This window comes from Narcine bancroftii, chromosome 6 (genome assembly GCF_036971445.1).
Source record: "Narcine bancroftii isolate sNarBan1 chromosome 6, sNarBan1.hap1, whole genome shotgun sequence".
NCBI classification, from domain to species: Eukaryota; Metazoa; Chordata; class Chondrichthyes; order Torpediniformes; family Narcinidae; genus Narcine; species Narcine bancroftii.
Genome location: NC_091474.1, coordinates 62,292,280 through 62,539,886, shown reverse-complemented (window position 1 = coordinate 62,539,886; position 247,607 = coordinate 62,292,280). Strand labels below are relative to the sequence as shown.

The 247,607-nt window shown below is 41.2% G+C and overlaps 2 protein-coding genes and 1 pseudogene across 2 annotated transcripts; 1 reads left to right on the top strand and 2 right to left on the bottom strand.

Moving 5' to 3' along the window:
- Nucleotides 1–60,023: 60,023 nt before the first annotated feature.
- galnt2 (UDP-N-acetyl-alpha-D-galactosamine:polypeptide N-acetylgalactosaminyltransferase 2) lies at nt 60,024–160,576 on the top strand. The gene is made up of 16 exons (XM_069885071.1): nt 60,024–60,245; nt 89,636–89,729; nt 97,681–97,834; nt 99,730–99,828; nt 104,374–104,441; nt 104,523–104,588; nt 104,685–104,806; nt 113,066–113,153; nt 121,761–121,848; nt 126,539–126,642; nt 134,289–134,415; nt 137,326–137,418; nt 142,004–142,087; nt 154,253–154,379; nt 156,669–156,788; nt 158,563–160,576. Exons 1-16 carry the CDS (start codon nt 60,150–60,152, stop codon nt 158,716–158,718), a joined length of 1,686 nt encoding a protein of 561 aa, XP_069741172.1. The 5' UTR covers nt 60,024–60,149; the 3' UTR covers nt 158,719–160,576.
- Nucleotides 86,536–86,838, bottom strand: LOC138737516 (small ribosomal subunit protein eS24 pseudogene; annotated as a pseudogene).
- An 888-nt stretch (nt 160,577–161,464) lies between the features above and the next one.
- pgbd5 (piggyBac transposable element derived 5) lies at nt 161,465–237,373 on the bottom strand. The gene is made up of 7 exons (XM_069885069.1): nt 236,874–237,373; nt 233,267–233,694; nt 177,828–177,962; nt 174,984–175,164; nt 173,107–173,304; nt 170,311–170,416; nt 161,465–162,889 (listed from the first exon to the last, which is right to left on the bottom strand). Exons 1-7 carry the CDS (start codon nt 237,223–237,225, stop codon nt 162,694–162,696), a joined length of 1,596 nt encoding a protein of 531 aa, XP_069741170.1. The 5' UTR covers nt 237,226–237,373; the 3' UTR covers nt 161,465–162,693.
- Nucleotides 237,374–247,607: the final 10,234 nt, after the last annotated feature.

The window sequence follows — 247,607 nt, the reverse complement described above, 5'->3', positions numbered from 1 at the left end:
CAATTTGCTATCCCTCAAAACCATACTAATTCCAACTACATTATAGAACCACTTCCCATATTTCTGCCGTTCCTTCCAGCTTCACTGGAGCCAAATGCCAACATCCTGTGGCAAACGAGTGTTCTGCCCATTCGGAAGAACTTCATAGACTGGAATCTTGAGTGAACAAAGAGAATCTGGTTAGGCAAGATCCAGGTATTCTTGTGTCTTCTCAAAAATCCTTATTGTCAGGAGGTGGTGTTATGATGCAGATCTTAATAGCTGTTCTCATCTCTTCTTTTAATTTCAACGATTTACACTCATAAATGAATGTAATCGAGGACCCTGACCTGAAATATTAACTGTCCACTTGTCTCTGTGCAGCTGGAAGGAGTGGCAGAAATTGGGAAGTGGTTCTACAATGTAGTTGGAATTAGTATGGTTTTGAGGGATAGTAAATTGGAGCTGGAGCAGAGGGGAATCTGAACATTGATATGACCAGGAGCTGGGAGGGTTGGAAGGTGGCAGGGCTGGGAGCAGTGAAGTAGAGGTTGAATTGGAGCTTGGCTGGGATTGAGGGAGGGTGTTTGGAATGCATGGAGGAGTGGATCTGAGGGATCTTGGTCAGCAACTTGCAGACAAAGATCTCACATGGGATACGGTCAATCTATAGTTGAAGGACTCACCTGTCTCCAGGTTGCTGGACTAGTTCATGGGAACCAGGTATCAGAATGGGGATTTGAGAGATACTGAGGGAAAGAAAGGTTCCTAATCATGATGGATGTTTAGATCTGAAACTCAGGTTTCCAATGCATTGAATAGAAGTCTGTGATGCTGCAGAGGCTGTGGAGGCGCTGGAGGCAAATCCACAGACAGTGTCTCTGAAGGGACTCTCTTTTGCTTCTCTTTCTCTTATTATTGAGAGAGCTGGGCAATACTAATGGCAACTCTTTGTTTGCCTTTACGCTGATGATGTCTATCGTGTGCATTCTTTGGCTTGGCTTCGCGGACGAAGATTTATGGAGGGGGTAAAATGTCCACGTCAGCTGCAGGCTCGTTGGTGGCTGACAAGTCCGATGTGGGACAGGCAGACACGGTTGCAGGGAAAAATTGGTTGGTTGGGGTTGGGTGTTGGGTTTTAACTCCTTTGCCTTTTGTCAGTGAGGTGGGCTCTGCGGACTTCTTCAAAGGAGGTTGCTGCCCACCAAACTGTGAGGCGCCAAGATGCACGGTTTGAGGCGATATCAGCCCACTGGTGGTGGTCAATGTGGCAGGCACCAAGAGATTTTTTTAGGCAGTCCTTGTACCTTTTCTTTGGTGCACCTCTGTCACGGTGGCCAGTGGAGAACTCGCCATATAACACGATCTTGGGAAGGCGATGGTCTTCCATTCTGGAGACGTGACCCACCCAGCGCAGCTGGATCTTCAGCAGCGTGGACTCGTGTGCATTACATTTTTATATTATTACATGACAATGAAAGGACCCTTGAAAATGGAATGTAGTTGGAATTGAGAGTTGGGTACATGGGAGACCCAGCACATAGTCTGAACAGAGAGCAAAGAACTGGAACATTCCTGCAAGGGGAACTGATGGTGAGATGGTGGGGGTGGAGAGAGGTTTCTCAGGTGTGTGATGAGTGTGGAAATGTGATTGGGAGTTGGTGCATAGCTCGAGTAGAGGAGAATAGCTGAGTGCTGAAATAAGAAGACAGGAATAAGGACTTGGTACCTAGCCAGAAAGCCTTGACAGGACACCTGTGACCACAAGAAGTACTGGACTTGCCCCAAATGGTCTTTCCAAGTGAAGCAACACTTCACTTGTGAATTTTCAAGGGTAATCTACTGCATCTGGTGCTCCTATTATACTGCCAATCTCCACTCTGCCCGCTAAGATTTGAGGAAGGGTTCAGACCAGAAACATTCTCCCACCAATGCAGCTTGACACACTGCTTTTTTTCCTCTCCATTTGTTTATTGCTATATTTTAAGTTATATTTAATGCAATTATTTATACTTGAGTGCTAGAATCCAGTCCAAAACATGTTTCTCTTGATTTTTCTGTGGTAACAGTAACAATTTGGGTCCACTGTAACTAGATCCAACTTCCTAACCATGAGCCTCATAAACTAAAGTAAGATGTGTGCAATATAATGTATGGTGGAGGAATGCAGCCATATTAATGTTAGTGATATTGCTGTAACATTCTACACTCATAACTGATTGAAGGGTGATGTTCTGTTAGTCTGTGTATCTTAGACTGCAGACTTCCTGTAAACTCAGAATATCAAATGATTATCAAATATCCAAGGTCAGCAAATCAATGTTCTTTCACAAAGTGGAAGCCCAAAATACACCCATTATTTAAAAATATGTTTTTGTTTAAAAATTACTAAGATTATTATACCACTGAAATAAATCCTTATATTATAAGCTAGTTCTGTCACAATGCCCTTTCCCACAATCCATTTTTTCCTTTCAACATCCTATTAACATTGTCTGCCTACCCTTACGTTCATCCCAGTAGATCCCTATTAGCTTTCTTTCCTTTGAAATTATTTGCAGTTGTTTCTTCTTCTCTACCATTTTACTTTCTCACTGAATAGTTAATCCATCTGAATTTATTCATGTTCAGGTTTGTCTTCAAGGTTTCCCATTTTTTTTCTGCTGACCCATATGTAACCAAATAACTTATGCCAGGTTCTCTTATATTATACTTTATAAATACCAACTAGTCTAGATGAACACCACGTCACAGCTGTTCAGGTAACGGAAATTTGCCCTTTCAGAATTCACAAATCACTATTAACATTTTTGAGTAACGAAGTAAAAATCACTTACAGAATCCAGGGTGATATAATTAAATTACTTGACAAATAACCCACAGATGTGGACTAAAAACTAAGAGACAAGTTTAAATTCCACTATGGCATCTGTGGAATTTAAGTACAGTTAATTCGTCTCAGTAGTGATGATGGTAACAAAATGATTGGATTTTTAACAATATTTTATTTAATATTCCCTACATGCAGTAACTACAATCATTATAATAATAGATATAAAAAAACTCAAATTGAGTGCATACATGAGCCCCTCCCTCCCACCCAACCTTTCCCTCCCACCCAACCTTTCCCCCCCAAAAAAAAATACAAATTCAAAAAAGTTTTTAAAAATTTATAGGTATAAAATACAAGCAGAAAGAAAAAAGAAAAAAATTTTGGATAGCAGAGAGAGATGTGCAGTACAACTCATCAGTTCTAACATAAAAATACAGAGGAGAATTCTGCAGGGCTAGAGGGACAGAAAGGACATCAGTCCAAATTTAATCCCATTATTTGAATGAACGGGTGCCAAATTGTAAAAACGTAGAATATTTATTTCCTAAGTTATAAATAATTTTGTTCCCAAAGGAATACCACTTTGAATTTCACCTTGGCATAGTTAAAGATGTATCCGATTTACAAGTAATTGCAATACAATTTCTTCCAACTGCTAATGCTTTTTTAACAAATTTTAATTGATAAATTGATAGTTTCCATTTAGAATTTGTACCTTCAATATTTCCTAATAAAAATAAATGGGGATTTAGCGGAAAAACAACTCCGGTAACTTGTTCCAAAAAGTTACCTATAGTCACCCAAAAAGGGCGCATATTGAGACAAGACCATGTTGAATGTATAAAAGATCCTACATCTTCATCACACCTAAAATATTGATTTGATCAATCTATTCAATTTCAGTGGTATAAGATATAATTGAAGTAAAAAATTATATTGAACTAATCCATATCTTGCATTTTAATAGTATTAGTCTTACAATCCCTACACAAATTTTCCCACATTTGTTGGTCTATTGTAATATTCAAATCTATTTCCCATTTCTGCCTAGTTTCTGCTTGTATCAAAGAAATAATTTTTTTAACAGAACGACTCCTTAGTACAAAGTTCTGCCTCGGTACAGCTAGACAGAAACATTGTTGGTCCCAACTTATCTCTCAAATATGCTCTTAACTGAAAACAACAAAAAAGGGTATTAGAGGGTATAGCATATTTATTCCTCAGTTGTTTAAATGACATTAATTGACCTCTTTAATAATAATCTTCCACGTTAACAATCCCTTTATGGTACCATATATTTAAGAACTGATTCTTTCTTGAAAAGACCAAAGACAATGACATTTTAGGTGATAGAGATCACAAAGTGATTAGATTGATGAAAAAGCACATTTGGTTCTTGAATGTCCTTCAGGAAGGAAAGCTGCCACCAGTATTTATTCTCATTTATATGTAATTCCAGAGCATAACAAAACATACTTTGAAATGGCCAAACACAGTACTTGGAACATGACTGTTATGTTAAAACAAAAACATCAGAAGAACCACCCAGCATTGACTTGGTCCTTCAACCTTGCAAAGTCCTCATCACAAACATATGGAGATTGGTTATGACAATTGGGTGGGCTGTCCCATGGAAATAACCAAGCAACAATCCACACTTAACAGAATCATACTGTACAGATAAAGGTTCAGGCTCCAGCATCATAATATAAATGTGCCTGTCCTGTCCCACAGACAAGACATGTAGCATCATGATGTGAAAACATACTAAATAGCCCAGGATTTCCTCAACGTTCACTTCAGATCCCATGAAATCTCAAGTCATAAATAATCAAAGAAAAAATGTCTACTTTCCAAGCTCATCTGATCAATCAGTATTACTCCATCATGATCAAAAGTGAAACACAGAGAGAAGCAAGGAAACACACCATATAGTAATAGAAAAATTAGTTTTTTATGGAAATTCTTGTTAACTTTGTCCATAAATTGGAAAATATAAACATAACATTGAAAAGAAAGGGCATTAATGAAAAGTGGAGAGAGGCAGAATGGAAACTAGTTCTGTCATTTTGAGGAATAAATGTCTTGAAGACTTAATGATATGGGAGCTTGTTTGAATGTATAGGTGTCAATCATTTGAGCATTTATAATCCAGTGACTGTCTGTACAATTAGAGGGAGATTTAATTTCCCATTCCCAGAAGTGGCTTGGTAGCACCATCACTTATCGTTTTTACACAGCCGCTGAGTTCCGGGAAATTATTCCCATTTTCCCAGAACGTATGCTGTGTAAAAAGCTTGGAACTGGAATGAGAGTGCCATTCCAATTGCAACTTTTTTCATCCTAGACCCTTTGTCATTTTCACAGAAAGCCTGCAGTGTAAAGTCCATTTCAGGCATTCTGGGAGCAACTTGGGTCAAAGTGTATTGTATACCGTAATTTTCTCTCCTGTGGCCCACTCTCCCAGCAGTCCGCTTCCTGTTCTCTCCCATGGCCCGCTGTCTCACTCCATCACAACAGCTCTCTGTTTCTGTAGGCCCCTAACCCTAACACTAACCCCACGCCTAACCCTAACCCCAACCATAACCCTAACCCTATCCCAAATCCCACATCTAACCCCAAGGTGTGAATATAAGATCACCTACTATGCAGACAATAAACTTATCCAGGACATATCAAAATGCACAACTAATCCCACTAAGAGCTAGAAACAGGTAGAGGGTAATAAAAGCATGGTCCAACCAAAAGTGGCAGTTTATAGTGACACAGGACCTCTGAGAGAGGAGACCAGTGAACACAAGAGGGATGATTATCCTGCTAGCTGCATATTGACAAACTAACCTGAACCCTAACCCTAGATTTGACACTAGGTCTGCCAGATTGTGAGCAAGCTGCTCAGTGTGTTTATCCTCTTTGAACAGTCTGAAGCCCACCACCCTGCTCCCCTACCGACATCCCGCCACTAGCCCCCAAAAATAAGTAGCAGTGATTAGAAAGGGATAACTTAAGATGTATGTGAATGGAAAGAAAAAGTTTGAAATCCACTTTGGATCAATACATGAAGATAAATTGTGTGTGTATGTTTTATTAAATTGACCATGTATTTTTCCACGTTCTTTTATACATTGTGTGTATGTCTTATTAAATTGTGTACGTTTTTCCCCACACTCTTTCATATCATGTGTGCATGTGCTTTATTCCCATGCTCTTCTCTTAATTGTTGTGTTTTAATAAATAATGTTTGATAGTAAACCCTTGTGTCCAGACTCACCATTATCACCCTAATTTCAACCTGGCATATAAAACTGGGGGAATATTTTTGAGCTATTTTTTGGGGGAAAAAAAGTGGGTTTTACATGCCGTAAAATAAGGTATGTTTTCTGTGAATCTAAATGCAGATGCTGTTGCTGTTGAGTTACACGTCATGCCCCTTTTGTTCGCAGAATGCCAGTATGCCTTCTAAAATGGTGGACAGAAATGGAGATTTGCAGATTTAGTCATTCCTGTGTGAACGAACAATGCCGGGATATTGGAGACTCTTCATAATGGTGAAATCCGGCAAAGTCTGTGTTTTTTAAAAAAAATCATACCCAATTAAACTGGTAACATTAAACTCGGGAAGGAGAAAGCCCTCCACTTGATTGGAGTTGTTAAAAATAGAAGTACCTTAACAGAAATTGCTTGAGACAAAAATTGAGAACAAAGAACATTTATTATAACAACAATGCAAAGTTGGGTGCTTCCCCTTACCCTGGGAATACACACTTACACTGGGGCTCACCCAACTTTTATACAGTGAATTTCAGTATCGGAATACCCTCCCCCTTACATTCTTCTGCCTCCTGGATGGGTTTGGCATTAGGCAATCCTTCCTGCCTACGTGCAGTTTCTGTGAACTTGGAGGACCAGGGGGTATCCTGTCAGTGTCTCATCATGTCATTATCATCACAACCTTACCCTTGTCCCCATTCACACCTTTCCAACTCTCTACAGTCTCTTCATATGCAGAGTTCGCTAATCCTGTCTAGGGTTTACTAATTTAATATGCATAACTTGATAAATCTGTGTATGGTTTACTAATTATATATGTAGAACTTGGTACATCTGTCTAGGGCTAGGAGACCCTTATCTCATCCAGACTACCTCAACTTCCTACATTCTATTATTCCTTACCTCTCCTTATCTTATTCATACTGTGGGCTCACTGATCCTGTGGAAAAGACTAGAAGATTCTTATCTTACATAGGCTGACTCTGCTTCCTGCATTCTAATTTCCATGCTTAGCCTGTTCATACTGGTTTAATCCATCACTCCACATGTCTGCACTAGTTTCCCCATCTTTCATATTTTTATGTCAAGTTTCCTCATCTCTCAGAGTCATAACTCACAATAGAAGATGGTAATAATTGTTGGAGGACATCATCCTCACAACAAGAAATCCAAGCAGGAACCTTCTCAGTGCAGAGTTCTCGGTCCAACAACATGGTCTCAACAAGACCGACATTCAGGTATGGGTTGGTAAATGGGAAGTTTAAAATTAAAATAAGCCTAAATGCAAAAATATCATCAAACCAACAGCAGGCCAAATGTGGTTATTCAGTGACTAATGTCTTACCTCCTGGCACTTCAAAGCTTTTCTACAAGGGCAGCACAGTTAGCACAATGGTGTTACAGCGCCATCAACTGGGGATTGAGTCTGCTGCTGTCTGTAAGGAGTGTATGTTTTCCCTGTGTCTGTGTGGGTTTCCTCTGGGTGCTCTGGTTTCCTCCCACTGTTCAAAAAATGTACTGGGATTGTAGGTCAATTGGGTGAAATTCTGGCTCATGGGCCAGAAGGAGCTGTTACTGGGCTGTATGTATGGACAATTTACTGGATGCAAATCAGGAATATGATGAATACTTTCCTGTTTGGATGTGTGCAACTCCAAAAGTTTTCAAGAACTGGATTATTATTCAAGACCAAACTAACCACATGATTGGTGCCAACTTAAGCATTCATTCAACAGACCAGCGATGCGTAATGGCTGCAATAAAATGAGCAGTGCATTGAAGTTACTCACACAGACTACTTTCCTAACCCACAACCTCTACCCCAAAAAAGTATAAGGACATGTGCATAGAACACTGCCATCTGCAGGTTCACCTCCAAGTTGAACAGCATACTGATTTGAAAATATCGCAGGATAGTCAATATCACTGGGTCTAAATCTTGGAACTTTCTTCTCAAATGACTGAACAGTTCAAAAAGATGGCTCACCATCTATTTCTGAAGAGAAGTTAGGGAAGGCCTATTAGACAAATTCAATAGATCCACTAAAGTAAATTAAAGTAGTTCCAATATATACAAGAGATGTGTTAGTCTTTCAAAGGTACTTTCCTTCAGATGAAATATTAAACCAAAGTCCTATATTCCCTCTGAAGTGGGAGTAGAACCTGTGACATTGTTGGGAAGAAATGCACTAGGTTTTGAATATTATTTACTCTCAGACAATAGCACCATCAATAATTTATCTTGTCAGACATGCACTGGTTTTTATTGGACCTTTCCTATCACATTTCCCCACTTACAATCAGGGTTTAAACATCAAAAGTAATTGGCTAGATAAGCATGTCATTTCTCTATATTGGTTTGTAGAATGTGGTTTAAGAAGTAATCCAAGGGAATATAATTCAACATGTTTTAAATTAATTCTATTGGAATAAATGACAATGGTGCAAAAAGGCAATTCTGGTATTTTACACAAACCAGTCTGTTGTAAACTCAGGCATCATAAATTGATTAACTACTTACCTAAACTTAATTATAATAGGGAGCACCAAGTTTCTTGAAGCACACAAGAATTGACCTATCCTGAACATAAAACAACTCCTCCCTTGTCAGAAAGGTGCAACAATGACTGCGTTTACTGAGAAGATTGAGACAGGCAAGGTTACTGGCCACCATCCTGCCAACTTTCTACAGGAGCTCTGTCGAGAACATCCTCGCTGGCTGTATCACAGTGTGGAACAGTTGGTATATAGAGTATCAGATTGGAGGTCAATCCACAGGACTATAAGGTGGCAGAGAGGATAATTTGGCTCTTCCTCCACCCCACCTCCTATCGATGGGATTTACCACAATCGTTGACTAAAGTGGACTCGCAAATTCAGTAAGGACCTCTAACACCATGCTCATAGCATTTTTCAGCAACACCTGTCGGGAAAGAATTCAGATTTATTGTCACAGTACATACATGGCATCACATATAACCCTGAAGTTTTTTTTTCTGCAGGCAAAGTAAAATTACCACTTAATGGTATTGCAAAAAAACTGCACTCAACACACACATGTAAACAAATAAAGAAATGTAAACAAACTGACGCAATACAGAAAAAGAAAAATTAATAACGTGCAAAAACAAGAGTCCTTAAATGGTCCCTGTTTGAGTTTGTTGTTGAGGATTCTGATGGTGGAGGGGTAGCAGCTTTTACTGAACCTGGTGGTGAGAGAGGTGGTGGTGAAGGTGAAAGAGATACAGGAGTGTAACTGTATAATCGGATGATAAATGAACTTGAACTTGATTATGTTAAATCAATAAATCCATGCCACCTTTGTGGTATCCTTGAAAACAATGTAAACATCGTTAATATATCCTTCATAAAATGACACACCATCAACAATGAGTGTATATTAAACAATGACTGTTAGAAACAATTGATTCAATATGACAGACTCTGATGTTGGAAACTACTTCTTTTCTTCTTCTTCTTCTTTTCTTTGGATTGGCTTCGCGGACGAAGATTTATGGAGGGGGTAAAAGTCCACGTCAGCTGCAGGCTTGTTTGTGGCTGACAAGTCCGATGCGGGACAGGCAGACACGGTTGCAGCGGCTGCAGGGGAAAATTGGTTGGTTGGGGTTGGGTGTTGGGTTTTTCCTCCTTTGCCTTTTGTCAGTGAGGTGGGCTCTGCGGTCTTCTTCAAAGGAAGTTGCTGCCCGCCTAACTGTGAGGCGCCAAGATGCACGGTTTGAGGCGATATCAGCTCACTGGCGGTGGTCAATGTGGCAGGCACCAAGAGATTTCTTTAGGCAGTCCTTGTACCTTTTCTTTGGTGCACCTCTGTCACGGTGGCCAGTGGAGAGCTCGCCATATAACACGATCTTGGGAAGGCGATGGTCCTCCATTCTGGAGACGTGACCCACCCAGCGCAGCTGGATCTTCAGCAGCGTGGACTCGATGCTGTCGACCTCTGCCATCTCGAGTACTTTGACGTTAGGGATGAAAGCGCTCCAATGGATGTTGAGGATGGAGCGGAGACAACGCTGGTGGAAGCGTTCTAGGAGCCGTAGGTGATGTTGATGTTGAAAAAGCCATTAAAGATATAAGGGTCTGTGCTTTTGAAGCACTGAAGCACCATGTGAGGATTACATGGGGATTTGCAATAGAACAGGAATAGGATGGGTGTAGTAGAAAAATTGACAGAATGAATACAATTAGGTAAAATTAAATGCTGTCAAAAACAAAATTTCACAGAAAAGAAGTATGCCCCATGCAAGAGAAAATCAAAGAAGGACAAGTTGACAAATAGTTGTTCAATCTTAAAATAACTAAATCCCAGGAGCCAGATATGATGTATCTAAGGATTGCTTGTGAACCTGATTACTGATGTAATCTTCCTGAAGTTATTGCATTCTGGATGAGTGCCTGGGAATTATTCAAAGCCATATGTCGCTATTTTCTTTTTTAAAAAAAAGCATCAAAGGTGATCTAGAACACTATAACCAAGCGAGTTTGATATTGAAGGTAAGACCACTCACAATTCTGGTGGCATTTAAACCATAAAATACAGGCTGATCAATTAAAACAGAATATGTAACCAGCAGCAAACAATGAGAGCTGGAGGAACATCCATGGCTAGAAATGGTCAGTTAACATTTTTGGTCAGGACCATTTATTGAGAGAAATTATCACCATAGCTTCTCTGTTGATTATCTTGATAAATTATTTAAAATGAAGAGTTCAAAGCACAACAGCTGAATTTCCAAAAGCTATCAGTCTGCCGGATTCCAAAAATGAATAAGATAAATTAAAAAAAGAACATACTTGAGGATGGGACAGAGGATAGATTTCATTCAAAGTGGACCAAATGCAAAGCTCTATATTTGTCAACAGGTCAAAATTCTTTCTGATCTGATAAGTCAATGTAAAACATTATCTCATTCATTTTTGTTATTCATCGGCTGTGTATGCATAGGACTTTAAATTTTCCTGATTTTTGGACTGGCAAATGTATCCACACTAGAACGTAAGCTCACCAGAGAATGCTGTTTTGTCAGATTGTACTTGTGCAATGGGATGATAATAAACATGAACTTGTTGTATTTTTTAAATGATTATAAGAGCCCTGACCCTGCTTACCATTTCCATTACATTATAACTGTGAGAAACAGAAGTACCTTCACAGATTTCGCTCAGACAAAAATTGAGAACAAAGAACATTTATTGTACAACAATGCAAAGTTGGGTGCTTCCCCTACCCTGGGAATACATATTCATACTGGGGCTCACCCACCTTTTATACAGTTCTTCAATCTGAGGCGCCTGCAAGCTCACACCAAGACACAAGAGAAACTTGTCCGTGAACTACTCTTTGCAGACGATGCCGCTTTAGTTGCCCATTCAGAGCCAGCTCTTCAGCGCTTGACGTCCTGCTTTGCGGAAACTGCCAAAATGTTTGGCCTGGAAGTCAGCCTGAAGAAAACTGAGGTCCTCCATCAGCCAGCTCCCCACCATGATTACCAGCCCCCCCACATCTCCATCGGGCACACAAAACTCAAAACGGTCAACCAGTTTACCTATCTCGGCTGCACCATTTCATCAGATGCAAGGATCGACAATGAGATAGACAACAGACTCGCCAAGGCAAATAGCGCCTTTGGAAGACTACACAAAAGAGTCTGGAAAAACAACCAACTGAAAAACCTCACAAAGATAAGCGTATACAGAGCCGTTGTCATACCCACACTCCTGTTCGGCTCCGAATCATGGGTCCTCTACCGGCACCACCTACGGCTCCTAGAACGCTTCCACCAGCGTTGTCTCCGCTCCATCCTCAACATCCATTGGAGCGCTTTCATCCCTAACGTCGAAGTACTCGAGATGGCAGAGGTCGACAGCATCGAGTCCACGCTGCTGAAGATCCAGCTGCGCTGGATGGGTCACGTCTCCAGAATGGAGGACCATCGCCTTCCCAAGATCGTGTTATATGGCGAGCTCTCCACTGGCCACCGTGACAGAGGTGCACCAAAGAAAAGGTACAAGGACTGCCTAAAGAAATCTCTTGGTACCTGCCACATTGACCACCGCCAGTGGGCTGATATCGCCTCAAACCGTGCATCTTGGCGCCTCACAGTTTGGCGGGCAGCAACCTCCTTTGAAGAAGACCGCAGAGCCTACCTCACTGACAAAAGGCAAAGGAGGAAAAACCCAACACCCATCCCCAACCAACCAATTTTCCCCTGCAACCGCTGCAATCGTGTCTGCCTGTCCCGCATCGGACTTGTCAGCCACAAACGAGTCTGCAGCTGACATGGACTTTTTACCCCCTCCATAAATCTTCGTCCGCGAAGCCAAGCCAAAGAGCCTCCTGGATTGGTTTGGCATTTGGTAATTCTGTCTGCCTATGTGCATAACTTAAAAGACCATGGGGTATCCTGTCTGGGTCCTATCATGTCATTGTCCTTATTCATGAATCTGCCTTTGTCCTTATTCACACATCTCAACCCCCAGGACTTACTAAATTTCTATATGCAGAACTTGCTAATTCTTTCTATATCACTATAAGACCTTTCTTCTATTGTACTTGCATAACCCTTCCTCACACTATCGGACGGAAATCATCCCTACTCAGCACTTACTTAACTTCCTCTAGTCCAGTCCAGTATTCCTTATTTCATTCATACTAGCTTTACTTCCTATATTCTATTATCTCTCACAATCCACACTTTTTCTTTAGCTACGCTTAGTAAATTCTCAACTGGAAGCTTGGTCTTTTTCCCAGCGAGTCAGCAAACAAACTGCAATCTCAGCATCATCAGACGGAGTTTGGGAAACATACATCCTTTGGGTTGTAGTGATCTGACGAAGGGTCCGTTGAATTAAACACTGCACACAAGTCATTAGGCAGGGAAGTATCATGATGGCTAAAATAACGAGTCCAACTGCTATAAGTCACCAGTAAAAAGTTCAACCGCCTGACCATTGTGACTATTGTCACCAATCGATCTTCCACAAACGCCGCCCTCAGCAGCCAACAAGTAATCGAGAGCCAGGCGGTTTTGATAAGCTGTAGCTCGTATCTGTCGTTGTTCTGCAGCCAATAAATCAATGCCGTTGCTGTCTGTTTGGTGATAATCTCCAAAACTGCCTGGAGTCTGATTAAGCGGTTTAAATGCCAAACAGCTGTGGTACTCTGGAGCAGCTTGAGCCGTTTACAACTGGAATCCCCCTTATAGTGATGGCCTTTAGCCTTCTGAATGTATTCGTGACCCAAAGGATGATTTACAAGATGCCAAGTTGGGGGGGCGTTTATTGTTACCTAACCTGTGAGTAGCAGCTTGTCTGCGAGCGTTAGCATATATACCCCCTTTATCCCTACTCCAGGTATAGCCCTGACTAATGTTCTGCCTATCACTTTCCCACCATCTTCTTTGTACCATATTTTTAGCACTCATCTCTTTAATATCTGTAGAGGCCGGGACGCAAACCCAATCCACTCCCCTAGGGCAGTTCTGTTTCCCTGGTCCATGTTGGGATCCTAAATTAAACCATACAAAATAAGGTACCCCACTATGAATACACTCTATACCTGTGCCCTTTCTGCATTCTAAAGGTAAACTTGTCCATTTCTCAAAGTAATTATCACCTCTGCTGCCCCTATTCCAGGAGGACTTAATACATTGAGTACAATTGGGTGGGTTTTCCAAAAATTGGGAACCAGCAGAAAAACAATACAGCAAATAATAAAAATAACATTACAGCACTTTTTCCTGGCGTAGCGTAACTTTCAGACCAGAAGGATGCGAGACTGCACGCCAGGTGGAGGGTATATTATCAACGTCTTTAGTTCGTGGATTAGCTTGTTTAATGCGTTGTATGTGAGTCCACCCCTTTTCTTTTGTTCGCACTGCAGTGTCTGTAATCAGAAGTACACAATAAGGGCCGTCCCATATCGGTTTTAGTTTATGGTCTTGCCATGCTTTTACATATACCCAATCACCAGGTTTAACAGAATAAATAGGATAGTCCAGGGGTGGGTTTTGAGCTAATAAACCCTTCTGTCTTAAGTCATACAAAGAAGTAGAAAGTCCCTGTAAATATTTAGATATGTACTGGTCATTAGCCTCAGGGGTAGGAGTATCAGTGTGGAATCCCATGTAAGGAAGACCAAACATCATTTCATATGGTGAGACAGCAAGGTCCTTACGAGGAGCTGTGCGAGTCCTAATTAAAGCTAAAGGTAAGAATTTAATCCAGGAGAGGCCAGTTTCCTCATGAAGTCGAGTGAGTTGATTTTTCAGGGTCTGATTCATCCGTTCAACACGGCCTAAACTCTGGGGGTGCCATGGGGTATGTAACTGCCAATTTATTCCCAGGATTTTACACACACCCTGGAGTACCTGAGAGGTAAAATGTGTACCTCGATCTGAGTCAATGGTTTGAATAATGCCAAAGCGCGGAATAACAGACTCTAGTAATATCCGGATAACGGTGCCAGCACGATCATTAGGGGTCGGGAAAGCCTTAACCCATCGAGTAAAATGATCCACCATCACCAGGAGGTATTTATAAGCCCCTGTCTTAGGTAATTCCGTGAAGTCAATCTGTATTCGTTGAAACGGGCGTACGGCTATATCGTGACTGCCAGGCATTACCTGGCGCATGACTTTCTTATTCACTCGCTGACAGATTGGGCATCCCCGAGTACTTTGCTTGGCTATGGTGTATATACCCGAGCAATTAAAGGACCGTACAAAAGCATCAACAAGTGCCTGTGTTCCTCAATGTGTCTGCTGGTGGAGCTGATCAATAATCTGATGAGCCAAGGCTTTGTTCAGTACTTGGCGTCCCTTTGCCGTCCACCGCAACCCATCGGCAGTTTGACGGATTCCCTGGTCTTTCATATAAACCTCCTCTTCCCGTGAAAAGATGGGAGTCTTTTTAACCTCATGTGGGGTGGGGAGTAACAGCTGCATGTCTATTTTCTGTGAGTGCAGCCTGTTTATCAGCTTCATCTGCCCATCTGTTCCCTTGTGCTTCAGGACTGTCAATAATTTGATGGCCCTGTACATGAACTACAGCTATCTCCTCAGGTAACATAAGAGCATCTAAGGATTGAACAATTAAGTTTTCATGGATCAACTTTTGTCCTTTCCCAGTTATCATTCCCCGCTCTTTCCAAATCTTTCCAAAGGTGTACACTACACCAAAAGCATACTTTGAGTCGGTATAGATTGTGCCCACCTTTCCCTCTAAACCCTGGAGAGCTCTACAGAGGGCATATAATTCACAGGATTGTGCCGACCAATGACCAGGAAGACGACCAGCGACAATTACAACTCCTTCATTCCCATTCACTACACTATACCCGCTATACCGAATGCCATCAATGCAGCGGGAAGATCAATCAATAAACCATCTTTTACCCTCCCGTAAAGGTTCATCACTTAAATCATCTCTAATTTTTGTCTGTAAATCTATCACTTCTAAACATACATACTCTAAATCATTGAGGACAGTATCAGAATCTGGAGAAACCAAGAAGGCGGTTGGATTCTGTTCTTTGTTTATAATCAGTGTCAAATGATCCCTATCCATGAGAATCGCTTCATACTTTAAAATTCTAGAATCAGTAAGCCACCTTCCGGCATGTTAAAATTGGGGTATTAAAAGGTAACATACAAGGTTCGAGTATACCATCTTTCACCAATTGGTCAATTACTGGCTGCAGCCCCTTTCGGCCAGCCATAGGAAATGTTTTCGTCTAATTACTTGGTCAGAGTCTTTTAAAGTAACTTGCAGGGGAGGAACATCTAACCCTCCTCTATTGCCTCTTTTTGTCCAATCTCTAGGATTTATTAGTTCCCGATCCTCCTCTGTTAGTACGTAAAATTGAACCCCGATACCTGATCCCTGTGGCCTGGTACCGATAGCCAATTGGTCCTGTAAATCCCGTCCCAACAAGCAAACTCCAGCTTGGGGAACTAGTAAAATATCCTCCGTTATTATCTTTTCTCCCATTTGTATCCTTACATTCTTTAGTATAGGGACCGTAAAATCTTGTCCTCCCACTCCCAAAATCATCACTGTCCCTTCTGTTTTAACACCCTCGGGCCGTTGTAAAATACTAGACCGGGCTGCCCCAGAATCTACTAGAAAAGTCATCTCGTCAAATTTACCAATAGTTCTCTGTGCAGCCCCACGGTGTGTATTGACTGAGAACTGTGACCCCCCCCCCCCCCATTCATAATCTGCCTCCAGCATCTTCCTTGTTTACTTCAGCCTTTTTTCATCTGTGTTGTTTCAAACTACGTGTAATAAAAACTACATTTCCCAGCATGCAATGCGCACGATCACGGGGAAACCAACGTGGTTTTGGTCGGGAGTTCATTGAAAAATAAAGTCGGCTGAGTGTGAAACCCACACAAAATTGTTCTTATTGAAAGGACAAGCATAGCAATCTGCATTTGGCTTGCTTTAGTTGCACGAGTGTAAATATTTTCTAATTACCTTGTTAAATACAATTATAATTACTTCAATGATTGTCCCGCAACCTTTATAGCACAGTACTAATTCTTCACATTTGTAACTGATTTGTTCTCCCGTATCCATTTTGCTGACATCAGCACTTCATCCATATGTGAAAGCAACTCTCTATAATCATTCCCTTTGGACTATTGATGCTGTGTGACTTGCTGAGTTTCTCTATTATTAGACTTTATTACCTTTCTTTCTTGAAGTATTTATTGCAATCGCTTTTCTCCTTGCCTGGTTTCTGATTTATTTAATAATCCAGTTCGGATTATGCATGTTTTGTCTGCCTTTGTAATTATCCGAGGTGCTCTCTGCCATTGTGCCTTAAGGAGTTCCTTGTTGTTTTCCCCTGTAGTTGTTCCAGAAGCTAATTTAATTTAAATAATCCATTAACAAATTAAAGAATACACAGTCTTGATTGGTGCTTTTAGAGAAGGGTTACACAAAACTCAAAACGGTCAACCAGTTTACCTATCTCGGCTGCACCATTTCATCAGATGCAAGGATCGACAATGAGATAGACAACAGACTCGCCAAGGCAAATAGCGCCTTTGGAAGACTACACAAAAGAGTCTGGAAAAACAACCAACTGAAAAACCTCACAAAGATAAGCGTATACAGAGCCGTTGTCATACCCACACTCCTGTTCGGCTCCGAATCATGGGTCCTCTACCGGCACCACCTACGGCTCCTAGAACGCTTCCACTAGCGTTGTCTCCGCTCCATCCTCAACATCCATTGGAGCGCTTTCATCCCTAACGTCGAAGTACTCGAGATGGCAGAGGTCGACAGCATCGAGTCCACGCTGCTGAAGATCCAGCTGCGCTGGATGGGTCACGTCTCCAGAATGGAGGACCATCGCCTTCCCAAGATCGTGTTATATGGCGAGCTCTCCACTGGCCACCGTGACAGAGGTGCACCAAAGAAAAGGTACAAGGACTGCCTAAAGAAATCTCTTGGTGCCTGCCACATTGACCACCGCCAGTGGGCTGATAACGCCTCAAACCGTGCATCTTGGCGCCTCACAGTTTGGCGGGCAGCAACCTCCTTTGAAGAAGACCGCAGAGCCCACCTCACTGACAAAAGGCAAAGGAGGAAAAACCCAACCGCAACCAACCAATTTTCCCCTGCAACCGCTGCAACCGTGTCTGCCTGTCCCGCATCGGACTTGTCAGCCACAAACGAGCCTGCAGCTGACGTGGACTTTTTACCCCCTCCAAAAATCTTCGTCCGTGAAGCAAAGCCAAAGAAACTGAACTGGCAGGGGAAGGGGACTCATCTTAGTTGCTCTGAGATCTGGAGGTGAAAAAGTTTAGTCTAACGGGCAGAACAAGCGAGAACGTCAAGGGTGTGAGAGATAATAGAATATAGGAAGTAAAACTAGTATGAATGAAATAAGGAATACTGGACTGGACTAGAGGAAGTTAAGAAAGTGCTGGGTAGGGATGAATTCCGATAAGAGTGTGAGGAAGGGTTTCGCAAGTATAATAGAATAAGGGTCTTATAGTGATAGACAGAATTAGCAAGTTCTGCAATATAGAATTTTAGTAACCTGGGTTGAGATGTGTGAATAAGGACAAAGGCAGATTCATGAATAAGGACAATGACATGATGGGACCCAGACAGGGTCTTTCAAGTTTACAGAAACTGCACGTAGACAGACAGAATTTCCAAATGCCAAACCAATCCAGGAGGCAGAAGAATGTTAGGGGGGGGGGGGGGGGAGGGTACCTCTACACTGAAATGAACTGTATAAAAGTTGGGTGAGCCCCAGTATGTGTGTGTATTCCCAGGGTAAGGGGAAGAACCCAACTTTGCACTATTGTACAATAAATGTTCTTTGTTCTGTTGGAATCTAGGGGTTAAAACATTATGAAAGAAATGATTAATTAATAAGTGTATATTTACTGCATGGTTCAGGGGAAAAGAGGAATGTGATTAAGTGGCAATCATAGCATGGAGCAAAGTTGGCTGAGCAAAATGGTCTGCTCCCAAATCTTCTTTGGCTTGGCTTCGCGGACGAAGATTATACAGGGAGAGGAAATGCATAAAACGATTTAGGAGGAATGCTCAAACTGAAGGAGGTGGTGAATAGCACAGGAGACACAGGCCAGACCAGAACAAAGAATGGCCTGCAAGAAACAAAGGGAATGGAAAACCAGTCTAGGAGGAAGATTAAGGCAGGAGGAGGCCAGCAGAGAACAGCAGAAATTGGCCAGACAGGAACAGAATGGTGATTAGAAATATTTGGGGATGAATTAATTTCTGATCAACACAACAGGATAGTCTGGCCTGGAGGATTAAGATGGGAGTGCTACACCCCAGATATCTGCAAAACAGGAGATGACTTGTGATAACCCTTATGCAAAAAGATCTAGCAAAGGAAGACAACTTTTGTTCTGTATGATAATGAAATCTAGCAAAGGAAGCCAACTTTTGTTCTGTATGACAAGGTTGATCTATATAAACTGAGCCAACTGGACAATAGGGGTCAGTCTTGGGGAGTAGCTCACTGTGCAGGTGACCTATGAACTAACGATTGACCCAGAGCTCTGTTAAGTTTTATTTTTGTGCTGTGTAATAAATTGACTGTTGAACCGAATACCTTCCCCTATCACTTCATTCAAAGAACACGCTGGACTCAGACTACACATAGACTAAATTAAGAGTAAGGTAAAGCCAGAGTCCGACAATTTGGTGACCCCGACGTGATGAAGATGGAGAAGTGACGGAAGAAAAAGATACGAAACACCGGTCGATTGTGGTGTGGTGATAACAACAAGTGACCATTCTACAAAGGGAGGTAAGCAGACGCCTGTTTTAACGAAGTTCTGCTATTGGCAACGATAAATTGTGTGTTGTCACTACTCTGCAAAAGCCCTCGTTAAAGCCCAAGAATAAAACAAAAGGGGGTTGGAGTCCCCCTAGTAGAATGGGGTTGGAGTCCCTTGTAGTAAAAGGGGGTTGGAGTCCCCTGTAGTAAAAGGGGGTTGGAGTCCTCCTAGTAGAACAGGGTTGGAATCCCCTGTAGAAAAAATGGGGTTGGAGTCCTCCTAGTAGAACGGGGTTGGAGTCCCCTGTAGCGATCTCGAGAGATAGGGTTAGACACTTGGCCAATTAGAATAAGGTGTATGGTGATGGGTATTTGCTTCTATAGTGTGTAATAAGTATTTGATTAAGGATCGTGTACCATAGTAGTGTATAATCAGTATCTGTATAAGGTGTATTGTTTTATAGTTATTTGCTTCTATAGTGGATAAGTATCTGTTTAGGAATCGTCTAGTGTATCATAATAGTTTATAATAAGTATTTGTTTAAGGATCGTGTGTAGTGTGCCGCTGGTGTTCATAATAACGTGGGAAGGGACGAAGTAAATTGCAGGGTGTCAAAATCCTACCAGGGGAGAGACCCAGTGAAGTACGAAGTCTAAAGGGTTAAAAATCGGAACAGAGATGGAAGGAGTAAATAGGGATGTAGGGCAAGAGCTCGGGGAAGACAGAGGAGTTCCCCCATCTGTAAACCGACAGTGGGAAAAAACAAGGAATCAATTACTGGGAGGATTACCGAAGGGAGAGGAGGTACAATCTATTGCATGGTACGAACAGATATGGAAAGAGCTGCAGAGTCAGGGGAAGGTACCACGAGGGTTTGAAAAAATCCGGCTGGTACTGTACTTAGGAGAAGCAGAGAGGGAAGCAGCCAAGGAGGTACAGGAACTTGAGGCAAAGGGACAAGGATCTATATGGAATAGAAGAAGGCTTAAACAACAGAGAGAAGTGAAGGAACAGAGAAGGGCAGATTTACACAATATGACATTGGCTTGCATGGCTATGGAAGCGAACCTTCAACATGATATTAAAAAGGGATCCCCTATCATAAAGGAGAATACGGGGGAGGTTAAGCCGTCAGCCCCGCTATATCCAAAGTTACCAGAGACATTGCCATCACCTTATCCTATTGCCCAGATGCCAGTGATGCAGATAAATGAGGGAATAGTGAATGTCACTGAATTAGCAGGTCACGAACTCCAGGAGGCGAAGGAGAGACTTAAGAGAGTTATGCAGGAAAGGGTGGAGGAAATGAAGGAGTTAACAAAGGAAATACAGAATGATGTATGTAAAGTGAGGGAAACTAGTATGTGACTGGAAAAAACAAATGAGAGAGAGCAAGAACAGACACTTGAGAATGTCTTCTCGGTAGGAATGTCAGAGGATCACTCCACCCCCACTCCTCACAATAGACAAAAGGAGTCAGAGGATGAGGAGATCTTGACCTTTTGGAGTCAGTGTAAGGAGAGTTGGACGGATAAAGCAGGAGTACACCCAGCCACAGAACCCTTGCAGACTACACTCTTTAGGGCTGCAGTAACGAGTGGACTGCCAGCTGTAGTTAGGGAAGCATTAGAGAATAACCCTGATATTCCTGGCTGCTCGAGTGAGCAATGGGAAAAACATTTGACCCATCACATGAAACGTTACAGGGCTAAGCAAAAGGAGGACAAACAAACTACGGAGTCGGCACAAGTGCAACTCCTTAAGCTTCAATTGGAAGAGGCTAGGAAAAAGGCAAACGAGGCAAAAAAGATTTCCTCAAAGGGTGCGAACTAGATGATTCAGCAGCCACTGCAGCCACCACAAGGGAATAATATGAGTTGGCACCTGGCCCCATATTGGGCACCGGGTCCCACCTATGTGGGCAGAACGGGAGGTCCAATGGGGGGATTCCGAGTAAGAGGGAGAGGTCGGGGTGCTCCACGAATGCAACCAGCCGTATGTTTTGTATGCGGTCAGCCAGGACACTGGAAGAGAGACTGCCCCCTAGCTTGGGATCCTCGGGACACTGGGGGAAGGGGATATGGACCACCACAAAATGAGCATTGGGTCCAGCCCCAGAGATCGTCAGTGCCACCCCCGGTACATCAGGCACCCTATGCGGCTCTAGCTCCGAAGAGACAATTCCCTTTGCTGACAGAGGAGGAGCAATATTGCCCACAGTGACGGAGCCCAAGCACCCACGAGCAGGCTAGGTTGGCAGACCCTTTCCTGCAGATTAAAGTAATGGACATGGAAGTATCCTTTTTAGTGGATACGGGAGCCAGATTTTCAACACTCACTCGCGCTGAGTTTCAAGATAAAACATCATCCTCTAGCGTCCAGCTGATAGGGTTCTCGGGTACACCAGAAAATCTGCTGTTTTCTACACTTCTGTGGCGGGACAGACTTTTACACATCAATACATTTTGTCAGCCAGGTGCCCTACCAATCTTTTGGGCAGACACCTGCTGGTCAGGTGCGGAGCATCGATCCTTTGTGGACCCAGCGGAATAGAGGTCACCTTTCCAAATGGATATTCTATGAACTGTTCAGTAACTACACTTCATTCCGGTTCTCAGATGTTGTTGGCGGCAGCTGGAGGATCCGCATCTGAGGGACAATGGGCTGACATTTACTGAGGGCTGTTGGAACCAGAGGACCCACAGAAGGGAGGGTTGCTAAAGCTTTATAATCAATGGAAGCCGTGGATCTAGACGTTACACCCGTATACCCCTCCCTCGGACCCTCCCCATATGACCCTCTTTTTCGATAGGGATGGGGATGAAATGTATCAGCATGCCTTTTATGAAGAGGTAGAGGGCATGCTATGGGAAATTAATTCGGACTACATAGTGGTAGGAAAGGAGGGAGTGGCCGCTACGGTGGCACTGACATCTGAACAGCTGGAATGGTATGAGATGGCAGGTGAGGCCATTCCTCATGTCACCCTTGCAATTGGCACTACTCACCAGGCAAAAGATTTGGGACCGATGTGTCGGAACTTGATGTCCCTTAGTGACTGGTCTAACACCCAAATACCGACAGTGCAGTTCTCCTCATCTGGTCAGGCATACAGAATTTTGTCTCCGACATATGATCAAGTCCTCCTTGAGCATAGACAGATTGAACGCTTTCATGGTAGAGAGAAGATGAATCACCCCGACTTGGCCCCTATGCTAGATTCTCTCCCTGAGAACCTGTGGTCAGTGGGATCAGCAGATGTGGGTTTTTGTCAGCAGGTTGATCCCATAACCTTCGAACTGTCAGATTACACCCCTATTTGGCAGATGCAGTATCCCCACAAACCTGAAGCTGAGGAAGGTTTGGCAGATACCATTGATGGCCTTATGTATTCAGGGGTGTTGGAACATTCGTGTTCTAGTTGGAATACACCCATCTTAACTGTCCCTAAACAAGACACGGGCAAATATCGGATGGCCCATGACTTAAGGCGCATCAATGGTATTGTGAGAACACCCTCCAATGGTTTACCCAAACTATACTATGTTTAAATTTAGAGAAAATTAGAAACTCTGTCCATGAATCCCCTTCTAAGTTTGAGTTAACCTGGCGACCATTTATTCAATATTTTCATTTGTGGTGAGTTGATCTGGCTCTGATTTCTTTCTATGATTATGTATGATAATTGGGCTGTAAGATGAGATCGGAGTGATTGGCGTGGTTTAGCTATATCTCTAGGTTTTTTTTAAAGTTTTTTTAATTCAGATTTGTTTTTTCTTCTTTTTTGGGTTTTTTTTTCTCTTTTTTCATATATTGTTATTAATTATATCTTTTTTTTAGAGAGATAGTTCACACCCTAAACTGATCTAAATTTTTTTTATGATATATTTTTATTCTGTAATATTATTGTTTAATATCTCTGTATTAATTCATTACTTACTATGTATTTTTTATATCTCTTTGAACTGTATGTGTTTATAAATTATAATAATAATAAAAAGATTGAAAAAGAAAGAACGAGAACACCCACAGTTCCAGTACCAAACCCATATACTGCCATGACTGCTTTAACCCCTAACCACAAGTGGTTCTCTTGCATAGATTTAGCGAATGCTTTCTTTTGCTTGCCGCTGGCAGAACCATTAAGAGGTGTTTTCGTTCACGTATAGAGGTAGAAAGTTGCGGTATACTAGGCTTCTGCAGGGCTTTATCTTATCTCCAGGGATTTTCAATCAGGTGTTGAAAGAACAGCTGGGGGGGCTAGCACTGGGGTAGTTGTGATCCAGTATGTAGATGACATCCTATTAGCAGCACCTGATCATACTTCCTGTTTGGAGGCCACCTGTCTCCTGCTAGTGCAGCTGTTCAAGGCAGGCTTTAAAGTCTCTCGCGCAAAGCTGCAATGCTGCAGGCAGGTGGTCACCTTTTTAGGGAGAATGGTCTCAGCGAAAGGCACAGGGATTTCCCCTGCACATCGAACAGCAATACTACATCATCCAAAACCAAAGACAGTAAAGGAGATGCTTTTGTTTTTGGGTTTGTCAGGTTATAGTAGGCAGTTTATCCCATCGTATGGTGAGTTGACACATCCACTGCGAACTTTGGTGAATGAGCAGGGGATGAGGAATCTGGGAACTACACTTGATTGGACTGCGCAGGCTGAGATGAGTTTTATTCTATTGAAGCAAGCTCTTACAACAGCTACAGATTTGGCGATTCCAAATTATAAACTACCTTTCTTTTTGGATGTTTCTGAAAAAGCACACACAATTGATGGTGTTCTTTTTCAGAAAAAAGGGGGTGGAAGATGTGTGCTCATGTATGTGAGTATCACACTAGACCCGACGGAAGACAGACACCCACCATGTACGAGACATGCAGCGGGAGTAGCAAAGATTTTACAAAAGGTGGCACACATAGTAATGGGACATGGCCTGACGGTATTAACAACACATAGTATTGTAGCATTTGTGAGCTCGACAGCATTTACAATGACTTCGCTAAGGCAGACGAGACTAGAAAAGATCCTGAATGCTCCAAATGTTACATTTACCCATGAAGGCATTAACATGGCAGACAATATGGGAGAGGGAGAACCACACTGTTGTGAGAAGAGGGTAGTAAAGGATATTAAAATAAGACCTGACTTACAGGTGGTACGAAAAACTACAGGAGGATTTGAAGAAATCATTACAGGGACAGTGAGAGGAAAGGAGTCAGCACAACTCGCAGAACTACAGGGAATGATAGCAGCATTAGAATGGGCAGAAGGGAAGGAGGTCAATATATATACAGACTCGGCATATGTGGTAGGGACAATACAGGTTGAGCTTAGTCAATGGATTAGAAGTGGGTTTTTAACAGCAGCAATGACCCCAATTAAACACGAGAAGGACGTTAGGAAACTGCTGAGGCCCTCCTGAAACCAAGGCCATTAGCAGTTCTTAAATGTAAAGGACATGATAGAACAGATACGATGGTGGCTCGGGGAAATCAGGAAGCGGACATGGCCGCTAAAAGGGCAGCAGGATACAGCCCTCAGTTTATTATGACACAGGCAGACAGAATGGCACATGACTTATTGACACCGTGTGAGGTAGAAGTAATAATACAGGAACAAGCAAAGGCATCACCTCAGGAAAGGATGGTATGGGAGGAAAGGGGGGCAACCGAGGATCAAGGAATATGGAGATCGATAGACGGGAGGCCAGTTTTACCATCTGGACTCATGAAACCCCTCCTCGAGGAGGCGCATGGGCTAACACACTGTGGAAAGAAGCAGATGATAAGGTACTTGATACATTGGTGGCACCCCTTCATGCCGGCGATGGTGGAGAACCATATTAGAGAGTGTGAGGTATGTATAACTTTCAATGTCAAGGCGACTGTAAAGCCACATCAAGGACAGTTCCTGTTACCTAAGTTACCAGGGCAGGAAATCGTACTTGATTATACGGACATGATTGAGAGGGTAAGTGGCTATCGATGCCTCTTAGTAGCAGTAGATGTGTTCACAGGGTGGCCAGAGGCAATCCCTACCAAAAGAGAAGATGCAAGGATGGTATGTAAATTCCTGATCAACCAGTATATTCCGAGACACGGATTTCCTAGAAAAATTAGGTCTGATAATGGAAGTCATTTTAAGAATAACGATGTACAGGAGGTAGAAGCAATGTTGGGATTGAAACATGCCTTTGGAACGGTGTACCATCCACAATCCCAAGGGAAAGTGGAGAGGATGAACCAAACAATAAAAGGTAAGATCAGGAAAGTACAGGCACGGACCAAACTAAATTGGGTGGATGCGTTGCCCCTGGCATTAATGTCAATAAGGAGTTCGGTAAGTTCTGTGACAGGATTTACTCCATATGAACTACAAACAGGGCACCAGTTTCCAGGACCAGGAGCCGGAATTCAGACTACGAAGAATGAGGTAAGTTCAATGGGATGCAAGCTTTATTATGATAAACTAACGGCTCTGGTGTCAGATTTTTCACAACAGGTCACAAGTCCCAACAGAGAAGGGGAAACACCGATACCTTTAGTCGCAGAGTGGGCTCTGTTAAAGGTCATCAAAAGAAAGTGGTCGGAGCCCAGGTGGACAGGACCCTACAGAGTGGTGGAGAGGACGTCCCATGCGGTTCGACTACAGGGAAAAGGAGAGACGTGGTATCATTGGAGTCAGTGAACAGCAACGGACCCACCTACACGGACACTGGAACAGATTTGAACGGAGATGACTGGGACTCTGTGAAGAAACCACGGACTAAGAACACTTAACACGTCCCTTTAAAGAGACTATTGGATTACGGTGACTGTATTTCAGTATTTGAAGTGATATTTCTATATTGAAGTCAACAAAATTTAGGGGGCTGTGATAGACACAATGAGGGGACTATGGGTGATGTTGTTCCTAGCCTTTGAAGCATCTGGAGAAGGAAACAACTGTACAAAAGGTTTGTGGTCAGCCTGGGAGGCCCATAACTAACCGAAACAGTACTTTGTGGATTGGACTGACGTTTCTGAACACTGAACTGAAGTGTGTTCATAATGGCCAAGTTTGTGAGGTTAAGTTTAACAAGGGGTCGGAGATGCCGGTCCTTGCAAAAACTCTTGAGCTCTTGGTCCCATAAGGTAACAGGTGGTTGGTCTCAGTTTCTTGAGACCAAAAGGGGGACTGTTGGAATCTAGGGGTTAAAACATTATGAAAGAAATGATTAATTAATAAGTGTATATTTACTGCATGGTTCAGGGGAAAAGAGGAATGTGATTAAGTGGCAATCACAGTATGGAGCAAAGTTGGCTGAGCAAAATGGTCTGCTCCCAAATACAGGGAGAGGAAATGCATAAAACGATTTAGGAGGAATGCTCAAACTGAAGGAGGTGGTGAATAGCACAGGAGACACAGGCCAGACCAGAACAAAGAATGGCCTGCAAGAAACAAAGGGAATGGAAAACCAGTCTAGGAGGAAGATTAAGGCAGGAGGAGGCCAGCAGAGAACAGCAGAAATTGGCCAGACAGGAACAGAATGGTGATTAGAAATATTTGGGGATGAATTAATTTCTGATCAACACAACAGGATAGTCTGGCCTGGAGGATTAAGATGGGAGTGCTACACCCCAGATATCTGCAAAACAGGAGATGACTTGTGATAACCCTTATGCAAAAAGATCTAGCAAAGGAAGACAACTTTTTTTCTGTATGATAATGAAATCTAGCAAAGGAAGCCAACTTTTGTTCTGTATGACAAGGTTGATCTATATAAACTGAGCCAACTGGACAATAGGGGTCAGTCTTGGGGAGTAGCTCACTGTGCAGGTGACCTATGAACTAACGATTGACCCAGAGCTCTGTTAAGTTTTATTTTTGTGCTGTGTAATAAATTGACTGTTGAACCGAATACCTTCTCAAAGAACACGCTGGACTCAGACTGCACATAGACTAAATTTAGAGTAAGGTAAAGCCAGAATCCGACAGTTCTCAATTTTTGTCTCCAGCGAAATCTGTGAAGGTACTTCTGTTTCTCACAAGGGAATTGAAAGCGGACTTGCTTCAATTTTAGTCCAAGAAGTGTCTCACATAAAGTAGATCTCTCAACACTTTAATTAACTTTGAGGGGTGGAGAAGGTGTATGATATTGCCATAGTGGGACAGTGGGTCTGCTGACTCTCATTATCTATCCCAGGGTATAGAATATTCAGGTGAGACAGAGGGGAGAATAAAAGTGTTGCAACATTAGTCAAAGATTGAATTGCGTCTAGAGAAAATATCCCATGACGCTTCTCAAACAGGGCAATTTGACTAGGGAGAAGCAAAAAGGGAGTTGTTATACTGGGAATATGTTACAAGAGATGCAGGAACAGATATCATACAAATACCAGATTCAATAAAAGTACGGATATTGGACTTGGGAAAATCAATCCTTCAGTCTCCCAAATATTAACTAGGATTTTCCTAAAGGCTTGTTTGGTGGGGGGAGGGGAGGAAGAGGAGGAGTAGAGTTTCTGAAATATGCTTTTTGATGCCTTATGTAGGAAGACCAATGGGAGAAGGAGCATTACTGGACCTTATCTTCAAGTTTGAGTTTATTGTAATTTGGACTGTACATATACAACCCGACGAAATAGTGTTGCTCTGGACCACAGTGCACACACGTACTCATACAATCCACAGCACCTATATATAAATATTGTGGGATGATATACTTGGTTCAGTCATCTCCCAGCCAGTACGAAGAAACTATTTCTCAGTCTGGCAGTCCTGATTTTGATGTTTTTTTTTACCTCCTTGATGGAAGTGGGTCAAAGATATAGAGTTCTGGATGGAAAGCAATGCTCCTGGTAGATGTGGTCAATAGAGGAAAGGGAGACCCCAGTGATCTTCTCGACCATTTTGATGATCCTCTGAATTGTCTTCCTGTCCGATGCTTTACAGCTACCATGTCACCCAATGATGTAGCCAGCATGATGCTCTCAATTGTGCTCCTGTAACATGTTATCAAGATGGGGGCCAGTAACCCTGTCCTCCTCAACCTCTTTAGGAAGTATAGATACTGCTGCACCTTCCTGACTAATGAGGAGGTGTTGTGGGTCCAGGATAGGTTGTCTTTTATATGCACACCAAGGAACATTGTGCTCTCTACTCTCACCACGGTGGAACTATTGCTGTGTTATAGAGAATGGTCGGCCTTCATCTTTCTGAGTTCACAATCATCTTTGTATTGTTTATGTTGAGACACAGGTTGTTCTTCTCTCACTATTATACAAACTGCCCAACTTCTTCTCTGTAAGATGACTCATCATTGTTGCCAATGAGGCTAACTATTGTTGTATCATGTGTAAACTTGATGATCCTGTTAGAACTGAATCTGGCAGTGCAGTCGTGACTCAGCGAACTGAGCATACACCCTGAGGTGTGCCAGTGTCAGGAATGTAGCTGATCAAGTGGAGGGACTGCCAGAGTGTCAATCTTTTTAGAAATGGAAAAGGATAGAGAGGGACTAGTAATTTAGAACTTACATTTTGGTAAGGACAATTTCATTAACATAAGGGAGGAGCTGGCAAAGGTGAATTTGGAGTATCGCCTTGCAGGCAAGTCTACATCTGCACAGTGGGAAGAATTAAAGGGAGACAAAGCATGAGGTCCAGAGGAAACATGTTATTAAGGCATATGGGATAACTGACCTTCAGTATTTGGGACATTGAATACAAAGTAAGGAGGTTATGTTGCAGCTTTATAAAATCTCAGATATCAGGTGAGTTACTGTGTACAGATGGTTACCAATATCTGCAGATGAAGTGGTAGACTATGTCTGGTTGGACCTTGGAGGAGGAGGGATGCTAAGTGGATAGAAGGGCTGGAAGATTGGAGGTTGGGAACTTGTGCCAAAATAATCAGAGTGAAGCATGGAGGTCTAGTGTATTATGGTGGTGGAAGGACCTGGTTGTTCCAGGAATGTCAAATGATGGTTCCTCATATGACAACATAGATCCAGTTGCCTCCATTATGTTACAAAAAGAGCATTGCATTCGGAATGAAATAGAAGGGGCAGGCAAGTGAGACTCATGACTAACAGTGTCTGGTTAAATTTAAGATGCAACCACAAAGGGCTCTTACTCCATTTTACATAGGGAAAAAATAAATTGTACAATGCTTAAAGGAGATAATTGATGTAATTCAATTTTGTGGTGAGAGCATTCTGCCAAGAGGGAGCAGATGAAGCCAAATGTGGACACAGATGCATAATAATTATTAAGGAGCCAAAGATTCAACAGAAGGGAAAACACATTAAAGGAATGGTGTTATACGCAATGGTTACAGCAGTTGTTTCTACAATTAATAACGGACACATGTAATGAATTAAAATTACCCAGAATTTGTGACACAATAAAAGTTCATGAGCTCGTCTGGACTAAGTGGTATTCCATATGATCCACCCCCCCCCCCCTCAACTTCCTCTGTCATACCTCACCAGCATCTCCTTTCTCCTGCTTCTTTCTTTTCCGATGTGCCACAACTATTCCACGTAGCAACAAGTTCCATATTTTTAAATATTTTCTCAGGTTTCTCCTGAATTCCTAACTTGATTTATTGGTAGCAGCTTTATATTTATGATCCCTGGCTTTGGCTTCCTGCCACAAGGGCAAATGTTTTGTCTGACTGCATCCTGTCAACCCTCCTCTTTATTTCAAAGACCTCAGTCAGGATAGAACCATAGTTAATTATTAAATAGCTCATATTGAGAGAGAAGTTGCAAAGCTTTTCCAGATTCTGATCATCATAACTTTCCTGTTCTGGTATAAATATGCTAGCACCCTCTCCAGTGGCTCCATATTTTTAATTTAAGGACATTGGAACTCCGCAGTGCTATAAGATTTGTAGCTGCAAAAACCAGTGGTTAAACTTCACCTAGAGAACCATATGTTATTTGAATAACAATATAGTTCCATCTCAGCGGGTGCACAGAGTCAGGAATTAAAGTTGGATGGAAAGAAACAGATTAAATACCAACATTGTAAAATATGGGCCAGTGCCAAAGTAAGACTGGAGATGATGTTAACAGAGGCGAGTGATCCATTTGTAGCTCAAGCTGCCGTTGTCCTGGACACTGGGAGGAAATGGATCCTATCAGAAGCAGCTGAGCAAGCAAAGCCGGCACTCAAGCATAGGGATACCTCCGGAGGTGTCGTGGGTCTATCAGCCAAACACTGAGGAAGGGGGGGCACCCACTTGATAATCCAGAAGATGCCACCACTCACTTAGCTACCCCACAGAGTCTAGGCAGAGTCTCAGGAGTACAATGAGGGATATTAACATCTAGTTCAACATAATATACCTTATATTCCTTCTCATTGTAGGTTAAGCTGATTAAGGAAGCACCTCCAGCATTACTTTCTTAGTACTGCACTTAAAAGGTCTTAAAATAATGTCTAACAGCGTTCTCCAGACCTTGGTACAAAACATGCAGACACACAACCAGATATAACATGCATACAGATAATAATACATATGCAGGACAAGTATTTTAATCTATAAAAATAAATAAATAAATTTTACTTGTACAAGTAAGAGTTTCAGATGGTTAGTGTGAGCAGTTCCTTTGGTCATTCTGTACCAAGATTTCAATATTTGCTTAATATAAGTTAGCCATGGATAAACCAATAAATTGTAAACCATCCTCAGTACATTTCCAGCAAGGTATAGTCTGACAAGGCCCCTGACAAACCACTACACCCTTCCCACTGGCCCCTTGTTGCATGTAATATAGCCAGAACCGGCCAGCCTCTTTGAAATAAAAACAGATTTTTCATGGCTTTCCAGTTACTTATTTGAAAGGAAATACAACAGGAAAGGTGTGGGATCAATGGTAGTCCCGTTTAATCATTTCAACATTGGGAAGTGGGATGGTAAAAACAATTGGCAACAGGGCAATCAAATACAATGGATAGGTTAATCCAATGTGGAGGAATACAAGGTAAAACTGAATTTAAAGGGGGAGGAAAATTAAAATGATAATTATGTTTTTCAGATTCTATAATCCCATAAAACAAGAAATGCTGGTGGATATAGACCAAACCTATGAACCTACAGTAAGGTAAGCTTAATAGATCTTAGGTTGAATAGCCAGGGAACACACATCCTGACTTGGAAATATATCATTATTCCTTCACTGTGGCTGACTCAAAATAGAACATAAAACATTTTATAGCACAGTTAAGACCCTTTGGCCCACAATGTTGGGCTGACCTATATAAATCTACTCAACAATCTAAACCTTCCCTACCTCACAACCATAACACTTTTTTGCATCATTGTGCCTGTCTGAGTCTTAATTGTCTACACTGTACCATGTACCAGCCTCTACCACTACCCCTGGCAATGCATTCCAGGCACTCACTAATCTCTAAAAAAAATGTATCCCTGAAGTCTCCCCTAAACTTTCCTCCCCTAGCCTTAAACAAATGTCCTCTGGTGTTTGTTTCTCTTGCCCCAGGAAAAAAGGTGCTGGCTGTCTATCCTATCTGTGCTTCTCATAATCCTGTAGATTTCTATTAAGTCACTCCAAAGAGAAGAGCCCCTAGCTCTGTTAATCTTGTCTCATAAGACACGTTCCATCCTGGTAAATTTTCTCTGCACTTTCTACAAAGCTTTCACATTCTTCCTGTAATGAGGCATCCAGAACTGTATACAATATTCCAAGTGAATCAATCCCCCAACTAATAAAGGCCAGCCTTTTTAAGCCTTCTTAACTATACTACTAACCCATGTTGAAACTTTGAAAGATATATGGATTTTGACCCCAAGATCCCTTTGTTGTTCCACACTGTTAAGAATCCTGCCATTAACCATGTAATCCATCTTTAGGTTTGAGCTTCAAAATTCTATCACTTCACACTTAACTAGGTTGAACTCCATCTGCTACTTTTATACCCATCTCTGAATCCTGTCCATATCCTGTTGTAACCTACGACAACCTTCCACAGCCATTCTCAATGTCACCGCATTGGGGGGGGGGGAATGACAGCATATTTAAGTATCTTTGTTTTCTTTTCACCTCATGTAGTTGGTAAGAGAGAAGGACGGAAGAAACTAAACTTCGACTGCTTCACAGAGTAGGGGTCCATAAACTTTGTGCAGAGTCCTAGGGTGGCCATATCTGAAAAAGAGGTTGATAATAGCTATTCTACACTATTCACAACCTTCGTGTCATCTGCAAACTTGCTGACCCATCTCTCTACTTTTTCATTCAGGTCATTTATAAAAATCACAAAAGAGTAGGAGTCCCAGAACAGATTCCTGCGGAACACCAGTAGTCACTGACTTCCAGGCAGAATAAGTTCCATCTACTATGACCTTCTGCTTTCTGTATCCACACAGTCAAAGTTCCATGGATGAATGAGTCTATCACAAGGGACCTTCCTAAGCTCCATATACATCGCTTATGTCTACCTACCTTCATCAAATTCTTTTACTTTCTTTTTTTTGTAACTTATTTATCGCACTATGAACCATATCAACAAAAATATGTACAAATGTTTCTCATTAAATATACACAGTGACATTTTCCCTCTTTTCTCCCCTACCCTCCCTCCCCCTTTCCCATCCACTTCTAAAACCAATAAATATTAAATATATAAAATATAAGAAAATAACATCTTCACACAAAATAAAAACAAAGAAGAAAGTCGTGTCGTCTAGTTTTGCACATTAAATCTAATCAAATTCTTATCACTTTAGAAGATGGAGGTCCTAAGCCAGCATTTCTGTCATATTTCATATATGGTTCCCAAATTTGTTCAAACAATGTATATTTGTCTTTTAAATTATACGTAGTTTTTTCCAATGGAATACACTTATTCATTTCCATGTACCATTGTTGTATTTTCAGGCTCTCTTCCATTTTCCAGGTTGACATTATACATTATTTTGCTACTGCTAGGGCTATCATAATGAATCTTTTTTGGACTCTATCCAATTTGAGACCTAATTCTTTACCTCTTATATAATTTAAAAGAAAAATTTCTGGATTTTTTGATATGTTGTTTTTTGTGATTTTGCTTAATATCTGACTTAGCTCTTCCCAAAAAGTATTCACTTTTGTGCATGCCCAAATTGCGTGTATTGTTGTTCCAATTTCTTTTTTACAGCGAAAGCATCTATCCGATACTGTTGGGTCCCAGTCCTTTAATTTCTGAGGGGTAATATATAGCCTGTGTAACCAGTTATATTGTATCATACGTAGCCTTGTGTTTATTGTGTTCTTCATAGTTCCAGTACATAACACTTCTCACGTTTCATTCTTTATCTTTATGTTTAAATCCTTTTCCCAGCTTTGTTTAGGTTTGTACCTTATTTCTTCATTTTCCTTGCATTGCAGCTTAATGTACATGTTTGTTATAAATCTTTTAATTATCATTGTGTCTGTAATTACATATTCAAAGCTGCTTCCTTCTGGTAATCTCAATCTGCTTCCCAATTTGTGCTTTAAATAAGCCTTCAATTGATGATATGCCAACATTGAACCATGAGTTATTCCGTATTTGATCTTCAACTGTTCAAATGTTAATAAATTATTTCCCAAAAAACAATTTTCTATTCTCTTGATTCCTTTTCCCTCCCATTCTCTAAAAAAAAAATAAGTTGTCTATTGTCAAAGGGATTTGTGGATTTTGCATCAATAGCAGTTTTGGTATTTGGTATATCTTTTTTCTTTCTCCATGTATCTTCTTCCATATTTTAAGTAAATGATGCAGTACTGGTGAGTTGTTATATTGCACCAGCTTTTCATCCCATTTATAAAGTATATGCTCCTTTTCTCCTATTTTATCTAGTTCTATCCTAGTCCAATCTGGTTTTCTCCCGTATGGTAAAAATCTGTTAAGTATCTTAATTGCGCAGCTCTGTAATAGTTTTTGAAGTTTGTTAACTGCAATCCACCTTGTTTATATCTCTCTGTTAATTTACCCAGTGCTACCTTTGATATTTTTTCCCCTTCCATAAGAATTTCCTTATTATTCTCATTAGTTCTGCAAAGAATTTATCTGTCAAGGGAATTGGTAGCATTTGAAATAAGTATTGTACCTGTGGGAATATGTGAAATAAGTATTGTACCTGTGGGAATATGTTCATTTTAATGCAGTTCACCTTCCCTATCAACATTAGTGGTAATTCTTTCCAATTTTCCAAGTCTTCCTGTATTTTCCTTATTAATGGCTGATAATTTAGTTTGTACTAGTGGTTTAGGTTATTGTCTATCCTGATACCAAGATATCGTATCACTTGTGATGCCATTTAAATGGAGATTCTTTTTTGAATTCTGTATAGTCCGCATTACTCATTGGCATCACTTCGCTTTTATTTGTGTTGACCTTGTACCCAGATATTTTTCCGTACTCCTTCAATTTCTCGTATAGCTCTTTTATTGATCTCTCTGGTTCTGTTAGGTATACTATTATGTTGTCTGCTAATAGACTAATTTTATATTCATTCTCCATTATTTTTATCCCTTTTATTTTATTTTCCTTTCTTATCAGCTCCGCCAATTGTTCTATTGCCAAGGCGAACAATGAGGGAGACAATGGGAATCCCTGCCTAGTTGATCTGCTCAGTTTGAACTGGCTTGATACATATCCATTTACCACTACTTTTGCCAATGGCCCGTTATATAATGCCCTTATCCAATTAATATATTTTTCCAGAAGATTAAATTTCTGTAACACTTTAAATAAGTGGTTCTCTCTACTCCGTCAAAGGCTTTGTCTGCGTCTAACGCAACCGCCACCATTGGTCTTTTATTCCTTGGTGCTGCATGAATTAAATTAATAAATTTCCAAACATTAACTGCTGTTCGTATTTTCTTGACAAATCCAGTTTGTTCTTGTTTTACTAATTTTGGTGCACAGTCGGTCAATCTGTTTGCTAATAATTTTGCTATTATCTTATAATCTTCGTTTAGTAAGGATATTGGTCTATATGATGCTGGTGTTAATGGGTCCTTCCCCGTTTTTGGTATTACTGTGGTTATTGCTGTCTTGTAAGTTTAGTGCTTCATTACTTCAAGAAGGGGTGGGATTAATAACTCTTTAAATGTTTTATAAAATTCTATTGGAAATCCATCCTCCTCCCCTGGTGTTTTATTATTTGGTAGCTTTCTTAATATGTCCTGTTCTTCCTCTATTTCAAACGATTTTATCAGTTTACTATGGTCCTCTACTTGCAGTTGCGGCAATTCGATTTTAGCTAAAAACTCGTCTATTTTATTGTTTTTTCCTTCATTCTTGGTTTGGTACAGTTGCTTATAAAGTTTTCATTGATCTCTATTGGGTTGTATGTGATTTGTTTATAATTTTTCCTTGTTGCTAATACAGTTCTTTTAGCTTGCTCTGTTTTAAGTTGCCAGGCCAATATTTTGTGTGTTTTTTCTCCCATTTTGTAATACCTTTGTTTTGTTTTCATTATGTTCTTCTCCACCTTGTACGTTTGTAATATTTTGTATTTTATTTTTTTGTCCTCCAACTCTCTCTTTTTCTTTATATCCTCCCTTTTCACTAATTCCTTTTCTGTAATTGCTATCTCCCTTTCCAACTGCTCTACTTTCCAGTTGTATTCCTTTTTCATCTTGGTTACATAGCTTATTGTCTGTCCTCTAATGAAGGCTTTCATTGCATCTCATAGTATAAACTTATCTTTTATGGACTCTGTACTTATCTCAAAGAATGTTTTAATTTGGCATTCAATAAATTCCCTTAATTCCTGTCTTTTAAGTAGCATGGGGTTTAACCTCCATCTATATGCTCTTGATGGGATGTCCTCCAGTTGTATTGCTAATAGCAGGGGTGAATGATCTGAAAGTAGTCTAGCTTGATACTCAGTTTTCCTGACTCTCCCTTGAATTTTGGCCGACAACAAAAACATATCAATCCCTGAGTATGTCCTGTGCCTACTCGAGTAGTAAGAATATTCCCTCTCTTTTGGATGTTGCCTCCTCCATTAATGCAATAGTTTCATTTCTTGCATTGTTTTAAGCATGAATTTGGCTACTTTATTCTTTTTGTTTGTTATCTTTCCAGTTTAATCCAACACTGGATCCAAACAAGGTTAAAATCCCATTCCCCTCCCCCCCCCCCCCACCCATCAGAATGTTTCCCTACGTATCTGCTATCTTCAAAAAGATGTCTTGCGAGGAATCACGTGATTGAGTAATAGCTGGTTGAGTGGAACCAGCCCTCTTCAGAGAAAAGAAAAAAAGTTTGAAAAAACAGAGCTCAATAAACATAAAATACAGGAAGAGAAAGATAAAGTTACAGAAGATGGCGCCCAAAAGAGAAAAAGTAAGAAGAACAGAGAAAAGGGAAGAAGGAAAATCACTGGAGAAGAAAGAAGAAGGCCTTAACTGCACGTTGGAGCAGAGAGCCACCGTGGAGAGGAGCGGCTGATCTCCGATGTTGGTGAGTCCCCAGAGGAGCAGTGTCCTCCCGACCAGCGGAGTTATACAAGTAAAAGGTTAACACCGACAGGAGGGGGACTTGGCTGGGGAGCGGCCAGCTGAGAGACGCCCAGTATCGGAGCGTTCGGCTGCGGGAAGCAAACAAGAAAGAAGAAAAGAAGAGTGGTGAGAAAGAGAATGAAGGGCGGGAAGAGGATGAACATCAACAGGGAGACCGGCAAGGGGACAACTTGCGGCAGAAGGCCCAGCAGCAGGTCAACCTGCAGCGGAAGGCCCAACAATGGGTCGACCTGCAGCCGGAAGCCCAACAGCAGGAGACACTGCAGCTGGAGGCCCAGCAAGGATACAGAAGCAGCTCACCAGAGAAGGATGAAGATACAGATACAGAGAAGAGAAGAAGACGACACAGACACAGAAGAAGAGGAGGAAGAAGACCAAGAATTTCAAAGGAAAGAAGAAGGTAAAATGGAAGGGCAAAATTTAGATAGTCTTTTTTGAAGAACAAATGAGGTCATTAAAAGAATGGCTATCACAAGATTTATTGTCACAAAAAATTGACGTATTGGAAAACTAAAGTAGGCGAAACAACATAAAAATAGAAGGCAAAGAAGGGTCAGATATGAAGGAATTTATAAAAGGATGGATCCCAAAGGTGTTGGGAATGGCAGATTCACATGAAGAAATAGAAATCGAAAAGGCACATAGAGCACTAGTACCGAAACCGCCACCACATCAAAAACCAAGATCCATATTGATAAAACTTCTAAGATATATGACAAGAGAAAACATCTGGAGCAGGCAAGAAAGAAGGTTAGAGAAGACAATAAACCATTGGAATATAAGGGACAAAAAATATTTTTTTACCCGGACATAAGCTTCGAACTTTTAAAGAAGTGGAAGGAATTTAACATGGCGAAAACAATCTTATGGAAGAAAGGTTATAACTTTATATTAAGACATCCAGCAGTACTCAAAATATTTATTCCTGGGGAATCGAATAGACTGTTTTGGACCCAAAGAGAGCCCAAGAATTTGCTGAACATTTGCAGGACAGGAGAAAAGAGGAGGAGGAGTGACAAGAAGGATGACCGGCAAGAAAATATACAAAAATATGTAAAATATAAAGTAAAGATAATGTATATATAAAGATTTAAAGATGGATAAGAGAAGGGGAAGAAGGGGGAAAAAAGAGAGAGAGCTTTGTTATAGGTAGAGATAAATAGTGTTCTCTGGGGGGAGGCTGAGGGTGGGAGAATAATGGTCACTGCGAAATTGGTTTACGCTTGCGAATAAGTTCACAAACCGAATGGAAAGGGGAGTTGTGGTTTCTGACAAGGGGCAATCAAAGGAGGGGAGGTTCATTTGGGGTTAAAGGGTTATTGCTTGTGGGAATTGTTGGGGTATTTCATGTCTTAAGTGTGTTGTCATATATTGAGATTAAAAGAAAACTTAAAGAACAGTAATGGAAAAAAAGGGGATGGAGATGGTGAAGAGGCGGAAAAGAAGTGAAAATAAAGATATAAGATGGCCACGTTGGACTATATGACTATAAACATTAATGGAATATATAGCCACACTTTTAAAAAAATCACATAATTTAAAAGACAAAGTTACAACGTTTGAAAAAAGCTGGGAACCATATATGGAACATAACAGAAAGAGCAGGCCTCGGACCACCACCACCTAAAATGATAAGAAGATAAACACGATCAGATTTAATGTGAATTAGTAGATGATGCGTCTTTTTTGTTTGTATTCCTTTTGTATAAAGATATTGTTTTATTGTATTTTATATGTTCAATATTTACTGTTTTTGGAGGGGGGTGGGAAGGGAGAAGGGAGAGATGGGGAAAAAAAGAGAAAATGTCACTGAATATTTAAAGAGATGCATCTGTAAATAAAGAATTACAAAAAAAAAAGATATCTTGCATAAACTCTTGATCTTCTTCATTAGGCACATATATATCGAGCAAATTCCAAAATTCTGAGTATATCTTTATCATTATATACCTTCCCGCTAGGTCTGCTATTTCCTCCTTTATCTTAATTGGTACATTTTTATTAACTCTAATGGCTACACCCCTATCTTTTGAATTATATGATGCTGCCACTAAGTGTCCAACCCAGTCTCTCTTCAATTTGCTATGTTCCGCCTCAGTTAGATGCATTTCCTGGACATATGCTATATCTATTTTTTCCTTTTTGAGTAGTGTTAGTAGCCTCTTCCTTTTAATTTGGTTATGTATTCCATTGATATTTATGGTCATAACCATCTTGTACCTTTGTTTTCACTTCTTTTTCACCTCCTCAGCTCCCCTATCTCCTTTCTTCCATTATTGTTTTTTAAATTTTCCTTATTTTTCTCAATACACGACAACAAGCTGAAAACACAAAATACCCCAAAAATCCCACAACAAATAAAACAAAGCATACTTTTACCCCAAATAACATTGAACCTTCCCCCCTCCCACTTTGGATGGCCCCTAGTCCTTTGCCAGGCAACCACAACTCCCCTTTCCATTTGGTTTGTGATAATACTCGCAAACGTCAAACGGTTTTACAGTGACTGTTTTCCCCCCTCCCCAGCCCCCCCTCTGAGAAACACTATTCATTTTCTATACATATAACAAAGCTCTTTTTTCTCCCTTTCCCTTCTCTTTTTCAACTTTAAACCTCTGTATATACATTGTCTCTCTTTTATATTATTACTTATTTTTATAAATTTTCTTACCAGTCTTCTTTCTTGTTTCTCCTCCTCATATCGTATCCTGCAAACATTTGCGAAACCTTGGGCTTACTTTGGATCTGAGAACAGTTTATTCTGTTCCCCAGGGATGAATACTTTTAAGTATTGCTGTGTGTCACAGCACAAAGTTGTAGCCTTTCTTCCATAAAATCGTTTTCGCCGTATTGAACTCCTTCCTCTTCTTAAAAAGTTCAAAACTTATGCCCAGGTAAAAAAATTATTTTTTGTCCCTTATATTCCAACGGTTGCTTGTTTTCTCTTACTTTATTCCTTGCCCGCCCCAGTATGTTCTCTTTTGTTGTATATCTTAGAAGTTTTATTAAAATGGATCTCTGCTTTTGGTGCTCTGTGTGCCCTTTCTATTTCTTCTTGTAGGTCTGTCGCTCCCAACACCTTTGGGATCCATCATTTTATAAATTCCTTCATGTCTGTCCCTTCTTCGCCTTCTTTCAGGCCCACTATTTTTATGTTATTGTGCCTACTGTAGTTTTCCAACATGTCAATTTTCTGGGATAACAAATCTTGTGACTCCTTGATTTCTTTGTCTCTTTCTTCCAATTTTCCTCTTAATTCATTTATTTCCATTTCTACAGCTGTTTCTCATTCTTCCACATTTTCTACTCTTTTCCCTATTTCTGTAATGGCCAACTCGAAACTTTGTATTTTGTCTTCTGCTCTTTCCATTTTTCTTTTAATTGTATTAAATTCAAGTGTTAACATTTCTTTTAATTACCTCATTTGGTCTTCAAAAAAGTCTTCATCTATAGTCTGTCCATTTGCTTTACCTTCTTCTTTCCTGTGTAGATCTTGGTCTTCTTCGTTCTCTTTTTCTGCCTGTGTCTGAGTCTTCCTCCTTTCTGTGACTGTGTCTCTTCAGCTCTTTCTGGTGAGCTACTCCTGTCTCTTTGTTGGGCCTCCAGTTGCAGGGCCTTTCATTGCTGGGTCTCCTGCCGCAGGACGTCCCATTGCTGGATGCCTTGCCTCAGATCGCTCCCTTCCGCTCCTCATCTCATTGCTCGCCCCTCTCCTGTTCTTCCCGACTCTGGACGTCCCCCAGCTGAGCGTCCCATTGCTGGGCGTCCCTCAGTTGGGTGCCCCGTTGCTGTCCATCCCTCAGCTGAGCCCCCCTCCCACCGGCATCTTCTTTTGTATGCACAGTTGCGCATCTTTGGCTCCGAGAGCCATTTTTGTAGTCTGCTGGTCGGGAGGTTGCCGATCCTCCGAGCACCTACCAGCTTTGTGGGTCAGTCGATCCTCTTCACGATGGCTCCCTGCTCCCGTATCCAGATAAGGCTGTCTTCTTTCTTTTCTTCTCGTTTCTCTCACTCTGGCTTTCTCTCTTTTCGGCGCCATCTCCTGGCTCTTCCTTGTTACTTTATCTTCTTTTTCTTGTGTTTTGTGTTTGTTAGGCTCTGCTTTTTATGGACTTCTTTCCCTTTTCTCTGGAGAGGGCTGGTTCTACTCGACTGGCCACTACTCCATCACATGACTGCTCAATTCTTTTACTTTCTCAAAAAAAATCAATTAGGCATGTGAGGCATGACCTGTCCCTCACAAAGCCACGCTGACTTTCAATGAGAAGACTATGCTCGTAAATCTTGTCCCTAAGAATCCTCTTCATTGGTTTGCCTACTATTGATGGAAGACTCACTGATCTATAATTCCTTGTTACTTTTTTAAGCAAGGGGATCACATTTGCCATTTCCTCATCCGCCAGAACTTCTTTTGTGGCCATGGGGGTGCAAAGATCATTGCCAACGCCTAAGCAATTTCTCCCTCACTTCCTGTAATAACCTGGGGTATATCATAGAAAACTACAGCACAGTATAGGCCCTTTGGCCTTGATGTTGCACCGCCCCGTATATTCCTTAAAAATATACTAAACTCTCCCTTCCCTGTAACCCTCTATTTTTCTTTCATCCATGTGCCTGTTTATGAGTCTCTTAAATGCCCCGAATGTTTCAGCCTCCACCACCATCCCTGGCAACTCTATGTAAAAAAAACTTACCCCTAATGTCTCCCCTAAACTTCCTTCCCCTCACTTTGTATAATATATCCTCTGGTGCTTACTATTCCTGCCCTGGGAAAAAGGCACAATGTGTCCACCTGTTGTGAGTGAGGAAACAGGTTTGGTAGGTCTCAAAGGCAAGGAATCTGGACACACAGTTTTGGTAGGGAAGGATTTAATTTACAGAGGGCATGTGGGAAATGGTAACAGATGCAACACACACACACACACACACACACACACACACACACACACACACACACACACACACACACACACACACACACAACTAACGTGGGGAAAATAGCGTGGGAACAAAATACACAAACACCCCTGGAATAAACTGGTACATACAATGATCAAGGAAAAATCACTTCGATGCCCCAACACCCTTTGACTCAGTGCAGGCACGGCTCCCAACCCTTTTAACAGTGGACATCTTACCAACAGTTTTTCCAATGCCCTTCAGTGTTTCTAGGCCTGGAGTAAAGCAGGGTGGTTCCAAGCTGGCAAAAAGTGAGAACTAAAGAACACATGGCACCTTTATGGTGCTGAGGGTCCAGCCCAAGTTGATAGCAAGGTGTAATGGCTTGATGCCAGGAGGGATAATCCAATGACAACAGCCAATGGCCCAAGGCCAAATACAGGCAGGCTGGAGAGTCCAGTCCAGGTAATTTACATGGATCCAATGGCAAGGTGTGCACTAATAGGTGAGAGGGAACCAAACCTTGATTCACAGCTGATGTGTCCTCCGACTAGGTAGGGGGATAGTGCTGTCACGTGACAGCCACGACCCTTCCACACATGGTGAATGATGTCAGATCAATAGTTAATTCTGTCCAAGATGGATAGATTTTTAAAATTTAAAAATAAGAATTAAGAGATTTAGAGTACATATGTCTAAAGTTAAATTATCTTGTTTTTAATCTGATATAAATCCATTATGTGACAAATGTAAAATTGCTGAGGCTTCTTTGGTTCACATGTTCTGGACTTGCCCTAGTCTAGAAAAATTTTGGAAAGATATTTTTCAAACATTATCGGTGATTCTCAAGGTCAAATTAGAACCTTGCCCTTTAATTGGTCTATTCAGATCATTTCGAGAAGATGATGTTTTACTGACTCCAACTCAAAACCAAATTTTATCATTTACTTCATTGATGGATAGATGTGCAATTTTGATTAAATAGAAAGACATCACTCCACCTACACATACACAATGGTTAAATGATATTATGTCTTATTTAAGTTTAAAAAAAATTAGATATGGCATTAAAGATTCAATATTAATTTGTTTTCTTTTTAAAATATTTTTATTGAGTTTAATATAATAATCCTATATACATGTTCTACTAATATAACAAAGGAATATCATCACATATACATAGCATATCATTAATATAAGTGCACTTTACAACAAATTTCAACCATAATTGTTCATTTGACATTATTTGTTAAAATAATTATTAATATAAACCACTTGAGTTACATTATACCAACACTCATCTTACCTTGGTATAATGTCTAAGTAATTGTTATGATCTAGGACAATCATAATTAAACCATATATGATCAACTTATCTAAAAACCTAAAGCAAATTCTAATCTAACTCCTCCCTCTAATCAAGGTTACTTAATAGGACCAAAAAAAATATGAAAATGATTGAGTAGCGACTCTCAGAGGATGGACAGAGCTTTGCTGGAGCATCCAAATTACCTAAAACTGCCAATTGTGATAGTATTCTATGAATGGGCCCCATATCTTTTCAAACTTAAATTTTCTATCTGTAATATTGTATCTAATTTTCTCTAAACTTAGATATGTCATTACATCATTAGCCACTGTGCGTGAGTCGGTGAGAGTCATCTTTCCATTTCATTAAAACTGCTCGTCTGGCTATCAACGTGCTAAAAGCTAAAACTTTTTCTTGAGATGCAGACACAAGTATATCTGGTTCATGAAAAAACCAAACAAGACAATTAAAGGGCATGGGTCTTTTTTAATCTTAAAAATCATGGATAAAAATTGAAAGATATTCTCCCAAAATATTCCTAATTTGGGACACTCCCAAAACATACGAATCAATAAGGCTGTAAAAATTTTACACTTTTCACATAAAAATTAGATAATTTAAGTTTAGACATATGTATTCTATGTACCACCTTAAATTGTAATAATCAATGCCATGTACAAAATGAAGGATCATTGATCAAACTAAGAGTACCCAACTTTTTTCCAGGACTGGACACCTGCTGTTGTTCGGAATCTTCTGGATTTTGAAATCATTTTTAAATTCACATTATTTAAGTAAATGCAATGTTTCAAAATCACATAAAACAGGGGGTGCGGAGTGATAAATGAATTTAGATAAATAAAGAACATAAAAAACCATAATATCACTCGCAAATTTATTATTTTAAAGTGAAACTTCAAAATAGAACTGGCTCAGACCGCCAGCCCAGCTGTCTCTATCATCCCCGTTTTCGCCCTCTCTTACCTTCAGTGAAAAGGTGTCTCTTGGCCCCAAGCCCAGAGTTCACTCAATGCAGGATGGCTCAATGCAGGATACCCCTCAATGGGTGTCTTCCTTACCCATAAACCTCCACAAAGTTGGAATTCCTCTGGCACTGGCAGTGGTTCCTGCTGCATGGGGGAATTATGGGTAACTAACGAGCCCAGAGGACTCTAAAATCCAGCAACAATAGAAATTCACCAAGACAATGGTTACTTAAACAAAAATTGCTTTTAATATTCTTTAAACATAATAACAAGATCAATCTTAAACATTACTATTGACTTAACCTCCTTCTAATTCTAAGTGCACGTGTATGTAATGTGCATATGTTCAGGAAATTTCTTTGTTTCACTGTCCAATCATTCACTTTTCAAGTTCACTGGTATCAGGCAATTCTCATACTGTGCACAGAATTTAACTTATATGAATTGTCACCAGGCTCTAGTGCTTAAATGGTTACCACTCAGGAAGGTTCCTGTTAGTTTCAGAGAGAAATTTGTTGCCCTTTGGACACACACAAACTGATTTCCTCCAATGAGTCACTTCAGTGACTTGCTGAAGAAACATGCCTCATCATGGGTTTCCAAATGATAACCTCTTCTTCCAGGTCACCACAGAGTTCCTCATGTTTCCCTTATTTAAGGAGAAACACTCTAGCCAACCATTTCCTCTTGTAAGGACTACAATGGTTTTGAACAGGCTGAACTCAGAACTCACAACCCGTCTTCAAAATGGGGTTTCAACAGACTGCCAGCTTGCCATTTTGTAGCCTCAATTGCTACTGTAGAACTGAGCTCTCTCTTCAAAAGAGAAGAATCACTTAACTCTTTATGTTTCTCTCTGCTTGTAAAAACTATTTGACTTCTTACAGGGCTCCAAACCCAATCTTTGAAAGATCTTATCAGTATCTCTGAGCCTGGACTTTATTGCCCATACATAATAGATTAGCCTTCTTCATTGTTTCTGCAAAGTCATCTGGGGCCTCAATGTTTGGCTTCAGCAAAGCTCTTGCATTTTAAATGAGATGTTTTTTGTGAAGTATTACTCTGTTTGTGAAGTATAACCTACAATCTATCTCTTCTAAAGACATATTTTACCCATAACTATTCTAACATATCCCATAACAGTAATGCATATGGCCATTGCTCCCGCAATTGAGCCATCGCCAGCCACTTTCACGAGTGAACTCCGGGCTCAGCAGCACTGCATCCCTGACATTGCATCAGGAGTTAGATGGCGGGGGTGGTTGACGAACAGACAGACGTCTGGGGGGAAGCAATGGATGGAGTTGGGCGTGACCAATGGCTGGGGGTCTAGGAGCGAGGTGGTTGGGCATTTTCACTACCGAATAAAATACCGGTTTATGGAGGTTGCCAGAGTTCAGAATCCCGGATAAAAGTTTAGGCACCTGTCTTGGGTAAACTTATACCTCTCATTTTGATCGTTTTAGATTGATCACAGTGTTTGAGCTACCAAAAGAAAATAGACACACACACACCGAGAGGAGTTCAGTTTATACAAGGCTTTATTACTAAATCTAAAGCTGAATTCACACTACAATATGCAAGCCCTTCCCAATTATGCTTATCAACGCCTGGACTGGTCCCAACTGCTGAAGCGAGGCAATGACTGCACACTTGTATAGGTTGTCGGGGCGCCGGTAGCAGCTTCTCTACCTCCCTGCTTATGGGGAATGTCACTTCTAAATTTTCAATTCTATTATTGGGCAATAAATATACGCAGTTTACTTTTATTATTACAATTTGATAAATTATTATTACAATTTGATACATTAGTAAGTTACCCTTCTTGGACAGAAATGGAACTGAAGTTTTTTAGGATATCATCTATGTTGGCAATTTTAGGTTCCATTTTACCCTTTTCATTTTATAAAATGACATAATCCAATAATGAGAAATAGGTTGAGAATATGGACTCCATTTAGGAAATGTTTTGGTTATAACAGATTTTCTCAGACTTGTCCTAAAGACATGGGCCCCTTTTATGGACCGTTACCACAGTCTAAAGTTTTAGGGTTGTTATAAGCTTTGCTGCTGTGTTTCTAGTTCCAGGTTGTTGTCACTTGATACCCACACATTAGACTTTTCCCAACTTTATATACTGGTAGAGGTTTTAAATTAACAGATTTTTTTCTGAATTTGTATTTCAATATATAATTATATTTTTTAATTTTTGTATTATTGCAAACTTCAATAAAAATATCTTAAAAAAGGAAGAGATTTGGAGTTAAATTACAGATCAGTCATCACTGTATTGAATGGCAAAATAAGCCAGAATGATTAAATGACAGACAGGTTCCTAAACACTACAATTCTGAAGATGGTCAGATTGTTGGCTATTGCTTTCTTTAATGGTTTTAAAGGGGCAGCTGATGATACAAGAAAAATGGTCTTGCTACTGCTAGCCATGTCTTAAGTACCGTTATCCAGAAATATGTTCTCTCTCCAAGCCAGAAGTGGATCTACTCATTAATTAAGGTCAACTACGAGATTCAAGATTCAATTTATTGTCACAGTAATAAAACAGTGATCTATTACATGAAATTCCTTTTTTGCCTGTTGCAAGGCAAACAGATTCACCAGTGGCAGGAATTGTCTAAGTGCCTCTTACAGTCAAACACAGTCAACAGTCAGAGAGAAAGAAGCAAAAGAGAGTCCTCCGGAATCTGTAGATTCATTTTCAGCACTTCCACAGCCTCTGCAGCCACCCAGAATCCAGTCCAAACCATATCCGAACCTCCAACATTGTCAGGAACTCTTCCGGCACCTCCTCATATTCCTGGTTCCGAAACCTGGTACTTGTTCGAGCCAGTCTCCAGCAGTCACCAGCCCGGCGGTAATCTCCAGCAGCCCACAACTTCTGTGGGTTCCTCGCCTTGAGTCGCCAGCTCCCTCAACGAGCCGTTCCAAGCTTACAAATACATTGCTAAGTTATCACATTTCCCAGGATGCAGCATGGTTAGTGTTGTGAATAGAGTAATGCTAAGACAGTGCCAGAAACCTGGGTTTGAATCCACCACTGTCTAACAAGTTTGACGTACTCCCCCTGTGCATGTGGGTTTCCTCCGGTTTCTGACCACATTCCAAAGACGCATGGGGTTAGTAGGTTAATTGGTCACATGGGTTGGAAGGGCCTGTTACCATGCTGAATCTTTCAACTAAAAATTAAATATAAAAAGTAAAAGCTCGATGGGGTATTAATGTGGTCTAGCTGGAACGATTGCAAAGAGATGACAACTATGGAATTGCAAATCTTTCTCATCAGCCCAAAGATTCTGGGAATGATGATGCTAAATTTTTATAATTTTCAAGAATTGCAGATATTTTGATCCTTTCATTTCACACATTGAGTGACATAGCAAAGAAAAATTCTCTTCAACCTATCGTGTCCATGGTTAACATTTTGCCCATTGCCATTACCATTTGGTCAACTGTTTATACCTGGCCTGTTCAAGTATCTGTTTAAATTCCTTTTAAATGTAGTGATTTAATCTGTTTCCACCTCCTGTAGCATTGAGTTCCAGATATCAACCACTACTGTTAACAAAAAAAACCTCCCCCAACAGTCCCCCCCCCCACCCCACCTAACTGAACACCCTAAAAACACCTTTCTCTCATTTTAAATGTATAGCCTCTTAGTTTTGACAATACTATCAGGGTTAAAAGATGAAAAACATTTTTAAAAGCGGATTTATATGAACTCAGAAATTCAAGAATGTAAATGGCTTCACAGCTAATTATATAGTTCGTGAAGTATTCGGCAAAGTAATTTTGGAAACCCATGAGCTACTTTATGACAGCAATGTTCCAGAAATGGTAACATGATAATCTGGTTTAGTAATATTGATTAAGGTTTGAATATTGCTCAGATCGTGAAGAATAAATTTGTTCAATTTTCTTCAAGGAGAGCAACAGGCTCTTTTTTTTACCTATATGTAAGAGACTGGAAGTTGACAGCACTTTGAACAGGGCAGCACTCATTCAGAACATCATTGAAGTGTTAGCTAATATTCTGCGCTCAAGTTTTTCGAATAAATGAGTCAGAAGCCATGGTTGTTACAGTCCTGTAGGTACATTCCACTGCTGAAATTCTGCCAGGAGCTGTCAGAGTGACCACAGCCTTCAATTTACATTCTCTTGGATCCTTCCAAGCAAAACAAGGACATTATATGCCGAACACTACAACCAGTGGTCCAATGGTGCATGAAGCAAGTGACAGCTTCCATTCAATTCCCTGTGGAAAACTGCTAGCAACATCCAAGACAGCCTGTCTTTTTTTTTTGCAGCTATGCTCAAATTACTTGACATACTTAGACATCAGCTATATGGGTATACAAACTCCCAGGCAATTCTACAGGGTTTCAACGCAGACAACAGTTACATTGTACAAATAAGCTGCTTCCTTTGAACCAAGATTCCTTTAGTGTCATGTAATAACACAGAAAATATATTACACAAAATTTCCTTCTGCTTGCCGCAAGGCAGACAAAGAGTTGCCGTTAGTATTGCCAGCCGCCCCTTAGAGTAGGAGAGAAAGACCTCCACCAGCTCCTCCAGCAATCCTGCAGCCTCTACAACCACACAGACCCATGTTCAATCCATCAGCAATCCAAGCTCCAGTTCCAAAGCTCCTATATGATCAGGAAGCCTTCAGTGCCCAAAGCCCTTCGCGAGTCCCTCTTGCCCTCAGCTCCCTTGAGAATCCCGGTTCTTGAGTCCCTCAACTGCAAGTCTCTGACCACCTGCAGCCTGTGTGTGTCCTCCAGCCCTGCAGATTCTCATGGCTTCACTTGGATGCACTGATTGGGGCCCTAAATAGTGGTGAGGAGGAAGTGTGGGTGCACATGGAGCATCCACTGCGGTCACAGGGGTAGGTGCCAAGATGGTGATTGGTGGGAAGGGAGGAGATGTGGAAGGAGTCATAGAGAGAGCGGTTGCTGTGAAAGGTGGAAAGGGGAGGGGAAGGGAATATCTGTCTGGTGGTGGGAATCACATAGTAGGTGGCAGAAATTCCCATTTCTGGTGCCCTGCACCAATCCACTGCTCCCCCGGAGACTGAAACCCCTCATGGCCACTGCCGAGCATATGCACCGCTATCTTGGGCACAGATCCTGAGGTTGTAGGATATTAATTAAACTCATTAAATGGGTCATTTAAAGCCTGTATGGACCCACAGCATTAGGATCGGGCAGTTGGATCCTGCAGAGAAGTAGTGTATCTCTACTCCCCACTCTCCTGTTTCCACACCAGTGGCAGCACACCTGTTCCAGCAGCGCTACCATTTTTACCATAATTTTAATATCATCAGGTCCTAATGCAAGCCATAACTTCTCCATCTTGATGTAATCTATGAAGCAACTGATACCTCTTAAAGCAACTGAATGGTCAAATCCCCCTGATTAAAGAATATCCTCTTAGTACCCAGCTGATGATCTTCATGAACAAGAGCAGAATGTCTGTTTAATGCACATGTTCTTACTGCAACCCTGGATAAACAGATTACTGAACCAGAGGTGTTGTATTGAAGCCTCACCATTGTATTTTAAGATTATTTAACAGTCAACACTGCTTCAGACATATAATTACTGTGGTAAACATTTTGTGCACAGCAGTTTCCACAGTGGTAGTGAAATAAATGAAGATCCAAGTCACTTTATAGATTTTATTGAGTATCAAATATTGAGTCAGAGCACTAAATGTTGATCTGGATGATAATGTGGTAAACTGGATCTGCAAATTTGCAGATGACACAAAAATTAGAGGTGTTGTGGACAGCGAGGAAGTTTTTCAAAGCTTGAAGAGGGATCTGGACCAGCTGGAAAAATGTGAGATGTTGCTTTTTGGAAGGACAAACCAAGAAAAGATGTACACAGTAAATGGTTGGGCACTGAGGAATGTGGGAGAACAGAGGGGTCTAGGAATACAGATACAAAATTCCCTGAAAGGGGCATCACAGATATATAGGGTTGTAAAGAGATCCTTTGGCATGTTGACCTTCATAAATGAAAGTATTGATGTTATGTTTAAATTGTACAAGACATTAGTGTTCCCGAATTTGGAGAATTTTATACAGTTTTGGTCACTTAACTACAGGAAAGGAATCAACAAGATAGAAAGAGTGCAGAGAAGATTTACTAGGATGTTGCCTGGACATAAAGAACAGAGTTAAAGGGAAAGGTTTGGACTTTATTCCCTAGTGGGAAGAAGAATGAGGGGAGATTGGATAGAGGTATTTAACATTATGAGGGGGATAGACAGATAAATGTAGGTAGGCTTTTTCCACTGAGGGTAGGTGAGATAAAAACCAGAGGACATGGGTTAAGGATGAAAGGAGAAAAGTTTGGAAGGAACTTCACAAAGAGAGTGGTGGCATTGTGCAACAAGCTTCCAGCTGAAGTAGTGAATTTGAAACGGTACATGGATTGGAGGGCTGTGGTTGGGGTGCAGGTCAGTTGGACATGAACTAGAAGGGCCTGTTTCTGTATTTAATTGTTTTATGGATCTAATAATAGCATGGGGCCCTGAACCAAGATATCTATCTACGTCTTCTGCAACAATAATGTACATACATACATTGATCACTGTTGATCAATTTGAATCATAATCACTTGTGCTAAGAGAGATGATACCATTTTAGTCATGTACATGAATTTTAGTGGAAAATACCTTACATATACTTACCCAATCTGCTTTGCAAACCCATCATATATTGAAGGACTAACATTAACAAAAATAGCAGACGTAAGCCATCTGACCCATTGATAAAATCATGGCTGACCTAGCTGTGACTGAGCTCCCCTTAACCACCTGTTCCTCATAATCTTCAATTCCCCTACTATTCAAAACATCCACCTGTGACTTAAATGTATCTTAGCCTTTCCTGCTTCAGAGGGTAGAGAAATCGACAGATTCACTATTCTCTGGGCGAGCAGTTCCCCTTCTATCTTCAATTTGCTACCCAAATCTTGAGGTTATGTCTATTCTCAACTGCCAGTGGAAACAACTTTCCTACTTCTGTTATCTATTTATTTCACAATGTTGTTTCTGTAATATTCTCCTTCATCCTCCAAGCTCCAATGAGTACAGTCCTAATCTCTCATCAACTATTCCCCTCATTTTAACAAATGGTAAAACCAAACAAAAATGGGAACAAGATCTAAGCATAAAGATAAAGAATGAAACATGGGAGAAACTATGCTCCGGAACCATGAGAAATACAATAAACACAAAGTTACGTATGATACAATATAACTGGATACACAGGTTATACATTACACCTCAAAAGTTAAATAAATGGGACCCAACAGTATCAGACAGATGTTTTCGCTGTAAAAAGGAAACGGGAACAACAGTTCTTGCAAACTGGACATGTGAGAAAGTGAAATAATTTTGGGAAGATCTAAACCAGATACTAAATAAAATCACAAAAAGCAATATACCAAAAAAAACCAGAGATCTTCCTCCTAAGTAATATAAAAAACAAAGAATTTGGACTTGATTTGGATGGAGCACAAAAAAGATTTGTTATGATAGCCCTAGTTGTAGCAAAAAAATGTATTATGTCAACCTGGAAATTAGAAGATAATTTGAGAATACAACAATGGTATATAGAAATGAATAAATGTATTCCATTAGAAAAAATAACATACAATTTAAGAAATAACATTAGAATATTTGAACAAATATGGGAGCCACACATGAAACACAATAGAGAAAACCTACCGTGGACATCTACCACCTAAAATGACAGAAGGAGAAGATAATGAAAAAAACTGACTCAGTGGAATTTCTTGTTTATTTTTATTGAGTGACAACATTGTTTAACGGGTTTAATGTATCTTAGATTCTGAACTTTAAATAAGTGGGAGGGGAGGTGAGGGAGGGAGGGAGGGGAGGAGGGAAGGGGGGGGGAGAAAACGACACTGTATATATTTGAAAAGGAAAATGTATGTATCTTGATCAATATGGTTTATAGTGTGAAAAATAAATTTTTTTTAAAAAAACTATTCCCCTCATTTCCATTATCAACCTAGTGAACGTCCTCTGCACCACCTCTGAAGTCAGAATATCCTTTCTCAAGTAGAGACTTGAATTGCAGTGTTCTTGATGCAGCCTCACCAGTACCTGTACAACCTTCCTGCTCAATCCCCCTATCAATGAAGTCCAACATTCTATTTGCCATATTTATTACCTGTGACACCTCCAAACTAACTTTTTGCAATTAATGTAATCCCAAATTTCTCAGCAGAACCACATGGTGCAAAGTGCTTAGAAGTATGTACTTAATCTGAATAAGTGCATTGAAATCGCAAATTCTGCAGCACAGAAAACAGGCCCTTCAGCCCTTCTAGTCTATTCCAAATTATTGTTCTGCCTCGTTCTACTGACCTGCACCTTGTCTATAACCCTGCATAAACCTCCCAACCATGTACTTGTCCAAATTTTTTGTGTTAACCTTGAGTCTACATTCACCACTTCAGCTGGCACCTTGTTCCATACTCCCACCACTCTGTGTAAAGATATACCCTCTAATGTACCCCGAGACCTCCCCTTTTACCCTTAACCCATGTCCTCTGGTGTATCTCACCTACCCTCAGTCGAAAAAGTTGACTTGTATTTACTCTATCTATACCCATCAAAATTTTATCTACCTCTATCAAATTGTATTCTTCTCCTCTCCAAAAAATAAAGTCCTAACCTTTTTAATCTCCCAGTTCCTCACATCCAGGTCACATCCTAGAAATTCTTCTCTGGACTCCTTCAATTTTATTGCTTTCTTTCCTGTCATTTGGTGACCAAATCTGCACATAATACTCCAAATTTGGCCTCACCAATGTCATTTACAATTTCATCATAACTACCAAACTCCAATACTCAAGACTTTGATTTATGAAGGCCAATATGCCAAAAGGACTCTTTAAGAACTTTATCTATCTGTGATGCCACTTTCAGGGAATTATGTATCTGAATTCCCAGATCCCTCTGTTCTACTGCCTGCCTCTGTGCCCTACCATTTACCATGTATATCCTACCTTGGTTTGTCCTTCCAAAATACAAAACCTCACACTTATCGGCATTAAATTCCATCTGCCAATTTGCAGCCTATTTTTACAGCTTGTTCACATTCCTCTGCAAGCTTTGAAAATCTTCTTCACTGTCCACTACACCTCCAATATTTGTGTCATCTGCAAAGTTGTTGATCCAATTTACCACATTATCATCTAGTTAGAGCTTTTCAAACTTTTTCTTTCCACTCACATCCCACTTTAAGTAATCCCTATGCCATCGGTGCTCTGTGATTAGTAAAGGATTACTTAAGGTGGTCTGTGAGTGGGAAAAAAAGGTTGAGAACCACTGCTCTAGATCCAATTGTTACTGAAATATTTTGCTTGAGAAAGATTATCATTAGCCCATTTCCTTTGGAGTTAAGAAACCGTGTATCTAGCGAGTCAATTAGGTACGATTAAAACAGTGGTTTTCAAACTTTTTCTCTCCAGTCACATACCACATTAAGTGGAGGGTGAGGACGTGGACATGTCCTTGGGCCTGCGCAAAGGAGCTTTTAGGTGGAGTGCAGTGTGCGCAATACTGGCCCCACCCTTTACACCCATGGTTCATGTGCCGTGGCCAAGCAAGATGGGACGTGGCAGCGAGGTCAGTAATCCCTTACTAATTACAGAGCATTTATGGCATAGGGATTACTTAAAGTGATATCTGAGTGGAAAGAAAAAGTTTAAAAACCACTAATCTAGATTATTGATATAGATAACAAACAACAATGAACCCAGGACTGATCTAAGTCACAGGCCTTCAGTTTGAGAGGCAATCATCCATAACACTCTGGCTTCTCCCATAAAGCTAATGCCAGATCCAGCTTACTACCTCACTTTGAATACTGAGTGACTATCCTCCAATTTGAGATCTTTATTTCCTTTAAGGCAGCAAGTACCTCTTCCTCTTTAATCTGTATAGATTGTGTGACCTCACGGCTTATTTGCCTTACTTCCCTAGACTCTGTGCCAGTTTCCTGAATAAATACACATATAAAAAAAACATTTAAAATCTGCCCCATCTCTTCCAGCTCCTTACATAGCCGACCACGCTGATCTTCAAGAGGACAAATTTTGACTCCTACTATCCTTTTGCTCTTAATATACCAGTAAAAGGACTTAGTATTTTCCTTCACGTTGTCTGCCAAAGCAACTTCATGTTTTCTTTGAGCCTTCCTGATTTCCCCCTGAAACATTTTCCATTTTTTAAATACTCAAGTGCGTCATTTTCTTCTTGTTGACTATCCCTGCTATACACCTGTCTCTTCTTCTTAACCAGATCCCCAATGTCCCTCAAAAACCAAGGTTCCTTATGGTTGTTAACTTTGCCTTTAACCATGACAGGAAAACGTTCACCTTTGAACCATCCCACCTACAGAGCACATCGCCAGAAAGCAACTTAAACCAATCCATATCTTCTTGATCCTTTTCATTTCCGCAAGGTGGGCCTTTCTCCAATTTAGATTCTGAACACGAGGACCATACTTATCGTTATCCTTAATTATCTTTAAACTTATGATCACTGACTTAGTGTTTGCTTACAGATACTTTTGTCACTGTCCTCTCATTCCCTAATAGGAGATCCAATCTTTCACTCTCTCTAGTTGGTATCACCATATATTGGATAACCTTCCTGAACACATTTGTCAAACTCTAATCCATCCAGCCTTTTTATAGTATGGGAATCCAAATCAATATGTGGAAAGTTAAAATCACCTACAGTCACAACTTTCTGCTTCCTGCAGCACTCTGCCATCTCCCTGCAGACTTACTCCTCCCATTTTCGCTGACTCTTGGGCGGTCTATAATACAACCCCATGAGTGTGGTCATACCTTTCCCATTCCTCAGCTCCACCCATATAGCTTCAGTAGACGAGCCCTCCTGGCCTATCAGAGCACAGGTGTGATATTTGCCCTATTGAGCATTGCTATTTCTCTCCCTTTCATCCTTCCCGCTTTATTGTATCTGAAACAACAGAACCTTGGAACATTGAGCTGCCAGTCCTGTTCCTCCTACAATCAAGTGCCTCTAAATATGTCATAATTCCATGTGCTCATCCATGCTTCATCCAATGACTGCCGAATATTTTTTTAAATTATCTAGATAGAATGCAATTAATCATAGCTGGATTTCCAATTTCTGGCTAATGGTTAATATATTAGTCAAATCTTGACTCCGCATCAGAAATTTCATGCACCAGAGACTTTATCTGAATGAACCCCATTCAAAACAAAAAATACCCTTATAATAGATTCACAAACACCTGCAATTTGACAGAAGATAAACTGTTTTAATATTGTATATAAAAAGTTACAATAATTTGAAAAATTATCAGTGAACTCGCATCAGATAAAACCATTTGAAACCATTACATATAAAAATAATGCATAACAACAGCTCCATGTCAGCATTCCACTCCTTGAGTGGCTACGTTCATATTCCAGAGAGAAGCACGTGATCTGTCTGATTTATCTGCACAGAACTACTTTTGAATTTGACTTTCATATGACGCTTGTTCTACCCTAAGGAGGACAGAGGTCAAGGCTCTTTTACAGAAGGAGGCCATTTAGCCCTTCAAGTCCACCTTGACTCTTGGTCTCAGCCTCATAAAGATCAAGGAGCTCATGGCTAATTTTGGGAAAGTGGCTCAGGGACCACTCACCTGTCTGTATTGATGGGACAGATGTAGAGAGGATTAGTACTGTCAAGATCCTGGAAGTCCACATACAGAAGACCTCTTCTGGACCCAGCACATAGAGGCGACCAAGAAGAGGGCAATCAACAACCATACTTTCTAAGATGTCTGAGATTTGGCATGTTGTCACTGTGGAGAGTATACTGACTGGTTGCACCACAACCTGGTTTGATAAATTGTTTGCTCAGGAATGCAGAAGGCCTAAGGGAGTAGCAAACATAACGAGGCTTCGACCTCACATCCATTGAAGACCTATGTGATGATGCACTGCCTCAAGAAGGCACACAACATCATAAAAGACCCTCATCACACTGGTCACCTTTTCTCACTGTTACCTTTGGGTAAAAGGTGCAGAAGCTTGTAAACCAGCACCTCTAGGTTCAAGGTTTCTTTCCAAAGGCTATCAGGCTCTTGAGCCTTCATTTGCTGTAATAATCATGGGCTGCTCCGACACCACGAGACCTGTCTGCACTGTTGTAATGCCACTTTTTTCTTGCATGTGGTAACTGAATATTTCTTTCTTTTATATTCATTATATCTTTTTCAGTTCAATTTTACTGTAGTTAAACAAAAAGTCTGCAGATATTGGGGTCTAATGAAGTACATAAAAGTACTGAAGAAACTTAGCAGGTCATGCAGCATCCATGGAAACCAAAAAGCAGTTGACATTTCAGCACACCTGAAGGCTGAGGTCCGAAACATCAGCTGCCTTTTGGTTTCCATGGATGTCGCATGACTGCCTCATTTTCCAGTATTTTTGTATTCTATACAAGCATAGTTTTTTTAAACTAAACTTCCTGTTCAGTTGTCTCAGTAAGAACAATGTATATGACAATAATCTATCATTATTAACAATCCCATTCCCACCCCCTCCTCATTTCTCCAAAACCTAGAACATTATTCTCACTAACATGGACAACATCTCTGCTTTAATCCCTTTACTACACTGACATCAGTGTAATTTACAGTAGCCAATTAATCTACCAGAGAAGATGCTAATTCCATACAGCTCCCAAGGTCCAAAATGAAATGCTGCTATTGTATTATCCAACAAATTCTCCTGGCCTGGAGAATTTTCAACCAACGCTGATTATTTACCCCATCCCATGTTTTCTTTAGCCTATTTTGCACTTTGGGATAAGATCATAATGGACTATTATAAATATATTTATAACATTTTTCAGTTTTTGGATTAAATTTCTATGGGCATTGTTCTATCAAATTTATGCTTTAAGTTTTTAAATTGTTAACTCACTCCTGCCACTCCAGCATCAATTTAAGATCTCTTAATCGGGGTTGCACTGTTAAAAATCCATCAGGAAACCCCTCCTTTTTGATACTTTTATCCTCATCAGCACTTTTTTTCTGTTATAATAACAGTGGCGCAAAACTCAACACATCCCCATCTTGGTATTCCAGTTTGAAAAATGACAGTTTTGCTTTATATACAGCTTTTATTGATGCTGATTTAAAGGACTAACACCCATATTGTCCTCACAGTTATCTACAATCTCCAAAAACCTCAAACACACTTTCACATGTGTGCCCGATTGGTTTGTCCATGGAGGTTAACGTTCCATCAGCTTCTTAGTCCCAGGCATCCTGATGATGTTTTAACACGCCTAACAATTTGTTATTCATTGCTACTTAAGGGAGGTCACCCAAACTGCACAGTCAAGGAGAATAGACTTTCTATCATTTTACCGTCAGCCTATAGGAGTGGGTAGACAGGTTTGGGAATTGGTAGAATGTGCTGGAATTATCAGAGAATACGTGCGGTATTCTGGAGTGTGCCTTGAAACTGCCTGGAGCTCTGAAAGACCCATGTATCTCCCTTACATAAAAACCATGCCCCCCCGAAGATGCTTTTATTCACCAATCTGTACAGTTTTTTTTCCTGATTCTTTGGCAGGATTCATCCCCTCTCCCTCCTCCCTACATAATTGCAGCATCCATTTTTTTTTAAGCAGCAACTCCTCCCTTTTGCTGGAAGAATCCTGCTTGTATTCCATTAGGACCTTGCTTTTAGGTTGGATCTGACTAATTGGTTTCTTCATAATGCTAAGCAAGCATACGATATGAAATATACAATACTTTCTTCTTGATCATATATTCTTCTTCCTTCTTTGGCTTGGCTTCGCGGACGAAGATTTATGGAGGGGTAAAGTCCACGTCAGCTGCAGGCTCGTTTGTGGCTGACAAGTCCGTTGCGGGACAGGCAGACACGGTTACAGCGGTTGCAAGGGAAAATTGGTTGGTTGGGGTTGGGTGTTGGGTTTTTCATCCTTTGTATATTCACTATACAATGCAGACCTATTAATAATTGTAATGTATATTCTTTCTTCTTTCTTTGGCTTGGCTTCGCGGACGAAGATTTATGGAGGGGGTAAAATGTCCACGTCAGCTGCAGGCTCATTTGTGGCTGACAAGTCCGATGCGGGACAGGCAGACACGGTTGCAGTGGCTGCAGGGGAAAATTGGTTGGTTGGGGTTGGGTGTTGGGTTTTTCCTCCTTTGCCTTTTGTCAGTGAGGTGGGCTCTGCGGTCTTCTTCAAAGGAGGTTGCTGCCCGCCAAACTGTGAGGCGCCAAGATGCACGGTTTGAGGCGATATCAGCCCACTGGCGGTGGTCAATGTGGCAGGCACCAAGAGATTTCTTTAGGCAGTCCTTGTACCTTTTCTTTGGTGCACCTCTGTCACGGTGGCCAGTGGAGAGCTCGCCATATAACACGATCTTGGGAAGGCGATGGTCCTCCATTCTGGAGACGTGACCCACCCAGCGCAGCTGGATCTTCAGCAGCGTGGACTCGATGCTGTCGACCTCTGCCATCTCGAGTACTTCGACGTTAGGGATGAAAGCGCTCCAATGGATGTTGAGGATGGAGCAGAGACAACGCTGGTGGAAGCGTTCTAGGAGCCGTAGGTGATGCCGGTAGAGGACCCATGATTTGGAGCCGAACAGGAGTGTGGGTATGACAACGGCTCTGTATACACTTATCTTTGTGAGGTTTTTCAGTTGGTTGTTTTTCCAGACTCTTTTGTGTAGTCTTCCAAAGGCGCTATTTGCCTTGGCGAGTCTGTTGTCTATCTCATTGTCGATCCTTGCATCTGATGAAATGGTGCAGCCGAGATAGGTAAACTGGTTGACCGTTTTGAGTTTTGTGTGCCCAATGGAGATATGGGGGGTCTGGTAGTCATGGTGGGGAGCTGGCTGATGGAGGACCTCAGTTTTCTTCAGGCTGACTTCCAGGCCAAACATTTTGGCAGTTTCCGCAAAGCAGGACGTCAAGCGCTGAAGAGCTGGCTCTGAATGGGCAACTAAAGCGGCATCGTCTGCAAAGAGTAGTTCACGGACAAGTTTCTCTTGTGTCTTGGTGTGAGCTTGCAGGCGCCTCAGATTGAAGAGACTGCCAACAGCGTCTTCATTGTTGAGGTCTTTCATGGCTTGGTTCAGCATCATGCTGAAGAAGATTGAAAAGAGGGTTATATAATATATAATGTATATAATTGCATTTTAATTATATATAATGCTGCTTTATCTTTCTATGATTCAAAATAGATTATAAACACCAAAATAGATTAATTACTATGCAATACTGGATGTTGATCATATAAATTTATGTTCAATTCTAGGATGCAAGACTGAATTCAGTCCATTTTATGCTGTCCAGAGTTGTTAATACATGCTGCGTAAACAATATTTAAATTGTATTTATCTTTATATACAATGTAAATTAGTTTAATTATTGGAAGTGATGCTAAATTCTTCCTGGATGCAGTGGATAATGATTTTTTTTCTCGATACTGTGGCATGTCTAATGGCCTGACCTATTTGCGTTGTAGCATTATATTTATATATGATGCAAAATAGTGTCTTCGTTCAATATAATACAGCATTTGCCTGAATGCAAATACAGATTCCATCTGTTTCTTAAATGCCATCTGCAAAATCGTTTTTGTCATGCAGTGCAACATTTTCTGAGCACAATGAGTAACTTCCAATTGAGAAGAGAGGCGGAATGGAATAAACTTCCTTGTTACTACACACGTTGCAACTGCTTCTTCTGAAGCTGGTTCTTTTGCCCGAGAAACTCGCTGCAGGCTGGCGCTGCGACTCCTCGTCCTTCGCTGCCCCGCGCTCCGCTCGACGTACCCTTTACCCCCTGACCTTCGCCCAGGCGCCAGCTTGCGCGGCTCTTCGCTGATGGATGCTGAGCGTCGTTTCGTCGCCAGTGCCGATCCGGCCTGTTCCTTCGCCTCGGCCTCTTCAGCCCTGTCCCGCTCGGAACTATGCGAAGGAAGTCTCGAATCCTCCTGTGCTTCGCCTTCCTCTGGGTGCTGGGGATCGCCTATTACATTTATCTGGGCAACGGGACGAGCCGGAAGGTGAGCAGCAGTTATTCTTGCCGAGCAAGCGATCGGTCCGGGCGCTGGGCCTCGGCTCCCCGTCCACCCGCGGGAAGGGAGCGAAGTCTGGGATCCGTGGCCTCGGCTCCGCGTGGCACCGACGTGCAGGGCAGCCCGCGGCCGCTCGCCGAAGCACCTGGGGACAGGGGCGCACGAGGGATCGGGCAGGCGGGCGCCGGTTCGCTCGTGCAGCAGCCGGATTAGTCCGATCGGGAGCGGGGCACTGGATCGGTCGCGCAGAGACTGGGGCTCACATGACTGTGCAGCCACTGGGTCACTTCCACACGCTGAAATAGACCTGGGAAAGCACTGGATCATTCCCCCTCTTTAGACACTCCCTTGGGATGAGGAACAATTGACTTCCTCGTCGGGGCGCTGAGCTAATTGACCAAAGTGATGGAGGAACTGCAGGGTTGACACGAGAATGAGTTTATTGTCATTTACCCTGAATGCACCAACATTCTTGCTCGCGGCTGCTAAACAGATGCGGTACTTTGTTTGCCATCAAGGCGGGTGAGCGCAACGCCAGCCATCGGGACGGGGGTTCGAATCCCGCGCTGTCTCTCAGGAGTTGGTCCGGTCTCCCCGTGTCTGCGTGGGTTTTCCCGGGGGCTCCGGTTTCTTCCCACCGTTCGAAACGGACCGGGGGTGGAGGTTAATGGGATGTAAATTGGGCCGAAATGGCCTGTTACTGTGCCTTATGTCTAAATCTTTAAAATTTAAAAATGTCGGACCTAACCCTTATTAATGTAACAATGGGAAGTTCAGGAACTGTTGGAAAGAAACACTGTTCCTGAACCTCGGGGTACTGCACTTGGTCTTCTGCCCAAAGGGAGCAGTGAGAAAAGTTGTGACCAGGGTAATGGCATTCAACGGATGAGAGGTCAGAGCTTGTGATGGCCTGGCTATGTTACCCACTGGAGCCTTCTGCTTTCCCTGGCACTCGAATTCCCAAACCAGGCTGTATGCAACCTGTCACTATTCTCTCCACAATACACCTATATAACTATATTACAATTAAAGAATTAAAACGGGCCAATTGGACCTTCTGGTCCATGCTGAACACTTCTCCTACCTAACCCCACTGACCTACACTCAACCTGTAATCCTTCATTCCTTTCCCGTCCATATACATATGCAACTTCTCCTTAAAGGCCTGCCTCCACCACTTCGTCTGGAAGCTCATTCCACGCATCCACCACTCTCTGAGTGAAGAAGTCCCCCCTCCTGTTTCCTCTAAACTTTTGCCCCCAACTCTCAACTCGTGTCCTCTTGTTTGTATCTCCTGTGGAAGTTTGTTGGCATATTCAATGGCATGCTCATCAGACTACTCTGAATATAGAGGCAATAAGCCATGGCTGTTTGTGAGGTAGTCCACCCCTTCTGCCATAGATGCACTCTCAATGCATGGCATTGAGGTTCTCAATACAATTGTGGATGCTCCTCCTCCGTGTTTGAATGATCATGGGGCACAGATTCCAAGCAGTTCATGGGGTATTGCATTTCTTTAAGAGGCTTTGAACATATTGAATAATTTCCATTGCCTGGTAATTAGACAGCGGAGTACTCAGACATTATGTCATTCCAATCTAAATCTAAGGGGAATTGGGTGGATATGGTATATTTGGACTTGTGGAAGCTTTCAATACAAGGAGTTCTTGCACAAGAATAGAGCACACAGAATTGATATAGAATAAAGATTGTTTACTATTAATTAACCATAGTAATAAATAGCTCCTTTCCAGATTGAGAGCCTATGATCATCAGTTAAGAACTAGAAGGTTTGGTGTTGGGGTCCCAGCTGTTCAGTCTATATATTAGCAATATGTATGAAAGAACTGCAAGTAATATATCCATATTGATCCAAAGCTGATGTCAGTGTAGTTGTGAGGAGGAGGCTCCAGGAAGATATTGCAAAGTGAGTGCATAGTGGTATATAATGTGATGTCACCACTTTGGTAGAAAAAAGTGATTTTTGTCAACAGTGAGGAACTGAAAGATATTGATGTTGACTGGGATTTTGTATATATGTCACCAGCAGTTACCATACAGGTACATGAAGTAATTAGGAAGGCTAGTGGCTTTTTGTTGGCTTTATTGCAAGGGAATTTGAAGCTCACTCTAATCATGCAGGGCCTTGATTAGATAGCACTGTGCACAGGTCATACCAAAGGAATAAAGGGAGTGCAGCAAATATTGACTTGATTTATTCTTTGATTGAGGGCATTAGGTAGGTGCTCTGTTTTGTGATAAGCAGTTAAACAGTCCCTGCCTCTACACTCAAGAGTTTGGAGGAATGAGAGGTGATTTAGTTGAAATGTACAAAATTCTTAGCTCAGTTTAATGGTGTAGAAGTAGGGATATGTTTTCCCTGATTGGGAGATATGTGCAACAAGTGTCAACAGAGATAATTTCTTAAAAACGAGCCTGTGATTCAGGAATAAGTTGAGAAATTTCTTCATCCAAAGGGTGGGGAATCTTTGAAATTCACTGCCCAAGAAAACTGATACGTCATTTGTTGAGTATATTCCAGATAGGAACTGACAAATGTCTGAATGCTAAGGAAATCAAGGGATATGTATGTATGTAATTATATATGTGTGTGTGTATACTCTTCCCAACTTAAAACCTATACAACTTACGACCGAAAAGAAAAATACTGTACAATTTAACATTACCACCATCTATCATTGGGGGGTGTGGGGGGGGGAGCGGGTGGTGGGATCAGTGTGGAGGCTGGTGGCAGGCTGTCGGGAGTCCCGCTGCCCTGCTCTCTCCTAGTCTGCTGTCGGTTCCCACACCAATCTCACTGCTCTGCTCCCTCCCGACTGCCCTCCACCTTCCCCCACACTGATCCCACTGCCCTGCTCCCTCCCGACACCCCGCCACCTTCCCCCACACTGATCCCACTGTCCTACTCCCTCCCAACTGCCCACAACCAGCCCACACACCATTCCCACCGCCCCGTTCCCTCCCAAAAGCCTACCACCAGTCCCACTCCATTCCTACCACCCCTCTCCCTCCCAGCAGCCCGCCACCAGACCCCACAACAATGCCATCACCCCGCTCCCAATGGATGAGCGATAAAATGGATACAGTGAATTTCCAACTTGTGTGTCCATTTTGAGATATGACCAGTTGGTCGGAACAGAACTGACCAGGGAGTCGGGGAGAATCTCTCTCCTCATACCATTTATATTGAATTCTATCTTTTATCAGTTTAAGGATTGTTACTAATTTTGACATGAAACTGGATAGGATTTGTGTTGCTTTGATTGAGAGAGCAATATTATAAGCCACAAGTGAATTATTACAAAGCACTGTTTGTTTTTGTGAATTCAGTTAAGACTGACTCCAGTGCTTTATCAAGTGTCTTGATTTACAGTATATCTGAATGGACAGAATCCCCTCCCTTTATCCTCTCTATTCCTTTGCCCTGTTTTAAGACCACACTGCTGTGATTTGTAACAGAAGCCATAAATGGGAGGATTTCCAATCCAATAAAGAAACCTTTTTGTACCCAGGGTACAGTGAGAGTGTGGAACTTGCTACCACAGTGAGTGGCTAAGCCAGATGAGTAAATCAATTTAAGGGGAGATTCAATAAGTGCACACATCTGGGATGAAAAGAAGGAAAGTGGATGGAGTATCTTGGATTAACCAGTTGGGTCTCGTGGCCTGTCTCTAAGTATTTTTTATTTGATCCTTAAAATTTGTCCCTTTTAACATGAATGTTGGTCACCCATCCAAATTTCTGTCTTTGATTTAAAAAAAATTTTGTTTGCTATGCTCAAGAGAAGTGACACAAGGTCATTTTTACTTTGATGGAGATTCTAAGTTAATACAAATACAGTATGTCTCCCCTTATTCGAAGTTCCGTTATCGGAAATAATCCACTAACCAAACTTTTTTGGGGCGTTGACATGACGTCACAAGTTGAAAAATATTTATCACTTGACTTGCCCATGTGGGTCTCTTATGCTCTGTTGGTGCCATTTTGGTAACAAAGGAGCTCTCGTCTTTTGTACAAAGAAATAGTTGCAAATGGCAAAAAAGGTCTGCGGATTACACAATGGATGTCAGTGAAAAGAAAAATTGTTGTTTTTTTGTTGTTGTTTAACCGCTGATACAAGAATTCTGCTGATGCTACTGGGCTCCTTGAAGCCATTGTTCTGGTAGCCAAAAAATAACAATAACTGAAAACCATCTGATCCCATGCTTATTGGATATGGGGAAACATACTGTACCTGTGGTTGATATTCAGTTCCAGGGTTTGGTGGTAGGGGTCAAAGTTGATGTTGATATTGATGAGGAACAAGGGAAGCAGGATTTAACTGGATGGGATTTGATCTTTGATGGCAGATAGATTTGTTGTTCTGTATTAGTCTTTGCAGAATAATTATTTATTAAAATTAAAAGGGGAAAGAAAAGACTGTTTACTGAGAACCATGACCATAACATTTTTAATCATCTTTCTGATCTACTGGCCTTCCTCCCTGTGATAGTACAGATTCTATCACCAATGTGTATATGTACAGATTGTAGTGTAGGATGACTGTGATTGGCTGAGAGTGTAGCCACACCTACTGGCAGGTCTTAAAGGATTGCTCCTAGCCAGACCTGGTCATTCTGGACTGGTCGACAAACTTGTGATATGCTCCAGTCTTAGTTAATAAAAGCCTTGGTTTGGATCAACAAGTCTTTGGTTCTTTCGACGCGCTCTACACTCATCAACAGCTAGAACCAGAAATTCCACCCACAATAGAATTGCCAATAGCATTAGAGCAAACAATAACTAAAAGGTAGTCCCTTCACCTCAACAGTTTCGGGGAGAATGCCACTAACATAAGTAGCCTCTATTAAATGGAAACTAAAAGCATAGAATTAAAACATAATTTGGCCACAAGAAAAGATCTAGGATTTTACATTACTGTAAAATCACTTTTATCCAACACTGTATCTTTGACCCATTACCATCAAGAAGGTAGAACAAGAGCATCAAAATCAGGACTGCTAGGCTGGGGAATAGATTGATGAACCATATCCTGTAACTGAGTAAATCATATGAAAATATTCATGTATTTATTTTAAATGGTATCTTTATGTCTATATGTGATTATTATGTGCTGTGTAGATGTGTCAGGTTGTATACGTAGTCAGATAATCATGAACTTGAACTTGAACACATTCTGACTCCAAGCCTTGCAGGGCAAAAGGCAAAGTGAATATGTAAATGAACTTTCCCTTTGTTTTACTATTTGCTCTCTTTCCATGTTGTTGAAGACTTGCGTACGTTGCTGTGCAGTTTCAAGGAGGTTTGCATTGTAGATGAGCTGTTAAACAGAAGCTGCATTGACTCACTCACTATTGGGCGTTAAAGATCCTGCATTAAGACGAAATGTAGAGTCACTTGGTCAATATTTATCCTATGTTCAGCATCACTGAAGTCAAGGATCTGATCATAATCATATTGCTAACTGTTGAACCTTGTCACATTGTTTGCATTAAATAGTTTCATACTTCATACTGCCAAGGTTTTGTGGGCTATGCTGCAAGCTACATTTTAAGATGAATCTTGCGGCTTCTGACTTGTGCAGTCTTTTTCTATTCCTATGTTTGCCATGGATTGGTTCCAAAGGGGCATTTTATATATAATGGAACAAACTCTGCTGGGGGACCTCAGGTGGTCAAGCTGCATCATTGGGAGAAAAAGATGAAAGTGAAGCTCTTAATGGAGATGCTGATGCAAAGAAGACAGGGTGGGTGGGGGGGGGTGTGAAGCAGGGATCCTATGTGGGATTGGTAAACCAGGGAGAGGTGAAACATGATGGACGGAGGCAGTAGGTTGGCAGATGCCAGACAAAGAGAGAGCCAAGAAAAAGGGATCAGACAGAGGAATGTACAGGGTGAAGGCCGAAGACAAAGACTTCCAATGTTGGAACCATACAAGAAGAGGTGAGGATGGTGGTGTGAAAAGAAACCAGATGGAACTGAGGTTTGGGGGAAAAATTAATTGGGGAGATGGGAATGGAGCAGGGTGGAATCAAAGAGGAAGGGGATGAAAATGGGTAGGGGAATAAATGGTCATCATCATGGTTACCTTCTGATTCTGCAGTCCCCTAGGTGTGTCTTTTGTAAATGATTGATGGCCTTTACCAAAGAGAGCCTGTCTTGACTGGTGTTTTTAAAATCATTTCCACCCTCAGTGCTTTTTAAAATATGTCATTGTTGCTCTCAATAAGCCACTGGGTAGATTACTTGAACAAATAAATGCTGGATCCAAATCCAATATTTTATTTTCCAGAATTGCAAATCTTTTTAAAATTGTTGGCACTCAGATTGTCGGCATAGTTGCAATAATGGTTTTTAATGCCCATCCATAGTTACTATGGCAACACAGCAATCTGTGTAATTGTGCAGTCTGATGTAGCGCAGATATCTCGAGTTCAATCGTTGACCACCTTGATGTGGGATTGACATTAGAAATTGTGTAAGGAGGACTTGAATGGATCTTTGTCAGACAGTTGAGTTTCTAAGCTGTCTTGATGATGTGAAGTCCTTTATTTCCAAGTTCATTTTCCCAAATGTTAAATTTAAATGATCTTGATTGTTAGCCCAGCAACATAGCCACCATCCTATCATAGGGCTAGATGGTGTTTATGACAGAAGGTTAGGGCACTAACAGGATGCAGAATGCTAGTGATTCATCCTACCCCAGTCACACTCTTCATGAGCTTCAAAACACAAACCACCATATTCAAGGACTGTTTCTTTCCTGCTGTTATCAGACAAAATATTTTAAAAATTAGACATACAGCATTGTAACAGGCCAATCTGGCCCTACGAGTCAGTGCTGCCCACTTTACACCCATTAACCTGCACCCTGGTATGCTTTTGAAGAGTGGGAGGAAACTGGAGCCCCTGGAGAAAACCCACACAGACATGGGGAGAACGTACAAACTCCTTACAGATAGTGCGGAATTCGAACCCAGGTCTGGTTCCGATCGCTGGCGCTATAAAGGCGTTTCACTGCTATGCCAACTTTGCCGCCCTAATTGGTAAAAGCTGATACCCTTATACTATTTTAGCTGTTCTTTTCTCGAAAACCTGCACTTTGTAATACTATAGCCTGCATAATTTGACTTCCTGTAACACCACACTCTCCACTTTGTTTTATTATTGGATTACCTGCTGTACTTAAGTGTGACTTGACAACCAGATAGCACACAAAACAAAAATTTTCGCTATATCTTGGTGCATGTGTCATTAAGAATAGACGAAATAGGAGCAGGAGTGGCCCATCTAACCTGTTGAGCCTGCTCAACTATTCAGTAACATCGTGGTTGATCTGCGCATGGACTTTGATCTATGTAGTGTTAGGTCTGCTTTGTTCATGAATGAGTGAGACAAACACCAGGCTGAGTCGAAATCAGGGTTCTTTGTTCTTTATTACCGGATTGTAACACTTGCGACCAACCAGGTTAGTCGGAGAATGCATTCTGCCGTTATCAGCAAAATGGTGATTTTTTATACCCTTGGATACATGTTTAGAACATCATCATATCATTACTTGTCCAATGACTAAAACTGTTGCTATCCTTTCCCTGCTAGCTTCCTGCCTCTCAATCCATCAATGTCTCTCTTATCTTGTAAGTACAAGGATGCATTCTGTTACTCCTTAGTACTGGGTGACTCCTTCTCCGGTCCCATCTCATGATGTTTTACCTAACAGGAGTACAAGGACACCTCCCCTTCTTGTTACTGCCCTGTACAGGGTAACTCCCTACACATTCCCATCTCATGATGTTTTACCTTACAGTAGTTGCCTGTTCCCCATAATTCCTCTATTATTGAACAATATATACTGTACAACTATCTCGGAGAAATGGTTTCTCCTCATTCTTGTCTCAAAGTCTAAGGCTATATCTACTAGTTCTGGTCTCACCTGCCAGTGGAAACAACCTTCCAGCAAATACCTTACCTATTCTTTTCATAGTTTTATATGTTTCTCATCCTGCTAAACCACTGGCCACCATGACAGAGGTGCACCAAAGAAAAGGTACAAGGACTGCCTAAAGAAATCTCTTGGTGCCTGCCACATTGACCACCGCCAGTGGGCTGATATCGCCTCAAACCGTGCATCTTGGCACCTCACAGTTTGGCGGGCAGCAACCTCCTTTGAAGAAGACCGCAGAGCCCACCTCACTGACAAAAGGCAAAGGAGGAAAAACCCAACACCCAACCCCAACCAACCAATTTTCCCCTGCAACCGCTGCAACCGTGTCTGCCTGTCCCGCATCGGACTTGTCAGCCACAAACGAGCCTGCAGCTGACGTGGACTTTTACCCCCTCCATAAATCTTCGTCCGCGAAGCCAAGCCAAAGAAAATAGTCCCTGGCTGCTCATTCTCTAATAAACTAATCTCATTTCCAGAATCATCCTGGTGAACCTCTACTGCGTCGCCTCCAAAGACAGTAAGGAGAGAACAGAACTGCATGGAGTAAACCACGTGCTGCCTCACCAGTTTGCATCACCAGTACCCAGTTGCAATAGAACCTCCCTGCTCTTAAATTCAATCACTGCACCATTGAAGGCCAACGTCCCATCATCCTCTTGTTGCATATGCAAGCTACCTTTTTGCGATTCATGCATAAGCATTCCCAGGTCTCTGCATTGCAGTTTACTACAATTTTTCACCAATTAAATAATAGTTCAACTTGCTATTTTCTGTCCAAAGTGGATGACCTCATGTTTACCAATGTGGTTCTCCCAGACCCTTTGTCAACTCTTTTAACCAATTTATATCTATCTGCAGTCTCTGTGTCCTCTACACAATTTGCTTTTCCACTCAATTTAGGGCCATCAGCAAACTTAGACATGCTACATTTAGTTCCCTCCTTCACATCATTTGGGTATGCAGTTAATTCATCCCAATTTTTACTCGCGTTAAGATGAATTCATGTTAAATGATTAATAGAATCAGTGGGAATAATAAATCCCCTTCCTTTCAGATCATCCATCAAGACTGATAAAAGTGTATTTTAAAAACCACTTTTAGCTGCATATAATGCCAAAACTGTTAAGATTAATAAAATAATTGTGCTATTTTTCATTTATTTCATGATTGCATCATAATTAAACTATTTCTGAGAAAAATATTTGTCCAAAGTTGACTGTCCAGATTTTGATTTCCCCCCCCCCCCCCAATATACAATTTCCTATAGTTAACGATCACGGTAACTGAATAATTACACCCGTAAACAGGAAATGGTTTCAGTTTTCCAAATCGTGGTAACTGAATTTCGCATTGATTGAAATAGCATTTAACAGGGCTTGCCTGTATTGTGAATAATTGTGGGTCTAGCATTGATCCCTGCTGCACACCACTAACCACTGATTGCCAAATGGAGAAATACCCATTTATCTAAATTCTTTTGAAGGGTTCTGACCTGAAATGCTGCTCAACACTCTGATTTCCTGCAGCATTTTGCCCAGATTCCAGCATCTCGAATCTCTCCTGTATTTCAAACTCTTTGCCTTCTATTAGTAAAAACAATAAACAATTCAATTCATTTGTGACTGTTTCACTGAAAGCGACTGAAACTGAACTAATAGTATTGGACTTGGAAAAAAAAGTAATTATCACATTGTTATTGGATAGTATTTTAATTGTAAGAGCACAATGGGACTAACAGTTCATGGGCCAAGGACTCTCAAAGGGCCCTGTGATCATTGTGAAGTATATACAGTACAGTAAAACCCCTGGTATCTGGAATTCAAGCAACTGGCAGCCTCAAGCAACCAACAAAAAAAATCGGGTAAAATAAATAAGAATAAAATAATAGTCTAAAAAATCCTAAGTTTAAAATTGTAAAATTAATTATTTTTTCTTTGCAACACATAAACCTTTGGTGAAGATGGGAGCAAATATTCAGCCAGCGAAGTGCCTTCGTCATGCTTTGCTCATAGCAGCTGTTTGAATAAAGCTGTGTGAAACAGCAATGGCGTCGCACTGGATGAAGAGTTGGTTGATGCCAGTCGCCGATGGGGCGACTCTATTAAAGTGTCTCCTTATCTCTGCTTAGGAAGAGTGTCCCCGGTCAGAGGCTTTATCTGTAAACTTGAAGGGGGTGAGGGGGGGGTTAATTGTCTACAATGTTATTGTTCGTCTTTTGGACCATGCCATGGAACCTGTAGATGCAGCAATGGTTAAATGTTTTCAAAGAATGTGACTGCAAATAAAGTAAAATCCTTTAACATTTATATATTCATGCAAGTGAAATTTGTTCATTATAAATATAGTATTTTTGTCTTTTAAATTGTTTATACTTAATGAAGGAGTGTTAGTTAGGCATTGTAAGTTTCAAGCAACTGGAAAATACTCTTATCTGGCATCTACCAATCCTCATAGGTGCTGGATACCAGGGGTTTTACTGTGCTATTAGAACTGCAGCAGTAGACATTCACGTGCAGCACCAATTACACATTTGGGTAAAGGCTGTAGCTAGATTGGGGATAACCTTTTTTGCACTGTGTACTTATGATCTGGAATTCTCTGCCTGTTGGAATGGTGGAACAATTAATTGCAGCCTTCAAAAGGGAATGGCATAGATATTTGTAAGGATATTATTTGTAACATTAGAGGGGAAAATGCTGGAGCAAGATTAGCAAGATGGGTCAAGCATCCTCCTTCTGCACCCGAACGATTGTGTTACTCAGAGAAAAGGTGGAAAATCTTGTGAAATGGTGCGAGAATAACATTCTGAGTCTTAGTGGAAAAGACAAAGAAGATGACTGTGGACTTCAGGAAAACCAGGAGCGACCACCCTCCCTTTAGCTCGATAGTAGAGAGAATAGAGAGCACTAAGTTCCTCGGAGTCCACTTAAGAAGTGGCCTTTCCTGGATTAAAACATCTCCTCACTTGTCAGGAAGATGCAACAGTGTCTACATTTCCTGAGAAGACTAAAGCAGGCAAGGTTAATGGCTACCATTGTGTCAACCTTCTACAGAAGCTCTATCGAGAATATCCTGGCCAGCTGTATCACAATGTGGTATGGTTGCTGTAGAGAATTTGATTGGAGCTCAATCCACAGGACCATAAAAGCGGCAGAGAAGATCACTGGGGTCTCCCCACCCCCACCAAGAATGTAATTTACTGGGATCGTTGTTTAAAGAGGGCTTATAAAATCAATGAGGACCCTTGCCACATTGTGTGCAACATTTTCCAGCTACTCCTGACGATAAAGAGATACAGAAGGGGACATGGTTGGTGTAGTGGATAGCGCAATGCCTTTACAGCGCCAGCGATTGGGACCAGGCCAAGGTTCGAATCCTGTGTTGTTTGTAATAAGTTTGTACATTCTCCCTGTGTCTGCGTGAGCTTTGTTTCGGGGCTCCGGTTTCCTCCCACCATTCAAAACATACTGGGCTGTAGGTTAATGGGGCATAAATTGGGTGGCACGGACTTGTGGCTGAAATGGCCTATTACCATGCCGAAGAACCAGGCTTCTTTCCCCTGAACAGTGAAACTGTCAGATGACTGATGATCTGCTTAAATAACTCTGAGACTCCACTATTTCTTAATAATATTTATTTTAAATATATGTATAGATGTTCTGTACTTGTCTGTATGTTGTTTGCACTGTGGACCAAAGAACACTGTTTCATCTGGTTGTACTGGTACAATCAGATGATAAATAAATTTGAACTTAACTCCACGACAAGATCACATTCAGTAACTTTCATCAATTGCATCTTCTGAGACTACAGCACTTTTAAGTGGGATCCTGAATTTTGCTCAAGGATTTAAACCCACAAGCCACATTCAAGGCTCCAGCTATCAAGGTTTAGCTAGAAAGTGTTGTTTTGACCCACTCATACAGGTACTTGGCGCATTGTGGACTGAAAGTTCTTGAGTTCTCTTTTAATTTGAAAATACTCTTATTTAATATGGAAAACTCCTATTACAGATAAGCATTTAAACATCTCAGGTCCTTGATTTGTGTCCAAATGGCTGAAGTATTTGTATGACTGATTGCTTTGTTCGTGCCCTTCCAGCTGGATGTCCCTTCTAAAATGTTGTGCTAATTGCAGCTGAAGAGTTCAATGTCCTGATCTTCATCTGGTACTATTTAATGGCTGATCATTTAAAAAAAATAATCCGGTGATGTGCAGTAACCTATTGCACATGGAGAATGTCATAATTTTATTTGGAAAGCTATTATTTTAAAATTATTTTTGTCAGCTGTAGATCTTAATACAGGGTTAGGTATGCAATAACTTCATTGATTAATTTTTGGATATTTGCACACTTTTAAATAGGAACAAATGTTTATGTGCTTTTTAGCATCCTTTCCCTCATTCTTCAGGGGATGCCCTTATTTGTGACGTAGACCCATCAAATACTGTATACTCGCAGACTGAAAGACTAAAATAATTGATTTTTTAAAAAAAAATTATATATATATATATATATATATATATAGCACATAATCTCTAAGCATCCCAGAGCACTTTGTAGAGTCACAAAGTATAGTTGAAATGTGATTATAATTGTAGGAAATGTGTAACCAAAGGATGTAGTAAGAGGCCATAATCAGCAATGTGATAATGCCCAGATAATCCATTTGAGTGATCTGGCTTGGTCATACAAGATTCCAGGGATAGGTCCTCTGATTTTTATTTCTCCTGCAATACCTGATTGAACTTTAGTGTAACATCTTGTTTAAAAGTGACCACCTCTGATAATACAGCATTCTTCAGTATGGCAGTGAAGATTGGCCTCAATTTTTTGCTCGAGTATCAAAGTGAGAATTGAAGTTGTGGCTTTCTACCATATATACTTGCATAATTGTTGAATTTTTTGGACCACCTCTTCAGGCCAGAAAAGGGGATACTTCATGAGGTAAAAAAATTTTTTTGACCTGCGTCATTCAAGGCATCAGGAGCTCAGATGGGTGAGCGACTGGGGAGAACATCTGTGATCAGGAGTTTGGATGGGCGGGTGGCCGGGGCGGTGATCCATGGTTGGGAGTTTGGATGGGCAGGCAGCTGAGGCATTGTGACCTCTGTTGGGAGAGTGGCTGGGTCGAAGGTCTGCTGTCTGGGCATCGGGAGCTCTGATGGGTGGGGGGGGCTGGAGTGTTGGGCGTTCTGGTGGGTGGTCAGCCGGGGAGTAGGGAGCTCAGATGGGCGCTAAATTCAAACTAGTGAAAAATGTGTTGGATTTTCTAAATGTGAATGAACAACTGGAAAGCTTAATCAAGTTGATCACTCTTCTTCATGGAATAGCAGCTAGAATTGTGGATCAGTAATCCCGATATATGAATTCAATGCCTATCATGGCAAATGACATGAGATTAAATAAATCTGGAATTTAAAAAAAAACTTGGTTACAGTAAAGTGCAACAGTTCCAGATTTTCATAAATATCCATCTGAATCACTGAATGTTCACCAGGGGATGAACTCTGCCCTCCTTACCAGGGTTTGGATGTACGTGATTCCAGACTAACCAAAATATGGTGGACTTTTAACTGTAAAGCCACAAAATTGCTGGAGAAACTTAGCAGGTTCCAAGCGTACATGGGCAGCAAAGATATATAACCAACGTTTTGGGTCTGAACCCTTCTTCAAGGTGAAATAAGATATATTTTAATTGTGCCTGTCAAATTTAAAGATGTTTCAGGAATAAATATTGACTTTGCCAAACAAATTTGTGAGCTTGTAAAAAGAAAAAGAAAACAAATCTCTTTCTGTTTTAAAAATAAAATGCTGGAGAACTCAACAGGTCAAATAGCATACTTTACGTAGCAAAGTTAAAGATACATAACCAACATTTCGGGTTTGAGCCCTTCATCAAGGTATGAGCAAAATGTAGGCAGCCACCAGAATGAAATAGTGGGAGGAGCACAGGCTCACAGGTAAGGGGATATAGGTGGATAAAGGAGGGAGGGCACAAGAGAAAATGAGTAGGGGGGATAGTTCTGTGAATGGAGAGGGAAGGAGGTGGAGAGCTGGAGGAAAGGAGACAGAGGGATGGGGAAGAGAGGGAGAATAGGGAGTGGTCCAGCGGAAACCAGAGAAGTTGATGTTAATGCCATCTGGTTGGAAAGTGCTCAGAGAGAATATTAGGAGTTGCTCCTCCAATTTATGGGTGGCCTTGGTTTGGCAGTGCATGAGGGTATGGACAAATATATCAGCGCCGGAGTCTCAAACCAAGGCCACCTGTGCCTCGTGCACTGCCAAACCAAGGCCACAAGTAAATTGGAGGAGCATCATCTAATATTCCATCTGGGCACCCTCCAACATTGATTGCATTAACATGGACTTCTCCAGTTTCTGCTACCTTGTTCCCTGTACTCCCTCTCTTCCCTATCCATGTCTCCTTCAGCTGTACACCCCTTTCCGTCTCCATTTACAGCTACCCCCCACCACTGTTTTGTGCCTTCCCTCCCTTATCCACCTATGACCTCTTGCCTGTGGGCCTGTGCTCCTTCCCCCTGCCCTTTCTTCCCACCAAACCCCTCCATTTTATTCAGGCGCATGCCTATATTTTGCTCATACCTCGATGAAGGGAAAGGTGAGAAACGGACTTGGGGATAAAGGATTCAAGATCAACATTGGTCAAAATTGTGCTCCGATAATATGACATCATCTATTAATGTCTTTGCTCTATAAAGCACATTGTTTGACCTGCTGAGTTTCTTCAGCATTGTGTTTTTACTTCGATTCCAGCATCTGGAGACTTTCATGTTTTACTCCATTCTTATTGTTTTACTTGTTATTAAAGGTCTCATGACTGTTCCACCTCAAGTTGACCTTTGGTATTATAGCTTAATCTCCCTCTGCAAGCAGAAGGAATAAAAGGCATTAGCACAGGTCAACACTTTGGAAGAAGGTGGATTTCCTATCTGCTTTCAATCAACCTGTCAATCTGCATAACCCACACCCTCCTGCCAATCCCAGAATAACTTTCATTAGGCTAATTATCCAAGAGTTGTTTTTCCGATTGCTATAACACTAGGCAAGTTTACATTTTAAACATTTATCACCGACATTTTACAGCTGCAATAAATATTGGTGCATCTTCCATCATAACTTATGTCAAGTGGTGAAATTTTCTTCTGCACAGAATCATTTAAATCATTTTGCATACTGGTAAACATTTACATTAGAATTCAAGGACTATTTTAACATGCACTGTCCAATCTCATAATTTGTATTTACATGGTAACATACAAAATGCAAAATGAATTGTGGAGACTGGATTCTGTACTATTGTAGAGATACAGGAACACGGCAATTACAGTGCATCTTTACTGTTCAAATTGCTTTAGGTGTAGGAGATAATTTGGTTGATCAAATGGTTGAAGAGACCAGGATCACATGTTATCTGTTCTTTAAGTTGAATAAAATTATTTATTGTCACGTTTACTGAGATCCAGTAAAAAAAACTTTGAATTCTGTGCTATCTAGGTAGTTCAACCTTTACATAGTATAGCAGGTAGTGGAGAATAAAAGCATAGAGTTACAGTGCCCAAAAGGGCAGGGTATTGTGCTAAATAGGAAAAGTACAGTTAAACACTGCAAGTTGTACTAATCATCTTGTATTAATGGGAGGACTGTTCAAAAGTTTTATAACAGAAGGAAGGAAACTGTCCTTGAATCCATGGGTGTGTTTTCAAACTCTTGTATCTTCTGCCTGAAGGGAGAGAGAAGGGAGTGTCACCAGGATGCGATGTATCCTTTAATATGTTGGCTGCCTTTCAGAGGCAGTGGGAGGTGAAGATAAGGCACTTTCAGGTGGCCAAATTCCCTGCTTGTAAAGCCGCATATTATGCCATTATGCGGCTCTCGGGAGGCCACTTGAAAGCGCAGGAGGCGCCTGTGAGGTGAACTCTGTAACCCTCCTCCAGGAGGGATAATCGCTGGAGCAGTGAGGCCACCCCCTGCACATGAATGCAACCGCCTGAAAGTGGCTGCTAAGGGGATGACGTCAGCTAGCGAGCGCCTGACGGCTCCCCTCCCAGCTGCCCCTGCCCCCCTGCGCGGGACGTCAGGGCAGGGGCAACTGGCATGGGCTGTCAGCGCAGGGACATCCTGCAGGACGCCCCCACACTGATGCTGCTACCCCACTCTCCCAACAGCCGACATGGGTCCCCACACTGTGGGGCGGCCTGTGCGGGCTGTCAATGTGGGGACATCCCGTGCGGGACGTCCCCATGCCACTGCCCAGCTCTCCCAGCGGCCCGGCATGGGTCCCCACACCCACTCTTCCAGCAGCCTGACGCGAGTCCCCGCACTGTGGGGCGGGCGGTTAGTGTGGGGACGTCCCCATACTGCTGCGCAGCTCTCCTGGCGGCCCAATGTGGGTCCCTGCGCTGTGAGGCGGCTGGCGGAGGATGTCGGTGTGGGAACGTCCCGTGCGAGAGGTCCCTGCGCTGATGGCCTGCGCCGATAGCCTGTGCCGGCTGTCCCAGCTCTGACAGCCAGCCATCCCAAACCTGACGGTCCGAAGGGACAGGAGCCGGAGTGTTCTCAGAGGCCCATCCATTGCAGCTGTCCCTTCAGGTGGCCAGCGCTGTGCTTTTAGCGCTGCCACCTGAACAGCAATTCAAAGGGCCGCTTCTGCTTCTGCAGGCGCATTCTTGGCGGAGAATGCACCTGAAGAAGCCTATACAGTCAGTGGAAGAGAGACTAGTTTGTGTGATGGCCTGAGCGGTCTTCACAACTCTCTGAAGTTTTTTGCAGCTATGGGCTGAGCAGTTCCCATACCAGGCTGTGATGCATCCAATCCGGATACTTCCCGTGGTGCATCGATAAAAATTGAAAGAGTACTGAGGACGTTCTGCGGAACTAAAGGCTTGTATGCTTTATTGTGTCAATCCAGCTGAACTAGGACAGGTTACTGGTGATATTTACTCCTAAACACAAACCTATCCACCGTCTCCTGTTCAGCAGACAGTCAGGAGTATGTACTCCAGCCCACTTCTTGAATTCACTAGCCAGTTCATTCATTTTGTTGAAAGCATTTTAAATTTCATTTAAAAATGATCAGCCAGCTGCATATCCTTTAGTCGCTTTGACTACCCATTTTAAGTCAATCTTCAGATTGGGGTCCACTTTAAAATTTAGCTGCCTTTTGTTGAATTTCTCTTTAAAGTAATTCACGTACATCAGTAAAAGAAGAACCTTGGAAACAACGCTCGAGCACCTCAGCCACTCATTACAATACCATTATTTTTCATTTCACATTTGGCGAGCCCTAGTGCGTAATCAGATCTCTGTGTGCTTGAAAGTCCCTTTGCTGCCCCAGAGTCACGAAGGGACAGACAGATTTCCTTATGAATATGTCCAAAAACAGGACTAAAAAATATAAAATTATCAATCCCAAATGCACAAGGATTTTTATCAAGGGTTGAGAATGTAATGTGCTCAAATTAGTCTAATTAGTCTTCTCGGGTGAGAAGACAGCAAAAGATTTTATTTACAAATGGAATATTAAATTATTGTTTGGAAAGACCGATAACCCCCATTCTAAAACACATAGTTTGGATATGGAAACAAATTAATAGATGTACAGGTCTAAAAATGGGATTATCTTCAGTAACACTCTTGTATCAAAATGAGTCAATACCAATTACATTAAAAAATAAAATCTTGGACACTTGGCACCATAAAGGGACGAAGTGTATCGAGGATTGTTATGAACAAGGACAATTTATGGCATTTGGACAGCTAAAAATTAGATAAGATTTGTCAAATTGAACTTTCTTCTGCTATCTTTAATTAAGATGATTTTTAAGAGATAGTTTAGGAGCAGAGCCATGACCTGCCGATGTGTTGAGACATGGATGGTCTTCTTTGTATGGAGACCAGAAGTAAATTTATATCTAAGATGTATTTCCTATTGCAGAGCAGTAGCCTGAAACGAGACTGCACAAATAGAGGGAAGGTGTGGGAGATGGGCTTGGAAAAAAGGATTCAAGGACAATATTAGTCAGAATTGTGCTCTGATAATATGACATCATTTATTAATGTCAGATATAAATCGGTACAATACAATTTTATGCACCTTACACCGCAAAAATGACATGGTTTAAAATCTGAAATTCTGGACTTGTGTTTTAGGTGTGGTATAAAAGTTGGAACATTTATACATTCAACCTGGCTATGCGTGAAAGTAAGATCCTTTTGGTATGACTTGGCATAGATATTGACAGAAATAGATTTTCCATTGGAACCAGAACTGTATTTATTGAGCAATCTGATAGTTATTGGCACAAAATCATCAAATACAGTTCATGAGGATTCATTCCACTAGTGGTAGCCAGGAAGTGTATCGCTGTTACATGGAAGTCTGACCCCCGCCCTCCCCCCCCGCCCATTTATTACTTGCTAGAATAGGGAAACATAAAGTTGTGCCCACCTGAAAAAGCTAACGTATAATCTTAGAAAGAAATATGATGTATTTGTTAAAATATGGTATCCTTATTTGAATCATACTGGCTTAAGGATATAATTAACTTCCCTGAAAAGGTTTAAACAATATAGTTAGGCTAATAGCATTGAATTCCTAAAGATCAAGATATTGACTAATTAATGAAGGCATCCTCAAATACCCTTTCTTTTTCTTGGATAATTGTTTTTTTTATGTTAGCATTTTGGAGGTGGGGGTGAGATTTGGGCAATCATATGAGACTGTAATTTTAAAATACTATTTATATGATGTATGTAATAATGTTCTATGTGAGTCTTGGGAAATATTAAAACAAAATATTAAATAAAAGAGTCGAGAATATGGAACTTGCTACTGTGAGGAGTGGCTGTAAGTAGTAGAGTCATACAGCATGGAAACAGGCCCATTTTATTCAGACTCGTCCTAGTGGCCTTTGGCCCATAATCCCTCTAACCTATCCATCTGTCTAACTTCTTCTTAGACATTGCAATAGTAACTGCTTCAACCATCTCATCCGGCAGCCAATTCCACATACTTAACGCCCTATGAGTAGTTTTTTTTAAAAAAAAAAGATCACCCCTCAGCTTCCTGTTGCAACTCCCCCTCCCCATCACCTTAAACCTCTCAGAGTACTGATTCACCTACTCTGGGCAAAAGATTCTGTGTTCACCAGATCTATTCTCTCATGATTTTGTATAAAAGAGGAGGAGTCACGTGATGGAGTAGTGGCCGGTCGGGGAACTCCAGCCCTCTTCGGAAAAGTTTAAAAAAAACACAGAAAACACAAAGGCACAAACACAAAAATTAAAATAAAGTGAAAGTAAAGGTGGGAAGAAAATGGCAGCGAAGAAAGAAAAGTCGAAAGCAACGGGAAGAAGAGAAGAAGAAAAGACATCGGAAGAAGAAGGTGAAGGCCTTACCTGTCCGAGGAGGCCCGCTGTGGAGAGAGAAGCCCGCTCCCTCAGGTCAGTCGAAGTCCCGAGCTCGGGACTACAAAAATGGCTCACGGAGCCAAGCAAAAGTGCGCAACCGCGCAAGACAAAAAAAACACTGATGGGAGGGGGGACCAGCTGAGGAGTCGATCTCCTCAACTAAGAATGACAGCCACAGCACAACAACAAGAAGAGAACATAGAAAACAACGAGAACAAGAAAGAAGAGAGTAAAAAGAAATCAAGGAAACAACAGATGACCAACCCAGAGGAAGAAGAAGAACATAGAGAAATGGAGAAGGGAAGGGCAAGACAATGGATATATATTTTTTAAATAATATATGGAATCAGTAAAAGAATGGCAATCACAAGAATTTAGTGAAATAAAAAGAAGAATTAAAAGTACAGAAGAAAAAATGAATAGATTAGAGATGGTCATGTCAGATATAGGAAAAAGAGTGGACAAGGTGGAAGAATGAGAAACAGCCGTAGAAATAGAAGTAGAGGACTTAAAAAAGAAATTAGAAGAATCTAATTAAAAAGTTAAAGAGACACAAGAGCTGTTAGCTCAGAAGATAGATATAATGGAAAATTATAATAGAAGAAATAATATAAAGATAGTGGGCCTTAAGGAAGATGAAGAAGGCAAGAATATGAGAGAATTTATAAAAGATTGGATCCCCAGGGTCCTAGGAAGACCAGAATTACAGGAAGAAATGGAAGTAGAAAGGGCACATAGAACATTAGCCCCTAAACCACAGCCACAACAAAAACCAAGATCCATTTTAGTAAAATTCCTAAGATATACAACGAGAGAAAATATATTGGAGAAAGCAATGAAGAAAATAAGAGAAGACAAAAAGCCACTGGAATACAAAGGTCAAAAAATTTTTTTCTATCCAGACATAAGTTTTGAACTCCTGAAGAAGAGAAAGGAGTTTAATACAGCAAAAGCGATCCTATGGAAAAAAGGATATAAATTTATGCTAAAGTACCCAGCGGTACTTAAAATAGTTATTCCAGGGCAGCAAAACAGACTATTCTCGGATCCGGAGGAAGCACGAAAATTTGCAGAACAACTACAAAACAGACAGAGAGATGAAGACATGTAACGAGAGCAAAAATGACCACGAACTATATGTATGTGTGTATATGGGTATATATATATATTATATGTGTGTGTGTATGTATATATGTGTGTACATGAGTGTATGCGTATTTAAAAGAAAATATATAGAGTATAGATAAGAATTAATAAGGGAAAGAAAGGGAAGAGGAAGTAAGGAGGGAATTAAGAGAGTGACCTTTGTTGTTTATGAAAATTGAAATCTTTTCTGGGGCGGGCTGGGTGGGGAGGAGTTACGGTCACTGCGAAATCAATTGACGCTTGCGAGTGAATTCGTAAATCCAAATGGAGAGGTGAGATGTGGTTGCCTGACAAGGGATAAACGGCAACTCAGGAAGGGGAGGGGATAGTGGGGTTAAAGAAATTTTAGATAGGAGAATAAAGGAAATGTTTGATGTTTTAGAAATGTTGTCTTATAAAGTGTTCAAAACAAGAAAGCAGAAATGGATAAGAAGGAAAAGTGATGATGAGGAAACGGAAAGGAAAGATAAACAAAGTATGAATGGCTACGTTGAACTATATGACTTTAAATATTAACGGAATACATAACCAAATCAAAAGGAAGAAACTGCTAAATTTACTGAAAAAAGAAAAAAATTGATATAGCATTCGTGCAAGAAACACACTTAACTGAAATGGAGCATAAGAAATTAAAGAGAGATTAAAAGAATGGACTCAGTAGAATTTCTGGTGTAATTTTGTTGAATGACAACATTGTCTGACTGGCTTAATGCAACCTAGATTGTATACCTAAAATGGATGAGAGGGGGGGGGGTGGGGGGGTGGTTTGGGAGGAAAGGGGGGGGGGAGAAAAAGTCACTGTATATGTGTGAAAAAGAAATAGTGTATATCATGGCTAATGTGATTTATGGTGTGAAAAAAAAAAAATAAAAAAAAAAAAAAAGAAATTAAAGAGAGATTGGATAGGACATGTAACAGCAGCATCATATAATTCAAAAGCTAGAGGAGTAGCTATATTAATCAGTAAAAATGTACCAATTAAAATAGAAGAAATAATAGATCCAGCAGGGAGATATGTAATGATAAAATGTCAGATATATTCGGAGTTTTGGAACTTACTCAATGTATATTCACCTAACGAAGAAGATCAAAAATTTATGCAAGATATTTTTTTGAAGATAGCAGACACGCAAGGGAAAATACTAATAGGAGGGGATTTCAACCTTAATTTGGATTCAAACATGGATAAAACTGGGAAAAAAATTAACAGAAAGAACAAAGTAACCAAATTAAAAATTAAATCGATGCAAGAAATGCAACTTTTGGATATATGGAGGAAACAACATCCAAAGTAAAAGGAATATTCATATTATTCGGGTAGACATAAAACATACTCAAGAATAGACCTATTCCTGTTATCAGCTCGTATGCAAGACAGAGTAAGAAAAACAGAATATAAAGCTAGAATATTATCGGACCACTCACCCCTGATATTGACAATAGAGTTAGAGGACATCCCTCCAAGAATGTATAGATGGAGATTAAACTCCATGCTACTTAAAAGGCAGGATTTTAGAGAATTTATTGAAAAACAAATAAAAATGTACTTTGAAATAAATACAGAATCAGTGAAAGATAAGTTTATACTATGGGACGCAATGAAAACGTTCATCAGAGGGCAAATAATAAGTTATGTAACCAAGATGAAGAAGGACTACAATCAGGAAACAGAGCAGTTGGGAAGGGAAATAGTAAATATAGAAAAAGAATTAGCAATGAAGGAAGACACAACTAAAAGAAGAGAATTGGATAAAATATGAAACACTACAAACATATAAGGTGGAGAAGAACATAATGAAGACAAAACAGAAATATTATGAACTAGGAGAAAAAACGCACAAAATTCTAGCATGGCAGCTTAAGACAGAACAAGCTAAGAGAATGGTATTGGCATCAAGGAAAAAAGACAAACAAATCACATATAATCTAACGGAGATTAATGAAAACTTCAGAGAATTCTACGAACAATTATACCAAACTGAAAACGAAGGGAGAGAAGACAAAATAGATTAATTTTTAACTAAAATTGAACTACCGAAATTACAAATAGAGGAACAAAATAAATTAACAGAACCATTTGAAATAGTAGAAATACAAGAGATAATAAAATAACTACCGAATAATAAAACACCAGGAGAGGATGGATTCCCAATAGAATTCTATAAAACATTTAAAGATTTATTAATTCCTCCCCTCCTGGAAGTAATCAACCAGATTGATAAAACACAAAGCTTACCAGATTCATGCAAAACAGCAATAATTACAGTAATACCAAAGACAGGGAAAGATCCACTTGCACCAGCGTCATATAGACCAATATCTTTACTTAACACAGATTATAAGATAATAGCTAAACTATTAGCAAACAGATTAGCCGACTATGTACCAAAAATAGTAAATCTAGACCAAACTGGATTTATTAAAAAAAAACGAACAGACAATATTTGTAAATTTATTAACTTAATTCATGCAGTAGAAGGAAATAAAGCTCCAACAGTAGCGGTTGCTTTAGACGCAGAGAAGGCCTTTGACAGAGTAGAATGGAATAATTTATTCAAAGTACTTCAAAAATTCAGTTTACCAGAGAAATATATTAATTGGATTAAAGCATTATATAAGGGGCCATTGGTGAAAGTGACAGTAAATGGATATATATCAAAACAATTTAACTTAAGCAGATCAACAAGGCAGGGATGCCCACTATCGCCCTTATTGTTCGCGTTAGCCATAGAACCACTAGCAGAACTGATAAGAACAGAAAATAAAATAAAAGGGATAAAAATAAAACACAACGAATATAAAATCAGTTCATTTGCAGATGACGTTATAGAACCAGAAATATCAATAAAAGAATTACATAAGAAATTGAAGGAATATGGAGAAATATCGGGATACAAGATTAACGCAAATAAAAGTGAAGCAATGCCAATGAATAATGCGGATTTCTCAAAATTTAGGAAAGAATCGCCATTCAGATGGCAAATGCAAGCAATACGATACCAAGGTATACAAATAAATAAAAACCTCGGCAATCTATATAAACTCAATTATTATCCACTAATGAAAAAATTACAGGACGACTTAGAGCATTGGAAAGACTTACCACTAACACTAATAGGAAGGATAAACTGTATTAAAATGAACATTTTCCCAAGGATACTATACCTATTTCAGGCATTGCCAATACACTTGACGGAGAAATTCTTCAAGGAGTTAAAGAAAATAATAAGGAATTTTTTATGGAAAGGGGGGAAACCGAGGATAGCACTAGATAAATTAACAGAATGGTATAAACAAGGAGGCTTACAACTACCAAACTTTAAAAATTATTATCGAGCCGCACAATTAAGATACCTATCAGATTTTTATCAAACAAGGGAAAAGCCAGATTGGACTAGATTAGAACTAGATAAAATAGGGGAGAAGATACCCGAACATATATTATATAAATGGGATGAAAAATTGGCACAACGTAGGAATTCTCCAGTATTACATCATCTGCTCAATATTTGGAAGAAGATTCATGTAGAAAGGAATAAAACAAATTACCAATTTCCAAAAGTAATATTGACGCAAAATCAACTAATCCCTTTCACAAAAGATAACCTTTCCTTTAGAGAATGGGAGAAAAAAGGGATCAAAAGAATAGAAAATTGCTTTTCAGGAAATAAATTATTATCCTTTGAACAAATGAAGGATAAATATAATATAACTCACGATACAGTGTTGGCATACTACCAACTGAAATCCTACTTGAAGGACAAATTGGGAAGCAGTCTGAGGTTACCAGAGGGAAGTAATTTTGAATATGTGATTACAGACACAATGATAATCAAAAAATTTATAACAAACATGTATATTAAACTACAAGAAAAGGAGAATGAGGAAACAAATGGTAAAACTAAACAAAAATGGGAACAAGATCTAAAGATAAAGAAGGAAACATGGGAGAAGTTATGCTCCAGAACTATGAGAAATACAATAAATACGAGGTTATGTATGATACAATATAACTGGATACACAGGCTATATATTACACCTCAAAAGTTAAATAAATGGGACCCAACAGTATCTGACAGATGTTTTCGCTGTAAAAAGGAAATGGGATCAACAATTCATGCAATCTGGACGTGAGAAAGTGAAAAAAGTTTGGGAAGATCTAAACCAGATATTAAATAAAATCACAAAAAGCAATATACCAAAAAACCCAGAGATCTTCCTCCTAAGTAACATAAAAAACAAAGAATTTGGACTTGATTTGATGGTGCACAAAAAAGATTTGTTAGAATAGCCCTAGCTGTAGCAAAAAAATGTATTATGTCAGCCTGGAAATTAGAAGATAACTTGAGAACACAACAGTGGTATATAGAAATGAATAAATGTATTCCAATAGAAAAAATAACATATAATTTAAGAAATAATATTACAATATTTGAACAAATATGGGAGCCATACATGAAACACAATAGAGAAAACCTACCGGGGACATCTACCACCTAAAATGACAGAAGGAGAAGAGAATGAAAAGAATTGATTCAGTGGAATTTCTTGTTTATTTTTATTGAGTGACAACATTGTTTGACGGGTTTAATGTATCTTAGATTCTGAACTTTAAATGAATGGGAGGGGAGGTAGGGAGGGTGGGATGGGAAGATGGGGGGGGTGGGAGAAAACGACACTGTATATATTTGAAAAGGAAAATGTATGTATCTTGATCAATGTGGTTTATAGTGTGAAAAATAAAAAAAAATTTTAAAAAATTGTATATAAGTTGTGTTGAAGGAAAGGTTAATAATCCTGAGGGGAAATAAAGAATAGAAAGTTTTCTTTTCTGTTCTACGGTGAGAAGAACCAGAGTGGGTGGAGGTTTGCCTGCATCATTAAGCAACACTGTAGGCCAACAATCTGACTCCAGGTTTTTGATCTAAAATTTTAATTCTCTTTCTGTTAACCGATGTTCCTTGATCTGCAAAACATTTCCAGTGCTTTGTTTTTATTTCCTATTTCTGGCTCCCAAGATCTTCGTTTAGACCAGTTGGATGGATTTTTGGTGTATGTAACAGGCCACGTCGGCCCAAGAGTCCATGCCACCTAATTTATGCCCAATTGACCTATAACCCCCGGTACTTTCGAATGGTGGGAGGAAACCAGAGCCTCCAGGGGAAAACCCACACAGACACGGGGAGAATGTATAAACTCCTTACAGACCGCTCGGGACTTGAAACCTGATCTTAATAGCTGGCGCTGTAAAGGTGTTGCACTAACCGCTATGTTAACTGTAATCTTGGTGATTATAATCTAGTGACTAACAATAAAATTCCTCAAGCTATGGAAAACTGAAAGATCTGGACTAATAACCAGAGGTTTGAATTCAAGTCCCATAATGGCTGGTGTGGAATTTAAATTCAGTAAATCTGGATGCTTAGCAATAGCATAGCAATGGTAACAAAGCTACTTGAAGATACCAGAAAGAAAATCTGGCATCATACTAAATGTGAGGCCAGATCATTAACATTTGAAGATGGAAATTAAAAAAAAATTTTAAAAAAATGTACATACTCTATGTCTCAAACCCATGCATGTTTTTTAAAAAAAAACCACCAAGCTATATAACCAAAAGAAGACTTTTTATAGCATTTATATGAGCACAAGGACAAACAATCCAAGATGGCGGCCCATGGTTAACTCAGCATTGCATTGGGACTTCACCACTATTGTCACATTACTGCCACTTCATTTCTTCTTGCCAGCACCAACATTAGCTTTCACTGTACAGCAAACTGCCTTCATTCTGTTCTTTCCGTTTCCTAGAAATTTTATTCCTCTGTGTCACTGTTTTGTTTCATTCTTCCTCATGTAGTCCAGGGAATCGTAAACCGTAGCAAACTGCCCTGAAGCCAAAATCGAGCACAACATCTGGTGTCATTTTGTATACCTTTGCCAACTTTCCCCTGATTTCTGTTTTGGGAACTGTGGGTTGCCAGATTGGAGGACATCAACAACTGTTTGCTTACATTGGTGCAAGTGGTTTGTCATTCATCTTAACCGCTGCCTCTGTCCTGGGCTTAGGAAAGGAAGAAGGACCCCTTGGCTGTCAAACAAATGTGCTTTCTGGGATGGGCGTTAATGTTGGCCTTGTCGACAATCCCCAATACTGAATAGTGTATTCAGCCCTATAATTTAAGACCTGACTCTTTGCCTATCCTTTCAAAGTTGGGCAAAACAAAAGGACTTCAGTAGGGACAGAAGTAATTCTGAATCAGTAAAGTGGTTTATTTTACATGCAATATAAAAATAGGTTTCCACAAACACATTTTACAAATGACCAACTTCCAATCAACTTGCACTAACTGCAGAAATATAAGAAGGCATAACTCACCCTCTCAGAATCAAAATCCCCTAAAACTGCCAATTAAAGGTACAGTCTTAAATAAATCTTCACCCTTGGTGAGGGAGTGATGGCAATTATATTGCTTAACTAAACTCTCTTTGCTGAGGTTATCATTGAAGATCATCCTGATGTTAGAGCACCCTGTGGAAATCCACACATGGACAGGGAGGCCATACAAACTCTTTAGAAAGAGCATTTTGAACCCAAGTCGCTGCTGCTATAACAATGATGTGTTAATTGCTATGTTAAAGGTGTGAACAGCTCTTGAAAGAACTCAAAGGGCTTTATTGTCTGAAAAGCTAATACAAAAGCAGCTGTACAGCCAGGAGATGGCCAATTAGTCTGAGGCTGCAATTGATTTGTCCTAGATATCTCACTCTGCATTATCTGATTGTCTCTGTAGATTGAAGCAAATATATAATTGTAAGTTAAATCAAAACCACTTTTAGTTAAAAGGTGATGTTGGAAAAGTCAAATGAAGATGTGTGGGACAAGATTTTCTTTCACACAGAGAGTATTTGGTGCCTGGAGCAGACTGCTTGGAGTAATGGTGGATAAGAGTAACATTTAAGAGGCTTCTAGATAGACACATGAGCATGCAGGAAGTAGAGGGATAGGGATTGTGTGCAAGCAACAGTTATAGTTTAATTTGGGTGTCAAACTTGATCTAGACATCCCCCCACCCCTGATTGCTGATGCTCTGCAGGTGACCGTTGTCTTAAGAGGGCGCGCAAAATCATTGATGATCCCTTTCATCCTGCACACAGCATCTTTCACCTGCTCCCGTTGGGGAAGGGATACAGGAGGATCAGAGCCAGCACCACCAGGCTGAGGAACAGCTTCTTCCCACAGGCAGTGAGAGCACTGAATGACCAAAGGAACTGCTCACACTAACTATCCGAGACTCTCATTTGTACAAAGCAATATTTATTTATTTATATAGATATAATACTTGTCCTGCATATATATTGTTTGTCTGTATGTGTGTTATGTCTGGTTGTGTGTCTGTGTTTGTACTGAGGGCCAGAGAACACTGTTTTGTTGGGTTGTACTTATACAATCAGATGTCAATAAACTTATAACTATGCCTTTTCACAATTTAGCACATTTTCTTAACTGTTTGTCCTTTCATTGAGCAAGAATAATTGATCAAATTAATTTAAAAAATCGCTGGTGGTTGGTGGGACTAAGCAGCATTCCTGGCGTGTGACATCCTCCTCCTCCCCCCCCCCCCCCCCCCCCCCCCCCGTACATCACTTAACCATCTTGTTTTGTTCACTTGCACAGAAAACCCCCAGCTTCTTTTGCTGATGCCTCCTGTTCATCTGCAGTGTTAATGTACCCTGTCAAACAGTTGTGCCACAATCAATATCACAAGTACAGATGATTTGATTAGTTAATGAGTGTTCAGGGATTTTGCTGTGTTCCAATTCGCTGTTAATTTATTACTACAATTGCAATATTTTTTGCAGCAGATTTGAGATCAGCTGAGTTTGTAAGGGTGCAATGTTCTTTTCCTCCTTCTTCTTCCCTATTGATTGAGTTTCAGACAGCAATTGAAATCTGGTTTGCAGATTTGCTGTATTCACCCTAGATCATACTTTATTTTAAACTGTTGTAACATTTTGTATTGACAATTCTTTTAACTGCAACAGAAAAAGTAGGTACCTCCTGATTGCACCCATCTGTAGATCGATCTCGTCATTGAAGTTCAAAGTGTGTTAAATTTGGGTGTGTCTTGGGTGGGTATGACTGGACTCCAATGAAGTTGTGAATGGATGAAGAAGTTGGATAGTCAGGGAGATAGCGGGAAGGGAATCCAGAAGGTATTCCGCGTATTAGGGATGGAAGTTTCTGGTACATTTCCAGTTTTGATGTCTTGGGCTGATGGGATACTGGATTGGACACAGTTAATTTACTTCCCATTTGATCTTTGGGGTTTGTTTTTCAGGTCAGTAAGTGCACATTTGGTGAGAAACAAGGTTATTTGGTCAAATGAGAGAAACAAAAGGAATGCAGATGCTGAGCAAACAGTGTGAAGCTGGAGGGACCCAGCAGGTAGGGCAGCATCCATAGAGAGAAATGGTCAGTCACCGTTTCAGGTCCAGGCCCATTGTTGAGACTTGGTCAATGTTTTGGGTCGGGTCCCTTTAGTTTTATTTCTTGATGATGCCTTACCCACTGACTTCCTTCAGCTTCTCAAGACTATTTGAATTTCAAATGCTTTTCCCCCGCCTAGTAATTTTCCCATTTGGATAATATATAAAAGGCAAAGAATGTGTCAATAGTCTTGCGACCCATTCATCCATTTTACTAGAAAGTAGCTGTTTCTCATGTAGATGTTTCTCAAATCAAGATGATTTATATTTTAGATGTTCTCAGCAATGTCATGTAATCTGCCAACATTTACATACATTATTCCCTTGTTATTTTGTTTTATAGGATGAGTGGAGTGCTTTGGACCCAAATAAAAGAAAGGATGGTCAGAACAGGAATGCAGAAGGAAAAGCAGAGAACACGGAGACATTGCCACCTGGTAGGGAACAACAATTCATGTATGATATAAATTGATTGCTCTCAGTGGTGGGAAAGACTTGATAAACTGAATGAACCCCTATAGTGTAACAAACAAAAGTGCTGGAGAAACTCAGCAGGTCTTGCAGCATCCACAGGAAATGTTTTGGGTCTGAACCTTTTGTCAGGAAGCTAGAAAAACAGGAAGATGTCTGAATGTCTGAATAAAAGGTGGCGGGGGGGGGGAGGCGAGGGGGAGGAAGGGAAAGGAACACAGGCTAACAGGTAAAAGGAAATAGGTGGGAGAGTAGAAGGCAAAGATGCCGAAAAATGAAAAGGGGAGAGAGTAGAGGACTTGGAAGGGTAGCTCTCTAAAAGAAGAAGGAAGGGAAGATAGTGGGGAACTGGAGAAAAGGAGTGAGTGTCTGATTTTTCAGATTCCCGATGATGGTCTTGGCCCAAAACATTGATTGTGTTTTACTTCCTGTGGATAATGTGTGACCTGCTGAGTTCTTCCTTACATAGACAAAGTTAAAGAATATCATATGTTACATTCTAAATGTTGCATTACGTGACAATAATGGAATCTTTACCTTTTCTTTTGTGTACTGCACTAGTTCCCAGCATCTACAGATTTTCTTGTTTAACTCCTATGCTGTAATCTTTTTGTGATTGTAAAACATTCTACTCTCTTTCACACTCCCATCATCTGCTTTGTTCTTTCTGGAAGATCTCTTACCTTTATGTCAGTCTCTGAGTTTCTTTTTGTACGCAAGTCTTTATCACATATGCATCCAAGTCTGCAGATGTTATTCATGTTCTCCAGCTATAAATAATAACTTCTTGAATTTTTTTGCTTGCTTATTATTTTCCTAGTAATTATTTTGTCCTAAAACATAATTAAATATCATACTAATAAGTGAATGTTGCCTTGAGTTGAATTTTGTACATTATGGCAAAATATTTGATCCATTTCAAATATGTAACTTTATTTTTTAAATGCTGACATTTCTAGTTTGCAGGAATGTAATGAAATTACATTCCAAACACGGTAAAATCCCCATTATCTGGAATTCAAAATTGGTGTCCCTAGTGATCAGTTCACCACTCACGCAATTTCACGCAATATCCATTTTCAAGCAACCGGAAAATTCACTTATCTGGCATTTGTCAATCTCTATAGGTGCCATATACCGGGGATTTTACTGTATTAATTTATCCCTCTTCCAGTTTAGTGAGAAATATATTCATTAATAGGATTCATCTGTTATTCAAGAAATGCACTAAACAAGCATTTATTTTGTAATGTTGAAAAACCAGTTCCCATTACAGGTTGTACTTCTTTAATCTGGCAACGTTAGGACCTTGCCATTGCCGAACCACAGAAAATGATGGAAAACAGAAATTGACCCCTATGTAAATATATCAAAGGTAGAAACAAAGCTTAAAATAAGAAATTATACTGTGGGGTGGCATGGTTGGCATAGCAGTTAGTGTAATGCCTTTACAGCGCCAGCGATTGGGTCTGATGTTTGAGTTCCACGCTGTCTATAAGGAGTTTGTACTAACAGCAGCAAATTCAAATGTGTGGACCAGGGGAGTTGCTGGACCACAGAGTGTCAGATAAGAGATGTACAACCTGCAGTAGATAATGAGGATATTATCATGCTTTAAGAACAAAAAAATATATATTTTTTGACCTATTGAGTATTTCCAGCATTTGGGGAGAGAGAAACAAAGTTAATGCTTCAGGTCAATGACACATTAGACCTGGCAAAGTGCGTAATCAAACAGCTGTAAAGGAGAGAACAAAGAAAATGTTCAAAGTTCAGATATATTGTCACATACAACCCTGAGATTCATTTTCCTGCAGGCCAGGCAGAATTTCTACTTGTCAGTAGTGCAAAAAAAAAACTGTGCAAGAAAAGATATGTATACAAAAGAGAGAAATGTAAACAAGGAGGTGTAAACAAACTTTAATACAGAAAATAAATATTCAATATATCATGTGCAAATTAAGTGATTGAGTTTGTTGTTTAGGAGTCTGATCGTGGAGGGGAACCAACTGTACCTGATGGTACGAGTCTTGTGGCAGCTATTACCTTTTTTCTGATGGCAAAAGTGAGAACCGAGAATGTCTGTGATATTGTGGAGATAGGAAAAACTGAATGACACAAGTGGTGGTGGAGCCTGATGAGGGAGATTGGTGAAGGCTTGTTAACTGCACACGCCAACAGCAATTATTGGTAGTTAAAAACAACTGTGATTAAACAATGAGGATAACCTGTAATTTCACAATAACTGGACCAGCTAACGATGAACTGATGCTAACAGGTTTGTCAGGTGTGATATCAATATAGATATATGGAATATGAAAACAAGAGGCAACTTTCTACTTGAGTGGATCTCAAGCTAGTAATTACCAACATCTTTGATCAGCCACATTAAAGTGAAACATCATAGCAGAATGTCTCCTGTTAGACCTTGGAATTGTTTGCTGACGGAATACCACAATTATCAAGACCATGTGCTCATGGTAGGAAGACTGGGTTAATTACCCTGAAAGGATAGTACTGGGATAAATTCTTGAACGAGTTCAAACTTCATAATAGGGATTTGGAGATTTGCACAACTTGAAATGGAATACCTAAAAAATGTAAGCAGTATTATGGAAATGATCCAGAATGCGTAGATTCTCTGTATCCTCCATTCTGTCATTCAGCTTTATATCAGCACTAAACTGGTTTTATTCTACTTGGTGTTTTTACTCAAATTGAATTGTTTGTAAAGAGCTTGGGGTGGAGCTTCACTCTCTGTAGTCCATGACTTGCATTGCTGGCACGACCAAAATTCATTGGTCTTGATGAGATAATGATGAGATACCTTTATGAATTGGTGCAAACTTTCTGGGGAAGATATTCCAACAATCCTGCTGTCAAATTAGGGCTTTTTCTTTTTCCTTTTAGGCTTTTGTGCTTTATACAGATTGCAAGAAATTATTCAATTAATTCTTCAGATGTTGAATCGGAATCAGAATTTACTGCCATGAATGTCTCGAAATTGGATGTTTTGCACTACAAGTGCAAATATTACTATAAATTGCATTTCAAAAATAAAAGAAAGGAGAAAGTGAGGAAGTGTTTGTGGTTCATTGATCATTCCAGATTCTATTGGCAGAGGGGAAGAAGTTGTCCTTGTGCTGCTGAGTGCTCGTCTTCAGGCTCCTGTAACTTTTCCCCGATGATAGCAGAGTGAAGAGAACATGACTTGGATAGTAGGGGTCCTTAAGACACTGCCTCGATGGAGTGAAGACTGGTATCTGTGATGTCGCAGGCCGAGTTAACAACTCTGAAGTTTTAGCCCTTGTCCCATAAAATTCTACCATGTTCTTTCACATTTTACTTGTTGACTTTTGTTGACTACTTGCACAATCTCTAAAATAAGCTGTTACTCTTGTCTCTGGGTTGGAAGGTTAAGGCTTAGATTTAAGATTCAACTGTCACCCAATTATCCATGTAAAAAGGACTGAAAAGGACCTATGAGATGTTCAGTATCTTTCTTGTTCTTCTTATGTAGAGATAATTAGAAAAAAATACAATTAGAAGGAGAATAGAGCATGAGGGAGTGGGGATCCACAAAAGACCAGATAGTCAATGCAATGTGAAATTTGCTGAGTTGTAATAAGGTCCATCTACCACGGCAGTTGAAATGCAGACACTAGTTCTAAATAAAGGCATCTTGAGAAATTATCTTTACAGTTGTTTACAGTTGTATTTATTAGGGACGGCATGGTTGGCATAGCAGTTAGAGCAACACCATTACAGCGCCAGCAGTCAGGGCTGGGGTGTGAATCCCACCCTGTCTGTAAGGAGTTTGTATGTTCTACCTGTTTCTGTGTTTGTTTTCCACCGGGGGCTCCGGTTTCCTCCCACCGTTCGAAATGTACTGAGAGTTGTAGGTTAATTGGGTGTAATTGGGCAGCACAGATTTGCGGGCTGAAATGGCCTGTTACTGTGCTGCATGCCTAAATTAAAAAAATTAAATTTAGAAACATCTTCCAGCCTTCAGTATATAAGGAAGTAAAGCTTTCCACCATCAAATAAAGGTTCACATGTATCTTTTCAAATGACAATTTTACCTGCTAAATATGCAAAAGATTAATGTCCAAATGAATTACTTCTGTATATCTTGGTATTTTAGACATTAAATGGCTGCAAGGCAAATGGCTTTTTTTAAAATGTTTCACTTGTGAGATAAGGACATAGCTGTCAAGGCTGGGGTTTATTTCCCTTCTATAACGACCTGTAAAAGGGGAATGGTAGGCTGCTGTGTCAATCTGCCCATGCTGTAATAAGACAAACAGCAGAAAACCAATTAAGCATACAGCAGTTTTTTTATTCAGCCTTGATAATGCTAGCGGGAGTAGAGGGTACAAAGAATGAGAAGATAGTATTAATAACACTAATTCCCTGGACTGAGCCTCACTCAACCCATATAGCCTTTTGGTACATCTTGTTCAGTACTTTTGTCAGGAGAGGCATTCAATTTCAAAAGTTAATTGTACAGATTTATTGCAGCTAATTGTTCTGATTTTTCATTAACATCCGTACTTGTGGTTTTTACAGATATGCAACTTAATTAACTTTAGACTTAATCTTTGGTCATTCTATATTAATTGAGCCCGACTTGAGGTTTTGTTATCAAATACATCTAGAAGCAACCTTGGTCCAGTCTATTGCCTAATTGGGATTCTTTATCTGTAAGGCTGGCGAATCTTTATTAATCTACATACAGAGGAGGCCTCTTTCCTGTAATGTTTGACATCCTTGTTTAACATTCTTTTACATACAACATATCATCCTTTGGACAAATGCCTATGTGCAGTTTTACATATTTTTCACTAATTGACAATCTAATGTTTTGCTACTCCTGCCTTTCGCAGTTTCTGTGATCAATCATCCTTTCTCTTTCCCAGAGACATCTGGTATGCCATTATCTCGCGCTTCATATTCCCAAATTGTCCAAGGCTGCGATTTCTCTGCAACTGAGAACTGCTTAGCTGCGTACTATACTAAAGCATTAACTCTTTGTTATCCTACTTACTACAGCAGAAGCTCCATAATTTTTACACTGCCTTCTGGAGGCAGTGAAACTGGCATACCAGATGGATGAATTGTGATGTATTTGGGATTGTACGCAACTTAAAGAGAAATGTGTTAGTGGTTTTTGACATGTTTCCAGTTTTCTTGATCTCAGGGTGGAGATAAATGGATGTTGTTGGGGAAGAAGTGTTGAACATAACACGCTGCAGCTGGTATGCACTGTAGTCACAAAGTGCTGATGCTAGCTGGAATGAATGTTTGTGGTGGTGCATGAGCTGCCAGCCAACCACTGGTATTCATGTTTCCTCATTTCTTTTAGAACTCTCTGTGCTCAGACAATGAATAATATTCATGGGCTTTCGCTGATAGATTACAGAACAACTTGAGCCATTAACATTTTTAAAAAAACCTCAGACTTGCTCTTGTGACCAGTGTATTTATTTTCCTGGTCCAATTGAGTTTCTGGTAAATGGTGAACCCCAAAATATTAATGATAAGGGATTAGCCCCTGGTAATGCAGTTGAACACCACGAAGCGATGATTAGAGACGTTTTAACAGATGGCTGACTCAGAAGTGTAGCAATTGGAACCACTGCCTTACAGTCACAGAGCTGCCTTCAGTCCTGACCTTGGAAACTGTCTTTGCAATTCTCATAGTGACCTTCATGGGTTTTCCTTGACTGGTCTAGTTTTCTTCCCACCTACTGAAGGTGGGCTTATTTGCCACTGTAAATTCCCAGTAGTGAGTGGTAGATTCTAGGGGAATTGACGAGAATGTGGCAAGGATAAAAATGTAATCAACATTTAATCAGTGTTGACGGTCAGTTCAGATTTATTATCAGAGTACATGTAAAACATTACATACAAACCTGTGATTCTTTATCCTGCGAATAAGGCAGAATTATCACTTATTGGTAGGGCAAAAAAAAAACTACTCAACCTATACATGTAAACAAATAAAGAAATGTAAATAAACTGTGCATTACAGAGAGAGAAAAAATCAATAAAATGCACAAGTAAGACTCTTTAAATAATTCCCTGATTGAGTTTATTGCTGAGGAGTCTGATGGTAGAGGGGTAGCAGCTGTTCCTGAACCTGGTGGTGCAAGTTTTGTGGCACTTATACCTCTTTTTTGATGGCAGCAGTGAGAACAGAGCATGTGCTGGGTGATGTGGATCCTTGATGATTGCTACCGCTCTACAATGGCCTGTGGTCAGGGACAAGAGGGGGTGAATGTGATTGAGGCAGGTAATGGGTTCCAAGAGACCGTACTGGAGAAGCCTCATCCCTTGATCTTGTTTCCTAAGTCCTTGGTGACATTCTTATTCCTGTAGCACAGCTCCTTAATGTTTGGCTTAAGGACAGGGCCTGGAGGCAAAGAATGAGTGTTGAGGAAGTTCACTAGGCATTTTCAAATTGCCATGTAAAATGAGGTTAACCAGTCAATTTGCCCAGTTAGTGCCCTAGTTACACAGCAGTTAGAAAGAGTCTGACCCAGTCAACTCCGTCAGAATCTAACTGGGTCCCTGACCTACCTCTGAGGTAGGTCAGGGAACCCAGTTAAACTTACCTAGGTCGTGTCCACAGGCGATTTGAAAACGGAAATGGCCAACCCGCTTCTTCTGGTGACATCAGTACTTGTGCGCGTGCATCACAAAGCAGCCAGCATCCGAACATCCAGCAGTACTTTCTGGTGAGTATGTGATGTGTCAATGCGGGGGCAGGATTCCCCCCACCACCCCCCTTAAATCGCCGGGTTGGTGATTTAATGGGTAGATTCTCTTGCAATTTAAAAGGTGCTTCCAGCACTTTTGCCCCATTAATTGCACCCGGGTCTCAGGAGGGCTACCCAGGTGTTGCAGTTTAAAAGAGGCTACTGCCAATGCCTCCCTTATTTCCATTGCCTTTGTTGTAGCCATTGATCTTAGGAGGAGGCTGAGAAAAGTCATCATCCAGCAATTCTAGCAGAAGATGGTTACAAATATATTAATGGGCTTTTTTGCATTGTTTTGGTTTTGCCTGCTTTGTGAACGAGAATCTTCCTGGATTGACCTTCTCCCCATGGTCGTTTATTTGTCTATCACCATACATAATGGAATATATCGATTCCAAGGTATTCATTGATGGAATCTTTTTGAGCATATATGTAGTCAAGTGTTATGGCTTTTGCTCAGCACCCCTTTCTGAACCAGAGTTGGTCCACTTGTTTGACAATGGTAGAGTGATGGGCTAGGAAGTGGAGAGAGAGAGAGAAGAATTCAATGGGGAGAGGTGGGGTAGAGGGGAATAGAACCAAAGAGGAGGAGGGTGAGAATGGGTGGGGGGGCTGGGTAGGCATGGATGTGAAAGGGGCCAAAAAAGTGGGAAGGAGAAGAGCAGAGGGGTACAGAAGAGGAGACTCATGACCTGAAATTAGAAAATTCGATGTTCATCCCATTGGGCTGCAGATGACCCGGGTGGAATACAAGGTGTTGCTCCTCTCGTTCACGCTGGCCCTCACTCAGGCTGTGGAAAAGGCCCAGGACAGACCACAGTAAAGGCAAAACCACACGGCTTGAAAAAAAAAAGAAAATTTCAGATGTGTGGGAGCTGATGGGATGAAGGCAGAGGAACTGGGAGAAAAAGAGACCAGGTGGGAGCACATGTAGTTGAGGTAGCTGTGAGAGTGAGTAGGTTTGTAGTCAATGTTGTTGTCACTTGTCTCCTGAGATGGAGATTGAGAGATCTAGAAAAAGAAGGGAAATGGTCCAAGTGAATTCCAGAGGTAAATTGTGTGGTGAGACTATAATTTGATTCTTAAACAATAGGCACAAAAGGTTTGGTGCATGTTATTGATTTTGATTGTGATTTTTTTTTTCCTTGATCTGCAGGGAAAGTGAAATGGCAAGAGTTCGATCAGGAGGCTTACATTGAGGCCACTTTAGTAAAGACGGGACAGGATCCATATTCACGGAACAAGTTTAATCAGCTGGAAAGTGACAAGCTGAGGATGGACAGAAATATTCCTGACACCAGGCATGATCAGTGAGTAGACATATCAAACTGCACGTTTGCAGCATTCCTGGTTAAGATTAGAGGAAGTTGTTTGAAACGCCTATCCAGGCTGCCATACTGAATGAACTTGCACTCAGAGGTGTCATCTTCTGCACATACTCTGGAACTGGGCCCCCCCTTTATCTGTTTGGTAGTCTGTATAAGAACAGAGAGATGGAGGTCTGAGTAAAAGGCGAGTCTTTCTTGGTTTACTAATCAATATTCAGTCACTCGACCAACATCAGGTCAATTCTGGTTTGTCTTGTGCGATTTTGATATCCACATATTCATGCATTACATTTCAAATGATGTTCCTACACTGTTTCTCAGTGTCTGACACCTTGTCCTACCAACACAATATCATACACCTTTTGACTTGCTGTAACAAAATATCTTACATTTTTGATATATTAATGCGCTACCTGCTGTACATTGTATAGGTTGACTTGGCTGGAAGCACACAATATTGAGTTCAAGTTTATTATCATCTGATTGTACATATCCAACCCAATGAAACAGGGTCTCTCCAAGCCAGGGTACGCACAATGCACAGCACAAAATTATCAAGTAAATACATTTAAATATTTTGGATGATTTACTCGGTTACAGCATGAACCCACCACATCTTCCTCTCTTTTCCCCTCTCCGCCTTCCTTAGGGACCACTCCTCCGTGACTCCCTTGTCCATTCATTCCTTCCCACCAGTGCTGCACCCCCCACCCAGGCAACTCCTCCTGTGGATGCAGGAAATGCCACATACATCCACCTCCTCCCATACCCCCAATCGGGGGCCTAAACAGTCCTTCCAAGTGGAACAACACTTCACTTGTGAATTTGCGGGAGTCATATACTACGTCCGGTGCGCCTGTTGTGGTCTTCTCTTCATCGGAGAGACTGTGCACAGACTGAGAGATCGCTTTGTTGAGCACCTCGGCTCTGTCTGCATCAACAACAGGGATCTCCCAGTGGCCAACCATTTCAATTCTGCGCCGGCCTCGGGTACTGCCAAACCAAGGCCACCTGTAAATTGGAGGAGCAATGTCTAGTGTTCTGCCTTAGTAGTCTCCAACCATATGGCATTAACATGGACTGCTCTGGTTCTTCCTCTCTTTCCTATCCCACTGTCTCCTTTCCTTCCACCCCCTTACCTTTCCATTCACAGAACCATCCCACTCCCCCTGTTTGCTGGTGTACCCTCCCTCCCTTATCCATCTATCACCTCTTGCCTGAGGGACCGTGCTCCTCCCTCACAATTTTGTTTGGATGCCTGTCCACATTTTATCCATTCCTTGATGAAGCCCGAATCTTTGATTATTTATCTTTGCTACATAAAGTTCGCTGTTTGACCTGCTGAATTCCTCCCGTATTGTGTTTTTATAACCCATCCTTGAGTACAGCAGGCAGTTCAATAATAAAAAGGTACAGGATATTGTGTTAAATTAAATCCAAAAAGTGCAGGCTATAGTTATACTTGAACAAGGTTCAGGGTTACCGAGAAAAGTACAATTTAACAATGCAAACACAGGCATAGCTGGGGAAGGGGGAGTGCAAAAAAAACTGTGCAAACACTTCATTTTTTACTAATGAAAGGTCTACTGAAGAGTCTGATCTAATAACATCAGGAAAGAAACCATTCTTGATCATTAAAAGTCTTGCAAAATGGATGACATTTGCTTCCATCATCTCAGTCTATTGCCTAAATTTCCCCTCCTGAGTCACACAGCAAATGAAAGATGAAGTGTTTCTCAACCTTTGTACTGCATGATCCTGTTACTGCATGATTAATTGATAAGTCTTCTTTTTTTCCATTATGTTCTGACGAAGTTAAAGTTTAAATAGTTGCTTTAATTCGAATGTACTCAGTGTGGCTGTGTTCTTCTTGACAGGTGTCGGCGGAAGCAGTGGAGAACTGATTTGATAGCAACCAGCGTAATCATTACCTTTCACAACGAAGCAAGATCAGCGTTGTTGCGCACTGTTGTCAGGTAGTAACAACAAAAGTTCTTGGCGTTTGTAGCAGCAGAAACAACTTCACCTACAGAGTTAAACAGGAAAGTCTGCAGATACTGTGATTGTATTACAGTACACAAAATTGCTAGAGAAACTCAGCAGGTCATGCAACACCTATAGGAAGTAAAGGTTTACCAACTCCCATGGGGTGTTTGTCATTATGAAGAGAAATTCAGAACAGATTTCAGATTTATGGTCAGAGTACATACATGACGTCACATACATTCCTGAGGTTCTTTTTTTGCGGCCAGGCAGATTTACCAGATCAAAAAAAAACTGAACAAAATGTATACATGTAAACAAATAAAGAACTGTAAACACTGTGCAATACAGGAAGGGTAAAAAAAATAAAGTGCAAGAGTCCTTAAATGAGTCTCTGATTGAGTTTGATGTTGAAGAGTCTGATGATGGAGGGGTAGCAGCTGTTCCTAAACCTGGTGGTGCGAGTCTTATGGCACTGATGCCTCTTTCCTGATGGCAGCAGCTAGAACAGAGCGTGTGCTGGGTTGTGTGGATCCCTGATGAATGCTGTTGCTCTCTGGCAGCAGTGTTCCTCGTTGATGATCTTGATGGTGGGGAGGGCTTTCCCTGTGTTGTCCTGGGCTGTGTCCACTACCTTTTGCAGGGCTTTATGCTCAGGGGTATTGGTGTCCCCATACCAGACCGTGATGCAGCCAGTCAGCACACTTTTCACCACACATCTGTTGAAATTTTCTAGGGTTTCTGATGTTGTACCAAACCTCCGTAAACTCCTTAGGAAGTAGAGGCACTGACGTACTTTCTTTATAATGTCCAGGAAAGATCGACCAAGATAGTGACTCCCAAGAACTTAAATTTGCTCACCATTTTCACCTCTGATCCATCAATGATTAATGAATTATACACATCTGGTTTTCCCTTCCTGAAGTCAACAATCAGTTCCTTGGTTTGGCAACATTGTGTGCAAGGTTATTGTTGGTGCACCATTTGGCCAAATTTTCAATCTCCCTCCCGTGTGCTGACTCATTTCCCTTATACAACCCACTACAGGTACACAATCCTTTATCCGGAATCCTTGGGGGACAGTGTGTTCCAAATTTTGGATTTTTCCAGATTTCGGAAAGCCAGATTTAAGCCCACCTGAATTGTGCTGCGTATCCACCCCCACCCCCTTCCAGTCATACTGCCGTCTCCCCTCGCCCGCCTGAGTCGCGCTGCCGGTCTCTCGCCCGCCCGAGTCGCGCTGCCGGTCTCTCGCCCGCCCGAGTCGCGCTGCCGGTCTCTCGCCCGCCCGAGTCGCGCTGCCGGTCTCTCGCCCGCCCGAGTCGCGCTGCCGGTCTCTCGCCCGCCCGAGTCGCGCTGCCGGTCTCTCGCCCGCCCGAGTCGCGCTGCCGGTCTCTCGCCCGCCCGAGTCGCGCTGCCGGTCTCTCGCCCGCCCGAGTCGCGCTGCCGGTCTCTCGCCCGCCCGAGTCGCGCTGCCGGTCTCTCGCCCGCCCGAGTCGCGCTGCCGGTCTCTCGCCCGCCCGAGTCGCGCTGCCGGTCTCTCGCCCGCCCGAGTCGCGCTGCCGGTCTCTCGCCCGCCCGAGTCGCGCTGCCGGTCTCTCGCCCGCCCGAGTCGCGCTGCCGGTCTCTCGCCCGCCCGAGTCGCGCTGCCGGTCTCTCGCCCGCCCGAGTCGCGCTGCCGGTCTCTCGCCCGCCCGAGTCGCGCTGCCGGTCTCTCGCCCGCCCGAGTCGCGCTGCCGGTCTCTCGCCCGCCCGAGTCGCGCTGCCGGTCTCTCGCCCGCCCGAGTCGCGCTGCCGGTCTCTCGCCCGCCCGAGTCGCGCTGCCGGTCTCTCGCCCGCCCGAGTCGCGCTGCCGGTCTCTCGCCCGCCCGAGTCGCGCTGCCGGTCTCTCGCCCGCCCGAGTCGCGCTGCCGGTCTCTCGCCCGCCCGAGTCGCGCTGCCGGTCTCTCGCCCGCCCGAGTCGCGCTGCCGGTCTCTCGCCCGCCCGAGTCGCGCTGCCGGTCTCTCGCCCCACGCCAGATTTTGGAGCTTTCCAGATTTTAGATGTCGAGATAAAGGATTGTGTATCACCATGGTACCATGGTATCATCAGTGAATTTTAGATGGTGGTGTTGTCATACCAAGCCACATAGCTTGGTACAACAGCCATGACACTATACCACAGATGGGAGGGATAATCAGAAAGTTGTTCTGAGATAAGTGTTATGGAGCACACATTCAAAGAATCCTGAAACATTATCAGCTACATAGGAGTTCAGAATATAGTGGAGCCTGTTTAGATTACGAGAAAACTTGAGCATTCTACACTTGACAAACAGAATGTTTTTATCTCATCTCTGTGATTTAGTTTGGAGACCTTTGAAGGAGGGATTTTTTAATATATATATATATATATATATATATATATATATCAGACATGAAATGGATAAAGGAATTCTTGAAATCCCTGTCTCCTTTCAGTGGTTGTATTTAAACTTTTCAAAGCACCGATAATTATTCGCCCAATCCTAGCCATTCTCCATCCCAGCAGTGCCAGGAGACAGTAGACAAAATGCTGATGGAACTTAGCAGGTTGCGCAGCATCTGTAGGAGGTAAAGATATATATAACCGACTTTTCTGGCCTGAACTCCTCTTCAAGGTATCTGCTGACTTCCTCCAGCATTGTTGCGCTTTTACTACAATTGCACCATATGGAGACTTTTATGTTTCACAGTATTTTTGTGGGAACAGTGCTTTATGAGTTGTTGAAAGTGATTGATCTACTGTGCACTCTAAATGGATTGCTTTCCCCTAACTCTGCTGAGCGGTGAACAGAACTTGGCATTGGGGAACTTGCGTACACTCAGTTAAAGGTTTTATTTTAGGTGCCTTTTGCATCGGTGTGCTATGTTGAAGATGACTAGGTAAATGATAAACAGTAGATCTTCAGGCTGAGCTTGCTTGGTTTCATGAAAGCAATTTGATAAGCCCATCTCTGGTTTAGTTTGGAGACTTTTGAAGGAAAGATTTTTTTATGTATCAAACATATCAAAAAGGAATTCTTGAAATCATTGTCTCCTTTCCTGGGTGCCTGTATTTAAACTTTTCAAAGCAGGAGTGCCTTGTAAATATTTGCCCAGTCCTAGCCATGCAGTCGGTTCGTGTTGATGTGCACTGGTGAAACCCATTTGTTTGACTTTGGTCTCATTACATTTACAGAATGCTGGGTGTGTGCAGGAACTACCCATTTAGTCATCCTCACCTGGTCAATTCACATAACCAGTATAAACGTTTTCATATCCAGTTCCCACATAATCATTAACTTTCTTCCCATATAAACATTTATGTGACTCTTCTATCAGGCAATGCATTCCTAACCACAGCAAATGATGTTTTTAAAAAAAATTCTCCTCACTTTCACTCGGGTGCTTATCCAAATCCTTTAGAAATAGGGATGGCTTCAGTTGCAGTTGTGTGCGCTTGTCAAACTGCTTTGTGCCTCTCTCAAATAAGAGTGGTCCCATATGATTCATATGAGATTTTAAAAAAATACATTTTTCTCAATGCAAAATCAAAGGCTTCAAGTTTAGGTGATTGCTCACCTTGGTAAGGTGGACTCCCAAATTATAATGTACCCACTCAACGGTGAGGATTTTTTAACGGACATAAATAAGACCTGGGGCTTCTCTACTCACGAGCCTGTATTGGGAATCTGGGTGAAGCCTTTCCATTGATGGACCTAATCTTCAGAATCCAGGAATTTCCCCTTACTCGTTTTGTTCATTGAAGATGTTAGCATTGAGATGAATAGGTTTTATTTTTATGCAAGGTAAATTAGGGTTAGGTAATATGTAAAATTTCATTCTGGAAATGTCTGTTGGATTACATTCAGTTCTGGCCTTCGGGCTGGAGGAATAATTCATTTTCAAAGGTTGCCTTTTCACTAGAATGATACAGAATGATTAAGTCATTCTGTGATTAAGTGATTAACCCCCCAGGTTGCAGAGATAATGTTTGGATTGCTATGAAGGTTGAGAAATGATCTATATAAGCTGTTTAGGATGATTTCAAGGTTTTGATGGGGGAGAGCAAAAGAAACCAAAACAATAAATGGAATCGAAACTTGGGCCAAACTTGGTGTCAGGAAAGGCTATTGGAAATTTGGAACATTCGCCCCTGGAAAGCCATTGAGGCTGGCCTGTGTTGGTGGGGTGGAGTCTATTGACAATTGTCTGATTTTTGTTAGGTATGGGTATTGATGGTTAGGAATTATCAAACCCGAATGACCTACCTTGATAGGTATGGTTGAATGGCAGAACAAGGGACTTGTACATTTCTCTCATTAAAGATTAAAGTAAAACAAATGTGGCGGCAAACACTTGCCTCTTTTCCTTTGCAAATATTATTCACAAACTTGGTTTTTCAGTAAATTCTGCATTTGAACTAGGTTAATGTAAAGCAAGCAACAAAATGGAGGAAGGATTTTTACAGGTTCTGTGTTTCAGCATAGCAGAAATGACATTTGGTAATAATTTTTTTTTTGCATTTAATTTTACAGTGTGCTTAGAAAAAGTCCACCATATCTTATCAAAGAAATCATTTTGGTTGATGATTACAGTGACAACCGTAAGTAATTTTATTTAACCTTTTCACAGGTCATATTGCTCTAGACAAGTATTTTTTTACAATGTGAATTGCTGCTTTCAGCTGAAGATGGCACCTTGCTGTCGAAGATTGAGAAGGTCCGAATACTTCGAAACAACAGACGAGAAGGTAAGTCGAGTTGATCTTGCTGTCTCACTGTTTCTGTTCCTGAGATTTATTTTTTAAGTAATTGATCGATGACTTTTACTTTTCTTACCCGGACAGGGCTAATGCGCTCACGTGTCAGGGGAGCCGATGCAGCACAAGCAGGCATATTAACATTTCTCGATAGCCATTGCGAATGCAATGAACACTGGCTGGAACCACTCCTGGAGAGAGTAGTTGAGGCAAGTGGGAACGTTAATCATGTATTTTCTGATAACACCAAATGAGCCCTTTAGTCCAATGACTCCCTGCTGGAACTTGGAATAATCCCGCCATTCCCAATCTTTGACTTGCCTTCTCTCTTACATTCCCATCAGTTTCCCCTGACTTTTCTGCCCCTCACCTACACTGAGGCAGTTTACAGCAGGAATGAACCTACCAGTATGTCTTTGCAATGTGAAAGAAAGTGGATGCAACTCTTTTGCTTCTCTTTCTCTGACTGTAAGAGGCACTTCAGGCAATTGCTGCTGACGGTGAATCTGTCTGCTTTACAGCCAATCCATACAGTCACAGGGAGAATGTGCAAACTGCTCAGACAGCATCAGAGCACACAATCGAACCTAGCACTATGCAGTAGCAGGACTAGTTGCTGCACCATTGTCCAATCCAGTTATTTTGGAGAGAAATGAGTTGATGCTGACAGATTGAAGGGGAAATGAAACAAAATGGCTTTTATCGTTCTGTCAATTGATGATTTTTAATAAAGAAGGGTGCTCCCTTTCTTGTTAGCCATCTGGTCTGTCGCTCAACCTGACTGGGTTAGGAATATTAAAATGGATTCACAAGAGATTACAGATGCTGGAAATTTAGGACAAAAAAAATCAAACTTCTGGAGGAATCGCTGGGGGTGTTTCCACCTACATATGAAATGTACTAATTGATCTTTTCAGTGTTACACTGCAATGTGCTCTTCCACACTGAACTGCTGCATGTATGTTAGAGTTGACTTGCTTGCAGAACAAACTCCTCCCTCTGCACCAGGTATAATGTGACTATAAACTTGAAAAATTCTGCAGGGCAAGGCAGCATCCATGGACGGAAGTGGATAGTGGATATTTCTTGTTGAGACTGTGCTTCAGAACTGCAGATTAATTTCTCAGTTCTGAAGCAGGGTCTCATCCTGAAATGTCCATTTCCCTCCTTCATGGATCCTGCCTGATTAGCTGAGTTGCTCCAGCAGTTTTTTTTTGCTTTGGGAAGAGAACATATCAAAGCTAATGAGTGCATGCTGCAGAGATATGCAGGAAAGCTCAGAATTCCAGGTGACCCTATCCAAAACTGAACTCTCACCCACTCCTCTCCTCACCCTTGTCCTATAATTGCAATCCATCCCAGGAAATACCTGATTAAAACCTTTCTGTTTGGCAGAGAATACAAATGATGCTTAGGCATAGATTTCAGATTCAGATTTTTTTTGTCAGAGTACATACATGACATCACATACAACCCTGGGATTCTTTTTCTGTGGACCAGACAGAATTACCACTTATTGGTAGTGCAAAAAAGCTACCCAGCATATACATGTAAACAAATAAAGAACCGTAAACAAATAATGAATATAAACCAACTGTGTAATACAGCGAGAACAAAAAAAAATACTGTAGGTAGAATGAACAGCCAGCCCCTTTTTCCAAGGTCATCAGTAACAAATACCAGAGGTCATCTGCATAAGGTGAGGGGAAGAAAGTTTAAGGAGATGTCAGGAATAGGTGTTTTTTTTTACACAGAAAGCACTGGGTCCCTGGAATGCATTGCCAGGGGTGGTGGTGGAGACTGGAACATTAGGGACATTTAAAGGCTCTTGGACAGGCACATGGATGCAAGAAAAATAGAGGGTTATGGGTATGAGGTAGGGAAGGGATTGTTGAATGGGTTTATATAGTTCAGCACAACATCGTGGGTTGAAGGGCCCATACTGTGCTGTAATGTTTTCTGTTCTACGAAATTAAGTAACTGAAGTGATAAGAGCAGATTGGGACATTGTTTCACAATATAATAAGGTTCACTTTGGAAAAAGAACTGAATCATGGGGGACTGGAAATTATGAAATCCTCACTGTGAAGCAGTTTTTTTTGTTTGTTCTTGAAATATAGGCATCACTGCCAAAACCACCATTTATTTCCAATGCATGTTTGTGTTGAGGAGGTAGTGGTATGAAAATTGTGTTTAACAGATTTAAGGGATTTGTTTGGAAGAGGGAGATGTTGTCGACATGTGTATCGATATTCAGAAAATAATTAATATTGCATCTCACAAGAAACTTCTTTAAAAGATTCAAAGGTATGTTATTGATATAAAGCTGGTGGGGGGGGGGGGGAGCATGCAGAAGGTATTGCAGCATTAATTATTTGTCTACCTGATGCTGTTACTCCAGGCACATTGTCTGGAAACCTTTCTAACAGCACCAACTGCATTTGTGTTCAGTTCCTTCCTGAAACTCATTAAAGCTTCTTGAGTAACTGTGTGCATTGGTAATTTATTCCACATTTTTGCTACATTCTTTGTAATAAAAAAATAAACTCCCACATTTTTTATTTTGTTCTTTTATAATATGGTATGTGATGCCTTGTGATCTGAATCTGTAATGAAACCATGGCTGGATTCAATTCAAACCTGTGGGTAACCAATCCTTTCTCTTTCATTAGCCTTGGAGCTCTTGAGTATCTGGAGATCTCTTTTTGGTGAGCTCTGCCTGTTATATTGAAGATTTGTATGAGCATTGGGAGTGTTGTCTCTGACAAGCAAAACATTTGGAATATGCCCAACAGCATCCAGCCATTTGAGTAAATAAGGAAAGGTGGAAGGACTCAACAGGTCAGACAGCATCATGGAGAGAAATGGTCTGTCAACATTTCAGGTTGGGACCCTTTATCAAAACTTGGTAAGAGCCTCATTAACGGGCCCCACCCTGACCTGCTGCGTCATCCCACTTCTCTTCATTAATTCCAGATTCCAACAACTTGAGTTACAGTGTTTCTCTATTTGAGTAGTCCAGGTGAGAAGTTTAAGGCAAGTGGTCCAACACAAATTCGATTTTAAAATTCTCACCTTATTTTCAAATTCTGTTATGGTCTTCCAACCTCTGTCACTTAATCTCCATCACCCCTACATTTCTCCAGAATCAGTGGACTCCTCCAAATGATTCCCTTAACCTTGCCCAGTATTCATCTCTTCAGCATTGCTGGTCATGGCTTCAGCTACGTAAACCCAAAACTAACTAACGGTCTCCATCCACTTTCCCCTCTCTCTCTCCCTCTGTGAGTGTAGAGCTGGAGGAAAGGAGCCAAAGGGATGGGGAAAGAAAGGGCCTCTCTTTCCCTATCCCTCTCTCTACTTATCTCTAGCTCTGCATTCAGAGCTACCCCCTCCCCTATCAATTCTTGGTTTTTCTCTCCTGCCCTCCTAACCGTGACCACCTGGGGCCTCTTGGTCTGTGTCTCCCCACCCCACCCCGTCCCTTCTTCCCTCCTTTCCCCTTGTTTTTATTCAGGTGTTTGCTCGCTTTATGCTCGTACCTTGACGAAAGGCTCAGGCCTGAAACTGTTACACATCTTTGCCTCCCATGGACACTGCATACGTACCCTGCTGAGTTTCTCTAGCACTTTTGTGTACTAACTACCTCACTGACAAAAGACAAAGGAGGAAAAACCCAACCTCAACCAACCAATTTTCCCTTGCAACCGCTGCAACCGTGTCTGCCTGTCCCGCATCGGACTTGTCAGCCACAAACGAGCCTGCAGCTGACGTGGACATTACCCCTCCATAAATCTTCGTCCGCGAAGCCAAGCCAAAGAAAGAAGACATTCACAGCATCAGCAGACTTCCTTGCTTCACATGTAAATTGTTGCGTTGTATTTTGAGGAGAGAATTCTGTAATGGGGTGGCGTGCTGGATGGGAAGAAAAGGCGAGCAACTAGAAGTTCAGATTGCTTTTGTGGACTAACTGCAAAATGGCAACATTTGGTCTGTGCAGCCTAGAGGTGAATGAGTCCAAGCACTGGGGTTTAGCTAGGGTTCTGCTGATCGGAGCTGAAGAGCCCTACAGAAGCCAGTGCTGAATTAAAAAATTTCCAGTAGTGTTTTAATATTTTTTAAACAAGTGCATTGACGTGATAATGTGCTAATGTTCTACATCACACATGTGCGATATAATTATATTTGGCCCGCAAGATCATTTCAAAAATGTATTAGAGGTGGCCCGCTGGCTGCCGCGCCAGTATAGCGCATGCACAGTAATACAACAAATCCCAGAATGCATTGGCGTCAGCCTGCTAATCGCCCCCACCTCCTCTGTTTACGTTGCAGGGTCTCACCGTGGACTCTGGTTTTGGGGCCTGGCCGGTGTCAGGGGAAGCCAAGGCCGCTTCCCAGTGCCCGGAACCGGAGGCCTCGGGCTTGACCTCGCCAGGACTGTTGCCCACTCCCCCTCCCTGCCGCAGGCCGATCCGCGACTCACAGTGACGGGGCCGCTGATCCGCCAAGATGCCGCCCTGCAGCGAGAGCCGATGCCCCCGCACTGTCGTTGTCCAACCCAATCGCCCGCAAACCCCGCCCTCCCGCACACAGGCCTGAGTAAGGATTATGAACTTTAATCTCAGGATAAAACGATCTTCCAATAGTTTCATGTCACAGTGATAAATATATTCCTGGTTAAAAATGGTCCTGCACCTGGATACAAGCTCATTAGGCATAAAACTTGAAAAGTGTGTAAATCAAAGGATATCTGTACCAATGGAAAAAGGGCATGGCAGATAACCCTGCTAGAGTTCATGCCCACAATCAGTCACCCATTTGATTGTTTCAGGAATCATGTTATTCTCCCACATTCTCAATAGCCCTCAGATTTTACTATTCGACAGCACACTAGCAACATTTGACAAATCCTCTATAGAGAAATATTATTTATTGAATATTTTATTTCTCATTTGTTAATGCTTCTTCTGGAAAGAGTTTAACCAAAACTATTATTAAACATTTATTTTAATAAGAAAAAGTTTAACATTACATATGTTGAAAGAAGAGAAAACATGCAGATGTTGTTGAAAATTTTCAATAAATATTTAGTTCGGCCCTCGACTTAGTCCAAGTTTTTAATTTTGGCCCTCCGTGAATTTGAGTTTGACACCCCTGTTCTACATTAATGACAAATAATGACAGTCATAGTAAAAATGCATTAACCTTTGAATTTGAGGAAAATAGCTTAAGTGTTGGGCAATGAAAGCCAGTTATGGAAAATTTTTAACAAACGGTTTCTGTTTCCACAGTCCAGTAATGTCATTTGAATTTTGATGAAAAGTTCTCACCAATCCATGTTGCCTCCTTGTGTTCACACAAGGAATATACCTTGCCGAAGAAGACTTCAAAGTGCTTTTCCAACATAGTTCTGTCTTCAACACTGAGCAAGGCTAAATTGTTCATTAATTCTCCTCCATCAACAGGAGATTTAAGATCGTAACTCTTTCTGATTCTTGGCCAATTTTCACTTGCAATCTGGGTTTCTTTGTGTAGACCATATCATCCCCTCAGAATTAAGAGACTGTTGGGGAGGCCTAATGGACAAGGTTTTCTTCTGGAAAGGAACAAAGGTGCGATGAATACATACACATGACAAGTAACATATCTGTTAATTCAGTTGTGTCCTTGAAGTAGACTTTATCAGACTATAAAACACCTTATGCCCTTGGAGAGAGATGGACAGCCTATTTTTTGGGTTGGATCATTTTTTCGTCTGTGAGCCATTGCTCTAGACCAGTGATTCTCAACCTTTGTCTTTCCACTCACATACCACTTTAAGTAATCCCTTCGCCATTGGTGCTCTGTGATTAGTAAGAGACTGCTTAAGGTGGGATGTGAGTGGGAGGGGAAGTTTGAGAATCACTGCTCTTGACCCAATTGTTTCTGAAATATTTTGCTTGAAAAAAATTGTCATTGGCCCATTTCCTTTGGAGTTATGAAACCGTGCACAGAACAAGTCAATTGGGTACGATTAAAACACTGGTTTTTAAACTTTTTCTTCCCACCCACATCCCACCTTTAGCAATCCGTTACTGATCACAGAGCACCTATGGAGTAGGGAATACTTAAAGTGGTATGAGAGTGGAAAGAAAAGGGTTAAGAACCACTGGTCTAGGTAGAGACCTCCTACCTGCAAAGCCCTTTGATTGCTAGCACTCAAATTGTTCAAGTACAATAAAACTGGATATTTAGATAGGAAAATGAATTAACTGCCTTCTGCCTTGATCCATGTTTCTTGCATGCTTTTTCTTTTGTACTTTTGTTTCCTGTCTCTCTCCCAGGCTCTTTTTAAAAACTGGGGCTGTTTTCTTACTCATAATTAATGTTTCTTTAAGTTAAACTATCACCTCCTCCCATCTGTAGCTTTTTCCCATCAGCGCTTTTGTAAGTTAACGTCTCGTATCTGATGTTCTATAATAGATCCCATCTATTTGTAAACTGATTGGTTTCTGTCTTTCAATTCTCATGAAAGGCTATTGATTTGAATTCGTGATCACTTAAGATTTCCAGTCTCAGTAGTTTGTTTTAATGTTTTGTCGATGTTCTTTCTTAAACTTCTATTTTTATCATAGCTAACTTTTTTTGTTGTGTGTGAATCTCACACCATGTTTTCTAGAATATAACTTTTCTGTGTGGTACTTAAGGGCCACAATTGACTTCCCCCTTTGCCCTGACTTGTGATACCACCCCTCACTCCCCACATCCAATGTTTTGTGATGTATCTGATTTGCAGCTTCTCTCTTCCCTACCCCACCCCTACCTGCTCCACCCTGATTGCATCTTCCCTGAACAGTTACCATGCTCCTGACCCTGGCCTTCTCTCCTGCACAATTTTATTTTCCCTTCTTTCCATCTCCTTGCATTTACCTTTCTTCAGATAGATTATCTGCAGTTAATGAGCATTTATCATTCTCTTTCAACCGCTTCTCTTTCTCTCACTTTTAATTCCCACCACATTGTCGACATCCCCCTTGTTTGCTTCACCTTCACATCAGCTTTGAACGTGTTTGTCTTTCAAATCTTCCTTCTGATGAGCTGAAATATCAGAGTTAATGCGAGATCTTGACTGAAACTTCCACTCTTTGTTTCTTTCCACAGATGCTGCCTAGCTAATGATGTGTTTGTCCAGTAACTTGGTTTATCAATTTAAGTTTAGACATACAGCTCGGTAACAGATATTTCCGACCTACGAGCCTGTATCCCCAATTAATCGATAGCCCCTGTAGGTTTTTGAATGGTAGGAGGAAACCAGTGTACCTGGAAGATACCCAAACAGTGACATGGAGAACACACAAGCTCCATGAAGACAGTGCTGGATTCAACCCCAGGTTGCTGGTGCTAAAACCGTTTTGGCTCCAGATTCCAGTGTTCAGAGTTTCTTGTGTCTGCTTGTTGACCTGACATGCCTCAATTTCTGTCTGATCAGCCAAGTAATTCCAACATTTTCTGTTTCTTCAAACTTCTTGGATCAATTTCTTGGCCATCTGGACTGATATCTCCTTGCATATCTTGGTGTCAGATCTTGGAGTTGGAGATCCATACTGCACAGATATGGCCCACCAAGTCTGATACCGACCATCATCTCATTTAAAACAAATGTTTCGTCGTTCCCCCTTGTCACCTTCAGATCTCCCAGATTCTACCACTGATCTACACACTAGCCAGGCAGTTACAGCGGCCACGTAACCTGACTTCGGGACATGGCAGGACCTTGGAAGACCAAAGGACTGGGGGGTGGGGAGGGAGAGACCCCACAGTCACAGGGAAAACATGTAAACTCCACACAGTCAGCACCAGGGGTCAAGCTTGAAGCCGGGTTGCTGAATTAGAGAGGCAACTTGGGATGTTCAAGGTGTAAATATAACTTGTATTTCTTTATTCTGATATCTATTAGTTTAATATTGATTTAGTATTTGAGCTACTCCAGATACACCAGCAGCATAATCAATCACTGGTTGAGTTAAATTCCTCTTTTAGATTTTTGATTTCATTTAAATCCAGTCAAATGATTGAAGGACACAATAGATTTTATCCTTTAGTTTCTATAAGATCATCAGATCTGTTCTACTGTGACTTCCACAAATGAGAGCATTGGAACCTATTAAACCATTGTCCATCTGGCCCAGCAACTGGACACAGGAAAACCACAGCGCTGTGGTTCTGAAGATACTTGTCTCATGTATCCTGACAGTTATTTATTTCCCTAGCTGATGGCATCTAAAAACTTATTATCCAATCTTCCTCTCATTGATGTTTTGTGAGATCGTGCTTTGCATATCTTGTCTGTCACTTTTCCAGTGTTACCCTCATTGTTTGATGCTTTAGGACATCCTGAGATAGTGAAAAAGACCAACTTTCATTGGATAATTAACTTTTTACCAGACTAGCAATGTAACATTTTTTGTCTATTTATTTTCTTTTCACAGGATAAGACCAGAGTGGTGTCTCCAATAATTGATGTTATCAACATGGACAACTTTCAATATGTGGGGGCATCTGCTGATCTAAAAGGCGGTATGTACCACATTAAAGATTTATGCATTAATTGTGCACCAAGCACACAACATTAACTTTTAATGCCGAGTTCTTGTGTAAATAACAATTTTAAAACAAAACAACGTTTAAAGTAAAAGCATAAAATAATTGACGTATCAACCAATTAGGCAGTATGTGAAGTGAGAGAAAATAAGAATGTTTCAGGCCATTAAAGTTGTGATGTTCCACTTGATGATGAACATTTGCAGAGTTGGGGAAGGGTGGGCTGGGCTTTGATGACAAGAGTCTGTAGTGCAATGAGTGATTTAAGAACAAAAGTGATGCAAAAAGATGTGATAATGGAGCAAGTATTGGAGAAAATGAAGTGATTACAATAAAACTGTTATCATGGCCTGATGTCGAAGAAAATGGTCTAAAAATAATGTTGAGATCCAAAAGCAGTCAATTGCCTCATTGACAGTTGGACATTAAACCAGAGGATGGTACGCATTTAACCATAGAACATTACAGGGTCCACATGCTAAATGCACTTGAAGATGTTATATTCACTTGAACAACACAGGTGAGTTGGTAAATTTATGACCATCATCAGTCACTATTCAGAACCAATATCAAAAAAAAATTGTGTTTCACTTTTTCTGAAATTCTCTTGCTGATCTGTACAGACTTGAGTATAAAACTTGCATACCATTGTTAGGCGATTAAAAATGAGTATAATACTAATTAGAAATGCACTTAGTCACAACTGGATTCCTCCCACATGTGGCGATTGTAGAGACTGCTGCAGAAGATCTGCTTTTAAGGAGAAAGCAATTGTTTTGTGAAGGCGACTGGAATAAATGCAGCTGTTAAATCAACATTCAGTTGAATGATAACTATAACAAGACAAGGATGAGCTTGAACATCTGGACTAGTCTCTTCCTAATTATATTGGATATCTGTATGCATGTAAATCCATCTAGCTTGGAGGAAGAGACCATTTGAGGAAAATAAATAGTAAATCAAACAAATTTGTCGCAACTCATTGATAATTATGGTAATCCCATTGTTCACATCTGTAAGAGAAGATGTTCTCCACTACCTGGAACACCTCCAGCTGCTTTCTTAGAACATCAGAGCAAATCATATGTAAGGAATGCTTAGGAATTTTTCCTTGAGTCCACATCTCCATCGGGCACACAAAACTCAAAACGGTCAACCAGTTTACCTATCTCGGCTGCACCATTTCATCAGATGCAAGGATCGACAATGAGATAGACAACAGACTCGCCAAGGCAAATAGCGCCATTGGAAGACTACACAAAAGAGTCTGGAAAAACAACCAACTGAAAAACCTCACAAAGATAAGTGTATACAGAGCCGTTGTCATACCCACACTCCTGTTCGGCTCCGAATCATGGGTCCTCTACCGGCACCACCTACGGCTCCTAGAACGCTTCCACCAGCGTTGTCTCCGCTCCATCCTCAACATCCATTGGAGCGCTTACATCCCTAACGTCGAAGTACTCGAGATGGCAGAGGTCGACAGCATCGAGTCCACGCTGCTGAAGATCCAGCTGCGCTGGATGGGTCACGTCTCCAGAATGGAGGACCATCGCCTTCCCAAGATCGTGTTATATGGCGAACTCTCCACTGGCCACCGTGACAGAGGTGCACCAAAGAAAAGGTACAATGATTGCCTAAAGAAATCTCTTGGTGCCTGCCACATTGACCACTGCCAGTGGGCTGATAACGCCTCAAACCGTGCATCTTGGCGCCTCACAGTTTGGCGGGCAGCAACCTCCTTTGAAGAAGACCGCAGAGCCCACCTCACTGACAAAAGGCAAAGGAGGAAAAACCCAACACCCAACCCCAACCAACCAATTTTCCCCTGCAACCGCTGCAATCGTGTCTGCCTGTCCCGCATCAGACTTGTCAGCCACAAACGAGCCTGCAGCTGACGTGGACTTTTTACCCCCTCCATAAATCTTCGTCCGCGAAGCCAAGCCAAAGAGTGACATCCACTGAACAAAGTTGTATCATTCTTTGCCCCAATTTCCTTTGCTCTATATCTCTCCAACCTGGAATCTCTTTCCTTAATTAATCACATGGCAGCTTTTCCCTGACCTTCCCTACTTGTATGTTTTTTATGGATTTTCACATTTTTTGAATGCCACAAAGTACTTTACCGCCAGTTAAGTCCCTTATTCCAGTGTAGAAGAACGCTAGTATTGGATTCATTGTCCAACATAGATCAACCAACAAATCTGTGCCAGTGTTCATGCTCCACATGACCTGTTTATATCATGTCATTGGATAATTATGTTCAACAAACATCACCATTAAATGTATTTAATTAATTATGGCAGGTGTAGTTCCATTCTCTGGCTACAGAAATTTCTTCTGAATCTTCTTGAAATGATCATGAATTATTACAGTTTTTCTATCAGAATTTGTTACTGCGAAAGGTCTACATAATCCATTGCTTCAGATAGCTTCAAGACCTAAATATTTAGCTGAATTGTATATTACAGGTTGAACCTCTTTCACCCAGCAACGTTGGGACCTGGGCATTGCTGGACCACAGAAAATGCTGGAAAGCAGAAAGTGCACAGAAAATAGCTGTCAAAGGTGCTGTAGGTGCCTCGAGCTAAAAGGATCAAATATATCACAAATCAAATCCTGGTTAGTGTAGTGGTTAGCTCAGTGGCAATGATTGGGACAGGGGTTTAAATCCTGCGCTGTCTGTAAGGAGTTTGCACTAACAGCGGCAGATTCAATACGTGCTGGACCACAAGGGTTGCCGGGCCACAGAATGCCAGATAATAGAGATTCAACCTGTATTTGCCCATATACACTAACACAATTTGAACTTTACCGGGGGGGGGGGGTGGGGGGTGTAGGTTAATTGGATATAAATTGTGTGGCACGGACTCGTGGGCTGAAATGGCCTGTTACTGTGCTGTATGTCTTAAATGAATTGCTGGAACGAATCAACTAGAATGGTTCTGAGGAATGTTAACTGGTTTCTCTTTCCACAGATGCTGTTTGACTGGCTGAGTATATCCAGCATGTGTTTTTGGTTCAGATTCCAGCCCCTACACTTTTATTTATTCTATTATTTGTCCTGCTTATTTTCAAATATGAAAACTTTTCTCACTGCTTCCTGATTGAATCATTCACAGGAAGCAAGTACAGGGGTATTTCAAACTGATCCTGTGGTAGCTTATTCATTTTCCTAGATTGAAGGTCACATGAACTAATTTATCCATGAAAGTGCTTGAAATGACACAATTAAAGATTTGCACAGAATAATTTGAATGTAGAACAGTGCCACGCAGGAACAGGTCCTTTGTTCCACAGGTCTGCACTTAAAACTAAGACTGCTGCTTGCACATGATGCATTGCATCATCCCCTCTATTAGAGGATCGTATCCTCCATCCCTTTCATGTACCTGTGTCTATCTAGAAGCCACTTTAATGCTTCTATTGTCTCTGTTTCCAACACTTCTCCTGAATACCCATTCCGGACACCTCCCACTCTGTGTTTTTCAAAAAGAGCAAACAAAATTGCCTCATGCATTCTTTAAACTTCCCTCCCTCCTCCTACATTAAACACGTCCTCTGTATGTAACATACTTGCCTTCTGAAAAAGATTCTGACTGCCTGCCCTATCCATGCCTCTCATCATTTTATAAACTTCTATCAGGTTACTCCTCGCCTTCTGATGCTTCAGAGAAGACAACCCAAGTTCATCCAACCTCTTTTCATTAGCTTATCCCTTGTAATCCAGGAAGTATCCTAGTTAATCTCTTCTGTGCCCTTTCTGAAGGCATCATATCCTTCCTGTAATGGGGTGACCAAAACTGCACACAAGTGAGGCAAGAAAAACATGACCCAAAGCAAATTACTGCTGTAAATGCAAATCTGAAAACAAAACACACTCGGGAAATGCTTACCAGAGCAAGTTACAGTAACTGGAGTTGATGTTTCCGTTCAATGACTTCTCGTTAAAAACAAAATTTTGAGGACTAAATTGAATAGCAGGCCTCCCTGCCCTACAATGAAGTGATTGTAATCCATGGTTGATCCACAACCATGCTTGCAATGTGACCAGCAAGATAACTGTCATCTGTTTATTCAGATGATTTTCTATTTAGGTTTTATTAACTATTATGTTCATTGTGTGGGTGATCGATTACAGCATTCAGCAGAGAAGTGAGGTTAATTTGAAGGAAGACTGTAGATTACTTAGTTTCTTCCACAACTCACGAGGAAGGATTGTTTCTCATTGCTAGATAGCTTATTGACCTGGATACATATTTAAAATAACAGGCAAAGGATATGGATGAGGTTGAGGGATAAACCTTCTTCCTCAGAGTGTGGTCCTAAAGCTTGAGGCAATCCAGGCTTTCAAAAGGCAAATTGTTGGTACTTGAGGAAAAACAATTTACAGCAAAAGAATAGGGGAGTGAGGGTGAAGTTCACACTGAACAATGCAACATTCAAAACTTGTATTGAGTTTCCAACAAGGAAAAGGTTAAATGGCATCATTCTGTGCATCAGTTGGTCGGGGAGGGGAAATGGGGCAGAACACAACTTGGAATATTTCATCGGTTATCTTGGTGGAGGAGTAAGAGGCTAGGATTAATGTTCTGTATCTGCAGCAAGCCCACCAGACCAGAGAGAATGGGGAGAGGTTCCCTTGCAAATCACTGTCAGGCTTCATTTCTTGGTGACCTAGATGCTTTGACCAGTTAATGGATTGCAGGCAGATAGCTTGTCAATTGCACCCTTGACCCCAGACACTGTCTCTTACTCAGCGGCCCTTCATTTGCCTGTTAAACTTCTCCATTATCAAGGTTCAGGTTGACATCCTTGTGAAGGGTGGTGCACTTCTATGCCTCATAAATGAGATCAGCCATGATCGTATTGAATGGCGGAGCAGGCTCGATGGGCCATTTTTGGCCTACTCCTCTTCCTATGTTCCTATGTTCCTATAACAAGGATGTTCTCAAGCAAATATCTCAAGGCTTTTATATACTGCCAGACAACCAGGCATTCCAGATCTCATTCATTCACTGATGTCCGTATTCCTCTACTGCAAGTCTTGCTGCCACATAACCCTAGAAAGCAGCAGCTTGCTGCTGGAGAAGGAAATGCCAATGTATCAGAGAGCTATACAGTAGGTAGAGATAATGCTGATGTTATCAGTACAGGAGTAACCTGCTGGACATTATTGGAACTGCAGTCTCATGAGATGAGAGTTTATTTTCACGTACACAAGTACCATGTATATATGCTAAGGGAGGCCAAACTGTTTTTGTGTGTCACATACAAAAAAATATAAGGAGTCACGGGCCAAACAATGTTAAGCCCAGCAGTTTCCAACCAATTTCACTACAAGAAAAACAGATTTTACACCAGAAAACCCTTGTGCCATTATAAATTCATTTTCTGTCAAAATAACTATATGGCACTACTGAATAGTTTAACTTTACAGTGGTTTATTGATGTGCTCACGTATTGCAGTAGGCATTTCTGTATCTGCTGCTTTTAAATTTAATTTAAGTGAATACAATAAAACTTTAGAACGCTCATTCAAAGAGCAAAATAAAAAGCTGGTGGAAAATAAGAACAGGAGAAAAGCTCAAAAAAGGAACGAGGCCATCTCCAACATTTCTCCACAACTCTCAGTGAATACACTTCATGGCCCAAGTGTCCACCTTAATGATTATGCAATGTGTAAATCTGTAGATACGCTATTAAAGAAAGGTTATTAAAGTTAGCAGATTCCTTGCAAGTCAAAGAAACACACTTCCCCTTGACTTCTGTGAAGAAGTATTCATTTTCCCACCGTCTGGAATTTTCGGAACTCCTTTGCTAGTTTCCATCTTTTCAGTTCTGCCATGTTTAATCAACTGAGGAAAAATTTTTTTAAACTGAGGTAAACGGTTTTTAAACTGACGTAAATGTTATTTTTAACTGAGGTAAATGTTTTCATTGATGAGTAACATTGCAACGGTCAGTCTAGTCATTGTTCAAAATGGCAGCGTTGAAACTAAGAAGAGCAATGTACATATAATGCAATTTAGTGTTAAAGACTATGTTCTAATGGGCTATATTGCATTTCATGTTTGAAATTCACCCTGGGCCACTTAAAAATGGGCAATGGGTTGCAGTTTGCCCAGGGCCTGTAGTTTGGCCACCCCGGATATATACATTGAAATACTTAAACAAGAAAGTCTGCAGAAGTTATGATTGTAGTGCAATATACAAAACTCAGAGAAAATCAGCAGGGCACGCAGCATCTATAGGAACTAAAGGTGACCAGCGTTTCTGGTCTGGGCCCTTAGTTTCTCCCTCCTCTCCTCTTCCTCCCCATCTTTTTATTCAGATGCCTGCCTGCTTTTACTTCACCATGATGAAGGGTTCGATGCTGCCTGATCTTCTAAGTTTCTCCAGCACTTTTACTTATTGAAATTAAATTCATACTTGTTTCAGCTAAACAGGTACGTAAGATACACAATCGTATATATCAAATTACCCTGATGTGCCAAGATCAAAAAGGAGATAAAAGAATGGATAAATCTTCACAGTTTCAGTGAGATTAAGAAAAATATGATGTCTTAGTAGTGCAGTCAGTCAATCAGTCAGTATACTTTCCATAGTATACCTGTAGAGGTTTGATGGAGTAATGAAAGACATGCCACATCGTAGAAAGTAGGGTCATTGGTGTCCCTTTTACATGATTTCCTCAATGTGCCAACTCCAGGAGAAGTCCTGCTGGGTATTGTTGGGAGTGGGATGGCCCCCTGGGTGTCGTTGGGAGTGGGGCGGCCCGTTGGGCGTGACTGGGATCGGGTGGCCTGCTGGGCATCACTCAGACTGGGCTGGCCCACTGGGTGTTACTGCTATGTGACTAAATGAATTTAAGGTGACAGGATGTTACATCTTCCATTCCACAGTACCTTTCTTTCTTGTTTGTAATCTTTGCAACCCATATGTTCACTAACTTCCTTTCTTGTATCCTGATTTCTTTAAGTTTGCCAGGAACTGAAAAGCAAGGAAATGGTGTAGAAAAGTAGCCTCATTCATAGTCTTTAAACTCAGCCCAGACACTGCAATGACATAGTTTAGGAGTTAGCCTTAATGCAGTATCTGCATGTTGTGACTCAGGATGGCAACTAATTCAGCTAGAGTGGGTGTTAAATACCACTTAGAAATCTTTAACGGGGTGGGGCGGGGGGGGGATTCACAAGAATGATGACTGGTAGGCTGGACTGGATTGGCTGGGACTTTTCTCCCTGGAGAACCTCCCTCGATTGGAAGGTGCTGGAACCTTGTCTTTTCTTTCTTTGGCTTGGCTTCGCGGACAAAGATTTATGGAGGGGGTAAATGTCCACGTCAGCTGCAGGCTCGTTTGTGGCTGACAAGTCCGATGCGGGACAGGCAGACACGGTTGCAGGGGAAAATTGGTTGGTGAGGTGCTGGAACCTTGTAGAGGTTTATAAAATCCTGAGGGGCATAGATAAGGTAGAGTCATGGTCATTTTCTTCAGGTCGGGGGATTTTAACCGAGATTTAAAGGAAGTGGGGAAAGGGACCTTTTTCATTTAGAGGGTGGTCATTATGAGGAACCAGCTACCAGAGGAAGTAGTGAAGGGAATGCAGTTGCAAGGTTTAAGAGACATTTAAATAAATATGTGAATAGAAAAGAGTTAGAGGGACATGGGTTCAACACAGGCAAACAGGATTGTCTTAGGAAGACCACTTGAGTCAGCATGGATGTTCCATGCAATGGGCTTGCTTCTGTTCTACAATTTTAGGGGAAAACAAAATGTTTTTGCCTCTTTCTGTAAACAGACTGTCGATATTTGACAGCTTCTAGTACTGCAGTCTTTGTCCTGCTGTGAGCTTCCAAATGTTGTTCTAATGGCAATGAGGACATTTTATTGGAGTCTGATGCCTTGCCATTGTCCTTCAGTGATTTGGATAGGAAAACTGTTCCTTTAATAGCTGGGTAAAGGCAGATGCCTAATCAATGTACTTTTTGTATACTGTATCCTCTTTCCTGCACTTATCCTGCTCTGTGTGCTCAGCTGTTCATTGTACCCCCACAGCGGAGTGCTGCTCTTTGAGTAGCTACCACCAAAGCTAGTAGCCCAGCAGAATATTGCCATTCTAATAGCACCCAATAACAGGAGCCAAAGCAATCTACCAATAAAGTAATTGATCTTTTTTTTAAGTAGAGATGGCTCACCCTGATGATAAATGTGTTTAGGATTCTGGGGTAAGGGTGAGTGCTTACTGCATTGTTTAAGTATAGAGTTAGCATCAAATCTGTTTGGCATTCATACAAAAAAATCACTACTACACCAAAAGCCCTCACCAATTATGGGCTCAGCTACATTTCATCTCATTTGTCAGCATGGCTAGTAGGTTCTAAGAGGACTTTTGGCACCCAAAAAATGATTTATAGAGGTAATCACAATTTCTCATGTATCACTGGTCCGTATGTAAATGTACTCTCTCCCAAACCATGACTATCATTTTCAGTTTCCACTGAAGTAAATTTTTCTCCACTATGGTTCAATGTGTTCCTTCAGCAAAGTTTTATTATTTCTTTTACTTGTGTATTTGGCAGGATTTGACTGGAATTTGGTCTTCAAATGGGATTACATGACTCCAGAACAAAGACGATCTCGTCAGGGCAATCCCATCGGCCCCATTAGGTACGTAAAGCAAAGGGTTTTATTCTGTCCTTGTCTGTTATTAAGACACAATGAGTTAGTAAATTGGCTACAACATTGGCTTGTTCACAGAAGGCAAAGAGTAGTGACTGGAGGTCTGACCAGTGTTGCTCCACAAAATCAGGGCTAGGTCCTCTATTTGTACATAAGCAATGGCCTGATTGGTAAGCTTGAAGACGATGTGAAAATTGATGGAGTTGCGGGTAGTGAGAATGGTTGTCAAAGAATAGAGCAGGATAGAGATCTGTTTGAAATTTAGGTAGAGAAATAGGATCTGGAGTTTAATCTGGACAAGTGTGAGATACTGCATTTTGGGAAGTCAGATGCAAGCGGAAAGCAAATGGCAGCACTCTTAAGAGCATTGGTGTACAGAGGGATTTTGTGCCTCAAATCCACAGATCCTTGAAGATGGCAATGCAAGTCTATAGGATGGTTACAAAAAAATGTATGGCATGTCAGGTTATTAAAGTCAGGAAGTCATGTTGTAGCTATGTAAAACTTTACATCATCCACATATGGAGTATTGTGTCTGATCACCAGATTACAGGAAGGATGTGGAGGCTTTGGAGAGGCTGTGGAAGAGCTTTGCCATGGATTAGAAAGTATTGGCTATAAGGACCAGTTGAACAAACTTGGGTTGTTTTCTCTGGAGAGTTTGGAGGCTGAGGGACGACCCAATAGAAATATATATGTAAAGGGTTAGACTCTTTTATCCCAGGGATACTAAAGGACATTGATTGAAGGTGTGAAGGAGAAAGTTTAAAGATTCAAATTCCTTTATTGTCATGTAATAATACTGAAAATGTAATATTGCACAAAATTTTCTTCTCCCTGCCATAATGCAGACAAAGAGTCGCCATTAGTATTGCTTGGTGCCCCTTACAGTAAGAGAGAAAGAGCAACATAAGAGAGAAAGAGCAGCAAAAGAGAGCCCCTTCAGAGTCACTGAGTGTCCGTAGATTTGCCCCCTGTGCTCCCTCTGCACCCGCACAGACTCCTGTTCGATCCATTGGCAACCCAAGCTCCAGATGCAAAGCTCCAAAACGATCAGGAAGCCTTCAGCACCTGAGGCCCTTTGGGAGCCCTCCTTGCCTACAGCAACCTCATGAATCGCAGTTCTTCAACCGCAAGTTGCCCTCAAGCCACAGACTGTGTGGGTCCTTCAGCCGCTGAGCCCGTCGCTGGTCCGCTGCCACGGTCACCCTTCTGTCGAGATGTCTCCTCTCATTCTCCTTCTCAACGAGGGACGGGTTGTGTTCTCCCAGTTTCTGGTGCCCTGGGCTGGTCCAGTGCTTGTCTGGAGTCTGCAACCCCTGTGGCTGCTGCCGAGCATAGGTGCCGCCATCTTGGGCACAGCACTCCGCTGGATTTTAATTAAAAACACGGACTGTTCCTTTAACGGGTTGTTTAAAGCCTGAACGGAGCTGTTGGTATTAGAACCAAGTGGTTGGATCCTGCGAAGCAGTGCTGTGTCTCCGCACCCTACACCCTACTCGTCAGCAACAGTGCTGCCATTACCAATTTCTTTGTACAAGGCAAATTATTTTTATACTGCCAAGAAAAGTGGTAGGAGCAGATACGATGGCAATATTTAAGAGACGTAAACAGACGCATGATCAGGCAGGGAATAGTGTAATATGAACTGTGTACACAGATGGAATTGGTTAGACTGGTATCATGGTTTTTGGCTGACTTGCTCGTTTTTTTCCCCCCAAAGACTAGCAGTTGAGAATGTGCAGGGAGAAATGCCCAATAAAATGTAAAGTGAGAGTTAAAGAACTTTACACACAGAATGCCTGCATTTAACTGTTCTGAGAATATCAAACAGAAAGGAAGAAAGTGGTACATTGTGTTCAAACTACTTTGAATGAAGATTTCGTAGTGTGATCATTGTAATTTAATCAACACAGCAGCCAATTTGTACACAGTAATTATGAAAGATGATAAATAATATAATGGCAAAATATTATCTTTCTGAAAGTGTTATTTGAGGAATAATGATTGTCTGAGGCTCATGAAAGATTCCCCATTCGCCTCAGTCTGACCTCCTGGGATCTTTCCTATTCATCAGAGAGGGTAGAAGCAACACTCCATAGAATTTTGCATAAAAACCTATTGAACTTAACAGCATTCTCATTATTCAATTTGTTATTGGGCCATCTGTTGATGTCCAATTTCTCCGATTGTTTTGTTTTCCGCATTTCCCCCATCCCCAACACCACTTGCATCTCACCAACCATCTCTAGCCTTGGCTAGAGATACTGCGCATTGTGTTGGTTTGTCCTTCTCTTGAGCAGGCAACAGATGGAGTAAGGGGACATCTTTCTTGCACCATGATCATAACCTGATATTGCCCACCAGCTTTTTTTTCTTCTGTCTCTTGAACCTAGTACATTTTTTTTTCCAAGTCAGTCTAGGAATTTGAAAACTGTAATTAATATTTGTAAAGGATTTCCCTCTCCTCACCAGCAGTTAGGATTGTGCGTGACCTCCATATGTCAAAATCTTCACAAGATCCTCCACACTCTTCTCGCTGCTTGCAGCACCTCCAGGTTTTTTTTTTATTTAAATTTTTTATTTTTCACACTATGAACCATACTGACCAAAATACACACAAACATTTCCCTCTTGAATATACACAGAGTCATTTTCTCCCCTTTTCCCCCCTCCCTTCCCTCCCTCCTTACCCCCCCCCCCCCCCGCTCACTCAACGTTCAATATATATGATACATTAAACAATGTCATCACACAATGAAAATAAACAAGAAATTTGTGTCTTCTACTTTTACATACTGGGTCAGTTCATTTCGTCTTCTTCTCCTTTTGTCATTTTGGGCGGTGGAGGTCCACGGTGGGACTTCTCTGCTGTGTTGCCAAATTTGTTTGAATACTGTGATGTAATTTCTTAAATTATATTTAATTTGAACCTCCAGGTTCAAGAACAGTGTTTATCCAACAGCAATCAGGCTCTTGAGCCATCCCATATCACTCGAACTATGACACTACTACAAGACCACCAAAGATCTGTCTGAACTAATGACACAGCACACTTTTTGTTTGCATTACCGGCCTACTATGAATATTTCTTTTCTTTACTCTTACTTTTTAAACTTTTTTGTCTTTCTGTTGTTGCTTTATGAAACTGGGACGCTGCATCCAACAAGATCTGGTCATTATGCTTATGTTCACGACAGTTAACTCATTCATTCAATCATTTGCATGCATCTAGTCTCACTTTCTGCTGGTCCCTTCCCTCAGACCTGCAAACACAAAGCACCTTGCAATGACTTTGAAGCCTTTCTTCCCACTTCAGTTTTCTTCTCCCAAGACCCAACCTCTCTATCTCTTCTGTGTCCTATGTATACTCATCAGTAGCAACACAAAACCTATCGCCACGTCCATCAAAATAGAAACATGAATGTCCCATCCTCAGATTTCAGATTTGTTGTCAGAGTACATACATGACATCACATACAACTCTGAGATTCTTTTTCCTGTGGGCGAGGCAGAATGATCACTTATTGGTAGTGCAAAAGAAATCTGTATACAATGTTCACAAGTAAACAAATAAAGAAAAGTAAACAACTGTGCAATACGGAGAAGAGAGAAAAAAATCAAGGAAGTGCGCAAGTAAGAGTCCCTGATTGAGTTTGTTGTTGAGGAGTCTGATGGTGGAGGGGTAGCAGCTGATCCTGAACCCGGTGGTGTGAGTCTTGCGGCACCTGTACCCCTTTCCTGATGGCAGCAGCGAGAACAGAGCAGGTGCTGGGTGGTGTGGATCTTTGATGATTGCTGCTGCTCTCCAACAGCAATGTTCCCTGTAAATGTTTTCGATGCTTCCTTCAGAGATCCTGATGCTTCCATCTGGGAGCATTGCATTTACTTTGATGCCACTCAGTTAATTTTCTGTAGAGATCTCTGTTATCCCTATTTTATTTTCTACAAATACATTTGGGGGCAGAATTTGCAGCGATGATGTTGTTGTGGAAACTAGGGTGCACTGGTGTAGCCTTCGCTCTTTCAGTGATGAAAGTGAAATTGCACAGGCACAATAAGAATTGGACGGCCAAATTCTGACAGTAATTTCAACCTATGTGCTTGCCCTGATTTCTGAATCCATATGAGATGCAGTGGGATATCTGTTGGCTGAAGAATGTTAGGAGAAGAAACGTGGCCCAGTTTTCTGGTTCAAAGGAGAGATTGCCAGAAAGCAATAGTACTCTGGTCTGATCTGCTGCCATTGAACAGCAGAGATGTGCTGGTGGATGGTGTGCTCTTGCATATCTACCTGTGCTACCTTTGGGCAGTAGGAAACTCATGGAAGTGCAAAGTTGCAGCCACATTACTATTGTGCTATTTTTGGTACTTATTTCCTTTAAAAAAAAACCACTGGTTTCTGTGCTGCATTAATAGGCAATGATAAAGCCTTTGTATTTGTTTCAAAAAAAATATTCCTTTGGCCACTTATTTTTTGATACGCCAAGGACCGGAGACTGCTTAGTACACTGCAGCCTTGAACCAGTTCTCCACTTTGTCACTGTCACTATGTTCTTCCCCTGTGGTTCCGCCAGTATCGTTCCTTTTCAAGCATTTATCCAATTCCTCTTTTGAAAGTATAAAACACATGTTATAATGCATTAGTGTGTAAATGTATAATGCATTGTGTTCTTAGAACGCCCATGATAGCTGGAGGTCTCTTTGTCATGGATAAAAGTTACTTTGAGGAGCTTGGAAAGTACGACATGATGATGGATGTCTGGGGTGGGGAAAACTTGGGTAAGTATCCGTAATACTTCAGCATGTTAAATATTCAGAATGAAACCGTAAAACAGTGCGAGGACTGTTGATGCTTTTGTAAACTTAGATGTTTAAAAAGAGCAGCAAACTAGTTTTGACTCCTGTATGTGTTTTGGCAGGGATCTGTTCCAAACATGATGCCAACATTAAACTAAGATTCCTGCTGCTTGTACATGATCCATATTCCCTTCACTCCCTTCATATTCATCTGTCCATCTAGAAGCCTCTTAAATGGTAATATTGTATCTGCTCCCATCACTACATTACAGGCATCTATCACTTCCTGTGTGTTTAAAAAAGAACGTACCCCACACATCTCCTATAAACTTCACACCCTCTCACCTTCAAATCGTCCCCTAGAATGTGACATGTATCTTTTAATAACGGCGGCAGATTACTTGGCGACTCTTTGTTTGCATTTGCAGGGAAAATAAATGAAAGCTTTTCAATGTATCTTATGTACACAACAGTAAAATGAATATGAAATATTAAATTTATAGCTCAGGTAATCTTTTTAGACATACAGCACAGCAACAGGCCCACGAGCCCGTGCCACCCAATTGACCTACAGCCCCCAGTACTTTTTGTGCAGTGGGAGGAAACCGGAGCTCCTGGGGAAAACTCGCGCAGACATGGGGAGAACATAAAAATTCCTTACAGACAGCGCTGGATTCAAACCCTGGGCCCGTTCGCTGGTGCTGTAACAGCATTGTGCTAACAGCTATGCTTACCATGCCACCCCTCTACACTAACCTAGTTGCCCTGAGTTTGACTACAATTACAGACCTTTGCGAGTGGGAGCATTAAATAAAACCTAATGGGAGTTACAAGAGGCAGCAAATTCTGGAACCTTGAGCTAAAAACAAACTGCTAGAGGTACTCAGTAGGTTGAGCAGAATTGTTTAGGGGGAGGGGGAGGAAAAATCGCCAACATTTTGGTTTGGGATCGTGTCAGAATAGAGGGGGGGTGGAGCGAGAGAGCCATTAAGAGGTGATGGTGGGAGGAGATTGGCAAACCAGGAAAGGGCAAAGGATGACCGAGAGATAGGGAGGGGGGAGTGGGAGTAGGTCACTGTCAAATACAAGAGAAGAGGGTTGAGAAGATGAACCGGGGGGGAGAGAGCAGGGGACAGCTGTAAGGGCAACTTGGTTTAGCTTAGCATTTAGCCAGCGGGTTTGAATCCAGCCCTGTCTATAAGGAGTTTGTACGTTCTCCCCATGTCTTCATGGGTTTCCTCTGTCTGCTCCAGTTTCTTCCCACCCTTCAAAATGTACAATGTTTGTAGGTTAATAGGTGTATTTGGGCAGCATGGGCTTGTTAGTGTGCTGTATCTCTAAATTAAAATTAAGTTAAAATTAAAATCAAATTGAGTTAAACATGGGAGGATGTTTCTTATTTTGATGCTCTCCTGGAGTTAACACTCTACGGGTTTCCTTGTTCCTGAGTTGAGGCTTCAGTTGTCAAGACAAGCCGATTGTCTATCACCAGGAGCATGGAGTCCCATACACTCTCCATAGAGGAGGTATGGAGTTCCATGTTGCTGTAATACATGAAGGAGGTTTACGGCTGTGGTACAAATGGTGTTCTGATTGTGATAATACTGTGTAAATGGCGATAGTAATGTACTTCAATGTGCGGAGTCTTACTGAGGCAGCCACATAGTGCAACATTGAGCCCAGCTGCCTTGCAGCTCTGGTGACCAGAGTTCAACCCTGACCATCTCTCCCGTCAGAGTAGGGTTTGCATGTTCTCCTTGTGACCAGGTGGATTTCACACCCCCGCCCAACTCCTCCAGGTACAATGGTTCCTCCTGCATCCCAAAGACTTGCTTGACAGAAGGTAAATTACTCGATGTGTACGTGAGTGGCAAAATAATCAACATGGAGCTGCTGGTTGTGAGAGTGAACATGTGACGGGGAAATAAATGGGAAGGTGGGATTGATGTGACAACACAAGGCTCGATGGGCCAAGTGGCCCCCTCAATATGAAAAATTTGAAAGCAACCTTTCCCCTTTTTGTTAGTCAGCAAAGCATAATGTTTTCCCACTCCAGACTGGGTGATTGCCCCACTGCAGAGTGCAGGGTGAAATCAGATACATCAGCCTCTCCAGGACACCATTTTTGTTTTGTTTTGAATATAGCTAAGTAGTACAGTTAAATTGTTTAAAAAGTTATATAGTTTTAGATTTTATAGCTATGGCTACCCAACAATATAGCCAAAAGTATTTAAAGTTATTTAGAAATGTTTCTACTCACCTCCGGGAAGATCTGCGGGATAAGCTATGTGACTATGGTCTGCTGCGGCGGGTGGACTAGGCCTAAAAACTTCTGGATCGTGGAGAAAAAGGGAGCGGTGTGCAAGATGGAGGAAATGCAGTAAGCGAGCAGGGGTATGTGCCAGGCTGAAAGCGAACTCCTGCCGCCTGGCTCTCCTCTCCATTCCGCTCACCAAACTCTGTTCCCTAGGGAACAAAATGGATGACATCCGACCCTGGAGGTTTTTGCAGCGTGAGTACGGGGTCTGCTGTGCTTTGGACTTCTTAGAAATGTAGCTCAGTGACAGGGTCCCGGACGCCACCATCCAGCTAGATGGACTCACCTTATTTCAGGCGGACAGAGATGCCGCTTTGTGTGGTGAAGTCTGCGGTGACATCTACACAAAATGCTGCAAGGACTCAGAACGAGTCTCCAATCACTGCTCAACGCTGGTGGAATTTGTGACTGTCAGATGTAGACCGTTCTCTCTACCACGGGAATTCACCACGGTCCTCATAGTCGCAGTATACATACACTCCCCACCCCTGCCCTGGTGCCAGCACCAAAGAGGCAATCTGGGAACTGTATGAGGCTATAAACGAATTGCAGACTGAACACCCCGATAGATTGATCATTATTGCTGGGGATTTCAACCAGGCGAATCTCAAGTCAAAGCTATCTATATTCCATCAGTATGTGGACTTTGGTACGAGAGGCGCGAACACTTTGGACCTTGTGTATATGAACATTTCCGACACGTATTGGGCAGAGCCCCGGCTTCACCTCAGATACTCAGACCACATCTCTGAAATGCTGATCCCAGCATACAGACCAGTCTGGAAGCAGGTTGAAACCTGGCTAGCGGGGGCCACTCGTACACTTCAAGACTGCTTTGAGCATACTGACTGAAACGTGTTCAAGGAAGCAGGAGCTGGTGGCGACTTCATCAATCTGGAGGAGTATACAGCATCAGGTACCAGCTACTCAATAAGTGTTCAGATTTTTAAAAAACTTTATTCATTTATTCAAAAAACAAATAGTACATAACATATACAACAATTAACCATAAACATGAACGTTATTTTTTATATATAGAAAAAAAAAGGAGAAAAAAAAGCCCCCCCCCTTCAGCCAACTCTCCTAAGGAGAGCCATAAAGAAAGAAAAAATATTAAGTAAAAATTAAACATACATATTAAGATCTAATCAATGTAAATTGAAATGTAAATATTCTGAATATAACAACCACTTATTAATAAAAAAATTAATTATCACACGAAACATATGTAATTTTTTCCATTATTAAACAATATTTCATCTCATTATGCCATCTATTAATATCAATCATATTTGTATCTTTCCATGTACTAGGAATACATTTTTTTGCTACAGATAAAGCTAAATATGCAAAAGCAAGCTGAAACTTATGTAATCCCAAGCCTTTCAGAGGTTGCAAACTACCCAATAAAAATACTGTCGGATCTAAAAGTATTTTAATCTTATACAGGTATTCTAAAAACGATTGAATTTTCTTCCAAAAAGATTGTATATGTATACATGACCAAACAGCATGAAAAAAAGTTCCAACAGAATTACCACATCTAAAACACAAATCTGATTCATGAAAACCATACTTTTTTAATTTTTCAGGTGTTAAGTATAATTGATGTAAAAAATTATAGTTAATTATTGCATAACATGCATTTATCAATCTAGTTACACTATCATAACAGATATCTAACCAATCATCCTCGGAAAAAATAAAACGAGTATCCGCTTTCCATTTACTTTTAGATCTATCCCAACCCTTTTTATCCATACCATCCTGAATAAGTGTTCAGATTATGTCACTGTGCCCAAGACCATCATAACTTGCCCCAATCAGAACCCATGGATATCAGCAGAGGTGCTGTTCAGGTACTGAGATGTGGCCTTCAGAGCAGACAACAAGATAGCCCTGCCTATCGCAAGAGTCAAGCTGTTTAAGGCCATTAGGGAAGCAAAGTGTGTGCATGCCCAGCACGTTCAGTCATATCCTGGACAGCAAGGATACGTGACACATGTGGAAGGGCATCCAATACATCACCAACCACAGGACTGCACCATCTGCCTGTGCTGGTGATGCCTCCCTCCCAGATGCACTGAACAACTTCTACACATGTTTTGAGGAGAGAAACGACGTGGCAGTGAAGAAGACCACTTCTCCTCCAAATGATATGGGGCTGTGTCTTATAGTGGCTCATGCGAAGAGAGAGGTAGGCAAGGTCAACCCATGGAAAGTTGCTGGATCGGATAAAATTCCTCACAGAGTGCTCAGGGGATTTGTGACTCGGCTGGTGGATGTTTTCACCAACATCTTTAACATTTCCCTGAGAAGCTCCTTGGTCCCAACATGCTTCAAAATTGCCACCATTGACCCCATGCCAAAGAAGTCATCTGTGTCCTACCTCGATTACTACTGCCCTGATGCCAATCGTTATGAAGGGCTTTGAGGCTCGACATGGGGCACATCAAGCTCCTGCTGCCCCGTCACTAGACCCCATGCAGTTTGCATACAGACCCAACTACTCTATGGATGATGCCATTGCTACTATCCACCATCTAGCCCTCACCCAACTGGAAAACAAGAACTCGTATGTTCGAAAGCTATTTATAAACCAGTTGAGCCTGCTGGGTCTAAACACCTCCTTCTGAAATTGGATTCTTGACTTCCTGTCGGAGAGACCTCAGGCAGTCTAGATCAGTAACAACATCTCCAAGATCATCGTACTAAGCGCAAGGGCCCCCAAGGGCTGTGTGCTGAGTCCACTGGTGTTCACTCTTCTGACCAATGACTGTGCAGCTAAACACAGCTCGAACCACATTGTTCGCTGACAACACATCTGTGGTGGGCCTGATCAGTAAGAATGATGAGTCAGCATTCAGAGATAAAGTGCAGTCGTTAACTAATTGGTGCAGAGCCAACAACCTGTATCTGAACATCAAAAAAAAAGAGACACTTGTTGACTTCAAGAGAGCCCAGGGGGACCACACTCCTCTGACCATTGACGACTCCACTGTTGAGGTTGTCAAGAGTATCAAGTTCCTTGCTGTGCATTTGGCAGAGAATCTCACCTGCTCCTTTAACACAACCTCCATAGCCAAGAAAACCCAGCAGTGCCTCTACTTTCTGTGAAGACTGAGGAAAGTTCATCTCCCACCCTCCACCCTTGCTGCATTCTACAGAGGATGTATCAAGAGCATCCTGTGCAACTGCATCATCACCTGGTTTGGAAGTTGTACCACCTCAGACCACAAGACCCTGCAGAGGATAGTGAAATCAAGGGAAAAGATTATTGGGGGTTCTCTTCTTACCATGAAGGACATCTACAACACACGACGTAGGTGAAAGGCAATAAACATTGTGAAAGACTCCACACACCCCTCAAGTAAACTGTTTTCCCTTCTGCCATCTGGTAGGAGGTACTGCAGTACTCAGGCCCTTACATCCAGATTGGGCAAGAGTGTTTTCCCCCAAGCCATAAGACTCCATAACTCCCAGAACATTTGGGGATTGGGTACTGTGGACTGTTAATGTACAAGTGTTAATATTTTAAATGTGTTGAACTTCTGTTCTAACCTATGTTTATGAAAATATGCTCCATGGTCCTGGCAAAGCATTATGTCTTCTTTACCTTGCAAACATGGAATGAATGACAACTAAAGGTGACTTGACTGAACCACTAGAAACTGATGTGAACACAACCGGATTAGCAAACAGGATATTAACTCTGGGGCACATTTTTGAAAAAAAAATTGCTTGATGCTGTGATCCTGAAAGGAGTTTAAGTTACACATTTTGTATTTGGCTAGTTGTGTAGGGAGGGAGAGAGACAGAGAGAACACTCCAACTCCCATCTATAAGTTTGCAGTTGGACACCACTGTTGCAGGATGGATCTCAAATATTGATGAAATGCTGTGCTGGAAGGAGAAGGAGTCAGGTTAACAATCTCTCCCTCAGTGTCAGCAAAAGAAAGTGGTCATTGACTTCAGGAAATGGAGTGCAGCACATGGCACTCAAGAGAAGATGGTGGAGAACCAAGTTTTTTGCGAGTAAATACCACAATGGCCTGACCAGGTTCAACCACATTGGTCAAGAAAGCACACCCCACGCCTCTACTTCATTAGAGGCCTGAGGAAATTGGCATGTCCTCAGTTTCCCTTATTACCTTTCAAAACTCCTCTCCATCGATTCTATCTTCACCTCCCACTGCCTGAGAAAAGCAGCCAACATATTAACGAGACACATCTCACCGTGGCTCTCTCCTTTCAAGCAAGATACCTGAGTTTGAAAACACAACCCTTCAGATACAAGGACTGTTTCTTTCATCCTGTTATCAGACTCTGAACAGACCTCCTATTAGTAAAAAATGATGCCTTGCACTGTTTGTACTTTTTCCTCTTTAACACTTTACCCATCACTTTGTTTTTATTCATTCACTATCCAATGCACTATGTATCACAACATATGCATTATATTACTTTGATGAAGGCCTCAGGCCCAAAACATTGGTTAGGTATATATCTTTGCCTCTTATTAACGCTGTGGGACTTGCTGAGTTTCTCCAACACTTTTGTGTATTTACTACAATCACCTCCTCTGCAGACTTTCTTGTTTCACATTATGTATAACTTGTCTTGCCTGGATAGCACACTAAAAAGGCTTTTCACTGCAGCTTGGTACACATGACAATAAACAATTCAAATGACTCGAGTTTTCCACATGTCATTCATGTCCCCTTCTCCTCCGTTTCCATAAAATGGCTCTCTAACAGTTTTTAAAATTTACTTTTTTTATTTAAATTATTAAAATTTAGAAATGGTAACAGGCCATTCCAGTCCACAAGTCCGTGCCACCCAATTAACCTACTACCCCCTGTATTTTCAAAGGGTAGGAGGAAACCGGATCCCATGGGGAAAACACATGCAGACATGGGGAGAACGTACAAAATCCTTACAAACAGTGCAGGATTCAAACCCTGGTCCTCATCACTGGCTCTGTAACAGCGCTGCACTAACCGCTACGCTAATCGAGGTTATGAGGTTATGTTGTCAAACCTTTACATGGTCACAACTAGAACAGAATATTACAATCTATTGATATATGGATAAACTTTAATGTGGAGGCAAGGATCACAAGACCTCTCGAACAAGGACATAAATGTAGAATCGGCAAGTTTGCTATGTTGTAATCCAGTTATGTGACCGCTCCATTGATCTTGAGTTTGCAGCTAGTCTAAGGTATAGGGTGATAACTGTAATGTTAAGCAATTGAAAAGCAGCTAATGAATTCACTTTCTGTGAACTGTACACTCGTTTTCTCTTCCAGAGATTTCTTTTCGGGTATGGCAATGCGGAGGCATTCTTGAAATCATTCCCTGTAGTCGGGTTGGCCACGTATTCCGCAAACAACATCCCTACACTTTTCCAGGAGGCAGTGGTACTGTGTTTGCAAGGTAGCTTTTACTGATGCTTATTGATCACACCCGTGATTTCAAATCCTTTCGCTCACCTATCTCTGAGAGTTTCTCCAGTGCCTCGAACACCGTGCCACTTTCCTAAATCTAACCTCTGTCTCTCTGATCTCTACTGCCTAATTAAGTAAAAATACAATGTTGGAGAAACTCATCTGGTCAAACAATGTACTTTATAATAGCAAAGTTAAAGATACATAACTGACGTTTCAGGTTGTGACCCTTCATGGAAAAATATTGGCAGGTGCCCGAACAAAATGGTAAGGGGAGGAGCACAGTTCCAAAGGCAGGAGGTAATAGGTGGATAAGGGCGGGAGGACACAGCAGCAAACAGGGGGAGGAGAGATGGCTCTGTAAATAGAGAGGGAAGTGGGGTGGATAGCTGGGGGGGGGGGGTGGAAGGGAAAGGGAGGGGAAGGCGAATGGAGAGTAGGTTAGCAGACTGGAGAAGTCAGTGTTAATGCCATCCAGTTGGAGAGTGCCCAGATGGAAAATCGAGTGACGTTCCTCCAATTTACGGGTGTTCTTGGAGTGTAGTACATGAGGCTATGGACAGACATATGAACATGGGAGTGGGGCGTGGAATTGAAGCGGTTGGCCACCGAGAGATCTCTGTCACTGGTGCAGACAGAGTGCAGGTCCTCAACAAAGCGATCTCCCAGTCAGCACCCAGTCTCTTCAATGAAGAGAAGGTCACAGTGGGATGCAGCAGGTGACTCCCTTGGATACACGTGTTGCTTCACTTGAAAGGACTGGGGCCCTGAATGGTGGAAAGGGAGGAAGTTTGGGCACAAGTGTGGCACTACCTGTGTCCACAGGAAAAGGTGCCGGGAGGGGACGATTGGAGTGGGAGGGATGAGTGGATGGAGGAGTCACAGAGGGAGCGGGAAAGGCAGAGAGGGGAAGAGGGAGAAGATGTGCCTCATGGTGGTATCATGTTGTAGGTGGCAGAAATTGCAGGGGATAATGTGTTGGATGTGGAGACTGTTGGGATGGTAGGTACGTACAAGGGAAACCTGTGTTTATTAGGTTGGGGCAGGGGGGGCCAGGGCAGATGAGCAGGAAATGGAGGAGATGTAGGTACTGCTGAATTGTTGGGTGCCTAAGCCATCCCCTTCTTCAATCGCTTCATGCCTCTCTCCCTCTCTCTGCTCATTTAACTTGTTCTTTGAAACTCACCTCCTTGATCAATTGTTTTGTACCTGATGATATCTTGTCTTCGTTATCTTCTATCATTTGTCTGATTGTCAGCTCTTCTGTAATCAAACTTTTTCATTTTCCCTACTCGAACTCCATAATTTCTTTTAAATTACAACGAAATCCCCCTTAAATTATAATGAAATCTTCCTAAATTTATGTTCTCAGACGAGCTATCCGAATTTTGTTTTTTAGAGGCTCAGCGTGGTATCAACCCCTTCCAACCATGAGCCCTGTACTGCCCAAATACACCAATTAATTTACAAACCCTGTACATTTTTGGAAGGCGGGAGGAAGCCAGAGTACCCAGCGGAAATCCACACAGATTTGGAGAACATACAAACTCCTTACAGACAGTGCTGGAGCATTGCACTCACCACAACACTAGATTTTTTTCCCCCACAAAACTGAGGTCGTATTATCATCAGTGATATCCTCATCCTTCTAAAGTCTAATCTGCTGAATGAAGCAATGACCCCCACTTCCTGCCCCACTGGCCATTCTCACCTTGAATTACCCCAGTAACCAACAGTGATAACAGTATCAATGAAACTACCAGATTGCCTTGAAAACCAATGTTCTTCATTCATATGCTTCTGGGAAGGAAATGGCATCCTTGCCTGAACTGTGACCTTGTTGACCAACACAAACAAGGTTGATTCTCAACTGCTCTCTGAACAGACCCAGCAAGTTGCACAGTGCAGGGGGCAAGTGGGAATAGCAAAAACGGCTTGCCGACACGGAATGAATACAGAATAGATGCATTGGAGCGTGTAATAGACATGTTTTGATTATAAAATGCATGAATGTAAGAAATAGGAGCAAGCCATCTGTCCATTGCACCTGCTATGCCATTTGGCTAATCTGGCCATGGTCTCAGTACCAGTTCCTTATGACCCTTAATTCCTTTACTATTGAAAAATGTATCTGTGTCTTAAATAAATTCATTGAGGCAGCCTCTATTGCTTCCTTGGGCTGAGAATTCCACAGACTCTCTCATCTCTGGGAGAAGCAGTTCTTCTTTATATTTGTCTTAAATCTTGGTTATATCATCTAGATCTAAATCTTACCTGCCAGTGGGAACCACCTGCCTGCTTCTATCTTACCACTTCCTTTTATGATTGTATATCTCATAAGATGACCCAACCACCCCCCCCCCCATCCTTCTAAACTCCAATGAGTGTAGTCCCTGGCTACTCACCCTCCCCTCCGAAGCAGACCCCATCATTTCCAGAATCAGTCTGCTGAACCTCCCCTGCACCACACCCAAATAGCAGAAAAAAATCTTTCAGCTTGCTACAAATTTCTCCGTTTTGTTCCAATTTCTGTCTATAAGATTGACATCAATGATTTTTTTTCCCTCTATTAGGCAAGATTTACAAGAGACTTGGAGCAAAGACAGAAAATGGAGTTGAGGTGTAGATCTTATTGACTAATGGAGCAGGCATGAGAGGCTGTACGGCTGGCTTCTGTTGCTTTATTCTGCATGAGTATTCTCCCTCTGCAACATTACCGAGTGCAGCCCTTGCTGACCATTCTGGGGACTATCACTGTGACCTTTTAATTGCTATCCTCGAATGCGGATCCTGATTCTGGGAGCATCCCTCATGAGAAATTTTAACCGTCTGAAGTTGATTATGCGCTGGAGAGAAAGTCTTTCAGAAAGAATGAAATTTTGTTTTCTCTCTTTTAAAGAAACACTCGCAGGGCAGCTGAGGTGTGGATGGATGAATTCAAGAACTTCTACTATGCAGCAGTCCCTTCAGCGCGTAATGTGCCCTTTGGCAAGTGAGTAAAGCTCGTGGTTACACTGTTTAAAGGGATCTGTTTAGCACTTATCTCCCATTATTTTTATTTAATGTTTATTGGACAATAATTTGTTGGAGAATGGGTTTTATCTCTGTCGTTTAGTAGTTTACTGCACTCTTAAACCATGACAAATCTTTTTACCTCATTGATGTTTATGGGATTCTGGTCATTGACGCTAAACAAATGTTCCATTGATTGTACGATAACTGAGGCCTATATTTTCACAGTTCAGTAAACAGATAAAATGCAGGCACCTGGAAGATATTTTTTAACCATCACATCGCTGAAATCATTACCAACTGAGTCTTTTGCGAAGGAGTGGACTGGTCCTCCTTGTATTTGGTACGCTTGCCCCTGGGGATTGTGCAAAGGAGTCCAATCATGTGCACCACATTCATAAAGGCAAATGTGCATTCAAGATATGTAAACAGGGCAGACGACCATGAAGTAGCAGGCTTGCATCATGGCAACGTAAGGGGCAGTTGTGCCCACGGATGGGTATCTCTGCTTGACCAGGTCCAAGGCACCTGAAGCCACCTCTTTCATTCCCCAGAGACACCTTGTGATGCCACCTACTAGCACTGCTTGACCCTGCTCCCTCCCCCCATCTAGGGTTGTGATTAAAGGTAAAGGTTTCATTATTGTCACATAATATTACACTTAGAATGTAACATACATGAAATTCTTTAACTTTGTCCACCATGAGGATGACCAAGTTGGCACTTTGTCCAGTGCCCCTCACGGAAATGAGGCCCCCAGCAAGGAAAGAACTCGCGACCCCTGTTTTACTCCCCTAACTCTCTTCTAACTCTCCCCCCCCCCATTTAACCTCTTCCCATTGCAACTCCACTCTCCCAAAATGGTCTGATCACGAATTAATCCATGGTGATCGGGTCAGTAGATTAAAGAACTGTTCTTCCAGAATAATGCTTCTGCCTTTTGTGTATTGTTATCTGACAGCGTTGGGAAAGCACGATTCACACACAAAATTCATCCAAGGATTCTTGATTGGTTTTTGTGGGAATAATGAGGGCATTTCTCAAGATTTTCCTATTATCCATTCAGGCCAAGTCTGGATGCATTTTAATCCCTATCTATCGGCCTTGAATCCTGCAACAGTGAAATCTTGTCTACAGCAAGTCCCTGGATTACATAAGGGTTTCACTCGTGATAGTTGTTTGTAAATTGGAAATGTACAAACACAATATGTGGGGGGAGGGGGGGAGGGTCACAGAAAGATTCAAGGTTCCTTTATTGTCACGTGCACAAAACTCGTTTTCATTGATCACCCTGTGAAGGCACACAGAGGTGCCACTAGTCCAGTGCCAATGTCAAGAGAAAGAGAACCAAAAGAGAATCCCTTCAGAGACAGAGTGTCTGTGGATCTCGCCATCCATTACTTCCTGTGCACCTGTATAACCTCCGAAGCCACACAGCTTCCTGTCCGGTCCAGTGTTGAACCCGAACTCCAAGCATCCAAGACACTCTGGTCCCCAACCCCTGATATGATCAGGAAACTGAGGCCTTTCGGGAGCGCTGCTCGTCACCGGTACCCTCGTGGATCCCAATTCCAACACCTGGTTCCCACAAGCGACCTGCAGGTAGAATAGCCACCAGGTTGCCTCATGGCTCTGCCCAGTTTCTCCCACCCACCCCCCCCCCCCCCTTCTCCAGTTGTTGTGGCTCAGAAGGCATAAGGAAATGGCCTATTACTAACTGGCTGAAGGGGTATAGAAGGCACAAGGAAATGGCCTATTACCAACTGGCTGAAGATACCAGCAAACCTGTAGGAGCCAGGGAGGATTTGTCACTAAATGTGTTTCCAATGTGGCATTTTCTACTGACTTTGAGTCCTGACAACCTTTTGTGGGCAAGAGTTGCAGAATTTCACACCCTGTGTTCATCACCACATTCCCCTTTCTGGTCCAGGAACGTTGATGAAACCCATCTTGTAATTTAACATTGGTGATTATTTTTTTTTTGTCTTATTTTAGGAGATTATTTAGCCAGCAATAGCTAGAACCTTGTAAAACTATTGAGAGTCACTGGTTATGTGGGCCTGTGAATGAAAGGGTGCTCGTTCAGAATGTGATGGTATAGTGCAGGATTTAAACTAAGGAACCTAGTGAGCAGGGGTCATGGATCTCACAACATGATGACCTTGACAAATATGAGGTACTTTTATTCTTGGTCATTTGGCCTTAAGTTATATAATAAAGTCCACCACAACAATACTATTAGAGGAAGGTGCAAAAATATAGAAGAAAAGAGGGATCATCAAATCAAAGAGAGATTATCTAATGAGCCAGCAGCTCTTATGTTTAAGAATCTGATTCATGAATAGTTACACTTTCAACAGTGGCAATTCCTCACAAGTGAGGAGGTTCAGTCATGGAAGTTCATGATCCTATTTGGTTTACTCTCTCCGATCCTTGTAATAAAATGATAACAGAATCATCCAAGCCCAAGCAGTTCATCTACAATAGATCTAGACATGAGACAAATGGATTCTCAGTGATGGACAATGTTAAGAGCTAAAGAGTCCAAGTCATTTGTTCTTCGCAAGCCTGTGACGTACATCATGCCTGGACTGGTAGGAAGAGGACATTCTAAATCTAGAATGTTGATTCTTCTATTGACGAGTGTCAGCAGTGAGTGTTTTCCTCTTTCACTAGTTCCTTTCCAAAAGTCATTCAAACCAATGTGACCTAGGAGACACATTTCTTGCAGGAAGTTCTGGGGTAATGAAGAAAGTAACCCCCCCCCCCCCCCCCAATCCCCACCCCGCTCATTCAATTAAATCAGAGAATTGAATTTACCTGTATCTTGTAAAGGAGCAGCTACCAACTGTTTCACAATCGTAAATTTCACTATTTGGAAAATCATATTTGCCCAACAATTTGTATGCAGTATAAATTATCTAATTTTTATCTTTCTGTATAGCTCCTTTCAACCGCCAATCGGTCTTTAAAGTGTCTAGTGTGAAAGCAAAATTAGCTCAATGCCGGCGTCAGATGACATCATCTCACGCCGGGGATTGACAGCCTCAACCCTTGGTACAATCCCCGGTGTCTGCTGACGCCGGCGTTGAGATCAGGCAAGTGTGTAACAGGTAATTGCATTGTGGGATTGAAATGACCCAAGTCTTTGCGTGAATGCAGGAACTTGAAGGAAGAAAAGATTAAAATGAAGATATAACCTTTGCCATGGGAAAGTTACAGTGGTGGTGGGGGGGGGGGGGTGCAGGAGAGAGAGAGAGAGGAAATAAGTAGCAATAGCAGACAATTTTTAAACAGCATTGGAAAATTGGTAGTGCTATAGCACACAATTTATAAAGACTGTGGGGGGGCGGGGGGAAGCAATGGTGGACCTGCCTTCCCAGATGCCGTGCAGCAGAGAAACCCCTCTATAAATGCTCCATGTATGCAGCCAGGCATACAGCCCTTTCTCTGCCGCATGGAATTCTGGGAAGGTAGGTCCACCATCACTTTTCCCCCCAAAGTATTTATAAATTGTATGCGATACTGCTATTAACTTTCCTACACTTTTAAAATTGTACGCAATAATGCTACAATCGTTCCCAAGCTGTATAAATTGAGTGCTAAAGTGCTACTAACTTTCCCACCCTGTTTAAGAATTGTCCGCTATTGCTATTTATTGCTCACACTTTCCAAAGGTCCCTTATAAAGGTTTATATAAGTTGGCACAACAACAACAGGGGCTGAAGGGCTCATACTGTGTTATTCTTTGGCTTGGCTTTGCGGACGAAGATTTATGGAGGGGGTAAATGTCCACGTCAGCTGCAGGCTCGTTTGTGGCTGACAAGTCCGATGCGGGACAGGCAGACACGGTTGCAGGGGAAAATTGGTTGGTTGGGGTTGGGTGTTGGGTTAATTATTAGGCATGATTAATTTTGTTCAAATATAAGACCATAATACATTGATCAGGATTTAGGGCAGGTCCACCATCATTCGATGTGTCATTGCATCACCAGAAGAAGGTAAAACAGTCCTAATCCTTGGGTTGGCTCCTTGCAAGAGTGAAAGCGTTCAGTGTTTCAGTTAGGAGTGATCAGATGTGAAAAGCCAAACCCTCATTCCTATCCCAGGACACTGAACAGCCAATTTAGTGGGATGCAAGTGTGAAAAGGGGCTTATGACTCCTAATAAAGGCCTGACCGTCTTTTAAAAAGTTGAAAAAAAAACCTAGACAACATCACAAAGATTCTAAAATGATGTCTTTGAAATCTGAACATCCAGTGATTATTGGATGAGATTATAAATTACCTGCCCTCTCCTACGATGTGCACAATCTCGCTGGCAGTGTCTTGAAGAGAAGGGAAATTCTTGGTACCTATAGTCAAGGTAACACAGTGGTCTGCCTACTTTAAATCCCTTAACAACATCAACACAAAATGTTTATCTGGCTATTTAGCCCAGTGAGAATTTCCAAGCAAATCTAATACATCAGACAGCATACTTCAAAAGAGGTAATTGCCTGAAAGACTCTTGAGCTTCTTGAGTTCAGAGGATACAATATAAATACAATTTTTCTTTTCCTTTAGCATTCAAAGCAGACTGGAACTGAAAAAAAAGTTGGCTTGTAAACCATTCAAGTGGTACTTGGAAAATGTCTATCCTGAGCTCAGGTAGGATTGTCTTCTGGATTCCAGCATGCTGCTAAAATGTAGGAATTGCTGGGTTTTTTTAATTTCTGGATTTAAGGACTGTGGTGTATATTTTGTGTGTTTCCTTGAGCAGGTTGCACCGTTCCTTCTCCCAACAGCTTATCACCTCAACCAAGAGAGAGAAAGTGGGGGTTGGGCGTGTGTGTGGTTTGTATGGAGCAGGTTTCTGGATTTGAGTCATGAACAGAATTCCAAAAGAGTTTCCAAGTGCCAGTCAATCCTTTGTGCTTACACAGAGGTGCATACTTTTCTCCCGAGTAGATCTCCACACACTGCACTAAAGCAGCATTAAGACCATATTCAAAACCAATATGCTCCACATGCTGGAGATGGAACAAAATACTCAGCAGGTCAAGCAGCTTCTGGAGTGAGGGAAACAGTCAATTTTTTACTGGTCTTTCATCAGAGCTCTTATAGTGCTATTGTGGAAAACTAATGTAGTCCTATTAACAATAATATTTCAGTACTGGATGTAAAAACTCACTGCTCAGAGGGTATTTGAAGAGAATAAGTACCCAAAAGGTAATTTAATTAGTATGTCTGGAATTGATGGAATGTGTCTGTTGCTGGCAACCCAGGAATTGTCCTGGAACTAAGGAGGCTCGATAAAGAGGTGATCACATGTAGGTTAGACTAAGTAAAAATTTTGTTGTCAGATTGCTGATAGTGAACCAGTTGGCCTTATGCTACAATCCAATCAAGTTATGCATACAATTACTAAGATATTTTCATTTAATTCTTGCACTGTAAATTCCTCAGCTGCCATGTGGATTTAAACAAGTTGCCTGTGGATCCGTGGTGTAGAACTCTGGCTGCTAGTCCAGTAATTGAAACAATTGCACTACTGTATCCTACAGTGCAAACCTGCACCACATGGTGCAAAATAATGAGCAAGAAGAGCTGACCTGCTCAGCATAAATGGAGCACTTAAGTCAGTCTAATTTTAAAATAAAATGAGGGGCACTGTTTGAAGTGTATCAATGTTTGGCTGACATTGGGCACTGTCCATTCTGAGTGTAGGAACTGTAATAACATGGAGTTTTAAGCATTCGATAACCTTTCCTGTGGCTCATGACGAGTCACCACAAGACTCTTGATGGTAAAGTGAGGAAAAGACCTTAATGATATACAACACAGTAGGTTGTCCAAGCTGCATGTCGATCCCTGCGTTTCTACAACTCTGAACAACTATTAAAACTGTTAAAATCCATGTTGTATTTTGCTTACATCAAAGGTATACATTTTCTAAAATTTTCAATCAACATGCAGTCAAAACGAAGAATAATCAAAAAGAAAAAGATCAATATCAATAATATTAACAAAATAATTTAAATATCGATCAGCACGTCAATATTAAAGAATGTGAGAAGAGAGTCAACATGTGATTCAATTATTATAAAGAAAGAAATAATACAATAATTCTAAATGGGTTTACAGCTTATTTCATCCTTTTCCTTATCTTGCAAATTCAATGTCCATGTTGAACTGAAGGGAGAAAAAGATAATAGCGAGAAAAGAACAAAATAAGAGGAACCCTCCCACCCATCCCCACCCCCAATAAACAAGAAGAAAAAGTAAGAAAAGAGAAAGAATAAGAAAAAGAAAAGATTGGCTTCACCTCGGATAAATCCCACTGCCATCAAGGGACAAATAACCTGACTTATCTAGGGTCCTCGGCGCTGTGAGCACCGGGGTGGGGGAGAGACAGGAGGGGGGATTGTTAAAGATTTACCCCAATGTATCAATTCCATATTCTTGAAAATCCATCATACCGGTTTCTGAGGTTATAGGTGATCTTCTCCAGGGGAACACAATTATGCATTTCTATCTTCCAGCAGGCTAAACTTGGTGCGAATCAGATTTCTAAGCAACAGCTATGCATTTCCTGCCACTGCTAAAGTAAGCTTAACAAATTTTAATTGATACTTTGACAGCCTCAGGTCTTACGTCTTCTAAATTCCCCAATAAAAATAAATCAGGGTATTGAATTCCAGTAGTATTTTTTCTAGGAAATTACTCAAATCTTCCCAGAAAGGCCTCACTTTAGGGCATGACCAAGTTTTTTTAATATTTTTTATTTTTCATACTGTGAACCATATCAACCAAAATATATACAAACGTTTCTCATTAAATATACACAGTGGCATTTTCTTCCTTTTTTTTTCCCCCCCTACCTTCCCTCCCCCCTTCAAAACCAATAAACATTCAACATATGCAATACAATAAAACCATTTAACAATGTCATCACACAATGAAAAATAAACAAGAAAAATGTGTCATCTACTTTTACACACTGGATCAAGTCATTTTGACTTCTTACCATTTTAGGGGGTGGAGGTCCGAGGCAAGCCCTCTCTGTTATGTTCCATGTATGGTTCCCAAATTTGTTCAAATAATGTGCTTTATTTTTTAAATTATATGTTTTTTTTCCAATGGAATACATTTATTCATTTCCATGTACCATTGCTGTATACTCATGCTCTCTTCCATTTTCCAAGTTGACATTATACATTTTTTTTTGCTACTGTTAAGGCTATCGTAATAAATCTTTTTTACGCTTTATCCAATTTGAGACCTAATTCCTTACTTCTTATATTACTTAGAAGAAAGATCTCTGGATTTTTTGGTATGTTATTTTTTGTGATTTTATTTAATATCTGATTTAGATCTTCTCAAAACATTTTCACTTTTTCACATGCCCAAGTTGCATGTACTGTTGTTCTCATTTCCTTCTTACAGTGAAAACATCTATCTGATAATGTTGGAACCCATTTTTTTAAAACTTTTGGGGCGTGATATATAACCTGTGTAACCAATTATACTGTATCGTGCGTAACCTTATGTTTATTATATTCTTCATAGTTCCAGAACATAACTTTCCCCATGTTTCATTTTTTATCTTTATGTTTAAATCCTTTTCCCACTTTTGTTTGGCTTTATAGCTTATTTCATCCTTTTCCTTATCTTGCAGCTTAATGTACATGTTCGTTATAAATCTTTTAATTATCATTGTGTCTGTAATCACATATTCAAAGCTGCTTCCTTCTGGTAATCTCAGTCTGTTTCCCAATTTATCCTTTAAATAAGCTTTCAGTTGATGATATGCAAAATTGTACCATGAGTTATTCTATATTTGTACTTCAACTGTTCAAATGTTAATAAATTATTTCCCAAAAAACAATTTTCTATTCTTTTAATTCCTTTTCTCTCCCATTCTCGAAAAGAAAGGTTATCTATTGTAAAAGGGATTAGCGGATTTTGCTTCAGTAGTAATTTTGGTAGTTGGTAATTTTTTTTTCCTTTCTAAGTGAATCTTCCATATGTTGAGTAAATGATGCAGTGCTGGTGAGCTTTTATATTGTACCAGCTTTTCATTCCACTTATAAAGTATATGTTCCAGTACCTTCTCCCCTATTTTATCTAGTTCTATATTAGTCCAGTCTGGTTTTTCCCTTGTCTGGTAAAAATCTGATAAATACCTTAATTGTGCTGCTCTATAATAATTTTTAAAGTTTGGTAACTGTTAATTTATCTAAAGCTTTCCTCGGTTTCCCCCCTTTCCACAAGAATTTCCTTATTATTCTCTTTAGTTCATTAAAGAATTTCTCTGTTAAGGGAATTGGTAACGATTGAAATAAGTATTGTATCCTTTGGAAGACATTCATTTTAATGCAATTTACCCTCCCTATCAACGTTAGCGGTAATTCTTTCCAATGTTCTAAGTCTTCCTGCAATTTCTTTATTAGTGGCTGATAATTTAGTTTATACAGGTGGCTTAAATTATTATCTAACCTAATACCTAGGTATCAGATTGCTTGTGTTTGCCATTTAAATGGTGATTCTTTTTTAAATTCTGTATAATCTGCATTACTCATTGGCATCACTTCACTTTTATTTGCATTGATCTTGTACCCCGATATTTCTCCATACTCCTTCAATTTCTTATGAAATTCTTTTATTGATATTTCTGGTTCTTTTAAGTATACGATGATGTCATCTGCAAACAAATTGATTTTATACTCCTCCTTTATTTTTATCTCTTTTATTTTCTGTTCTTATCAGTTCTGCCAGTGGTTCTGTTGCTAAAGCGAACAGTGAAGGGGATAATGGACATCCCTGCCTAGTTAACCTACTTAATTTAAATTGGTTCGATACATATCCATTTACTGTTACCTTTGCCAATGGTCCATTATATAATGCTTTAATCCAATTAATATATTTTTCTGGTAGGTTGAACTTCTGTAATACTTTGAATAAATAATTCCATTCTACTCTGTCAAAGGCTTTTTCTGCGTCTAAAGCAACAGCCACTGTTGACTTTTTATTTCCTTGAACTGTGCATGAATTAGATTAATAAATTTACAGACATTATCCGCTGTTCATCTTTTCTTAATAAATCCAGTTTGATGTTTTACTATTTTTGGTACACAATCGGCCAATCTGTTTGCTAATAATTTTGCTATTATCTTATAATCTGAATTAAGTAGAGATATTGGTCTATATGACGCTGGTGTTAGTGGATCCTTCCCCATCTTTGGTATTACTGTAATTATTGCTGTCTTACATGAATCTGGCAAGTTTTGTGTTTCTTTTATCTGGTTCATTACTTCCAGGAGAGGAGGAATTAATAACTCTTTAAATGTTTTATGGAATTCTATTGGGAATCCATCCTCTCCAGGCGTTTTATTGTTCGCCAGCTTTTTTAATATATCTTATACTTCCTCTATTTCAAATGGATTTATCAGTTTGTTTTGTTCCTCTTCTTGCAAGTCAGTTCAGTTTTAGCTAAAAACTCTTCTTTTTTTATCATCTTTCTCCTCGTTCTCAGTTTGGTATAATTGTTCATAAAATTCCTTAAAGTTCTCATTAATCTCTATTGGGTTATATGTAATTTGTTTATCCTTTTTCCTTGATGCCAATACAGTTATTTTAGCTTGTTCTATTTTAAGTTGCCAGGCTAATATTTTATGTGTTTTTTCTCCTAGTTCGTAATACTTTTGCTCTATTTTCATTATGTTCTTCTCCACCTTATACATTTGTAATGTTTCGTATTTTATTTTTTTGTCCTCCAATTCTCTCCATTTTGTTATATCATTCCTTTTTACTAATTCCTTTTCTGTACTTACTATCTCCCTTTCCAACTGCTCTATTTCTCGATTGTAGTCCTTTTTCATCTTAGTTGCATAACTTATTATCTGCCCTCTTATGAAGGCTTTCATTGCATCCCATAATATAAATTTGTCTTTCACTGATTCCGTATTTATTTCAAAATATGTTTTAATTTGGCATTCAATAAACTCTCTAAATTCCTGCCTTTTAAGTAGCATGGAGTTTAACCTCCATCTATGTGTTCTTGGTGGGATGTCCTCCATTCTATTGCTAATAACAGGGGTGAATGATCAGATAGTAATCTAGCTTTATATTCAGTTTTCCTAACTCTCCCTTGAATATGGGCCGACAACAAAAAACATATCAATCCTTGAGTATGTTTTATGCCTACTCGAATAATATGAGTATTCCTTCTCTCCTGGGTGCTGTCTCCTCCATATATCCATAAGTTTCATTTCCTGCATTGATTTAACCTTACATTTGGCCACTTTATTTTTTTTACTAGTCTTTTGTCCAGTTTTATCCAACATTGGATCCAAATTAAGGTTAAAATCCCCTCCCATCAATATATTTCCTTCTGTATCTACAATCTTAAAAAAAAATCGTATAAACTTTTGATCCTCCTCATTAGATGCATATATATTGAGCAAATTCCAAAATTCTGAATATATCTGATACTTTATCATTACATACCTCCCTGCTGGATCTGTTATTTCCTCTTCTATTTTGATTGGTACATTTTTATTAAGTAATATAGGTACACCTCTAGCTTTTGAATTATAGGATGCTGCTGCTACGTGTCTTACCCAGTCCCTCTTTAATTTGTTATGTTCCATTTCAGTTAGATGCGTTTCCTGCACAAATGCTATATCTATTTTTTCTTTTTTCAGGAAATTTAATAGCCTCTTCCTTTAATTTGGTTATGTATTCCATTAATGTTTATAGTCATATAGCTCAATGTGGCCATCTCATATCCTGTTTACACCTCATTTCCGCTTCCTCACCACACCATCCCCCTTTTCCCCATTTTCATCTCTCAGTTTTCCCTTTTTGAACTCAATGTATGACAACACATTTAAAACATAAAATACTCCAACAACTCCCACATCCAATATTCCCTTAACCCCAAATATCCCTCTCGTCTCTGAGTTGCCCCTTATCCCTTGCCGGGCAACCACAACTCCCCTTTCCATTTGGATTGCGAACCTGCTCGCGAGCATCAACTGATTTGGCAGTGACAGTTATTCTCTCCCTCCCAACCCCCCCAGAAAACACTTTTTTTTTATACATATAACAAAGTTCTCCCTTTTTTCCCCTTATTTCCTTTCTTTCCTTCTCTTTCCCTTCTTTAGTTCTTTAGTTATACATTGTTTTTACATCTTTATATATACATATTTTATCGCCGTTCTTCATTCTTGTTACATATCTTCATCTCTCCTTCTGTCCTGCAGGCGTTCTGCAAATTCTTGTGCTTCCTCCGGATCTGAGAACAGTCTGTTTTGCTCCCCAGGGATACATATTTTAAGCACAGCTGGATGTCTTAACATAAATTTATAACCTTTTTTCCGTAGGATCGATTTTGCTGTATTTAACTCCTTCCTCTTCTTTGAGTTCAAAACTTATGTCTGGGTAAAGAAATATTTTTTGACCCTTGTATTCCAATGGTTTATTGTGTTCTCTAATTTTATTTCTTGCCCGCTCCAGTATATTTTCTCTTGTTGTATATCTCAAAAATTTTACTAAAACGGATCTTGGTTTCTGATGTTTCTGTGGTTTCGGAGCTAGTGTTCTGTGTGTCCTTTCTATTTCCATTCCTTCCTGCATTTCTGTCATTCCCAGGACCTTCGGGATCCATTCTTTTATAAATTCCTTTATATCTGTGGTTTCTTCATCTTCCTTTAGACCCACTATTTTTATGTTGTTTTGCCTACTATAATTTTCCAACATATCAATTTTCTGAGCTAACAACTATTATGACTTTTTAATATTTTTATCACTTTCTTCCAATTTTCTTCTTAAGTCATTTACTTCCATTTCTACAGCCGTTTCTCGTTCTTCCACATTTTCTACTCTTTTCCCTATTTCTGTCATGACTAGCTCTAATCTTTGCATTTTATCTTCTGTTCTTTTCATTTTTCTTTTAATTGCACTAAATTCTAATGACAACCATTCTTTTAATGCTCTCATTTGTTCTTGAAAAAAAAGCTTTATCTATATTCTGTCCATCTGTTTTACCTTCTATTTCTGTGTGAAGATCTTGGTCTTCTTCTTCCTCTTCTTCTGTATCTGTACCTGTGTTTGTGTCTTCTCTTCTTTGTATCTGTGTCTCTTCTGACTTTCCTGATGAGTTGCTTGTCTCACTTTAAGAGATGCCTCTTCTTGCTTAGCCTCTTGCTGTTGGTTTTCTTCTTCTGAGCTGCTCATCTGAGCCTCCTGCTGCTGATCTTGGTGTTGGGCATCCCTCAGCTGGTCGCGCTGTGATTGCCCGCTCCTCGGCTGAGCCCACCCCCCCCCCCGTCGGTGTTTTCCTTTACCTTAGATTGCACACTTTTGTTTGGCTCAGAGAGCCATTTTTGCAGTCCAGCAGTTGGGGCGTCACGACTCATGGGGCCGTCACCAACCTCGGAGATCGGGCGCTCTTCTCCAACATGGCCCCCTGTTTCTTCGTGCAGGTAAGGCCTTCTCCTTTCTTTTCCGGCGTCTTTTCTTTTTTTCCCGTTGTTTTTACTTTTTCCTTCTTGGGTGCCATTTTCTTTCTTTTCTCTACAATTTTATCTTTTATTTCTTATATTTTTATTTATTGAACTTTGTCTTTTCTTCACTTTTTTCTTATTTTCTGGAGAGGGCTGGTATTACCCTACTGGCCACTACTCCATCACGTAATTCCTCTAGGACATGACCAGGTTGAATGCACCTATTTCTTGACCACATCGAAAACATTGTTCTGATATTTCCGATTTGAATTTATGTAACTTTTGTGGAGTGAGGTATATATAGCTGATGCAAGAAGTTATATTACACCAGCCAATACCTTACATTGATCGTGTTAATCATTCTGTCCTGACATAAGTCGGACCAGCAAAGCGGATCAATTTCTATACCCCAAATCTGATTCCCACCTTTGTCTTGATTTATCAAGCCCTTGTTTAGGGGTTCCCGTCTGAAGTAAGGAACACATTTTTTGAAAGAATTTTTTTATGCTCCCCTTTCGAACCAGAGTCTCTATTTCGCTACCCTGCGGTAAGGTTAGTGATGGACCTAATTTGTCCCTTAAATAAGATCTTAACTGAAGATGTCAGAAAAAAAGATGCACTTAAATTCCATATTTATTGCTAATTTCCTCCACTGTCATAATTTGTCCCTGCTCATAACAATCTTCAATACATTTGACTCTCTCTGGGACCAAGTGTCCAGGATTTTATTATCAATCATTAATGGTATTAACATATTCTGAGCCAGGGGTGTTTTAGGTGAACGACCCCCCCCTCCCCAGACCCCAATTTGACCATTAATTTTATTTCATATTGTAATTATATGCTTTAATGGCGGGCCTTCTTTAGGGCCAGATAAGTTAGAATTCCATTTATATACAAGGTTTTCTGCTATCCTCCTACTGACCTTATGCATCTCCAATTTTACTCAAAGACTTGTCTCTTCCATCAAAAAGGAAGTGACAAACTTCATTTGGCTTGCTCAAAAATATTTTTTGAAATCCAGGTGCATTAATCCTCCCCATTCATAATTCCAAGTTAATTTACCAATAGGGACTCTGGAAGGCTTACCTTTCCACAGAAACTTCTTGATGCATTTGTTAAGGTTTTGAAAGAATCTCTGAGGTGTAGAAACAGGCAAACTTTGAAAAAAATATTGTACTCTCGGCAGCAAATTCATTTTAATACAGTTGACCCTTCCAACCAGTTATTGAGAGGGTCACCCAATTATTAAGATCCTCAATTTTCTGAAGCAAGGGAAGATCATTCATCTTGTATAAATTCTGCAGGTTGCTATCTACCTTGATAACATCAAAGGTGTACATTAGCTAGAAAGCCTCATAATGAGCTTTTCTGAATCCTTTGAAGACTCTCTATGCACAAATGATTGTACTGTTTATTTCCGAAGCAGCCACTCCAACCAAAACTCTTGGTATAATTTGAAAACCATTATTTTTCTATGCTGTTGTTAATGGATCCTTCAACCTATGCCATATAGTTGCAACTTAAGCCAAAAACAACCTGGTGCAGGAACCTGACTGGGACAAGCTGTATCAGTAGGAAAAAAAGAAGGGTCATCATTTTGGCCATGGATCCATGATGAATGGTTCTGTCCCAAAAAAGTTGACCATTCTTTTTCTCTCACTGGCACTGCTTGACCTGCTGAGTTTACCCAGCACACTGATTTTGGCTCGAGATTCTAGCATCTGCAGACTCCAATATCTGCAGTAGTTCCATGATTGTTCTTTGGTGCTTTCCTTTATATCAGCACCCCCCATGGCTTCCTGTAGGTCATATGCAGGAGCCTAGAACCCGCATTTCCCCTCTGAGCACTTCATCGTGTTTCATGGTCAAGAAGTAAAAAGCGTAATGAGGATTGATAGCTCCCCAGATAGGAAATGCAACAAGATACGATGTCACAAGAAAAGGAAGAATTGAATGCAGCCTGAGCCCCCAAATATTTTGAAGGCTTGCACAAAACTGTGTTAAAGGAAGGGATGTGGTAAAGTCACTTAATTTTCCATCTATAGTACAGGGATTTCCTGTCACAGTAAAACCAAGACTATTCACAGATTGTTTGATCAGCATCCAGCTCACTGGGTGCAGATTCCCATGCTCACTTTATCACACCAGGACCCCTGTTCCAACCTTCCTTTAACTCACCAGGACCCCGGTTCCATCCCAACCTTTAACACACCAGGTCTCCAGTTCCATCCCTCCCTTTAACACACAGGGACCCTGGTTTCATCCCACCCTTTAACACAATGGGACCCCGGATCCATCCCTTCCTTTAACACACCAGGATCCGTTTCCATCCCTCCCTTTAACATACCAGGATCCCAGTTCCAACCCTCCCTTTAAAACACCGGGACCCTGGTTCCATCCCACCCCTTAACCCACAATGACCCCAGTTTCATCCCACCCTTTAAAACACCGGGACCCCAGTTCCATCCTTTCCTTTAATACACCGGAACCCCGATCCATCCCTTCCTTTAACACACCGGGACCCCAGTTCCATCCCACCCTTTAACACACCAGGTCTCCAGTTCCATCCCTCTCTTTAACACACAGGGACCCCGGTTTAAACCCACCCTTTAACACAATGGGACCCCGGATCCATCCCTTCCTTTAACACACCAGGACTCCGTATCCATCCCTTCCTTTAACACACCAGGATCCGTTTCCATCCCTTCCTTTAACACACCAGGACCCAGTTCCAACCTCCCTTTAACATACCATGACCCCGGTTCCAACCCTTCCTTTAACACACCGGGACCCCGGTTCCATCCCTTCCTTTAACATACCGGGACCCCGGTTCCATCACTTCCTTTAACACACTGGGACCCCGTTTCTATCCCTTCCTTTAACACACCAGGTCCCCGGTTCCATCCCTTCCTTTAACGCACTGGGTCCCCAGTTCCATGCCTCCCTTTAATACACCTGCACCCGGTTCCATCTCTCCCTTTAACACACCGGGACCCCGATTCCATCCTTCCCTTTAACTCGGCAGTGTCCCAGTTCTCTTTGAACTCACTGAAGACCTAGTTCCCACACTCTATTGAAACTCACCTCTTCTATTTCCTGGGCTATCTTGAAATTTATTGATAATAATTTACCACATTCCCACTAAGCTGGTTCACAGGAGAATATGTTATTGTGTATTGTATCATCTTGGAATTAGTGTGGAAAGTTTACCAACCTGATATTCTCGAATTCCTGAGTGTACAGATTATCAGTATTTTACTCTAGTTTGCTATTCTTAAAACTGAAACATTGGTGTTCAATTGCAGCCACACATTTTATGCTCATCTTTGTTTCAAAACAAAATTGTAGAACAAACTTGGGACTTGATATGATTAGGCAGTCTTACCTTGTGATATCTTTGATTGGTGAGGCTCAGGCTAAACATATCTAATTGTGTGGCATAATTGGTTTAGTGCAACACCATTACGGTGACAGCAATCGAGTTCGAATTCTGCGCTGTCTTAAATGAGTGTGTACATTTTTCCCATGCCTGTGTTAAGTTTTCCCCAAGGGCTCCATTTTCAAAATGTGCTAATGGTGTAGGTTAATTGGGTGCAAATTGGGCAGCACAGATTCATGGGTCAAAATAGGCTGTTCCCGTGCTAAATGTATGTCTAAATTTAAACATAAACAAGCCAGTGCTGTTGCTGTGCTACTAAGCTCACGTAGTTACTGTAGGTGTTCTTTAATGTGCTTGTACCAGGTCAGGTGCTCCCTTCAACCCCCCCTACACACATGGTGACCAGTCCTCTGTGCACTTCCATTCTTAGGACCCACAGCATATTTGTTGCAGTTTTGAGTAGAGTTTATTGTCATAAGCGTAAGTAGAATGTACAGATGCACTTGCTGCAACTAAACGGGTGTTTGAGATCAACCAGCTGCAATAGAATATATTAAATTACAATATACCAAAACTGAAAAACAGTCAATAAATATAAAAGGAGAGATGATAAATATTCAAAGTTGCAGTTAATGCAAGAAAAAGAAGGGAGTTTCAGCAGTGGTCAGTAGATCATGGTAAGATGGTACAGGGAGATGAATGGCAGCTGAACTGTTGATCATCGTGCCACTTTTCCAGGACCTTACAGACTGGTGCATTCCCGCATTGTCTATTTCTTCCCTTTAAAAGTGCAGCATTGGCTGTATTTTAGGGTGTGCTGCAGAAAAGGGCATGTTGGTGCTGTTGGATCTTTGACTTCGCTTGTGTTTGCACATAAATCTGCTTAAATTTAGGCTGTTTGTGTGTTGGATCAATAATTACTGTGCTCTTTTCCTTTTGCAGAGTCCCTGATCATCAAGATATTGCTTTTGGAGCTTTGCAGCAAGGTTCCAATTGCCTTGATACGCTGGGTCATTTTGCAGATGGTGTTCTAGGTGTCTATGAGTGTCACAATGCAGGAGGAAATCAGGTGTGCAGTCCTTTCGTCATTATAATTTCATTTTATAGGAGGAAACAATCGGTTGCTGTCCTCAGCAGAGCCAGCTTTTCAACCAGTCTAGGGATCTGAACAACGCTGCCATCCATCATCAGCCCCAAGGGTGAATGGGGATTGGTGATCAGTTAATTCCCACAAACATCATTAACTCATCCACTTCGGATTTCTCAGAATCAGAATTTCTTGTCATGAACAAGTTACAAAAGTTCATTGTTTTGTGGCAGCATCACACAGATAAACCACCTGACAACAATAAATAAAAATAGTGCACGAAAAGTCAAAGTCAGGCAGTGTCTTTGATTCATTGATCATTCAGGAATCTGATGGCAGCGGGGAAGAAGCTGTCCCTGTGCTACTGTGTGCTAATCTTTAGGCTCCTGTACCTTTTTCCAATGGTTGCAGAGTGAAGAGGGCATGGCCTGGGGGGGTGGGGAGGGGGTCCTTGAGGATGGAGGCTGCTTTAAGACCCCCCTCTTGTAGATGTCCTCAATGGAGTGAAGTCTTATGCCATGATGTCACAGGCCAAGTTAACAACCCTCTGGAGTTTTTTTATTGTCCTGAACATTGACACCTCCATTCCAGGCAGTGATGCAGCCAACCAGAATGCTCTCCATGGTACACCTGAGAAGTTTACGAGACTCTTCGGTGACATACTGGATCTCCTCAAACTCCTCACAATGCATAGCCATTGGAGAGCCTTCTTCATGGTCGCATCAACATGGAGACTCCAGGACAGATCCTCGAGATGTTGACACCCAGGAATTTGAAGTTCTCGGACCACATTATAGAGTCATACTGCACAGAAATAGACCCTTCAGTCAAACTTGTCCACTCTGACTAAAATGTCCCACCCACACTCGTCCCACTTGTCACTGTTTGGTCCATATCCCTCTAAACCCATCCTCACCATGTATGTGTCCAAATATGTCATAAACATTGCAATGGTATCTGCCAAACCACTTCCTCCGGCAGGTTTCTGTTAAATTTCACCCCATTCCTCCAGCAGCCCTAAACCTATGTCTGGTTATCAATTCTCCTCCTCTGGGCAAAAGGCTCTGCATCCACCCGATCTATTCCTCTCATGATCTTGTACACCTCTATGAGATCACCTCTCATCCTCCTGCGCTCCAAGGAATAAAGCCCCATCCTACTCCCAGTAGCTCAGGCCCGCAAGTTTGGACAACAACCTCATAAATCTTCTTGGCATCCCTTCCAGCTTGGCAACATCTTTTCTGTAGCATGATGACCAAAGCTGAACACAATACCTCTAATGTGGCCTCATCAATGTCTTGTCCAACGACAACATGACCTCCTAATGTCTATGCTCAGTACTCTGAATGATGAAGGCCAGTGTCCCAAAAGCCTTTTTGACCACTTTATCTGCCTGTGATGCCACTTTCAAGATACATTGTATCTGTTCTACCAGATATCTCTACTCAACAATACTCCTAGAGCTCAACCATTCACTGTGTAGATCCTAGCCACGTGGTACTTCCCAAAAGGCATCACCTCATTTAATTCTTAGTCTTTTTTCATGTGTCAGTCAACAAGTTTCTAGATTCTATTAATTAATTTTCCCAATTTACCTGCATTTATGGTTGCTTAGATTCTTGCCATTGTGAGTTCTTCTGCCTTTGGGTTGTAACTCCATCCTGGAGTGTGCTGACCACATGCATCACGGTCTGGTATGGGGACACCAATACCCCTGAGTGTAAAGCCCTGCAAAAGGTAGTGGACACAGCTCAAGATATCACAGGCAAAACCCTCCCCACTATCGAGAACATCTACAGGGAATGCTGTCAGAGAGCAGCAGCAATCATCAAGGATCCACACCACCCAGCACATGCTCTGTTCTTGCTGTTACCATCAGGAAAGAGGTATCAGTGCCACAAGACTCACACTACTAGGTTCAGGAACAGCTGCTCCACCACCAGACTCCTCAACAACAAACTCAATCAGGGAACCGTATAAGGACTCTTACTTGTGCACTTTATTGATTTTTAAAAATTCTCTTTGTATTGCAGCCAGTTTGTTTACATTTGTTATCTGATTACAAATCTTTGTTTATATGTATATGTTGTGTTCAGCTTTTTTTGCAATTAGTGGTAATTCTGTCTTGCCCACAAGAAAAAGAATCTTAGGGTTGTATGTGATGTCATGTATGTACTCTGACAATAAACCTGAAATCTGGTCTGTTGGAGATGGGGCAGAGTTGGAAAGATTTGTGAGTCCTACCTCTAATGTCTGGGTTTATTTTGTCAGGAATGGGCACTAACAAAGGACAAGTCAGTGAAACACATGGATTTGTGCCTTACCGTGGTGGATCGGAATGCTGGTTCTATCATCAAGCTGCAGGGCTGCAGAGACAATGACAGCCGACAGGTAGGTAATCGGGAGGGGTTGGGAGGGGGGGTATGCTCAGTAGTTTCAACTATTGTCTGTCTTGTAGATTCATTCGTATAGAATTGCCTGAGCATTGTGAGTCACAGAGCATAGGCAGGCCCTTCATCCCAACTTGTCTGTGTTCACCAAGCTCGTCCCATCTTGCTTAATTCAGCCCATATCCATCTCAACCTATCTATGTGCCTTTTAAACATTACAATTATACTCACCTGTACCACTTCCTCCGGCCCCTTCAGTGTAATGACTAACCTTAAATCTATCCCCTCTAGTTCTAGACTTCCCTATCCTGGAGGGAAAAAATGTCCCTCATGATTTGATAAACCCCTGTAAGGTCTCTCCTCAGACTTCTATGCTCCAAAGGAAAAAGTCCCAGCCTAATTGCTACCTTTTATTTCTAGTTTTCAGAAAGCAGTGTAGTAATCACATTGCTGATGTCCTGCTGTGTATTGGTCTCGTCCTCTTTTCTGATTCCAAATAGAAACACCTACATGGGTCTAAACCTTTACACTCAATAGGGAAAATGAGATGAAATGATGTTCCCTGGGAATAAATCTGGAGCTCACTGCCATTTGGGATAGTTGAGGTAAATGCATGTGGGATAATGATCAGGTTGGGATCGATTCAGATGAAGGTGGCTGGTAAGAATGCAGCACAGTAGTGCTATGGTTAGTGTAACTGACCCAGGTTTCCATGCACTTCTGTTCAATCTTGACCTCTGATATTGTCTGGAGTTTGCATGTTCTCTTCGTGGCTGTGTGATTTTCCTCTGGGCGTTTTGAGGTTTCTCGGCATTTAACGATGAGCGGGTTTGGAGGTTAGTTGCCCACTGTATATTGCACTGGGTGTAGGTGGGTAATAGACTTGGAGAGTATGAAATGGGTATGTTTTTTTTTTCCCCCTTTTTTTTTTCTTTATTTTTTTTTCTTGGCTCTCCTTAGGAGAGTTGGCTGAATGAAATGGGTATGTGAGAGAGAATGGTTTATTGGAAAATAAATTGGGCATTAAAGTTGACTTGATGGCTGAATTCTCCTGCATGTTGCGAGGAAATACGGTTTCTGGGGAGTCTGAACGTGGGGTTGCACTTGTTGAGCTGAATGGAATTTGGTAATTGAGATCTGTTGCTGGAAGGACTGCTGTCCCTGGAACTTGATATGAACCCCTGATCTCCCTACAGTGGTGGTGAGACACTGGTCGAGGGCTGATCTCAACTCCCCTCCCCCCCACCTATCTCACCCACAGGCACACTCACAATCTGTGATCTCATCACTGCAGGCGCTGTGTGCTGCCTATGGGCTGGAGATAATTAGCTGAGAGACCAGTGATCACTGCTGAACTTGTCACCATGGCGAAGTCTCAGGGCTTGAGAGATCTGTGCAGACATAGAGAGGAGGAGGAGGCAGCAGATCCTTCAAAGTGAACAGAGAAGGTCGAGACAAACTGAGGTCTGGGTGGTCTGTCACCACATGGAGGAACTGCTTGTCCCCAGCAAAGCCCACACTGACGAGGCTCCTGGCAGGCAGTCTCTGCATGTTGCCCCGCGGTTCACTCCATGTTAATCTGGTAGAGGTAAGACCATTGTTGTGCCCGGCTCCTGTGAACAACCTGAAGTCTTTTTAAAGTACATAAAAAGTACATATTGTTCAGACTCCAGGAACAGGAATGCTGCAAAGTGTATATTGTAATCTCATGTTGCTTTTACATTTATAGTTTGCTTTTCATGTTAATCTATTCTTGCTAATACTTTCTTTTACAGAAATGGGAACAAATTGAGAACAATTCAAAACTAAGACATGTTGGCAGCAACTTGTGTCTAGACAGTCGGAATACCAAAAGTGGAGGACTCACTGTGGAAGTCTGCAACCCATCCCTTTCACAACAGTGGAAATTCACACTTAATTTACAGCAGTAACACTTCTGCATTCTGGAACTTTCATTGTGGACAATATTAAAATTGGTAAATCAAGTTTGCATTCAACCATATACCTCGATTTTTGAAAAAGTTCCATATTCCATCTTGAATTAATGTAGTGAGTTTTTAAACTCATGGGTTGGTGTTTCGATAGTTCATTAACCAAATTCAGTCACCTTTCCTTTCGAAATATAATAGGACGGTACACAGGATTCCATCCCCACAAGCACCATTTCAGTCTTTCGGATGAGGAAGTTTCCAAAATAAAGATTTCTGTTTTATAGGAAATACCCTGCACTAATAACAAAGATTGCTTATGAGCACATCAAACGGTCAAAACATCCATGTATTTAAAAGTGGTGGTGTCCAGTGATGCAGTGCTTGAGAATTCATATGTTCAGTATTCTTACATTTTTTGTATTGATCTGTCATTCAAATGCAAAGCTGCCGTGTTTATTTTCTAATGTTTTAGTTGTGGAATGTGCAGACTCCAGATCTTAGCGTGGAATGGTTTTATTCAGCCGTATTCTTTAAACGAAGACATACAGATGTAGGGAAATGGAACAGTATAAAAAGAGCCAGTTGATGTACACAAACTTTGGTATGTCTTTGTTGCAGTTAGGTAAACCTCAGCACTTTTCTGAGTTCTTTGTGTGCTTAGGGTTAGGATTGGTGTGAATTGTAACCTAAAATTGCAAGGCACAAACATGGCTACGTGTTATTTAATGGATCAAAGCCTGTTGACAATTCAAACGTATTTTGTATTTATATTGTAAGTAGTTTTGTTACATGATTGTTAGATCATCAAAATCATTCCTTCTGTTTATGATTCCAGCCTGCATTTGCTGTGAAACCATCCAAAAATTCACTCACTAGCTTTTGCTGCATTGACATTTGCCAGGTTAGGCATTCATTAGTGACGGTACTTTACATTTTGTTTTACCTTCAATGGTGTGAGAGGAATTCATAAAATAGCAGCTGAGTGAATTGAAAGCAATAGCTATCTTGGAGAAAAGTTTATGTGCCTCTCATGCTCATCCATACTAACAAGTTGTGCTTAGTATCAATTTTCTGTCAAGTCTTATTTCACTTATTTATTTTGTTTACCAAATTGATGACTGTCTTGTCAGGTTACATTGTTAACTTTTGATGACCATAATGCAATAAAGGTGTCTGGCACAACCAAGGGTACAAAAGAACGATTCTCTCTATGTGTTTGTCTCTACTGTATGTCTGCGTCTCACTCTTGCCCCCCCTCCCCTCACTTACCTATGTTGCAAGGGCAGACACTAATTTTGTTACCAACGTTTAAGAAACGACACAGTTCATTGTTGGAAGTTGTACTGCTAAAAATAATTTTCCACAAAATTGTTTACATGCCAGTGTGCCAAAAGATCATTCTGTAGAAGAGGTGCATCATTTCCATTCATAATAGTCTTGACATTTCAGGATATTTTCCTCTATTTAGAAAGCATCCCATTATTTAAATCTTCCTAACTCCTAAAATGAGGAAGGAATTGGTAGAACAATGCTATGAGTGTTCAAAATGTTAAGAAAGAACGTTGGAGTCACTTTGATTTTAGTTATGATTGTGTTAAGTCTTCCCCCCCCCCCCCACAATATAAAATGTATTTTAATTTTCAATTCTTGAGTGACTTTTGTAGAGTAACACTAATGCCTGTGCACAATGATGTCACTGTGGAGTATTGAAAAGATGACCAGTCTTCTTGGTTCATAGATTAACTACCCCACACCTTTTATCACAAAGCATGATCTTGCTCATAGATTTTATAGATGTGATGGAAAGCATTCTTGAAAATGAATTAACTTTAATAAACTTTATACCTTTAAAATCAAATTTTCATGTTTTTCTTTTAAAAATTCTATTCGTGTTGCAAGGCATCTTTGGAAAAAGAAATAACTTGCAGAAAATGGAATTATGAAATAAAAGCAGAATATTGGAAATCCTCAGCAAGTTCAAGTTTATTGTCATGTATCTGAGACGCCGTGAGAATTTATTTTGTGAGCAGTTCAGCTAGTCGACCCTAATGCTGTGCATGCCCGAGAATGAGCACTTCGAACAGAGCAAAGGGCAGCACAGTTAGCCCGGTGGTTAACGCAACACCATTACAGCGCCGATGATTGAATCCCACACTGTCTGTATGGAGTTTGTACATTCTCCCTGTGTCTGCGTGGGATTTCCCCTGGGGCTCTGGTTTCCTCCCACCGTTCGAAACGTACCAGAAGTTGTATGTTAATTGGGCAACATGGCCGAAATGGCCTGTTACCATGCTGTTTGTCTAAATTTGTAAAAACTATTTTACTGGTGCGAGATTTGTTCAGGAGTCTGACAACAGCAGGAAAGAAACTGCCATTGAATCTGGTGGTGTATGATCTCATGTTGGGAGGAGGGAGAAGAGAGTGGGGCCAGGGTGGGATGAGGCAAAGGGAAATGGTTAATATTTCAGATTAAAGTCCCTTGGTTAGATCTCACTTCACCTGATATGTTAACTCTTTTTCTGACACCACTTGCTCTGCTGAGTGTTTCCAACACTTTCAATTTTTATTTTGAAAGAGAATGTTGATATGTTGACTTTCTGAATCTATGAAAGGGTCTCACGAACCAAATGTTTTCGATACGATCTCAGTAACATTCATACTGATCAATGGTTTTTTTAAAGTGCTGTTATTTGAGGAAAATAACATTACCTGCTGAATGGTTACATTTAATTAACACAATAGTACAACTTTGCCACAATTTTCCTTTATTGTAAATTTTAACATACATCTTTATATTTTAAATACAACAGATTTGTAATATACAGGGCACTTTTGAGACGCGTACATTGCTTGAATACAAATCAATGAACAGAAAGTGAATCCCACATGAAAGCAGCAGATTAATTCTCCACTCCATCCGCGCAACAAGACAGCATTTTAAGAACTGGTCAATATCCTTTTCCCCTATTTAGCACAATTCACTTAGGGACATAGATTTTTCTCTTCAGCCAACAATTCCTGCATGTTGAAACAACAGACTTGCAGGAAATGAGATGGCAACAGCTAATTCACCCAATGTATTGGTTTGAGCTGTCCTCATCCTGCTGCAGCTAACAACCCAGTTGAGCGACAGAACTTCAAAGTCCTGAGGGGAGATTGTCATCTTGTGGTTTTAAACCCTACCTCCACATATATTATCTTGGGATTTATCATTTCAAGCAACAACTTCTAATCTGCAGTGACAAAATATAGTCAGTGAATAAAGAATGTAATTTATCCAATGCACTATCTTCTAAATGCAGTACATAGCAAAAATTGTGAACACTATTTAATAACTAGTCCAATGTAAACATTCAGAATGCATATTAAATCTTTCATTACAAGTATCTAAACAGGGCTGTTAGATTGCACTATGAATGGGGGAATCCAAGTGATGGCATTAGTGAATAATTCTCTGAAGGTGCAAATCATTAAGAATGTAACTGGCAAGAGTTGAACATTTTTTGCAAAACAATGAGTCCTTGATGGTTTAATGACTTCCCACACCTGCATGATTTGCATACAAAAATGCATATTTCACATCATCAAGTTTTTTTTTTAAAAAAGCCACCATTTCACCACAATTTGTCCACCTTGTGTTGTCATCCAGGTATTACAAATCAGGTTTCCAACTGTTCATTCTATCACTGACTGAAGCAGAAGTTGGAAAAGGTTCAATGTTTCAGGACATTATAAATGGCAGTTCCAGTCTCCAGTTCCCTTGCAAACAGTCTTTAGTTTGGCTGGAGGCTCATGAGCAGAGCTGAGAGTTAGAGACATGCTTGCTGCAGATTTCAAGTAAAAAGCTCAGCGATGATTTAAAAAATCAATGAATAAAATGTTTGGGACTCGATTGTGAGATGTGGTTTAGCCCTGTGGATGCAGTGCAACGATTTGACATCAGGAGAAGAACTGCCAGCAAAAAAAAAAAAAAAATCACTCTGAGGGAAGATGTTCTTCAATTCCAAACAGCTCTTTGACCAGTCTTTCACCAAACTGTACCCGGGTGTAGCGCCTGACTAGATACGCTTCTGACATCTTGTACAAGATGTATGCATTATTGACAGCGATACTGAGGACAAACCAGAACACTTGCTGCCAGGTCTTGTTAGGTTTATGTGATATAAAGTATCTGTGAAAGAGAACAATTATTAGGTATGAAAAGACAATGTTTACAGGTGGAGAAAAACCAATTCCACTAGCAAGATAATAAGCATTGCCTGAAAGAGTGGCAGCAGATTCACTCGCAACTTTAAAAGGACTATTGGCTGAATTCTTGAAAATTGCACAAGTAATGAGATAAGGGCAGGAAAGTGAAGTGAATGGAAAGCTCTTGAGCAGGCGTGATTGACCACATGGCTTCCTGCACCACTTCTCAGATTTTCATGCAAGTGGGCAGCATGGTTGGCCTAATGTTTAGCACGACACCTTTACAGTGCCAGCGATTGGATCCGGGGTTCAAATCCCATGCTGTCTAAAGAGTTTGCACGTTCTCCCTGTGACTGCGTGGGTTTTTCCCGGGGGCTCCAGTTTCCTCCCACCATTCAAAACTTCCTGGAGTGTAGGTTAATTGGGTGTCAATTCAGAAGCAAGGACCTGTGGACCGAAATGGCCTGTTACCATATAACCATTAACGCCGTGCTGTGTCTAAATTTAAATTAGAAACTTTTCACATCTGTATTTTCTTTTTCAACATTTTTATTGTATTTTATATAATAGTGTATACACACTTAAAGGAATGATGTATAAACTAATACAAACTGTTATAGAGCAGACAAGCACAATGCCTGAGAAAAAAAATATTTTTCTTCTACAACACTATAATTCATAGGTAAATTGAAAAAGAAAAAAAAGATAAAAAACAGTATAATTAACTAATCTAAACCCTAAACCATTCCTAAGTTGTATGGCAAGAGAGAGGGGAAAAACTGCCGGTAGAAATAAAAAGAAACACATAATCACAAAGAACCTGATGAAGATTCCAATTAGAGGCTGTGAAAATAATTCAAAAAAGAACCCCCCAAAGATTGGGAAAGTTTAAATTCGAGCCACTTGTGGAACATCTTATTTTCTCCAAGATTAAATATGACATTATATAACTATTGATGATGAGTGGGCGGGACAGTGTCTTTCCATCTGATAAAATAGCTCGACTTGCAACAAGAGAGGCAATGGTTAATGCACGACATTGAAATGAAGACAATTACACTACTTTCTGTTCAACCATCCCAAACAAGGCCACCACTGGATCTGGTGCTAGGTTAACGTTAATAATTATTGATAAAGCACAAAAGTCCTCTTTATATTTTCAACAAGCATTAAGAAAAGGCATTTTTACTGTGCGATTCAGCAAACAATTAAACCCAAATAAATCCTGGAATGCAAAAAATAACTTTCCCAGGCTCGTGTTGAATTTTGACAAATGATGTAACAATGCACTTAAACAACACCCCAGCAGCTCTGTGTTATGTAAAACCACTAATGTACCAGTTTACAGGCTTTTCAGGAGCTTTCCGAACCCCTGCTTTCATGAGTAAAGAAATGAAGAGTTTTATTTTAGGGAATTCTTTGGGAGACCCGTGACCACTGCTACATGATCATCAAGAACACCTATTGCTCCATGCTGTGCATGCACTGGAATGTCGGACCCCTTGGTTATGCTGCTCCTTTCTCCATACAGACACCAGCAATGAAGTCTGTACAGAAATGGTATGGAATGACAGAAAGTGACTATCAGGAGTTGATAGACTGGGCCATGTTCAAGAATTCATCTGTTACCAACATTATAATAAAATGTATGGACAAGGCTTTTCCTTCTATCCAACTACATCTCGATTAGAAACCACGGGCAACCTGTTGAAGACCAGATTCAGATCAGGCAATTGAGAGACATACATGATGGCCAGGTATAACCTCTGGAAAACCATTACCAATGAAAGTAAAGGGAGAATTCTCACACGGATACTTGGCAGCTGTGGCAGAACTTCCACACCCTCACATCCTACAAGGTTAATCACAGCAGTATCTAACTGATACATCTCTCCCAGATCATCTCAATGCTTTAACTTTGAAAGGGAAAACAATGGTGCATTTTCTACAGCCCCCAGTCACTCTGAGGGGCTGTAGTGTCCATTGAAGACACCCACGTGAGACGCTGCCTCAAGAAGGCAGCTGACATCATAAAGGATCTTCGTCACTGGTCACAATCGCTTCTCACTGCACTTTTAGGCAGAAAGGTGCAAATACAGCAACTGAGAACAATTTTGGTCCAACAGCTATCAGGCTCCGTACCATTCCGACCCTAAGTTACTCCAGGAGCACCATAAGATCTGTCTGCATTTTTAAAATATCACCTTTTTCTTGCACTAATTGAAATATTTATCCTTTTACATTTATTATTTCTTTTTCTATCTTGGCATATTGTTATTTAAATGAATACTCTTATAAATAAGAATGTCAGTGCATCTGTGCATTATATGTGTATATCTCATCTGTGCTTCCCTCAGCCCCAGGACAACTTTAAATAATAGTTTACCCCATAACCATTGTGCTCCACATTAGTTCCTAATTGGGACAGAGTGGTAAAGCAAGGGGAGAGAAGACCCAAGGAAATATAGTGGTCTTCAAGAATTTTTTACAATTGTAAGTTCATTAGAAAGAACACCAGCGGCTTCAAGGTAGGAGCAGCTTGTATGTCATTGATGATGAACATGTGAGGGTGGTGTGGAATGGGGATGGGGAGTGGGGGAGGGGAGTGCCACAGCTAAAGAGTCAGGCCCCACACCATCAAGCTAATTACCTCCTTGTCATCCCACTACTCCCACGGTCTGCCCTATGATCGCTGTCTGCTCTCCAACACTGCCAATTAGAGAGGAGTCAGTGTGAGCTTAAAGATAGTAGTGTAAAAATGCAGATATTTACAGATTAACTACATAGATAAAATGGTGACTAATACCTTTTAAGGTGGGAAATGGTGAGCTCATTCACTTTAAACCCATGAAAGATAGGCCAGAATATTTCCTAATTGCGCATTTTGGTGAAGGCACACCCAGTCCTGTCAATATTGCAACACCCTCCAAACTAGCATCTGGAGAAGTCTGCCAACATTGGGAGAGGTTTTCTATTGACTTCTCAAACACAACCCACACCCTGACGACCATGCTCAGAGGTATACCTCATCAGCCAACATCCTGAACTCAAACATCACCTGATTTGGATCTGTTCTGTGCCACAATTAGCTCAGAGCCACGAACAGACCACTAAAGAAGTAAGGGCGCAGAATTTCCTCTCAGTGAGACTTCAGTCTCCATGCTCAAATCAAATTTATTGTCATCTGATTACACAAGTACAACCTGACGAAACAGCGTTTCTTTGTGTAAAACATGTCCAGACACAACACACATACAGACAAACAATACATATCCAGGTTAAAAATATATAGTTCAGCATAGATGTCGAAATTAGCCTCATTTTAATGGTTTTATGGTAATATCCAGCATATGTCACCCCCCCAGCTACAAAGCACAAGACAGAGGGTGATAGAATGTTCTCTGCCTTGACAGGGCTGCAGATATCGTGGTTGAAATAAAAACACACTGCTGAAAAAATTCAGCGAGTCCGACAGTGTACTTTATAGAGCTAAGATAAAGGTACAGAACCAGCATTATGGGTTAGAGCCCTTTATCAAGGTATGAACAAAATGTAGGCAGGCCACTGAACAAAATGGCAGGGTGAAAGGTGGGTGGGGGGGGGAGGGGCAGGGAGAGGAGCACAATCCCAAAGGCAGGAGGTAATCGGTGGATAAGATAGGAAGGCCACAGCAGCAAGCAGGGGGAGGAGGGGTGGCTCTGTGAATGGGAAGGGAAGGAGGTGGAGAGTTGAAGGGAAGAAGACAAAGGGAATGGGAAGAGAGGAAGATCAGAGAACAAATTAGCGGAAACTGGAGAAGCTGATGGTAATGGAGGGTGCCTAGACAGAAAATTAAGTGTTGTTCCTCCAATTTACAGGTGGTCTTGGTAGGATAGTACACGAGGCCATGGACACACATGTGAGCATGGGAGTGGGGTGCAGAATTGAAATGATTGGCCACTGAGAGATCCCTGACGCTGTTGTGGACAGTGTGAAAGTTCTCAGTGAAGCGATCTCCCAGTTTGCGCCCAGTCTTTCTGATATAGAGAAGGCTACAGCGGGAGCACCGGATGCAGTAGATGACTCCCATAGATACACAAATGAAGTGTTGCTTCACTTGAAAGGACTGTTTGGGCCCAGGAATGGTGGTGAGGGAGGAGGTGTTGGCGCAGGTGTGGTACCCCCTGTGACCACAGGGAAAGGTGCTGGTTTGGAGGGGAGGAAGAATGAGTGGATGAGAGAGTCACGGAGGGAGTGGTCCCTACGGAAGGAGAAGAAGAGAAGAGAGGGAAAGATGTGGCCGATGGTGGGATAATGTTGAAGATGGAGGTAATTACGGAGGATAATGTGTTGGATGCGGAGTCTGGTGGGGTGGTAGGCACAAAGGGAATCTTGTGTTTGATACCTCTGGGGGAAGAGGGGGCCAGGGAAGATGAGCAGAAAATGGAGGAGATGCGGGTGAGGGCTGAGTTGATGGTGATGGAGGGGAAGAAGGCAGACATTTCAGATGATCTGGACTGGAAGACCTCATCTTGGGAACAGATGCGATGGAGATGGAGAAATTGAGAGAAGGAATAGAATCCTTGCAGGGGACTAGGTGTGAGGAAGTGTAGTCGATGAAGTTGTGGGAGTTGGTGAGTTCGTAACCGTGCATCTTGGCGCCTCACAGTTCGGCGGGCAGCAACCTCCTTTGAAGAAGACCGCAGAGCCCACCTCACTGACAAAAGACAAAGGAGGAAAAACCCAACACCCAACCCCAACCAACCAATTTTCCCCTGCAACCGCTGCAACCGTGTCTGCCTGTCCCGCATCGGACTTGTCAGCCACAAACGAGCCTACAGCTGACGTGGACATTTACCCCTCCATAAATCTTCGTCCGCGAAGCCAAGCCAAAGAAGAAGAAGAAATGTGTGTCAGTGTAAAGCTTGGCTCCCGAGATGGAGACAGAGAGATCCAGGAAGGGAGAGTGTTGTCGGAGATAGACCAGGTGAGTTTGAGATCAGGGTGGAAGTTGGCAGGAAAGTGAATGAAGTAGACTGAGATTTATGAAGCTCAATCCCCTCCAAATTCAAGTTGCCTGATAATGTTCGGTTTTCACTCCCTCCAACACCACTGCACTGGTGGGAGTGCATACCATCTCAGATTAAGATTTTAGATTTATTGTCAGAGTACATACATGACATCACATACAACCCTGAGATTCTTTTTCTTGGGGACGAGGCAGAATTACCATTTACTGGTAGTGCAAAAAAAATCTGTACACAATGTACATACACAAACAAATAAAGAAAAGTAAACAAATTGACTGGGCAACACAGAGAGAATTTTTAAAAATCAATGAAGTTCAAAAGTAAGAGTCCTTCAATGGGTCTCTGATTGAGTTTGTTGTTGAGGAGTCTGATGGTGGAGGGGTAGCAGCTGTTCCTGAACCTGGTGGTGAGAGTCTTGTGGCACTGATACCTCTTTCCTGATGGCAGCAGTGAGAACAGAGCGTGTGCTGTGGATCCTTGATGATTGCTGCTGTTCTCCGACTGCAGCGTACCCTGTAGATCTTCTCGATGGTGGGGAGGGTTTAGCCTCTGATGTCCTGGACTTTGTTCACTATCTTTTGGAGGCCTTTAAGCTCTGGGGTATCAGTTTCCCGGTACCAGACCGTGATGCAGCTGATCAGCACACTTTCCATCAATCATCTATAAATGTTTTCCAGGGTTTCAGATGTCGTACCAAACCTCCTTAAATTTCTGAGGAAGTAGAGGTGCTGACATGCTTTCTTCACAATGTCATTAGTGTGATGGGTTCAGGAAAGATCCTCCGAGATGGTGACTTAAATCCCCCAATAATCACTGGATCGTATATGCTGGTTTTCCCTTCCTGAAGTCAACAATGAGCTCCTTGGTTTTCTTGGCATTGAGTGCAAGGTTGTTGGTGCATCATTCAGGCAAGTTTTCAATCTCTTTCTTGTATGCTAACTCATTGCATTTTTTTATACAACCTACCACAATGGTATCACTAGCAAATTTGTCGTCTGTACCCAGCCATAGGTGTAAAGTTAGTTGAGCAGGGGGCAAGAGCGCAGCCCTGTGTGGTGTTCCGATACTGATGGAGATTGTGGAGGACACGTTCTTACTAATCCTCACTGATTGTGGTCTGGAGGTGAGGAAATCAAGGATCTAATTACGCAGGTCTTAGAGTTTGCCAATCAGTTTTGAGGGGATGATGGTGTTAATGCCGAATTAGAATGAATAAAGAGCAACCTGATGTCTCCAGGTGTTCCAGGGCTTTGTGTAGAGCCAGTGAAATGGAATCTGCCGTAGACTGTTACTACGATAAGTGAATTGGAATGGATCCGTGGTCAAACAGGAGCTGATGTGCTTCCACAGCAGTCTTTGATGATCAAAACACTTCATCACTGCTGATATAAATGCCATTGATCTCCATGAGGCACTCCTAGGCTATTTCCACAACACTACCCAAACCCACAACCTGTAAGAGGTAGAAGAACAAGGGGAGCAGGTGCATGGAAACAGCATCTGAAAGCTCACCTCCGAGTTATTCACTATTGATTTGAATTCTCAAATTCCCTACCAAATAGCACGGGTAACTACTTTCATCAGACAGACTGAGGATTGTGGCACCTCACCACATCTCATGGGCAAGAAGGGAGGGATAATGAATGTTGGCAAAACCATGAACGTCAACATTTTGTAAATGAATACAAAATGTATCTGTAGTCCAAGGGTAACTTTACTCTAGGTGAACTCAGGAAGATGACTCTTTTTTTTAAAGTTAACCATCTCAGCCAAGGCACCATTGCTTGAGTTCATTAAGGCTATGGACGAGGCTCCACTATTCTCATCACTGACACTTCCTTCATTGTTAGGTTAGAAATGGGAATGTTCACTAATTATTCCCTAACAACAAGACACAGTAACAACCTGGCTTTGGCAGATAACTGATGTCTGCAATTCAGATGCCAAGCAATGATTGTCTTCAACAGTTGACTAGTCATCTTTCCTGGGACATTAAAAAGGTTCTATCACTACTAAATCCTCCACTGTCAATACCCCAAAAGAGTTGTTATTGAGAAGAAACATTCCAATCAACCATATAAATCCTAAAGATGATAATTATATAGGTTAAGGAAGACATTTATTCAAAATGTTGCAGCATTTCAAAGGGGTCTCTGAGTTCGATTAATGAAAGTTCATCCTGAAAGAGTTCACAAATCTCCACCAAAAAGTGATATGGAATTTTTAAAAATTCAATCCAAGATTAAATAACCAACTAAACACAAGATGCAAAATAAACAACAAAGTCAAGGATTCACATTATGGAACATCACGATACAGATGCCTTTCTGGGAATGCAGCCCTTCCATAATGCAGGGCTGTACTGAACACACAAGAAGACCGTGCAGGTACTCACTTGCTATACTTATCATCATATTTGCAGATATAGCCAAGATGAGCAGCAAATGCCTCCACTGCTAATGGACAGCGAATCTCTCCACTCTTCCTTCTAATTATGACTCCTGTGGGGACAAAGAGTTTGGATGAAATATGAGAGAGTGATTAGAACGATTTAAACAATTGTGATACTTAAAGAGCTAAAATATCAAAGATGCAATTTTGACCTTTAATCACAAATTTTGGGACTTCAGCATATATTCAAAACTCCCAGATATTTGCTCTTGCCAAAGTGGCCTTCTTTAGTGCATGTGTTTTATTTGAAATTCCACCCTAGTTGCAGAAAGGGCCCTGTCCTATTGGTCAGACTCCACTGAGAAGACCACAGCCGACGTAAGCAGGCTTATACTGAGGAGTCTAAAGACACAAATGCAAGTTATTACAAGTGGAATTCCAAATAAGAGGGTGATGTAGGAGCACATAAATAACCTCAGACATACTCCATTCAGAGCAGAACTCCTGCAAATTGTCCTTCAAGGAGTAATAACATACAATTTAAGAAATAACATCACAGTATTCGAACAAATTTGGGAACTGTACATGGAACACAACAGAGAAGTCTCTATCACCTAAAATGACAGAAGGAGAAGAAGATGAAATGAACTGACCCGTATGTAAAAGTAGAAGACACAAATGTTTATTTTCATTGTGTGATGACATTGTTTAATGGGTTTAATGTATCATATATGTTGAACGTTGAGTGGGTGGGGAGGGGGGTGAAGGAGGGAGGGAAGGGAAGGGGGAAAAGGGGAGAAAATTACACTGTGTATATTCAAGAGGGAAATGTTTATGTGTATTTTGGACAGTATGGTTCATAGTGTGAAAAATTTAAAAAAAATTTAAAAAAAGGAGTCTTCTGATTGTGTTTCATGCAAAGTTTGGGAACCATAAAGTTTAATAAAAAATTCAAAGCCCCATTTTTCCTGGGATTCTGTTAAGTTGTGCATCACTAGTAGGTTGATAGATTTTCTTTTTGCTTGATGAATGCATACTTTGTACTGACAATTGAAGAGTGACTGATCTAATACAAAGACCCAAATGTCAACTGCAGCTGATTGGGGATCTCTCACTTATCGAATGCAGACTGGTTTTGGTTACACAAGAATGCACAAATGCTTTTTGCTACAAAGCAACTTTCTCCAGCCCTGAAAATGGTTTATATCTTTACATTCAATAGCTTTAGGTTCTTACACATTACAATTTTCTTTTGAAGATGTTCTTAGCTTGAGCAAGCAGGCCTTCAGCTGTTTGGAATATAACTGAATGAAATTCTTCCCCCAATCTTTCTTGACCTTAAAATGCTAATTAAAACCTCTCTCTATGATTGAGGGTTTGATGACTTGCCTCCGAATGAAATTAGTGACAAATTCTGTGAAATACTTAACCATGTAAAAAGGGGTTGTAGAGATCAAAGGGGCAATTGTGCTGAAGAGAGTTGGTTGTCACATGACCCCACGCAGGCTGCAGCTGGAAAGGGTGCTGAAAAGATTTACAAAGATGTCATCAGTACTGGAGGGCTTGAGTTATAAGCGAAGGCTGGATAGGTGGGACTTCTTTCCCTAGAGAGTAGGAAGCTGAGGAGTGACTTGAAAACATGAGGACCATAGATAAGGTGAATGGTCAGACTTTTTTCACCAAGGTAGGGAAACTAGCCTAAAGGACATAGGTTCACGGTGAGAGGGGAAAGATTTAAAAGGGACCCAAGAGCACCTTTTTAACAGAGAAGGTGGTTGACCTATGGGACGAACAGCCAGAGAAAGTGGTGGTGGGGGGAGGGAGGAAACAATAACAAAGTTTAAGAAGCATTTCAACAGGGAGATGGAGAGGAAAAATTTAGAGGGAAATGGGCCAGATGCAGGCAAGTGGGACTAACTTGGGTAGGCAACTTGGTCAGCATAGACACATTGATGATGGTAGGCAACACTCTAAAGCCAAGTTTGAAAACACAATGACAGCACAAATTAAGAAATAACATCACAGTATTCGAACAAATTTGGGAACCGTACATGGAACACAACAGCCATTTGAAAATTTAACATAATGAAGATGCTAATGTCTTCCCATCACGTATGAGAGGATCACTGGGGTCTCACTCCCACCACCATCGATGCGATTTACCAGTATGATTTTTTAAAAGAGGGCTCGCAAAATCAGGGAAGACCCCTACAACTCTGCCTGCAGCATCTTGCAGCCACTCCCATCAGGAAAAAGATGCAAAAGTATTAGAACCAGAACCACCAGGCTGAGGAGCAGTTTTTCCCCACGGGCAGTGAGACTGCTACAACAAGCCTCCATGATTCTACTATTTATTAATATTATTATGTTTTAATACAGGTATATGTGAATCGTTCATCTGTACGCACATTACGTTGATACATGTGTTTGCACTATTCTGCACAATGGACTGGAGAACGCCGTCTAGTCAGATTGCACTAGTACAATCAAGAATGAAAAATAACCTTGAACTTGAGACAGATGACAGAAAATGTAGGCCAAACGGTCCTAAGGCTTTTATGGTAGAACACAGATAGAATGGCATCAAGTGATATACAAAACAAACATGCTATGGCAATTTGCAGTTCCTCCAGCTATATTTCTTCAACATTTACTTTTCTGTAACCAGAAGAGCTTGTAATCTTGACGTCACAAATGAGAGAACAAGCACACAGAGAGCCCAAAAGGAATATGCGCAAAAATAACTAATTTAACTTGAATGTTCCTAATCATAACAGTGTGATTACTTTAGATTACTTACCTTCTTTGAATGGAGAGTATGCATTTGTAAGGAAATAGAATTGACCTTTGTTGGACCAGCTGATTAAGGACATGTTTTTTTTCATTCTCACCCTGTAATGGCCTCGGACCTGTGGAGGATCAGGGTTAGCCAGCATTGACTGTGGCAATCCTGTGCAGTCACTCTTCCTGGTGCTCAGAAGTCCACAGCAATAAATCCCTATGCAGATGGAAACAAATGTGATTCCGATTCCAGAGCCCTACAAGCGGACCAGGTCTTGAAGACCCAGTCTAAAACTGGTACGACAATACTGTAACATATTTGGTGAAAATATATCTAAAAAAAAGCAATAAAACATTGAGAAACATGGACAAAGAAGGATAAGGTTGGTGAGAGTACTGAACAAGAGAAGTGCATGAAAAAAATGTGGTGTCCTGGGATTTCCAGGAAGGATTCTTAACATGTAGTGTGGTTGTCAAAAAAAAGCTTTGAAACAGTCTCAAAAAAAAATCACTAACGCTCACATAGCAAGGAGCTAGTAGATGTGATATGACTGCAAAACTTAATGCCTTCTCAGATAGAGAAGAAGAAATATGTCAAAACAGGTTGGAATGTTTTTTGTTTAATCCTTAACTTGTAAGGCTTGAAATGTCTGTCACAGAAAAACAAGGCAACAGACAATACAGTTTGCAATTAAAGATCTCAACCTTTGTTGGATTTTCACAAACAACATTGGATGACCCACAGTGCTGTTTTTATACCATTAAAAGGGCACTAAACCAGTTTTTAGGCTGTAGTATCTGGATAGTCCTTTGTAAGAAACCATATACAGCAGTACAACAAAGGGTGGTATGGTTAGCATAGCGGTCAGTGCAACGCCTTTACAGCGCCAGCAATTTGGACTGGGGTTTGAATCCTGCGCTGTCTGTTAGGAGTTTGTACATTCTCCCTGTGTCTGCATGGATTTTTCCCGGGGGGTCCGGTTTCCTCCCACCAGGGGTTGTAGGTTAATTAGATGTAATTGGGTGGCACAGACTTGTGGGCTGAAATGGCTCTATATCTAAATTTAAAATTTAAATTTATACACTGCTGAGTCTGAACAACATGGCAGCATTTAAGATCCTTTTATCCTCCCATCCATTTCCACCAGTAGTTCATCACAATCTGCCTTTTAAATGTTTCATTCTATCTGTCTCACACGCACGCAGTCTTGTCAAACACTTGTTCCAATCCTTCTACATGGTAGAAGACCTAAAATCTGGATGCCAGAAATCCAGATCACCTGAGAATCCAGACTTACCGAAAGCTCTCAAACTTTTTAAATTTAGTGGGCTTTTGTACACGTCCATGCATTCATAAGCACCACAGATGCATAGCGGCAACAAGCGGCCATGTGGTCGCTATTTTGAAAGGAGCAATCAAACTGTGACATTACTATAATTTTGCATCCGACTCTTTCCACTTACCATCCGTAGCATACATATCTACAAACCAATAATAATGAATCCTAAAGTAGATAAAGTTCATCTCTACTTTATTCCTCCTTAAATTTGAATTTTAAAGGTACTGCCTGAGAATCCAGAAAATCCGGACCAACCCAATCCCCGAGCAGTCCTGATTTTCAGACTTCTATTTTATGAAAACATAAATGTTTAGTCCTAAATTTTAATTATAGTCATGAAAACCTCCTTTCAGAGATTTCAATGACAATATAAGGGCCAAACTATAAATTTACCAAAATAAAATCTTTAACTTTTGCTCAGTTACTTTTAATTTAGTCACTTTAATGTGGCATTACATCAAATAGACATATTGAGCTGAATGTTCTGTTCTGTGTTTGATGTACCTTAGTTCCTAATACTAAACTAGCCACAATAATTCACACTTTTACAACAAACCTTTTTTCTCAAACTCTTGAAAAAGATTTAAGCTGGTAATGCTGGGGCCAGTATATATAATGTAGTTTTTTCCTATCAAATTCTGGCAAAGGCTTTTTGCCACAATACTGTGTAGCTGTGGCCTGTTCTTCAAAGTATCCAGCCCATCTGAAGTTGTTCCTTCCTTCAAGTGAATGTAGATCTAAATGAAACAAGGGAAGAAGAAAACAGATGAACACTCAACTCATTTCGGGAACAACATTAAGATCAAAAGCAATGAGAAATTCCATCAAGCCCGCATGTACACACATAAATGCAATCTTTGCCTCCTGTTCCTCCATTGCCAGAATAATTATTTTACAACATGCTAATCAAATACTGTAGCTTCATCAGGGCTATTATTATGCTTTCCATGCACGTGATTTTTTTTTCTTTAAAACTTGCACACACCACTCCACAGGTTCAAATGTATAAATTTAGACATATAGCATGGTAACGCGCCCTTTCGGCCCATGAGCCCATGCTGCCCAATTAAAAGAAGAGGATATGTCTAGGTAAATGGGGGTCCTTTCAGCAGAGATTGGCTGTTTTCCTGAGGCGGCAACTCGCACAATGATTTCAATTGATGGGAGGTTAGTTTAGACAGGTGACAACCCCAGAGGACCGTATTGGTCCAAGCTGTTCACTGAATTGGCCAAAAATTATGGCACTGCCTGAATTGTTGTAATGGCAGCTCTGTTGTTGGTGCACACTGGGGAGAGTGCAGGGTCCAACCACCCAGTTCAACTGCCAACAGGTTCTCTGCAGGCTTTAAATAGCCTGTTAAAGGATCTGATGGTGTTTTATTTAAAATCATGTGACCACGGGGGTCTGGGCCCAAGAAGGCAGTGCCTGTGTTCAGCAGTGGCCTCTAACAGTTGAAGACTCTGGGGGAGCAGTGGACTGGCGCAGGGCCCCAGTAATGGGGAATACACCCCTGATTGAGAAGGAAAAGCAGAGGAGACAACCCTAAGGACAGTGATCATGGTGGCAGACCAGCGAGGGGCTCCATGGATGAAGGACAAATACAGGCAACGAGCTTATGGCAATTTGCGGGAAAGAAAACCCACAATCCCTGGGCTGTTGGCAACTTCAGGGCAAAGGACTCACACCAGGCTGTGGCTGCTGGAGACCGGCTCATGAGAACCAGGTATTGGAACCAGGATTTAAGAGGGTGCTGAGGGCAAGGAGGGCTCGCGAACGGCCCTCGTGTTGGAGATTTGGATCTAGGCATGGGTTGGTAATGGTTTGAACTGAATTGGAGTCTTGTGCGACTTCAGAGGCTGTGAGAGCCCTGGAGGCGAATCCTCAGACTCAGTTATGACTTCTCCACTGCCACTGAGAAGCAGGAAATTTGTGCAACGCAGGCTATGTAAAAAGGTCAGGATGGAAATTAGTAGCTAATTTCCATCCCAGCATCTTTCCTGCAGGAGCCCTAGACATTTTTGTGGCCAGCCTGCAGTCTAAACTGAACAGCAGGTTGCCCGCAATAATACGCTCGACCGCCTCGCTCTTAGCCCTCACCGTCTGTCCCACCCAGCTGTCCTGACCCTGACCCAGGCCATCCGTCGCCCATCACCCCCAACCATCCATCGGCTCCTCCCCCATCTAACTCTCAACATGGGAGCAAGGGTGCAATGCTGCCAAGCCAGAAGTTCACCGGACCGCCACACCTGCTCGTGACAACGCTCAATGTGGGAGTAGTGGCCATCTTCCTTACCCAGCACCATGGACACATAGAGCAGTTCCAGCTTTTTGGGGTCTATGGGTGAGGAAGACGGCCATTGCTCCCGCATTGAGCAAACCGTCAGCCGCCGCCTGTTTCTCTCCCACCAGGTGTTGGGGGCTGAGAGTCACCTTTCCACTGGAGGTAAGAGAAGACACCCACAGGGGTGAGGACGATGGGGATGGGGGACTGGGGGGAGGGTCTCCCTCTGACCCACCCCACCTCAAACGTCCAGCCCCCGAAACCACCGCACTCAGTGTAAGTGCCCTGCCTGAGTGAACAGCCATTCTGGAGATTTATTACAGGAAATTATCGTTACTTATGTGTAAAAACCACAAGTGACTCTGGGGAAACTCTTTTGCTCTTCTTTCTCTGAATGTAAGGGGTGCTGGGGAATGCTAATAGTGAATCTTTGTTTGCCTTATGGTAAACTGAAGGCAATTTCATGCAATAGTACATGACAATAAATAGTATCTGATCAAATAATCTTGCAGTGGTGATGTATGAAGAACAAGCCTGGCCTCTTTCTGAAAGAAGGAGTAAGATTTACTGCACTAGGAAATGCAATTTTGCTTCCGCCTGTTTGGACCCTGTCTTAATTTACATTATTAAAGCAAACCAATCAAATGAAATAAATAACAGCTAAAAAGAGTGAGTACCGGTGACAAGGATCAGTTCACACATAGATTACATTATAATCATCCTCTGAAAAATGCAGCTTGGTCAGAACATTAAGAGTGAAATTATATCATTACTTTACTGAAATATGCATAGATTCTAGAAATATTCAATATTTAGCAACATTAAAAAAAACATAGAATTAAAAAGCACTTGTTAAGATGTCTTAAAGAACACAAAAATCCAGATTCCTCGTTTAGAGAAAAGAGTTAACACAGTTCTCTCTAATTGCCCCTGGATTCAGTTTTGATCCCAGCATAAACCAATGGTTCAGATTTGAGCCTTGGGAGCATCATGTTATGTTTCATTAGAAAACAAATTTTAAGTAATTAATTGCTTGAAACTCCAAAAGAGATGTGCTTTAATATTCTATCATTATGTGTGTATCACAGAGAAGCAGCAAACATTTTCAGAAACCTCACCTGGCAGATGAAGCCTGTCGACGCACACTGTCGCACCCACAGGCTAAACTTTCGCTTCTTCCTTTTACGCAATTCTCTGTCTGTACACGTGGCAATGAATAGAGGGTCTTCATCAATTAGTGGCTCATGAAGTACCTGAAATAAATAGATACATATTCCGAGTTCAATGGAGGATTAATATTCCCTCCAGATGCAACTCAATAAAGCTTTTAAATAAAATCATTTAATTATGCATTTTATAAAATCTCAATGAATTGGGAATTCCAGTTGATCTCGGTATAATATGACTGTACCATACAATCAATAGTTACAATGCAAATATTTGATCCAGATGAATGAGCACTTTGGTTTATTGCATCTTCTGTTTACAGATACCCCAGGTTGCTATGGATATAGCCCAGGTTGCTCTGGGAAGGGAAGGGATTGCTGGGGCTCTGACAATGATCTTTGTGTCCTCCTTGGCCACAGGGGAGGTGCCAGAAGATTGGAGAATGGCAAATGCGGTCCTCTTGTTTAAAAAGGTAATAGGGAGAATCCAGGGAATTAAAGAGCAGGGAACACATCAGTAGTGTGCAAACTATTGGAGAGGATTCTTAAGGACAGGATTTATGAGATTTAGAGGAGTTTTCTCAGGGAGAGTCAGTGTGGCTTTGTGAGAGGAAGGTTGTGCTTTGTGAGCAAAATTGTGTTTTATTGAAGATTTAACAAAATAAATTGATGAAGGTAGGGCAGTAGATGTGGTCTATATAGATTTTAATAATGCATTTGACAAGGCCTCCCATTACCCAACAGTATCTGACAGATGTTTTTGTTGTAAAAAAGAAATGGGAACAACAATTCATGCAATCTGGACATGTGAGAAAGTAAAAAAATTTTGGGAAGATCTCAATCAGATATTAAATAAAATTACAGAAAGCAATATACCAAAAAACCCAGAGATCTTCCTCCTAAGTAACATAAAAAACAAAGAATTTGGACTTGATTTGGATGATGCACAAAAAAGATTTGTTAGGATAGCTCTAGCCGTAGCAAAAAAAATGTATTATGTCAGCCTGGAAATTAGAAGATAACTTGAGAATACAACAATGGTATATAGAAATGAATAAATGTATTCCATTAGAAAAAATAACATATAATTTAAGAAATAATATTGAAATATTTGAACAAATATGGGAGCCATACATGAAACACAATAGAGAAAACCTACCGGGGACATCTACCACCTAAAATAACGGAAGGAGAAGGAAATGAAAAGAATTGACTCAGTGGAATTTCTTGTTTATTTTTTATTGAGTGACAACATTGTTTGACTGGTTTAATGTATCTTAGATTCTGTACTTTAAATGAATGGGAGGGGAGGTAGGGAGGGTGGGATGGGAAGGGGGGGGGGGAAGAAAACGACACTGTATATATTTGAAAAGGAAAATGTATGTATCTTGGTCAATGTGGTTTATGGTGTGAAAAATAAAAAATTTAAAAAAAAAGACAAGGCCTCCCATTGGGGACATTCAGAAAATCATAAGGCATGGGATCCATGGAACTTTGGCTGTGAGGATTCAGAATTCGTTTGCTTGCATAAAGCAGAGTATTTTGCCTGGAGGTTAGTGACTAGTGGGGTTCGACAGGGATCTGTCTGGGGCCAGTGACCTGGACAAAGATGTAGAGGAATGGGTCAGTATGTTTATGGATGATAGAAAGGTTGGAGGTGTTGTGGATAGGTTGTCGTAGGTTATAACAGGATATAGACAAGATGAAGAGTTGGGTGGAAAAGTGGCTGATGGAGTTCAGCCTGGACCAGTGTGATGTGATGCAATTTGGAAGGTTAAACTTGAAGGCAGAGTACTTGGTTAACGGTTAGATACTCAACAGTGGGAAGAACAGAGGGACTTGGGATCCTAATCCATAGATCTCTCAAGGTTGCCACACAGGTTGATAGGATATTTAAGATGGCCTATGGTATGTTGGGGCTTCATTGAGTTCAGAAGTCATGAGGTGATGTTGCAACTGTACAAATCTCTGGTGAGACCACACTTAAGAGTATCGTGTTCAGTTCTGGTCACTTCATTATAGGAAGGATGCGGAAGCTATGGAGAGGGTTCAGGGGAGATTTATCAGGATGTTGCCTAGATTGGAAAATATTTCAGATTTATTGTCAGCATACACACACAGCAACATATACAACCCTGAGATTCTTTTTCCTGCAGGCAATTACTGCTTATTGGTAGTGCAAAATAAAACTGTACCCAGTGAATACATATAAACAAATAAAGATCTGGAAACAAATTGCATAATACGGAGAGAATTAAAAAAACAATTAATAAAGTGCACAAGTCAGAACCCTTAAATGAGTCTCTGATGGAGTTTGTTGTTGAGGAGTCTGATGGTGGAGGGGGGTAGCTGTTCCTGAACCTGCTGGTGCGAGTCTTGTGGCACCGATACCCCTTTCCTGATGGCAGCAGTGAGAACAGAGCGTGTGCTGAGTGACATGAATCCTTGATGATGGCTGCTGCTGCTTTCCGATTGCAGCGTAGCGTTCCCTGTAGATGTTCTTGATGGTGGGAAAGATTTTCTGCCAGTGATATCCTGGCTGTCTCCACTGCCTTTTGCAGGGCTTTACTCTCAAGGACATTGGTATCCCCATACTAGACCGTGATGCAGCCAGTCAGCACATTTTTGACCACTCATTTGTAGAAATTTGCCAGTGTTTCCGATATCATATCAAACCTCTGCAAACTCCTGAGGAAGGAGAGGCGCTGACATGCTTTCTTCGCGATGCCATTAGTGCGTTGTGTCCAGGAAAGATCCTCTGAGATAGTGACTCCCAAAAACTTAAATTGCTTACCCTCTCCACCTATGATCACTGGATCATATACGCTAGTTTTCCCTTCCTGGAGTCAACAATCAGCTCCTTAGTTTTGGTGACATTGAGTGCAAGGTTGTTGATGGTGCACCATTCAGCCAAGTTTTCAACCTCCATTCCAAATGTTGACTCATTGCTTTTTTTCATACAACCCACTACTGTGGTATCATTAGCATGTTTTTAGAGTGTACCCAGCCACACAATCATAGGTATTAAATGAGTAGAACAGGGGGGTGATAATGCAGCCCTGTGGTGCTCCGGTACTGATGGAGATTGTGAAGGAGATGTTCTTACCAATCCTCACTCATTGTGGTCTGGAGGTGAGGATATTACACAGTGGGGTGTTAACTCCCAGGTCTTGGAGTTGGCTGATCTGTTTTGAGGGGTTGATGGTGTTAAATGCCAAAATGTAATCAATAAAGAGCATCCTGATGAATGCATCTTTACTGTCCAGGTTGTATGAAGCAATGTTACCCGAGCTAGGGCTTTTCTCTTTGGAGCAAAAAAGGATGAGAGGTGACTTAATAGAGGTCTACAAGATTATGACAGGCATAGATAAGGTAAGGCGATTTCATGTCAGGCCTCCGCCTTGAGGCTGGCCACAGGAGCGGATTTAAGACTAAGAACTTACCTTTCAGACAGCAGCCCTAAAAAGCTGCTCCAGCGTCCCATTCATATCCAGAGGCACTTCATAGTGCCCTCCAGATCCATCGGAGGCGGGGTGACTGGTACCGTAGCGCCACCTGTCATAAAAACATGGCAGAGCAATGGCCATCTTGCCTACCCATAATCTGCCAGGCAGCTGGATCCACTCTGTGTTTCCCAGAACAATTCCAGCTGCGTGGGGGATTATGGGTAGGGAAGATGGCCATTACTCTGCTGCGATTTGAGCCACAGAGAATAGTCAGAAGCGGCATGGTGTGGTTGTCCCAGCCTGCACCGGCCGCCCACTGAGAGCTCCCACTGCCCTGCCAGCCCCCGCTGATGACTCCCGCCGGTCATTGCTGCACTGTTGGCCCCCACTGTCCAAAGATGACAGCTCCCACTGGATCCAGCTGTCCCCGCTGACAGCTCCCGTGGCTCCGACGGTCCCCACTGCCCTGATGGCTCCCACTACCCCGCTGACAGCTTCCACTGCCCCTGACTTGGAGGGAGAGGGATGAGTGGGGAGATGAGTCACGAGCTGACAGCATCATCAGCCCGCCCCTAAACAGCCCCTTAGCACAGCTGTACATTCAGATTGATCGGAGAAGGGCTACGCTCTGCTGATTATCCCTCTCCGAGAGGGGTTGGATTATGTGGCTCAGAGAGAGCCTCCACACATTCACAGAGGTTCGTAGTTGTGTTTTGCCGGAGGTTCTCTGCCTTTACATTCAGACTTTTGCCCTATCTGAAAGTGCCTGTAAACAGTGAGCGCCTCTTACCCAGAGATAAAGGTTTACGAGACACATCAAAGAGAGTTATGAATGCCTGCAATGTATTCCCAGGGTGGTGGTGAAGACTGAAACAATGGGGGGGGGGGGGTGTGGAAATTTGAGACTCTTACACAGGCACATGGATGAAAGGTTATGATGTAGGGAGAGTTTAGGTTTTTTTGGGTATTTATAGGTTGGCGCAACATCATGGGCCAAAGGGTCTGTTCCATGTTGTTATGTTCTATGTTCAAAGTGCTCACATCTATTTTCAAGAAATCTCGTTCAAACTGAGCAACCATTTTGAAGAATGGCATGTAATTTGCAAGTGTGAATTGTAGCTTCCAGCTGCCTGTCACTTTAATTCCTGTTCCATCTACCCTTTTTTCCAATATTGTTCTAATAAAACTTAAATGTCAGCTCGAAGAACAAAGCCTCATCTTCCGATGGGGCATATATTTGTCATCTTGGCTCAAGAAGAAATATGACAATTCCAGACAATCATTTTTTTTTTTACATTTCACATTCCCAGCATTCAGGTTCATATCTTGCATTAATTTCAAACACGTATTCTGCTTCCATTGTCACATCCTTCAAACTGACAGCACATTATTCACTTTTCCTTTTCTCATACAGCTCTTCCATTTCCCTTGCCATTTAATCTTTCTATTTTCTACCATCACGGTCCTTCCCTCATGCTCTCTCTTCCCCTTCTCTTTTTTCTTCACCCAAAAACTAGATTTATCTCTTCATCTTCCCTAGTTCTAATGAACGTCCATCAACCATAAACTCCATCACAGATCCTTGCTGACTTAAAGGGGTGACTTAGAGGGGGTAGGAACCTTTCTACATGCAGTCTGGCAATGTGAAAATGTAGAAAAATTCTGGGAGGATGCGAGTACTTTATTGGGACAAATTATGAAGAAATAAGTTCTGAAAGATCCGAGAATATTTTTGCTAGGTGATATTTATAATATGAAGTTAGATATTTATCAGAGGAAGTGTTTAAATGTAGCAATAGCGATAATGAAGAAATGTATGGAAATTAGACAATGACGTGGGGTCGAATAGATGGAAAATGGAATTACAAAATTGTATACCGTTAGAGAAAATAATGTATAATTTACGGAATCAACCAGAAAACTTTTACAAGATATGGAAGCCATATCTGGATTTCATTGGCTAAAGTTCATCTACAGTGTCCACCACTCCCACTCCACCTCACCCTGGTTAACTTAGAGGTTTAAGATTATATTTGTACATTTGACATTTAATCAATTAATTAACGATATATGACAAATTAAGGTAGGCTTTTTTCTTTATTTCCTTTTTTTGGGGAGAAAATATAAAGTTATGTATTCTTTTGGCATCTTATTATTGTGTATGATGATGGAGAAACATATTTGTTATGGATGCAAATCAAAATAAAGTTTTCAAATTTTGCAGGGAAAAGAATATTGAGGGCTCTAACTAGTAAAGATGGATGTGGATTGTGCTAATTTGGTAACATGGAACTGAAGACAAGCCCAAGAGTAGAGCGATGGACTGCAGCAGCGACGACGCCCAGTTTTTCACATATTATAATCGTCTCATAGCAGGCACCTTTTTGCTGTTATAGGAATTGGATTTATGGTTTTTTTTTAAAAAAGTAATTTTTTAAATTTTTCACACTATGCACCATATCAACCAAAATATGTACAAACGTTTCTCATTAAATTTACAGTGGTCTTTTCTCCCCTGTTTTTTCCCCCTTTTCCTCCTTCCCCGCTACCCACCCCCCTCCAAAACCCATAAAGATTCAACATATACAATACAATAAAACCATAAGAAAATATTTTCTCATGAAGGAAAATAAACAAGAAAAATGTGTCATCTATTTATTACACACTCAATCTAGTCGTTTTGTCTTCTTATCATTTTCATTCTCATTTTAGGGGATGGAGGTCGTAGGCAAGCTCTCTCTGATATGTTCCATGTATGGCTCCCAAATTTGCTCAAACATTGTGACTTTATTTTTTAAATTATATGTTACTTTTTCCAATGGAATACATTTATTGATCTTCATTTCCTGCATTGATTTAACCATAAATTTGGCTACTTTATTCTTTTTACTTGTCTTTTGTCCAGTTTTATCCAACATTGGGTCCAAATTAAGGTTTAAATCCCCTCCTATCAATATATTTCCTTGTGTGTCTGCAATCTTCAAACAAAATCCTTCATAAACTTTTGATCCGCCTCGTTAGGCGCATATATATTGAGCAAATTCCAAAATTCTGAGTATATCTGACACTTTATCATTCCATACTTCCCTGCCAGATCTATTATTTCCTCCTCTATTTTGATTGGTATATTTTTGTTAACTAGTATGGCTACACCTCTAGCTTTTGAGTTATAGGATCCTGCCATTACGTGTACTACCCAGTCTCTCTTTAGTTTGTTATGTTCCGCTTCAGTTAGATGCATTTCCTGCACAAATGCTATATCTATTTTTTCCTTCTTCAATAAATTTGGTAGCCTCTTCCTTTTAATTTGGTTATATATTCCATTAATGTTTATAGTCATATAGTTCAATATGGCCATCTTATATCTTGCAAACACCTCTTTTCCACCTCTTTGCCACCTCCATCCCCCTTCCCCCATTTTCATCTCTTAGTTTTCTCTTATTATACTTAATGTACGACAACACATTTAAGACAAAGTACTCCCGCAAAATTAACCCCAAAAGTTCTCCCCCTCTCTGAGTTGCCCCATATCCCTTGCCGGGCAACCGCAGCTCCCCTTTTCATTTGGATTGTGATCTTGTTCGCAGCGTCAACTGATTTTGCAGTGACGGTTATTCCCCCTCCACCCAGCATCTCCAGAAAACACTTTTTTTTTAAAAAACACATATAACAAAGCTCTCTCTCTTCTATTTTTTCCCCCTTACTCCCTTCCTTCCCTTCTCTTTTCCCTCTTTAGTTCTTTACATATACATTGTTTTTACATCTTTATATATACTTTATCACCATTCTTTATTCTTGTTACATCTCTTCATCTGTTTTCCTGTCCTGCAAACATTCTGCGAATTCTTGCGCTTTCTCTGGATCCAAGAACAGTCTGTTTTACTCCCCGGGTATAAATATTTTCAGCACTGCTGGATGTCTTAATATAAATTTGTAACTTTTTTTTCCATAAAGTTGATTTCGCTGTATTAAATTCCTTCCTCCTCTTTAAGAGTTCAAAACTTCTGTCTGGGTAAAGAAGTACTTTTTGACCCTTGTATTCCAATGGTATATTATCTTCTCTAATTTTATTCCTTGCCCATTCAAGTATATTTTCTCTTATCGTGTATCTCAAAAATTTTACTAAGATGGATCTTGGTTTCTGATGTGTCTACGGTTTCAGAGCTAATGCTCTGTGTGCCCTTTCTAATTCCATTTCTTCCTGCATTTCTGTCATTCCCAGGACCTTTGGGATCCATCCTTTTATAAATTCCTTCATGTCTGTGCCTTCTTCACCCTCCTTCAGGCCCACAATTTTTATATTGTTTCACCTACTATAATTTTCTAACATATCAATTTTCTGAGATAACAACTCTTGTGTCTCTTTAATTTTTTTGTCACTTTCTTCCAATTTTTCTCTTAAGTCATTTACTTCCATTTCTACGGCCGTTTCCTGCTCTTCCACATTCTCTACTCTTTTTCCTATTTCTGTCATTATCAGTTCTAACCTTTGCATTTTATCTTATGTTCTTTTCATTTTCCTTTTAATTGCATTAAACTCTAATAACCATTCTTTTAGTGATCTCATTTATTCTTCAAAAAAGACTATCTATATTCTGTTCATCAGTTTTACCTTTTATTTCACTTTGTCCATCTGTTTTACCTTCTATTTCTCTGTGAAGATCTTGGTTTTCTTCTCTTCTTTGTGTCTGTGTCTCTTCTCTTTTTTCTTTTTTTTGAGAACAAAGAACATTTATTATACAACAATGTAAAGTTGGGTGCTTTCCCCTTATCCTGGGAATACACCTCTTCTCTTTTTTCTTGATGAGCTGCTTGTATCTCTTTGTCGGGCCTCTTCTGGCTGGGCCTCTTGTTGCTGGTCCTCCTTTCCTGTGCTGCTCCTCTGTTGTTCCTTGCCCTCTAGCTGAGAGCCGTGGTGTTGGGTATCCTTCAGCTGCTCGCTCTGTGACAGCCTGCTCCTCTGCTGAGCCCCCTTTCCGCCAGTGTCCTCTTTCTCCTTTGGTTGCGTTTTGCTTGGCTCTGAGAGCCATTTTTGTAGTGCACCAGCTGGTGGGTCGCAACTCTGCAGAGCAGACAATGACCTCGAGGATCGGGCGCTCCTCGTCACCACAGCGTCCTGTTCCTTCATGCAGGTAAGGCCTTCTTTCTTCTCCACCGACTTTTTTACTTCTTTTTTTTCCAGTTGTTTTTACTTTCTCCTTCTTGGAAGCCATCTTCTTTCTCTTCTCTGTATCTTTATCTTCTATTTTTGTTATGCTTTGCTTTTTCCTAACTTTTTTCCTATTTTCCTGGAGAGGGCTGGTTTTCCCAACCAGCCACTACTCTATCACGTGACTCCTCTGGATTTATGGTTAAGCAAGTTGCAATCAACACATGCATCCATAATTGTAACTATTGTTAACAAGGTCAAATTATGGATAATTAAGCATTCTATTCTGTCATCAACCTTTATCTTGCCAGTAACTAGATCTTTGTACTCCCATTCTGTAATCAAACCAGTAAGAGCAAGTTAATCTAGTCTCCGTAATTGTGTCCATTGAGAGCATAAAACCTGTACCAAAATCATGCTATGGAGATCAGCTTTGACTGGTCTCCTGATGTGCATCAGTTTTAATAAATCACCCATGGTTTCAAACACCAACTCAATGTGGGATTTGTATTTGCTCCTACAATTGGCTTAGTTGGTATGTAGCAATTACTTTCCTTTTCTGTTGTTTGAAAGACAGAGACTGTTCTCATCTTTGACTCATTCAAACAAATTCATACTAAAGTTAAGATTAGTTTTTCAAGGTTTACTGAATGATATTAAATATTGTTAAAACTTTATTATAAGTTGCTTCTACATTGTTAGACGTGGTTAAACGATGGTTAATTAAACAATAGCAATTATCTGACTGTCTGTCTATTTTCCATTTCACTGAACAAAGACTTAAAACTAGACTGCTTAGCTCTCTCTAGCAAGCATTCTATGACCTTCAAAATGGCTGTTGCCAGGAGATGGCATGAAATATGTTAAAGAAAACTACATCTAGATAAATGCAAGCATAAAATACATTTTAACCCTTACAATACCGGCCCCTAATTATAATGGTTAAAAATAATAATTACCATAAAACAGTGGTGTATATATATATAGATAAAAATTTCAAAAGAAAATGGAAGTCAATTATCAAAGCTTTCTGCCTCTTGTAAAATACAGATTTTGGTAATCAGACAGGTCAGAAACCCAGTTTTACTCTTAATTTGAACCTGACGTAGAAGACCACTTTTGTTCTGAATGGTATTAATAATCTTCCCCATCAACCAGAAATTTTGGTTGATCCACAATGATCTCAACATCCCCAAGTGTGAAATTGCCTCTGATCTTAGAATACTTCTGTCATTCCTGTAACAATGGAAGATATTCATACACCCATCTTTTCCAAAATAAATCAGATATAAATTGCACTTGCTTCCACCTGTACCGAGCATATACGTCTTCCTTCTGAAACTACCCTGGTGGCAACAAAGATTACCTTTAAGAAGCAAAAGATGGTTCGGAGCTAAGTGCCTTAAGGTCATTCAGATCTGTAGAAGTCTTAGTGATTGAACGACTGTTGAGGATAGCTTCAACTTAACGTAAAACTGTGTGAAGACCCTCCTCATCAAGATTCTGTCCATTTAGGATAGAATTAAGAACTTTTTGCATGGATCTGATAAATCTTTCCTCTACACCTCCGAGGTGTGAGCCAGCAGGGGGATTGAAGATCCAATTAATTTCTTTCTGGACTAGTTCATCATGGATATGAGCCCGATTCCAGTTTACAATTGCTTCTCTTAACTCCTGCTGAGCTCCCTAAAATTAGTGCCATTGTCAGATCATAGTTCCTTCATTTGCCCACATCTAGCAATAAAATGCTGTAAGGCATTGATGAAAAAGTCTGTGTCAAGTGGTGATGCCACTTCGATGTGAATTGCTCTCATGGCTAAACATGTGAAAATGACATCATAGCACTTCACAACAAACACTTCACTTCAAAGGGTCCAAAATAATCAAATCCAACATATGTAAATGGAGGTTCATCCGGAGACTCTGTCCAGAGGCAAATCTGCCCTCAGCTCTTGTCCAGAAGGAATATTTACAAGCTGACAAGCAACACATTTCATCACAATTTTTCTGATTAACCGAGTGGCACCAGAAACCCAACATTTTTGTTGTTGTCATGGTTGCAACCATCATGACCCACCTCTTCATGAATATGTCGAAGAATTAGATCTGAAATGTGAAAATCTTTGGCCAATAAGACAGGATGTTTCATCCCTTCTGGCATTGCTGTCCTATTAAGGCCTCCACCAACTCTTAAAACACCATTCTCCAGAATAGGGTTGCATTTACAAATGTGGCTTGACTTTTTGATGTTTATTCCCTTTTTAAAATTTGAGATTTCATCAGCAAACTTCTTCTGACAAAAGCGGGTTATTTCCATTTCAGTATCAGCTCGTTCTTCAACTGTGAGACCACCTGCTTTTTTCTTGAGTCTGAAGATCTCCTGTCTCTTTCTGCTGTAGATCTCTTTGATGGATGTTATCTGATTGAAATTGAGCAGGAACATTGCTTGCTTGTTTGTTCTGTCTGTCATGATTCAGAAACCATCTGTTAAATCTGAGCATCCATGCTGTTGGCTTTTTCCAAATGATTCCAGGATGTGAAGTAATGGATTAAGGAGGTAACTGGATCCATTCGTTCAGACATTATCTGAACAGCATTTGTAGTTTTACTCCTGATTTTAGGTCCTCTGGTAAAATTCCTTTTAATTTATCAGGATATGACGCCACTCATTTTGAGGCTTAGAAGAAACTGAGGCCTAGTTACCCATATTTCTTTCTTCAAAAAAGATTGGACTTTCAAACCTTGGGAAGCCATGTTGGCCGGATTGTTAACTGCAGTAACATAGCTCCATTGTATTGGACGTGAGATTTTATTAATGGCAGAAATTCGATTAGCCACAAGAGTTCAAAACCTTGTGGTTTTATTGTTGATGTATTTGAGCACAAAGGTACTATTAGTCCATAATATGTAATCTGCTAGGGCAGTGGTTCTCAACCTTTTTCTTTCCACTCACATACTACTTTAAGTAATCCCTATGCCATAGGAGCTCTTAGTAAGGGATTGCTTAAGGTGGGATCACTGCTCTAGACCCAATTGTTATTGAAATATTTTGGTTGATAAAAATTGTCATTGGCCCATTTCCTTTGGAGTTATGAAACCATGCACATAATGAGTCAATGAGGTATGATTAAAACAGTGGTTTTCACACTTTTTCTTTCCACCCACATCCCACCTTAAGCAATCCCTTACTAATCACAGAACACCTATGGCATAAGGAATACTTAAAGTGGGATGTGAGTGAAAAGAAAAAGGTTAAGAACCACTGTTTTAATCGTACCTCATTGACTCATTATGTACATGGTTTCATAACTCCAAAGGAAATGGGCCTATGACAATTGGCCAATGACAATCCATCTGCAATTGTTTTCTTGATATTGTTTCCATTCTGCTTGTCATGGCTGCAGCCATCAACTTCATTTGAGGAATAGTGATGGACTTTAATGGAGCCACTCTGGCCTTTCTCATACAAATCTATAATGCACCTGATCCTTATTATCATGAGTAACAGGTAACTAACTGTCCTCACATGCATCAGCAAAATGATGCAATTGAGCAGATGTTACAGCTCCAAAATTCGTAGGTTTGAAGCATCTATATCAATCTTGAAGTCTTCCAGCTTACAAAGATCTTGTATCCAATATGTCTATTCCTGTTCAATGGATTCTGATATTTCATCATCCTGACCAATCTTTTTCCCCCACACAAATTTTGTAGGATCTTTTTGGCACTCAGGACAACTGGTGCTAATATTCCTAGAGAATCATATATTGAACTGACAGTTGACAGAATGGCAGTGAGGGGTTGATCCTTCAAAATGATTTTAAACATAAAAACATCAGATCAAACACACTATTGTACACAACACCCTCTCCACAGGAAGGTCGTCACGGTCCAAGTCCAGATTCTTAATTTATTTTACCTTATCAGGAATGGCAGCCAACACATGGCAACTGTTATTTATCCATTTGGTAAATTGTAAACCTCCTTTAAAACACATCGCTCTCAACTTATGATAAAGAGCTATTGCTTCTTTTGAAGCTGCAGATGTGAAATAGTCATCTACATAGAAGTTATTCCTGATGGTTTTTACAACTTGAGAGTGAAATTGTTCCATATTGTCCTCAGCACACTTTCTAAGGGCAAAATTCACACAACTTGGTGATGAAGTCACTCCAAACAGATGCCCTGTGATTCTGTATTCCATCATGTTCTGACTGTAGTCTCCATCAGGCCACCAAAGGAATCGTAACAAGTCATAGTGTTCATTTGGTACTTTCACCTGATGGAACATTGCTTCAATGTCTCCAGTGATGACAATACTTTCTTTATGGAATCTAGGTAAGAATTCTATCAACATACTGGTCAAGTCTGGACCTTGTAAGTAAGAGTTGAGAATTTAGTGAAAATCCCTGAAAGGTTGCTCCACAATCAAACACCAAACAAAATTTTTTTTCTTCTGTGGATGCAAAATTCCCATGATGTGGTAAGTACCATTTTTGCTATCACTATATTCCAAGATATCATCCAGTACTTTCTCTGAATTTCCTTTGGATATCATATCAGACATGCAGTTGGTCTAGTCTGAATGAAGAATCCTGAATCTTCTCTTTAAATTCAGTGTATGTTGTTCAACAACACTTCTATTGTCAGGCATGCATATTTCCCTTTTCTTTAAGGGTAATCCAATGCAATAATGATCATTAACCAGCTTAGTGGTTTTTGCCACCAATTCCAAGAATGGCTGGTCTTCCTTTGAAGGTTCTTGGTGGTCCCCGAGGCCCTCAGTAAAGTCATTCTTGAACTGCTGCTTTCACAGCTTACCAAGCTTAACAATCAATATCTTGTTGACATTATAGGCAATTGATTTTGAACCTTTTTTCTTCCAAATGGTCCATTAATCATCCAGCCAAGCATAGTTTTGACAGTGTATGGTCTTTCTCCCACACTCCTTATCATATCTAGTGGCTCTAGAGCTCTTAGTACATCTGAACCAATCAGCAACTCTATCTCAGTGTTGATTTCACTTAAATGACATTTTTCAATTGCGTCCACTTTTCAATGTTGTTTTGATGTGGGATGTTTCCTTTGTGCACAGACATAATCTTCTGAGTGTATACGCCTGGGAGTTCACAAAAATCGTTGCTGTCCAATCCAGCGACCTCTAAGCCCAAAACAACGCTGGTTTCAACAACTTTCATTTGACCTATAGTCTTCACTAGAATTTTTAACCTTCCTTTAAAACTGAGCTTATTCATTAGCCCCACAGTGTGAAAATGATGCAGTGCTACCTGGGTTGAGAAATGCGTAAGGATAGACTATTGCACTTCCTTACTTGGCCTTGACTTGCACAGGTACTATTAAAAGTTTGCACATGTTCTCCCCGGCCTCTGTTCTGAGGCTACAGCACTGTTTTCAACTGCTTCTTTTCTTGCCGTTTGTTCCTTTTCCGTATTCTTCTTTTCCTGGAAGACGTGTAGCATTTTGGGATGCTTTTGACTGCATATCAGTCTGAGTCACTTATTGCAGTTTTTGCTGATGTGTCCTTTACACAGGCAGCCAAAACATGCTCCATTTTCCTTCAGAAAAGCGATTTTCTATCTCTGCGTCTTCTTTTCCAACTGTGCACACTTTTCTCGAACATGCTCATCATTACAGAACAAACATTTCTTCTTAGCAGGCAAACTTTCCTTTTCTTAATTTTTTTATCTACCACTACTAGGGAGGTGGCAAATGTACTTTTCTTCAATTTTGGTTGAGGGTATGATTTGGACCTCTCGACTTCTTTACTCACTGTCTGACTGCCTTTGATATTTCCATATACTGGATCTGTGACAACATCCACTTGCCCTTCATCAAATCCTTAAAAGTAGCCGTTTCATCGCATTTTTCTGGTATTCAACAACTGAATTTCTCCATAGTTCTGCAATCCGGTAGGGTAGTTTATTTTAAATGATTAACATATTAGTAGATATGTCAAGCTTTCGAAGATGGCTGATTTCTGCATGACGTTGCAAAATCCTCTAAGAGGGCTTGTAAAGCCTTTGTGTCAATCATCCTGTTAGATTGATGGCCATGAAAGAGTCTCCTGTACATAAACTGTAGCAATTTTATACTTGTTGCTAAGATGATTCTTTAGTAAAAACTTAACCTTTTCAAATCCTTCATTCGGGCCCATATGATGGCAACTCCTTACAAGTTATTGTGGTTGTCCACTCGTGAACTATTCCAAATAATATAGACAATCCTTCAAGTTTTGGCCCTTAACTTCAAACCTGTGTTCAAAGTTTTTCATAAACACTTGGAATTGAAGTGGGTAACCATCAAAAACTGGAAATTTTCTCTTGGCAGAGAAGAGAGAGAGAGAAATTGTAACTGAATTAACAAAGCAGCCATTTCATCTTGCCTTCTCACATTTGGGCATAATTTACTTGGATTCCAGTTATCTGTTGGAAGCGGGTAGTATTCATAAGATGGCATTAGACTCACATCTCTGTCTATTGGGGTTTGCGATTTGGCACCACTCTGGCTGGTTCGGGTCCATACATGTATCGTAACCATGGCACTGGCTCAGCCTTGGTATCTGATGTTTTCTTTTTCTGTTGTCCCTCCTCAAAACCTGACTCCAAAAAGCTTTACATAATTTACTTTGAGCATGAGATACCTCTGACCCTTCTCGTACCCTTGACCTGGACTCATTAACAGCTATTTTTTTTCTCAGTTCTAATTGCTCCTTTTGCCTCCTGAGCTGCTTCGCTTCACAGCTATTCCTCTTTTTTCCTTAGCTGGTCTTCACAGCTGTTTCTCCTGCTCTTCCTCTAGTTCTTCTAAGGCGCATTTATTCTTAAGCCATTCCCATTCTATTTCAAAAGCAACCTTATCAGCCTTAATGTTTGCAGTACTTGAAACACTAGAGCTTGTTCTAGATCTCCTCTTGCTTTTCCTGCTTCCAGTATTTGACATATGGTCTTCTGGTCACACATCATCCCTGTTTGTCAGATGTTGCCTTAATATCTGACTTTGTCTCCATTTTGGATTGTCCATCCTCCACACCATCATCTTGTGGCTGATCTTAGATTCCGTAGATGGTTTGGTGGGATTTATATTCCCAACAGTTGAAACCTTCTCTCTTTCTATTGCCTTTTTTTTTTAATAAAGTCTTTCTTGAAGAACAGCTTTGTTTCCACTTGAATCTAATCCCCGATATCTTAATTCTTCTTTAAGTTCCATTACCTTCATCTCCTCGATACATCGCTCTTCAGGGGCAGCATCAACAGCCTAAGCTGCGGCAGCCACTTGAATCTTATCTACCACAGGCACCAAGCATTCTCAACAATAACTCCAAAATCAAAACAGTCCTCAAAGGACAAGCAGCAGTTTCTCCAAACTGTGTCCTAACTTGCACAGAAGGAATCCTTTAGTAAGGCTTCCTGCTTCTAATGGTCTTGATGCTGCCTGTTGCTACTTGTGCCTCCATGAGTTTGAAATGTTCTAAACAGAGCCCATTCAATCCAGTCCAAATTCAAAATCCAATTTTCAACCTTCTGTTCACTTAAAATTCCTTTACTATTGACTAAAATTGTAGCAATTACTTTTCTTTTCTGTTGCTTGAAAGACAGAGACTTTGCTTTTATCTTTGACTCATTCAAACAAATTTGTACTAAAGTTAAGATGAGTTTTCCAAGGTTTATTAAATGATATTAAACATTGTTAACGTTATTATAAGTCGCTAATACATTGTTAGGCATATTTAAACAGTCAATAGTAATTATCAGACCATCTGTCTATTCTCTATTTTTATGAAGACAAAACTAGACTGCTTATCTCTCTCTAGCAAGCATTCTATGACCTTCAGAATGGCTTTTGCCAGGAGACAGCAAGAAATATGTTAAACAAAACTACATACAGACAAATGTAACCATAAAACATATTTTAACCCCTGCACGGCATAACAACAAACTATGAGGCTCCTGGTTGGGTGAGTGTGTTTGAAATATCTCCCTCTAAGGTTAGGGGACAACCCCATAGACAACTGGATCCACAAGATATGGTGAAAAGAGATTGCGGAGCATGAGGAGTCTGGGGTCAGAAGACAGGGGATTGGGGTGTCTGGGTAACTGGCGTATGGATGGGGTTCGGGTGGTTACAAGATGACATTGATTTGGGAAATCGATTGACTAGCCCATTTTATTTTGAGGCATCAGCTTGGGGCGCCAGAATTTCAGACAGGGTACAATATGGCCATGGGTAGAGCAAGGAAGCCAGAGGAAATAGATCCCTCATATAGATGGTATTGCACATAACTGTAAGTTGATGCAAAGAAATGTAAAAGAAGGGTTACAATCCAGGTGGAGCAAGCCCTGAGCAAATTGCTTGGTGGAAGGGACAAGAAAAGGGCAAGTAGGAAAAGGCTGTCCTAGTAGTAGCAGCATTATTGCACAGCTAGCACAGAGTAGTGATCGTCAAATAAGCTCACAACCCTCCGACATAAGGGAGAATGGTTGATAGTGAAGTCCAAGCACACCCTCAGAAAATAATGTTAATTGGAATGATTCAGCTGATGAGTATGGGACTTGTAATAGAGATTTACAACATCCACCATATAACAAGGCTAAAAATTTAAGAATTAAGGGAGGCTTATCATTTGACTCTCAATGATGTACACGTCCTTTTAAAGTCTAACCACTACGCCAACCATAGGGTGGCTCGTTAGGTGTAGAAGTTGATGCCACGCTGTTACAGCATTAGCAATCGGGACCATGATTCGAATCCCATGCTGCCTGTAAGGAGTTTGTATGTTCTTCCCATGTCTGTGTGGATTTTCCCCGGGGGCTCTAGTTTCCTCCCACTGTTCGAAACGTGCCAGGATTGCAGGTTAATTGGGTGGCACAGACATGTGGGCTGAAATGCCCTGTTACCGTGCTGTATGTCTAAATTTAAAATAAGTCCAAGGAAAGCATACAGTGCTGACCATCTTGTCAATGTATTCACAGATATCTTCAACATCTCATTCCGCATAATGAAGACAAAACAGAAACATTATGAACTAGGGGAAAGAACGCACAAAATTCTAGCATGGCAGCTTAAGACAGAACAAGCTAAGAAAATGGTATTGGCATCAAGGAAAAAAGACAAACAAATCACATATAATCCAACGGAGATCAATGAAAACTTTAGAGAATTCTATGAACAATTATACCAAACTGAAAACGAAGGGAAAGAAGGCAAAATAGATGAATTTTTAACTAAAATTGAACTACCAAAATTACAAATAGAGGAACAAAATAAATTAACAGAACCATTTGAAATAGTAGAAATACAAGAGATAATAAAATAACTACCAAATAATAAAACACCAGGAGAGGATGGATTCCCAATAGAATTCTATAAAACATTTAAAGATTTATTAATTCCTCCCCTCCTGGAAGTAATCAACCAGATTGACAAAACACAAAGCTTACCAGATTCATGTGAACAGCAATAATTACAGTAATACTAAAGCAAGGGAAAGATCCACTCGCACCAGCGTCATATAGACCAATATCATTACTTAACACAGATTATAAGATAATAGCTAAACTATTAGCAAACAGATTAGCAGAGTATGTACCGAAAATGGTAAATCTAGACCAAACTGGATTTATTAAAAAAAGACGCACAACAGACAATATTTGTAAATTTATTAACTTAATTCATGCAGTAGAAGGGAGTAAAGCACCAACAGTAGCAGTTGCTTTGGACGCAGAGAAGGCCTTTGACAGAGTAGAATAGAATTATTTATTCAAAGTATTGCAAAAATTCAGTTTACCAGAGAAGTATATTAATTGGATTAAAACATTATATAAGGGGCCATTGGCGAAAGTGACAGTAAATGGATATATATCAAAGCAATTTAACTTAAGCAGATCAACAAGGTAGGGATGCCCACTATCACCCTTATTGTTCGCGTTAGCTATAGAACCACTAGCAGAATTGATAAGAACAGAAAATAATATAAAAGGGATAAAAATAAAAGACAAGGAATATAAAATCAGTTTATTTGCGGATGATGTTATAGTATACTTAACAGAACCAGAACTATCAATAAAAGAATTATATAAGAAATTGAAGGAATATGGAGAAGTGTCGGGTTACAAGATTAATGTAAATAAAAGTGAAGCAATGCCAATGAATAATGCAGATTTCTCAAAATTTAAGAAGAAATCACCATTCAGATGGCAAATGCAAGCAATAAGATACCTAGGTATACAAATAAATAAAAATCTCGGCCATCTATATAAACTCAATTATTATCCACTAATGAAAAAGTTACAGGGCGATTTAGAGCATTGGAAAGATTTACCATTAACACTAATAGGAAGGATACACTGTATTAAAATGAACATTTTCCCAAGGATATTATACCTATTTCAGGCATTGCCAATACACTTGACAGAGAAATTCTTCAAGGAGTTAAAGAAAATAATAAGGACATTTTTATGGAAAGGGGGGAAACCGAGGATAGCACTAGATAAATTAACAGAATGGTATAAACAAGGAGGCTTACAACTGTCAAACTTTAAAAATTATTATAGAGCCGCACAATTAAGGTACCTATCAGATTTTTATCAAACAAGGGAAAAACCAGACTGGACGAGACTAGAATTAGATAAAATAGGGGAAAAGATACCTGAACACATTATATAAATGGGATGAAAAATTGGTACAATGTAGGAGTTCTCCAGTATTACATCATCTGCTCAATATTTGGAAGAAGATTCATGTAGAAAGGAATGAAACAAATTACCAATTACCAAAACTAATAATGATGCAAAATCAGTTACTCCCTTTTACAATAGATAGCCTTTCCTTTAGAGAATGGGAGAAAAAATGGATCAAAAGAATAGAAAATTGTTTTTCAGGAAATAGATTATTATCCTTTGAACAAATGAAAGATAAATATAATATAACTCAAGATACAGTGCTGGCATATTACCAATTGAGATCCTACTTGAAGGACAAATTAGGAAGCAGTCTGAGGTTACCAGAGGGAAGTAGCTTTGAATATGTGATTACAGATACAATGATAATGAAAAGATTTATAACAAATATGTATATTAAACTGTAAGAAAAGGAGAATGAGGAAACAAATGGTAAAACATCTCATTCCGGCTGGGCATGGTATCCACCTATTTCAAGCAGGCCTCAATCAAACTTGTGCCCAAGAAGAGTGTGGTAACCTGCCCAAATAATTACCGATAACTGGCACTCACATCCACAGTGATGAAGTGCTTTGAGAAGTTGGTGTTCGGGAGGAGTCATGTGATGGAGTAGTGGCTGGTAGGAGAATACCAGTCCTCTCCAGAAAAGAAACAACAAAGTGAAGAAAACACTAAGTTCAAGAAACACAAAACACAACAAATAAAAGATAAAGTTGTGGAGAAAAGAAAGAAAATGGCATCCAAGAAGGAAAAAGTAAAAACAACGGGAAAAAAAGAAAAGACACCGGAAGAGAAAGAAGAAGGCCTTACCTGCATGAAGAAACAGGGAGCCGTCGTGGAGAAAAGAGCCCGCTCCCCAAAGTTGATGACGACCCTGCAGAGTCGCAACCTCCTCACCGCTGGACTGCAAAAATGGCTCTCTGAGCCAAACAGAAGTGTTCAATGCACACACTAAGGAAAAAGAAAACACTGACAGGAGGGGCACTTAGCTGAGGAGTGAACTAACACAGCACAACCAGCTGAGGGATGCCCAACATCAGGGCTCTCAGCTGGAAGAAGAGGAAAGCGACAGGAAAGGGAGTGATAGGAAAGAAGAACAGCAACAGGAGGCCCAATAGATAACTAGCCCAGAAGAAGAGGACCAACAGCAAGAAGCCATGCAAAAAAAAAAACACCCAGCAAAGTGAGGCAAGCAGCTCAACAAGAAAGTCAGAAGAGACACAAATATAAGGAAGAGAAGTAGAAGACACAAACACAGGTGCAGACACAGAAGATGAGGAAGAAGACCAAGCTCTCCACAGAGGAATAGAAGGTAAAATAGATGAACAGTATATAGATTTTAAAAATTTGAAGAACAAATGAGAGCATTAAAAGAATGATTGACATTAGAATTTAGTGAAATGAAAAATGAAAAGTACAGAAGAAAAACTGAGTAGAATAGAGCTGGTCATGACAGAAATAGGGAAAAGATTAGAAAATGTGGAAGAAAAAGAAACGGCTATAGAAATGGAAGTGAACGACTTAAGAAGAAAATGGGAAGACAGTGACAAAAAAGTTAAAGAGTCACCAGAGTTGTTAGCTCAGAAAATTGATATGTTGGAAAATTATAGTAGGTGAAACAATATAAAAATAGTGGGCCTAAAGGAAGATGAAGAAGGCACAGACATGAAGGAATTTATAAAAGAATGGATCCCAAAGGTCCTGGGAATGACAGAAATACAGGAAGGAATGGAAATAGAAAGGGTACACAGAACACTAGCCCCAAAACCACAGACACAACAAAAACCAAGATTTGTTTTAGTAGAATTTCTGAGAAATATGACAAGAGAAAATATATTGGAGAGGGCAAGGAATAAAATTAGAGAAGACAAAAAAACCATTAGAATGCAAGGGTCAAAAAATATTTTTTTACCCAGACACAAGTTTTGAACTCCTAAGGAAGAGGAAGGAGTTTAACACAGCAAAATCGATCCTATGGAAAAAAGGCTATAAATTTATGTTAAGATATCCAGCTGTGCTTAAAATATTTATCCTGGGAGAGCAAAACAGACTGTTCTCGGATCCGGAGAAAGCACGAGAATTTGCAGAATGCCTGCAGGACAGAAGGAGAGATTAAGAGATGTAACAAGAACAAAGAACGACGACAAACTACATATAAAGATGTAAAAATAATGTATCTAAGAACTAAAGAAGGGAAAGAAAAGGGAAGAAAGGAAGTAAGGGGGGGGGAAAAAAAGAGTTTTGTTATATGTGAAAATAAAAGTCTTTTCTGGAGGGAGTTGGGTGGAAGAGAATAACAGTCACTGTGAAATCAGTTGAAGCTTGCGAGCGACTTCGCAATCCAAATGGAGAGGGGAGTTGTGGTTGCCCGGTAAGGGAAACTCGGGTGGGGGGGGACACATTTGGGGTTAAGGGAATTTTAGATTTGGGAGTTGTTGAAGTATTTTATGTTTTAAAAGTGTTGTCATACATAGAGTTCAAAAAGGGAAAACTGAGAGATGACAATGGGGAAAAGGGGGAAAGTGGTGGTGAGGAAGCGGAAATGAGGTGCAAACAGAATATGAGATGGGCATGTTGAACTATATGACTATAAATATTAATGGAATACATAACCAAATTAAATGAAAATTTCCTTCCTGTATTTCTGAAAAAAGAAAACATAGACATAGCATTTGAGCAGGAAACGCATCTAACTGAAGAGGAACATAATAAATTAAGGAAAGACTGGGTAGGGCATATAGCGGCAGCATCATATAATTCAAAAGCCAGAGGTGTAGCTATATTAATAAATAAAAACGTACCAATCAAAATAGAGGAGGAAATAAAAGCTCACCAGTACTGTATCATTTACTCAATATATGGAAGACGATTCACTTATAAAGGAAAAAAACAAATTACCAACTACCAAAATTACTATTGACGCAAAATCCGTTAATCCCTTTTACAATAGATAACCTTTCCTTTAGAGCACACATGTCAAACTCTGGCCCGCGGGCCAAATTTGGCCCGGGATATAATTATATTTGGCCCGCAAGATCATATCAAAAATGTATTAGAGGTGGCCCGCTGGCCACCGCGCCAGTATAGCGCATGCACAGTAACTGCTGTGTCCCAGGGTGAGAGAGAGAGAGAGAAAAATCCTGGTCCTTGAAAAGTAGTGGTGGGTGGTTTTATAAACACGCTGTCGTGTCCCCCCCGCCAACCCCCCCACCGCAGCGCAGCCTGGCCGATGTCAGGGGAAGCCAAGGCCGCTTCCCAGCGCCTGGAACCCCAGTGGCACAGCGTTTCTTGGAGCTGCAGATGGAGTTGGGACGCCGGAGGGAAGATTGGGGCTCCCCGCCGGGCGATGGGGGCGCCGGCCGCCCTGCGCCTTCCCACCGGACCAGCGGCGGGTGCCCGGAGTACACATGGAGAGCGAGGCTGGTTGGGCAGGTAGGGTGGAACCACCCGCCAATCTTGGGAGTGGCGTGGGCTGGATTGGGATTAGCCACGCTCACCTGCTCCTCCACCGCTGACCGGGATCCCAGCGCGGTCCTGAGCGCGGAGACTGCCCTAGAAAGGTCCTGGGACACCGGCACGGAAAGAAAAGGGGGTCCGGGAGAAACTCAGAAGGTCAAGGGGAGGGGATCCGGGAGAAATTCAGCAGGTCAAGGGGGGTCTGGGAGAAACTCAGCAGGTCAAGGGAGGTCCGGGAGAAACTCAGCAGGTCAAGGGGGGTCCGGGAGAAACTCAGCAGGTCAAAGGGAGATCCGGGAGAAACTCAGCAGGTCAAAGGGGGATCCGAGAGAAACTCAGCAGGTCAAAGGGGGATCCGGGAGAAACTCAGCAGGTCAAGGGAGGTCCGGGAGAAACTCAGCAGGTCAAAGGGGGACGGTCCGGCAGAAACTCAGGGGGGGCCTGACCTCGCCAGGACCGTTGCCCACTCCCCCTCCCTGCCGCAGGCCGACCTGCGACTCACGGTGACGGGGCCGCTGATCCGCCGAGATGCCGCCCTGCAGCGAGAGCCGATGCCCCCGCACTGTCGTTGTCCAACCCGATCGCCCGCAAACCCTGCCCTCCCGCACACAGGCCTGAGTAAGGATTATGAACTTTAATCTCAGGATTAAACGATCTTCCAATAGTTTCATGTCACAGTGATAAATATATTCCTGGTAAAAAATGGTCCTGCACCTGGATACAAGCTCATTAGGCATAAAACTTGAAAAGTATGTAAATCAAAGGATATCTGTACCAATGGAAAAAGGGCATGGCAGATAACCCTGCTAGAGTTCATGCCCACAATCAGTCACCCATTTGATTGTTTCAGGAATCATGTTATTCTCCCACAGATTTTACTATTCGACAGCACACTAGCAACATTTGACAAATCCTCTATAGAGAAATATTATTTATTGAATATTTTATTTCTCATTTGTTAATGCTTCTGGAAAGAGTTTATCCAAAACTATTATTAAACATTTATTTTAATAAGAAAAAGTTTAACATTACATATGTTGAAAGAAGAGAAAACATGCAGATGTTGTTGAAAATTTTCAATAAATATTTAGTTCGGCCCTCGACTTAGTACAAGTTTTTAATTTTGGCCCTCCGTGAATTTGAGTTTGACACCCCTGCTTTAGAGAATGGGAGAGAAAAGGAATTAAAAGAATAGAAAATTGTTTTTTGGGAAATAATTTATTAACATTTGAACAAATGAAGTACAAATATGGAATAATTCATGGTACAATGTTTGCATATCATCAACTGAAAGCCTACTTAAAGGATAAATTGGGAAGCAGACTGAGATTACCAGAAGGAAGGAGCTTTGAATATGTGATTACAGACACAATGATAATTAAAAGATTTATAACGAACATGTACATCAAGCTGCCAGATAAGGAAAAGGATGAAATAAGCTATAAACCCAAACAAAAGTGGGAAAAAGATTTAAACATAAAGATAAAAAATGAAATATGGGAAAAGTTATGCTCCGGAACTATGAGAAATATAATAAACACAAGGTTACGCATGATACAGTATAATTGGTTACACAGGTTATATATTACGCCCCAAAAGTTAAAAAAAAAGGGATCCAACATTATCAGATAGATGTTTTTGCTGTAGGAAGGAAATGGGAACAACAGTACTTGCAATTTGGGCATGTGAAAAAGTGAGAAAGTTTTGGGAAGATCTAAATCAGGTATTAAATAAAATCACAAAAAGCAACATACCAAAAAATCCAGAGATATTTCTTCTAAATAATATAAGAAGTAAGGAATTAGGCCTCAAATTGGATGAAGTGCAAAAAAGATTTATTATGATAGCCTTAGCAGTAGCAAAAAAATGTATAATGTCAACTTGGAAATCAGAAGAGAGCCTGAGAGTACAGCAATGGTACATGGAAATGAATAAATGTATTCCATTGGAAAAAATAACAATTTTAAAAATTAAGTCACATTATTTGAACAAATTTGGGAACCGAACATGGAACACAACAGAGAAGGCTTGCCTCAGACCTCCACCCCCTAAAATGATAAGACAAAATGACTTGATCCAGTGTGTAAAAGTAGATGACACAATTTTCTTGTTTATATTCATTGTGTGATGACATTGTTTAATGGTTTTATTGTATTGTATATGTTGAACGTTTAATGGGTTTGGAGGGGGGATAAATAGGGGAGAAAATCCCACTGTGTATATTTAAGAGGGAAATGTTTGTATGTATTTTGATTGATATGGTTCACAGTGTGAAAAATTTTAAAAATTTTAAAAAAGAGAAGCTGGTGTTCAAGCACATCAGCTCCTCTCTGAGTGAAGACACGCATCTGTTCAAATTTGCCTCCCACAGCAACAGCAGGATGCTGTCTCACTGGCTCTATACAAACCCCTGGAACACCTGGACAGCAAATAAGAATACATCAGAATGCTCTTTGTTGATTACAATTCGCAAAAACATTCAACAAACTCCAAGACCTGGGCCTCGATATTCCACTATGTAATTGGATCCTGAATTTCCTCACATCCAGACCCTAATCAGTGAGGATTAGTAAGAATGTCTCCTCCAAACCATACTTAAATTCCATAGGAGCACGATTACTGTGTGGACCATTGCACCTTGCCGTCCTATCTCTCCTGGTGGGGGGAGGGTTTCCATCCCATCCCAAGCAGGAAAAGTCAAGAGAAGAAAACAGCCTGAGCAATGGCCGCTGTGTCGTGACAAATCCATAAAACCCTGATACATGTCTGATACCTTTGTGGTGTTGAATACCTTGAATGTTCTTCTTTAACTGTGGTTAGTTAAAGGTTAAATGTGGGGGGTGGGGAAGGACGGAGACTAAAAGAGCTTGAACTCTGCAGAAAAATGTATAAAATGGATAATTGTAAACTAGTCAATGCTGATACTGTTAACATTGACACTAATGATAACTGTTTGAGTTTAAGTTTGGAAAATCATAAATAAACTAGTCAAAAAAATAAAGAGCGTCTCCTCCACAATCTCCAACAGTAGCGGAGCACTACTCACTTTACACCTATGACTGTGTGGTTCGGTACAACAATAACACATCTACAAATTTGCTGAAGATACCATGGTAGTGGGTTGTATAAAAGGGAGTGATGAATCAGCATACAGGAGGGAGTTTGAAAATTTGGCTGAATGGTATTCTAACAACTAACAACTCAATGTCATGAAAACTAAGGAGGTGATTGTGAACTTTAGGAGGGGAAAGTCAGAGGTTTACAATCCAGTGATTATTGGGGGATCAGAGGTGGAGAGGGTGAGCAAATTTAACTTCTTGGGAGTCACTATACTGGGGGATCTTTCCTGGACCCAACACACTAAAGGCATCGTGACAAAACACGTCAGCGCCTCTATTTCCTCAGGAGTTTGAGAAGGTTTGGTATGACACTGGAAACCCTGGAAAATTTCTATAGATGTGTAGTGGAAAGTGCGCTGACCAGCAGCATCACGGTCTGGAATTGGAGCATCAATATCCCTGAGAAGAAAGCCCTGCAAAAGGTAGTGGATATCACAGCCCAGGATATCACAGGCAAAAATCTCCCCACGATCAAGAACAACTCCAGGGAATGCTGCCGTCAGAGAGCAGCAGCAATCATCAAAGATCCACACCACCCAGCACCCGCTCTGTTCTTGCTGCCACCATCAGGAAAGAGGTCTAGGTTCCATAAGACTCTCACCACCAGGTTCAGGACTCTTACTTGTGCACATTATGTATTATTGAATATTTATTTTCTGCACTTCTCTTTTTGTTTATATCTCTCTCTTTTTTATCTGAGTATAGTTTTTTTTGCACAACCGAAAAGGAGAAATTCTGCTTGGTCGACGAGAAAAGAATCCCGGGGATGTATGTACTCTGACAATAAATCTGAAATTTGACTTTGAAAATACACAGGCAGGTCTGGTCTGCATTGCCTGGCCACATTCAAAATAAAAATGGGCTTGAAGGGAGAAACAAATCCCCAGAGCAAAAACTGTTGGACTTTACTGAGGCAGTTAAAGATGCAATTGGTAGAGGACAGGCAAATTGGACAAGATTACTTTTATCAAATAAGAACTGGAGGAGAAAGTTATGTGGAGCAGAAATGTCAGGCATATGAACAACATAAAGACCTGAAAGGGATAATGACATCTTGCAACTTCTGAAAGATGGCACGAGTGCACATCTGACCCGGGTAATAAAAATGCAGCTAACTGCTGGCCACACATTTCACCAATGATGGCAGAAGCAGAAAGGGCAAAAGCAGGAGATTGTGCAACCATAGAAGTGGGTGCAAGTCAGGAGAGGCAAGGTGACTGGATTGTTTTAAGTGAGGAAGAAGGGAGCACATGCCTGGGGTTGTAAGCCTGGGAGAAGAGGCCAAGGCTCGCGATTGTGGAGAGATGGGCCATCATCAGGACATTGTTGGACAAAAGGATGAAGGCAAATCAGGACCCTATAGAGGCAGGTATGCATTGATGTATGCGAGCAAAAGACTGCAACTTGGGCTCTTCTTGTACCAAAACCTGTTACACTGATGGGCCAGGTAGTCATATAACCATATAACATATAACAATTCCAGTCCTGCACACACTTCACAGCATGGTCACTTTCCTGGAGGCAAGAAAACTACGGACAGTGTCAGACAGCAGTTAAGCAAAATGAGAGACAGTATTGTTACCTGCTGACAAGATAATAAAGGATCATTTGGTTAACCCAAGTAGTTTGACGAGACTGGATGAATTCTCATGAGTGCCTGAAGTTAATGTACGGATCCAAGGAATCCATTATCGGAGAAATGTCCTTAGAGGGGAATGACGCGATGACCTGGTTTGTAGGTGGGTCTAGGAAGTAACATGACAGTGCTCCAAGAACTGGATGGCCAGTTATGGATAAAGAAGGCAACCTCATGACAGGAGGAAAACTCACAGGTCAGCACAAGTGGCAGAACTCAAAGCATTAACAGAGGCCCTTAAAGTATGAAGGGAACAGAGGGTGAACATTTTCAGACAGTAGTACACTTTTGGAGTAGTACATGATTACATGGCAATTTGGGCAAGGAGAGGGTATGTGACCTCATTAGGAGTTCATGAACAACATGATGAAATAGTGAAGTCAGTAGATACAGTGAGAGTGGCAACAAGGTTAAGGTGCAACAGAAAGATGGACTTCTCCTGAGCAAAAGGGCAAGGAATTCACTGATCAGGCAGCTAAGTCTCCCATTCAGATACAGTATTTGCATTCCCATCTTGTTTCAAGTTGTAAAATTATGCAACTTTAGTCACGAGGGTGATGCTGTCAAAGAATTGCCTGATAGCGTTAGTGCTTTGTAAAATTTGCACTTAAACAGGATAGTTAAAATAGCACCATATATGAAGCAGCAAAAGGGAACCATTTCACAGAGATTTCATGCCTATATTATAAAGTATGCTTAAATTTACTAAGTAAAGCTTGATTGGTCAACTTGATTGCCTTGACCTTCAAACTAAGAGACAAGCCATGATTTTGATGACAAGTTTATGAGGCAAATATTGAGACTGAGAACTTGCATGGCGGAGAAGCTATCGGTGACGCTCTTCGCCTGTACTAACTGAAGTCTGAAAGAGTTAATGAGGTCTCACTACGTCCCTACCAGCTGCAACTAACTGACAACCATTTCCTTTTTAGACATGATGAACCACCTTTTAAAAATTACATTGAAAGGAATAAGAGAAAATGGAGTTACTGCAAGGAAGTGGCAGCTTGGTTAAAGATTAGCCAACTGTTCTGTTGACCAGATCAGGTACAAAAGGGTGAATAGTTTTCTTGTGCTTCTGTTTCTATACAATTTTATATCATCTAATGTTCAGAGGAGCATTAATTAAATTTGATTGTATGCTACTTCGGAGATATCACAAATGAACAAGTATTTGATCAAAGAGGTAGGTTTTAAAGAGTAGATGAAGGGAAGAGAAGGTTTGGCTGATGAGAGTAGGGTGTCCAAAGCTTCGGCTTTTAATGGGCAAAGGCATAGCTGTTAATGATGGATTGTATGCATTACCCCTGGCATGGTCTGACCCATTCCCCCTTACGATGAAGGCCGTCGTTCTATCCACCTTCCTCCTGGGCAACACAGTTAGTGTAGTGATTAGCACAACACCATTGCAGTGCCAGCAACCCGGGTTTGAATCCGACTCAATCAGTAAGGATTCTGGATGTTCTGCCCGTGTCTGTGTGGGTTTTTTCCAGGTGCTCTGGTTTCCTCCCACATTGCAATAATGTAAAGGGTTAGTACAGTGGGTCACATCCCACTTTAAGTATTCTCTATGCCATCAGTGCTCTGTGATTAGTAAGGGGTTGCTTAAGGTGGGATGTGGGTGGAAAGAAAAAGTTTGAAAACCACTGTTTTAATCGTACCTCATCGACTTGTTATGTGCAGGGTTTCAGAACACCCAACGGAAATGGGCCATTGACAATTTTTCTCAAGCAAAATACTTCAGTAACATTTGGGTCTAGAGCAGTGATTCTCAACCTTCCCTTCCCACCCACATACCATTTTAACCAATCCCTTACTAATCACAGAGCACCGATGGTATCAGGGTTAATTAAAGTGGTATGTGCGTGGAAAGAAAAAGGTTGAGAACCACTGGGTTAGTAGGTTAAATGGTCACATAGGATGTATTTAGGCAACGTGGGCTGGAAGGGTGTGTTACTATGCTGTATCTCCAGATTGAAAACAATTATTTGTAACGTACTGTTAATGTTATTGTCAAATAACCAATTTCAATAATTGTCAAGCCTTACAAAGTTAGGACAAATGTACGTAATAGAACCACAATCAAAATATAGAAAACAGTGGACTGGTTAGCGACTCCCAGTTACTTGAATGTAATTACATTTTTGGCAAATTTATTCTTGATTGTAAGGGATATAAAGGTTTATAATAAAAGGCCAACTGATGACAGAATTCAAAAGCAGATTTTGTGCATTCAAGCTTAAACTGAGCTTCACGCTTTAATTGAGCTTTGCACTTATTGGAACAGGTTGAAATTCACATGAAAGCACTAAAGCAAATAATGAAATGGTTTCAAAGGTTAATTTTGCCTTGTGTACCAATCTGAGACAGATGATTGTTTGTCCATAACCATTATTAAAACATTGTTTGGTGCTGTACTCAGCTGTCAGCCAAAGTATGTATTATCCTAGCAATGAAAATATACAATTATAACCTGGTCTACCTGCTTAGATGGATGTACAAGATTCAATGGAATATCTGGAAAAATATATAATCCTCCTTTGGCTGATCCCAAAACTTGTTGTGTCTTTTATTTTCACAAACATGTTGTGCATGGAATGGTTGCTATAGTTGCCTCTGTAACACTGACTCCATTTTAGAACTTGGGGTCATAAAGGTACTTCTGACCATGTACTTGCATTTTGCATAAAGCAAGAACATAAAAAATTGAAAAAATTGCAATTTTTTTTATCAAGAAAACCATCACATCCTTAAGAGTTCTTCTCAGCTTTTGTTTTAAGATTTGGAATCATTCCATGAAACTCCTCAGGGATGCCATATGGATGGAGATGCAAGAACATGACTAAACACCAATATTGCATCCAATGATAAGCTTGTTTTAAACATGTACAGTATGTGATGAGAGTGTGGGTAGCAAGGCAGGCAATTATTGCCCAAATCTAATTGCCCTCAAATCCAACCGTTTCATCACCTTGGTATTCAGGTAATCAATGTTAATCATTTCTACCATTCAGCATGAAGAGCTACACCTTAATTGCAGGTTGAGTCATTTACCTGGCAAAAATGCAGAGGAACTTTCACACACATTACATGTCTCTGAAGGTTCCATCAAGTCGATTGCCCAGCCATACATGCCACAGAATTCCCTCATCAATTATCATAAGATGAAAGACCATAAGACCGCAACACATAGGCTATTCAGTCCATTATCTGCTCTGCCATTTAATCGTGAGCTGATCCATTTTCCCCACTCCCCAGCCTTCTCCCTATGACCTTTGATGGCTTGGCTAATCAAGAGCCCTCTGCCTTAAATCCACCCAATAGTTTGGCCTCAACAACCAGCTGCGGCAACAACTTCCACAGATTCAACACCCTCTAGCTAAATAAATTTTTCTGCATCTCTGTTCTAAGAGGCTGCCTGCTGCACCATCAATCACTTGGCTTTTATTTACGTGAGAACTTAGCATATCCCTATTATTCGGTTGTCCTGCACTGAGTAACAGGGGGCTGTGGAACACTCACCTTTGTACAGGAGCCAGTGGGGAGGGGCCACAAGTACAACCAGCCAATAGGTGTGTTTGGCCAGATAATTATGCGTAACAGCACTTTTTGATCCTGAAGTGTGCACTCTTGTCCTAGACTCTCCCACTATGGGGAACAACCTTTCTACATATACTCTGTCCATGCATTTTCACATTCAAAATGTTTCAATGTGATCCCCCTCCTCCTGACTTTCAGCAAGTACAGGCCAAGAGCTGCCAAACGTCTCTCATATGATAGATATAACACATGATAGTTTCTCCAGCATTATGTTTTACTTCAATCACGGGATCTACAGACTTACCTGTTTTATTCCTCATATGATAAACCCTTTCATTCCCAGAATTATCCTTGTGATCTTCTTCTGAACACTCTCCAAAGTCAGTACATCTTTTCTTAAATGAGGAGCCCAAAATTGCTCACAATACTCCAAGTGAGGTTTCACCAGCGCCTTGTAAAACTTCAACATCACATCCCTGCTCTTGTATTCCATTCATCTTGAAATGCATGCCAGAATTGCATTTGTCTTCTTCTCCACCAACACCAAGTTTACCTTCAGAGTATCCTGCACAAAGATTCCCAAGTCCCTTTGCATCTGGGAATTCTCAGTTTTCTCCACATTTAGAAAATTAAACCAGTTTTTTTTCCAGTACACCAGAATTGATATAGTAAACAAAAGCAAAATATGGCAGACACTGGATATCCAATGTGAAAGTGGAAAATTCTGTGACAAATTTCAATGAGAAACCAGTTAATATTTCAGGGTGACGCCCTTCACTAGTTCAATAACTTGACAGCATTCTTGCAAATTTCACCAAGGGGCACATTTCAAAAAATAGTTACTTCTGAAACTTTGGAAATGTGATATAAAATATAACCAATTACTGCACAGATTTTTAGAACATACATCTTACATATCTCACCATGTTTTCTTTGCAAGATATTTTTTGAGTGTCATAAACCATAGGTTATCTATCCTTTATCCCACCATATTCATGCCAATCTTTTTGTCCATCTACACCAGAGGTTTTCAAACTGACCCCCTAAACTCACATTCCACCTTAAGTAATCCCTATGCCATAAATGCTCTGTGATTAGTAAGGGATTGCTTAAGGTGGTATGTGAGTAGGAAAGGAAGGTTGAGAACCACTGTTCTAGACCCAATTGTGACTGAAATATTTTGCTTGAGAAAAATTGTCACACATGCACTCGCGTGTATGCACATACACACATGTATCCTTGGCCACGCACGCACGCACGCACGCACGCACGCACGCACGCACGCACGCACGCACGCACGCACGCACGCACGCACGCACGCACGCACGCACGCACGCACGCACGCACGCACGCACGCACGCACGCACGCACGCACGCACGCACGCACGCACGCACGCACGCACGCACGCACGCACGCACGCACGCACGCACGCACGCACGCACGCACGCACGCACGCACGCACGCACGCACGCACGCACGCACGCACGCACGCACGCACGCACGCACGCACGCACGCACAAGGCCCACCTTACAAAGCCGTCCTGTCCAGAGAAGAAACAAGCCTTCCGTCGCGCATGCAGCCATCTTCAGCGCAAACTCCGCGAGATCCAAAATGAGTGGTGGACTAGCCTCGCCAAACGAACCCAGTTCAGCGCGGACATTGGCGACTTCAGGGGTTTCTACGAGGCTCTAAAGGCTGTGTACGGCCCCTCACCCCAAGTCCAAAGCCCGCTGCGCAGCTCAGACGGCAAAGTCCTCCTCAACGACAAGATCTCCATCCTCAACCGATGGTCAGAACACTTCCAATCTCTTTTCAGTGCCAACCGCTCAGTCCAAGATTCCGCCCTGCTCCAGCTCCCTCAACAGCCCCTAAGGCTAGAGCTGGATGAGGTTCTCACCCTGGATGAGACATACAAGCCAATCGAACAACTGAAAAGTGGCAAAGCAGCAGGTATGGATGGAATCCCCCCAGAGGTCTGGAAGGCTGGCGGCAAAACCCTGCATGCCAAACTGCATGAGTTTTTCAAGCTTTGTTGGGACCAAGGAAAACTGCCTCAGGATCTTCGTGATGCCACCATCATCACCCTGTACAAAAACAAAGGCGAGAAATCAGATTGCTCAAACTACAGGCGAATCACGTTGCTCTCCATTGCAGGCAAAATCTTCGCTAGGATTCTACTAAATAGAATAATACCTAGTGTCGCCGAGAATATTCTCCCAGAATCACAGTGCAGCTTTCACGCAAACAGAGGAACTACTGACATGGTCTTTGCCCTCAGACAGCTCCAAGAAAAGTGCAGAGAACAAAACAAAGGACTCTAAATCACCTTTGTTGACCTCACCAAAGCCTTCGACACCGTGAGCAGGAAAGGGCTTTGGCAAATACTAGAGCGCGTCGGATGTCCCCCAAAGTTCCTCAACATGATTATCCAACTGCATGAAAACCAACAAGGTCGGGTCAGATACAGCAATGAGCTCTCTGAACCCTTCTCCATTAACAATGGCGTGAAGCAAGGCTGTGTTCTCGCACCAACCCTCTTTTCAATCTTCTTCAGCATGATGCTAAACCAAGCCATGAAAGACCTCAACAATGAAGACGCTGTTTACATCCGGTACCGCACGGATGGCAGTCTCTTCAATCTGAGGCGCCTGCAAGCTCACACCAAGACACAAGAGAAACTTGTCCGTGAACTACTCTTTGCAGACGATGCCGCTTTAGTTGCCCATTCAGAGCCAGCTCTTCAGCGCTTGACGTCCTGCTTTGCGGAAACTGCCAAAATGTTTGGCCTGGAAGTCAGCCTGAAGAAAACTGAGGTCCTCCATCAGCCAGCTCCCCACCATGACTACCAGCCCCCCCACATCTCCATCGGGCACACAAAACTCAAAACGGTCAACCAGTTTACCTATCTCGGCTGCACCATTTCATCAGATGCAAGGATCGACAATGAGATAGACAACAGACTCGCCAAGGCAAATAGCGCCTTTGGAAGACTACACAAAAGAGTCTGGAAAAACAACCAACTGAAAAACCTCACAAAGATAAGCGTATACAGAGCCGTTGTCATACCCACACTCCTGTTCGGCTCTGAATCATGGGTCCTCTACCGGCATCACCTACGGCTCCTAGAAAGCTTCCACCAGCGTTGTCTCCGCTCCATCCTCAACATCCATTGGAGCGCATTCATCCCTAACGTCGAAGTACTCGAGATGGCAGAGGTCGACAGCATCGAGTCCACGCTGCTGAAGATCCAGCTGCGCTGGGTGGGTCACGTCTCCAGAATGGAGGACCATCGCCTTCCCAAGATCGTGTTATATGGCGAGCTCTCCACTGGCCACCGTGACAGAGGTGCACCAAAGAAAAGGTACAAGGACTGCCTAAAGAAATCTCTTGGTGCCTGCCACATTGACCACCGCCAGTGGGCTGATAATGCCTCAAACCGTGCATCTTGGCGTCTCACAGTTTGGCGGGCAGCAACCTCCTTTGAAGAAGACCGCAGAGCCCACCTCACTGACAAAAGGCAAAGGAGGAAAAACCCAACCCCAACCAACCAATTTTCCCCTGCAGCCGCTGCAACCGTGTCTGCCTGCCCCGCATCGGACTTGTCAGCCACAAACGAGCCTGCAGCTGACGTGGACTTTTACCCCCTCCATAAATCTTCATCCGCGAAGCCAAGCCAAAGGCGCGCGCGCGCACGCACGCACGCACGCACGCACGCACGCACGCACGCACGCACGCACGCACGCACGCACGCACGCACGCACGCACGCACGCACGCACGCACGCACGCACGCACGCACGCACGCACGCACGCACGCACGCACGCACGCACGCACGCACGCACGCACGCACGCACGCACGCACGCACGCACGCACGCACGCACGCACGCACGCACGCACGCACGCACGCACGCACATATACGCACGCACATATACGCACGCACATATACGCACGCACATATACGCACGCACATATACGCACGCACATATACGCACGCACATATACGCACGCACATATACGCACACACATATACACACACATATATACACACACATATATACACACACATATATACACACACATATATATACACACATATATAACCTATGACCATGTCCTCCTTTGGAATGGCCACCCTAGATACAATTGCAACATTTAAACAACATTTGAACAGGTTCATGGATAGGAAACGCTCCATGGTATTGGGCCAAATACAGGCAAATAAGTCTATCTCAGGAAAGCATCTTGGTCACCATGGACAACTTGGGCCAAAGGGCCTGTTTCTGTGTGTGACTCCTCTGGCTGTATGATCCAACCACTTTCTGTGTATGAACATTTATTCCCTTGAAAGCTCCTTCCTCTCATCTTTGTTCCCTTTTCTGTCATCTTAAATATTCAGTGCCTTCATCACAGCATGTATCACCTATAAAACATAGCAGCACAGCTCTTATTAATACTTCCTAAACCCACATCCTCTCCCACAGAAAAGGACAAGGTCAATAGGTTCATGAGAACTTCATTACTTGCACACTCCCATCCAAATCACACGATCTTGATATACAAATAAATTGCTGACCCCTCAGCAGCCGGGATTAAACTCAGGGAGCTTTCTATTTCCAATGTTATGACAGAACCTTAACCACATAGACTGCATCAATTCAAAGCAGCTACTCAAAAGCAAGTAGGAATAAGCAATCAATTTTAACCTTTCCACTAACAGCTACATCACATTAATGAAATTGAAGCCAAAAGATCAAGCCGACTTAAGCCTTCATGAATAATTAACAATATTTTGAAATGTGTTCCTTATTATACAGATAAAATAAAATTTTAAATGTCACATTATAAAATGGAAATTCAGCATCTGCACAGGCATTATCTGAATCACCATATGATAACACAGTTCTACCTGGACAAACAATGATGTAGGGGGTGTGTATCAAAATAATTGCATCTGAGTAGCACAAGTCTGATGAGTGGAGAGCCCCCTATTCCATTTAAATAGGTGGTGCCAGGGACACTAATTGCCGAACAAAGTTTTCAAATGTTAGCAAAAAGAAATGACATGTTAATTAACACAGAAGAGAAAATAAAGAACAGTTCCTTCTCTTTCGTTCCCACATAGCCAGTTTCCCACCCATACTACAAAATAATTCAAATTCAAATGAGAAGATGATGAGCTTTTTCCAACTAGAAGTTGGAAGTTCAATCAGTGGTAGCTTTTAACAAGCATCTTGTAAGAAGGATAGACTTACAGATACAGAGAGGATTAGCCTAGCGTCAAGGGAGTGAACAAAAAAAATTAAATTTTTTAAAAAGTTACATTTAAAATTTAGACATACAATATGGTAACAGGCCATTTCAGCCCACAAGTCCGTGCCACCCAATTACACCCAATTAATTTACACCCCTCGTAACGTTTCGAACAATGAGGAGGCAACTGGAGCCCACAGAAAAAACCCACACAGACACGGGGAGAATGTGCAAACTCCTTAGACTCCTTCGAACCCTGGTCCCATCATTGGTGCTGTAATGGCATTGTGCTAAATGCCATGCCACTTGTGCTGCACTGGGAATGGTTGGTGTAGCGGTTAAATCTGGGAAGGAATAATAAATAGATCTTTGTGGTACAAAAAGTCAAAATTAGAGTTTAAGGATGAGAGTTGTAGGGCTGAAGTTATAGAGGCAGAAAAAGTCAAGTGAATGGAGGGATTTGAAGGTAAGTGTAATACAGGTAGTTTTAAATCTGAGATATGAATGGATAGATTAGCCCCATTTCTCACAATGTGTTAATGATGATGGGTTAGCGATGATGGGTGAATAGGACTTCACTCAAAGAGCCTGGCCAACAATGTTTCATCATAAAAAAGTGGGGAAAATCCAAGACTAATTTTATGCAGAAATGTCTGGAGAGAACAGTTAACTCTCTCAGAGCAATGTTCAAGAAATACACAAACCCAAAAGGTTTGAAGATAAACAAGATATTAAAAACTTTAACAGTGATAGTGATAAGGGAGTTTTCCAATTAGTTTTTTTAATTTCTGGAGGTTGAACCAGGTATGATTTTAACGGCTTTAAAACAGAGTAGGGACATTGAGTATTGAAGAAACAAGTAATTTAGGCAATATTCTAGTTCAAACATTACCTTTACCTTCACACCATCTTTGATTTTACATATTCAACAATTACATCCATGCCTTACTCCCAATCTATTCCAGTTTTCACTCACTCCTTCCAACCTTTAATATTTCAACTAATCCAATTCCAGTCTCCCAAAAATATCAAATAATCCATCCAGTCTTAGTGCAGCCTCTCCTCAATCCCTCCAAACAGCGAGAGGCTATTAGAGATACTCTTTCAATGGATAACACTGTTGTCACCAGAGCCCCAAGAAAGTAATTTTCCCGACTGACAACTCTTTTGAGGAGACAGCTGAGGGAACCCTGGATGGGACTAGGGAGACGACAAGTAGCACATTTTATAAATGCATAGTTACTTTGGTACTGCAATTACACACATTACTAGATATAAAGCAGAATTCTGTGTGGTGAATTTGGTTAGACTCAGGATAGGTTCTGTATCGGTATGCCTAGCTGAGCAAATGCAAGAGTCTGATAAAAACACTCTTCTTCAACAAAGAGCTGCTGGATTTCAGGCTTCTGCATTTTCTGCTTGAAGGTAGCAGCAAGAAGAGATTGTAACCAAGGGATCCTTTAAGATGTTGGCTGCTTCATGAGGCAGTGTCTCACATGGAGGCTTTCATTGGATCGGAGGTGGGTGCCAGTGATGGACTTGGATACCTTTGCCATTTTCTGCATTCCTAGGCATTTGAATTTCCAGTCAGTATACTTTTCACTGTACACCAGTAGAAGTTTGAAAGAGTATTTGACAACATGCCAAATGTCCTCAGACTTCTAAGAAAGTAGAGGAGTTGATGTGCCTTTGTGGCGAATGTCTGCCAAGCTCCTGTCTCCCCTCTGGTGAGCCTTGCTGTACTAACATTGGCTGTGCATTACTCCCCTTGGATATAACTGTATATGCACCTATTGTCTTCCATTATTGTACCATGAGTTTCTGCTAATAAAAGGCATGATTATTGTTTGACCACATCATCTTTGTCTACTTCATCAACTGGCACTTCAGCCTTCTTCAAGGCTGCCTCGATATGCTGGCTCCGGCAGAAGTCCTCCGATATGGGGACTTCCAGAATCTGAAGGTCCTAACCCTTTCTGCCACGAACCCACCAATAAAGGCAGGTACACAGTTCCTCAGCTAGCAGTTTTTCTATATTTCCTAGTACCTCCACATCAATTTTTTTAAAATTTGTAAAATATCTACATTTGATCTTAGGATGGAAAAATAAAAGAAAAGGCATTGTTAAAGATGGCTGGGCCTGAAATCATACCTTGAAAAACAGCCACAGTATTCTGACCCTGAAATGAATGACTTTCAAAAATCACAACCATCTACCTTTAGCTGAGGTAAGACATCAGCCATTGGAATAAATATCCCTAATTATCATTGACTAGTATTTTACGAGAATTCTTCCATTCCACACTCAGTCAAATGCTATCTTAATGATAAAGGGCTGTTACTTACACTTTTATGTTTATCTCTTTAGCCAAAGCTATGAAGAAATCATTAATTGTCAGTGAATAGCAGTTTATGTCTTCCACACTTCTTTGGTGATGGGGTTGTAATTCCCCAGATCATATTGGTCATTTTCTGTATTTATATCTGGGCATTTTCCACTTTGTCAGATTGGCCTAACAAAGCGATTTTCAAACTTTACTTTCCACTCACATACCACCTTAAGCAATCTCTATGCTATAGGTGTTCTGTGATTAGTAAGGGATTACTTAAGGTGGTACATGAAGGTTGAAAACCACTGTTTTAATTGTACCTAATTGACTCGTTTTGTGCATGGTTTCATAACTCCAGAGGAAATGGACCAATGACAATTTTTCTCAAGCAAAATCTAACAGCAGTTTTCAAACTTTTTCTTTCCACCTACATACCACCTTAAACAATCCTTACTAATCACAGACCACCTATGGCATAGGGATTACTTTAGGTGATATGTGAGTGGAAAGGAAAAGTTTGAAAACCATTGGTCTAACATACTATAGACTCAGCAAGAAGAATTTCATCATTCAAATGATGAATGTGACAATTAGCCCTTCTGAATTTACAACTCTCATGCATTCATGTCAATGCCTGTTGAAAGAGCTACCCTACCCAAGTGTTAAATAGATCTTCCAGCACTCAAATTATAGACCTACATTCATGGCACTTCCAAGGTTCCTGGGTGACAGTCAGGAGAGGGAAAGGGGAGGCAGCACAGGTTTCAGATTTCTGGATCAATGGGCTCTCTTCCAGGGAGAGTGTGAGCTGTTCCGATGGGATGGTTTGCATCTGAACTGGAGGGAGACTAATATCCTTGCGGGAAGGTTTGCTTGTGCTGCTCTAGGTGTGGTTTAAACTAGATTTCTCGGGGGATGGGAACCAGTGTGCCAGAGCAGATAGTGGAAGAGAAAAAGCTAATATTAAGATTGCATGTAAAGACAGAAATCAAAGGATTGTGCACAGTGGAAATAGTGTTCTTGGTGCATCTATTTCAAGGGGTATTGTAGGAAAGGCAGATGGAGCTCAGAATATGGATTGGCACATGGAATTATGACATTGTGGCCATAAGTGTCACTAGGTTGCAAGAGGGGCTGGTCTGGCAGCTCAATGTTCTGGGCTTCCATTGCTTTACATGCGATAGAATGGGGGGATTAAAGGGGGAGGATGGCATTTCTCATCAGGGAAAATATCACAGCTGTGCTCAGGCAAGACAGACCAGAGAGCTCATCTACTGGGCTAACATGGGTGGAGCTGAGGAATGAAAAAGGGATGACCACATTCATGGTTTTGTATTATTTACCACTCAACAATCAGAGAGAATTGGAGGAGCAAATCTGTAGGGAGATAGCAGACTGATGTAGGAAACATAAGCTGTGATAGTCCAGGTTTTTAAACTTTCCACATACAGGTGCCAAACCTTTTATCCATAATTCCAAAAATCAGCAACTTCCAAAACCTGGCACTTTCTTCAGTAAATGACATCTGCTCATCAAAGATGGAGTTTGGTGCCAAACACAACCTGACATGACCCTGGCTCAACTCCTGTGTATCCTGACATGTTCTGCATCAATAACTTGTGGTATCATCACCTAATAAGTGGCCCTTCATGGCATGCACCATCGCTAATTAGTGCAATTATCACTTTATAAGAGCAACTCTCTGTCGGACGCCGCTGCTGATTAGCGCGTTCGTTACTTTATAAGAGCCCCTCACAGTCGAGCGTCATCGCCACCTGCCCTCCTCGTCGACACTACCAGTCAGAAGCCTCTGTGAAGCTGATGAGCATGCCAAAGAGAGCTGCAGAGTCTCCTATGGGGACCAATGAGGTGCAGAAAAGATCTTTCATTATCGATTGCGCAGAAGGTGGCGTTATTGCGGGAGTTGGAGAGTGGTGCGTCTGTGCGTTGTCTAACAGAAGATTATGGTGTTGGGTCGTCCACCATAGATGATTTGAGGAAACAAAGAACAGTTGTTGAACTTTTACAGTAAGTGTGATGACCACAGACTGATGAATAAAAGGAAAACTTTGCATAGGGCAAAAAATGTAGATATTGACCAAGTGCTTATTGAGTAGGTGCAACAATGAAGAAATGATTCCATGCCACTGATTGGACTGTTTGTAATGAAACAAGCTCAAAATTCCACAAAGAACTGAACCTTGAGGGTAAATGTGAATATTCACATGGTTGGCTGCAAAAATTTAAGAAGCGTTATGGTATAAAATATCTTAAAATCTGTGGTAAAAAAGCTTCAGCAATTTATGCACTTGTTAATGCATGGAGAGATGTAACTGAAGCAACATTAAAACACGCTTGGTATAAACTTTGGTGTCAACGATGCTCAATGAAAATGAGCCTACAGTGAAGACTTTGAAGGTTTTCGTGTCAGTAATGAGAGGAGGATGATCGCTAACCTCACTGTCTGCGCCAAAAATGTTGCAGCAGAAAATGTAAACATGTTAGAGGCAGCTGACATCGAAGAAGTGCTCAACATTGACAATGATGCACCCGTTGTGTGATGGGGAAATTGCTGAAATGGCGTGACATACCGATAAGCATGAGGAGAGCAGTGATGAGGATGAAGACATTGGGCGCACAAGTGAAAAAATATCCATTGATGATAGGGTTAAAATGTGCAATCAGTTAATTGGCGGGATGGAACAACGTTCATTTATCAGTGAGCATGAGATTATGTCTGTTTATTCAATTAAAGAGAGACTGCTTAGACGGAAACCTCTTAATTAAACAGACGACATTGGCAGAAGTCTTTAAAAAGAGTTCATTCTGACATAATGTTTGAGCTGCAATGTGTGTTTACTGCATTTGCCCTGTTTGAAATATCTGAGCCAGTTTTACTTTGAAGTTTTACTTTAAAATTTAAAAAAATGCTAGTGATATCATGGTCTTTATTTCTCTAAATTCATTTATCACCGTGCAGCCCCAGTTTTGTGCAATTTTGAAACATCACATTTGCTTAAAGGAACTGCCATTTTTTTAAATTATTCCAAAATCTGGAAGATTCCAAACAATGGCAGGTGTTATGCACTTTTATTGACTGGGACTCCAACACTGTCAAAGGGCTGGATGGCTTAGAGTTTGCCAAATGTGTTCAGGAAAGTTTCCTAAATCAATATTTTGAGGTACCAACTAGAGAGAGTGCAATACTGGATCTCCTATGGTAATGAGACAGGACAGGTGACAGAAGTATGTGTAGGGAAACATTCTGGGTCCAGTGATCATAATGCCATTAGTTTCAAGTTAATTATGGAGAAGGATAGGTCTAATCCTTGGATTGAGATTCTAAATTGGAGAAAGGCCAATTTTAAGGAAATGAGAAAGGATCTAGAAAACATGGATTGGCATAGGTTGATTTTTGGCAAGGATGTGCAGGAAAGAGGAAGGCCGTCAAAGATGAAATTTTGAGAGTACAGAGTTTATATGTTCCTGTCAGGATTAAAGGAAAAGTTCACTGGCATAGGGAACTTTAGTTTTTGATGGATATTGGGGATCTGGTTAAGGAGAGGTGTACAGCAGGGATAGCCTACATGGAACAAATGAGGTAGTCGAGGAGCGTAAAATATGCAGGAAAAAACTTCAGAAGGAAATCAGGAAGGCTAATTCAAAACATGAGGTTGCTTTGGTAGACAAGGTGAAAGAAATTCCTAAGCATAGAAACATAGAAGATAGGAGCAGGAGTAGGTCATTCGACCCTTCGAGCCTGCTCCGCCATTCAACGAGATCAGCGTTTCTACGGGTATGACCAAAAGAATAGCAAGGGACAAAATTGGTCCTCATATAGATCCAAGTGGTCAGCTATGTATGGAGCCAGAAGAGATGGGGGAAGATTTTGTTTTAATTAGCATTTACTCGGAAAATGACAGAGTCTAGGGAAGTGAGGCAAATAGCAGTGAGATCATGTAACCTAGACAGATAATAGGTCACTGTCTTAAATCGAACAAAGGTGGATAAATCCCCAGGGCCTGACAAAGTATTACCTTTGACTTTGAGGGAGGCTAGTTCAGAAATTGCAGGGGACCTGGCAGATATATTTAAAATGTCTTCAGCCACAGGTGAGGTGCTAGAGGAATGGAGGGTGGCTCATATTGTCCCATTGTTTAAAAAAGGCTCCAAAAATAACCCAGGAAATTATAGGCCAGTGAGTGTGACATCTGTAGTAGGTAATGTTTTGGAAGGTGCTCCAAGAGATTGGATATACCAGTATTTAAATAGTCAGGGATTGATTAGGGATAGTCAACGTGGCTTTGTGTGTGGTAGCTCATGTTTAATAAATCTTAGAGATTTTTGAGTGTTACCAGGAAAGTTGATGAAGGAAAGGCCTTGGATGTTGTCTACATGGACTTCAGTAAGGCCTTGGACAAGGTCCCACATGGGAGGTCAGTCAGGAAGGTTCAGGCACTGTGTATTCACATGGTGAAGTAGTAAACTGGATTCAACATTGGCTTTATGGGAGAAGCCAGAAAATGGTAGTGGATGATTGCCTTTCTGACTGATAGCCTGTAACTAGTAGTGTGCCTCAAGGATTGAGGCTGGGTCCATTGTTGTTTGGCATCTATATCAATGATCTGGATGATAATATATCAAATTGGATCAGCACATTTGCAGATGTCACAAAGATTGGAGGTGTTTGGTCGGCAAAGAAGATTTGCAGAGGGAGCTGGACCAGCTAAAAAAATGGTTTGTAAATTGTCAGATGGAATTTAATGCAGACAAGTGTGAGGTGTGGCATTTTGGAAATACATAGTAAATGGTAGGATACTGAGGATTTGGTAGGACAGAGAGTAATACAAATACATAATTCCCTGAAAGTGACATTACAGGTGGATCAGGTGTAAAGAGCTTTTGGCATATTGGCCTTCACAAATCAAAGTACCAAGTATAGGACTTGGGATATTATGTTAAACTTGTGTAGGACATTGGTGAGGCCAAATTTGGAGTATTGTGTGCAGTTTTGGTCGCTTAACTTGTGAATATAGAAATGGTTTTTGGGAGATTAATTGGGAAAGGTTTGTTAAAGTAGGTCACATGCAAATACTTTAAAACAGATCTTATTTGAAACACTGGAGCTATGCTAGACATATGGCTTCTTTTTGCAAGAGCTTTGAAGAGTGCTCAAGAGATGTCACTAATGGATTATTGTTTACCAAAGGCAACAGATGAAGGAGCAGGCTGGAGCCTCTGCTGTCGGAAAGAAGAGTCTGCTGTTGTAAGAGGGTCATGTGGTTTTGTAAGCAGAGAGAGTTAAACAGATTTTCTCTCAGTGTGAGTGAGAGAGACACCCAGATCACTCTGACTGTGTTTCAGCCAGCAAGAGCAATTGGAACTGAAACAGGAAAAGCTGGCAAGAAGCCCCAGTGTGGAAGATAGCCTGGTTGAAGCCCTTGTGGTTCATGCAAGAGGACTGGCTATTTAATATTTCACTTGGAATAAGGGAAACAAAAAGGAACTCAAAGGTGACCTGAAAGAGGTTATCATCTAGAGAACCCTGATGGGGCAGGTTTCGTCAGCAAGACACTGAGGTGACTGAAGGAAGTACCTCAGTTGTGGATGTCCTGGAACAACACATCTCTCTGAAAACCAACAAGAACTTTCCTGAGCAGTAACCATTTACCTTTTGAGCACCAAAGCTTGGTGAACTTAATAAATGTTAAACTCTCTGCACAGAATAAGAATTGCCTGCAACCAGTGAACCTAGAGGAATGAGAAGTGAGATTGGACTGTGAACCAAAGAACTTACACACACATGCGCTTAGAATTAGAAGGGGGGGGGGGGTTAAGTTAGGTTAAGTTAATAATAGATAAGTTAAAGTTTGATTCCGTTTTCATGTTTGAAAATAATTAAAAGCAACTTTTGTTTAAGTAACCATTTGTCTTGGTGAATATCTATTGCTACTGGGTTTATGGGTCCTCTGGGCTCATAACAAACTACAGGAAAGATATCAATAAGATTGAAAAAATGCAGAGAAGATTTACTAGGATATTGCCCAGACTTCAGGAACGGGGTTACAGAGAAAGGTTAAGTAGGTTATGATTTTATTTCCTGGAGTGTAGAAAAATAAGGGGAGATTTGATAGAGGTACACAAAATTATGAGGGGTATAGATAGAGTAAATGCAAGTAGGATTTTACCCAATGAGATTGGGTGGGATACACACCAGATGACATGGTTAAGGGTGAAAGGGAAGAGGGAATATTGGGGGAAACATCCTCACACAGAGAGCGGTGGGAGTGTGGAACGAGCTGCCATGGACAGGTACATGGATGGGAGAGTGGTGCAGGAGCTCACTGGTGTCAGAAATAAAACTTCTCACACATGAGTCTCTTTAAAACTGATGACACGACAAGCTTTATTTACAAGTCTGCAGAGTTGGACTCAACTGGCTTCTCACCAGTTAAGCCCCGATACATACAGTGCATTGATTTTTATACCCTTGTTGTTTGCCCTTCCCCTACTTATTAATACTGTTTTAATTGGTTAGTATTGCAAAAGCATTCTAAGTACAACTGCATTTTTAATTATCACGTTCGTTACGTACGCTGCGAACTCTACATACACTAAATTCTGTTTCTCACCCTTCTTATCAATCTTTTGTCTCCTGCATGTCTCTCACTATGACCATGGAAAGATATGTTTAAAAAAACATATCCAGCTGAACCTTTTGTCCTTGGCTGCTAGTAAGCTCCCTGTCCGTTCTGGCTTCCCTTTTTATGATTAATCATCACATTTTAACTTAAGCCATTTTAACCTAAATTCTCTATATATAACAACTGGGACACTGCTTCAGCACCTCAGGGAGCATCTCCAGCAACTCAGTGGGCTGCTCCAGGCACCTTCTTGTTGGCATTTTTGGTGAGCTCCAGCACCTAAAAAACTAGCACTGCATTCCTGTGGTGGGGGGGGGGGGGGGGGGTGGGGTTGGAGACATATTTACTTGGGGCAGGTGAGTGGGATTAGACGGAATAATGGTTCAGCACAGATTAGAAGGAATGAGGGCCTGTTTGCTCTAATGCTCAAGTGATTATAAATACATTAGCAACTTTTTGTAAAATCAGTCTCTACAATCCTTTCAAACAAAAGGTTTCTGATTTCCCCCCTACTTTTCTTTTTTAAAAAAAAAAGCCCTTCCTCATCTCCTCTCTGATGTTCTAGTTTTGACTCCTCAGGCCTGAGATATATGATCTTGCCATTTATACTCCTCCCAGCCTTCCCTCTCACAGGGAAACAACAACATGTCCAATTTGCCCTTTCAACTCTATCAATATCTTTATAGACCTTCTTGACACCTTCTTCAATGCAAATCCAATCTTTCCTGTCAAATGGTGACCAGACGAGCACATCTGTACAAAGTGAAGGTAGGAAAGTTTAAAGGAGACATCAGGGGTAATTTTTAAAAAACTTTTAAAAACAGAGTTGTGGGTGCCTGGGATGCCTTGCCAGGGGATGGAGGTGGAAGCTGAAACATTAGGGGCATTTAAGAGAATCCTAGACAGGTGCATGAATGGAAGAAAAATAGAGGGTAACAAGGTAGGGTTTAGTATTTATTTAGGTAGGAATATATAGGTGGCACAACATCATGGGCCAAAGGGCCTGTGCTCTAATGTTCTGTGTTCTAACACTGACAAAGTAGCAATAACAAGTATACTATGTAATTATATCACAGCCTCCCTATTGTTACCCGAATAAAAGTAGACCATCCCTTGTGTGTATTTTTGACTTCAAAACATCTGACATACTTTAAAAAAAATCACTCTGTTCCTCCACACCCAGTTTTGGCCACTGCCTTATTTTGTTGTGCCGCTCAAATGTAGTACTCTCCAAAGTAAAGCCAGAGTTCGATGACTAGCAAGGGAAAAATGTATCAAGTGTACCAAGCAGACAGACAAGCATACATGGACATATAGACATACATATATAGTGCCCTCCATAATGTTTGGGACAAAAACACTTTTTCCTTTATTTATCCCTGTGCCCCATAGTTTTAATTTGTAAGCAAAAGGTTCACATGATTAACACCATCTAAATTTGCCGATACCAAGGGGATGAGTCAGCTTACAGGACGGAGATTGAAAACTTGGCTGAATGGTGCACCAACAACATCCTTGCATTCAATGTCACCAAAACTAAGGAACTGATTGTTGATCAGGAAAGGTAAGCCAGGCATATAAAATCCAGTGATCACGGGGTTGGGGGGGAAATCAGAGGTGGAGAAGGTGAGCATATTTATTCTCAGGAGTTTGTGGAGGTTTGGTATGACACCAGAAACCCTGGCAAATTTCTACAGATGCTTGGTGGAAAGTATGCTGACTAGTTGCATCACGGTCTGGTATGGGGACACCAATACCCCCGAGCATAAAGCCCTGCAAAAGGTAGGGGAAAACAACCCAAAAACTCACAGGCAAAACCCTCCCCACTATTGAGAACATCTACAGAGAACGCTGCTGTCAGAGAGCAGCAGCAATCATCAAGCATCCACACCACCCAGCATGCGCTCCATTCTCGCTGCTGCCATCAGGAAAAAGGTATAGGTGCCACAAGACCCGCACCACCAGACACAACAACAAACTCAATCATGGAGTTATTTAAGGACTCTGACTTGTGCAATTAATTGATTTTTTTATTCTCTCTGTATTGCACTGTTTCATTATCTGATTCATTATCTGATTAGTTCTTTATTTGATTACAAGTAAACACGGTGCAAAAAAGGGTACACTATCAATAAGTGGTAATTCTGCCTCACCAACTGGAAAAAGAATCTCAGGGTTGTATGTGATGTCGTGTATATACTCTGACAATAAATCCGATTCTGAAATCGGAATCAGAATTCTTTCATCATCAGGAGAGGAGGTCTTCCTTTCTCTTTGCAATTACTGAGCTCACCAGCACGCTCTTCTTTAATGATGTACCAAACAATTGATTTTGATAATCCCAAGGTCTGGGTGATGTCTCTTACTGTTTTATTGTTTTTTTTTCCAGCCTCAAAGGCTTCTTTGACTTTCATTCAAACAACTCTGTTCCTCGTGTTGAAAAATGGCAACTGCAGACTCCAAAGGTGATCAAAAGCCTAGAAGCAACCCTAGTTCTCTTATCCCTGCACATACCTGAGAACTCAAGAGCCCGCGAAGCCAAATGTCCCAAAAATTATGGAGCCCTGAAATGAAAGAACTATGTCTAAATAGTGCTGCACTTTCTACATGGTTAAACCATAGTGTATACAAATAACCTTGTCTAAAATCTGGAATGTGCACTTCAATCACATGAATTTTTTTTTAATTACAAAATTAAAACTGTGGAGCACTGGAGCAAATAAAGGAAAAGTTTGCCTTTGTCCCAATCATTATGAAGGGCACTGTATACAAGGTGCAGAACTATTTTATTTGCACAGCAGAGTTTCATAAACAGAAAATTAATGGTCAACTTTTCATTATTTGTTGTCAAACATATTGGCCAGTCTACAATAAAAAGCATCTGAAGCTACAACCTCATTGCTTTAATGCCCATGGTCATCAATTACAATCCCCAGACTCTGTATGAACATGGAATGAACATCATGGAGACACACAGGAAGCAGAAGCTAAACATCATCTGCTGGAAGAACCCAGCAGATCAAACAGATTCAGTGGGAGAAAAAGAATGGTTGGCTTATCCACCCAAAGATCTTTATCAATACTGGTTAAATGCAGAGAAGAAGCTAATGTAAAAAGGATGGTGTGGGAAGGGTGAACCGGGAAGGGTGAACCAGGCAGGGATGAAACATGACATTTGAGAGTCTGGGACCAAAGGTCACAGCCTCAGAAATCAACAATATTCCTTTAGAACAGAGATGAGGAGGTATTTCTTTACCCAGAGGGTGGTGAATTTATGGAATTTGTTTCCTCTGAAGAGAACAAGTCTTTGGGTACATTGAAAATAGATGTTCTTGATTAAGAAGGGAATCAAGGGTTACAGGGAGAAGGCAGGAGATAGGAGTTAAAAAGGATAAGAAGTCAGCCATGATGTAATGGCAGGGCCAAGACAATGGGCTGAATGACCAAATTCCACTTCTGTTTTCTGGTACAGGGGCAGTAGATCTACAGAGGTCAGACAAAGGGAGAGAGGAGCAAGAAAAACAAAAGTCAGCTGGAGAAAGACGAGTCATACATGATGAAGAAGACAAAAGCTGCCTGGGCTTGAATCGAGAGAGAAAAAACAAGCTGTTTAAGGAATCTAAATTGATAAAGCAGCATCTGAAAGTTGATGTTTCCAGCTGAGACCCTGCAACAGGATCTCAACTCAAAATATTGATCATCTTTTTCAAGTCAAGTTTATTAGCATCTGATTGTACAAGAACAACCTGAAGAAACAGCATTCTCTGGTCCTCGGTGCAAAACACGCAGACAACAACCAGATACACCACACATAGAGACAAAATCCATATTCAGGACAAATGTTATATTGATAAAAATAAATACATCAATATTGTTTTGTACAAATGAGAGTCTCAGATATTTAGTGTGGGCAGTTACTTTGGTCGTTCAGCCTTCATAGAAGCTGCTTTACTGCCAAATCTTTCAGCAATTTATCTTTTGCTATGTTACAGAAAATAATGGGTTTAATCCCATCAATATATCAGGGCTATTTTTCCCACCAAATACTGAGCTTTTACTGGTATTCTCAAAATGCACAGAATAAACAAGGGTCACGGATCTCAGCAGCACAGGTAAGCCATTCTAGTACAATTTAAATATTGTATTAATCAGTAGAAGATTAAGAAGGCTTGTGTTCTCTATTTGAAATGCTGATTTAATCGGAGGAAATTTTAAAAAAGCCATCACTGAGCTAATGAACTCTTGAGCTAATGACACTAATGTTGTTGTCTACAATGCTAAAAAAGCTTGGTTCTAATCTCTACTCTTCTTGTTTGAACCCAGCATCTGTTGTGGAAAGAAAATCAATACTCCCACTAAATATATACAGCTACAATTCTCAACTCTAACAGAAACCACCTCCAGGAATTATATTCAGTTGGGGAGCATCTGTTAAAGTAAGACAAGCTAATTGATATTGTATGTCCACTTCTCGTGGTTAATCTGTGACCTAGAGATTGGAAAATAATTCTCCCCTAGTCTTCTTGTATTTGCGCCATCAGGTTGCTAACAAATGATGTTCTGTCTTATGAGACATCTCAATTCAAAAATGCATGACTTTAATACATCCACCCTCAGCACAGTACAAGAATAGTCAGGGATCTCACTTTGTGCACCCAGTAGTTTAAATTATTTAGTGGAAAACATTTGGCTCTCTTCACTGCCAAAAAAGGAAAAATGCATGCAAAATATATTGGTGAAATAAACAATTTGAGAAGGTGCTGAGGCCAAGAAGCAGCCCCCAAAAGGCCTTGGGCACTGAAGGCTTCCTGATTTTGTCGGAGGGTTGCCGATGGTTTGAACGGGAGTCTGTGCAGCTGTAGAGGCTGCATGAGCACAGGAGGCAACTTGGCAGACACTCAGTGACACTGAAGGGGCTTTCTTTTGCTTCTCTTTCGCCTATTGTTAGGGGCACCAGGCAATGCTCAAGCAATACCAATTTAACCATCAAGGAGATTGTTTTCAGTGACGATTTTCTTAAATTTTTGGAACTTTGCTATGCAGTAAGAAAATTATTCTTGCACGTTGCATATACTCGTTGACATTTCCAACTATAGATTCATTGATAGTAAAGGGGATTTCAGACATTCTAACTAGATTACATCACCAGTTGCAAGGTGCATGAGGACCCCATCACTCTAGGATTGAGCATAGGGAACCTCCCCTTCATCATTTCCATCTATACCTCTTGCTGTCTTGGAAGAGCTGCTAAAATATTGAAGGATTCAGCTCACCGCAATCATATGATCTTCTCCCAATGCTTCTGTCAGATTTCAGATTTATTGACAGAGTACACACATCACATACAACCCCGAGATTCTTTTTCCCCGCGAGTGCAGCAGAATTACCACGAATTGGTAGCGCAAAAATAAACTGTACTGTGACAGATTATGTTATATTTTATATTGTATATAGATAGGTTTTGAAGGAGATAAATTGTGGCACGTTTTGTTTTAAAAGTGTAGGTCACATACAAACACTTCAAAACAGATCTCACTTAAAATGAGCTCTGCTCAAGCCAGACAGTTCAGGCTCCAAGTGCTTTTGAAAAACTTTGAAGGATGCCTATAAGGATTTCACAAGTAGGTGTTAATTGGACCTGCTGTGGAGTAATGGATTATTATTTTGGAAAGCAACAGATAAACGAACTCAGAAGATTAGGTCTGGAGTCGCAGTCTGTCTGAGTGCAGTTGGCTGTTCTAAGAGGGCCATGTGGTTTGAGCGATGAGTTCTACAGTTCAGCAGCAGCAGCTGAGACTGGAACAGGACAAGCTGGCAAGCTTGTGGAAAAATCCTATTTGGAAGATGGGTTGTGAGTTCTTAGTTCAGCCTGGTCAAAACCCTTGTGGTCCATACATGAGGAGATGGCTGGCTTATAATGTTTCACTTGAAATAAGGGAAACGAAAAGGAACTCCGTGGTGACCTGAAAGAAAGAAGTTATCATCTGGAAAACCTTGATGGGGCAAGTTTCTTCAGCAAGACACTGAAGTGACTGATCAGAAAGAATCAGTTGTGTGTGTCCAATAAACAATAAATCTCTCTCTGAAAACTGACAAGAACCTTCCTGAGCGGTAACCATTTACCTTTCAAGCACCAAAGTCTGGTGAAATTCATAAATGTGCACAGTATAAGTACTGCCTGATACCAGTGAACTTGGAGGAGTGAGAAGTGAGATTGGACTGTGAATTAAATAATTTTTCTGAACTTGTACACACATTACATACACGTGCACTTAGAATTAGAAGATGGTTAAGTTAGGATTTTAATAGTAATAAGTTAAAGTTTGATTCTGTTTTCATGTTTAAAGATCATTAAAAGCAACTTTTGTTTAAGTAACTATTTGTCTTGAATTTCTATTGCTGCTGGGTTTTGGGGATCTCTGGGCTCGTAACAGCATAGTGTAAACAGATAATGAACGTAAACAAACTGCGTAATACAGATAGAACAAAAAAAATTTATGAAATGCACATTCAAGTCCTTAAATTAGTCCATGATTGAGTTTGTGGTTGAGGAGTCTGATGGTGAAGGGGTAGCAGCTGTTCCTGAACCTGGTGGTGCTAGTCTTGTGGCACCCATACCTCTTTCCTGAGGACAGCAGCGAGAACAGAGTTTGTGCTGGGTGATGAGCAGTGTTCTCTGTAGATGCACTCATTTGTGGGGATGGTTTTACCTGTGGTGTCCTGGGCTGTGTCCACTACCTTTTAGAGGGTTTTAGGCTCAGAGATATTGGTATCCCCATACCAGACCTTGATGCAACCAGTCAGCACACTTTCCACACCTCTGTAAAAATTTGCAAGGTTTCTGGTGTCATACCAAACCTACACAAAATCCTGAGGAAGTAGAGGAGCTGACGTGCTTTCTTCATGATGCCATTGATGTGTATGATCCAGAAAAAAAATCCTCTGAGATAGTAACTCCTAAGAACAAATGTGCTCCCTCTCTCCACCTCTGATCCCCCAATGATCACTGGATTGTGCACCTCTGGCTTTCCTTTCCTGAAGTCAACAATCAGCTCCTTAGTTTTGGTGACATTGAGTGCAAGGTTGTTGTTGGTGCACCATTTTAATCTCCATCCTGTGTGCTGGCTCATCCCCTTCCTTTATACAACCCACTATAGTGACATCATCCAGAAATTTGTAGACAGTGTTGTTGTACCGAGCCACACAGTCGTAGGTGTAAAATGAGTAGAACAGGGAGCTAAGAATGCAGCCCTGTGGTGCTCCGGTACTGATGGAGATTGTGGAGGAGACGTTCTTACTAATCTTCAATGATTAGGGTCTGGAGGTGAGGAAATCCATGCTCCAATTACACAGTGGGGTGTTAACTCCCAGTTTTGAGGGGATGATGGCATTAAACAACAAAATGTAATTGATAAAGAGCATCCTGATGACTGCATCTTTGCTGTCCAGGTGTTTCAGGGATTTGTGTAGACCCAGTAAGATGGCAGAATATACACACACAAATCTCTGGATTCAAAGACAGTTTCTTTTCTACTGTCATCAGACTCTTGAATGGATCTTGCACTGGCAGAGGATGATGACCTTACACTGTCTTTTATAACTACTTTTCTCTATTCTCTGCATTTTAGTTTTGTACTTTTCTCCACACCTGCACTGCTACACTACATACCACACTATTTTCTCACTAACTTGACTATTTATTTGTAATTATTGTCCTACCTGCTGTCTTGTTATATTGCCTGGATAGCATGAAAAACAAATCTTGCTGTATTTTGGTACTAGAGACAATTTAAAAAATTCAATGTATTTGTTCCCCATGACATTTTAGCTTGAAATCAAATAGATTCCTCTGCATTGTTTAAAGATCTCACTTTTAAAAAAAAAATTTCTATTCCAACAACCTCCTGACTCCTTTCCAAACATTACATTCCATCTTCTCACCCTTTCCAGCTCATTCACATGAATACCCTCTACCTTTTCTATCCTTCTCACTTGCGTATTTGTGCATAGCATGGTGTCATACATTAGCAGATAAGGCCTACAGTGATTCCTTCATCCTCTTATTCTGCTCTATCAAATATTCCTGCAGAACACTTGCTGAATGAATTTAGGTCCTTTTTCTTGCTCCCTTTCTCCAACAAGAACATTTTGCAAATGACGTCAGGTATTTAACGAGCCAGGATGTCATGTGATAGCCTTCATATGTACTATTTTAAGAGCTGGCCAGCTCACTAACTATCACTTACTGCCAACAATAATGGGTTCTTATTGATTGTTCATTCTGCAAGCACAGTTGTCTCTTCGGAAATTATCTAAAAATAACTCGGAGTACACATATGCCATTCTGAATATGCTCAAATATCAAATCCGACTGTTCTTTTAACTCTTGCTGAGACAAGAGAACTTCCCTCAAATGGCAATTTATTGATTACATAAATATTCCTGTGTTGAGGTAGCGAAGATCATATCTTTCATTCAGCTGACCAAAGAGTTTGGTGAAAAGAAAAATCAGACATTTTAAGGTTGTTACCCTTAATGTTTGGAGCTTTTCAGAGGGTAGTTTACATGTCAAAAATAGATTTGAATATACAGCCACTTGCTTCATAAAGTAGCTAATACAAAAAAAATCTGACTTTTCCATTGTAGCTGGGTTTCGTGAATAAAAATCAGTCTGCTTGTCTAATCAGTTGCCAATTTCCATTGTCACAGTAGTAAATTTCTATTACTACATTTAATTAAGAAATCAGACAATAGATTAATTAAAACCCAAACTAATTAGCAACTTACAGATAAGGCTATTCATGGCAGTGAAAAATCTTTAAAATTTGAATATTCGTCTGATAAAGTAGTTTGGTGGCATTTTAAATGTGAAGGCATGTGGGTCACAGGATCAGTGAGAGCAAGATTTGAGCGATGGAGCAGGTAAAATGTCAGAAATAACAAACGCAAGGGACTTTGTCAATAACCAGAGTAACTACTATGAAAGGACAAAGGCAATGAAGCGAAAGGAGAGGATAGTTCACGCCATCTGAAAGCCTCCAGCTTTTCATATTTGTGGCATTTTGCAGTTCAATTATTTCCAGGAACTGTAAAGATATCTTGCATGGGCACAGAGAACAGTCATAAATATCACGAGAGCACATGACCAAGGATGACAGGGTGTTAACTGGATGTTTTACCAAAAATTATTTTTTTCCCCCCATAACCTAAATGACAGTCAAGGTCAAGAAAGTACACAGAGTTCATTCTGTGACCCAAATCTATCGTCGTCGCAATAACAGCACTAGAAATATACTGCTGCTTTCACAGATACCCCACAGTACCTCATATTGGACTAAGCTAGACAACAATCATTTTCAATATACAAATGGGATGCAAAAACTCAGGAGGTCACACAGCACCCATAGGAAGTGGAGGGCAACCAACATTTTGGGGCCTGGGCCCCTTGTCAGGTACGAACAAAAAGTGGCAAAATAAAAAAGGCAGGGTGAGCAAGATAGAAGGGAGAAAGGGACAGGGGAGGAGCACTGGCTCACAGGTGGGAGAGTGGAAAAGAAAAAAAAAGATGGGGAAGAAGATAGCCCTCCAACAAGAGAGAGAGAGAGAGAGAGAGAGAGAGAGAAGGGGGCAGGGAGATGGAGGAAAGGAGACAGGATAGAGAAAGAGAGACTCAAGCATTATCAAATCAACCTTTGAAAGTAAAATCTGGAATCATCTGTTTCCTTTTAATTCATTCCTGTGCCTCCTTTCATGAGCCACATTAAATGCTCCATCTCTCCAAGACTGTCCCTTCCTTGAATATTCTTAACCTTGTACAGCTATGCCCAGTATCCCCAGAGCTCACCATCTGCTGAATCCCAACAGGGAGCCAACATTATAGCAATGGTTGCTGTTATTCATTGCAGACAAGCAAAATCTATGGGGCAAAGATCTAGTATTACACATGATGGCATGAAAGAACACTTTTACATTTGTGGAACTTGCATCATACAATTTCAATGGGGCAAGGTAAATTTCAAGGTAAACCATGAATAAATTCTACTCGACCAACAAACTGAAAATCCAATGAGAAAAGGTTAATAATGTAACAGGAAATATTTTATGATGCATTTTACCAGTACCTGGGTTTGAGAAGCCTTGAATGCTGTATCAAATGTCATTTGTAGGCAATCCAAAAAAGGTTGAATTTTATATAGACCATGTGTTGACTGGCTGGATCGAAATGCTACAATATGGAAGTATTTCAGGATCTTTTCAAATCTGGCTTGTGTCATCATCAAGGCAATACTTTTGTTGCTATAAAACCCACTGCTCCATATACTGAGGACAGACTCGCAGTGGTGAATGCTGGTGGAAATCATATATCCCAAGAAGGTTTTCATCTCTGGAAGACTAACAGCACTCCAACCTTCATCAAGGCCAAATTTTTCTTGGTACTTTTTGGCATACATATTTGTTTGAACAACCATATTCCTTATAACATTATCAGGGACAAAGAGCTGAAAGAAGTCAATTGCACTTGCATTTAATGGCATTTTATGTACAGGACCTGTGGAAGTAAACAAAAGAGAAACACTGGTTCAATTACAGTGTCATAAAGGAAATAAATAATCAACCAAATGTTGTTAACAGAAATAAGCACTCTTGCATTGTGGTGTGCATAAAACATTTGGTTTACCGCAGTGCAAAACAGTCTGGGAAAATCCTATTTGACCCAACTTTATTTGGACAGTTGCAGTATGGCTAAGCATTAGCAGAGCCTTCACCCATTATTCACTTCATAGTTCTTAGTTAGACTCCATTAAATAGAGTGTTCAGTTTGGGCAATGATCTACATTAAGTACGGCAGGAGAGGGAGAAGCTTGGTAAAGGGACAGTAGAGATTCATATTATATAGAACTAAAAATTCAGTTGCCCTGCACTTTACTAACCAATATGCTCTGACATTTCAGGGAAATACCCAGGCTAATGGAGGGACCTTGCCAAGAGAATGCCCTGGGAAAGCCCTGGGTTAACCAACATAATTGATCAGCTGGCATCGAAGTCCAGCACATGCCAGACAATTGGGATGGTACTATAGATTTTAACAGAGGAAATTATCCCAATAGCATTAAACTTTTAAGAAAAAACATAGGTCGCGCAGCAGATGGCCAGCAGCTTGATCAAAGAAGTACACTTTGTGAAGCATTTTAAAAGGTGTAAACAACAAAAATTGGAGATGTTTAGGGAAGGAATTCTGAAGTTCCTGAATAACACACACTTTGACCTAAATTCAGTATTCAGGAGATGAAAACTGCAGACAATATTTAAGTGGTGTTTTAGTGAGAATTAGCTCACCCAATTTATCTGTTCTACTAACCAGTTAATTTCACATTTAAGTTTCTGAATGCAGAAATTCTATAAACTGGGAACAGAATTCCAGAGGTAAGGGAAGCAGATAAGGTTTCATTGGTAGCATGCATTTTTTTTTTGGATGGATTGATTGAAATTAATGAAATGCAGTTGCTCTTACTGGTAAAATTTTGCAGCTCTCGCTTCAGTAACTCCTGTGGTGCTGCACCAAACCCTTCGAACAAACATCTAGCACATTAAGGGCTGGTATATTCATTGGCAGAGTTTTAGGAGGCTTGTAGCTGGTCTTCCTCCTCTGAAAAACCCAAAAGGATTTGGAAGACAGAACGACTTATCGAGACGGATTCTGGATGGCAATTTATTTGCTTTTGCATTACTTATGCTTTTTCCACTCCACCTCCACCCATTTCATTTACAAAATTATCCAGATATTGTGCTCAACACAATACACCATGGATGCTATGTGTCTGGCCTCGATATAGAACTTCTTAAACCTAAAATCACTACCACCAAAAGAACAAGGGTTAAAGGTATGGCAACATAATGGATATTAAGGAACTAATATCCAAATTCAGGATCCAAAAATGTCTGCCCATGTCAGCTGAGGAATTGAAATTCAAGTAATAAAATGAAATCTACAGAGAGATCTTGGAAGACATGTCAGCACATCCCTGAAGGAAGCAAGATAGACAGTCAAGTGGTTAAGAAGGATTATGAGAATATGTATTCCTGAATAAAGTTGATTGGAGGAAGATTTAAGAGAGTTGAGGATTTTATTTCATAATCAAAATGAATAGTGGGCATCTGGAAATCTCTGTCCAAAAGGATTCTGTAGGCAGAAATCCACACCATACTTCAAAAGTACTAATTTGATAATTTAAAGAACCTTAACATGGACCAGGAAAAAAAGGTTATGGACCAGGAACAAAGACACATACCAACTGGAAAGAGGCATAGCACTCCCCCCCCCCCCACCCCCACCCCCACCCCAAGCCTGCTCTGCTGCTTAACAAGTTCATGGTACCTTCAATCCTGCATTCCCCACTACCCATGGCACAACCTTTCATCCCATATCTAAAAATAGTATTCAACAACTTTACTCCCATTGATCCTTGAGGCCAAAAAATTCAAAAGACTCCCAGTACAGCAAGAAAAATATTACAGCCACATCTCAGTCTTAAGTGGGAACCCCCCCACCCCTTATTTATAAGTTATAGAATCTCCTTCAAGAAACATCCTCTCCACAGTCTGTCAAGACAATTCAAAATCTTGCATATTGCAGAAGTGATATTAATACAGTGTCTGCTTTCTGCCAAATGGTCTCTTTAGGTGCTGTAAATTTCAATTATGTAAAAAAATTTTTTAAGCCACCTTTTCTAGGATAACCAAAGATGAGAAATCATATGCTGATTTATTAATGATGCTGAGATCCTGAGAAATTAGATAAACAAATCCCACATCTTAAACTAAATAATGGCACAAGGCCACAATCATTCAGGAATAGAAACCAAGTTGAATGATCAGTTCCCGAACTAATATCCAAAGGGAAGGAATATTCTAAATTCTATCAATTTGGTTGCACCCTCCAAATCTTCAGTTGAAAAGATTAGGGTCTTCAACATTTATAAATGGAATTGGATTTTTACCCGCTATGGAGAGATACTGCAATCTAGAATTTACAAATAAAAACACCAGATGCACTAATCCCTGGTCACGTTACTGAACCATTTGCTTCTAGCTTTCTTTGGTCGAATGAACTGAAGTTGTATATTATTTATGTACAAAAATGGGGGGGGGGGGGGCGGTTAACTAAACAAAGATGAATGTTTCACCCACAGCATTACTTGAGGGAATAGGGGTGGCGAACCAGACAGAAATAAGAAAGGCATATGATTCCGTTTCGAGCCGCAGTGAAGTGAATTGTGATTTCCCTTTAAATCACAATAGCTCACAAAATGAACATGAACTAAAACTCAGTTTTACCAAACACTTAATTTAATTGCAATTCGAACAAAAATCAAAAGCAGAACTGTTTCAATCACAGTTACTTAAAATGAGTTGCCTAGTAAAAGTATCGGGTTATTCGTTCAAATCAAATCACAAAAATCGCACGGGGAATAGAGATCTCATTGCCAGGGAGAGCAGAGCATGGGAAAGTGAGTCTAAACAGAAACGGGGCTTGGACACTTGCACCACCATGGACAAGACAGAAAGAGCGTGAAGAAGGAGCTACAAACAAATACGCCCAGCCTTTGGAGCTCGTGTGGCTGCCGGGTGCGTGTCAGGGAGGCTGCAACTGCCCACAGAGCTGCAGGTGTCACAGAGCTTACCGACCCAGACCACAAGCGAGTCCGACCCTTCCCCATCGACCCTCACCGGTCGAGTCAGTGAACGGAGGAAAGGTGATGTCCTTCAGTCGTTCCGTCCAGCCGGCCGCCGTCTCCTCCTCCTCCTCCTCCTCCTCTTCTTCTTCTTCTTCCTCGCCCGGCTCACGACCGGTACCGGCGGCCCTCCTGCTCACCTCCCCCGGCTCTTCCTCACCCTCCTCATAGTCGGACTGCGAGCTGCCCGCCGACGTGCTGTAAAACGGATTGTCATCGCTGCTGCTGCCGCCGCCGGACTCCCCGAACACATCATCAGAGATCTGCAGGCTCTCATAGCGGGAACGGGCCGCCCGGAGCAGGGACAGCGCCTTCCGGCGAGCCGCTGCCACCTCCTCGGTCGCCATGGAAATGAAGGGGCACTAATTGCGCATGTCGGCATCTACTGGGCAGGCTGCGAGCCCGGGACTGCGAGCGGCACCGGCCGCTCAAGGGATGAAGCGGGTGCGGCGTCTGCAGCCAATGGTTGGAGATGCTGCGACACTCGCAGCCAATGAACTCAGCGAGTGCGGCACCTGCACCCAATGGTCGGAGCTCGAACGACACCTGCAGCCAATGGTCGGAGCGGGCGCGGCACCTGCAGCCAATGAACGAAGCGGGTGCGGTACCTGTAACCAATGGATGGAGCAGGTGCGGCATCTGCAGCCAATAGACGAGACGCGCGCAACACCTGTATCCGATTGACTGAGCCGGTGCGGCACCTGACGACTGTAGCATAGTATGAAAGTGAACGGCTGATGGTCCGGGTGGAAGCGGCATCTTGCATAGATGGGACAAATAGCAGTAACAGCCAAGGTACGAGTAGGATCTAAATGAGCCATGGTGCAGTTAAAATGTGTTCTCTTTTCAAACCAAAGATTCGTTGTTTTTTTTAAAATCAGAACAAACACTCCCTACCAATATCAAGGCAGAGATTAAATCCTTTACGGCAAAATCTTCCCTGCTGCCGAACAGAATTTTTATAAACAACCTGGAGCACCTGATCAGGAGCAGGCCACGCTGCACCAATTAACCAGCCCAAATCTCCACGATTCCACCTACTGACATAATTTAAAAATAGAATCGGAGAGGCGGGATCAGGGTCTTGCAACAAATGAGTTGTGTATCAGTATTAGTCACACTGGTTTGTTACAATGGCATATACTCGTTTTGTCAACGCCAGCCGCGATATTGTAAACAGTCACACCAGCCACTGCAATGTAGCAAGTGGTAGGATGAACATTGACACTCCCCAAAACAGTTCCGGTGTCAATTTCGTTAAGCAATCCCAGCAATTAATGTTTTGAAGAGCAGCAAGAATGGCAATAAAATGCATTAAGGAACATGAAGAATAATAAAGGGTACCAATGTGAGCAGATGGGATCACTTAATGTTGTTAGCAATGATGCAGTAAAGTCATGTGGTGAGTTCAGCATCAATGCAAGAATTGTACTAACAGCTGGAGCACATCATTAAACTTGTAGCACTCAAAATGGCAAGGAAAAACAAAACAAACCAACCTCATAATCGAATGCTTGCAGTCAGATTAGGGATGAAAACCCTTACTAATGGAGTATTTGATCATTCTGGTCTACATTGCTCCATGGCAGATGTAATATCGCTGGTTCTCAACTCAGCTTGGCCTTCAATACCATTATTCCCTCAGTGCTGGTCAAGACGCCACAAACTCTGGGCCTTTGTACCTCAATCTGCAACTGGATCCTTGCCTTTCTCATTGGAAGACCACAGTCAGTATGAATTGGAAACAACCATCTCCTTCTCACTAAGCATCAACACAGGCACACCCCAAGGATGCGTGCTTAGCCCACTGCTCTACTCATTATACACCCATGGCTGTGTGGCCAGACACAATTCCAATATCACCTACAAGTTTGCTGATGACACCACAGTTGTCGGCAAAGTCACAAATGGCAATGAGGAAGCGTACAGGAGAGAGATAGATCAGCTCATCGAATGATGTAATGATAACAACCTTGCGTTCAATGTTAACAAAACCAAGGAGATGATTGTGGACTTCAGAAGGAAGTCATGGGAACATGACCCAGTCCTCATTGAGGGCTCAGCAATGGAACAAAGACTTCAAATTCCTGGGTGTCAACATCTCTGAGGAGCTGTCCTGGAGCCTCCATGTTGATGCAATCACAAAGAAGGCTCACCAGCGGCTATACTTTGTGAGATGCCTGAGGAGATTGGTATGTCACCAAAACTCTTGAAAACTTCTATAGATGTACTGTGGAGAGCATTCTGGCTGGTTGCATCACTATATGGAGGCACCAATTCTCAGGACAAGAACAAACTCCAGAGGATTGTTAACTTGGCCTGTGACATCACAGGCACCAGACTTCACTCCATCGAGGACATCTACATGAGATGGTGTCTTAAAAAAGCAGCCTCTATCTTCAAAGACGTCCACCACCCAGGCCATGCTCTCTTCACTCTGTTACCATTGGAAAAAGGTAGAGGAGACAGCTTCCCCGCTGCCATCAGATTCCTGAATATTCAATGAACCAAAGGCACTGCCTCACTTTTCGTGCACTACTATTTAAATTTTTTTAAAATTTATGTTATAATATGTATATTTGCCCTGTGATGCTGCTGCAAAACACTGAATTTCATGACTTGTTCACGACAATAAATCCTGATTCAGATTCTGATATTCGCCCTCAAAAACCAAACAATTTCTATTTTCATTCTCCTAAAATAAAGATTAGGGATGTAACGCTGCTGAAGATCCAGCTGCGCTGGATGGGTCACGTCTCCAGAATGGAGGACCATCGCCTTCCCAAGATCGTGTTATATGGCGAGCTCTCCACTGGCCACCGTGACAGAGGTGCACCAAAGAAAAGGTACAAGGACTGCCTAAAGAAATCTCTTGGTGCCTGCCACATTGACCACCGCCAGTGGGCTGATAACGCCTCAAACCGTGCATCTTGGCGCCTCACAGTTTGGCGGGCAGCAACCTCCTTTGAAGAAGACCGCAGAGCCCACCTCACTGACAAAAGGCAAAGGAGGAAAAACCCAACACCCAACCCCAACCAACCAATTTTCCCCTGCAACCGCTGCAATCGTGTCTGCCTGTCCCGCATCGGACTTGTCAGCCACAAACGAGCCTGCAGCTGACGTGGACTTTTTACCCCCTCCATAAATCTTTGTCCGCGAAGCCAAGCCAAAGAAGAAGAAGAAAATAAAGATTACATTTTGGAGGTTATGGGCAAAGTCTTTACATTCTGAAACATTTAAGGTCAACATCTTCAGCAATCAAATCACATTATGAAGCAAATGCAGATATTGCAGCAAGGCTATTTAGTTTATAAGGGGTCACATACAACATGCAAAATGCAATATCAGCATAAAAATACATAGAATGGCAACACAGAACATACCGTTTAATTTAATTGTCCTGTGCACATTTAGCACAATTCTTTCTTATTTCTCATTTTTTTTCAATCATTCATTCAATAATATTCTAATTACATTTATGTTATTTGATTTAACTACTTTACTGGATAGCAGATTCTGCATTCTTATTAACCATAGAACCATAGAACACTACAGCACAGAAACAGGCCCTTTCAGCCCTTCAACTCTGTGCTGAACCATTTTTTTGTTGCCTCGTCCCAGTGACCTGCACCTAGTGTATTAGCCCTCAATACGTCTCCCATCCATGTACCTGTCCAAATTCTTCGTAATTTTTTAAAATTGAGCCTTCATTCACCACCTCAGCTGGCAGCCTGCTTCACTCTTTGTGTGAAGAACTTCTCCCTCTGTCCCCCCTAAACTTTTCCCCTTTCACTCTTAACATGCTTTCTGGTTTGTATCTCATCTACCCTCAGTGGAAAAAAGCCTATCTACATTTACTCTGTCTATCCACTCATCATTTTAAGTACCTCTATCAAATCTCCCCAATTTAGGGAATAAAGTCCTAACCTCTAACCTTTCCCTGTAACTCAGTTCATGAAGTCGGGCAACATCATAGTAAATTTTCTTTGCACTCTTTATATCTTATTGATATCTTTCCTATAGTTAGGTAACCAAAACTGCACACAGTACTCCAAATTTGGCCTCACCAATGTCTACACCAAAGGCTCTTTTTACAATCCGATCCACCTGTGACGCCAATTTCAGGGAACTATGTATCTGTTTTCCCTGATCCCTTTGGTTTACTGCTCTCCTCAGTGCCCTACCATTTGCCGTGTATGTTCTTTCTTAGTTTTTCCTTCCAAACTGCAACACGTCATATTTGTCTGCATTACTTTTTAATTACTATTTAACTGGTGGTTTTTTCTTTAATTCCCCATTTTATTGATTAATGATCATCTCATATCTTTAACCCTTGGTTTTTGTCTTCCAAAAAATATATTCCTGATCAGATGCATGCAAAAATTAAAGCCCTGCGTGGGAAGCATTGTTCAGCCTTCTCTTTCCCAGAGAAAGGAACACCAGCCTCTTCAGTCTTGCCTTCCATTGCATATCTTACCGTACATTCTTAGACAACAGTGATTTGAAGATCACCTGATGAGGACAGACAAAAGGGAGACTGAAACAACATAGTATGAGCTGGTACAGAGACCTGGGGTTGATGGGTAAATTGCGGACTTAGCTAGTTATACTGAATCAGCATATCTGAGGATTCGGATCAATGTGTTTCAAGAGAAATTATGAGATCAACAGTGCAGGAGAAGTAGATTCAATTTATCCATTAAGTAATTATTTTGAGGCTAGTAATCACAGACATTACTCCCAATGCCATTACACAATAGGGTTGTTAAGTAAATGTATGGCAGAAGATATGACAGAGAAGAGAAGCATTCAGATTTTTGGAATACTGCAACCAATTCTGGGGCACCATCTACTCTGTTTGATTAAACATAGAGAATCAAACAAAATGCCATGTCAGGGACATAAGTTATGATTTCAGGGAAACTGCATAGGATAGGAAAGCACACTTTAAATTTAATGGCATAATTTTCTCATTACAGATTTCGAAGGGAGGTTTCACCTCCTCTCTTAATCATACCCCTTTCCCATCCTCCTTCCACTATCAACCTCCCACCGTACATGAAACCTGGACCCCTCCTTTTTGGGTTTCTCACAGGGAACAGCAGCTGAATTTACAAAGGTATCCTGGAAAATATTTAACTCTCAATCAAAATCACTCAAAAATGGTCATCTGGTTATTTATTTCAAAGTTGATTGTGAAACTTTACTGGTCACAAATTAGCTGCCACGTTACCTATATTGGATATGTAGGTTAAAAATATTCAAGTGACTGTGTCTCTGTCCTCCTCTGTGTCAGGTGAAAGTCGTCTGGTCCACTATTGTCCTTCAGGAGAGAAAATTTCCTATCTGTGCCTAACCTTCCCTGGCTGTGGATTGAGTTAAGATATGGCAAGGATAAAAAGACACTGTTGGCAGTTATGTACAGACCTCCAATCAGAAGCCGGGATTTGAATGAGAAATTACAACAGTAAATAGAAAAGCTGTATCCGAAGGGCCAATGTGGTTGTCAAGAGAGAGAATTTGTACAAAGCCTATGATATGGCTTCTTAGAGTAGTTTGTGGCTGAACTGATCAGGAAAATTGCAATTCTGGATTGGATATTGTGTAATAAACCAGAGTTGATAAGGGAGCTGAAGGAAAGGGAACCTTTAGGAGGCAGTTATCATAATATGGTAGAATTCATCCTGCAGTTGGAAAGGGAGAAAGTAGCATAAGTAGACTAGTGAAACAAAAAGGCACTACTGAGTTATGAGAGATGAAAGGGCCAAAGTTAATTGGAAAGGCAGGGAGGTCAGAAGAGCAGCATGGCTGAAGTTGCTGTGAGAAATAAGGAAAGTAATGGACAGCTTTATTCCAAAAAAAGAACCATTTGAATGGAAAAATGACACAACTGTGGCTGAAAAGAGAACAAGCTGAAGTAAAAGTAAAAGAAAAGCCATATAAGGAAGGAAAATAGTGGGAAGATAGAGGACTGGGAAGTTTTTAGAAGCATACAGTAGGCAACTAAGAAGGTCACTAGGAAGGAAAAGATAAATGTTGAAAGGAGACTAACAAATAATATCAAAAAGGGTACTAAAATCTTTTAAAGTATATTAGGAGTGAAAAATAGTCAAGAGTATTTATAGGATGACAGAAAAAGATGCTGGAGAAATTATAATGGGAGACAAGGATGAATACTTTGCATTGGTCCTCACTGTGGAAGACATTAGCAGCATACTAGACTTTTGAGGGTGTGATGGATGAGAGGTGAGTGCAGTCACAATCACCAGAGAGAAGCCGAACAGTCCAAGGGTAGATAAGTCTCCCAGATCATATGGGATTTGCCTCGAGTTCTGAATGAAGTAGCTATAGAGATTGAGGAGGCACTAGTAATGATATTTTAGGAATAAATAGATTCTGGCATGGTTCTGGAGAGCTGGAAAATTGGAAAGGTCACTTTGCTATTTAAAAAGAGAGTGAGGCAGGTAGCAGAAAGGAAATTTTTGACCTGTTAGCCTAACATCAGTGGTTGGGAAGTTGTTAGAGATGATTGTCAAGGATGAGGTTATGGAGTACTTGGAGGTGCATGACAAGATAGGCCAAAGTCAGCACGGTTGCCTTAAGGGAAAATCTTGCCTGACAGACTTCCTACAATTTCTCTGAGGAAAGCACAAGCAAGCTGGACAAAGGAGATGCAGTAGATGTTGTACACGTGGACTTTCAAAAGGCCTTTAACAAGGTGCCGCACATGAAGCTGCTTCACAAAATGAGACCATTGGCTGGTCGGCAGTTAACAGAAGCCGCTTTCAGGTGGCCAGAATACCCAACTGTAAAGCCGCCTATTCTACCCCAATTTGGCCATCAGGTGGCCACCTAAAAGTGGAGAACCCAGCCAGGAGGAGCACTTACCTAACCCTCCTCCTATAGGTATATTCTCCGGCTTGGAAAATCCCCCGTTGCACCTGAAAGTGGGACTATGGCCACAGTCCACAAGAGTCGGCGTTCGCTCAGATGCAGCTCTCCTTCAGCCGGCATGTTCAGGTGACAGAAAGGCATCTTCTCTGCGGCCACCTGAACGTCCCAGCTGCACTTCCCCAGCCGCGTCTGCCGGTGCATTATCTGCATCCGAGCACCTGAAAGGGGCTACAAAGTGGGAATAAAGGGATCCTATACTGGTTGACTACTGGCTACCAGTGGTGTTCCGCAGGGATTAGTGTTGGGGCCACTTCTTTTTATGTTGTATGTTAATGATTTGGATTGTGGAATAAATGGTTTTGTGGCTATGTTTGCAGGTGATACAAAGATAGGCAGAGGGTCAGTTAGCGAGGAGAAAATGGAGAGGCTGCAGAGAGACTTAGATGAGGAGAGTGGGCAGAGAAGTGGCAAATGTAATACATTGTTGGAAAGTGAATGGTCATGCACTTTGGTAGAAGGAATAATAGGGCCGACTATTATTTGGATGGGGAGAAAAGTCAAAATTTGAAGGTGCAAAGGGACTTGGGAGTCCTTGTGCAGGACAGCCCAGGTTGAGTCAGTGGTGAATGTGGCATTCACCTATAGAGGAATATGATTTTGGAGCAGGGATGTAAGGCCTCACTTGGAATACAGTCAAGGCCAGTGCCAGATTATTTTGCACCTTAGGCAGGGCCAACTACTTGCACCACCAAAAAAAATTCGCCAAATTCGATTTTCAAAAACAGATGTTTTGTAGCAAAAAGAAAAGCACAACACCTGAAACTGCTAAATTTACTTTAAATTGCAAGAATAATAAATACATCAATCTTTGATTATCTTTCTCAAATACAAAAGAAAATATTTTGGCACACAAATCATTTTGAACTAAAGGGCACTCGGTAGAATGCATCTCTCACCAAGGGCAACACAACATTAAAATCTCTTAGTTCACACACCTTTAAGTCTATATACCTTCCAGTGTCCCTTTTTCCACATGAATGGTGTAGTATGAAAAAGCCCCTTTGGCCCATCAAGTTTGCTCTGATTTTCCCATAACCATTTTTACAAATCTATGCTCTTCCCTTTTATTATTTTCCCACATTTCTATCATATCCCCCCCAGATTCTACACACTACAGCAATGACCAATAATATAACTGCCCACATCTTTGAGACTTGAGAGGAAATTGAAGCATCCAGAGGAAACTCACAGGGAGAATGTGCAAACTGCACACAGACAGGGCCAGAGTTCAGGGCAGAAGCCAGATCATTGGTGTTGCTCAATTAATTACACCACAATGAGACAGTATCAACTCGAGCAATAATCAAGCTGATTACATGTCTCTCTGAGAACTGCCTGGAAGAATACTATCTCCATAATACACAACAACTGTGAGAACTTGCAATACATTGATAGGGAACCCTGAGCAAAATGAAACTATATAATTTCAGCATGGCTTTACACTCAGAAATTCAAGAATGCTTTTCTGTTAGTCTGGCTTTTGAAGTTCTCAGGTTTTATGAAGCTTTGACAACTAGGATAAACAAAATCATTAATATAACGACAGAAAATAGCATGGAGTAATTGCTGAGTGATTTCTTTAAAGAATTTATGTATTTTTATTTCTCATCTATGAATATTAATAGTTATTCTCCTATTAGAAACCCACTAGTACTTGTCCTGAGCTCCTGTCGCCCGACACTGACTCCAAACCCTCCCCTCAGCTTACTACTGCACACACACACTGGAGTCCGGTGTGCATGACCGGTAGGCTGAGGGGACAGGAGAGAATTTGGAGTTGGGACTCGCGCATCGGGAGCTCCGTTGTAGGCTGAAAGGAGGGTTTGGAGTTGGGCATCAGGAGCTCCCGGCTCTGGTGACCAGAGCTCCCAACTCCAAAGGGCGAATCTTAGACTGCCTACAGGAACGCACCAGAACTCCCATCACCGACTCTGAAGTTCCAAACCCTCCCCTCGGCCTACTACTGCACACGCACAGCAGACCTGATGTGTGACAGGCCAAGGGGACAGAGCTTCCAATGACGACTCCAAACCCTCCCCTTGGCAGTCGGCCTACAGGAAACACACCAGAGCTCCCGACGCCAACTCCAAATCCTGCCCTCGGCCTACCTGAACTGTGGGGCACAATTTTCTCGCTTCAACAGCACCCCTCTGAGGTCTGCACCCTAGGCAGCTGCCTAGTTGGCTTAATGGTAGCACCGGCCCTGAGTACAGGGTACAGATTTGGGCTCCTTATTTAATGAAGGATATGCAGGCATTGGAGAAGGTTCAGAGAAGATTTATAGAATGATTCCTGGAATGCAGGGATTAGCATATGAGGAACGTTTGATGGCTCTTGGACTGTACTCCTTGGAGTTCAGAAGAATGGTGGGGGGGGGGGGGGGGGGAAGCATTTTGAATGTTGAAAGACCTGGACAGAGCAGTTGTGGCAAAGTTGTTTCCCATGGTAGAGGAGTCAAGGACCAAATGGCACAACTTCAGGATTGAAGGGCACCCATTTAAAACAGAGATGCAGAGGAATTTCTTTAGCCAGAGAATGATGACCCTTTGGAATTTGCTGCTATGGGGTGCTGTGGAGGTCAGGTTGTTGGGTGTATTTAAGGAAGAGATTGATAGGTATCTGAAGAGTCAGGGCATCAAAGATTATGGGGAGAAGGAAGGGGAGTGGGACTGAATGGGAGATTGGATCAACTCAATGTGGAATGGCAGAGCAGACTCAATGGATCGAATGCCCTCTTTTGGTCTAATATCTTAAGGACTTGCAGACTATTATTTGAATGGGGAGAAAATTCAAATTCAGAGGTGTAAAGGGTCTTGGGATTCCTTGTGCAGGACAACCTAACTCAGTGGTTCTCAACCTTTTTCTTTCCACTCACATACAAACTTCAAATATTCCCATAGAAGCTCTGTGATTAATAAAGGATTGCTTAAGGTGGTATGTGGGTGGATAGAAAAAGTTTGAAAACCACTGTTTTAATCGTACACGGTTTCATAACTCCAAAGGAAATGGGCTAATGACAATTTTTCTCAACCAAAATATTTCAGTAACATTTGGGTCTCGATCTGTGGTTCTCAATCTTCCCTTTCCACTCGCATACCACTTTAAGCAATCCCTTACTAATCACAGGGCACCGATGGCATAGGGATTACTTAAAGTGGTATGTGAGTGGAAAAGAAAAAGGTTGAGAACCATTGCCCAAAAGTTTAACCTCCGGGTTAAGTCAGTGGTGAATGTTGGCATTCATATGCAGAGGAATATACTAATTGGAGCAGGACCTGTCGTCTGATGGTCTTGTTATTAACTCTCAACCTAACAAGATTGATGGCCAATCAGTTCAGGGACAATTAGGGATGGACAATAATTGCTATCCTTGCCGGCAGTGACACATGTTGCACTACTTCAAACCTGCCCTGGCACTGGGAAGCCAAGACAATATTTTTTTTGCTCTAGTCTAAAGTGTAACAACACAACGCTGGAGAGACTCAACAGGTCAGTGTCCTTTTGTCCTTTATGTCCTTGGCTTGGCTTCGCGGACAAAGATTCATGGAGGGGTTAAATGTCCACGTCAGCTGCAGGCTCGTTTGTGGCTGACAAGTCCAATGCGGGACAGGCAGACACGGTTGCAGGGGAAAATTGGTTGGTTGGGGTTGGGTGTTGGGTTTTTCCTCCTTTGCCTTTTGTCAGTGAGGTGGGCTCTGCAGTCTTCTTCAAAGGAGGTTGCTGCCCGCCGAACTGTGAGGCGCCAAGATCCACGGTTTGAAGCGATGTCAGCCCA

What these genes read in the sequence shown, in the direction of transcription:
- pgbd5 (XM_069885069.1), bottom strand. Translation starts at nt 237,225, where the DNA reads ATGGCGACCGAGGAGGTGGCAGCGGCTCGCCGGAAGGCGCTGTCCCTG. An exon ending in ATACTCTCCATTCAAAGAAG is followed by an intron (nt 170,417 to 173,106) that starts GTAAGTAATCTA and finishes TTGTCCCCACAG; the next exon opens with GAGTCATAATTAGAAGGAAG. An exon ending in TATGATGATAAGTATAGCAA is followed by an intron (nt 162,890 to 170,310) that starts GTGAGTACCTGC and finishes TCTCTTTCACAG; the next exon opens with ATACTTTATATCACATAAAC.
- galnt2 (XM_069885071.1), top strand. Translation starts at nt 60,150, where the DNA reads ATGCGAAGGAAGTCTCGAATCCTCCTGTGCTTCGCCTTCCTCTGGGTG. An exon ending in TCGAAACAACAGACGAGAAG is followed by an intron (nt 104,589 to 104,684) that starts GTAAGTCGAGTT and finishes TTACCCGGACAG; the next exon opens with GGCTAATGCGCTCACGTGTC. An exon ending in CTGGGGTGGGGAAAACTTGG is followed by an intron (nt 126,643 to 134,288) that starts GTAAGTATCCGT and finishes TTTCTCTTCCAG; the next exon opens with AGATTTCTTTTCGGGTATGG.